Here is a 288,358-nt window from a genome sequence, read left to right on the forward strand (position 1 = left end):
AGATCGTCGGTCCACCTAGTAGGAGGAAACCTACTTCATCAACTTCTTTTATGGCAGTATTATGATCATTACGACTATAATAAACAAACCATACTTATTTTCCTAATAGACAATGACAGGTTTAGTATAGTTGAGCTAATAAGGTAAGGTATGTACCCGGAAACGCGTTGGATTGGTGGTGTACTGTTCTGGTCGTGGGTTTGACTCGCCTAGTAAATTATATTTCATAATTGTAATTTAGGTATAATTTTTAAGGTTGGTATAGAATTCGAAGACACTATTAGAAAGGGCTTGTTCTAAGTCCGCCACTACCACCATCGCTAGCTAGCTACCACCATCTTACCTAAGTCTGTCGCCATAACAACAATGTTAACAGCATTGTTGTGTTCCGGCAGTTAGAGGTAAGATAGCCAGTTCCTCCGTGGTTGAGGATTCCGGGTGAAGCTCGCTTCCACCTTCGGCCTGATCGTCACTTACCATCAGGTGAGAATGAGATACAGATACAGGCCAAGAGCTTCCTCGTGGTGGATAAAATTAAAAAAAAAATTGCATGGCGGTTCACGTACTGACTTCGATGTTAGCTGTGGTCGCAGGTTCGATTCCCACTAGAGACGAGATTGCACATGAGCACGAGCAATATTGTGTGTATTTATTAGTATAGATAGATAGAATATACATAAATTATGTACATATAGTTATTCCATTTTTATCTATCTAGAGCTAGCGAGCGTCAGGCCTCTCTGTATGTATGTACTCGTACAATATACTAGTAGAAGACAACTAAACAGTGCCTACCTGACAATTAGTGTTTTATTGATGAAAATCAAAGAAAGCCCTACTTCGAAATGAAACTACTCCACTACTCCAATGCCAAATTTGATCGTGCTATATTTAAAGTTCAAAGAAAAAATTCGTAAAAAACATCATAAATGCAATTTCTTTACTTGTCAGATTAAGATCAAGGACTTATTTAGTGTTGAAATTGCCTTTTGTGATAGCGACCGGTTTCTATCAACTCTCAAAAACTTTTACAAAACTATAAAAACTCTGTAAGTATTTTTATCCTACTCTTTTTAACAATTTTAGCTTAGTTTGAGTTGAGACTAGATGGCGCAGTAAAAATGTCCAGGGATCATCATCATCATCATTTCAACCACAGAACGTCCACTATGATTTCCATATTGGCCGGTTGGTGTGACCTGCATCTAGCGCCTTCCTGATACCTTTATGAGGTCGTCGGTACACTTTGTCGGTGACATCCCACGCTGCGTTTTCCGGTACGCGGCCTCCACTCCAGAACCTTGCTTGCTGCCCCATCGGCCGTCAGTTCTGCGTACGTGCCCTGCCCATTGCCACTTCGGCTTGCTGATCCGTCGGGCTATGTCAGCGACTTTAGTTCGTTTACGGATCTGATTGCTGATTCGATCTCGTAAAGAAACACCGAGCATAGCCCTTTCCATAGCACGCTGTGCAACTTTGAGCTTCTTTAAGAGGCCTATAGTCAGATGCCACGTTTCGGTTTCGTATTAGTGTAGATTTGTTTAAACCAATTGCTATCAACATTCGTAATACGTTCAGGTTATTTTCGTTAAGATCAGTATTCGGGCCTCATTTGTAAATGACAGGGGCTTTGCTCGAAATGTGTTGATAATTTAAGAGAATTTCGAGTTCGCTTCGTCAGTTCAACACGTTTTTATTTGGCTTACTTGTGTTAATGGGTACGTGAATTAATTTTTAAATAATTTTGTACATTCTGTGTAGGGTAGGGTAAAATTCCACCTCTCGCTCCCACCGCTGCAACTCCTGTGTAGCCAGGATCTACAGCTTGACCGCCAATAACCCAACCAGTGAAAGTCAAGTTTGTCGCGGGGGAAAGTTAAAAGTAACTGCTTATTTTTATTATTCCAATATGGAACTTAACAATAATTGTTGCAAAGTGAAATATAATTGAAAAATTCAGTTAGTTCTTCAAATTCTCTATGCTAATTGTCTCAGAACATACATTATGGCTGATTTGAAACTTGTCGTTGTGACATAAATCTTCCATAGGTACTGAAACTGTCAATGTGCCAAACTTATTCTTCAGTAAAAAATATCTAAAAATCAGCCCTAAGCAAAAGGAAATTTCTTAAAACCTTAGTCATTTTATTCTACTTTCAAAAACATTACTCACTACTTCGCACGTGGTTAACATTTGCACTTAGCATCGTAGTCGGATTTCTCTGGAAACCTTTGTATCAATAAACAAACAGTAATTCGCATCTGTATGACATATTGAATGCATATTGTAGCGACAGCTTATCAAGCTAGGTACTGTATCTTAGGACGTGGTAATTAGGTGCATTTTGCAATAAAAATGTAGAGGCACAGATAATATAATACTAGTGTAGAGGTAACCTTTGGAAAGTAATCGATGGACATTCTCGTTTGAGAAAAAAAAATCGACTTCAACAAAAGGATAAATATGCTCAATTGGGTTGACATTTTTAATTTGTATTCAAAAGCTTTGTTTGAATGAAAATAAAAAGCTACCAATAAGTTAAGTAGGTGCCTAATTTTTTTTTTATTAATTTTTTGTACTTATCTTTGTATTGAATAGGTTCCGAAACTACTACCGTTTTGAAAAATTCTTTCACCATAAGAATCCTACAATAATATTGAATACAGGCGGCACGAAGTTCGCCGGGTGAGTTGGTGTTAAATAAGTTCATTAAAACCCATTTTGCTGCGCCATAGCGCCATTTTAAGTTAACTTAATAAGTCCTAAAGCTGCAACTGAGTTACCAAAAAAACTATTCAAAGATCACATTACCAATTTTGACGCCACAAAAACCGGCATTTGTCATATTAACACATGCAGATGACTTTTTTCACACATTATCAAAGATTTGACATTTTAAAATAAACTCTAGTGCTACAAAATATAGTTCAAATACCCTAAACTTATTTTTATGACTCAGGCGCCGCTCGAAATGTAATTTTAACAAGAAAAAAACTAAACCTCTTACACCCTGTATTTGTACAAATAAACCTCCATATTTATTCTGAATTCGACCTTATTTCTAAAACAATTAGATTGACTTTTGCAGAGCAACTGTAACGCTTGATCTGCCGTCTGTGAACATGGTTTTTACCGACATTGGATAGAAGGATGCGTTTTTATAAAGACCGTTTGGAATTTTGATTTTTGACGAGTTTTGACGTTATTTTAGGGCGCCATTGTTTGTCAACTATTTGTTAACCGACTTAAAAAAAGGAGGCTATTTTTAGAAGTTATTAAAATTTGTTCTATTTCATAAGACGTAATGCTAAATATCGGTAACTAGCGGCCGCCCGCGACTTCGTACACGTCAACGTGTGAATCCCGTTTTACCCCTTAGGGGTTGAATTTTGCAAAACGACTACGTTCTAAAAGGAACCCCATACAAAATTTTAATTATTACACAAAGTGCATTATTATTTTTTGTACTAATGAATTGATGTATTAGTTACAATTATCGAGTCTGTACAGAACACATACGAAAATTATTTTTAATTACAATAACGGATGCATACCTATCTACGTTTTAATAGCATAACTTTAGATAAGTATATTTTATTGCAAAGCAATCACAAATATATTGTCTATCAAGTTATAAGAATAGTGTCATTAATTTGTCATTCTGTCAGTGTCGATCGATATCAATCATAAAATAACGATCGGATATCCGGTTTTGATCGTCACGTATTATCAATTGTAGGCTTCCTAGAAGCTATGGGACTTATGGGAGGTCTATTAACGCCAGTATTCACAAACATTACTATGAGGTCTCACAGTGCGCGTGGACGCACAGAGTGACACACAATCACAGAGCTCTATTCAACGCTGTGCGTTCGATTGGCTGCTTCACTTAAGCAAGCATCGTATGTAAATACGAGCGTTATGCCCGTTTTCACCATCAATCCCTAATTTTAAAGCGACCTTTATGAAATATTAAGTAATACCTAACAGGAATTTCGTTTTCACCAACACATAGGGGACATCTTAGGCCTTATGGGAGCACTTTAAAACAGGGGCCCGATTTTCGGCCGCCTAAGTGTTAGGTGACAGTTATATTGTCAATCACGCCTATTCGGCAAAATGAAAACTGAATGAAATGATTTTTTTGAAGCTTTTTATGCAATTGAGACAGTGGAAACACTTTTTCACTCAAGTTTATTCAGGCAGCTACATAAAAATATTATAGAGTGAGACAGGATTACATACGGTATAGATAGTAGGTATTGGTCACTCATAACTTACCTATCTCATAACCAAGCTATATTTCTGGCTTCGTTTGTAGTCCCTAGAGCCCTAACAATACCTTATAATTAGATATAATAAAGATTTGATAGGAAGGAGGGCTGCACTAAGGCTTTCTTGGCCTCAGTGGGGGTAAATGAAACACAACGCGGACGGTTGATATCTGGTTTATTACTGTTATGCTATTGCTATATACCTACAAGATTTACACAATTCAATGTGTCCAGTCCAATGTGCCTACGGTGCACGTTGAGGGTTCATGGGCCAGTCGGCTAGCACGTAGGTCGCGGTCGATGCTGACGTGCTCGTACAGTATCCTTGTGGGCAAGTAAACCAATTTATCTTTTTCCTTGAGGGAAAAATTTTGCTTCATTTCTTTTTTCCATTGTCGTTTTTATCGTTAAATCGCACAAAACTACACACAGAACTCAACAAAATATCTATCAAAATCATTGTACATTTTTATTTTCTTTTAATGTGGTGCAGCAGTCATCTTGACATTTACTTTTTTTAAGGCAAAGGAATTACATTATGCACCCAAACCACAGATTACATAATAGCCCAAATATCTTTTTTGTCTTTAATAATAACTCAAAAATACAAAAAGACATCAGTTTTGGTCAACTATTTCTTTGTTTTACTTTTATTTCATTTGTTTCTGTGAAATACGTAAGATATTCCCAATAAAATATTTTATCGGAAATTACCGGTTTTTTAAACGTCACTAGGCGCACGAAGAAACGCCACCTGACAAAAGAGTCCCTACTTAGGTTTACTATAGCATGGTGAAAACGAACTTATGTTAGTGGGCAGTTTAGGCGATCGTTTAACCAAAGTGATGTTTAGTTAGCAAACGCTTAAGGGATTGATGGTGAAAACGGGCATTAGTCACTTAAATAATATTTCAAGACCTTTCAATACATCTCACTTTTTTCATAGATGACGTTAGAAAACTGTGTGACAATTTGGGAAAAATCTATTAAAATTGATGATTAATCTTCGAAAATATGTGTTTTACGAATACAATGGCATGTTCTTGAGACATTTTAAGTACTTTTTTATTTATAGAATATACCAAAGATACGGGAATTAAAAAGAACATATTGCACTTTTTAACATCACCCAAACCCATAGGCGAAGCAGTAAAAAAAATTGTTGCTAAAACGGGAAAAATTATTCAAAGTAGGTATTTTCACGCTTAGGTACGAAGTCGCGGGCTCAGCTAGTTCTCCATAAAATTCGATAAACCAATTTCCAACTTATTGAATTTTCATCATCATTCATCATCATCATCATCTCAGGCATAGGACATCCACTGCTAAACATAGGCCTCCCTCAATGATTTCCACAATGGCCGGTCGGTGGCGGCCTGCGTCCAGCGCCTTCCTACTATCTTTATAAGGTGTCAATTTTACTTGCCCAAAATTATGCCTTAAAAACTTAATATAAATCACACAAAAATCCGTACGTAAACACAGCATATCTCCAATATATTTTTTGTCTAAAGCTACACAAATGTCCGTCCTTTGTTTGTATGGTGTAGGCGCCAGGCTAGCAGACGCCAAATTTTATTACTTGCTAATCACCATTCAAATCTTGCAGTAGCTATAGGATGTCCTTAATCTGTATGGAATATGAAATCACATTTATTTCGGTATCGGTATTTTATTGCCACATTGGGTTCTACATCCTGCAAACATGATTCAATTTGGTATTAGTAAGATTGAAAGGATCTGGTGGATAGACGATATCATAAAGGTAGCAGGAAGGCGCTGGATGCAGGCCGCTACCAACCGGGCGATGTGGAAACCATTGAGGGAGGCCTATGTTCAGCAGTGGACGTCCTGTGGCTGAAATGATGATGATGATGACTGGAAGAGATTGCTTAGTAGCTCTAAGGTCACTTTGTACCTTGTTAAAATTAATTTAACCTGGGAAAATATTAGTCATTCAAGTTAAGAGATTTTGCTTTTCTTTCAGTAGCAGTCATGGTCACAGAATAGTCCCAATGAACTTCATACCATAAGTTTGGTACCTATGGTATCCAGCCCACCATGGGTGTCTGTTTTAGAGTAGGCTCACACCGTTGATTTTTCGTCGGCCGATAGTTTAGTCGGGCTGTTGATCAGTATGGGCATGTATGGGAGTGCGCACACTACGCCGATTCGATTTGGCCGATTCTTCATACAATTTGAAATCGGGCACAACTATCGGCCAACTAAAAATCAACGGTGTGCGCCTACTCTTTTAAACGTCACTAGGCGCACGTTTATTATTAGCGCCGCCCTGGTGGCAAGAACCGAATCAACATCTGAAAATAGAGAATGAATGAAGATATTTGAAATAATATCGGACATTTACATTACACGTATTTAGAGTAATGCATTTCAGATGGGACGTCGCGGAAATGCCATCGAAAATTTGAAATATGTCCATTCGAATGGGATTTTAGGGATCCGTGATGATAGAGCTTGATAAATAACGGAATTAATTTTAAATAAATGGCGCTGGATGCAGGCCACTTCCAACTGGCCAATCTGGAAATCATTAGAGAATGTATCGTCGGCGTCGTCGAACAACGACGTATCTGCAAAATGTTAAGTTTCCAGGAGAGCGTTTTGAAGTTTTGGAACCGGTTTTTTGTGTCTACAAAAAAAACTACTTGGCTGATCGGTTTCAAATTTGGGGATGTTATAAACATAAAGATGTTATTTTATATAAACTATGTACCCATCTCCAAAAATACTTAGTTTTTTGTAAAAATCACATGCGTCATTGTTCTATGGACAATTTGAGGATGTATGTGAAAAACCGTCGTTGTTCTGCGAATTTTTTTAATCAAATATATGACGTATGGCACTTTTAGTCATTATTCTACGGAACTTCTGCCATGAGTACCCGTCGGATGATGAAGAAAGTTGGAGGAAATAAATAAAAAACATTGTTTATTAGGTTTCATTATTAATTAATTTATAAATAAAGACAATAGGTATTAAAGAAAATTAACAAAAATCAAGGATAGATAAACCACATACATATTATACTGCGGCAGGTTATGCAGAAGATCGAAGAGTATAACTTGCCACTATGCTTGGAGTTCGTGGACTATGAGAAGGCCTTCGATTTGATCGAGATTTGGGCAGTGCTGCAATATCTCCCTGCACCGCGGCCGTATCGACTCTCGTTACATCGAGGTACTGAAGTACTTCTACATGAACGCACCAATCCGGCCCGAATACAGAAGCAGAGCACGAGCGCGATTCCACTACAGCGAGGCGTAAGGCTAGGAGATTTTATACCTATTTCCAAAACTGTTCACCTGTCCAACTCCTGGAATGAAAGGATATATCAACGACGAGTACAACACTCACCTTAGGTATGCCGACGATAATATTATGGTCATGGCAGAATCTTTGGAAGACCTCGACACAATATTAAAGACCTTAATCGAGTATCCCAACGGGGCCTTTGGATGAACTTAGAAAAAATGAGCTTATGTAGACTGTCCATGTTGCACCCTACCCAACTTCGGTTGGGATCTCAATTCTTGAGATTGTTGACAAGTAGGATGTCTACCTTGGACAAAAGATTTAGCTAGGTAGGTCCAACTTCGAGAAAGAGGTCAATCGACGAATCTACCTCGACTGGGCAGTATCCGGAAAACTAGACATCTTTTCGTCCAAAATCCTAAAGTGCCTAAAGACGAGAGTCTGCCATCAGTGTGTGTTACCCTATTATAGGTCCAAAACGTTGGCTCTCAAAGAAGCTCAAAGTTGCACGGCTTGCTATAGCAAGGGTTATGTCAGTGTTTCTTTACGAGATCAAATCATAAATGAGGGAGGTCCGTAAACAAACTAAAGTCGATGACATATCCCGACAGATTAGCATGCTGAGTGACAATAGGCAGGACACATAGTACGCAAAACTTACGGCCAATGGGGCACCAAGGTTCTGGAGTAGGCTGCATACCGAAAAACGAAGCGTGCGACATCCACCCACAAACCAAGGCGGAACGATGATCTCATAAAGGTAGCAGGAAGGCACTGGATGCAAAAACTATCACCTATAAGATCTTGCATTTTTTGAATAATGTTGGGATCTGCTTGAAATGAAAAGGTAAGTAAAGGTAAAGGTAAAGGGGGCATTGATTTGACGGTGTAAGTGCTACTTAGAAATGAATAAAATAAATAAGTATAAAATTTAACTTAGACGAAAAGCTTTCTAAGCATACCTATACTTACAGGGTGACGTGTAATAAGTGAACATCCTTGTAAGGGATAACAGGTTATTGTAACCAATTTATTTATGTAGGTATATGCCTAGGCAAAAGTCAAGCATTTCTCAGTTTTAATAGGGACATCCTAACATGGTGTTCCGATAAAAATTGAGCGGGCGCCCCTTTATCACACTTTTTTCTTTTATTTTATTACTTTTATGTTTTACTGTGTGTTTAATAAAGTCTTTTATTGTTTTTATTATTTATAGTTTGGGCTTTTTCTACCTTAGCTTAAAAGCAGGAAAATTTAAAATCAGCTACGGGATATTAATTATTATTATTTTGATTTTTTGTATGGAAAAATTACATTGTGTTTTGCGTAGGCAAATACTTATCTAATTTGATTGCAAATGACATGCACTATAATCCTTTACAAGGATGTTCACTCATTACAAGATGTCATCCTGTATACGCAAAAAAAACTTTAATTTTAACACAATGTTTATTTTGAGTAACAAATCGTCAAATAGAAACACATTAAAATCAAATTATTGTAGTCTCAATTTTTTATTTTATTTTTTAAGCAATTTAAAAATAGAACAAAGACGCAATTGGAATACCCGTCCCTAGTACAAAGTCGGTTGTGTATATCCGACGTCAAAATTACCAAACTTTACCGAAGTACAACGATGGTTCTGATCAAACGTCAAACAAAAGTCCTTAGAACAATGTAAGTTCAGTACATCCGCCACCAAAAACAATTATTTTGTACCAAACATTCTTAATGTTTATACTCATCAATCTACCTACAAATACCATAAAATAAAAACAAAAGGACACTGTTTCTTTTATTTTCGAACTTCCTAGTACAACGACGGGTGTGTACGTACGTCACAGTTTTTTTTTCTCTGACTTCCCTAGTAAAGAGATGGTTGTGACTTTCAGTCATCAAAACGATAAAGTGTCCAAACTTATAGATATAAAGACGAAATTCTAGATACATTCAATATCAATACGAATACAAATGTATAAGCTATTCCAACAAACGATGTGCAGTCTTCCGAAGTACAATGACGCTTGCACAAACACGTCTCTGTACTGCGTTAGAATAATCACATCCGTCGGTGTTCGATTCTGTATCTTCGATATTATTACGAATTTTGAAAAATTAAAAAATTAGTTTATAAAGGGGCTATTTTAGAGTAGTTTAATGCAAAAAAACAGATTTTGACGGTTGCGATCATACGACGTTGTTCGACGACGCCGACGGTATAAGAGAAGCTGTGGATATCCTATGGCTGTTAAATTATGATGATGATGATTGAAATCGTCTCGTTTATACCAAGTTTATGTTGCACATCAAACTAGATATTTTTGTTGAAAAGTCGCACTTATCATTACTAATTCAAAAAATTTATTGCATGATAACTTAATATAAGTGTTTACAATTGGGTCTTAATCTAAACAATGAGCTTAAAACTTAATAACCCGTTAATGGGTATTGCAATATTAGTGGTGAGAGAGGGTGTGTAATGTATGATATAACTACATATCATATAATAGGGGAGAGTTCGGTATATTGTACCGCCGGGTAAATTGTACCACCCTCATATTTCGTAAAGTATTTATTGAATGTCTGTAATTGCAACACTCAGCGATACACAACTAAATTCAATTAATATCGGCCATGTGGTTTTGCCGTGACAACGAACACGTGTGTTTTATTTTGAAAAGTATTTTTTCATTGTTTTCAAGTAACTTTTGACAATGCATGTTTAGTTTGTAATTTTGTTAAATTTAATCACAGGGAGTTTCTAATATATTATTTAGAAGCGTAAATTAGTGCGGATTACAATTTTTTGAAACATTTTTCGGTATTTATAAGCTATATTTTTTACCGATTTTTTAAAAGCACTATCACCTAGTCGGCTAAATTGTACCACATCAAGTTGCATGGAACTTTACCAAAGGATTTTGAATTTTTTTTTAGTAAATCATATTTTGAAGTTATAATAGCGTAGTTATGTTTGACTAACAATAAATGAAAGCAAAAATCTATCAGAAATTATATCAATTAAAGAGTATAACAAATAATGTTTATTACAAGTAATGGTTATGTGAAATAATATTTATATTAAACAAAATTACATCAAATGAGTCTTAGATTAAGTAAGGTTTATATCAAATGTCTTTATGCGTTGTGATTGGTATCTGAAATGATATTATTAGAAATGATTTATTATATGAAGTAAACATTATATGTAAAAAAATTATATCAAGTGTTATTATAACATACGTTTATTATACAATATGAACGTTATTGAAATGAATTTATATCATATAAACTTATATAAACTGTCACGCACCCGGTGAGAGAGGATTAAACTTAGGTTAGCTAGCAACTTACATAATAATGTTAGATACCTATCTTAAAAGTATTTGTACTATTAGAGGCCGGTCGATCTATTCTCATAAATAAAACACTGAATACTCAACTTTCACACTGTAATGTCTTATTTTAAAATTCATCACATAGCTAGCATCAAAATATAGCGTCTCTCTATTCCGACGTATGATTCTCGTGTGACATTGACGCCAATGTCACTATGACAGCAACTCATTGGCTGGCTTTAGCGATACCGCTATTTTAACGTTTTAGATTTTTTACAATTCACAGTACTTATTTACTATTCAAGAATTCGTTCGTAATTTAGATGCCACGGACACAGTTAACTTATAAATGTACAGCGACAGCTCACCGGCTCAGCAGTTTTATTTTCGTTGCAAAAAAGCATCTCATGATCATCGTTAGGTCATTTTGTAGTAGACTAGAGGAAGACGAAGCAGCCTGCATACAGCGCCTTTATAAGAACATCTATCCATCTTGTTGTTATCATTAGGAAGTGGACGTCCTGTGGCTGAAATGATGAAGATATCTGAGGAAAAATCATAATAATAAATATTTTGTTTATTTTCTCTTTACAAAGGTAATAAAGAGTTTTGGATACAATTTGATAATTTTACAATAACAGTACCTTTGTGATAGACTGTGTCTAAACTCATATCTTCTTCTTATGTATTACTTTTTATTATTACTTACTTATTACTTTTAAAAAGCACTTTTACAGAGTATTTTTAGCGTGTTGTGTCGAACGTCGGTACGGAACCCTCCACATGCGAGACCGACTCTCCCTTGCCCGGTTTTTCTGTTTGCCCCAAACGATTGATGTTTACCGTAACAACAATGACTGATTGCTCTCGGCTGGACAAACAAACAGGCATTTTGTTTATTATTACATTAAAAAATTATGCGGAACCGCCCTTCGGTGGGGACGGACGGCATTTTCACTTTATTTTTGGTTGATTTTCAGTTCTATTGGTTAAATAGGATAAAATTAAATTTTAAAGTCATTTTTGATTGTATACCTACCTGTGTAGTTTAACCAGTTATAAACCCTGTGAGTTAGGTAAATTAATAAATTAATAATTAATTATCATGAAAAAAAAATTTTTTTTGGTACTTAATTTTTTTTTACAGCGCGGCAGCGTACAGTTTAAGCTAGTATGAAAGTAAAGTATCCTATTATTTATTTAGGTATAGGTACCTATAGAATAATTTGGCTCTTTTTAAAACATATTTTGTTCAAAAACATATCTGTCATAATAATTATGTCCAGTTATTTTGATTTTAAAACTGAACTACTGAAACAATTTTGATATTTAAATAGGACCCATATCCTATAAAAAAAGTTTTTGCAAACAGTTAATAATGACGGAATTCTGCGGTAACAAACATACAGACGGGTTAAGAACCTCCTCCTTTTTTGAAGTCGGTTAAAAATATATTTCCCTCCGTCACTATTTCTACTAACATTAGCTTAGAAATAACAATGCAAATGGTTGCCTAATATTCGTTTGGCGGCCATTTTGGGTTATTAATTAGATTGAAACAACTTTAATGGCGTAAGCTTAGTTATTTATAATACCGTATATTGAAATTGGTTTGTGTAACACATACTAAAATAGATTTTATTTAACAGTGATGTATCTACACTAATACATAATTATTATGAATGGGAAACTTGTTTGTTTGTTTGAGTAGGCCCTGAAACTACTGGACCGATTTTAAAAAATCTATCATTAGGTATTAGAAACCTATATTATTTCTGAATAACATATTATAGGCGGTACGAAATTCGCTGGGGCTGCTTGTTCTTAATATTAAAGAATTGTATAACTGCTGCTATTTTATCTAATGCACTATTTATTTATTTACTAACGTAACAGCTTTTGTCTTTGTTTTTTGAGACTTTGATGTTGGTCCCATACAAAAAGGTGTATGTAAAATAAATGGGTCTATTCCCGCTTCGCGTTTCCATTGTTGCAACTCCTGTGTAGCCAGGATCTACAGCTTGACCGCCAATAACCCAACCAGTGAAGGCCAAGTTTGTCCCGGGTGAAAGTTAAACTGTCATTGGACCACCACGAAATTAATTAGAAGAACATAGGAGTTCGAAGTTATAGTACGAGAGCCCACGACCAAAATTTTTGTCTCATAGCAATACGGCCAAAACCGCATCAAATCGATAGATACGATTATCCTGAACTCGAAAATACCAATATCAGACATTTTCCGCGTAGCGTTTGATCTGACCGAATTTTCAAAATTGTCAAAGAATTTTACCGAACTGCATCATAGCAATATGTCTGATTTGCAGACTGTAGTTGAATGATAGTTCTGAGATACCGGAAACATTATTTTCAGACGTTAGTGGTGTAGCGCAAACCCGTAAAATCACTTAAAAAAATTAAAAATGAGACAAAAAAAATGTCTCATAGCAATACGTCTGAAAATCTTTTTTATTAGTAAATTTTGGTTATTTGATGCGAACAAAACAATTTTCAGACGGAAATGTGAACGCATTAAATTTTGAGACCGTTTTGAAAATGTTAACAAATTTTACCGATCGGTATCATAGCAATATGTCTGAAAATTGTTGGACATGATAAAATAAGTTGTCCACATGTGCAAAAAATTTATATCAGACAAATTAAGTGTAGCACCTTCTCTATCATACAACTTTTTGATACACTTAAAGTGTCTGAAAACAGGTTTTTGGTAATCATGGCAGCAATACGAAAAGTTAAAAAAAATAATTATCCGTATTGCTATGATACAGGTCGGCTAAATTTGTTGACATTTTCAAAAATGCGCACAGGCTATATGCTACGCGCAAAATGTCTGAAAACAAACTTTTTCGTAATACAATTATAAAATCTATGTACATTTTCACTATCAGACGTATTGCTATAATACCGACTGTCTTTTTTTTTTGACACAGCAGAAATGGCCTCCCACTCAGTTGCTACACTTTCGACCGTTACTACACACCTAGTCGGGTTCAGAATCATACAATCTAACGATTTTATAGGGTTTTTGCCGTATTGCTATGACACATGGTTTTGGTCGTGGGCTCTCGTACTATTAAGATTTGACTTCAGAGTCGATGAAAGTGTGCTATGATATAACCATAAGTATACCTATGTTGGAAGGAAGAAACTCATCATTTTAACCAAAATTTCCCCCTCAACCACCACAAAAATTGCTTTTACCACCAAAAAGTGGTCGAAAAAATAACATTTGCTCGACAGAAGCAAACGTTAACATCTCAAGTAATCTCCTTTGAAATCTTTAGTTTTTTGCGTAGCCTGAAGCCACGAGGGATTGGATACAGCGGGCTGCGGTCTGTCAAGATGGAAAAGGGTGAGACACACCTATTAATGGAGAGTTCCGTATAGTAAAAGTATTAAAACCGAGTTTTTTGGGTAAATGTGACTTGAAAACCTCACTTGGGACTCACCTCTGGGACCGATTTGACCAATTTTTATGGTTATTAAACCAAATAATGATCTCACGTGTCCTCTTTAACAGATGGATAGCGATTAATCCCAACTTAACAGTTTCATAGCCATAAAAGTTGGGTCAAGCGTAACTACCTATTTTTGAAGAAGTGACTCTGGATTCTTCTAAGACACATTTTTGGGGTAAAAACCTTTCCTATAGAGATATTGAAGTTTAGAACTAGGCTTTTAAATGGTGCCAATATTGTTGGGAAGTGGGGATGCATATACGTTTGAAAGTGCTTGCCGCGGGAGTTGCGATTTATTTGATGTCGAGTGTAGTTCAAGGGTGCAGCAACAAAATTAGGTCCTCTTCCATCCTATTAAAGTCGATTGTTCCACTGCCACCACGCCAAAGTTCTTCGTCTGCGGACCCCTAAAAATTAACGCGGCATACGTCCTCACGCATAAACATATCGGGCGAAAACCAATTAAGGGGTGCCACCGAATGCACGGGCATCAATCGCTGAAATTACTATTAACAAACCGACCTGTAGGCCAGGGGATAGGCTGCGTAAAAAACTGCTTATCAAACAATACTTTTTTTTACCCACTGTATAGCCTGCATGGAAAATTCACATTCAAGTTCTTTAATTATAATGTAGGCCCTTTTTGGGGCACTTCATCATCATCGTCATTTCAGATACAGGACGTCCACTATGTTTTCCATAATGACCGGTTGGTAGCGGACTGGCCTTTATTCAAACATAGACAAAAAATTATCTTTTATATCAAACAAAACATTTTTATAAATATGGGCTTATACCCGTCATTCGTTTCAGCCGAAAGATGTCCACTGCTGGACAAAGGCCTCCTCCAAGGATTTCCACTAAGACCGATCCGACTTATTATTTACAAAGCGTTTAATATTTTACATTAACAATAAAAAAATATTGCCTCCTGTCTCCAGGCCTACATTCGTGATCTTTGCTTATATTTCAGTGTTTCTGGCCCGCCCAAATTTTAGATTGCCATGTTAACCACACAATCAAACCCCCGCTCTTATTGCCAAAGCACAAAGTCGCTTTTACCACAACAATCAATAACTTTTTATTGCAAAGGATTAAACAAACGAAACGAAAGATTTATAAGAAACTTATCTTTTATCTTTATTTTATCTTTTGGTGTAACATGAACGCTGTCGGCATTAATTTTAGTTGATTGAAGAATATTAACCACTAATTTCTGGTACTGGATGGGCAATTATCCGTTTTAATATTTTAGCGCAGATCCCTAATATTTTTCTTGAATAAAAATAGCTTATGTTACGAATTATAACATGAGCTATCTGCCAGTGGAAGTCCCATTAAAATCTAAATAGCCGTTTTGAAGATTATTCGGGACAAACATTCTAATAAAATTTTAAAAATATTTATTAAACATTCTTTCACAAAAAAACTGCTTATTGAACGGATTTTGATTAAACTTTACAGTATTATTGTTTGTACATCAGAATAACATACGAGTAAAGGCTATCATTTATAAGTATCTGTGACAAGCTGAATTTCACGCGAGCGAAGTCGCGGGCAAAAGCTAGTATGTAATTATAAGTAGTTAAGTAAGTAAGAAAATTAACGCCCGTATTCACAAACGATGCTTGCTTAAGTAAAGCAACAAATCGAACGCACAGCGTTGAATTGTGATTTTTTTCGTGTGTCACCCTATGCACTGTGAGATCTCATAGTAATGTTTGTGAATACGGGCGTAAGTAATGGATTACAGTAGTACTTTACTTACATTAGTGAGCTAATGATTTAAATCTATACTAATATTATTAATGCGAAAGTAACTCTGTCTGTCTGTCTGTCGGTCTGTCTGTCTGTCTGTCTGTCTATCTGTCTCGCTTTCACGCCTAAACCACTGAACCGATTTTAATGAAATTTGGCATAGAGATAGTTTGAGTCCCGGGAAAGGAGATAGGATAGTTTTTATCCCGGTTTTTGAAACGGACGCGCGCGATAAAGTTTTTCTGTGACAGACAAAATTCCACGCGGGCGAAGCCGCGGGCGGAAAGCTGTTTACAATATTTACACACTGTAAATAATAAATATTCATAATACTTGCCTTTCAAGTACTGTACACAATTAAAATTCTTGCCAGAAGGGCGTTGCTGGTCGGAAGCTCGTCTATTGTACGGACAGACATTAAGATGTGCATGTTTATTAGATAGTTGGGGACATGGCTTGAGAAAGGTAAAACCCCCTGGCTTAATGGTGCACTACTAAACCTAGGCGCAGACCACCGATTTTTAGTTGACCGATAATTAAGCCCGTTTTTATTTCGTATCAAGAATCGGCCGATACCAAATCGGTGTAATGTGCGCACTTTCATACATCTCCATACTGATTAACAGCCCGACCCAACTATCAGCCGACTTAAAGTCGGTGATCTGCGCCTAGGCTAAATCCAAATACTATAGAATTAGCCCTTTTTCTGGGCACTTTTATACACGCCCCAAATCATGGTCGGAAATATAGCTTGCCCTACCACCACTTCGGGACAACATAATATGGGCTGGTGCTGAGAAGAAGTGGCGGAAGAAAGTAAGTAGTTTTATTTGTGTCCAGGTGGCTTTTAAGCTGCCCCATATCCTAGTGGTTCCGGGCTAAATTCCCAGTTCCCAGAAGACAAAATTTTTGGTTGAATGATAGAGCATGTCCTAAGTTGCAAGTACTAGCAATTTTGTTGTGTAGCTTTTTTACGTAAGATAGCCGATTCCTCTGTGGTTGAGAATTCCGGGTGAAGCTCACTTCCATCTTCGGCCTGATCATTCAATTTCATCAGGTGAGATATAGGCCAAGAGCTTCTATGATGTAGGTAACAAAATATCGGATGACAGTATTATATCGGATGACAGTATTTGCGCTACGTTGCAATAGTGTTTTATGGTTGGCATTATTATTAACGTCGCGTCGCATCAATCTCGATTCCATATCGAGTCGATATCGCCTCGATCTCGCATCAATCTCGCAGCGATCTCGAGTCGATCTCGCATCGATGTCGCATCAAAGTCGCAATCTTAATTTCCAAAGAGTATGCCCCATCCACACTATGCCTGTTTACATATACGCGCACAATAGCCCGGTATTATAATGAGACGCCCACGCAGGTCCACCGTATGAGGTTTGGGAGGTTTGTGGCATGAGCGGTAGCGGGAGAGAGCGATTTGTAAAAATATAACTGACAAGGTAATGTGTTACAAAATAATTTTTGGAACCCTCAAGTTCTATTTAAATCTGATTTGAGAGAACACATTGTAATAAGTAAATTATTGTTTCTTTTTCTCGAAGCGAAACATTTAATAAAAGTAGTCCTGTAACTTTTTTATGGATTCCATGGAGATGAGTAGAGAAATGAAAACAGATAGTTCGTTTAATCGATGTAAAACCACGTGTACATAATATTATGGGATCACACCAAAAGTAGCCGGCACTATTTCTTAAGAATAAATCTGATTTAAGCATGTTTTTAATAACAAAGTGATTAAGTACCAAATGTTTAGAAATCGAATGCCTCTGACCCAGTTTTTATTATAATATAAATTTCAAATTGAGAGTTTTTCTTGGCGATCTATAAATATTAAGGTGTTCGCGTCGCGATAGAGACAGGAGACCGCAACTATATGACTTAAGACTGTCTCTGTCTCGCTCGAGAACTTACGCTTTAATACATTCATCATCATCATCAACAGCCCTTTCCAGTCCACTGCTGGACTATGAGCCTCCTCCACTATAGTAGAGGGTTTTGCCATAATCCCCACGCTTGGCAGGCGGGTTTAATACATTGCCTAAAGTCAATTAGCAGTAAGTAGCTGTCTCTCAAATCAAATAAAAAAAAATCAAATAATTTTCTCGTCTTGTTTTCTTGGCAGCGTGAACCGCCATTTTCATGTGGCATTTTTCACTTATCTTTCCGCTACTCTTCTGCCCTAAACCACACCAAAACATGTCATATAACAGTAACATACAACATTCTAAGTTCAAAAAGGGACCACGCTCGTACATTACAATATCACCTTTGTGACCATCGGCATTTCCACTCCGATTTTGACTAAATGTGGGCTTTTATATCGAATCACCTGTTTCATGACGTCATCGTTACGCCCACAGATTATTTTAAACGTTTATTTTATTTGGCTGCAGTGGCGCCGCTTCTAGTAAAGGTGGAAACTAGGCTTTGAAATATTTTTTAGTACCTACGACTGCCATTTTGTTTTTTTAACCACCGTCAAAAAAGTGGGGTTCTCGGTTTGACCTGTTTGTTGGTTTTTTTCGCAATTTTGTATCATTGGGCTGAACCGATTTTGATGCGGTTTTGTTTTGGAACAGTGTTTTATTTTCAGTATTGAAGCTTGTGTTTTAGGGCTAGCTTTTTCTTGCAGCTTCGCCTGCTTTTTCGCTGCCACAAAAAGGATCAAAGAAATGGAATGGGGCTGTCAAATTGACATTGACAGTGTCAATACAAAACAAATTGGACAAAACTAATATCTTAGTTATAGGGTAGGCAATGTTTTAGGAGCTATAAATTAAAACACTTTTAATTCTGAATTCCACACTGGCAAAACTGTAGCCAAAAGTTAGTACCTAAAAATAAATAAAAACCATAATGAGTGGAGCAAATACTTATTTTAAGCCTTGGCAATACTCAATTCGCCGCTTTTGTAGGCGTTTAACTTTAATAATACTGTCAACATCGCTACTTTACTTGCCCTATATCGTAAACTTATTATTTAAGGTAAACTGTTCTTATTATTTTTAGTTCAACTTTTATTAACCCATTAAATTGCGAGTAGGCAGATCATTTACTTGAAATGATCGAACTAAAAATATAATAAGGAAAAAGCAAAAAAGGAGACTCTAATAATGACATTTAATGTACTTATTTATCGTACGCATACTTATTAACTAGCTGTGCCCGCGACTTCGTACGCGTGAAAAGAGTTTGAATATTTCCCGTTTTTGCAACATTTTTCTTCACTGCTCTGCTCCTATTGGCTTTAGCATGATGATATAGAGCCTATAGCCTTCCTCGATAAATTAGCTATCTAACGCTGAAAGAATTTTTTAAATCGGTCTAGTAGTTCCTGAGATTAGCGCGTTCAAGTAAACAAACAAACAAACTCTTCAGCTTTATAATATTAGTATAGATATTATGTTACGATACAAAATGGATGCTGTGCCTAATAATAAGCAACTAAAGGACAAATAATGCGAACATCAGGCCTCCCCAACCCGTCTGGCCAGCGTGGGGAGTGTAGGCCAAGTCCTCCATTTGCCTCTGGTCAATTAGAGAGGGTTGTGCTCCTGCAGTGGAGACTAAATGACCTGACGATGATGAAATCATACACTGAACAGTTGAAGACCTCAAGAAAATAGCTGACATTGGTGGAATGAAAAGAAAATGTGTAACCTTCCTTGAGGCTACATAGCACTTGCTCCAACTTTATCCAGCAGTGGCCTTCCAGTCATATTATAATCTTTCCTGTCATTAGTCTAAATATCGAAATATCGAAATCTGCTTGGAGCTTTGTTTTGTGTCCTATAGCAAAAAACCTTGGCTTATCGACTACCGTGCTCGTAAGCTTCAATGATATAACTATCACTGTAACTAATGGCCAATTGATTTTCAGGTCGTGGAGCCTAAATCGTGATAGACACTGCCACAGACTAAAAATAGGCTATGACAGTTTGAGGTCACTATTAATGGGTTCCGTATTTTTTTCTATCTGGCCTTTCTCACCGCCCAATCTCGCTAAAGGATTATTCACTTTAAAAAACCTTACCTGTTCGTTTCAACCAAAGCAAAGGACGTCCACTGCTGGACCAATTCCTCCCCAATCCATGTGCTTACCACGACCTTCACCAGATCGTCAGTGCGAGGCCTGCATACATTACTTCTTCCGATCTATGATCGCCACTAGATAACTTTTCTATCCATCAGTGTTACGGCTATGTGCCCCACCACTGCCACTTAAGTTTGGCAATTCTGCGAAAAATATAAATGTATAGTTAGATAGATAGAACACACTTTATTGTACACAAGACGATCCAAATGATACGGCACAATTTAGGCGGCCTTATAGCTATAAAACGGTCTAAACTTTTCCAGAATATTTAATTCTGTGTGTAACTAGAGCTAGACGAAAATCAGTAAAAATTATATGTCAAAAATAAAAAATGGGTTTATAATTTCAAAGCGGTCCCCGAAAACTCAAGTCACGTACGAGTTACAGTTTTGACAACTTAATTTTAATCGTTTTTTCGACTGTTTTGTTATTTAATGCAATTATAAATTGTGTCACAGAAAAAAAATATGATTTATTGGTACCCAGTTGTGTCACTAGCACAAAATGTTACGGCCTGAGGGCGTAGTGTGAGTTTACGTCAAACGCATTCGATGCCGACTGCGTAAAAAAGTGACATTAAATGTATGACGAATTGTATAGCGCTCCTAGCGGAAACTTTCGAGAACTAAATTTTCATATATTTTTTCAACGCGCTCACTAGTGAGGACGTTTGATATATTCGGAAGCGTGGAAATCGTTTGAATGATTTTTTCCACTCTCGCAAAAGGACAATGTTCGTTCTCCATACATTGTTCGCCGTTAGATCAACAGTGCCGAAAAAATACTTTCTAGGTTCTAAATGACACAAATCTTTATGTAAGAACAATTATTCCTGGCGGACCAATTCTATAAACTTATTGATAGCAATATTGTTATCATAACCTCTTACTTACTAGTATTGTATTATATGTATTATTTTATGCACATCGATTTGGGAGATGTTCTGTATTGTAGTTGTCGCAGCCAAATTGTATTATAATATTGGACGGGTTTTGGAAATAGCTCGGCGTTCCACTTTTATGATTTACTTACTTACATTTTGCACGTAAATAAATAACATGAATCCTATGTTTACTTTACACTCTTGACATTTAACACGTGACTTACCAAACTAACTATCTCCATGGTTACCGTCTTAGTCTATGCATGACTAGGGATTGAACAACTTTTAATTGAATATTATTAACAATTCTCGATAATTATTATCGATTGAAAAATATTCGGTATTTGAATCGAAAGATATATTCAATTTTATCAATATCAAAATATTCAATTTTAATAATAAAATAAATATTATTTACTACCACCTATGAAATGTTCTAAAAATTGCCTGGAGCGCTCCCCCAATCCTGGGTTTTCCCTTTCCAAGCTGAGAGGATATCATTTTGGTTCTATCGATACATTATAAAGGTACTTAATATTTGAAATGTATTACCAATTATTGTTATAAGCATTTTGAGCGAATAAAACTTTCAATTCTATTAGAACTTTAGACATTTCTCTCACTTTAAGCGGCATTGGATTTTTCATCGGATTTTGAAACTGTTACAGATATATTAAAGATGATCCCATATTGTTGTCATTGTCTATATCAGTGTTATGATCACAATTCTTTTTATTTTATTCATAACCTTCGACCAGTTGGACACATTAGATAGCTTCTTGTAGTATCGTGCAATATATTTTTAACTTTTAATTAAAATCTAGTCATACTGTAGCAATATGGACGATTTATTTTATTTACAAGATCGGTATCTTATTGTCTATGATGACCGCAGTCAACATCACTATTACATGGATTCCTAACAATGAAGTACGGCATTGCCTTGTGCCGATTTTACATAGATTTTATCGACACAAATTATGGAACTTCATAGGATATGGAGCAGGCCACGCCCTAAAATGTCCGGATGTCGTCATAGTATTATGGAATACATATAAAAGACTTTTAATATTTCATTTTCTAATCCTCAAGTGTCCGTTACAATCTAATTAATATTTAAGTATTCAAAAAGTAAGAGATTAATTTTGATACTTTACTGCTGTGCCCAGGAATCTAAGGCGGTTTCTGACAATGTCCTTTTTCATTCGTGCTCTGTTTCTTTCTTTCTTTCTTCTATAGTTGTAGCAGCGTGATGTTCTTCCTCGATAAATAGGCTTTCTTACACAATATTGTTTTGTCATAATCTGACCAGTAATTCCTGAGATTATTATAGCGTTTCAACGAACCAAATAAACTCTTCAGCTGAAATAAGTCATCATCATCATCATCATTTCAGCCACAAGACGTCCACTGCTGAACATAGGCCTCCCCTAATGACTACCACACATCGCACGGTTGGTAGCGGCCTGCATCCAGCGTGTTCCTGCTACCTTTATCAGGTCGTCGGTCGCTGACATAGCCCGACGGATTAGCAAGCTGAAGTGGCACCCATTGCTTCATACACCCACACCAGGGCACATAGTACGCAGAACTGACGGCCGATGGGGCAGCAAGGTTCTGGAGTGGAGGCCATGTACCGGAAAACGCAGCGCGGGACGTCCACCTACACAAGGTGAAAATAAATGGGTATTTCTCATCGCCACGGTTCTCATCGTCACCTTCGTGGCAAATTTTATTTCTAACTTATTTCAACTTTTTGTAAACAAAAATTGTAGCGCTTGATGTGAAGATTGTATTCTCAGTAAATCAGTCAAATAGCGAGTCTCGTTTGGAAGCTTTAACGTTTTGAATTTTTTGATGCCACGAAAGTGATTCTGTACTTCACAGCAATAATTTTTTCAAACTTTACTACTGTAAATGACTCTTAAGTGTTTTTAAAACATATATTTTGTCTTATTTTCATAGATAAATAGCAAAAACATAATATAAATAGCAATTTTTTTATTTTTAAAGCTTGTACACATATTTTAATTTTTACCCTTTTTTATTTAGTTATAGTTTAGTTGAGTAGTTAATTTGTTAATATTTAGTGGTATATATGTATAGAATATTGTTTAAATAAATCTTACGTCACTTTTCCTTGTCGATATTAAATAGGTACCTACTTAAATAAACCTTTAAAAGATAAAATTTTACCTATAATGTCACCTTCTAAGTTACAAGATTTTACGCAATTGGTTTTAAGGGTGACACTGGTGGCATTCTGAAATGCTAAAGAAGCAAAAAAAGGATTATCAGTACCACAATAAAAAAGAACTCTAACTGATTATTATCAGTCCCTCAACAAAAATATATTTTTTATTGAGGCCAGATGTTGTACAACTTTTAACTCAAACTTCAGATTAAATTTATCTTACAAACAGATACACAGCCACATATACAGACATACATACAGTCATACAGACAGACAGACAGACAACAAAAATACGAGGCCCTTATTTTTTATTGATGTACTGAACTCTACTTACCACGTATAATTTATTAGTTATTAAAATATTGTAAAAACATAAACACCAGTCACTATATTTTAAAATAAACCAAAGCAAGAAATCACTTTCGTGGCCTAAAATCACCTTCGTGTATAAAACACCACGAAGGTGATGCCACGAAGGTGACGAAAATTTTAGTTTTTTATGAATTATCCTTAAATTTGAATTTAACGGTTCAAGTTGAATACTACACAAATAAGTCTAACATGTTAAGTTTTCAATGGCAAAGTTTCAATTAAATTGTTTAAATTTTAGAGGTAGAAAATATTGTTCAAGCAAGCGACGGTATGTCTATGGATAATCACAAAAAGTTACGTATTTTTTTCGCGGAGCGACGATCGACCTATCTCACCTCCCCAATGGTCGAAGCGCGACTGACGTTAACCGAATAGAACGCTGTGATTGGTTGCTGGTGTTCGGTTTAACGGCAATCTTGTATTATTACTCAAAATTTTAGGTACCTAAAATCGTGTGACCAACGTATTTCGCTTTCTCAATTCAAAATAATTATAAGAAGATATTTTTTTGACTATTGTGTGGAAAGTATATTTAATTACGATGATTTTAGTATATGCTACACACAAATTGAATGAAAATTGTGAATGCAGTATTCAAATGTTTCATTGCAACCGAGGGTGTGACACGACGAGAACGCGAAAAATGACCCCGTTTTTTATCGTTTCATGTGATGTTTTCGTATTATTTTTGCTTCTATTACGATAAAATTTATTTTGTATGTAGCTAAATAGATATTTTATCATCTGATTTCAAAGTTATTGTTCTAACTTATACCGTTTATGAACTATTATTGTGTGACCATCAAATTTGAGTGTAAATGAGAAGTACCCAAATATAGGTTGAAAAATGAAAAGGTAGAAATTATTAAAACTACTTTTAAGGGTATTAAAGTAAATGCATATTATAATTTTCATACGTCGGTAACTGACAATGCTAACTCCCCAAAACCAAACCCATTCCAAGCACAGTCCAGCTAATATTTCGCCGTAAACCTAAATCACCCAGCCGCACCTCTCCAAAAATAATCACCATAAGTCAATACCGTCAGAGCAGACTGCACTCGACACCGGCAATTATGTGTTTTAACCATTTTATACCTTTAATCGTAAATTATGGGGCTGCGGTACCGTTGGAACTCGAAGATAAGTCGAACTGAAAAGTTTAAAAAGGATTAAAGGGCTCTGCAGTACGTCCTAAGACGATGGACGCAGGCCGCTACCAACCGGGCAACATGGAAAGCATTGGGGGAGGCCTATGTTCAGCAGTGGACGTTCTATGGCTGAGATGATGATGATGATGATGAGTACGTCCGAAGGCTAATACCGCCGCCGCCGCTGCAGCCGACTGTTCATTTCGTACAGAGAAACAAACTTTGATTTTTCATCATCATCATCATCAAACCCACAGCACGTCTACTGCTGAACATAGGCTTCCCCAATTCTTTCCACGTCGCCCAACGCCCATGTCGTCAATTTTGATAATTACAAGGTAATTATTTATGCCGATTCTGCTCCAGTCCTGAAGCTTGAAAACATCTTCTAGGGCGGCGAAGAACAGTTTCGAAGATATGACGTCTCCCGGTCTCACCCTTCGCTGCAATCGGATAGATTTCGAGTCCGAATGCTGGAGGCGGACTGACATGGTGGCTCCCAGGCATTCGAAACGATTTTGCAGCTCGAGCTGAAAGATTTCGGGGCTTTGGAACTGGATGGGCCTTGGTGGAGTGTAAACTCAATGGAAACCCATCAAACCCCAAGCGGTTTCATAAGACCGAGTAACAATTGATTCTATTGTGTCTATATTCGTGCTGCTTCAAGGGATAATGAAGGCCAGTTAAATACGGATAGAGTCCTAAAAACAAAACATACGAGTACAAACTCACAATTATATCGCGTTCAAACTTTCGCATGACTTTAAATCGACTTACTATAGTACCGCCTCCGACAGATGTGGCGGACCTTATTTTACAATTCCGTTCATCATTCGCCAGCCCAATGACGTTTCATTTTCTTAAGACTCGCGAACACTAAATGCCACAATGATATATGTTTTAAATAATTGAGATAGTGTCGGAAACGACTTGTTAATTTTTATTTTTAAACTAGTTGTGCCCGTGACTTCGTACGCGTGAAAATAGTTTAAATATTTCCCGTTTTTGCAACATTTTTCTTTATTACTCCGCCCCTGTTGGCTGTAGGGTGATGTTTTATAACCTAAAGTCTTCCTCAATAAATGGGCTATCCAACACAAAAATAACTTTTCAAATCGGCCAAGTACTTCCTGAGATTAGCGCGTTCAAACAAACAAACTCTTCAGTATAGATAATTGAGGTAGCGTCGGAAACGACTTGTTAATTTTATGTTTAAACAGACTTTTTGTTCGTAATTAAAGTGTCTATGCCGTAAATATACTGGAGTTGTTATCCCTATTTCAAAGATTCTTAAGAAAGCGATAAATTATATCCTGAATTTTTAGTCTTAGTCATTGCAATTAGAGCTTTAAAGTAATTTATGTCTTAGAGCTAAAGTTCTGTAACTTAATCGACTTACGTAAAAAAAATTTTTTTTTTTCATATTATTTAATTAGTGTTATCCGCTGAGCGCGGCTTCTAAATTGGCACACAATTTACTTTATTCATAGAAAAATACGCACACATAATATGTAGTTAACTGCAAAGCTTAGACTGGATTACACCATCTTAACTTAAAAAATCTGTCAAACTCCATACAAAAAACACCGGTTGTTTGTAAAAAAAACTATTTAATACTAGTAACATTTCAAATAATTTTTTTTTCGTGCAATATTACGTTTAAAAATAATTTCAATACATTTACATTAAATTACAAAGTTCTATAGATCTGATTTAAAAAATTGTCAACTGTTTGCAACTTCACGCCGTATTTTACAAAACAGCGACCATTTCCAAACGTTTTAGAAAACCGAATCTCATTTCAGAGCGCTGAAATTTTTCGCCATTATCGCTTAATTAAGGGTTAATTGAAGTACAACCCTTTAAATTATAATTAACCTAAGATCTTGGGGTGTTAGCTAATTACAGAGGTTATTACATTCATAATTACTGAGTTAATCACCAATTGTTTTGTCATAATCACAATATGTCTTTAAGGGGCGGGTTATAGTGACGAGCGGGAGCGGAATTTGCAGATTTTTTATAATAATGAAAAGTATCAGACGTTACTATGCGGAAATCTATAATCTATACTCTCTATACTTCTATATCTATACTAATATTATAAATGCGAAAGTAAAAAGTCCCGGGAAAGGACATAGGATAGTTTTTATCCCGGTTTTTGAAACAGGGACGCGCGCGATAAAGTTTTTCTGTGACAAACTTCACGCGGGCGAAGGCGCTGGCAAAAGTTAGTTAAAAATAAAAAGGTTGTTTTCAGTTTGAGAAGAACATTACAGGTTAGTATTAAATGAATGAAAAACTTTCCCAACCCATCTGGGCAGCGTGGGGAGTGTAGGCCAAATCCTTCAAAATAATTGTTGAATTAAAACAATTTTTAGTACCTTTAGATTCCTTCTTTAAAGTGGTCTTTCCATAGAGGTCCAGGAAATTAAAAATAGCACTTTGTATTTTTATACAAGCGAAATTCCACTCGTTGATTAATCACTGCATAACTAATTGTTGAAGAAACATAACACCGACAAACCTGAAATAAAGTCTCCGCATAGCTCCGCCTTGGTGTAAATCGAGCCTAAAGATTCTCTACAGTGTGTAGATATCCGCTAAGAACGGATTTTACGAAACTCCACCCCTAAAAGGGTAAAACGGGGTCCACGCGTACGAAGTCGCGGGCGGCCGCTAGTATATTACAAGTACTTATACATTGTATAAGTTAAAACGGTCGTTAAGATTGAAATCTCTCCGAAACTACTTACAAAAGGTTTACAGACAAATAAAAAGTCAGTAAAAGTTGACTCAATAAAACATTTTGACGATATCAACTAAAACTATCGTAAATCTTTATTTAGAACAAGCGGTCGCCCGTGACTTTGTCTGTGAAAACATAAGAATTATTGGAAGTAAGTAGTGCGCAGTTATACAGGGTGTTTTTTAGGGTTCCATAGCCAAAGGGTAAAAACGGGACCTATTACTAAGATTTTGCTGCCTGTCTGTCTGTTACCAGGCTGTATCTCATGAACCGTGATAGCTAGTTAGTTGAAATTCTTAGCTCGAAAAACTTAATTTCAGGAACGAACGGGAAGTATTGCTCGAAGCGCACCTAACTGAAGCTTTAACAAAATATATAAATAACATAATTCATATTTATAAACCAAAACAATTGTATTTTTAATGAAAATAAATGACAACTTCTATCGGCGCCTTAACAGTGAAACCGCAATGTGAAGGCCACGACACGAGCCGATGACATAATATGTTATGTTGCCCTGGTACTTTTTACCCGACTACGCCAGTAGGAGAGTTATGTTTTTATTCAGCTTACAAGGCACTTCGTAAATATAGATGCGCTTCTTAATGGGTGCGTTTCAAGAAATACCCCCAACGGAACCCTCGGTGCGTGAATCCGACTCGTATTTGACCGGTTTTTTAATTTTTTTATTTATTTTTTCTAACACGCTAACTCTAAAATCGCTACATCCTATGAGTCTACCCTCACCACCAACATATTTACATACCCGCCGCATTAAGCAGTCGCATAATGCCCGGCTACCGAGGGCGTGTGGTCCCGGGTTCGAGTCCGGCCCACTTCTGTCTTTGTTTAGTACGGATGCATTAACAATGGGTTTGGGATGGAGAAGTGGTGTCTTCCGGCGACTTGGACCATTTTGGTCCACGGGCCAAGTGGCCGGTTTGAATTCTTTGATATTTTTTCTTCCGATAACTGGGCCCACTTTCAATGTTTTATTAATAAACTAGCGGTCGCCCGCGACTTCGTACGCGTGGACTCCGCTTTACCCCTTTAAGGGTGGAGTTTCGTAAAATTTGTTCTTAGTGAGCACCTACGTTCTAAAAGAAACCCCCATGCAAGACTTCTAGCACTTGTAGTTTCCGAGATTTCGTGATGAGTGAGTGAGTCAGTCAGTCAGTGACCTTTCGCTTTGTTATAGTATAGATTAAACACCAAATCAACAAAAATCTAATCAAAAATTCATTCCAGCGACTTGGCCCGTGGACCAAGCTAAAAGTTGGCCAAGTCTGTGGAAGACTCCTATGTTCTTCTGATTAATTTCGTTGCGGGTCCAATGACAGTTTAACTTTCCCCCGGGACAAACTTGACCTTCACTGGTTGGGTTATTGGCGGTCAAGCTGTAGATCCTGGCTACACAGGAGTTGCAGCGGTGGGAACGAGAAGTGAGAATAGTTTCTTTCTTTTATTTAGTCCATAATTATTATCTAAAGAAGTAAGTAAACGCTCGTATTCACAAACGATGCTCGCTTAAGAGAAGCAGCAAATCGAACGCACAGTGATTGGTTCGTGTGTCACCCTGTGCGTCCACGCGCACTATGAGACCTCATAGTAATGTTTGTGAATACGGGTGATAGAAATAACGCCAAAACAAATAAATTTAGTGTGCTATAATGATATCACATCAACATTACACAGTTAAAGTACCTTAATCAGTTGTATTAAATGCCATTTTCCAACAAAAAAATATAGTCCTGCCAATTTTGTCATCTCCCATTTAAAAATTCCACATTAACATCTGATAAGTGTCATTTAACAGCATTTTTAATGATTAATAAATTAACTTGTCGCTGTTAGCACGCAAATTATATTAATCATTAAATTTTTAATGACAGTCATTATTCCGCTAAAAGTACCGCTGTGGGTTTTATTCTTTAAGGATTTAGGGTTCCGATGTGAAAAGAAAAAACCTAAGCTAACATATATGAGGAACTAGCTTTTGCCCGCGGCTTCGTCCGCGTGAAATTCAGTTGTATAATCAACTAGCTGACCCGGCGAACTTTGTTCCGCCCTAATGGCAATAAATAAGCAGACTTTTTTTTTATTTCGAACGGGATAAAAAGTATCCTATGTCCTTCTCCTGGCTATAAACTACCTCCCTGACAATTTTCAGCTAAATCGGTTCAGCCGTTCTTGAGTTATAAGCGAAGTAACTAACACGACTTTCTTTTATACAGTGTGTCCGGGCTTGTAGTGATCAAACTTTAAGGGCAAAGTCTAGGGACAATTATATCGATAAAATTACTTCAAATTTGGGGCCTGACCCATTTCTCGAAAAATTACATCGATTTAAGTTTTTAATTATTAGTTTACACCTCTTCTTTAAAAAACAAGTGAAAGCGTGGGTAGCTTAACATTAATAGGAAAATATTTTATATCATGCGATAGCCAATAAAATTATCTATTAGTAGAAGAAGAAAGCAGACACAAGTTTCATACATTTTATGGGAGTAAGAATGGATTAAATTAGAAAAATACATTACTTTTTTCATTTCTTTTTCAGTTATTTTCCAACACAAGAAAAACCAGGTCGTTAAGGTATGTTTTATTTGCATTTTATTTTTAGTATTTGAGCTATTCTACAAAACGAATGTAAATTTATTAGTCTACGTCTATTAGTTTCGACGTAATTGTTGAACAAAGATACCCCTTCCCAACGGTTTCCATAGTAATCAGAATAGGTTGTGTGATTCTTTCAGGCAGTGCATTTTCGCATGTCGCGTGCGCTATGGAAACCGCTGGGAAGGGGTATCTTTGTTCAACAATTACGTCGAAACTAATAGACGTAGACTAATAAATTTACATTCGTTTTGTAGAATAGCTCAAATACTAATAATACAATGCAAATAAAACATACCTTAACGACCTGTATTTTCTTGTGTTGGAAAATAACTGAAAAAGAAGTGAAAAAAGTAATGTATTTTTATAATTCAATCCATTCTTACTCCCATAAAATGTATGAAATTTGTGTCTGTTTTCTTCTTCTACTAATAGATAATTTTATTGGCTATCGCATGATATAAAATATTTGCCTATTAATGTTAAGCTACCCACGCTTTCACTTGTTTTTTAAAGAAGAGGTGTAAACTAAAAATTAAAAACTTAAATCGATGTAATTTTTCGAGAAATGGGTCAAGCCCCAAATTTGAAGTATTTTCATCGATAAAATTGTTCATAGATTACGCCTTTAAAGTTTGATCACTACATGCCCGGACACACTGTATATAGATAATACTGTAAAGTTTCATCAAAATCCGTACAAGAATCCGTACGTTGCGTGAAAGAGTATTTTTGACATGTTTATTTGAAATTAGTAATTGTATTGTTTTTCGTTAATTTTATTGTTATTGTAATTTTTATTTTAATGTGAATTTTAATCAATTTTGAATTTATTTTATTAACATTCTTTTTTCCCTGCGTACAAGGTACCCACTGAAAACCAGTGTCTTGACACTTGGCAGTAAAATGTCAACTGTCAAGATGATACTGAGTGGGTGACCTCTTTGGCAACATTTTTTTTCCTCTTTTCTCTTCATTGTTTTTGTATTTTTTTTATTAGTTGTCAAAAAAATACTTTTTCTTTCTTTCTTTCTTACAAATCAATCTGAAGTCTCGCCCCTTACCGCTCCCATAGGTACCTCAAACATTGATTGAGTTAAGTGCTAGATCGATAGCACTTATTCTGTTTTATATTATTAGTAAGAAGGAATCATTGCTGTATTTTACCCGACTGCGCTAGAAGGAGGGTTACGTTTTTATTCATCAATAAATCCTGAATAGATGAATGAAAGTATTTTTTTTAATCTACAGAACCATACCCAATAATCGACAATACAACTGTCATTTTTCATAAAAAACCAAAACATCGTCGACTCGCTGAAGCATTTTGTTAATAACTTTTTATTTGTATTAACATCTTTATCTCGTAAAAATAAAGTTGATATTAAACTGGTGATTTATCAATGCGAGTGATGTTGTAATTATTTTGATGGAAAGATGAGTGTTTTGTGGCTTTATGGGGTGACCATGATTTTTCAGGACACCATTTTTAGGGCTATATTTCACCGGCTACCAACAAAATGTATACAGCTCTATAGAGAGTTACTCACCTGAGGTGGAATTGTGTAAAGAAATCTTAATCATTTGACAGTTCATAACGTACGATTATTCTGTCAAACGCTTTGTTTAACTGACTTTATCGTACGTTATGAACTGTCAAATGATTACGATCGCTTTACACAATTCCACCTCTGGTGTCCGTTTGGTTGCGCAAAGCTGTATAGATTTTGTTGGTAGCGGCGACTGGTTGCGCCGCCATGGTTTCCCGGTAAAATATAGCCCTAAGGATTAATGACTCTAACACCAAAATTCATCGCGCCGCGCCGGAGCAGACGACGGCCGCATCTCTTCAGTCTGCCCGCGACCATGACTCGTGCAACCGCGTTGAAACGTCGGGAGGGTAAATATCTTATTTACCATTATAAAAGTTTTGTTGTAAAATCCCGTGAAGTGATAATTTTATTACACACCTAGTCCGTAGACAGCCCGGCTTGGTGTCGGCGGCTTTACTTCAAAATAATCATGTTGACGATTTGTATAGTTGCGAAACACTGAACCGTCCCAGCTATGACATTGTCAGAAGGGCGCTACTATCAATATTGGATTATTAGTTTAGATTTTTGCCACGTTGGACAACCATATAATTATGACATTTAAAATAGGGCGCTAGTATCAATACTGGGTAATTACTCGAACTAAGATTTTTGCCACTTGATGTTTCAAAATCGTTTAACTACATTTTCTCTGACTTTTAGCAACATAATATGGACGCATTTTTAATTTTGTCCACACCTCGCCTAAACTTTATTTTTCTGTTTAATGGCTAGTTTTTGCAAAAATGTTGCAGTCATCTATTATTCTAGGCTTTGTATTTTCAGTTATTACAATTCATTCAATTAAATTTATTTTTTGTTGAGCGCAGCGACCAAAAAATATTTAATCCACGTGGGCGTAGTCATGAAATGTGTATATTTTTGCAAATTATGGTCACCCTACACGCTTTTAGGTCAAAGCTACCGCACTCAAAGTTTTATAGTAATCATAACCGCATTATTGTGGGTTTTGACTCTTATTCCACTCAGATTGCTATCTTCGCTGTAAACTAAAAACAATCTCATTCTACCCGCATTTTATGGGTAAAACTCAAGATAAAAGTTACTCTAGAGAGGTTAAAATAGAGTCTATAATAAAAATCCTTTAAAGCGCGTCAAAATTTCAAAAGAAGAAGCACGTGACGTCAAGGCGTGGTTAATAGCACTTTGTGAGGTCACGCGGAACTTCTACGCACTATAACTTCGTAATTCTGGCCTCTTTACTATATACTTCATTTGATTGACCAATAAAAATATACTTGGCCAATATTTTTTGACAAATTGACGGACTAAAAGTATTTTTTTTAGAAATCTAGCCTATATGACCCAAGTTACATTCATTTTTCAGCCTAAAATGTAGTTATTTGACTAAAAACAGCCAAATCACGACGTAATATTGTGATTAAGGTGTGTAAAGTTTTCAGCAGATCATCGGTCCGCCTATTGGGAGCTGTCTGCCCACACTACTTCCGTTCTATAGTCGTCACTCTTTTTTTCTTTGTCCAGCAGTGGACGTCATTTTGCTGAAACCACAGACGAACGAATGAACAAACGTGTACTATCCGTTCGCTTAAAGTTTGCCGCTGGCGATATGACGTCACTCGAAGGGAAGCGTCTATAACTTTATCAAACTATATTTAAAATATTTTTTATTTATTATTATTGATAAAAATTGCGTATTTGCGTAAAATAAGACACATTAATTGCGTTTAATCACTAACTAATTGCGTTTAATCGCGGTTGGGGGAGGGGACGCGCATTCCACGGACCGGCAAACTTAGCGCGAACACGGTAGCTTTAGTGTTAGAGTTGGACACTTTGGTTGATAAAATGGTGAAATAATCGTTATGTACTTACCAAATAATAAAACCTATGTTGTCATAATATCAAGTGAACAATAAAGTAGGTAACTATTTTGCCTACCCTAGGAGTCGAACTGGCTACGCCACAAATTAATACGCCGCAGATTGATCGCTGAAATAAAGTGTAAAATGGCTTTTAAATCCGCATATGCCCGTAAAATAAAGAAAATAAAGAGGACCCATAAAAGCGGCATGAATTTTACCGATTGCCATGTCAGTGTTTACGATTTTTGCGGCCGGGGATTGACTGGGAGCGGGGAAGCGGGAATAAAAATGAAGATTTCGTTCGTTTCCGCCAAATGACGTCCACTGCTGAACAAAGGCCTCCTCCCCCAAGGATTTCCACAAAGACCGAACAAGGTCTTGCGCTGCCTGCATCTAGGTACTTCCCGCGACCTTCACCAGATCATCGAAACATTCGAAGATATAGAAGTAGATTTAACCGCAAACGATCATAGCACTAATGTCCAGCATTGGAATATGTAACGTCTGTAATACATAATATAGTTCACAGCTGGACGCAAGTTTAGCTCAGGGGCGCCACAAAACTCGATTTTCTGCTTTCTACATTCAACTATTTTCTTGAGGTTACTGTTACATCTAAATTAAGAGCCTTAAATTCAACCTGTGATTCAAAGTTCTTTAGTTAGACGTTTTTTGAAACTAGTCTTGAGCTTTGTTTTAATTCAGTAGCGGAATTACCGGCAGTAGGTTGAACTTTCTTGCATTCACTCTTAGATTGCAATTATCAGCCTCATATAGATATTATATTTTTTTGTAATATGAAACCAATGAAAATTTAACTTTTCGCCGAGACAAACTTGGCTTTCACTGGTTGGGTTTTTATTGGCGGTCAAGCTGTAGATCCTGGCTACACAGGAGTTGCAGCGGTGGGAACGAGAGGTGGGAATAGTCCCGTCATTTTGTGAATTATAACTTTGATTCAGACTCAAGCATGATTTCATTATTATTTTGCTCCAATCAACCATAGGTTTTATTATATTTTTGTGAGTATTTTTTATTACGACTCATTTCATTCTGCGGCCTCACGTATCGTGAAAATAACTCTCAATCACTTTACCGCTTCAAGGAAAACCGCTTACTGTCAAGCCCCGTCCCTAGGCTGTCGAATGAATGACTCGTAGGATATTACATGTATTGTCGGACAAAATTGGTTTTTTCATGTGAATATCAATTTGTTTGGTTTTCGAAATGAAGTCGCGTCAGAAATATAAAAATTTACCGACTAAATAAAAGTTATGCGTTTTAAATCAAGGACGGTTTGTGGATGGAGTTTTCTATGGATGTTACAGCTTGTGAATGTGAAGGTTTTTGTTTCAGGGAATTATTTGATCATCAAGGTTCTGGAGTGGAGGCTATGTTCTAGAAAACGCAGCGTAAGACGTCCGTCCACAAGGTGGACCGACGACCTTATAAAGGTAGGCCTAATAAAGTTCTAATATCAGATTCGAACGGATTTTTTGCAGAACACTGCAAACGGGATGTTCGTGTGAAAAATCCTGTTAAAAACGCAAGAAACCTATCCATTCGAATTTCGAAATCGGTTTTGTCAGTAAACTAAATAAATAAAATAAATAAATATCCTTGGACATTTTACACGGCGCTTCTAGTCCCAAACTAAGCAAAGCTTGTACTATGGGTACTAGACAACGGATATAAACATACATAAATACTTTTTTTTAATACATACATACTTATTATACATAGAAAACACCAAGTCCAATACAAACAAATTATATTCATGCACACATTTATGTTTGTACTGTGCGGGAATCGAACCCGCTACCTCCGGAATAATAGTCCGTTTCGAACCACTACACCAGACGGCCGACTAAAAAACTAGACCAGTAAAAATCAGGATCCAGTTAAATTACAAGTAAAACCACTTGACTGATTTTTGCAGTCAAAAGTGGTTTTGACCGATTATGAGTTTTGACTGCAACACATACATTTTTTGCAAACACCCGTACTGCACGGGATACTGCCGTGTGAACAAAGTAGTTCAGTTTTGCAGGATCCTGCATTACTGGATTGCCCTGGAAAACGGCCCTAATAAGCCGAACTAATTTTGTCATTTCTATTAGATATTAGAGATGGGTTATACTAGGTAAATTTGATACTAGGTGCACCTATTCCAAGTATTTATTAATACGTGATCCAAATACCTGTTCCACTTAGTACGTAGTAATTTACCATACTTGACGCGACTAGTGCGGACTAATCCACGTATTATGACTTTAAAATACAATTTTCTTTGAAAAGATCCACTCGTATTATTAATAATGCAATTTGAAATTGAATAATAATGTTTTTGCTGGTTGTTGATTGATTGATATCCTCCCTTCATACTTCAACAGACTTAGGACTGTCAACTTAAAAGTTGGCGTATTTAAAAGATATCAATTTCATAAAAATATTTACATAATTTTTTCTATTTTTTATTTATGCAATTATCACGGACGCGTGACAACAAACCAAAACAAACCTGTCGGAAGAATAAAAACTGGTTTTTTACCGGCTAGTCAACAAGGAGTGAGCTGGATGAGAGAGAACAAAAATTAAAATATTCAAAACCTTACCTGTGTACAAATAGAGTTTAAATTACGTAATACATCAAACACCTATTCCTATCTCACACCTGCCTGCGCTCAAATTTGTTTGTCAGACAGAGACGGAGTGAATCTCTACGTTCGCACATAAGCTTAGCGAGAAATACGCGGTGCGCGTAATACACGACTACGGATTATGCAATAATAACCTCTATTACTTTGATGGTAGGGTCGGAAATCGTGTAATTTAAAAAATACTTAGCGAGAAATAGGCGGTGCGCGTAATACACGACTACGGATTATGCAATAATAACCTGTATTACTTTGATGGTAGGGTCGGAAATCGTGTAATTTAAAAAATACTAGGTGGATCAAGTATTTTAAAAATTGGAATAGGTGCCACTTAGTACTGTAAAATACCTAGTGTGTGGATCTGTTCTAGTAAATACGTCTCATCTCTATTAGATATATCTTGTTTTTCCACAACGATGTTACACAATAGCTAATCCACAGACAAGGTTTGCTTAACTTAATATTCATAGGTGTGCGTAATGACGTCACGGGCCATAGAGGAAGCCGTAAAGATGGCGTATTGACTTGTCCGAATTTTAGGGGCCTACTGCTATGAATGCTTAATAATGTAGCGCGACGGAGGTGGTTTGATCGTAGATGTTTGCGAGACTACTTCAAATAATTTTTTTTTGCGAACATGGGTTTGCATTCAGTAGTCTGTTACAGATTTTTTAAGTTATCTTTCACCTTTTTTCGGTATTGAGTAAATTATTATTTTTAACAGTGGAAGAACAAAACGTGTTATTACAAAAAATAATACAAAATGTTTATTCTAAAATATAAAAAATGTCTTCACAGCTCGTTACTTATACAATAAATAACAGTTTATTAGTTTGACAAGCAATGATTTTTGGTGAAATAATATTTTTTCTGATTAAAAAAGCACTTGTAATGTTTTTTTTATTTAAAATAAAGACTAAAATCTTTTCTTCCAAACTTAACTAAAATATAATAGGTACTATTCCAAGATAAACAGTAGGTTTTATACTCTGCGCCTATATTTCTTCTCCAGTCATTGCCTTTACGCCATAGTAAAATTGTACTAACCGTCATCCCAACTATCAATGCCTCTCAGTCGCGCTACACAAAGCACTATGCATACTAAACCCGAGCACTTCCTATGCGGCCCGAAGTCGCTTCTGTATCGAGTTACTGCCAAATGTCTTATTGCCACATACAAGCCACAACATTCACCTATATACCCACTTAAGTGGAATTATGTGACCTAAATAGGACCTCTTTAATGCTTTTTAAATCGGTAGCCACATTTTTTTGGGCTGATGGTCATCGTTTCCGCCAAATAACGTCCACTGCTGAACAAAGGCCTCACCCAAGGCTTTCCATAACGACCGGTCCAGCGCTGTCTTCATCCTGGTAATTCCCTACGACCTTCACCAGATCGTCCGTCCACCTAGTGGCCTGATGTTAGTGGCTTCCAATCTAGCAGGAAGCTATTTTAATAAGTAACCGCCTCTGTGGTTTCGTTTGTAATCTATCTCAGACCCAGGAATCATGGTGGCAAAATATTCTGCTCTGTTTGGTAAGGCTTGCTCTAAATTCGTTTGGATACGGGACTAATATTCCCACCTCTCGTTCCCACCGTTGCAACTCCTGTGTAGCCAGGACCTATAGCTTGACTTCCAATAACCCAACCAGTGAAGGTCAAGTTTGTCCCAGGGGAGAGTTAAACTGTCATTGGACTCGCAACGAAATTAATCAGAATTACTACAGTTAGAACTCAAATTATTATTTTTCTCTAATTCGATTCTAATTTAATTTATTTAGGTGTCGTACATATTTTTCCATTCGTTATCAAATATCCATACATCAAAAGTATTTGTATGTTCCAATGTGGGTTTTAAAACAATAAGTGGATCGTCGGTACAGTGGCCGAATCAGTCAAAAACTGATTTGCATGTACAGTCGTATAGACAAGGCTTAGTTCAAACTAGAGGTGGGCGCCGATATAAAATTGGCCGGCGGCGGCGCGCCGACTTTTTGACCTCGGCGGCGGCGGCGTCGGCGGCGTGACCTTTGTTCATTAGGCATTTTTTTTAAATCCGTTTTTTTTAGTATCTGTCGTCAAGACTAATCAGGTGATTTGCAGTTGGTTGGGATTTGAGCCACTAGAGAAATGGTTTACCCTAGTAAATTAGCTCTCTTGATCATAGATAGGTACTTTGATATTTGGATAGCGGGTTTGGTTGAGATCAGGTTCTCGTGTACTTCCTAAAGGCGAGCGTAACAATGTGCCGATAAAAGTACCTTTAACATGTATTTTTGAGCTCTTTGGAGGCACATAGTTAATGTTGGATTAGCTGATTGTCGGTGGAATATTATATTCAGTTCTGTTTTATTTATATTTATGGTCTTTCCATGTCATCCTACGGTCCAGGATTTTAATGCAGGTTGATTGCAGCAATGTGTCGAGGTCTAGATTAGCCGGAGGATAAGTTTCACGTCTTAAATGATAATATAGTGAGACTTCGGGGCTTAATTACATGCGCCACTTGGTCAGCCATGCAGCTGACTTTGCAACAGTCTAGTCACTTTAAGATCACAGTTACATTTGAAGAATGCCGCAGCTTTCTGGTGTCTGGGCTACTTTACTAGTAGATGTTATAGAGTATCGGACCAAGTACAGAGTCCTGGGGTACTCCAGCTCTGCAGCTAAAAAGAGAAGATTTTGTCACTGAGTTTGATTTAAAACTGTCTGTCACTGAGATAAGAAATAAGAATCCATCAGCAGGTAGTAGAAGTGTGCTAGAAGGTACTTTTTAATTTCATAGAGTAGTCCTTTATGATAAACCCAGCTGAAGCCGCAGCGAAAGCAGACGTCCATAATTTTAACAATACAAATGTCAGATTAATTGAGCGATAAGAGAATTCGTTAGGAGACTTGCCAGCCTTATGGATCATTTCCAAAGTTAAGACACTTGCGAGGTTCTTCTCACTCAGTGTGGTCATAGTCATGACCATGGACTTCCTGGTGATCAGATCAAATGCAACTGCTTTACGAGGGTCCATTTTGGCTATTTCTTTAGCTTAGCCATCTCTCTTAGCGTTAGTTCTTTCGTTTCAGCCGAAAGACGTCCTGCGCCACTCGCATCCATGCACTTCTTGCGACCTTCCCCAAATCGTCGGTCCACCTAGTGGGAGGCCTGCCCACACTTAACTACGTCTTCCGACTCGTGGTCGCCACTCAAAAACTTTACTGCCCCAGCGATATGTGCCCCGCCCACTGCCACTTGATTTTAGCGATTCTGTGGGCTATGTCAGTCACTTTGTCCTCCTGCGTCTTTCGTCCTCAATTAGCGTAGTAGGAATCAATCAAACATGGCGGTCAACTCCTCAGATAGTCAAGTACAAAAAAATGACCAGAAGTAGCATACGAAAAGATGCAAAATGAGCCCTCTCAAATCACAATGGGAAGGTTATTAAGGTATATGGTAGAAAGGGATTATCCGTGTCAATGGGTTTAAATAAACCTGCTTATGATGTAGCAAAAGTCTGAGATTTTTCTTGTCAGTTCGCACTCGCCACTCATGTATTACCGGACCTAATAAGCAAAGAACACTTTGAGGGAGGTACTTTGTTGCCTTCCAGAGGTTGTGGTTTCCATTTGCATTCCGAGACATATTTGCCAATCTCTGTGTGAGTGATTTGCTTAAATTATAGTCCAATAGTGTGGGTTATCTGCCAGACGAAGGCGGGGATTTTTTTCTTGACAGCAAGAGGGACCGGCGCCTCTCGCGATCAATTATTTACTAGACCAAGCAGTAACTTGAATAATGTACTTGATTAACTGTTAATATAGTTAGTATTAAGTTATTCAATCAATTTATTAGTATCTTTCAGGCAGAAGTCTACGCCATTATTGAATGTGCGGAAGCTAACCTGCGAAAAAATTATGCCAACCACATAATTTACATTGACTCAGACAGTCAGGCCGCGCTGATGGCCTTAAACTCCATCTTAATCACCTCAAAGTTGGTAGAAAACTGCATGAGTCGACTGAATACCCTAGGAAAACGTGACAGAGTAAGAGTAACGTAGCTGAGATGGGTTCCAGGTCACGCGGGAATCGTGAAACTGGCCAGAGCGGGAGCGGAGGGAACACAATATGGTCCAGAACCCTTTTGTGGCATTTCCAAAAGTCTCGCTCGAATGACCCTGGAGAACATCTATTTAAACAAATCCTTTAAGGCATGGTCAGTTGGTCAGACACGCCAGGATTAACTCATTCCAAAGCTCTTAAAAAGTCTATGACCGAAAATGCTCTAAGCAGATCATAGGACTGAGTAGAATCAAAATGCGCATCTTAGTTCGAGCCTTCACTGGACACTGCAGCTTAAACAAGCACTTGTCCACTATGGGACTGTCCGAATCAGGAACGTGCAGGATGTGCCAAAAGGCAGATGAAACGCCACTACACATTCTCACGGATTGCGGACCTTTGATGCGCAAGCGGAGCTTACACCTGGGCAAACACATCCTAAGCCAACAAGATGTAAAACATATCGCCCCCAAAAAGATACTGCAATTCCTAATGGATGCAGGACTCGGAGGCGAACTGTAAGGAAAATAGCGGCGATCACAATAGATCGGTACCGGTCGCAGTTATACTAGGACTTTATTGAACTAGAATAGCCGCTCAATTCAATAAAAAAATAGTTCTTCTGCGTTTGAAACACAAATTAGTACATTATAGGAGAGGAATAAATTGCAAATAGTTTGTACAGTATCAGTATCGGCGCGCCGACAGCTGGTCGTCGGCGGCGGCGGCGTGAAAAAATTCGCGGCGGCGGCGGCGCGCCGGCGTGGCGCCCACCTCTAGTTCAAACACATTAAAAGTATTATTTTATAAACGATTGTTATTTAAAACTTGTTTAATAACAGACATCTTCGGGCACACCAGCGCCGCCAAGACAGCTAGGAGTCGGAGTGGTCGCCATGGCCGAAATCGGTCGGATGGATCATTTCATTCAATAACAGACAAATAAATTTAAACTTTGACATGATAAAAAATTGAAAAATTACGACGGTATTTTTTTTATTTCCTCTGAAGTAGGTATAATATACAACTCGAAGTATGCAAACAATATACTTTTAAAAATCTATTATACAATAAAATATAAAACAAGTAACAGCATGAAATAAATTAAAAACGAACAATAAAAATTGTGAGTTGATCTATTTGAATTTTGAAACTCTTGATTATTTACAAAACTGTCGCCAATTTCCCTGGTGGAGGCGCTAGTTCGACCGTTGAAGGGGTTTTTGAGTCGTAAAATATTCATTTATTTTTTTCAATTAAACTTTAATAAATTGCTCTTACTTAGCCATATTATTTTCTATTATACTAATAATATTTTAACGAGGAAAGATTTTATTTTTTGTATTGAATATGATCGGAAAAACTAGAAAGTTTAGAAAAAATCTTTCACTTTTAGAATTTTACATTATTTCTGATGAACATAGGCGGTACGAAATACGGGGTCAGCTGTAGGTATGTATTGAATTTATAGGTAGAGTACCACTAATAATTACTAATCTACTATTAACGTGAGACCTAAATTATTTTAGGGGACACCTCTTTTCTCCCCGATTGTACCAGATGTCTCCCACACTTTTCCCGTACAAGTCATCCATCAAACATTATCGTTATACTTACGGTGCATACATTATAATTATATTAGACGGGAGATTAGCGCTGTGTCTACGTTATACTGCGACTTGGTGTTTTGATACTTTTATAGTACTTTGATACAAATAACAAAAGATTACAGTCAATTTTAGTGTATTTAATCATCAATGAAACTAAGATTTTGTATATTCCAAACAAGCTCTGTGAATTATCAAGTCAAAGTTACAAATTTTAATTATTTTATTTCTCTTTATTACAAACAAAAACAAATTCAATCAAAGCAAAAAAAAAACCTAAATTCGCAAATTATATTTTGAGCCAATGTTATACTGATGGCTTTTTAGCTAGTTTCCCTTTTTGATGTGCTATGAATTTACCAGTGGGCAATCAAAATCAAAATATTTATTTGTATTAGGCACTTTACAGGACACAAACACGTCCCAAATATAGCTTGCCCTACCACCGCTTCGGGACAACATAATATGGGCTGGTGTTGAGAAGAAATGGCGGAAGAACCACATGGCCAATATAAAGTATCATTTCAGTTTGATCGTAGTATATCAATAATATTAGTAATAGCAGAGCCTCCAGCTACAATGACCAACAAACATACACGGACTACTTTGACAAAGTATAATGAGTACGCGAATTTATTCACTTTTCTTTCTACTCATAGCAACAATAAACATGAGTACAGAGCGTCTCAAATGGGTAGTGTAATGATCAATATAGTTTGCACAAAATTACTAATAGTCCCGTTAACCCCTGGTGGTAAGCTAAATTACACTCGGCGCTGGCTAGCCAGGGCTCCGATTACGCTAATTTTTAACGTCTCCAATACATACGCGCTTCTTCTCCTGTTGCGCTCCGTTTTTCATTCCAGCTGAGGTGAAAATTCGGTATCACGGTAATGGACGTACCTTCCTAGTATTTTTATTGTCACATGAGATATTTAGAGTACGCGCACACCGTTGATTTTTAGTTGGCCGATAGTTGTGCCCGATTTTAAATTGTATGAAGAATCGGCCAAATCGAATCGGCGTAGTGTGCGCACTCCCATACATGCCCATACTGATCAACTGCCCGACTAAACTATAGGCCGACGAAAAATCAACGGTGTGCGCCTACTCTTAGCCTTACGTTTATGTCTATGCTTCGTTTCAACTAGCTGTCAAAACGACACCGTGATTCGGATTTGTCGAAACAGCTGATATTCGTTCGTCATCCGAGCACGTTGAAGATGAAAATTTTTAGCGTAATCGGGGCCCAGTTCCTTTGCTTGAACTTGGCTTGACACGCTGCCGCGTGTCTAGTTAACCTTGTGTTACTGGTAGTTTCACTACAATAGTAGGTTGTCCAAATAAATAAATAGGACAGTAGCGGTGGGATTCGAACCACCGATCCTGAGTTTCGATTAAGCCAGTTTGACAGCATCACCGTCGCGTCGGGCTAAACATTTGTACCTAGTGTAATATATATGTCACCGTAAAATTGTGAATTCCGTCAGATTATAATCTGACGTAGTTAAATTACAATCTAACCTAACCTAACCCACTGTTAGTTTACAATCTAACGCGTTATATTATAAACTGACAGAGTTCACAATTTCACGTTGACATATACACTCGACATCAAATAAATCGCACCTCCCGCGACAAGCACTTTCAAACGTATGCATCGCCACTTCCCACCAATATTGGCACCATTTAAAAGCCTAGTTCTAAGCTTCATTTCATTAAAGGAAATGTTTTTACCCCAAAAATGTGTCTTTAGAAGGATCCAGAGTCACTTCTTCAAAAATCAAAATCAAAATCAAAAATATTTATTCAGTTTAGACCACAAGTGGCACTTATGAACGTCAATAGAAAATAATAAAAAAAGAAAAAGGTAGCCCTTATGGGGCACTTTACATGTCTCCTTATCTTTTGGGCCCTACCAGCGCTTCGAGACAAACATATGGCAAGTGCTGAGAAGAAACGCCGGAACAAACTCAGTCACCACTTATTGCCAGGAATTATCTAACGGTAAGAATAGTCAAATTTAAGTACATCAAATATGTGCAGACTGAACTGACCACGCATCCTTGTCATCAATATAGTCTCGAACCTTGTAGTACCCTTTGGACATAAGGGTATTTTTTATATGTATCTTAAATTTGTTTATTGGCAATTCGACAAGGTTGTGTGGTATTTTGTTAAATATGGTAATACATTTCCCCAAGAATGAATTACCTATCTTATGCAACCTAAATGAAAATTTTGAAGACTGTACTACTAGAATTTAAGTTTAATGTTTTGTTTTGTTTATTTAAAGCCTATTTTGTCATTTTAAAATTGATTATTTTGTTTTAAGATACTGGGCAATTACTGTGCTTTGATGTGGGCAATTAGTGTAAGTAATGGGCAATGACTGTACTTTTTGGAGGATTTTAAATTTATTTCAATATTTTCTAAGTTACGTAAGTTTTAACTAAAAACTGTTAATATTCTGTTTAACAGTTTATTGAGTTATAAGAAAAAAGTCATAAATGGTTGATAATTAAAATACTTTCTTTAATTTTTCATCTCATTGGTTTTGAAATCTTTAAGTGGGCAATAGCTATACGGTTTACCCTACTTAACATCAAGTGTGAGTGCGGTCAAAATATTTGTCTTATTTTGCATTAAAAAACCTTAAAAGTTACCTTAGTACCGTAAATCCCGCCAAAAGTGATACACTGTTGAAAAAGTACAAGATGTCAAAACAGGAATCAATCATTTTGTTGATGAAGTTACCTACTACCTTTTATTTTGACTATAATATGACCGCACCCTAAGAGCCCTTATATCCCTTATATCCTTGTAAATACTCGTGTTTGGTCGACAAGGCTCACCTAAATTAATCATAGCTTGATGGATTACTAACTATTCGGACCCTGTGTTGGATATTAGCTCTTTACAGAAACAGTTTAGGAAAGTTTCCCGTAGTTAAGTTATTTTCAGGATTACTTTGCGGCTTGCAAAGGTCGAGAGCGCCCACATTAATAAGGCATCAGTTACTAAATTGAAATGAGCGTTTTGTGTAAACAGTGATGTAAGTAGTGATACAATTTTGTTGCAAGTTAATGAGAATATGCGTTATTATTATTATTATTAAGGGTTAAAAGCATGATTATGTAGAAAACAAATGCTTATTTAACACACTTTTTTGTAAATTTTGAAAAAGTACTTATGTTTATTTTAAATACATAAGAATCCCTTTTGTTCTAGGAAATCAAGCCTAAAAAATTTCATTAAATTGAATAGCTTTTTTTTAGTTTTTTATTATTAAATAATATGTCGTGTGTGATGTTATAGAAAGAAAAGGTCTAGTAGGTATAAAATATTCGGTTAACTTTTGATCAAAACAAAATGTTTGTTTGGAATTTGCGATAACCTTTACACAAAGCCCGCGGAGTCTAAAAGCTCTTTCGAAGGACGAGAAAATTTCAGAGTGCACAATACAAGCCTGTAACGTTGCATAATATGGCGCGTGTTCAGCCAAAGTATTCGTTATGGTATTTGCTACACCTAGCCAACGGGGGCATATGTTTTTCGATATGACGCCGAACGTCAGGTGTTCATCTGGTGACCTAAATGTGGAAAAGTTATTTTAACGCGTCGGCGTTAGGTATCAAATGGGAATGGTGAGGTGAGGGTTATTTGTGTCATTCTCGAATTGTGGATGGGAGAGCCCTCCCTCTCGGCGAGAGCGTCGGCAGCGGTGGAGAGCACTTGAGACTCTCGCGAGCAGATCCGAGCGGCGATATTCGCGAGCGAGGGTCTTCACTCGCTGCATCCCTCTTGCTCGCGAGAGCGCGCGGGCGGGAGGCGAGCGGCCGGCTTCACTCACGTCGCTTCGGTCTCCCGGATTGTATGTCCGCACCTCTCCTCTCCGCGACGTACGAACCCGAACCCCACCGGTACAACTTAAGCGTGCCGCGTCCGACGCGTTTATAAAAACATATCCCTTACTAGTATTATTCTCTTAACTCCCCTACCGTACCTGCTTTTCGTCGTAAGTAAGGCTCTTCTCGGTATTTAGGAATTTTAAAACTTTCTTAGTGTTGTAGTTTTAAGACTTTTCACGTGGCTTGGTGCGATTGAACTTTGAAGGTCGATGCGATAACGGATTGTCCGGATTGAAGACGGTTAGTGTCACGCCGGTCCTGCAGACGATTCCGTTGCACTTCCGCGATTCAGGTGAGTTTAAGCTAATTTTATATTAAAAGCTTCGAGAACTTTGCAACTTTTAACTGTCCCAAATATTTTTAACTTCGTTTTAGCGCGAAAAAAGTACATTTCAAGCGAGGCTCAAGTTTGAATGGAGCAGAAGTTTAGTAATTACAAAATGTCAACAAATCGTTAGACATGGAATTGAGTTTTAAGCTTTGGATGCGGCATGAGAAGCGAACAAAGAAGACTTTTTGCGGACTATTTCAGAATGTTTTGATTTTTTCGAAGAAAATTGAAAATACTTTGTAACAAAGTTGATTTTATTTGCATCCACATCGTTAAATTAATGACAATGAGCCAAGTTGTTGTTTAAGCATCGTAACGTAAATGATGGCTTCCTAATTAGCTCTCGGGGTGGAAGGGATGAGATTATTGGGGCTCTCAGCCATTATTTCCTTTTGCAACGCTTCCTATTGTACAGCTGTATTACTTCCTGCTGTTGGGAAATATTTGTCGCTAATAATTTTATGGGGGACTTTTCATTAGCATTACCATTATGAGTTAATTATTTCGTTAATTTGTGTTATTAAACTTGAATCAAACTTTGATACTACAGTCAGAATTTTAATGTTGATGACTCTATAAGACGAGGGTAGTGCTATGGTTTATTTTTGTGACTTTGTGTAGTAGACTGTATTGCAGAGAAACTCTTGGCAGCTTCCAGTAAACTTTGCATCAAATTATAGATTGGGTCCGTTTTTTAATTTGCCATTCCTGTAATTAAGTATTCAGTTATGTTAAGGCCATCTTCTATTTTAATGTGAAAATGTGATGGTACTAAATAAAATATAATGCTGTATTTTATTCTATTATTTAGAATACGACTCACAATACTGGCTGTAAAGAAAATGCACTCGGCACAAAAGTATTCAGTGCCGTATAAAATCGAGGAATAAAATACATCACAAACTTTCTCCTCCTTGGCTCTTTTAGCTTAAATTATATACGCTCGGGGCGTAAAAATGGAGACATATACCACTATTGGGTTCCAGGGAGTTGCTTCCAACTGATGCTAACAAATGATGCGGGTTGAAATATTTGCATTATGTTCTATGACATGTTGAAGAATTTTCAGACACAATTATGTCCCCAATTCAAGAATTTTATAGTAACAAATAAATGGGTGTCATTTCATTTTAAATGAAATTACATATTTTCTAATTAGGACCTTTGGATAAACAAACACACTTTTAAATTACATAAATTTTCTAATTAGGATCTATGAATAAACAAACACACTTTTAACTCGTTTTACCATACCTATTACATTAAAAGATTCGAGTAATGGCATGACTTTTATTCTTACAAAGCACACAAATCATTTATCTAGTGGCAAAAAACGTTTTAGTATACAAAAGAAAAATTAATTATCAAAAGATATTAAGTAAGGTCATATTTAAGAATACAAGTAGCGATACACCAAATAGTACCCATAACTTTTCCCGTCGAATATCTATTCGTTCAGGCGAGCATATTCCCATTCTGCTCTCTGAAAGCATTCAATACAATCTATTACCTACACGATGAAAGAAAAATTACAAGATCATGACATAGGTTTTACTTCCGAAAGGCGCCCGAAGACGGTAACATAAATTATATTCTCCGAACCTAATGTTTTGTGAGATTTTCGCTCACCTTTTTTCCTTTTATACTTAGTATAATATATAAATTATATATCTATTTGTTTGTATTTTTTTCTCCTATTAATGCTGATGAAAAACTTTTTTTTACAAAACAAAACAATTCGTTTATTTTAACTCGTGAACTGTACCAATCAATTTGGTAAAACAATATTTATCCATTTAGCTATAATATGTTTTTTCACTTTGCATAATCTTTTCCTTATAAACGGCACAAAAATATACCTACCCCTAAATCACTTGAAATACCAACTTAACTTTGCACCTGGGGTAAATAGGGAAGCATTATACACACACGCAAAGTTATGTTGGCAAATATAGTACGCAGATAAGCGTTTGGCAACCCATAACGCGTAGGATGTTTTCGAACGGCTCAAGTATAAACTTTCTTGTGATAAGATAACAAAAATATCATTTTTTTTCCTCCATTAACGTTTACCATGCATTACTCGTAGAAACATCACACAGATCAAACAGAGAATGGGCAGCAGCGCTCTCTGAAAAACATCAATCTTTTAAACTGCGATCTCCAACCCGCCTGCCAAGCGTGGAGATTATGGCAAAACCCTCCACTATAGTGGAGGAGGCTCATAGTCCAGCAGTGGACTGTAAAGGGCTGTTGATGATGACGATGACTCGTAGAAAGTTTACGGTAGTTGTTCTTTAAGGCAATAGATATCAGCACTGCATCTGATGTTAAGTGCAGATGCAGTCTAGGAATGGTGTTCAGACCATTCAAGTTTATTCAGATAAGAATATCTATTAGTAATGGTAATAATAATTATAATAAAGAGGACACCCCACACATAAGTTTACTTTTCGATAGTCGAAGGGTGCTAGTTAAATGAGGTCAATTCCAGAGCATTTCACATAATTCTACATGCCAGTTAGGCAAGTGCCTAACATAACACACACAAAATTGTGTAAAGACGATAATTAAATAAAAAGGATTGACGATATATCTGGGATTGGCCATGGATTGCCATTTGAAATTTGAAAACCACATCATTGATTGTGCTAGAAGTAGTTTTTACCGTTTGAAACTTCTATACAAACTAAGACCATATTTAAGTGAGAAGATTCGAATTGCTCTTTGTGAATCACTGGTTCTCAGCAAGTTTAACTACTGCGATACTGTTTATGGTCCATGTATTTTGACAAAATCAGCTAAACTTATTCAAAGAGTGCAAAATGCCTGCGCTAGGTTTTGTTTCACGATTCCACCTCGTACACATGTTACGCCATTCCTCAATGCTGGAGACATGTTGAAGATGGATGCGCGTAGGAAGCTTCATCTCGCTACTATGATGTTTGGTATTCTGAGTAAGGCCAAGCCAAAGTACCTTTTCTCGAAGCTGGAGTGGGCACGTGAGCTGAGCCGATATCCCAGAAGAGAATGTACCCATGTCTTTAACACTCCCAAACATCATACTGCGGCTTTTAGAGGCTCCTTCAGGTTTGCTGCTTCTAAATGTTGGAATGACCTGCCTCCTCCTTTGCGTGCCCTACAAGTAAAAACCACCTTTAGAAATAAACTTAAAAAACACCTTATTATTTTACAAAAGGTCATTGAAAAATCCTACCTTAAATGTACGCACGGCATGCCTGGGGGCGGGTCCACTTCCACCACTAGCCACATCTGAATTTCTCCAACTCCTAGTGTGCGGTCCTCAATTATTTGGCACCGTTAGTTTTGGACATGGTTTTTATTTTATTTTATTTTATTTCTTTTGCTATTGTTTGTATGTGGGTACTCAGTGTATTCTTTTTTGTTCTGAAATTGTAAATTTATTGTAGGTTATCCTTTGCTCATGTTAAATGTTAATGTTATTGATGGTAATTTCTTATTAATTTCCCTTATTTTAATTGTATAATGCATGATTACGTATATGATTGTTGATTGATTTACGATGCGGGATGTTAGGCACTCACCTTCTGTTACGTATTACGATTGTAGTGCTGCGGATCGGATTGCTCCTAATATAGTTTTAATATTTGGCACTCATTTCTCAAGCAAATTTCATAAATCTGCTCACATTTAATAATTTACGTGGCAATTTCTCACAGGTCGTGCACATGTCGATCCACTGACAGTTCTTTTTTTTTACTCTTTCAATCTTTTTTCTGACATTGACATTGCATAACTAACTTGTGACTTTATGGTTATGGCCACATGTAAATAATGGTGTTTATTAATTTAATTATTGTAATTTGTATTTTTTTTTCTTTTTATTATTATTTTAATTCTTATTTTAATTTTCATTATATTGAAATGTGTTTGATTTAATTAGGTAATCATTAATTTTTAATTTGAGTGTTTGAAAGTCAATAATTTTAATTTTAATTTTAAATAAATGTTTTGGTTATTTAATTGAATAATTAAAATCTAATTTTAATGGAATTGAATTTCAATGTAAATTTAATTGTTGTGGTGTTTTTTGTTTGTTTACTCTTGTATGATTGCCCTGTTTTTCTTCTTCTTTTCCTGTACATTGCGCCCCCCTGCTGACAACAGAGGGCCCCCGCTGAAAATCAGTTTCGAGACAAGCCCTGGCGCGGTCTTGATGTATGCTGAGCGGGTGCCTTTTTGTCAGAGGGGCTCAAGCAGCTATCTGTACATTAATTTGTGTATCTCCTTCATTGTGTATGTATGTTTTTCCTGCTTGTATGTCTTTCTTTCAAATAAAAATTATTCTATTCTATTCTATTCTATATAAAAATATGGATAAAGGATCATGCAGATCTTGCTCTACAATGGTGCAAAAAATACCTTAATGAAAAGATCATTTATTTTCGTGCTTTTGCATTGTGTAATACGACCGAGCATTTGTCTATCAACATTTGTCTATAATATTATCTAAACATTAATTTGCATTCATAATATGTTCAGTGTATCTAAGTACACCTACTATTTACCTAATGTCCCAGGTTAGACTCAAACAATTCCTTCTCATTAACAAAATTAAAGGACAGATTATGTTTTAGCACAGAAGTTGGCTTTTACCAAGTTGCCAAATGAATGCGTACCTCCGCAGTACGTAATGGAACGAGACTTGTTTTTCATTCTGCTCCCCATAGAGCAATAAGCGTCCCAACTTATTTCATATACGTGTTATAATACTCTGGACTCTGACGTTAACCCCGCTTCGATTGCAAGCACTACTTTTCCTTTGCTCACGTTTATTTAGTAAGTTACGACCTTTGCTGGCGAGCTGAATTTTGTTCAGGTGCGACGATAGCTTTATAAATGTCTGGTCCAGTTAAGACTTTAGAGATACTAACTTTTGCTGTTAGATCTAAGATTAAATAATACTTATCATGTTATGTTAATTGAACTACGCGTTAAAGTGATAAAATAATAACTATCAGAGTATATGTTACAGGAAATGTATGAAATCCGTCATTGTATACAATTCCTAGGAATTGTGTATAAGTCCTAAAATCACCCGGAAATGTGTGATGTAAATTATATTAGTACACATTTCCTAGGAAAATTACACATTTCCTAAACAGCAATCGGAAATGTAATTAAGATTATTTTTTTACACAAAATTATTTTTATTACGCCACTTTTTGTTCTGCGAAAATTAAATGGCGCTACCGCGCCGCGCGCGGCAGCTGTGTATGTGTAAGGTCGCAAGTCTAACCTAACCTAACCGAGACTTTGTTATCCAGCTACAGGAGTACTAAAACCTTCATGCCAATAATAGTTTAATAAAAGAGATGTTAAAATTAGGGATTTCCAATACTTCAACGTAATATGCGTGATGCCGGTATGAGAAAGGTATGCCAATAAATTTCAGGCAAATATTTTTTTCGACCAAAGTATATAGATAGAGCGAAAACAACTGTCAGGCTAAACAATAATAATTATGAGTTAAGAGTACCTATCGGCCAATGTGATTGTGCTAAATAAATTTTAGGCGTACCGAGGGGCACCCGATCACGCGACCGCGGTTAAGCCGCTTAATTTTATACATTTCCTAACACAATATTGGAATTCTATAAAATTCCTAGGAAAAGTATATATTTCCTAGGATATGTGCGTATTAAAAAATCTCTGAAGCAATATTTTATACATTTCCTAAATAGCTTCGGAATTGTATACATTTCCTAGGAATAGTATACAATTCCTAGAATTCATACATTTCCTGTAACATATATGTATACGGAAAATTGATAATAATCTATTATGTTATGTAAAACTTAATTCCTTACTTTCTTTATGTTTTATTTAAATGAATCAATTTGTAAATCCATATTCTCATTGCTTTTTGTGGCAAATCGAATAATCGATATAATTGGAAAATAATGACAAAGCAAAACAGCAAACGAATACGCGGAGAACAATAAACTAAAAGCAATCGAATTCAACCTGCAATCTAGATTCAGCGATTTGCTAAAAAACATGTTTACGTTTATGACTTTTGCAAACACAAATAAATCATCTGTAGAGTCATTCAGATGCAATATCGTTCAATATTGCCGTTGCCGTATTTCCTCTTTATCGATATTAAATTCTTATAACAGAAATCTAAAAGGCCGATCTGATGAGAGCCTAATAAATTTCATTTATCGCGCCACTGCTCTGGAGCCTACAGAATTCATCATGGACGCGAAGTGTTTTGTATTATGTACTTTCATTTTCTTATTAATGGATTTTTGACAATAGTCTGTTTACAGTGATTTGATTTTTTAACAATAAAAACTCAAAATGGATTTTAGTTTAGTAATAAATAATATACTCTTAGGTACCTAATTAGGCTGTAAATTATGGTAATAGATTTTTCTGCAACGAACTCTCATTTTTTAGTAGGTACTTACCTAATGTTATTAAAGATTTATCATGATATGTGGTTAAGTGAGTTGAGACAATACAAAATCTAACACCAGATAAGATTGAGATTTAACAAAATAAAAATGTAAGGAGCATTCTTCAATTCCGGAAAACGCAGCGTGGGACGTCCACCCACAAGATGGACCGACGACATCATAAAGGTAACAGGAAAGCGCTGAACGCAAGCCGCTATCAACCGGGTAACATGGAAAGCATTGGGGGAGGCCTATGTTCAGCAGCAGACGTCCTGTGGCTGAGATGATGAAGATGATGATGATGATGATTCTTCAATTTATCTTTCATGATAATCGAACTTTTAAACTGAAGAACACTGTTATCAAATTAACATTCCAAACACACCTTGAAAGCGGTGTAATGTCACTTAATGCGAAAACAAGATATTTAAACACAGTCGGGCTAGCATTAGGACTTACGCCGCCAACAGGACGCGTAGCCGCGAACTTGCAATGTCATGGCTCGCGTAACTGGTATGTCTAGTTGCATCCACAACACAACCTAGGTAGAACAGCCAGGATAAAATATTCCTATTTGGCATGCATGCATAACAAAAATATTCCTTGTTTAAGAGCCCCTTGTTTTGTTTATTATAGCGGCAGTAAAAGAAATAAGTACACGTCATGATTCCATGTCAATTTACCTAATAAGTAGAACGACAAAAAGACTGCTGAAAGACAACAGACATCGTAGGCATGGATTTGGCTCTTCGGGTTTGGAACCTGAAAATTGATTTTCAGGGTGTTCTCCAATCTCACTGTTAATAATTTATCAGAAAAATCAAATTACTTTCTTCGTAACGTCACAGTTAAATGTTTTCTATACTAAAGCAGTAAATGAAATGGTCTGGCTGTTACATCTTCACTGTGCCGGCGGTGAAACTCTGCACCGTGGAACGAAAGCCCGCCATGGACTAGCTCAGATTAGTTTTTACTTGATGTCGCGAACCCGTTGCGATGCGTCGTACCGACAGCATTTCAATATGGGGTTCTATTCTTTCAAAATAAATAAAATGAAAAAAAAAACCCGAGTTGGAATCTCTGTAAAAAACTGTAGGAAAAAGATTACAATTTAATACGGTGCTACGAGGGCTGCACTAAAAGTATCGGGAATGGAATATTTCCACTGTTCCAGTCATATTAAAATCTATTTAATTGCAAAGTCCAGGGTTTTAAAAATCGTATACCATTTATTTATTTAAAAAAAGATTCTCGGTCGTATCACAAGGTCTTGTCAAACTTGTTTAGTCGTTGAGAAAATGGAATTGACTCGAGAAAATTCAAGAGCGATGATTTATTATGACTTTTGAAGTGGTTTAACACAAAAACAGTGTGTTGACCGGATGATTTCTGCATTTGGTAATGAAGCCCCATCCAAAACCACAATTTATCGCTCATATTTTTGATCAAAATTTATAAAAAAATAGGGGAAGGGGTAGTTTTTTGGGTGGTAAATAATTTACCATTATCCATTCATGACTACAAATTATTCAATGTTGGTGGTAAAATAGTTACCATTGTCCGTTTTGGTTTATTTTTGGTTCTTGACTAGTGACTTCCTCTAGGTTCTACCTATATTTTATTAAATATTTTGGGAATGAAATAAATTTATTATTTTTATAAAACAATATATTTATTAATATTAGTTATTATGCTTACAATTATTATGCTTACCTTGAGTCTGACACTAACAATTCACTAATTACGTAAAGTCAAAACGTTACGTAAACAGTTATCAAAATAACTTAAAATTTCTCCAAATATTTATTTAGTTTTATTTGTTCACATACAAAAAACAACAGTTTTTTTATATATCAACAAACTTTTGTCAAGGCGGGATCGGACAATGGTAAACTATTTACCACTTCTTTAAAATGTCTAAATTATATGAATAAATCAATAGCAGACACTGCCTATAAGTGAGATTATACAATAAATCTTATAGTTTAGGAATTTGAATCGAAAAAACACTTATCAGAATTTTCGTTGAACAAAGTTTCAAAAATACCAAAAATGCGCGCTAAAAACATGAAATTTTTCACACCAAAACCGTTTGGTTGACTTTGACATTACCTGACAGTGACAAATGACGTTGAAAAGTAGTAATATGGCCTAGATAAGTTAAAAAATATATTCAAAAATATAAATAAGTGACCACGATATCTTTAAGTATTACCATATCGAAAATTAGGATCCTTTTTTAAAAGTAAACAAAGTGGTAATATATCTACCTTTATTTGAATAAGGGTTAAAAAACTATTACTAAAAATATTATTTTTACCATGATTCTATAAAGTTTTTCGGTTTCATAATTTTATTTTAATTATAAGGTACAACCTAAGTATAATTTGTCCTTAGTTCCTTTCATTACTTCGTTTGGCGTGTGCCTCATATACAATTACTTTGCATGGCTAACTAAAACACAATTAATAAATTAATGTTGCAATTAATATTTGCTAAACCATATTATTCTATCTAGTGGAAAGACTCGTTGGTGCTTGGTATATTGAATGTCGTTGAAAAGCTTTGTTTCAGACTCTAAAAGACTAATTAATTAGAACAGTCTTGGTAAGTAAAACACTACTATAAAATAGAATTTCCATTCCAGCGCAAGCAAAACGCTCGTAAACGCTTTTATTATTTACACAACGTAAAGTTTCAAATGCATTTAGTTTTGCATCGATAATTTAAGCGTATCTGGTTCGTAAAAATGGCAATAATACGTAATGGGAAAATTTTATGAACGATAAAGGCTAGTCAGATTTAGTACTCTACTTGACGACAACGCATAGAAATTGTTTAAAATGGCAATAAAAATTTTCAATAAAGTTTACTTTCTTACGCTAATAAATAAGCTGGAGGAATTTGTTCTCATTAAAAAAATAACACACACGCAACGCTTTTTATAGCTCAATGACACAACGTTCCTTTTTTGAATTTGAAAATTAAAAAAACAAAAAGTCATTGTTCTTTCTTTTGTGTACGAGTTTATTATCTTTTTACGATTCTTACTGGCCAGTATTTAATTTCGGTCCCCAACACATTTTTGTACTAAAACTTGTTATGAAAAAAAAGATAAAGAGCTGTTGTCACTTGAAACTGCTAATAAGTACCTACTGGTCAAAAGAGTTTCAACTTCTTAAAAAAAACAAATGTCCTTTTTTGCGGCCAGTATGTAACTGTTGGCGTAACTCGTGTGTATCATAGTGTCAACAACCCGACAGGCCTTAGCCTCACTCCCGCTGGTTCAGGATCGCGAGCATAATCCTAGCGGGACCTTATTTGCGGATTACCTACTCGACAGGTACAGTCAGCATCGAAGTATCATTTAAAGTCACAGTCAAGCTTTCGCACTAACGCGTTATAACGGTGCGAATTCATACATTAATAAGTGCGATAATTTTTTGTTGGTCACTGTACTAAGCTTGGAAGATGTGGAATTATGGTGTCTTGTTTATGGAATTAATGTCTTTAGCAATTAGTGTTTAAAGTTTATTTTAACGATCGATTGAACTTATTAGCCTATTAAAGGAAGATTAAATATTATAATAATATGATAAATCTAACCAATTAGACTGACTACTAGGAACATTACTTAACGTTTCTACGCAAATTACCTTAATTAACTTCTAAGCCTCTTAACGGCAATGTATATGTCGCGACAATAACAATGTTTAGTTAGTGTTTCGTGTACCTAATCTGCTGTTGTCTCTTTCATTAATACTATTGTTCTAACCAGTGCGAAAGAGATGGAAATGAATTGAAATTGTTAACCTATTTCGGCTGATGGCTTAAACACTAAAGTAGTCAGCGCAAAGACTATACAATTTTATTGCAAATTCGGACGTATTAGAACTGAATAAGAGCCACAATGGTTAGCTTTAGATGCGGTATACAGGGTGGTAAATTATGCATCGGTGTAAGACAAAACGTCTGTTTATTCGACGTAATATCGCGAATAGGCCCCCGGCAGGATTATATCCGTGGCTGAACCTGTCAGGTAGCTCGGGGTTGTTGACAGTGTTGTTGATAGTATCATAGTGTCAACTTGACACTATGATACTAGTACATTCGATAACATGAGTTCTATGAGAGCTAGGACCTTAGACCTACTCTGCACAATGAGAGAATATTTTTTTTAAAATGTTAATTTGTATTTATTCCAGATTTTAGGTAGGTACTTAATTTAATGTGAACGGGCATAATATTTACAGCTGCAGTTACAGGATTTTAGCGTGGTGAACAAAAGCAGTTAATGTTTTTTTAGCATATTTTTTTTTATTTTCAGTTTCAGTGATCAAATCAATAAAATTCATAAACGATTTACCTACATTCTATTTTACCAAATTATCTGCAAGAAAATTACATTTATGTTCAACGTTCATTCATTGCTTTAACAATCTAACAAAAGCATAAGCAAATTGCGTCCGTATCAATATAAAGCTATACATACGAATTCCATTTCGGCAATTAACTCCAACATGCACTAGAATCGCATAGCATCATTAATAGATGAGCTGGAGTGCAAGGTCATTGTTCTTTCTTTTGTGTACGAGTTTATTATCTTTTTACGATTCTTACTGGCCAGTATTTAATTTCGGTCCCCAACACGTCATTTTTGTACTGAAACTTGTTATGAAAAAAAAAAAGATAGTGAGTTATGTCACTTGAAACTGCCAAGTAGGTACCTACTGGTCAAAAGAGTTTCAACTTCTTAAAAAAAACAAATGTCCTTTTTTGCGGCCAGTATGTAACTGTTGGCGTAACTCGTGTATTATAGTGTCAACAACCCGACAGGCCTTAGCCCCACTCCCGCTGGTTCAGGATCGCGAGCATAATCCTAGCGGGACCTTATTTGCGGATTACCTACTCGACAGGTACAGTCAGCATCGAAGTATCATTTAAAGTCACAGTCAAGCTTTTGCACTAACGCGTTATAACGGTGCGAATTCATACATTAATAAGTGTGACTTTTTTTGTTAATCAGTGTACTAAGCTTGGAAGATGTAGAATTATGGTGTTTTGTTTATGGATTAATGTCTTTAGCAATTAGTGGTTAAAGTTTATTTTCTAAGAATTAATTTGAACGATCCATTGAACTTATTAGCCTATTAAAGGAAGGTGAAATATTAATGATAAATCTAACCAATTAGACTGACTACTAGGAACATTACTTAACGTTTCTACGCAAATTACCTTAATTAACTTCTAAGCCTCTTAACGGCAATGTATATGTCGCGACAATAACAATGTTTAGTTAGTGTTTCGTGTACCTAATCTGCTGTTGTCTCTTTCATTAATACTATTGTTCTAACCAGTGCGAAAGAGATGGAAATGAATTGAAATTGTTAACCTATTTCGGCTGATGGCTTAAACACTACAGTAGTCAGCGCAAAGACTATACAATTTAATTGCAAAATCGGATTAGACGTATTAGAACTGAATAAGAGCCACAATGGTTCGCTTTAGATGCGGTATACAGGGTGGTAAATTATGCATCGGTGTAAGACAGAACGTCTGTTTATTCGACGTAATATCGCGAATAGGCCCCCGGCAGGATTATATCCGTGGCTGAACCTGTCAGGTAGCTCGGGGTTGTTGACAGTGTTGTTGATAGTATCATAGTGTCAACTTGACACTATGATACTAGTACATTCGATAACATGAGTTCTATGAGAGCTAGGACCTTAGACCTACTCTGCACAATGAGAGAATATTTTTTTTAAAATGTTAATTTGTATTTATTCCAGATTTTAGGTAGGTACTTAATTTAATGTGAACGGGCATAATATTTACAGCTGCAGTTACAGGATTTTAGCGTGGTGAACAAAAGCAGTTAATGTTTTTTTAGCATATTTTTCTTTATTTTCAGTTTCAGTAATCAAATCAATAAAATTCATAAACGATTTACCTACATTCTATTTTACCAAATTATCTCAAAGAAAATTACATTTATGTTCAACGTTCATTCATTGCTTTAACAATCTAACAAAAGCATAAGCAAATTGCGTCCGTATCAACATAAAGCTATACATACGAATTCCATTTCGGCAATTAACTCCAACATGCACTAGAATCGCATAGCATCATTAATAGATGAGCTGGAGTGTTCGAGTTAGTCACGGCTGTTGGTTGCCGACTTCCATGACATCGGTAAACGTTTGGTTAACTTAAGGTCTCGAGCACATTTACGAATGGTATTCGTCATACAAACGACGGATAAGCTCTAAAATATATTTTATCTTAATAACAGGTTCCAGTCCATCAGAATAATAGGCTTCATTCGTTACAATTTTATACTTATATTCATCATCATCATCGTCATCATCTTTTCAGCCAGAGGACGACCACTGCTGAACATAAGCCTCCCCAATGATTTTCACATCACTTAGTTGGTAGCGGCCTGCATCCAAGCGCCTTACTGCTACCTTTATGAGGTCCACGCTGCGTTTTCCAAGTCAATATTTATATTACTTACGAAGTTGTAAATGGATAGATAATTGTAGAACAAACGAAAACTGGACAAACTATTATTTCCACCACTGCAATTCCTGCGTCATTATTGACCGTTAAAATATCTAATCAGTAGGTAAATGCTACTAGGTTTGTCCTTAGGAAAGCTAAAATTCCACACCTGGAATGAAATAAGGAAGACAAGAGAAATTCGAAGAAGACAAGTGATTGGTCAACACTGGTCATCTTTCCAATGCAATGCTGCAGATGGAGTAAGAAATATTATCCAATAGAGGACTGATAAGAGCTCATAATGAAGGACACCCTTGTACTGGAGACTAGACCAGAAGAAGACTTACAGCCAGAGAAAGAAACAATAAGACTTCAAAAGTCAAGTACCTAACTTATATTATGACAGGTTCTCTGAAATAGTGGAAAAACCCACATTCAGAGGAACTTGAAGTCATTAATCAAGGCTACTTATATGCCGCAGTGGTAACTAATTACGATGGAAAGCCAGAAAAGCAATTTAACGGATCAACACTCAGACAGCGGATCCGTCATCATCAATTTGAAACGTAATGGCTCCATGACTGCTGCCAACGGTAAATGACGAAACACTATTATGACTTCATTAAGCTATAGAAAATTTAATTTCGATGGACATTTTGCTATACACCTTAATATGATTTTATAGACTCTAACTGTTGGACTGATTAAACACGCATATCGGACTCTACTAACCTGAAAAAAAATCCATTGACTATTATTGTCTTCTGAACAATAAAACAGAATTTGAATCATTAAGGGTGGGTTGCACCATCTTACTTTAACTTTGACAAACGTCAAAAATCTGTCAAACGTCGTACAAAAAGCACCGGTTATCGTCATAGTTACCGTTAAAGTTAGGTGGTGCAACTCAGCCTTAGTCAAAGTCAAAAATAAGAAAAAATAAGTCCTGCATTTCAATAAGAATTAATGTCCAGGTTTCAAAATAAATAATGATCATAATGCATTAGATGCTTCTGTGTGACGTTTTTGTACTTTCGTAGGTTTTTGACAATCAATACACCAAACGTAAACAATTACTAATAATAATTGTATTACTGGTTGCATTATATTCGAGGTATAATAATTCATACGTGTCAATTAGACCGGATAGTTCATTTATTAATCATCGCTGATAGGTTGTCGTTCCGGACGTATTTAATCCCACCAACAATGGGGAATTAATATGGCCGCCATAAATGCGTAGGACTGGGACCAACTGGGACTACGGGATACCATATTCATTTCGTAGTATTCCCATATGAAGCACTACTTAATAGTGAAAAAGACAATGAACTTACTTACCTATTGTGTGTAATAATAAATTATGTGATTTGATATTTTAAGATAACGTCGAGCTTTTGACATAATTTTACTTCTTGCTATCTTTAATGTTATTTAAGTCGAGACAAACAGAGTCATCTTATACAATTTCCATTTCATCATCATTAGTTTTATTTCGGATCAGTGGAATTGAAAAATATGTTTCTGGCACATTTGTTTTACTTGGATTTTTGATAACATAATCTAGCTTAAAATAATGTAAATCCTGAGACGAAACTTGATCCCTCTAAGTCCCAAGTAAATGAGATTAGTCTGTGTCTTCAATTATTATGTAAAAGCTTGTAGCCCTATTCTTACTCTGGAAAATGATTTCCACGAGTAAAGTCGCGGTCAGAGCAAAGTTTTCAGCAATGATTGAAATACAAATAATTATCGTAGCATTCCAGCCGCATTTATCGAAATATATTTACCGAAAAAACAATTATCGCTAGCAATGTAAACACGATATCGCTTACGTCAGAACCAGAGTGTGTTCGCACATTATATAAAGCACGTTATTCAATAAACTGAGTATAAGCGTTGAATATTTTAAAAGGCGAAATCATTGTGTCGAGTACTCGATAAAAACGCGATTGAAAATAACCGTGTTTCCGCATGGGCAAGGCGAATATTGCATTTTCACTCGGATGATGTGTCAACTGCATTTTAAATAACTTAGCGGGCCTCCGGCGGGCTGTCGATATTGATTTGAGGTATTTGCGGGACTTTTTGATGTCCGCATCGAATCCGAGCCGGATATATGCCACTGCTATAACCTACATTTTGGAAAATAATGAATAATGGTACTTGGCGAAGCTAGGCAAAGTCTGACAATGATTGAGTTGCAGCTACGTACATCAGACTTGGTGGTTGGTGCTCAGTCTCAGATGAGAATTAATAAATACTTAGCACCTATGAAAATGGTCCATTGGTTCATCATCATCATCATCAGCTGAAATAGCAGTTCAGTGGCCTTCTTCGACTTGTCATCATCTCAGACAATATTTGACAAACTTTGTACCTACAACTAGATGTTAGAATTACTACTATTATTTTATAAGTGTTCGCCCAAACGAACGCGTGCAGCCTGCGTGCGCGATGGCGATGGCGATGGCAATTCTACTGATCGCCATCGCGTTGGTTTGGTCGAACCTTTAGATGTACGAGTAAATAGGACACAAACAAGCCCTCTCTTTACTGATAGCTACGCTCTATATCCCTAAGTAATTTAAAATCTCAATTTTCCAATCTTAGATACAGCTAGGTTAGTCACTAAAAATAATTTAAATTAAATTAACTTGAAAAAGACCGACGAAGTGTAAACAGTAAGTACGTAATTGTAGACAATCTTGATTTAATTTAGAACCGAGAATTTTAAAACAAATTGTTAAACGAAAGAAAGCAAGGGACAATCAGATAATATTGTTTTATGCACTGAAGGAATTCTTATTATTCTCTCCCCAAAAAGACTTCAGAAAAGGCTTTGGACTGATAACAGATTGTTCAAGTTCCACAGTAAAAATCGCTGTGTAATTATTATTTTAACTCAATTTTACTAGCTGCCTTTGTAAATGTCTGTTTTTGCATTTAAATTAATAACTCGGATAATTTCAAAGATTAGCTAATTTTATAAGTAATGTGACTTCAAAATTGGACCTTAAACTCAACTGAACATAATAAGGTTCAAGTTTGAACAAACAAGCGAAAAAAGACGCTAAACCTACACTCAGCATAATAAAAAGGGGTTTAGAATACCGGAAACTTTGTCTTATACAAATACAAGGAGAAAGATTTATTCAATAATTTTCCGTGAGTGTAACCCCGTCTGGGGCGGGTATTCGTCAGTTGTCAATCTGACACGCATGGCTGGCACGCTCTCTTTCCCGCCAGCCCCAAATTCTCGCATCACTGCGATGGCGGCATCGAATTTGCCCCAAAACGGAAGAGATATCGCTCGAACACCAAATATTCGGGAGATGGTTATCGTTTCGCAATGGAAATTATTTTTGGAGCTTTATCTTCGGCACTCATTCTATTTTCAAATTCGGAAATGTGACTCTGTACAAATAGTCGTATTTTATAAACGTTTTTTCCGCTTACTATACATTTGGGAATGACAATTGGCAACGCGATAAACACTATCATGTATCGGCTTATCTATGTAGCTTTGTTATTGTACCTACTAGCAATCGCAGGGGAGTTTATATGACCAGTTAACAAAACTACGGCTTTTAGAGAGAGATTACAGCACTCACAATAAATGCTTTAACGGACAAAACTGATTCGAACGGATTCGATATTTTGATTTGTCTATACAAACCAGGAATCCTTTTACGCTGATTAAATTTTGTGCAACAAATAATATTTATAATAATCTTGTAGGATAGTTTGTACCTACTAACACATTTAAAAAAGATGCAGTGCATTTACGTGAATCTAGAGATGTCGTTCAGTGGTCATGGGTACACACAGACTCTAAAACATCTGTTCAAGAATTTTTATAGCGTTTTTATGTCTCTTTTTACTTTCGATGTCAACTTCGCGAGATTGAAGTGCTTACATGACATAAAAGTGTGAAGATAATGTCATTCACCAATTCTTTACGACTCAGACAAAACATTATGACTCAAGTAAAAGACAATATTTGGAATAAGTACCCGGAGTCATCTTTTATTAAGTCAACCACTGTGCGTATTTTATGCTGTTTTGGCAGGTGCTATTTTAATTTACAACTTAGGTGTCACCTAATTTTATGTAAACGTGCCACGAAATAAGTCTGTTTTATTTCGTTCGTTTGTGTCAGTCAAAAAGTGCGGAGTAAAGATGTCCCCCAAGGATGTCCAAGGATGATGAGGAACTTCTCGCGACCTTCATAGTAAGAGAGGGGACCGTAAGTACCCTACGTCTTGATACTAAGATAAGCTCCATGGCACAAATCACCAGATCGGTTCACCTTAGTCAGTGGATCCACTAAAATTTTGGGAGTAGGTACTACTGTAGGATTTAAATCCTGTCAAAAGTTGTAGTTCAGTTCGCGATTCACCAGTCCAATATAGTCCGTAAAGTCTAACCTGCCATTGAATCTGTACTCAATTAGCTTACCAAACAAAGAAGGTAACTTAAATTATTATGTATAATATTTTAAAAGATTCAGTAAAGCGGTAATCCCTATAAAAGCCATGTCGCAGATTAGCTGGAGCTTATTTTCCTTTGTCAAATGCGAATTGTGGCTTTCTGAGTCACCTCTAATCTTTTTAGTGGCCAAGTTTAGTCATAACAGGCACTATTTTTGGCAAGAAAACATATTTGTCCAGTTTCTTCTAGGTCTTTATAGGAGAACTGAGCAAATAAATATGTTTTCTTCGTAAACATCACGATTGTTAGCAATCCTTGTGACTTTCTGAAACATAGTCTATGATAAAGAAACTTATGGATCATGGCACATATAAAACACATCACATGAAAGTGTTATACAAGACTGATAATAATTGTTTTATGCCCGTTTTCACCATCAATCCCTAATTTTTAAGTGACCCCTTTGAAAACAAAATGCCTGATAAGTATTACCATAGGGGTCACTTGAAAATTAGGGATTGATGGTGAAAACGAGCATTAGTCTGTAATGCATACTACTTTATCCTTTGTTTTTAAATAAGATGTGAAAGAAACAAATGCATTGAGTGCACTTCTCATGTTCTCAATATACGATGCGGCCGTGTCTGCAGATTTGAAGGCGCTTCATTGTTTTATAATGGCGTCTGCGACTTGCAAATGTACCAAAGTGGTTCAAGTCCCGTAATGTGGAAGCGAAATGGTGGGAGGTAATGCCTAGCGTATACGGAAAAATTTACGAGTCAGCCGTTTTGTGTAATTTATTTACAAAACTTTAGAGTCAGCAAATAAAGTACCGTTATAAAATAGACCTTATATTTAAAAAAAAAAATTACTTGCCTGATTTTAACGTGTAAATAAAAAAATTGGTTATCTTTTATCGTATTGCGCTCATAATGTTAGCGCCACCCACTAGCATGGAAGGCCACTCTTTCTGTCCCTAGGTTGGCGGCTCTAATAGGGTAATGATATAAAGTCGCATTTGAAAGAAGTCTGAAACCTCTTGGAAGATCCTTTCTTAGTAATTTCTTAATTAAATTGGGGTCATACTACTGGATTTCAGTGTTTAATAATTTGAAGTGTCCTCTAAATGTACTAGAAATTACGGAAAAATGTAACTCCAGCAGTTTTCAAATGATTACTTAAACAGGAAAGCCCACTTTCAAATGATTGCTTAGGTTTCAGGGAAAATGTTTTTGACAAAAAGTTAATTAGTATAATTTTACAAGCTATTTCGCGGTTCGGGGAAATGTAAACTCTTGTATTTCTCCTCATAGGTAATTATTATTTTTCCTTTGCTTAAGAAGCTTTAATAATATTTAATGTACAGTAAAAAAGAAAATTCTTCTACCACTTAGACATAAACCTACCACTTAGACAGATACGCACAGACTTATGGTATTTTTTTAACCTCCACGAGTTTTTTTTTTACTAGCATCTCACCTAAGACGAAGTGGTGATCAGGCTGAAAGTGGAAGCGAGCTAGAATCCTCAACGACAATGAATCAACTACGGGACTATTCCCACCTATCGTTCCCGCCGCTGCAACTCCTGTGTAGCCAGGATCTAAGGTACCGCGAATAAAAAACCCAACCAGTGAATGGCAAGTTTAATAATTCAACTGTGTACTACCAGCTTTATAATAATAAGACAGAGTGCATAAAGAAGTGGAATTCGAACCTAAGCTTCTAACAGTTACCTGACATAGGATCAAAACTGAGGAGTTAACGTTTTTAATGCCAGTGTAAAACCAGGCTATCCTGTTACCGCGGTGACTAACGACGCTAGCTGCGGAGGGTCCCTAGCCTCTCAACCACTTCACATATACATGAATCCCTTTTATAGGTCATCAACCTGGGAATGCACCTAGATCTCACGGCTGGACTGGAAATGAAACGGGTTGGTGCGTCGTTTTAGTGTTTAAAACCATTTTAGATGGGCGTTTTATAGCATGTTAGTTTATAGAGTTTATCTTAAATGAACACAAATATTTTCCCAGAAAATGTAATAATAAGTAGGTTTGATTGACTACTGAATCCATTTTTGAACATATTCATGAATTAATAAAATTCAGAAAGAAAAGTCAGGGATTGGGATTTTTTTACGAATAAATGTAGAGTCTCCATTTACGTAACACAGTGCACACAGAAGTCGTAATTTTATTGTAATTCAATTTAGTCGTAATCGTAACATATCGCTTAAAACATTATAATATGAATTCACTAGCTGTTGCCTGCGGCTTGACCCGCTAACAAAACTATCCTATGTCCTTTTCCGGGACTCGAACTATGTCTATGCCAAATTTCATCAAAATCCGTTCAGTGGTTTAGGCGTGAAAGCAAGACAGACGGACAGACAGAGTTACTTTCGCATTTATATTATTAGTATAGAGTGTAGATTTCAGTGTCATAGCCCCACTATATTATCAAAGAGGTGTTTTATTTCAAGACACATTAGCTCTGATCTCCTACATAATGATCTAGAAAACTTTAGGTCTTTGTGTTGGAGTGCGTCATAGGAAATGACATGGCGCGATAGAAAGCCGCGCGGTAACATCCCGCTGGCCGCGTCAAGAATCTATACTTGGAAGGAAAGTTAGCATAGGCTATAAGAAAAGATCTATTCAGACTTAAAATGGTAATTTAAATAAAAAAGATCTTTTTTGTGGTTTCAGGTAAGTAGTAATAATTAAGTACCTTACTACTACTTACCTACTGATTTTACTAGATCTGCAACAATAGATAATTTAATGTATTTCAAAGTTCACCCTACAAGAAAATACCAGTTAACCCGTTATCATGCTTAGTTTAGTGATGGAGACTATTACTATTACCAACTATCATCACATTTACTTTTATGTGTCTCAGAATTATAGCTAGTCATACAGTCATACTAAAATACTCTCAGTAGGTCATTAAATAGATTATACTTAGTAACTTCTAGATTGACAGTTCAATGTACTCAAGTTGAGAGCCCCATTACTATAAGTTACATTATATTATTAAGTCCCTTATAAACAAATTCGACGATACATTAATAATGTGATTTCCATTCCACTCGCTTTATACATTTCGCTGAAGTAAGTAATTACCTAAGCACATAAAATATTACAATCGTAATTAAATTTGGCGTAGAATTAGTAATGGGCATGAACTATTTGAATATATTAATTCATTGAACTGAAATCATCATAACTGATACGCAATCATTATCCAAACAAAATTATGTGAATCTAAGTTGTGAAGTGGCTCAGTAAAACTCAGTTTATACACGTACAAGTACAATTAATTAATTATATGTATACCTACCTACACGTACATATAATACCTAGGACATTCAAATATTTTTTCTCAAATTCTATTGAATTTTTTCAATGAATGATGATCTTAATATTATGCCTTCATACTTGAACTGAATAATAGACAACTAAAGGCTAGTTTAATTACTTACTAAGAAAAACATGCCAATTAGTGTTGTGCAAAACTTCAATTCTTTGCAGGTGCCAATTCGTATTTTTTTTACCGATTTGATACAGATGAATAATTGTTACAAATCCAGATGTGAACCATTAGTATTTAAATAAATATTTGAATTCAAAAACTCTTAGGTCTCCGATTTAATTTATTAAGTGTAAGTGCAAAGTAACCATTACTTAATCGGTGAGCTTTAATTAAAAGTGTAGTGGGAAAGCGTCTGGAGTGTAATTTGAACTAAAACAGATAGAAGTGCTGAAGAGACGGTGACTAATCGCTAATGTATAAAGCGGTTTTGTTCCGCTTTTTCTTGATTCCACGAGAATCTATTTTGAATGGTTTTTAGTTCAGTGGTAACTTGTATGTAAACAAATAAATGTAACAAATCAAACAAAGGACTACTAGTTTATTTTTTGCTAAAACTTTGTAACTATTTTCTGTTCGGTCAAATAAAAAAATACATTTTACAAACCTACTGAGGCATGATTTTATAAAAGGATTTGGTCACGTGATACACGCTTACACCTGTTTGTTAGAAGTTTGATGCTCGAATCAATTAATTGTTGCACTGCATATCCAGACTAATAATAATGCTTCCATTGTGTGCGACTCCCAGCTCTCAGTCTAACTGCTAACAACATTTGCAATATTAATTAAGCCACCCAACTGATTGTTTGATATTTCGGGTTACGGTCGCGTTCGGCATGACACCGGAATCGGTATGCGATATTAAGCCCCATCACTATTTAATAAGATCGTCCATTTAACGTCAAAACATATTACAATTTTAGTTTGCGAATAGCCCATAATGGTGCCGTAAAATGTGTTTTATTGACGTTATGATGACATGAGCGTAGAGATTTTTATTTATACGAAATATTGTGTGTTCCTAAAACTGTACAAGTACCTAATTCTGAATGTTTGTAGTAATTGGGGTTATACCCTCGAAGGTCCACTTGAAACAGTTTTTTTAATGAAATATCATGACAGAAAAGCTATTACTTATGTAGGTATACCTACCTAAACTGAAAAAGTTCATAAGCAATTCGAGTCATAACAAAAAGTTTATTTTTGTCAGAACTCCTCTTTTATTTGTGTTCCATAAAAACTCCCGAAAAATCAGAGGCGGGTTCATCAATTTACAGTTGATGTGGAGTAAATTACTTACTTTGTATGGGACACATTAATCTATAGAGGATGATTAATGGAAGCAGCACACGATCGCGATGGCTTGATGGATTAGCCGCCCATATGGTGAATAATTTGCTAAGTGCCACCACCTGGGCCTTGTTTGTTGTCTCGAACTTTGCGCCTTCCCTTTGAGTGGTCAAGGTGGTTCTGATTCTGAGTCGGATGGGAATGCAATTGGCATTAAGGATAAGTGTTTTTTTTTGTCTGTTACAATACTTCGTTGCTGGATGTAGTAGACTTCCATCAATGCACGTCACTCATCCAGATGAGTGACGTGCATTGATGGAAGTCTACTCCACTACTACGTCCAGACTTAACCAATCATTTAGTTAAAATTTTCACAAAAAAAGAACGAAGAAAACTTACTTAAGTACTAATTTTGTTAAAGGTAAAATAAGACTCATCCAGATGAGTGACGTGCATTGATGGAAGTCTACTCCACTACTACGTCCAGACTTAACCAATCATTTAGTTAAAATTTTCACAAAAAAAGAACGAAGAAAACTTACTTAAGTATTAATTTTGTCAAAGGTAAAATAAGACAAAATATGAGAAAAATGTGCACTTACACCAATAAAGCTTTGTGTAATTACTATAAAATCTTGGCACTAGAAAATAAAATAATGAAAACTAGTTTCCATTTATTAGCCTCCAAAATGAGGCTTATTATTGATAGAAATCTCAGAGCGTACCTACTACATTATTTTACTTGTTATATTCATTGTAGGGAAAGGAAAATCAAATAAGCGACTAGCTTTTTTATCTTTACAATAATACGTGCTCATCGTAGAGTTGTTTGAATAATATTCATTTCAAAGCAGTTATTTATTTTGTAGTAGGTATACCAGAACGTTTATTTGACGAATCCAATTAAAGGAAGACAACAGAAATCAGAATTCACACTGAGTAAATAAATCTGATAATGCCAAACAAACTCACCTGTCGCGGTTCTCATTGTTTGACTAAACAAAGAAAATGGGAATATTTTTCTATATATTTTCCCTTTAAGGTTCGCTTTAGAAATCTGTTAACAAGGAATAAGTTGGTCCTTTTTATCCGGTCCAAGTATTCGGTTGTAGCCTTCAGCGGTTGCGCGGATCGACAGCGGGCAAATCCTTACAAATCCCGCCTAGCGAGGCCTTTCGTCCTGGAAAAAAACACAATCGTATCAAAACATCTCCGGGGAAAGGGAAATTATTATGTTATCCCGTTGTGACAATGCGATGTACGTTTTATCTCGTTGTAGATTAAGTATTCAAGCAGAATTATACATAATTGCGCGTAAATAAAATAGGCCCTAAAAATAATTATTGCCACCTTCAGAACAGATTTTGGTAAACTGTGAAGCAATTCATGGAAAATTCATAACGCACACTTAAGGCTTTAAAATAGACATCGAAATAGTTGAAAGTCCTAAAAAGGATTCACTCGGGGTCCATGCTCGTTGGGTGTAGGATCAAAAATGGTAAATCATGAGTTTTTCTTTTCTAAATAAAAAAATTGAGCAGAATCTATTTATCTTGATTTAATTCTACATGGGTATCGAATTTTCAGTTTCAGTTCTGAAACTTTTTATAAAAATAAAAAAAAAACAGTAAATAGAGGCAAAAATAACGCTTTTTGCCTCTTTTAAAAATAACGCGTTACAGAGAACAAAATTCACCCAAACTTCATGTAAATGCCGAACATCATTTGAGTACAGTAAAAAATTCCGGCTGCAACATTCGCGAACAAGCTGGCTCGAGTTTCAGATGCTGAATGTGATACCGTCGACAATAACACACATCCATCTCCTGTCCGGGTCCATCGGAAAACAATAGAATGCACTCGCTGTCACAGCGCGCAATGGGTATGAAAGTGTAAAACATAAAATTCCTTCCGACTTTATGACGTTTGCTACATTGTCATCAATTTCGCGCACCGTCAACTTTTTGTGCACCAAACGACAAATTGGACACCCATTTTTCTTGTGAACAAGAGGGTCCGATTATTATGCTCCGAATAAAGTTTTATTTAGCGAAACGGGCGATGTTTCCTTGGAAAGTTGTATTATAAATCACGTTTATCCGACCGTGCATATCGTCCAAGTTGGACATTTATAAATTAATGATAAATATGAGAAACACTCGTACTTTTGCATCTCAAGTAACTTTAAATAAAAGTTTGTTTAGTAGGTACAAACATTAATTCAGACATCTATAGACTTTACTAATATAAAAACAAAATACCCGATACAATAACAAGAAATTCAAATGCAACAAAACGGTATCCTCACTTCAATATAGATTTGTTACGGAAATATTTGACGACGTTAACAACATCTTGAAATCTCTTTCATACCGTCAAAGAATTGGCGGAGTACAGAAAAGTCTCGATTCGCCGAGTACAGCTGCACTTGCTTTGTTACCTTTGTACACTCGCGAACAAATTCGAAAACCTTTTCAAATGCTGCTATCACTCTGTGGTATGCCATTAAATAGAAACCCAAATATTGTAACATTTAGAAATGATAAATGGTGAAAAACAAGTAATGACAGGTAACATAAAAGGTAATATAGACGAGTCTATATTACCTTTTACCTACCTACTCGTCGAGTAGGTAAGTAAGAGGTACTACTACTTACTTACCTACTCGTACCTACCGTAGTTTAACTGATCTGTGTGATTGGTACTTAACTGTAAACTTTAAGTACCGAAGGTACCGAAAAGGAGTATCACAGTGCTTAAGAAATTATAGTACAGAAAAAATAATTGCTAAAGGTATTGTGCGAGACAATTTTTCTTAATCTTTAAGACCTTTACAATCATGCCTGCATTCACAAACAAAACACTCTGATTAAAAGTAGATAACATAAAATGCGTAAAGAAATTACAGTCCAGACACAAAAATAGCTAAAGGTAACTATTTTGTAAAACAAAACTTTCTTTAGACATTTTTTCTAAATCTTTCAGATCCTTACAATCACACCTGCCTTATAACTTAACATAACACTCTAATTTAACGATCCATAACATTACTTCTTTGAAGATTTAGTAGGTTCCGTTTTCCTGTACCGAAATTTGATAGTGTTCCAATCTAAGCGAGAAGTCGTGCCGGCTCACACCTATCAAAACGGTCCGCAAGCCTTGCCTGTCAGCCATTTAATTACCTTTTGCGGCGTGTTTGGCGGCGCACGCGCGACGCAGGCCTGTCCCATCGTACTAATAACATTTGCAAAATTAAACAGGCGGCCGGCCGCCACATATGCACAATTACAACGGAACCCGCTTTTAGCACCTTGCCACCCAATAACAATTACGTAAACTCGCCCCGTAATCCACTGGAATGGCGCTCGAAAGAGACATTCTTGAATGCGTAATGCCTTTTTGAAGGAAGGGTCAGACGGTCAGCGGCTCTATCTGTGCTGAGTGCTGACCGTGTTGCAAAAAGGTTTATTGGTATTGATTTGGGTGGACAATCAGTGCGGGAATGTTGACGTCGTGAATGGATATACTTAGGTATTAAAGATGGTTGTGCGAGGCTCGTGCTCCTGCAGTAGCTGACCTGATGATGATGATGATGACAGTAAAGATAAAAACTTGTAAAAGGTAAAATGTGGCTCATAAACAAACTATGAAAAACATGCATTTTTCATGCAGAATTTCATCAGCTTTTCATCAGCTTTTCAATCATAAAAAATGAAAAATTTTCAATGGAAAAAGAAAGAAAGTCAATAAATCATAGAAAATGACCTTAGAACAAAATTGGATCTATGAAACATCTTAGTGTATAATTTACAAAAATATGATATTATACATAATTAAGACATTGGGGACTATAGTGATAAAGTGTCGCAGTTAACTGCTTAAGTTTTTGTACCTTACACCTATACCTACCTAAGGTCAGAAACACCTAGAGCAACAAATAACATCTCTAACACAACATAACCTTTGTGCGCAAAAGGAAAAGTGCATCGCAGCGTCCCTAAAATACGAATGATTTTTGCATAAGCACCCAAGGAGGACAAGGGGCCGCACTTGAGAAAAATAATTGGTACGAAACGTCCACACCGGTCGCGACCGACAAAGACAACAACGTTGTCAAAGGCTGCTCGTTACACGGATATACTCGTATTTTCTTTCTCCCGAGTGGTTAGTGTGGCGCATACCTTTTTTACGCTTCACTCATCAAATCGTGAGTAACAAGCACTGGGAATGTATTATCAAAGGACACTAAGTTACTGTTCAGAAATCATTTGGGTTAGGTCTTGAAGTTTGTTTTTACTTTGAGGAGTTCCTTCGCAAGTTTCTTTGTGTAGAAGCCTACATTCTGTCGGAAAAAAACCTTCAACATTTTGAAAAAAATACATTGATAATAATAAAAGGGTTGCGGTGCCGTTAGTAACTAAAGAAGCTTGTTGTTACAATGTATTTGTGTACGAAAATGTTGAATTAATACGCATGGAAGATCTTTTTATCAAGTTAATTGCCCTGTAAGTTGTCTTATGTAAACATATTATTACAAGATAGGTATATTTACTAAATAAATCATTTCTTTTGTCTTCAGGTACTAAACTCATCCCTGGATACCGGTGCATTGATCCCCAGCATCTGTAGTAAGTAAACTAGATATATTATTTGGAACTGCTAATAAATTCCAACTGGCTAAACGGCAAAGTTGGTAGGTGCGAAATAGATATTTAATAATAATAATATATATTTTAGATTAACTTTAATAGATATTTCTAGCAAGTCTTAGCTAGGTTTGGACAATTAATTCAGTTGTTTCTGAAAATATTTAAAGAGATTCCACAAAGTTTGTGATGAGGGATGACAAAGTGTGGCAAAGTTTACACAACTTTATTTCCATTAAAGTTAGGGTTATGTCACTGTAAGAAAAAGTACGAGATGTTAGACTCTCGCTTAGCGGTGGAATTCTTTTAAGTTGTAAGTTTTAAATGGAACCATCTACATTTTGCTTCGCAATTTCAAGTTAGTTCGCCGACACTAGAGCTTCACAAAGAAACTTGCTAACTTTTTGAGTTACCTACTCTAATTCATTGACTTAAAAATTGGTAAAAGAATGAAATTAAGCAAAGTGAAATACTTGACACAATATTTAAATTGTAATAGGCATTTTGTTATTGTGCTTTAAGGGCCGATTTTTCAATCGTCAGATAACTTTTAACTGAAGAATAAACTTGTCACTTTGACATATTTTCCATATTGAAACTGTCAACGTGCCAAACTTATTCATCAGTTAAAAGTTATCCGACGATTGAAAAATCAGCCCTTATTAGTGAAATTGATTTCCACAAAGGGCCTTAATTAACAACAAAATTAGTTGCACGTTTTGAAATTTTTTCAAAAATATATTTTTTGTCAAAATGTCTAACAATGAATATGCAATTAAATTTGTAAATTATTTTCTTTACCGTTACCTCACGATAATTTAAATACAATCTTTTTGTTCGTTTCTCAAGCATTCGTTACATTAAAACCAACCCTTTATCTACCTACTAAAGGAACTAAAATGGTACCTGCAAGACTTAATAAAGATTTATCCAACATCGCAATGGAGTTCGCGATCAAGCTAAACAAGTTTCGCGTTCAATGAAATGTCGATGTTTTAGTGCACCGCATTCGGTTTCTTCGCAACTTTTGATTAGTTTCGATACCAATTCATTCGCTTTGTTTCGGTTTGTTAGCAAGTCGGTAACCTGTTGATGTTACGAACTGCATTTCAATTACCACCAGATTCCTTTTCAATTCGGGCTCACTCTTGTGCTGAAAACCCTTCTTCTCCCTGCAACTGTACTTACATAGAACGTGCTTATACAATGAGATATCTCGGAGTCCTGATTGATAGTGCAATGACTTGGAGGCCGCATATTGAATCTGTAGTATCTCGGGCAAGGAAGCTTATTTTTGTTTTTAAAAGACTGCGTCCAGTTGCTGACTTCCAATGTCTTAAAGTTGTCTACTATGCACTGGCCCAATCTATTTTATCTTATTGTATAAGTTCTTGGGGTGGAGCGGCAAAGACTCACTTGTTGAGGTTGGAANACACATGTTGAGGTTGGAAAGAGCACAAAGAGCTATTTTGAAGGTCTTAGCTGGAAAACCTGTTCGATTTCCTACATCTGAAGTATATTCCATCTGTAAAGTCTTGACTATACGGCAACTCTTTGTTCTTGCGGTCGTCCTCCGTAAGCACTCCCAGCTTCAATTTGACCCTACTATTATGGCACTTCGTCGTCAATATCATGTCTGCATAATTGAACCACGTCGGACTACACTAGCGAGTAGCCATTTTTATCATATAAGCTCCGTGCTGTATAATAAACTAAATAAAAAAATAAATATTTACCCTCTGCCTTCCTACAAATGCAAACTCAAATGTATCGAATTATTATGCTCTTTATCATACGAAGAAACCGAAACACTTATCAAGCAATCGTTCTAATTTTCAGACCCACACACACACACATTCACTACTTTCCACACTCACTACACTCTGCACCCACTACACTAACACTCACTAAACTTCACTAGTCCCTAGTAGATTTTTAGTCTTTTTTTTTGTAAAAAATTTATATATTGTTAATTTTTTTGCTTTTTTTCTGAATTTGGATGTACTTTATAAAATTATGTAAGTATTGTTTCTTGGAGGAGGGCGTTGATCCCTGCGACACAGTTTTATTCTTCTGCAGGGGTCATCGTTTTTTCATTGTATTATGTACCCTTGTACTACTATACGAAAATAAATAAATTATTATTATTAAAAAAAAATTCTTAACGCAATCCAGCTTGAACAGTATGGTCAAAGAAAAAGAAAAATCTCTACTAAATGGACAAAAATAAAAATTACAAAATATGGAAAGGCACAAATTGTTTTAACGTCCCTACATAATGGTACATAAAAGCACTTTAATCAAATGTAGAAAATAATGCTGATTCGGTGTAAATCGTGTTACAATCGATGTCACATATCCAGGTGTCTAAAGTTTCGTAGCAAAAACAACTTTGAAAAAGTGTAGTTAACTCCAGTCCAAAGGTAAAAAGTAAAAGTAGTAGCGAATTTGAAAGAGTTTTCTTGCCACGTGTATTCTATAATAAATAATCCCTCGTGGAAGTTAAGATTGATTGAAATAAAAAGTTACCTTGACATAAAATCTTGGAACTACAAGTATTTATTTAGAATCCATGAGTTTTTATAAACCTTACCCTTTGGGGTTAAACAAAGCAATGTTTCTTTTGCTCTCTTGTGGTTAGTAACAAGTAAGGGGTGGGTGTCATGAACTTAATCAAATCTAAGACTTAACGTAGTTCAGAGGCAAGCTCGAAATAGTATTTAATTTCTTTTTGGACAGTGACGTTTTAAACCGAGCCCCCAATTTCATAACCAATTTGCAAGCAAATCTTTTTTACTGTGTCCCTTGAGTCCAGAGAGTTCAAATCTGGACCACAAACGCATTCGAAGAACAAAAGACCCATTTCTCATTTAAAACCATATGGTATAAGGTTACTTTGTAAACTGTAATTGGTTTTGTTAGTTCTCGTAGACAGTATAATAATTCAAAATACATTTTAGAAATAATGATATCATTTTATAAACATAGTTGTACTCGTGTGTAACAATTTACTGTTAATTTTATTCTGGGAAATACTCAGACATTAAGTAATTTCTGCAAACTGAGCATGTAATTTTGTATTCTCTTTTGTTTGAAAAATGGCTAATTTAAAATGTTTCTTGCATAGCTTTAGCTTAATTATTTAAAGCACTCTGTTGTTGTAATATTTCATTTGCTTGTATAATGTCAATTATATCTGCATGATAAATTAGACAAAAGTAGCTTACATTCATTCATTTAAATATGCATCTTTTAAAACATTCTCCTTTTATGATAGTTAATGTAATTTAATCTAAAGCCTATTTTTAATTAAGTCCTTTAATAATTAATAATATAATTAGACGATAAATTGTTTTATAAAAAGTTGGTTTCACCAACATTCCAAATACAATAGACGACCAAATTAGTTTATTTGGCCAAACAATCTTTACGGTAAAGTACTTCATAACATTGGACCCAACATTTGAGCACAATGGACTGCCAAGTTAGCGTATTTGTCCAACAATCTTAATCAAAGTCAGAGCCATGTTGCGAGATGTTTGCCGGGAATGCCGTACGACTATTTATAAACATTTGTGACAGTGACTAATTTGCGCTTAGTATATTTGGCGCGAACTAAATTTGCGTACTTGTCATACGTTTGTAGATACAGTTCTTACAGATACGATCAGAATTAAGTTAATATAATGCCCGTTTTCCCCATCAATTCCTAATTTTTAAGTTACCCCTATGGTAACACATAACAGGAATTTTGTTTTCATAGGGGTCACTTAAACATTATTGATTGATCACGTTTGCGGTGACATTATTGAAATTAAAATTATACTTTTGTACACACGAATACCAGGAATCGAAAATAATATTATTGCAGAAGTTATGAAAAAATAGAGATGTGATTGTTTTGTTTGATTGGAGCTTTTAACAGCAATAGTAGGACTTGCAGTTGAATCAAATGTAGTGTACCTACGTCCAACTAGTGTACATGACTTGTTCGAATAACCAGTAACTGGATTGGGTTTAGGTCCATTCAGCCAACATGTCTGCCAACATTTGAAGCACTAGGTAACTCTAGACGAAACTGTAGACCGTTGCCGTAAACACAAGTTGATTTTGTACGACGTTTAGCGAGAACAGTTTACGTTTCAGGGCATTGAAATTCGATGTTTTGTGATACAATTGCGCAACAAAAATTTTTCTATTTGCTTAGCTCAGGCCTTAGACTATACACATTGCTAAAAACTCTTACAACGTCCAACTAGTTGCAATAGGGGCAATTTTTTTGTGAAAAATTACGAAAAGTCGTAATCGTTAATGTTTGAAAAATTGTAGAAAACTAATCAAAAAGTTTATATGTACCCTGATTGATTTAAAATTAATTGCTATTTTCAAGTATAGTTCCTATTCCTATTATTCTATGTCAAAATTCAGTTAGTAACAAACAAAACAATTTTGTTCCCTGAAATTTTAGTCTAAATTCGTTTGGTCTATGATTTTCCATATTCAAATATTCGAGATCGCTACAAAATATACAGTTGGGGAAACGAAATCATAGGTAATAGAGTAAGCCTACCTTCGCTACTGTGGAGGGTTATCCCAAACAAATATGGAAGTAACGGATTATGATCACATTTTCTTTTATAACCCTTCCATCGCTTTATCTGGTAGGTATACGCAATGAATAGGGCGGGGGAAAAGGGCTTCCACATTCATTTTTTAGCAAAAAGGGGACATGCAGTGACTGAGGATTATGGACGGGTAGCCAGCGATGACAAGTGTGTCTGTAAATATTTTATTACCCAGATTGACATTGTTTTTTCCTGGCGAGGATGAAAATTGAAGGTCCCTGTTTGTGCGCAATGTAATCTAACTGAATTGATGTCAGCTGGGACGGGGATTTAGATTTGTTGTTATTAATCTGGAAGGTTAATTCTGGCAACCTAAAATAATATTTGGAATATTCTAATTGGAGTAAGTATCACTTATCTTCCGTTTATGCTAGCTGAGCTTTTGACTCGGAAGCTTGAATCATATTTATTTAAAGATAAATTCTTCTCTGTGGATGTAACCCTTAACTTTGAAATGCTTCATTTTGAAAATATTCTTCAAATTCATTACAGCTACGGAAATATTGGCTGCGCTCATCCATTCGAATAAAAGTAGGTAGGTACATTCCAGTTGAAACAATATCAATGCTGATTTCAGTATTGCATTCATTACTTACATAATTCTACAAACGTAACCGTTACAACTCTACATTATGTATTTATGATTTTCATTACGTCTAATACAATAGGCTAGTTTCTTAAAAAAATAATATTAGTCCGTCAATTTTTGAATAAAAAAATATTGGACACGTATATTTTTAACTGTCAATCAAACTAATAATTACAAAGTTATAGTGCGTTGAAGTTCCGCGCGACGTCACAAAGTGCTGCACTTTTACGCACTCACTGACGTCACGGGCCTTGGCCTCTGGACTCAAGGGCACGCTTTATCTCTTTACATTTTCATTAGTTTTAAAAAGTGAAAAGTACGTGTAGAGTAGTTTTTGATTAGCTAACTGACGGACTAATTAAAACTCTTGCTTTTTTACCCAGGAAACATCCCTATTAACTTTATACTATTCAATCAACAGCAAGAAAAACAAACGAATTTTACCGGTTGAGGGAAAATAGTATAACGCTAAAATTAAACATTTAATTTCCTATAGGTACTGCTCTAAACAAAACACGACGATGACGACACTTCACCATACCTTGTCACCGTAAACTGTAATTAATCAAATAGAGAATACGCGTGTACTTCGTAGATTGTAATTCGTTAAATTGGTGACTAACAATGACAAGTGGAAGAAACAGCAACTTAAGGGCTCTGCATAATACGGGCTTAAGTTCTCATTTATTATATTATAGTTAGTTCGCTTACTTTACTTAATGAACTCAAATCAAGCATTTATTTGGTATTATGATGTATCTTTAGAAACACTAGAGACGCTTAAGTCCCATTACAAAACAACTCTTGAAACTCGATTGAATCTAAGCTTCATCTATGCTTGAAATTGAATCTCCAAGTTGCGTTTTGATCTATGTTCTTTAATACCTGAACCAATTTATTGGCATGTTTCTTTTTCTAACGATATGACAATATTTGCTTTTCAATCTAGTTAACCCTTAGCAAGCGTTTGCGAGGCCGTACTGCGGAAGCTCCGCTATTAGCGTCGCGAGGGTCTGTCAATAACGCAGTCATTAAGGACTTAGGAGATTAGCGGTTGTCTCCTATCGAAGAAATGTTATGGGTTTAGGAAAACAACGATGAAATCTTGGGGTTTGAAAATAAACAATGTGCTTAAAACAACATTAACACAAAAATCAACTTAACATATTAGGTATCTATGTTATATATATGTTACGGCTAAAGATAGGTGTGAACATAAACTTAAAATTAGCCGGCTAAACTTAAGTTTATCTTTGATGAGGTGTTAATGTTAGTTTCTTCTATCTTTAGCCGGCTAAACTTAAGTGTAACCGCAGGCCCTTGGCTAAAAATGTAGAAGGAAATTGAAAAAGAAACAATGTAATAATGTTTACTATTTTGACACGAAAACTTTAATAAAAATAATCACTTTGATTACACAATTGTACTTTTATGTACCTATGTAGGTATTCAAAATTACAATTATTACAATAACAAATTATTAATTACTTAAAACAATATCTACCTAATCATTAAAATAAAATAATAAGGAACCATTTGGTCATTACAGAATCTTCTGTAGGTATTTAAAATTACAAAATAAAAGTGCACGCGCGTTGTCTCCCCACCGCCCCCTCAAGCCCTCCGCCGGCCTGGCGCGCCCATCGAACACATTTTTAGCCGTTTCGTTTTGGCTAATGTGCACATTAGCCGGCTAAAGATGGAATATCACGACGCAAACTAACATGTTATCGAACTTTAGCTGCTTCTCGAAGATAAACTTAAGTTTAGCCGGCTAATCTTAAGTTTATGTTCACAACTATCTTTAGCCGTAACATATATACCTATGTATCATTATTTTTCTATAGTTTCTTATTTCTTTATTTTACTTCTAGAAATCATAGAATGAGGCCTATGTTATGCAGTAGACGTTCTGCGATTTATGACAATGATGATGATTATTCTTTAGTCAATTGGACGTTAAAAAAAGTATGATGAGCACCTAATCTTCAGAAAAAGAATAATATGGGTTATTTACAATTTTCCATTAAGTCGATTCATGTCATTTTTGTAAGTTTTAAGCTCAAAAGTTAATTCGATATAAACCTGATTAAGTGTGGTGGAAATGTGATGAATTTTATGATTTTTCTGTGTGTAAAGTCGCCCTTTGTAGAAAATCGACATTACCCCTTCCTTACTCCACCACTTTCGCAGCGTAACATGACATACGTCCCAACCAATTCCGGCTTTGGAATATCACTTCCAGCGGGGTCTTTATGTCCCGTATTGACACGTATGTTTGAGCTTGCGGTCTGCGGTCTCCGCCGCAGTCTATCGAAATACGATGCCTACGTGTAGGGCGGGATCAGGTAACTCGATATGCTGTTATTACAATCCAATATGCGACAAAGCACACATCAAACCACGTTTGTATATGGCATTAATATTGCCTTAGTTAGCTAAACCACTGGACTGCACTGAATACCAATCTAATGTGGTTACATACATAGCTGATTCGAACGAAGCGTGGCTGGGTTAACTCATTCCGCTGATCTGGTTGACGAACGCCTGGTATGGTACAGATTGGGCTTCGAATATAGCTATGGTTGTAGATTTGAATCTCACCAGGGACAAAATGTTAGTTCATGAAAGTTATGTATGTTTACATGCACAATCTTTCATGTTTTTAAAAATAATATGATTGCACATACAATTTGTTTCTTTATATTTTTATATTTACAAATAAAACACAATAAGCCAATCTCAATAATTATTTTAGTAAACGTTTTACTAGAGCTCAAGCCATTTCAATCAACTAGATCTCGTTCAAAACAATTCTCGTTGGTAGTTTTTATAGTAATGTACATCATATGTTTTTTTTTAGATTTTTCATTTATTATTTTAGAAGTTAGAGGGGGGGGGGGACCAACTTTTTTCCACTTTGGAAGCGTCTGTCACGCAAACTATTCGGTTTAGAAAAAAATTTTTTAGAAACCTTGATATCATTTTTGAAGACCTATCCATAGATACCCCACACGTATGTGTTTGATGAAAAAAAAATTGAGTTTCAGTTCTAAGTATGGGATGGGGAGCCCCCAATATTTTTTTTTATTTTTATTTTTGCATCAAAATTTTAATGCGGTTCACAGAATACATCTACCTACCAAGTTTCAACAGTATAGCTCTTACAGTTTAAGAAAAAAATGGCTGTGACATACGGACGGACAGACAGACATGACGAATCTATAAGGGTTCCGTTTTTTGCCATTTGGCTACGGAACCCTAAAAACCTATTACCTATTCAGTGTTAATTTAAAAGTTACCGAAATAAAACATTAACTTCAAGTTATACATAGCTAATATAGGCACTTTCAATCAGAAATAACATTTGAAGTCATTAAAAGTTAGAAGAAATAAATCTGTAATCAAAGCAGTTAATCCCAAAATCAATTGCCTACACAAATGACAAACAAATTCTCATTTCCAAATATTTGATTTCGTATTCTTAACAAATAATTACGCAGGTTCTTTCATCGGCGATTCAATACTGAAACTCAGGTAAGGACAATATCAGTTAAAACTCAAAGCTATATTTGATTTTAATATTAAAACAAGATGGAAAAGCGTTTTGCATTTCATCATTTAGCGAGCTCTTTTATTGGATTCCGAGAAACATAATCGTAAATTTCAAATTAAATTTTATGTTTCAAGAAATCGGGAAACACTCCAGTTAATGGGGTAGAAGAGACAACGGGTTCAGTTTGAGACTGGACCGATGAAAGCAATTATTCAATACTCATGGCCATCTTTGAACGCCATGGAACAAATTAAGCTTCTTAAAAATGCAAAAACAAGAATATTGATGAGTTTACAAAATCAAAACTCTAAGGTCCGTATTACAAAACAACGTTTAAAAGTCAATTTCAGTCTCAGTTTAAATTCTGATTTCAATTCGCAAAAATTTTACTTTTTAATAAGGTAAATGTAGCAAAGTTTCAGCGTTCATTAAACCTTCACTGGATAAGATACAAAAGGTAGGTATACTTGTACAAAAAGTACAAAAAAGTAGGCATACTTACTTGTTTTACTTTTCCTTTTTATGTAAATATACCCGCGAGGGTTGTTTTTGTTGGTGGCATCCGAGAGACTGCCCATCAGGATTGGGCATGGTCCAATGGACCAGTTTTCAAAGAAAACACGCTGTCCGATCTCGACGACTCGTTCAATGAAGAAATGTTTGCTCTGAACACTAGGAAAAGTGCTGTAATCGGCTCAACGGTATCGGGAACTAAACTACGTAACAGTCTGTTATTTTAATTTAAAATTGGTTGGCTAATCATGGACCCTTATTTGGTAGTTACCTTTATGTCCTGGATTATAAAATCGAGAATAGACATAAGTATTAATGATTATAAATCAATAGATTAGAAAATAATAATCCATTCTCTGGCGTTGATTTTTATGGTATCGTGTTGTTGTGATGTGTATAGAAATGACCATACTCGTAACTAAAATATATAGTTAACGCAACATTTCTGAACCTATCATTATCAAATGTATTCCTGAGGTCTTTAAAATTCAATACCAAATACATAGCTAAAATTATTAATTTATTTTAAAATAATGACGTTTGTTTTTGTCATAATAAGCAAGTCAGACTTGTCAGCCGTCTTTGTTAGCCATTTATCTCGCGGAGTAAGCATAGTGGCACGCGAGTAATTCGCATAGTGAGTTCTAAACCTCTCGAGATCCATACACTACTCAGTAGTCTGTGAAATAGAGAAACCACAAAGAAGCGTGTGTAAAAGGGGTAATATATTTTTTTATATATTTCATACATTACTAAACTTACTTTTGTCTTATTTCTTGTTACTAAACTTATGTTTTATGTTTGACTTTTTCCTATGATATAACCTACTGAAATATTTTCTTAATTGTCACTAAACTTTACACACATCATAGTCTTCTTCTTCTATCGCGTGAAATATCACAAGTGAGGAGGTAAATAACCAGTTCACCTGTAATTGAGGATTGCGGGTGAAGCTCGTTTCCACCTTTGGGCCTGATCATCACTTTCCATCTAGTGAAATGCAGGCCAAGGGTTTCCTTTAGTGTTCACAAGAGATTTTTACAATGTTTGTGTGAATGTCATTTTACAAACCCTCTATCTAATTTAGAACGAGAGTCTCACTCTGGTATCTCCGAACCTGAGTCATCATGGATTCGTCTAGGAAGATTTTAGTTACCAAAGGACATTCCATAACTGTTCCAAGGACTATTGTCACTTATTGTTTTTGCCTCCATAAAACTACTCAATAAATCCATGGAGCTGATGGACGGGGTACGCAACGCCCATTAATGCCGGCCTGTTCCTTTTTACCGTCCTAATAGTTGTTTTTCCCGTCTGGGCTAAGTGCAATTTATATTAATGCTGTCATATTTTCGCGCTGGTTACCCGCATTTTCATATTAACCGTGGACCGCACTTCCGTGATAATGTGAGGGTCCCACCTTCGTCATTTGTTTGCTAGCTGATTAAATTTACACGGCTAACTCGCTTGCACCTGAATTAATTTCATAATGACTTGTACAACAAATATTTTTAAAATTATTGTTCACGGAATGATTTAAATTTGCAACGTTTTTACGCAATTATTTTCAGTTAGTTAAATGGGGTCTCGTTTTACAAGAAATTTGTCTTCATTTTACGTTTTATGACTGCTTAATGTAAAGGGATGGCGCTTATAAAATATTATTTATTTATTTGATAAATGGTAAATATAAATCGTGTATAGAGCAAAATAAGTACCTACTTAAATACGATATCATACTTACTGAAAGTTCAAGAATTGGACTGATTTTTATTTACGAAGCAATTTATCACACACTGTGTCTATTTATCGACAGCAAAAAAGTGACAATATTTACGCAATCTGTACATAAAGCTAGCAAGTAACTAACTGTTACTACATTTTGGACAAGTATTTACCGACATGATCCAATTTAATGACTACAGTATACACAACAAAGGATATAATTCCTCATTTTACAAACAGCGTTCATATTGCGTCGGCGTTTAGACAAGCAAAACGTAAGCAAATTCCAAAAAAGCCGTTGATTGTTCGAAGCTCCGTATTATTCGGCTTTCTCTGTATTCCACGCATTAATATTTCATTTTTACATCCAAATCCCGCTTCATATTCCATTATCCTGCTTATTCGGTATAACACTGACAACATGTCAAAGGTAAATTAGCGACGTATTACTCAATTTATATTTATGGGCATTTAACTCGATTTAACTCGGCCATTTCTTGCCATCTATAAATTAAATTTTGATAATTCACTAATACAAGTACTTTTAAAATACCAAACTTTGTTCGCTATTATTAGAGGCCGGTCGATCTATTCTGATAAATAAAACACTGGATACTTAACTTTCACATTATATTNTCTTTTTTTTTAATTATAAAAATTGGATAAATTTTAATCACCCACACTAATTTTCAATTTTAGTGATACAACCCAAATCACTACTGGCAGCAGAAATTAATTGATAAGTTGGAAAAGTTCAATATTAACATTATCTTTACTCAAAATATAGCATCATGTAACATAATAATAATTATGTTTCACAATAATTGAAGTATCAATCACTATAAGAGTACCAAAAATACACCACATGTTCAACGGCATAACTGGCTGCTTTACTTAATTTCAATTTACAAATTAAGCTAATTAATAGATTTTATCTCATCTTATAGTGATCAACATCATGACACTAAAACTGGTTTACACAACATAGACCTTAGCTTCGATTTACTTGAATAAAACTAATTATTAATTCTTCTCCAAAATAATGCCAAGAGGTTACTCGAGCATGATCACCAAACTTATTTGATTTATGTGACCATATTCTATCTATTCTTTGTAGATTTTAAATCTCAACAGGTTATTCTTCGCAGAATACAAACATGAACAAATGAACACCGTTCAATTTAATTTCATTTACTAAAATAGTTTATTAGGCATTGCAATTAAAGTGAGCACATACCATAGCTTTCACACACATTCCTGGCATTATCAGTAAAGACTGACAATGCCTATAACATTTGATGCTTCATTCACTTCCATGCATTATTTTGCTCCAAAAAGGAAATGTGTTAATATTGTTGTTGTTGGAATAATCGATAATAATAATAAATCGTACCTGCTCTGGGGCCATCGTTAGTCAAATTGTTCACCACTTACGTGACCACAAGCCAAGTTACGGAGGGAGTATCTTCATAATTTGCGTCCATCATTTCTCGTACTTAAATACTTTTCTGCATCTCACACAGTTGTCAGCGTGGTTTCCTTGACATTCTCTATTCATCATATTCCATTATAATCATAGAATCGTGGGCGTTTTGTGTTAATATTCGTGACAAATCACACGAAACATTGGTCACCTGGAACACTTTGAAATCACGTTACTATCATAGGTTTCAGATCCCACTTCTGAACTATTAGAGGCCGGTCGATCTATTCTGATAAATAAAACACTGGATACTTAACTTTCACATTATATTGCCTTATTTTAGATACAATACATCACTTAGCACAAAAGCGCGCGGAGACGTCTCCGCGCGTCCCTTTATTCTGACGTTTGATTCTCGCGTGACATTGACAATACGTCAATGTCACTATGACAGCAGCTCATTGGCTATAACGATACCGCTATTTTAACGTTTTATATTTTTCACAATTAACACTATAAAAATTCAGATTGCCGCTTTTTAGAAAAGGCGAATGATTTTTAACAGAACTTTTTTATGAATATTTACTGAACATGGAGCGCCCAAAATACGAAAGTCAATGTCAAAACCAAAGTTGATAAAGCGTTGCAATTTAATATACAATTGAAACATCAAGTCTACTGAACTTAAAAGTTAATTTCCAAACATTATTCGTATCGTTTACCAAATTGAATAAACATTTCGCAATCCCTATTACGAGCAGGAAATTCCTTGGGACCAATTATCGCGTTATTCGAAACGCCCTCTACATTCGTAGAAAGTTATTAATTTCAGAGCAGTCAAGTTGCATTGGAGGTATTCATAGCGAGTTTATTGAAAAGCTTTGAAAAGGCGCGCGGAATGCCTGAATACGTGCGCCTATAGTTAACGGAATAGGCATCGAATAGGCATTTCTCGACTGCCTCTTAAATGCCAAAGATATTGTGAGTGTGTGATCGGAGATATTACGTGGTAGAGTAATACTTATGTCGACTTATCTCGGTTAGGGTGGATTATTTATTATTGGGGCCTCTGAAAATAAGTCAAGTATCTAGGTTTTAGCTCGTAGTTGACTATTGCGAAGAATGTAATACAATAATAATGTATACTTACGACGCTAACATCCCAACTAATATTATAAATGCGAAAGTAACTCTGTCTGTCTGTCTGTCTGTCTGTCTGTTACGCTTTCCCGCTTAAACCTCCCAACCGATTTTGATGAAATTTGGCATAGAGATAGTTTGAGTCCCGGGAAAGAACATAGGATAGTTTTTATCCCGGTTTTTGAAACAGGGACGCGCGCGATAAAGTTTTTCTGTGACAGACAAAATTCCACGCGGGCGAAGCCGCGGGCGGAAAGCTAGTAGTTTCATATTTTCGTTTTCGCTATAAAAATGTCTATAAAGTTTTCAAATACTTCAACAACAAAGCTTCGCGTGAAATGGCTAAAGCGCAGTCAGCGAACATTCTTCTCGTAACACACTGGTCCCTATGGCTTCATTTTCAGCTGTAAATTTTATAAAAATATTAAAATGAGAAATATTCCCAGAAAACATTATTTAACAATGAGACTTATACAAATAAATTTGTCCGTAAAAGAGTTTCGTCTATAAAGATTAGAAAATCGGAAACCTTTCGAAACCTTTTGTGAGTATTAAAGGTCGACTTCAAACGAACAAGTTCCTATTTGCAAGGGATTTTTGTATAAGCCCTTACTAAGGTAGACATTTTAATTTTTAATAAAATATCGTACAACTTCCAAACATTTCGTGAGTTATTCGAGATATTTCTTTTGTAAGAAACTTCAAGGTGGTCTCGGTGTTTGTTTGGTCCAGATAGAGAAAAGTTAAGAAAAACAGAACAGTGAGTAAACACCGAGACATTTACATTATAAAAGGTGGTGAACAACTAAAGCGTATCGTTGGATTATTCTCAATCTTATGGTAATGGGTTTTAGATCCTGATCCGCTCTGGATTTGTTAATGCTTAATGAGTTTACAAAGCATTTTTTTATGAAAATCCACAACAAAAAATATTTTCTATGTTATGTAAGTATCAATATCGATAACAATCAAGCCTGCAAAGTCCCAAAATCCTAAAAAGTGATAAATAACGTCAAATCCACGTGCAATTGAATCTGAAAGATTTGGGTAATTCCTACAATTACCTAATGCAGCGCTCATAACATTATGCGCCTGGTTTTATTAAGGCGTTATGTAGTGAGCGTCAGCTCTTATTATACCCACATTTATTACGCCCCTCTTACGCATTCATTTCCCCCAGACGTTAACGTCCGTACCCTTAACTCGGTACGGCCTAATTTGTGTGAAATAAAATTCATTAACTTAATACAGCGAAAGGATTTTAAGGGACGTTCCTAGATGACACGTTGTTAAGATGATACGTGGGACACTTACTGCCGAAATACGACATATGAGCCTTGGGTCCAAATAAATTGCCGTAATAACAGTTGCAATCTATTTGGGGTTACGGTCTGGCACCTACACTAACGTTATGAAAGGGGAAAGCAGAAATGGCACACATTTTGATTTCTATTCGACCTGTTCAGAGTTCTATAAAATATTTCAATTTGCGGCAAACACCAATAAAGCATTTCATTGAAAATGTAACCATTTCGCGTAGAATAAAGCAATTCCACGAAGAGGGATAGAATTCCTAAATAACATGCAACGCATGTTCGCAACACAATCAGAATAAATCTGCACTAACGCTAAATAATTCTGTTCCATTATTTCGTTCGCATTATCGCGGTTAATTGCTCGGTAAATTCCAAATAAGTTCATTTGTATGTGCAACAGGGACGGGCGGGTCGTTTTTAAAAGATTTCGTCGTTATTTTCGTGGTTGTGGAACATTATCCGCAAGGCGGCGTCACGTAGCGGCGCCATTAGAGGCAAACTGTAGCATTGCCAACGTGTTTATTTACTGCCCACTCCGCTCTGAACACGTGGGATGTTCAGGCTCTGTCTGCACTTCGCTTAGCAAAACTTACATACGACTGCACGCTTTGACGTTAATACTTTTACAACGCTGTACTGAAAATTTGGTCGTATTTATTTTAGTGGTTCAGTGTATTTTTAAGTGTTTTCAGTTGTAAAAACCACATCATTATTGTTGGAAATTGTTTTAGTTACGTTCATTTGTTAACACTACACTCATTCTAATTTAACACTTATAAAATGAAACAAAAAAAGGGTTACGTAATTATCAAATAGACAGCTAAAGGAACTATATATAACCATAGTATATTATTCTGTCAATGTGGAGCATTAACATAGTCTCGAATCCAGTAATTATGTACTCGAATCACCTTACAAGGGATTGTTATCTGGGCGTGTCTCTTATCCGATGTAGACCCATACATTTTATCAAGTACGTAACATAATTATTTACAGCTTCTAGTTTATAAATTAAGTATTAAAGTTGTATTCTATCGAAGGACACATTTCTTATAAATTATCACTTATCTGTCAAGGACTGACTAATAAGAGTCTTAATTTAAAAGAAAGCACTAAAGCACCACTGAAAAAGCCATAAAGTGATATTTCTTTATTTACTCAATGCTCAAAACATATCAGTTCGTGTTTATGTCTTCCTTCGGCAAGCTATTAAAGGTTTTGACAGTTACATGCGTGAGTTTAAATTCCCTAGAAAGGTTTACCTTAGTAACTGTCAACTTTAACCTCACTTCAGATTGTCCAAAATACACCGATCTGTGAAATGTCGACCGGGTCAATACCAAGCCGAGAATGTTAATGTAAATAAAAACATTACTTAAGGGCATTACGTAATTCTAACAGTACCTATCCATATTGTGACCCGAAGCCTAAAGCGGCGAAATTGCTTTAAGTATTTAAACCAAACTCATGGACGGGTAGACACAGAAATGGAATATCAAATAAGACGCCAGAAAGCATGAAACTGTACCATCACTAGGAGTTGAATCAGATTATTGAATAAGTGGGCTACATACGGCGACGCGTCCCCTCGCAGAGGTAAAACTTACTAGAAGCGTCGTAAGGATAAGATAAGTAGTTTTATTAAATTTGAATATTTAAATATAGCGCCAATCTAAACACAGCTTATATCATCCCAGACAAAGAATAAGGTAACTTAAACCTAAGTACTTGTAGACTAACATAAAAACCAACCGAATTGAGAACCTCCTCCTTTTGTTAAAGTCGGTTAAAAAGATGATAAACACGATTCAAAATCAAATCCTACCTAACCCTAACCTAGTTATCTATGTCACAGTAGTCCGGAATATGTAAATCACTGGGCCAGACGGCTAAAAGGCCATATTATAATAAAATACACTTTGTTATAAAAAACATTAGAAGTATTTAAAAAATTTGTCGAAGTTATTTTACCTACTTGTGTTTCCAAAAGAAAAGGAGAGTTCAAATTACTTTAACGTCTAGTTTTTTACTTCATCTTGTTTTATTTTAAGCTCAAAGGTTTTACTTCTTGAAAAATAAGTCAAGGCATTTAAAAAAGGTTTAGATTAGAAATTCCGCTTACACAGACAACAAAATGCTGTTTCTCAATTTAAAATCATAACTTGTCTTACTTTTTCAATCACTTTCCTTTGGATATTTTGAGTTTATAATTTTATAAAAGTAAGTAATTTTCTAATAAGTGAACAGCGTAGTTGAATTTTATTCCACTGAAAAATATTTTTAATTTTTCATCGAAACATTCTAGATGCAACTTTAAGTCTTCGTTCAAAGTGACTAAATAATCCAGTTAGGAGTCAGGTCGACGTAGAGGACATGAGGGTTTTATGCTATATTACGACGTATTTGTGACGTTTCACCCATCCTCTTTAAACAAGACGACTACATCAGCATGCATATCTGTAAACTACCGTTCTGAAGTTTTACAAGGAAGTCAATTTCGTTTATACGCCCAATTTTCCTTCCCTTCAAAGCGTTTTGTCTAAAAATATGATATTCATTTCAGCAAAAATGTTGGGTTTACATTGAAAACCCGAACCGGACTCAGAAGCGTCAAAACGTTTGTCTGAAACGGGCAGATAATTTATTTTTCGATTTGTGCGTGCGAGTTTTTAATTTTCCCATTAATTAAAGCCCCTCTTTTAAGGGTCGTAATCCAGTTTGTACCTTGTTAATTCGTGAAGATGTAAAATTGGACCTACGTCTCCGCTGATGTAGGTACACATCACGATGCAAAGCTCGAGTTTATCTGCATACATAATTATAATACTTCGTGTCTCGCGCGTTTTGATCATAGATTCTGTTGACTTTCTTCATCAAAGCTGATTTTATGTTTGCTCTTTTAAAAAGTAACGTTGATAAAATTGCAAATGTCATAAGCATTCCGATTTTCAATTTGAAATCAAAGTAGGGTAGGCAAATAGATTGACATTGCAGTGTCGGCAGTACATGAGCTAAGCTAAATTGCAAATGTGTCTAAGTACATGTCATACAAGTACAATCATGATCAAAGGTGAAACAAAATTGTTATTTTCAAACAATATTTTTCACAGTTCAACAAAGCTGAAACCCAAATAAAACTAACACGACGCTTTTAAAAACTCAATAAACATGATTGGTTTAACAAAATTGGTTTTGATTCAATCTAAATGCTGACCACTGAACCATATTGGAAGTCCATTAACTGTACGACCCCTTGCCAAACTCATTGCTCTGCGGCATAATACTAATGTTTCCAACCAAAAATATTGACCAATTTGTATTATTATGGCATTTAATTAAACGAAACGTTTGATGATCAATTTATATTGGCTGCTCTTCAGAATGGTTTGAAGTTTTATGTTCAGCTATCTCAGCTATCATTTGAGACATAAATGAAAAGTCTCATTTTGTTGTAGGTAATGTTATTCAGTTCAGATTGGTACAATTTTACAGCAAATATTAATTTCTCGTAGGCGTACGGACTACTGTAACAGTACTTGTCCCCCAATTATTTTTTCAGTAGCAACCGTAGGTTCCGTTCGAATAACCAGTTCGGACGGCCTCGGTGGTCATCGCTTCACATTCATTCTGGCCTCTATATCGAGTGCTGTAAGAACACATATTAGCGAGTCGTGTTCAACACAGTAATATAAATTTACGACTTATTACTGCTGGGAATTGAACGTTGTCATTCGGCGGAGGTGTTATCAGAAATACGAGTACATGGGCTTCGGTACGCAATGTACCTTTTGTATTTCGGATAGGTCGATTTTCAATAGTACGTTAGTTTAATGCTATTACTATTATGAGGAAGAAAATTGAAAGTTTAATTTGAAACATTTTTGGTAGTGAATGTAATTTTAAGTAACAATAATAATTAACCGCCTCTGTGGTCTAGTGGTAAGACCACCTGCTTCAGACGCAGAGGTCCCGGGTTCGATTCCCAGTGGGGGCAGATTTTTCTGTTCGGTTTGGTTGGTGGTAGGGCTTGTTCTAAGTCCGCCTGGCTAGCTACCACCATCTTACCTAAGTCTGTCGCCATAACAACAATGTTAACAGCATTATTGTGTTCCGGCAGTTAGAGGTAAGATAGCCAGTTCCTCCGTGGTTGAGGATTCCGGGTGAAGCTCGCTTCCACCTTCGGCCTGATCGTCACTTACCATCAGGTGAGATACAGGCCAAGAGCTTCCTCGTTGTGGATAAAAAAAAATAATAATAATAATAATGATGACTATACATATAAAGAGTGTAGAGCCAAGATCAATCTTACTACTTACTTTGAAAACGTAACAAAGAACGCTTCTTTGTTCCCTAAAAAACGCCTAAATTTTAGAGACTAGTTCAACCCCACGGCTTCACCAATCCACTAGAAATACATAACATCTTTGTAAATGTGGAAAATGTGGAAAACTGAAATTCACATTTATGCTGCGAACAGTTTCTAGTAGGTACCTAAGCTCCGGTAGCCAACGATTTCAGATCTCATGATTTAGTTCACAACAAGGGAATTATTAGCTCCTGTTGGGTCAGAGCTCGTTCCTTTCAGCAGAGCGTTAATTCGATCCCGCTTCACGCATCGCAGCATGCCATTTCCAGTACAACCACTTACCAGCTTATTCTGGCTTAAGCTTCACCCAATGTTACAATATATAACCTATGTGAATACATAATTAACGACACGGGAAAACGTTCAAGGAAAAATAACGGGTTAATAAATATTAATAAGTTTATTCAGGCGGGAAAATGGAAAATGCACACAACTTAATAGATTTTTATTCATCAACTGTATTGTGAAATGTTTTGTGGTCACGGTCTTTAAAGAACATGGCACATGTAACCTACTTTGATTTTTACAAGCTTTTATTTAGTTGTCCTGTCCCGATGTTTTAAACATTTTTTTTTCTGTAAGACAAGGCAGGTATTTGACCGCAATCGCACCTGGATTACCACGTAGAAACGTAAAAGCTCTACCAAAACAAAAACTCAGCTTTAGGTACCTACCTGTAACCTATTAATACTAGCACTTCAAGCTAAATACTAGTGTCTTATCTATTAGCTGGGTCTATTAGCTACTATTCCTCAACAGTATGCAATCTGCTGTTGACGGTACCCAAGATTATCCGCTTTTGTTCTCCAGTGCACTACCCTTCAACTGCCTGACCGGGCCATCAATATTGTATGGGCCGTCAGTGGCGAGCTCACGCGGGAAATATGGAAGACGGGTATCTTACCGGCTTTTACATGACTGCCCGAGCAAAAAGGTGACATTTACGACTTTTTGCCAAACGCTGAAGGACGGTTATGCCTTTACTGTGTGGACGGGACACTGAAAACATTTTTGGGATTTTTAGTATGATACTGCTTCCACGAAAAAGTGACAGTGAACATATAACGAAACCAGTCTGGTAACAGGGAGGAAGGTATAAAATAGGTAGGTTACTCAAAGTAGTATTTTTTACTCATATTTATGGAACAAATACCAGATAAAGTTATGAAGGCATTTGTGTGCTAATTATTTCTACAAAAACTACTTACCTGACTTGCATGACTGTAAAACATAAAGATGCTATTTGAATTTGCATTCATATCATAAAGTTAGATTGCAAGTTAGATGTAAATGTCATGTGTTTGTTATCGCTTTCTTTTGTAATTTTCACGTCCACTATTTTTAACATAACAAATCTTTGTAGTTTTAAACTAATTAAAATAACACACCACACCCGCCGACATGAGGCGTAGACTTTTCATATGTTGTCAAAAGTCATAGAAAGTACACTGTACAAGTTGTCGACATGCATCCTTTGAAATCAAGTCGCCGACACCAAGCCGCCGGGCTGTCAGCTTGGTATGTAGAGTCCTTAACAAACACAGATCATAGAGAATTGAATTCAAACCCGGAATTCGATGCAAAAGATCGCAGGAAAGCCGCAATGCAATGACGCGTCACTCGAGAGCAAAAGGCTGCATCGCAGAAACTGCTTCCACTAGAATTTTCCTATCCATATTTGAACGGATTTACCGACAACAATTTTCTTCGCAAATTCGCACTAAGGTGCTATATGACTCTGGAATTCTCTTTGGTGTCTTACTTCGCCAAAATTGACAGTGCTTAAGTACGACAGTGTTCTGTTCCTAAAAATGAAGAGATGAGCTCGTGCACGTCACTGCTTAGCGTGATCGTTATTGGAAATAAAACACACAGTAACTTTCCTTGGAAATTGAGATGGAGTCAAATGGAGTGATTATCCAATTATGGATGGAGTTACCTGTCTAAAATACTTAGCAACCAAACAACATTTTCATTACGGTATTCCTCGACTTTACGGTTTAACAACAAGACTTAACGAGTTTTGAATAAAATGCATACCTACTACTCGTACTACTGCTACTACTACCGTATTAAGAATGTATCGGAAGTTGTTTCTTTTCCTTATAGCGTCTTTATACGAGTAAATGTAATGTCACTAAACATGTCATGTCTTCTCAGTAAACTTAGAACTTTATTAAACAAGATTAATTAGATTGCATCTTCTATTTCACTTATCACCATAATTATTATTACCAAAATACAATAACATAATACGGACATCAAATTAATTAGTGTAATAACAGTAGGTACAATGCCAATAATTACCACACCAAAGTTATCAATTAATTTGTGGCTTTGACCCTTGATTGGTAGAGATTAAAAATTAATCAATATAATCATGGTTGACCGCAGCACTGTTATTGCACCTAAAATCCAACGTTCCGTTCATCGCAATCCAACTATTCAGCATCCTGACTATTTGTAAACTGCATAAATAATTTCATTGCAGCAATAACTTGCGTTGAACTCTAACTAAGTGCAAGTTGATTCCCTACCCCTAGTTGCGAATTTATACTAAGTTAGCCAGTTTCATTCAAACACCGAGTCAGCTAGCTGTAACACAGCGCATTAGGCTATTTCTTGCGAATATTCAGGTGTTCTGTGAACTAATATGGAAATGACATTGGGAACTTTTTGCCCCACTTTTCGAAAAGTAGCGGACACAAACGAAACCTATCACAGATGATACATACTAATATCCAATGAATTTCCGTGCATTTTTTTTTCTCTCTTATATGGGAATATTGAGAAAATGAAGTTTTAATATTTTATTTTATTTTACATTTAGGTAACATTTTTGACGACCTCCGTGGCGGAGAGGCGCACACACCGGTTTTCAAGGTGTGCCGGGCCAATCCTGAGGTCCCGGGTTCGATTTCCGGCCGGGACAATATAGAAAACGATCTTTTCACATTGTCTCTGGTTTGGGTGTGTTGTGGTTCGTCGTTCCCGATTTCCATAACACAAATGCCTTAGCTACTTATTTTGGGTTGGAGTAATATATGAGATGTTGTCTAATATTAATTTAAGTATTTATAATATTTTATTTATTTATATTATTTTATTTATAGTTTTTATTTATTTATATTATTTTATTTACTTTTATTGGTTACTCTGCAATGCCAAACAACATAACATGTAAAAATATCAAATCATTTTAGACAAAATATATTTTCAACTTAGACTCGTCATATCTCAGAATTCCCATATCTCACAACATAGCGCTTTAAGTGAATATACCTACAAGTATAAAGCTTTGAAATAAAATACGTTTCATCTTTGTCCGCCGTGGGGCATTTTCTCATATTAAAGTTCCCAATGTCCTTTGATCGTAAGTTCCAGTTACTTTGCTTCCAAGCTCACCCCAACAAAAGCACCGAAACCAAGAAGACCCCAAACACGTTTTCAAAACGCTCAATGTCGTTTACATTCAATAACACCGAAAATAAAAACAAAGAACGGAATTAATTAAAACTGGAAATGGGCCATGATTTTTTTCCTAATTAAAGCACGTTTGCTCTTCTAATTATCTTTTTGAATATTCACTGGACAGAATCGCTTGACCTCAAAATTGTAACAGATATTGTTTGTTACTCCTGAGAGCGTATGACGAGGAAAAATGAGCACTTTTCGGGAACAAACGGTGAAGGGGGCAGGTAATGAATATGCTGAAACAAAGCCCGATGCGGAGGCTCATTAGCCATTCAGTCGTTGTGCCTGCCTTAAAAATCATTTACGAAGACTTGATGAATGTTAGCCTTGTTTATTTCAACTGTCCGCGTCGTCGCGTAGCTACTTTATCGCGCTCGTTTATCATTTGTGAATGTGCTAATTTGTTTGAAAATATACTGATTATTAAGGCACTGACAGGTTGTAAATCGTAAAGCTCACGTGATGTGCGGAATTTGAAATCATTCATATTTTTAAATAAACTGGTAATATTCGTACCTACATAACTATAAGCTAATCCGATAGAGCAATCAAAGGCGATTACCAGATTATCTACTTACTTGGCACCTGTAACTGTAAGTAAAGAAACGCTACAATTACCTAAGTAAGTTTACATTTATGAGGGCTATTGTTTTACAGTTAGATATAAACAGTTGACAGATTTCTTGGATTATAAATAGTTCTTCAAATTATTGAGCCGCATTACTAAAACGAAAAAATAATTCTTACCATTTACTGTTTTCTTTTGGGTGGCCTTGTTTCTATAAATTATCCTTTGATATTCTAGAGGAAAAGGGTTTGTTTATAAAAACGACCCTGTCATTTAAATACTTAAATGCTGTAATCCAACAAAATGTTCTAGATGGGTTTGAGACAACAGAAAAGGATAAAGTGATACCTAGTATTTTAGGCGTTGTGAAAAGAATTCATTATGTACAGATGACAGCAGATTAAGTTAAACACTGGGGCATCTTATTTAGTTGTAGCAGGTGCTATTTCACAAAAAAAATGTATTATCTGGTGTGCTGTCGATTAAATATTACTTATTCGTTTGTAGTGGCGATTTTAACACAGTCTTGAATTTTTCCAATAATTTTATCTGTTTTAAAGAGTTGTGTTTACATTACGATTGCACAGTTGAAAATTGAACTTCCCGTTCTGGGATCTCAATGTTTCATTCAGACAAGCCCATTAACCTTTTTGTTCTTTCTGTTATTGCTAAAAAAAGAAAAACTAAATAAATGTACAGACAGCAGTTAGCAACATATCAAGCTAATCACTGTTGTATGCATTCGTAATAGAAATCATTTTCCAACCAAAATGTAGGTATATTCTTATGTTCTGTCACACGTATAAAGGTTGGTTCTCATGAATATAATTTACTTGGACAATACCTACTGAGAATTTGTTTTGAATATTTTTAACTGTTCTACTTTGGCTGGTTTAGTAAAATTTTTAAACTACGGCCTATTTTTGGCAAACATATTTGTTATGACACCTACCTATTTTGGAGGCTATATTTTGTTCAGTTTTCCAACCAACTCCCGCAGTAAGTAGATACGAATCCAACTTTTAAATGCAATCAACCGCAACTTTCGCGGCGGCTGTCTCTGGCTAACTCATTTGTTTACTGAAATATTCGACTGTGAAAATATCCTTTATAATCCTTCGTGTAGTTTATAAAACGGAATTGAATTCGTTAGCTACATTTAATTTTTTTAAACTCTCGTAATTAGCTCACAAAGATAATGAATTTGACTCTTACAATTGAAATTTGAAGGAGAATTGTTTGATGAATTCTAACAATACATTTTTAAATAGTGTACATAAATTTTACGTGCCTAACTGAAAATATAAAATTGTTAATTAGGTATAAAAGTTTTAACAATGACAATTTCAGGCTAAAACATCTAACATTAACGAATCTTTTATAGCAAAATGTCTTATTGTAAAGGCGATTGTTCCTCAAAGTGGAGAATTAACTCAAATTAATCAGCATTCAAACAAGGATTATTGTCCGAATGGAGCGTGAACTGAATTACTTGAAAAATAAAATTCAAACACAATTTAGACTTTTATTGAGTTAGCAAACTTGTTAAAATGTCTTTTGTGTAGGTTTTTAAATTGGGCTTATGAAATGATTGGCTGGAAATAATTTTATTGGAGAATTTTTTGCGGGTGACTTTATGGGGAAGACACATGCTGCCTATGCGATCGTAAAAACAGAGGGTTAGTAGGCAGTAGGATGTCGCGTATGCGAGGCTTTATGCAAATGGCATGATAACGCTCCTTTAGGGTCAATAAACTGTTACCTACTCAGTTTTACGACACGATAAGTATATTGCACGTCTTATGCCTTTGTCCGTTGGACTATTAGTTTTTCGGTCACGTTGTCTTTGACTTACTTTACGTTCGTTTCTGTTTCAGATTGGATTTCGACTCGGATCCTGTTGAAGGTAAGATCTTGTTATTATCTTTTCTTCGATGATATTGTTACGCTTTTGGATTCATGTTTTAATTTAAAATGCAATATTCCTTGGAATATGTACCTGTAATGATAGTTATAAGTGTGGAAAATAAATAAATAAATAAATAAATGTACAGTTGGCGTTAAAAATACTTATATACACACAGTGCCCGTTTACGTAAGTTTTATAACTGTGTGAAAAAAAATTAAAGATACCTTAGAACTCTTTCTATGTATATCACGCGTCTTAAAAACTAGCACCACAATAATTGTTACACATATCACGTTAATTTATTAAATATTAAATTTAAATTGCCTTATATCCAAACCAAAACTATAATCAATTCGAACCCGACATAATGAAAAGCATTTACCACGTAATTGATTAGGATAATACCAGCATTGTCTGAGGTGGTGAAGTGTATGCCGCTTTGAGAGCAGCTGTTAATGGAGTCGACTGTACGATACCAATCAAGTGCCCTTTCGGGTTTCAGGTTATACATTTATAATAGTCGGTCACTTGTTATCACCTGAAAAGAATATTAATGCCGAGTTTCCATTAGCTGATAGAGATATTAGGTAGCTGGTAAAGCGAAATAAATAATCTTTATTTAGCACACACAATATGGTAAACTGCTGCATAAGTCCAGCATGTTCCTAATATTAGTAATAGTTTAATCAAAAGCATTACAATATAATGCATTTATTTTGACATAGAAATTAACTGCTCAATTCCCCATATCACAAAGAACTTTTGAAGTTAGTAGAGTACTGAAATATTATGGACATGACTTTTGCTCCCTAAATACTCATAAACTATAAAGATTTATGTACAGTGTGATTTATGACGTACCTGCTAAATGGTAATCGACTTTGATTGTTGAAATGTTTATAGCTCGTTTACAGCTCCATTGAGTTAACGTTAAGCCGGTAATTAGTGTACGGGACGGATGACGGATTAAACCATTGCTCCCCGAACCGTCAGTACTATACAGATTATATGTATACTGTATACAACGTTCACCTGACGAAAAGTACGGAAAATATACTTTCTTAAATTAATGTTGTAATGCAAAATAATAATTTACAAGCATCATCATCATCTCCATACAAAAAGCATCGGTTATTATCGTTATAGTTACGGTCAAAGTTAGGTTACTGCAACTCAGCCTAAGTTGTATTAAGCGTACAAAAATTATACAACAAATGGCACTCAAAGGCTGACCTATCCCTGAGGATATGACAATAAATAATTGAAAGATCACTCTGTCAACTAAGTACAATTGAAAGATCAGTGTTCCAACGAGCAAATTGTTTATTGCGTTTTTTTATTCTACATAACCTGAGACTATATTCCACATATTATCCATTAGTTCCATGATTTCTTACATAACTGTTGTAACTGACAACATTCTAGAATATTTTGTACACCCGTGTGGTATTAGATAGATTCTAATAATATTTCGGTTCCATCGCTTTGAGAAATGGAATAACATTTTTGCCTTTGTCTGGAAAATATTGGCTTGAAAAGATAATTAACCTGTCTCCTTGAAAGAGGAACCCCAAAGTTAGAGCACAAAAACGACCAAAAAAACAGCTACGATTTTTTATTTGAGAAGCGCTAGCTTTGTAGAGCCAAATATTTCTGTCGTCGTTTATTTCATTTGTTGTAGTTATTTTCGAAGTAAGAGTACTTTGCAGCATTTGTGCTTTGATCCCTAGTGGTCATATTCTTGAATATTTAAGTTGACATGCTACCAAAACTGAATAATTTAACAACTAAAGCATTAAGTATTTCGAGGATTCTTAGTGCAAGAGTAAATAAGATCAAAGAAGATAATTTTGATTATTTAAAGCGAGGACAATGTTTATATGAAATTTTCTCTACAGTTGCTTTTTCAGAACTTCAAAATTAATTAAAAACGTACCTACCACAATGTTACATACGACATCCATCTGACATCCTTCGACCATTTTACTTTAACTTTAACAAATGTCAAAATCTGTCAAACTCCTTATAAAAAGCACCGGTTATCGTTATAGTTACGGTTAAAGTTAAGTGGTGCAACTCAGCCTTAGTATGCCTTTAGCTTGATGCGCCATCGTCTGTACTTGACGACGCGTAATTGTTTTTTTGTTTCATTAAACATTGTAATCTCAAATGCTAGCAATCGCTTAACATTTCAATAACCTCCTTTACAGCAAACGTTCAACATAGTTACCTAAGCCTAAGTAATATAAAGCACGTTCAATCAGCGTCGGGTTGAACCACATTATTACTCATCTATTTCACTTCCAACAAACTTCCGTACGAACTTGGCAGCGCTTGGCTTTCCACTTTTCACAACTAGCTCGCTTACTGATACGTTAGCATTTTTACTTGGTTATTTAAGTAAGCTGTGTAAGTATTTTATGAGGTCGTGCAGGCTTTAAGCACCTTATAAAAATTACTGTAAAATTGATAGTGATCAAAACTATTATATTTTAATAAGCGATGCTTTCTGGGTTCAATTTTGTCCCTTTTGCTACGATATCTAAGAGCTCTTGCAGACAATCATTTTCCTTAGTAGGTAGGTATGCCTTTTCTGCGGCTTACACACACGTTTCATTTCGCGTTTCAATAATATGGCATAATATGTGGTTAGCTTAACTTAGGTGGTAGGGCAAGCTATATTTGGGACGCGTAAAGGTGGCCTGATATGGACCTACACACTAATAAAATTATGATTTTTGATGCAGAATTCAGATAGGTAATATCAACAAAATTAATACGTCCAATCAAGCAAAGTCGCGGACACAGCTAGTGCAGCAATAAAAGCGAATTAAGCGTCGAGTGGCCACTCGGCCGCGCGAGTGCGCGTCGATGTCCGCGACAAGTGCTTGCATGCCCGTTGACATCGACGTTTGGCACTCTTCAGCGATATTTAGGCTACAAACATATCGATTCTGATAATTACCTACATGGTGTCCGAGGCATGAAATTCGCTAATGGACTAAGTGCAAAAAACAGAACATATTCATGTGAAATCAAGGTTTATTTACTAATCATTCCATTCGGTATATTCCGGACGTTTTTTGTTGACTTCTTTTATGTTACATTGATGCATATCGATATAAATTGACCATTTTTAATCAAGCAAAGTCGCGGACACAGCTAGTGCAGCAATAAAAGCGAATTAAGCGCCGAGTGGCCACTCGGCCGGGCGAGTGCGCGTCGATGTCCGCGACAAGTGCTTGCATGCCCGTTAACATCGACGTTTGGCACTCTTCAGCGATAATTAGGTAATCAGCTTACAAACATGTCGGTTTAAATTACCGACATGGTTTGTTCATACATTTGAGGCATGAAATTCACAAACGGGCTGAGTGTCAACAACATAACATTGTTGAGTCAAAACTTTTCTTAACAAAATTCGCCTTTGCTTAACAATTTTTAACAGTATAAAGATGGAACCTGAAAAAAGGGCTTAGGCTTTTGTTGTAAAAAATCTTGTGAAGGGATGAAAATTTGTACAGCGATCCTAACAGTCTTGAGGCATTTTTTTTTGCTTTTGGTAGTAATATAGTACCTATTTTTGCCACGTGCTTAATCATTATTCCTTTTTGTAACAGAAAGTTAACTTTAAATTATTAATTAACAATTAGCACCTTAATATATATTTGAACTTTAGGTAACAATTAGCACCTGTTGTAGACAAATATCCCTGTTTTAATAAACACGATTCATTGTTACGTTAGCGTAATTCAGCTACGACAAGGACATCACAGGGCCAGAGTTCCGATATTGCTTGTAACGGTTGACTGAAGTCTTTTAATTAAGGGAGCGAACGCGTCGACAGTACGGGTGTGCAGGCACCCCAAGCACCCCATCAATTTCTGCTTGACTTCTGATTGTTTGAAGCAACCTCGTTAACGAGACGTAGCCGGTACCTTGCGGTGAAAAATACACCCTCTATGATGGCCATGCAATCAATGTTCCTCTATCCCACGAAAACCAAATGACCTCCCCAAACAGTACTTACAAAGCAGTAATTTTACATTCAACTATCTCTGCTCGCGACTTCGTAAGCGTGAAAATAGTTCGAATAATATTTCCCGTTTTTGGATCATATTTATCTACTGCTACACCCCTATTGGCCGTAGGGTTATGATATCCAGCCTAAAGCATTCCCCAATAAATGGGCTATCCAACACTTTTTTTTTCAAATCGGACCAGTAGTTCTTGAGATTGCGCGCAATGATTGTGTTCAACTAAACAAACATTTCGGCTTAATCATATTAGTATAGATTTATATTATTACAGATTTTTTACAAAGAACAAAATTTTAATTTAGGTAAATAAATAAGCCTATTTTTGATCTTTCACATTTCATGAAATGAACTGATCAAAGTATTCGTGCCGTGATTTTCCAGTATGCCAGTATTTACCTTTTGACTGGCTGAATTTAGAGACTGGCGAGCACTGATTTTAGTCACAGACTGAAATTGCGATATTAAACCGATCGCGAGCGATGAAAGATAGATTCGTCGATCAAAAGGTGCAATCAAAAGGTAATAAACCAGCCAGCATGATCGTGTTAATTCCCGTTCAGATCTACCTACTTCCAGTAATGACTCATCAAATATGTTTTTACTTACCCAAAGAAAACCTGCCCGCCTTTATTTTCTTAGGTAATTACTTTTCGGAACTCTGATATGTCCATAAAAATCTAATCTTCTTAGCTTATAAAACTTGCATTGTTGGTACACGTCAAGAGAAGTTTGAAAGAACTTTTGTTTCGGATGTGGGTTACAACCAAAAGTAATTCTTTTGGGACCTCTGTTCCCGCAACTTTAGTAGAGCAAGATTTTGTTTATCTTTTTTTATTTTGCGATCTGTCTAATAAATTGGTAGGTAAAAAGGAAAGTTTCAAACTCGAAACAAACATTACATTTTAAAGGTAAGTGCGTCTTCTGAGAAGCACCGGACCGTTCGCTTTAACAATTTAAGCGTATCATGTACAAATCCCTAATAGCAAAAACAATCCAATTTCAGGTGCTTTTACGGATATTTGCACATACCGTGTCCCATTAGCGTGAGGTAACCGAATAAAAGAAAGTGAAATAAAATAAAAGGCACGAACAAGACAATAAAATTAAGGTGGAGAGATATATGATCAAGTGTTTGCTCGTCTCGGGGGAGGGAGGCCGTTATCCACAAAATTTACACTCAGATATTCGAACATTGAATATTTTATTAACCTGCCGTGATAAGAGTGCTTAAGCGATTCCCCTGAATCCGACAAGCACCCTTTTATGCTCATAAGCCGCCTGAAATGCTGATCGCGCGACTTTACTCCCCTAAAACATAATTTTTCAAAAGCCGCTTCTTTTTTTAATCCAAATTCCTCGGTAACAGTTTCTCGTTTTACTCAAATGCTACATAAATTTCTTTCCGTTCATAAATATCACTTTGACTGAATATGAAAAACGTTTGCGTCTGTGCCTTCCTTTGTTCAATTACTTATAACAGCTTTGTGTAAGTAAACCGCGCCTATCACACGTATTATTCATATAGACGTGTTATTCTTTAAACGCTTTTTCCTTTTCGTATTTATTAATACCATATAAGCACCTAATCTATTAACAATCTAATCTCAAGAAGTTTTCATGTATAAGTTTTTTTTTACGGATAGTATCTACCAGTGGATAACAAGTTTTGTGCCAATGTTACAGTTTGTTTTATTAAAGTATCCGTGTAGTAAATGAGGAAGGTATTTTGTGTAAAAAGAGTAAGTACCTGTTAAAAATCTGTATAGTAGGTTTAATATAGAAAAAAATGCCATATTATTACTTATGGTACACTGGACTGTAAAAATTAAAAAAAAAAACCTACCTAAATCACATGTTTACTTAATTCAATATTATTTTCAGGCATTATTTAAAAATGCAACATATTATGTTCGCTCAACCCTCCGCTGGACATAGGGTCCATTCGACCGGCCGGTCACGTCTGGCCTGACTGACCCAGGCAAAGGTTAGGCGGCTCTTACCCACGCGTCTAAATTGTCTGCGAAGCCGGCCTCTCACATTATGCATACGGATTGCTTTCTGATTGCGAGTGCCCCTCTCTGATGGAGGGTTTAAGAAAACGGTCGTAAAATATAGGGTAAACTAATAACACTTAGGCTTAAAATTGAGTTACGAGGTCGACTAAATGTGAGTTTAAAAGTATTTATTAGAAAAAATGTTGTCTTATTAATTATTCAAACAAATGATTACTTAATTAGAATTGAAATTATAAGAATTTATAAAAAATATTGTCAAATAACTTGCAAATCTTTAAAGTCTCATTTATATCCCACTTCGTTCTAAAGTAATTATTTTGACAGGAAATTACAGAAACAAACAATACACAACAAAAAATAAAACTTGAATGTATTTGCAACACATGCTAAACCCTCTATCACGCGAGAAATCTTGCGTAGACGCGTGGGCAGTCATGCTTGGCCTTACAGACCCGGGGAAGAATATGGTGCCCGCACTGATTCGTGACAAATTGTTTGTAAAGTTATGGACATGAATTCGTTTCCAATTGTTTACTTTAGGTTATCAAGCTTCATTATTTGTATCATATTTCAAATCTGTCCATCAAATAGTTTAAAAAAAGTATAGATGATAGTGACAGTGATTTGTTTTCAAAATATCTACGTCACTTACAGAATGAAAACAAATTAATGTAACAATCAAAATTGAATGCCCACTCCGCCGTGTGAGGTCAAGACACCCTCGGCCGCCGCTAAATTGTCTGTGAGGCTGCCGTCTCGTATTATGCATACGGATTGCCTCCTGATTGAGATTACTGACTAACCCAGCTTTGATGGATAACCCAATAAAAGTTCAATGAAACAAAAGACAGTAATGCATTTTGATTTGAGAACGTTGTTATTATAATGCACTACGACCTATTATTGTAACTACGGCATCGTAAATGCAAACTAGCTCAAAGTAAAGCAGCCTTTATAAACCTATTATTATGGAGCACCTACATACTGTAAGCTCATTAGTGGTTAAGTTTGTTCCGTATTGTAAAACTGCTTGAGGTCGGGGAATATCTAGCTTATCCTAACACAGTAAATTACTTATTACAGAGGAAGATCCTTTCACAATAGCATAGCTATAGCTAATAGAAAATAACTACTTTCAAGTGTATTGCGATTATTTATTTCCCTTAAATACCTACATTATAAATTAAATGTTTAACGAACTCAAACAGCATTTGTTAGAACCACGTAGAACCTTTTGCGGAAGAACGCTGTTAGATTCATTGACAATAATACAATCAATTCATTTTAATACACTGTACTAAATTACAGTGGATTGAATAAGTAATTTACAGTGGAAACAAACACTTAAAAAACAGTGCTTATCATTGTCGTCCGGAATACTAAAATGAAGATTTTGGTACTATCAGTATACATTCCGTAGTCAAGGAATCGCGAAGTAACAAAATTAATTACAAAAACGTTCAATCGAGAACTCTACCTTGCAATAAAATTACAATACAAACGACTAAATGACGGACACTAAATAACATAGAGGCAAGCTCTTGTTTATTCTATTCGCCACAACAAAAACAAACGGTTAGCTAGAATCTGTTCGAGTTCAGTAGCGTTTAAGCGATAACCACAATTGCGTTTGAAGCCACTCGTGCATTAGAGCCAAAAAAATACTGGCTTTGTTCTCAGGAACAAACTGCCTTGCTCTTGGAAAGAGAAAATTCGTATTTTCTATTAAAGTCGGTACCTATACGTAGTCCGCGACATTAAAAGTGCCAATTTCGTAAGTAGATATAGTGAGATCTTAACCCTTCAAGTACCAGCGAATCGAGACAATAGAAATCAATTGTTACCGCGGTCTCATGCGACCACTTAGGGTACCAGGAGACAAGCAAGAAGTCAAATCAAACCGTTTATTTCAGCAAATAGGCTCTCAAGGAGCACTTTTCCCAAAAATCACGTAGTAGGTATGTAGGTATGATGACATTCGACAAAGATGATTTTGAATACACTGTGTCTCGAAATTGACGTACTCAATAAGTTCTAGTTCCAAACTGATAATGAGAGGTAGTTTGTTCCCATTAGGAGACAGTGCCTATTCGTCAAGTCCGCACCGATTCCGTTAATATCTCCCGAGTAGGGTCCCGTACCACTTTGGTCCCGTCATTATGACGTAGATTGATGGTAACTAGTTATAATGTTTGAGGTTCTGTTACAATTTAGGATTCAGCCATTTACATCGTGTTCGCTTTGTGAAATAGACAAACTGTACGTAAAATGTATGTATGCAGGTGGCAGGATAAAAGGTGATATTTTGCAAAAACAATGTATGGCCGTATATGTGCTATGTACATTGTTATAAACGATTTATGATTTCAAAATGTCCTATAGACCCAAACACATACAATAAATGATAGGAGTATGAACCCAATACCCACAATTACATTGGCAGAAAATCTCTTCCAGTAAAAGTTGTTCCAAGAAAACACATTTCCCATTTCTGTGTTATTCTTGAGCGCGCCATTTCTCACTTCAAATAACTTTTTTGAATTTTCCGAAAGGTGTTATCAAAGGCATGTGTACATTATCGATCAAAATTAACTCAGTTTTTCCCGCGATGTATATTTTTCCTCAGGTAACGAGCTCATTTCAGCCCGAGGCGCCTTCATGTCCCTGCTAACGGGATTTGTACAAACAAGTATCAAATCAGTATTACAAACCAGTTTCGCGTGACTACCAGTTTATATTTTTACGTAAAAAAATCGTTTTATTTTGCCAAATTGTTTCCTGTTTTTTCTAGCTGGCAATATTAATTACGGTACTAAAATGATACTCATCTCTCTGACAATGGGCTGTGTGAGCTTTCAGTGTGCCTACCATGAGTTTACGTTAGGTGTGCTCGCTAGCGACTGCGTAAAAAATGACATTTAAATGTATGACATATTGTGCAGCGCCCCTAGCGGCTACTTTCAAGAAATAAAATCTTCATAGAATTTTTTGACGTATTCGCTAGCGAGCTCACCTAACGTATACTCATGGTAGGCACACAGATATCAACAGTGAGAGAATCACTGTAGGACAGATAAATGGCTGAAATAAGCTGCGTCTAGTTCGATGGTAAACTTTTGAAGATTCGGTAAAAGAACTAAAAAGTCGCCGAAAGAACATTTTGAACTAAGTCAAGCCAAATGGTTAGACATAATAAAATCTTGTTGAAGCATCTTGCTACAGAAGGGTAGCAAAATGTTGCAAGTGCGTAGAGAGCGCGTGACTCGCTAGTGCGATGATCTTTCCTACAGCCTGAAATGTGATAGAAAAACTCGAAATCTGATAAAATTTTATTCAGACTATGTAGAGCCAGTAAAATCAGTATAAATAAATAAGTATTCTAAAACGACGAACAATAACGGCTAGAAATCTTTCCCGCAACATAAAATCAAATTTTCATCGCATTAAACGTAAAAAGGTCTCTTGAATTTTTTTGTAAGTAAACGTATTCGCACTTTAAATCTAAACACTTTTAGTGTTAAAGTATTCATTATTTCAACGCGAAGCTTTCGAAAAAGTCCCCGTAATGCCTTTAACACTGCTTCAGTCAACGTAAACCAATTTATCTCCGTTTTTAGTCATCGTATCCGATCAAGTGCTAAATTGAGTTTATCGCTAAAATTGGGATTTCAATCAGCAAGTAGCGAATAGCGGGTGTCGAGTGTCGCCGTCAAGTCAATCACTGCAAATTGAACATGTCAGTGGTGCTATTATCAATAGGGGACCGGGTGCCAGCGCTGTGGGTTGTAATTTAGTTTAGTTCAAACATTTTGTTTCGTAGAAAAATTAAATGAAACCTTTGTTTTCAAATTTCGACGTAAAAAAACAACGCCCTCGTTTTGAGCGGTCGAATTACACGCCGATAGTTGTTTTTTGTCTGTCTGTGCCTATTTTCACTGTTTTTGACAGTGAATATTGTAAAAACATTAACGCTTTTGTTTCTCTGGTTTAATAATATGTAACGTAATATCTTGCCAGCATACTTTTATTCGAAGGAACAATTCAAGTTCCTAAAGTAAATAACATTCTCAGATAAGTAATGAGGGTCGAACCTATTAATTATGTACGCTGGAAATTTCTCGTTAATTAATCAAGACCTTTATTTCTTTATAAAGTCTTTCTTATATTTTATTTTTAGAATTATATTGTAGGTATTTAATTGTAAGGCTCAATTTTAAAAAGTAAGGTTCAGTCATTAGCGAGCTAAAAATTAATTTAGATTTACACCGCGGCCTCGCAAGCGTGAGAGTTAAATCGATTCTAAATTGAATAAAAAGCATCTGTGTACAAAGTGAGCCGATAATCGATGCTGTTGAATATTTCAAACAGCGGGACGTGACGGAAATAATACGGGCTGTCCCAGGTTGAGCCTCCATTGTCGCGCACTTTAAAATCGGAGTTTGTGTTGCGAGCGATACCACAATGTTGACGGTCTCATAGCCGATGTTGGTTCACGTTTTTTGTGTCCAAGCGTTTCAAGTAATAATATTTCCCTTTTTTACTTTCATGCAGCATGTTTTTTCGTGCTGCAGTGTGAGTTATTCCCAGTTTGGTTGGACGGATTTATAATGAGGCTTTTGAAATCAAAAAAATTGAACTAATTAAAGTATGCCCACAATTTCAGAATTATTATGATAATGATTCAAAATATGATGAAAAGCATAAAAGCTTTTATTAGGCTATAATATCATGGCTGATTGCATTGATTTTCAATCTCTTTGGCTACAGCATAGTAATGATATCACTATGAGGGATCATGTCACGTCGTCTAGGTTTTTTACGACTTTTGTAAAAATAGCGAGCAAGAATATTTCAGGTTTAGCTGAAAATTTTCGTTACAGAACTGAATTGTTAGCATAGCGAAAAATATACTTTTTTTACGGCAAAATACAAAGTTTCGAGGGATCATACGAAATCTAGGCTTTCAGTGACATGTTGAATTTTACGTTGAAAAAACTACATTCCGAAAATTCCAACAGAAGAGCTCCTACACATTTCACAAAAGTTGTCGTGTATAATATTAATAAGAGTATACTCGTGCTTATGTTTTCTGAAGCTTATTTTGTTTCCATCAATCACCCTCTTAATATAAACTTTTAATTAAATTATTTTTATTTAAGCGTCTTGTTTACTGTACCTACTTTCTTACACGTGTGAACACTATAATATAAGTGAGCTGTCTAAATATCAACGTATAAATTAAGTATTTTGAGAAGTCCAAATACTATAATTGTAGTATTTACCTACCTAACATTACAAATCCCCAATGAAACGTTGCATTCACCGAACCCTATCCCATCACGCAGCCCCATGCAAAGCTGTTCTAACAAACAATACACGTTTCAATTTATTTAGTTGCTCACATCGCTCCCGCCATATCTCCTAAACACCGCAGCCGCCCGCGCCCGTCAAAATACGCCTGCCTGTGTGACGTCACGGCTCAACCTGTGTGAGTGGACCGGTTTATTGATTCATGCCGACGGAATTTATGCTTGTTCTCTTACTCTTAATCAAAACACCGTTTGAGGAAAAGAGAGGGCGGCCTACCTGGAAAACTATCCACGTGGTTGGAATACCTCCGCAGACGGATGCTGTCCCGTTATATTGGGTAAGCAAACGACAAGCGTTATTAATACGTCGGGGCGTAGGGCGCCCTGTCCGCCCGCCCAAAGTATGTGGCTGGGGAAATTTATTTATTAATGATTTACTGCATGTTTCCTCGGATGTATTGAGGCTTTTGAAGATGCTTTTTGAATTTTAAAGCCAGAATTTACGTTTTACAATAATATAAGGATAAAATTTTCCGAGATTTCCATACACAAAGGTTATTGAGTGATAAAAATATGTATTTTATGTTTTGTCTACCTAATTTATCAGTAATGATCAATAATGTATTATTTAGGACCACGATTTATGATTATTTTGTACACGATATGATAATTAATAATAATTGAACTAATTTAGAAACAATAAAAACAATTCTCGTAATCAAAAATAATAAGCAGTCATGTCACATACACAATACACAAAGCTACTTATATTTAAAATTAATAAAGTTGTGACTAAACGCAAACCGCGAAAGGTAAGAAAAAAAACAAAAATATCTTTTTTCAAACAGACTTGAAGAACTTAACAGTTAATATTCGCTTTCTACGTTGTGTACTTACTACGGGATGCTACGAGTTACGGGACTACGTCGTAGTCCGTAGCTTACCTCGGCTGAACTACGAAGCTAATAGCTCGCATTGCTTTGTTCTCTAGCAGACAGCATAGTGTTTGCAACCGGTATTCGAGGCAGAATAAATTGAAGCATTCAATAATTACACTTAATTGCATATCATTAAGACATCAATTACTACAAAACTTGATAACTTTTTAGCTTTCACATTATTATTTTTTGTTGTTGTTACCTACATACTTATGTGCGAGAATACTCCCACATAAGTATGTAGGTAATATTGCAACGTAATGAATGCAGAGAATTTGTAGCTTATTGCTGCAATGTAAACACTGTCTGATCGAAATATAAACGCCCAAAGTAGTCAAAAAGGGATTTTGCTCGTCTGATGCGCAGACGTGTTATTAAAATGAATTTCATAAAAATATGAGTTTACATTATTGATCGTAAACAGACCAAATATTTAAATCAAAGTTTGTCTGAAGTTTAAATTAAACATCATTTTTACCGGAGGCGGTACAAACTGGATACCTGCATCTGGAACAAGACCCGCCAATTATATTCTTTCATAGACCTAGCATAGTACAGTCAGCGTCAAATAGTTCCTGACACCCAAAGTAGTCAAAAAGTTCGCAACACGTCTTTGTTACAATTGGAATAAGGTTGTATAGTCAACTTTTTGGCCACTTGGTCACGAACTATTTGACGCTGACTGTACCTAATATTATTATCTGAACCTCTGCCGTTAAGAAAATGCTCATTAGCGACCTTTATCAAGGCATCATTTGCGCCACGCTATATCTATAGAAATAGAATCAGGAACATCACTAACATGTTCATTATCATATTCATTATGACGGTGTAGACGACCATTATGAACCCATTCTTGTACCTCTCGGGTAACACGGCCTGTACCCTGTACCCTGTACCCGAGCGCCTTGGGGTGACGGAGCAATCGCGACGTAGGCAAATACTCTAAACGGGTAAGAACAAACTAATTAGTTTGTTCAACCATCGGAGGGTAGGTTACACTTATACTCGTATATACCCTCCTTGAGAGCACCACTCGACACAGATCCTCTTTCAAATATTTTGAAACGTCAAGAGCTCTCGCTAAAGTCGCGACACAGTTACACGGTTGTTTTGTGAAATATTTCACCGAGTAGCTTCGATCAAACAAATCGTAACTGAGTTACAAATAGCAATTGAAATATTTTGAACGTTTCTAAAATACCTAAATGGTTACGCAAATTTTGGCTAATTGGCTTACATTTACCCGTGTCAATCGGCAAATATGAAATCTGAAATGTAGGTAATAAATACATTCTACCTACTCTAAGTTCATAATAATTTCAAAATTATTGGTTTGCAGCATAACCCTACATCATATTTAAATACAAACAGCGATAACAGGAAAATGTTTCACAGTAATAATTGTTTATTAGAGTTTAAACCTGAAGTGTTAAAAAGTAATTTGCTTCTTTTTTACCACTTCATTGAATCGGTTTTTAATTAAAACAGGCAGACCGTGCAACTTTTTTTTACAAGTTGGAAATCTAACTTTTGTTAAAGGTTTGTTATTCGAAGATAAAGGGTCCGCGATTCTGTCACTTTCATTAAAATTTTAAGGTTCCGACTCCGGAGCTGTCTCCAGCAGAGCCCTTTTACGTCTGGTGGACCTTATTCAAAATTCGTAACAAATTAGCTATGCCCAGTGTTGGCTTCATTTTACAAATTCCTCATTCTCGTAAGTTTTCAAGAGCATTAAATTTTCACGAAATTGCTTTCAAACTTTTCCTTTCCCAATAAGCTCCAAAACTCAATTTCCGAAGGCACAGTTCCGATCACATAGTTGTCTGTTGTGTATTTACCTGCTCGGCTTAAACCACTTTACATATTACACAAAATTATATCGTGACTAAACAGGGTTGTCCTTCCTACCTTTGAACCGTACTTAGTAATTTCAAACGACTGTGTTTTCGTCTAAAATCAATTTTTATTAATTATACCTACTTACTAAAATAATGTTTGTTCATCATGTTTGTTTTACTACATGGCCCATGATTCTAAATGTATGAATGTCTTAAAAACCCTTAACAATTAAATTAAAACCCATAACAACTGAAAATATGTTTGCAGTAAAAACAATAACATCGCCATCATAAAAATCTTCCTTGTTTGCACACAAGCCGACCTCCGTGTTTAATATGAAAAAAGGGTTATTTAAAAAACCTCGTTTGTTCCGTAACAGATATTCCGTATTCATTGATTCACAATACGGCTTTAGCCCAAACGTTGTATTTGTTTTTACGTTTTTCGAATGGCTACTGCGGCTTATATTCATTCGCCGACCACTTTATCCGGGTGTCAGAATTGAAAATGAGGTGGTACTCTGTAAACGGACCATTAGGTATAGCTGTGTATGTATGCAGCCGTCGGCTGGTACGAATATAGAGCTAGCCGGAGCCGCCTTAATAATTCAACAGTGCAATGCTTTTACAAAACCTGTCGGCGTCAATCCTAATTTAGCTCCGCCGATCGAGTCGCTTTTGAAAATTGTCACTAGACAAACGTAATGGAACTCTCCTGTACTAATAATGGCGCGATTCACATTTGAAAACCGGCTATGTTTAGGTTTGGTTAACTTATTGATCGTTTTATTTTGGTTCCGTATAGTTTCGTGCTAACTATGCTGTTGAACTGAGCACTGAATAAAGGTAAACTGGGTCAGTATTCAGCACTTTGAATCGTTCGGCTAGTCTTAATTTAATAAAACCTGGCCAGTAAAAATTATGGCTCGTTTTGTTATTTTAGAGCCCGTTTTCTATAACTTTTCTCGTTAATAATTTAATCTGTTATTAGCATTAAGTATTCACTTAAATGAAATTTGAAGGCTGCAGTACAAAACCGTATAACTAGGAAATTAAGTTATGAATAATAGATATAGGGGCGTTTGGACAGATTACGTTGCGGATTTACTAGGATCGAGGCGTTTCGTCAGCAGTAAACTTTGCCGCGTATTTACTTAGTATTGTTACCGGAATGCGTAATTAATTGTACACAAAATTATACATTGTTTTGATATAAATGTACGATATAAAATATACGATCTGGTCAACTGAGATTGTATAATAAGTTTGTTTTGAAAACAAAATTAGTCTTAATCATTTTATCGCGTAAATAACCTAAAAGTTTGCAAGCTAAGAGCCTTGGCTTCAGGAACTTATAAGTTTAAAACTTCAAATATATTACTAGTAACTCCTCTTACGTTATGTGGTCTAAGAGCAACTGACGGGATGAAACTTTCTTTAGACACATATGCAGTTGCGCTTTGGTACGCTTCTGTTGGTGGTAGGGTCGCCAAACATCAAACTATGAAAACACTAGATTTATACATTGTTATAATTGATGTTAAGAAAGTAAGAAAACAACTTAAGGACCGAAAATGATAACTCCGTGATCGATAGTCATCGAGTGAGGCATTATTATTAATGTCCAACAATGGACTGAGGAGAGTTGATAATTCTGTTGTTAAAGAAAGCTAAAATAAGTAAAGAACTATGTAGTTATTTAATCATAATTCAAAGAGAGTTCATTGGATGTACTATAGTACTATATGTGTAGGTACTTGTGTAAGAAAAAATAAGGAAATAATTAAATTAAATAAATAGCTTAAAATAGAAGTATCGATTGCAGAAAAAGACAAAAGAACGGTTGATTTTGTAACTTTTATCTTGACATTACTTTCATATTTTGTGAAAATGTTTATAAGTTTTCTTAATTTTAATAAACCAAACAAACTTTGTCCTGCAGAAGGCTGCAATACCTGGCCACCTTATCCGCAGGTGAGATTGCTTAAACTTAACGCAAGTTCACATCTGCACATGCGCTTGAGTTCATTTACATTTACTTCCTCTTGTCGCCTCCTAAAATTTGTTTACCTTGCCTTCCCGAGCTGACTTTTAGTTAACGTAGCTCACTTTCATTAAAATGCAACTATTCTGTATACTTACTTACCTGCATATTTAGTTAAAGAGTAATTTTGTATAATTGGTTGAAACTTTGTTTCTTTCTAAACGTGAATGGTTTTTTATGGAGAATAATTATTAAGAGCTTATTCACTCTAAACTGATTTAATTTTAAAATACCTTACATACGTATGTATGTATGGTATGTATGTATGGTATGTATCGTACTACTCACTGACTTCTGAGACTTTCTTTAACCAACAAACAGAAGTTTATCTTTTTACATTCAATAAATAAATATTTTTCTCGTATACCAATAAAATTTACTGTAAACAAATTATGTTAATTGCGCAAAACGTTGAAAGCTCAAGACAGCAATTGAAACGATTCACTCCTTTCATTTAACTAACTATAACACTTAAAATACAGATGAGGGTGCGAACTCTAGAACGCCAACATTAAGTTCGGAGGACAATCAAAGGGAGGTCCCTGAGACTCTCGTCACAAGGCAACTCTAATTAATTGAAATGTTTATGATACCAACCGTTTGGGGCTGTATCCGAGTGTAAACCAAAGTTTTGGATAAATTTATGTGCAAATACGCTAAAGGGTGCCCCAGAAAACAATGTCGAATGGAGAGCTGGAAATAGGACCATCCTGTATAATGAATGTACAAGACGTGTAGTTGATTAACGTAAAACCTGAAATTAGATTATTCGGAGTCGAGAGTCAAAATCGAGCAAAGTACTTTTTAATTACTAAGGTGAATTTACACCCCTTTAACGTTTTAACACCAAAATTGTGCCTAAAATCTAAGCTTTATTATCCGATTCATGTATTTTGTATAGCGTGTAGTTATGTCTCAGCTTTACACTGTATTTTAATTTAATTATTACTCGACGTTTGAAAATGAAATATTTGTTTGGTTTTTGTCCTCAATTCATGTCTCATGAAAGCTGTTTTAAAAGGATAAATGCTATTTCTAAGTAAAACAAAGTTGATGTGTTATTCGTACCTATATTAAAATGTAATGAGTAATATGAACCATTTAACAGAAGAAAATCATTCCAATATGTAGGTAACTAATACATAGACTACCAAGATAAACTATTAGAGCGTACACAAAGTAAACCAGAAGTTTTAAATCTCCGATAAGCAACTACTTGCTTCACTAGTTTGCATACCCTTTGATTGGTTGCAAATTAAATTAGAACAGAAAACTTTACACATCGCAAACTGGAAAGACAAATTTGAAAATTATAAATAACTTGAAAAAATCGACTCCAAACTGAGATGCGACTCCAAACGCTAAAAATTTAATAACTATGGAAAGACAAAGTTTTAAGTTGGCGAGTAACAGATAGCTATCTCTCGATATTAATGCAATAGCAGCCAATATTCTTCATTAGTACTTTAACAAGCAGTGATAAAACTAATTTACACAATATCCGGGTCATAGTTCTCAAAATTATTTGAAACTTTTCGTAGTCATTCATTGCTGAAATTTGTTTTCAAGCAGGCTGCGTTTATACTCGTAAGTTACTTACGGGTGCGTGCTTTTCACATAGACGAGTGTCTAACTGGAAAATGGTGTCAAAATCGGTGTGTATTTTATTTTATTTATGCCTATGTCTACCTATGTCGAAAAATTTACACAGCTTGGTTTCCGTTAACTTTTATAAGATTATACGTTCATTGGGCAGTAATCCATCGCAGTTTGCTAGTAGGTATAACCCCGCACGATTTTTTAACTGATATAGCCAATTATTTTGATATAGCAATCCTCCACAAAGCCCTATGTTATGAGTAGGTAGACAATATGATGTAAGTAAGCAATTGAAAAGCAGAGTTGAGGAAAAACGTACGGTAGGTACGACACGGAACCTCACACTTGTCCAAGATTTTTACTACACTTGTCCGAATCGTTGTTTTTTACAGTCAGCAATTAAATAAATGTAGGTAACCCAGGTGAAGTACAGCTTTAGGAAAAACCCAGAGTAGGTAGGATACGGAACCCTAGTGTGAGAATCTCACACTTGTCCGATTTTTTACTACACTTGTCGGAATTGTTATTTTTTTACAGTCAGCAATTAAATAAATGTAACCCAAAACACGGTCTTGCAAAGACTCCGTTTGTTTATTAGCCTCGTTACTTTATGTTTGTCTGGAACCCGCATTGCCCAACTAAGGAATGTTTATTTTGTGTTTCGCTTTTTACTCTCTTTGTTTTGCTTTCAATATAAAGCGATTAGTTGTTGACTCGGTTTGTGAATTTGGGTCGTTTAGCTCTTCACAATTCTGTAAGTTTTTTTTATTTAGTGGTACAATACATTATTTTCTATTGAATTCTTTTTGTCTATTTGCAAAAATATTTGGCGCCCTATGTCGCCGTGCCTTATCTCGAAAAAAAATCCATCAAACCGTCATAAAACACTTGAATAATCTAAAAAGAGCCATTTTACAAATTCAATAAGTCTCTCGGCAACAGAATAATATGCTCGAAAGAAATAGTGTCACGACCCAAACATTCGACAAAATCCGTGATATTTTACACTGAAGGACTTTTCCTTCCTGTACGTGTCGGTTTTCGTAAATAAGGGCCATTATCCCTTGACGTTTACTTTAGGTGTTTAATGTAGTGCCGCGCCGACCCCTGCCCCTACGCCATTAATAATCTGATTGCGCAATCTAGATTTAACCGCGCAAATTAAAAATCAATACCAACCTAAAACGCTCGTGAGAATTTATTATTAAAACAAGCACAACATAGTAAACTTACAGATGAGGCTGATGACTCTAGATTAGTTACAGTTCCAACTTACAGCTGAGACTCGAAGCGATGTAGTAATACTTAGTAACAGCTCCGATTTTTGTAGAGTGTTTTCTTTAATTAGCATAGTCTACATCTCTTGGTAGTTAAATTATAGCATATATCAAAATGTGATTTGTATCTTAAATAGTAGCGAGCGAATAAAAAAAAAATATTTTATTTCAGATCGTCGACGATACTTAATACTTAACTCAAGTTGTCTTTTATTGATTGCGCAATCTAGATTTAACCGCCCAAATTAAAAATCAATACCAACCTAAAGCGCTCGTGAGAGTTATTAAAACAAGCACAACACAACATAAACTTACAGATGAGGATCGGAGCGATGTGTTACTCGTAGTAACAGCGCCCGATTTTTGTAGAGCGCTTTATTTAATTACTAGCACAACTTTAATTTCTGGTTATAGCAGTAATTAAATTAAAGTAGTTATTTGTATCGTAAATTAGCGAGAAAAAAACATTTTTTAATTAGGTAGGGAATTTTATTGCAGGTCGTCAACGATATGATAATATCGCAAGATATCATTTTGCACGTTTTAAAAAATATATTATTTTATATACGCAACGTTACCGAGTAAAAGTTACATTTGTATTTTTTTTAATTTCCCGAGAAGGAAATTTTCAAGTTAGGTCGAAGGGAAAATCGAGATAGTGAAAGGAAAATATCTTTTGCGTGCCCACTCCATAGACGTGAGGGTGGCAAAGATCAAAAGATCACTCCCGTGAAATTCTTTTGACATTTTTTGAATGACGGAATTCTTTGCTAGATTCGTTTTAGTAAACGTCCGAGGCAGAAAGTAATGTAAGTACAAGAAAGACACAATTTTATCACATTTTTGTAAATAGGTTTTCTGCCAAGAATTTTTTGTTGAAAGTAATAAATTCTCGTTAGTTGGCCCTACCTGAATTTTCGTGTGCCTAATAAAAATCTGTTTCTATTATCTAATAAACACGTGTAATGAAGTAGGTAGACAATAGCCCAGTGGTGTCGGTGTCGGACTGCCGATTCGTGGAAAGCTCTATAACATAAACAATGTAGCTAATTTGCTACAAATTACTAATACTTTTTAACAATTAGATTAAGTTTAGTAACTTAATTACTTTTAATCCAAATCTAGTATTCTTGAAAGCCTCGAAAAACTGAAAAATCTTTTATCTTTCAGCATGAAGTGAACACAAATCGAAATGGTGCGGAACTTTTAAAAGTTGAAAATAGATTTGTGACGGCGCGCCCGCCGGTGTCCCGCGATGGCTGCGGTCTTTTCTTATTCTGCTCTAAACATTGCTCTTTTGAGGTGATAGAAAATAATATAATATAGATGTGAGTTAAGAAGGCCATTTACGAATATTACAAGATAATCCTTGTCTAGCAGTCTTGTCTAGGCAGTTTAGGAAAAATCTACAATGCTATCAAAATTGTAAACGCGAGTAGAGTGACCAAACTTACCATCAGGTGCTTTACGTGCCTCCTAAAACACAGAATAATCCTCAAAGACATTCATCGACGTACCAACGTCTATCTAAGTATACGTATAGTTCTAAGTGTACTTATGTTGGTATCATCTTAACATATAAAAATGCACAAACATTCTACTGGGTTTTTACTTTTATGAAGAAAAAAGTTTCTAAAAACATCGTTTGCCAATAGCCTCTCATGTAACTTCTTATCTGACGTGCATGATCAAAAAAGATAATTTATCTAGGACAGTTCTTTGTAGGTAACTAAGTGAACATTCAGTACTTACAGTATAACCTCCTCCCACACTCATAATTACGGAAGCAAAGGATTTACGAAGGCGCCCGACGACAAGACTAAGTGCGCTAACCGAAGCTTAGCCTCATCGCTCATTAGACAACATAGTTTGCTGATGAATATTATGTTTACATTTATATCGCATAATCTAATCTAAAATTCTCATTAGTCAATTCACTTTAACTTATTAATTTGACTTCAACCTATTTATTTAACACTAGTAAGGCAAGGGCTTTGAAGGCCAATGAAGACTAAAATGAATGAGACTTTATTTCTTCTTTACATTGACGAAAATACAGAAAGATTCAACAGTGACCATTAATTTGCTGTGTCATTTACTGTTGTCCATTCACACATCCAGCAGTGGACGTCATTCGGCTAAAACGAACGAACACTAATGCCATTATTTAAAGCTATATTGAGATCAATAAAAATCTACATACTACATACTTACTCCACTCAAGAAATAACAAATTAGTTTTACTCGCAAAAACAATGTTTTGCGGTGTTCCACGCGAGTTAGACAGCCGACTGACATTTGAAATGTTTTACATAAGTAATTTTCGCCCTCTCATTACCTTGCACGACCCCACAAAATCATCTCCGTCAGAGGAACTTTGTAGCTCTGTAATGAGATTACATAACTCATTCCACTCCATGCATGTAAGTCTTGCATTCTCATTATAATATGAGGAACATGGAAAATATGCAAACTTGAATTTAACTTTGTTGCCGATTAAGCTTTATCATTTTCAGGAAAATAATGAACAAAATTCAGGTAGAGCAGTGGTATCTCTGTGGACTTAATTTTTTATAATAGTGACTATGTCTGTTTGCCCATTATATTACCAGATTTAACTGTACCATACAGTTTGCTACAAAAGCTTGGAATAGAGAAACACCTAAGGAATGATTTGATTGGTAACTCATCAATTCTAATGTTAACCCATCAAACCCTACGCAGTCTCATGAAACCGCGGTATCAATTAATTTCTATTGTCTCGATTCGCGGGTAGGTACTTGAATGGATAATAGGGATGAAAATAATAATTCACATGGCATTTAGTTCGCCTGCTGTACCATTTTTTTTGTCTGTGCAATTAAGATTTATAATTTTATTATGCTTCTGGTATGATAAGCATTTTTGATCGCGTGACGTGACAAACAATATCAGAATACTAGTTTTAGGAATTCATTTGCAACATTTTGCAACACAATACGAGATTATGGATTTTACCTAAAATATCGACATGGGAGCTCATGATATCCTGTTTCATTGCAGCCTCCCATAGCCGCGAGGCGTAACGGATTTGGAGCCAGTACATCAAGCTAAACACTGAGGGGTCTTATCTTGTTGTAATAGAGTTGAGTTTGCGACAAAAATATATACAGTCTGATTTGCTGTCATCAGTACTTTAACTATGTGATGTCTGCAGATTTATTATTTTTCAGACTTTGTTTCTATTTGGTTGATATTTTGTCCGCGTTGTTTTTTTTTTCGATTAAAAAACTCATATGTCGCTAACTATATAAATAGTGCTGAGATAGTGGTTATCAAACGTATTATTTATTAATCGTAAACAATTTCATAATAGCTGTAAAACTTGACATTTTCATGATCTACTCACTACTTTTAATATTGATAATTTACCTCTTAAACCACAAATCCTGGCAATAAACTCTAATTAGAATTGATTCTAGAGCAAACCAAAGTCGCATTACGTGCGAAGTCACCTCACTCACAAATTATACAAAGGGATGTCTGAGATATAGGCGCAAATTGCTTTTAGGACTGGATGTACCAGTAAACGTATTACGGCCTGATGGAGCAATCAAGCAACACTCCAACTTAATGGCTTATATTAAAAATCGATGCGAGCCTTCTCCACCTTAAACTCCGCCTTAAAATTATGGAGATTATAAACTACTTTATTTAGATTACGTTAAAGTTGATGGGGTTTGGAAATTGTGGTCGTGTTTTGTTTTAGAGTTGGTACATACTTTGCTTATGCGAATGAATCTGAGATCTAAATAAAGTTTATTTTCAATGCATCGTGCCTATTACAGAACACTTTGATAATATCTAGAACATCTACAGTAGAACGCCGATTATCCGAACGCCGATTAACCGAATCGCCAATTATCCGAATCGGTTCTAAGCCTAATATAAAAAATTAAAACCAAGTAATTTTTGATAATTTATTTTGTTGGAACTCAGATATATTTCAACTGAGCGTTATTGTAGCAGTTCTACAATATCGCTCAATAGAAATATGTCTGTTTGTTAAACTTATTAAAGTTTGTTCTATGTGCGAAAGTTCGTTTTTCTCTATTACCAGTCTAAGTCCGATTATCCGAATTTTCGATTATCCGAATCGACCCCGGTCCCAATTAATTCGGATAATCGGCGTTCTACTTTGAAAAATCGACTGCTTCAGGTAGGTATACCTAGATCATTATCAAACCAGAAAGTCCATTTTCAATCGTCAACGTTTTTATTTGATACTCAATTGATATAGTTAATTTGATTTGACTAGTGATGTAAGATAATATTTTGATCAATATTGTCGATGTCGATTAGGAATTTCCAAACAAATTTTCAAGTCTCACTGGGAAGCATTTGTGTCAACGTCACGTCACAATGACCTGACAGCATTTGTAGACTTGTGACGCGGTCGAGTGGCGTGATGGCGCGATGGGCAGGCCCGGAGTGGTTCGCGACAGTTGCCTGTAGCTAGAGGGCGCCACTCGAGCACAATGTTTTATGTCGAGGGACGTCGGCAAATAAATGGGAAAACAGTTTTTTGTTACGTGTTGTTAGAAAAAAGTACGAATACGTATCAGAGCGACAAATATGTTTAAAAATGTAGAGCTAAACGAGTTTTACCAACACTCTTATAACGTTGGTTATCTATCATTATAATGAAGCAATAAATAAAATAATAAAGTTGTTCACTGTAGTAATAACCAATAATAATTTTACTTAAAACAGACCCGTAGCAATCCTCAATTAATGTGGTTATCGAAATTATTCATATATTATAATTTGAATTATGTATGACATTTTGAGTTTATTGAACAACTGACAAAATAAGTCTCAAAACATTATGTTGTTATTAAATAACTCCAACATTCTCAATCCAACCCGCTTGGAGAACAAAGTTCGCATCCTGAATCCTTAGATACCTCATACCTACATAATATCATTACATGACATACCGTTATGTTTTCAACCATTCCTCGTTGAAAAGTAAAGTTGGCTCATTTCCGTGAGCTCGCAGACTCGCGGCTACGTGATAGTGCTGCCTGTAAACAAGTTAGTTTATCGATATTGTTACACGAACTTGATATATTGCGAGTAAGTTACATCCCATCAAAAACAATACTTGTCAAAAAAACCAAGTCTCGCAACTCAGTTGTTCTACGGTAAAAAGTTGTGAGATCCATGTAATACCAAGTCCAGGCCAGGAAATCTTTAACGTTTTACATAAATATATTGACTTGGCCATCGCACTAAATAATTTAATTTACACGTGTTTTCATGCGATGGCCAAGTCAATATATTTATGTAAAACGTTAAAGATTTCCTGGCCTGGACTTGGTATTACATGGATCTCACAACTTTTTACCGTAGAACAACTGAGTTGCGAGACTTGGTTTTTTTGACAAGTATTGTTTTTGATGGGATCTCATTTCTTTTTGTATTTTGTAGACAGCAGTTATGTATCTAGAAAACTGGACCGAAATTGAAAAATTTTACTCGACTTGGCGGTTGCACTACCGTGCCCCCAAATATTTTAGTTTTTCCTTGATTCATACACCAAACACTACTTATATTCCAAATTTGAAGCTTCTAGGTCTGCTAGAAGTGCCTTAGAGTTTTGATGATCGGTGAGTCAGTGAGTCAGTGAGTCAGTGAGTCAGTGAGTGACAAAATTAAGTAACTTTGACCCGTTATAATTCTTAAACTACTGGTTCAAATTGAATGAAATTTTAAATATACCGTGTCTTTACAATGCCTGCATAGCTAATGAAAATTCAGCCTTCTAGTTTTATCCACAACGAAGTTACAGGCGGTCGAAAATGGCCTGAATTGCTTCGAGAAAAGGATGGTACGGCCGTGCCGCTTTTTTGCTCGACTTGGTGGGGGCACTGCCGTGCCCCCAGATTTTTGATACTGTGTTGATAGTTGAGAGAAGAAGAATGTTATGCCGATCACAAAGAAATGTGATTCGATTCAAAATAAAGTTGAGAAAAGCAAAGTCGTATTTTGTCTCTATTGAAACATAAATATTTTTTGACACTTATTATGTTAATTAATTGCTTTAGTTTCGTTAATATTAGAAAGAAAGAAATAGACTTTATTGAACACAGTAAGCACAAATTATAAACAATAACAACACAAAACGAATATAGAAAATAGTGGGCCACTGTGTCAATTTATTAGTATCCAGGTCTATTTTATTTTTTTTTTACTTTTAAAAAGATTTTTTTTCAAATAAACAACATTCTGTAAAAATACATTTCTAATTTTAATAGTTACGTAACATAATAGCCAGAAAATTCTAAGCAAATCACTTACCATCAGGTGAGATACAGGCCAAGAGCTTCCTCGTTGTGGATAAAAAAAAATTGAATACGTACTCGTACAAAATGGTTGCTTGTTGCTTGGCTTGATTTAATAAATCTCCTGTGATAGATATAGTATACATAGATAGATACTTTCAAATATAAAATCAAAACCTGGCTGCAGTACAACACTATGCCACCTTTTACTACAGACAACATAATAACACCCACGACATGGGAACACTGCTATTAGGAGTATGAATTACGGCATTTTTTTGTTTGTCTCTCGCTGAAACACTTTGCAAACTTCGCGTAGTTGTATCATGAAGTCAAGCGATAAGCTTTGTTATTATATCTCAGGTAACTTGCACTCTTTATTATTTTAATGGCTTTTCAGCAAACTTACAAAATAAGTGCGTGCAGAGGAACTAACATCTTTTTATGAAAAACTACTACAAACAATCCTTAAAGACAAAGTAAAGAATATTAGTAAACATATTAAATGTTAATGAACCTATTTACCTAAAACCCAAAAGGGTTTGCTAGTAATTTTCCACCGGGTAAAAGAGCTACGAATGTTTAATTCAGGTGTATTTTAAGAGAAAATAACCAAAACACGAGCCCTAAAGTTACAAGTAAAATCTATTTTAATGGCTGGCACACAAATCTTATTACATCTCCAAATTAGAAACCAAATTGAACTATTTATAAAGGGTAGGTACCGCTCATTATTTCAGTTCTAACTTCCAAATTGCGGTGAGATAGGGCATTCTGTATTTGAACGGTACAATAGGATGGGAACCTGGTCACATTTGATTAGATCAGCCATATTGGAATGAAAATCGATAGATTTTATAACAATACCTATGGACTGGTAAAATGGGTAATTTAAGATTTATGCCTTAGTCAGTCGTATTACAACTTTATCGACAAGAAAGATGTGTGCCTAGTTAGGGTTACTGTCGATTCGCCACAAAGTCAATTCGTCACACCTAACAAAATTACTTATATTGAAAGTAATGCATATGAATTTACACATGCATTTTTTCGTGACGTATCGATTTTGTGGTGATTACAAAAAAAATATTCAAAAGCAAAGAAGCGAAAAAATTGCTCGCTAAGCATCATTAATTACATAAATAAGTATACCTTTAGCACATAATAATTATTGTGTGAATTAGGCATCATCCTGATAAATCCATGAAAGGTGAATGGGTCGCCGAATTAAACCTATCTACATAGCTCGTGTCATCCTTCATAATCCCTAAAACAACGGCGTTTATTCCCGTTTAAGTGTAGGCATTTGAATCGAGCTTACAATGAGCTGTGTTTGGTAAGGAATTAGAGTGAAACCTTTCGTTCTTTTAGAAGACTTGTTTCATTTATTACGTTATGAGAAGAATAATTAGGTAATGCTACAATGTTACTTGTCTTTAAAAACACCTTTTTTATATCGGACCAGCGTTTGGAGTCAGGGCAAATCCTCCATTTTCCTGTTAAATTTGATAGAGTCATGTTCCGACATTGGAGATTGATGAGAGTGTTGATGGTGACGTTCTATAAGCCTAGGCGCAGACCATTGACTTTTAGTTGGCCGATAGTTGAGTCCGATTCTAATTTGTATGAAGAATCGGCTGGTACCAAATCGGTGTAATGTGGGCACTTTCATACCAGTCCATTCAGATTAACAGCCCGATCCAACTATCAGCCGACAAAAGTCGGTGGTCTGCGCCTAGGCTAAGGATTGGGTTTCAACGGACAATGAGGACCGATTGGTTAAACCTTTAGGTACACCTTGTGTCTGCAAAGGTATATCGATGAATTTTGTCTAAGTAGTGTTGTATTTACCAGAGGTTCTACCACATTATGTAATTTATGAAATATGTATTTCATTATTATAACATTTCAAGTGGGTGTTCCGTGCTCAGGGTAAGTGACGAAACGTGTCGCCCGCGCGCTGTCGCGCTCTATCGCGAACAATACCCGCGACGGTTGCTCATTGCACCTCAACACATTTTCTCGGCGTTCTCTTTTACTTAGTATTTTAAAAATATGCTATAAAATATGGAGGAAAAATAGCTGAAGTATTTTGGTTCGTACAAGGGCAGATTCCGCAGGTTGCAAAATAAGGTAGATAAATTAAACCAAACTGGTAACCCGGCATTTATCAAAAGAACAAACAAGCTTTATTAAAAAAGCTCTTTTATAAAAGATATTGGCATATTAATTATTTGAAACAAGCGGACTTTTGTGGCCTCTTTCCCGTGAAGCTCAATGATTTTATTCCATAATTTCCGCTTTTCCGGATTTCCACAAATTAAATACAATTTTTTTAATTCTTCTTCAATTTCATTAATACACAAAGGAAATGACAATACAAGAGCGATAATAAACATAATATATTCGATCAAAAGTAGAATACTCGTATTAAAATAGCGTCATATGAACACGCGCGATATTTCGGCGCGTTGAACGCGAGATAACGGAACGTGTCGCGTCGCGCGTCGCCAACAATGCGCTTCCGCTGCGGCGCCGGCGACGCCCGGTCGTTGCACCTCGACGCAACTCGCACGTTTACCTTAACTTAGAAAAAGAATTATTTTTTAAACATTACGTTACAAAAAAATAAACAACTGAACATGCTATTTTTGTTTTGATAAGTGAGTTAATTTGGCTCTGAGATAATTTTCTGCTAAAAATGTCTCTACATATTTCTTAAAAATATTGCAGTTATTCAATAACTAAAGATATTTCGTACACTTATTAGTCATAGACAGGTAATAGCGATAGTTATAGACTACCACCATTTATGTGTGGGTAGGTGCTTAAGTTAAATAATACAAAATAATACTTAATGAAAGAATAGGTAATACAAATAAATCAATGTCAGTATCTCAAATCTGATAACTGAATTAAATAAGTCATGCAGACATCAAGTTGTACCTACTTACGTTCATTATTTCCATTGTGTTAAAGATAAAGTTAATTTCGCCTTTATTCAAAGGAGCCAAAGGGTGACTTACAAACATTTATTATTCCATCCCTTAATTAGACACGTGTAGCAAACCAAGAAACACAATAATTCCGCCGAGGGAAGGATTAGCCTCCCTTTAACATGACAGTGTTTCTTCAAGATAAGCGCGGTGCAAAAATACGCTTTGTCAAATTAGAACAATGAGTGTTCCCTGCATTTCGAATGTCTCGCCATTTTGCGATAAATGTTTTGTAATATGCGCGTGACTTTCACTTCATTTGAGACTGAAATGTTATGACAAGGATTCCCTGAGTTTTGAATTGTTAAAATAAGAATAGGCAAGGAGTGATCAATGCGAGAAAACATACAATGTTTCATGTTCCTACAGATTGAATTACTAGTTTATACTTCCAATACATACTTACTTACCATGGCTCCTGTACCTTCAGATTTAATCACTAGTTTAGAGAACTGTGAAAATCTTACGCGACGCGACGGATTAGCAAGCTGAAGTGGCAATGGGCAGGGCACATAGTACGCAGAACTGACGGCCGATGGGGACCGATGGTTTTGAAATGGAGGCCGCGTACCGGAAAACGCAGCATGGGACGTCCACCCACAAGGTGGACCGACGACAACATAAAGGAAGCAGGAAAGCGCTGGACGCAGGCCGCTACCAACCGGGTAACATGGAAAGCATTGGGGGAGGCCTATGTTCAGCAGTTGACGTCCTATGGCTGAGATGATGATGATGATGAAAATCTTTTGCAGAATTCAATGATAATTATAAAGTATAATGACAACACAACTATCGTAAAATACTAGTGTCTGTATAAAATATACTAAATTAAAACAAAAATCATCATTTGTAACTACATAATTTTGTTTGTAGTTTGACCGCACATTTTCTGTGCAACATTCGGCCAGCCCATATTCCCCGCACGTATCAATGTGGCGCTACAATTATGCGTGTCTGGTGTAAAAACACCACACTTGGCACAAATCCAAACGGAACAAAACGACACTGCACTAGTCGCTAGTTGCCATTTTTCAATCACCTAAACGCATCGCTCTAAATACTAGAGTGCTCGTTCAATAATAGACTGAAATTAATACTATTTCTGAGGTGACGCTGCCAGCCAGGGTGTACGACGCAACTGCGGGTTATGGAACGTCTGAAAGCATAATGTGATATTATTGCCAAAATAACATCGCAGAACAGACACCCTTACCGTAGGGTTGGGTTCACTGCTTTATGCATACATACAGACATTTCATAAGGAAATTGTGGAAAAATACGTGTGCTTTCTTAAACCCGTGATACAATTACCTGACTTTTCGCTCCGAGACAAAACACCGTGTGTACTTATTAACGCCGTATTTTTCCTAAGACACAATGTTTCGCTAGAGTGCGGAGTTTATTACATTTACTTGTTGTTTTATTTTGACATCTTTTTTACACTACATTAAAACAGATCTTCATAAATTATGATGATCATTTGAATTTAAACTTTAATATTCTGTTTGTCTTATTTCAGGTAAGGAACTTCTCGGAAAATACTATCCTGTGAAAGGTATTTATTCACTACGTTAAAATGTAATTAAGTGTTAATGTGATAATATGCAGAAAGAAAATGTATTCAGAGTTTCAGCTGCTATACTTAATGTGACATAGGTAAATGTACAAACAGACGCTAGCGAACCAACTCTATTACACTTTATCTTTAGGTAAACTTATTAAAGCAACTAGGTACGATTTCAATGCTTAAAGATAAATTGTAAATTTTTATTCAACTTAATACCAGGCCTGTTCATCTCCGCGAGTTTACATCGAAAACAAAACACGCACGATTGCCCCCTACAAGAGTACTATTCGACAAGGCCTCACATACGAGCGAACATTGACTCACGCACGCGTATTCTTGTGTATGATGGAAAGAAATAAAGAAAATGGTGTACTAAATACTGTGCAGTATTTAACTGCCTAAATAATAATAAAAACACAGAATATACTTTTTTAAGTTGCCTGAAGACACTGAGAGGTAAATAAGTAGTTAATATTATTCATGATAATTCATGTTAAATCATGTATTTCCTCCGCCACTTTCTGCAGATTGGCACCTCACGTCACATCATTTTACCGAAGTCAGCCCTATAGCTTCGGCGCAGTACCGATCACTGACGTTTGTCAACAAAACTTATGACAAACTTGCTTGACTCTTGAGACAAGCTAAATTACACCATATTGTTAATGACATTGAGCATACATTTTTTTAATTACCTTCGCGAAGTAAAACTTCTGTACGTAGTACTTATTATTATTCTGTGTTAATACTATCAAATGTTAATAAAATATTGAAACATGAATCAACTAGTTCAACATCTCGACAGCCCTAGCAAGAGGATTCAAAATTAACCGCATAGATCGTACTCGGCGAGTAATCGCAAGACAGGTGCGCCGGCGCAGTCTATCGTCGGCTCCGATACATCGCACTCACTATGCCAGTGACATTACACCTCTATAATAATGGGCAGTAGGCTCACTTTTACATGGAGTTAGATTCACCGTCTTAGATCTGTAACAACGCTCAAAACTCGATTTAGTCAAAGTCATACTCGTAGATTCTGTACAAATATTCTGGAAATGGAAGTTTTGTGTTTTTTTTCTGTTTCATCATCATTGGGTCATTTAGTTCTACTGCATATAGCATGTCTCCTTAACTTACTCTGCTAGAACTACATAGCACCCTTTATTTAAAGGAAAAGTAAGGATATCACGTGAGCACTACACATTATCTAGTTATTATTCAAACAATTCAAACCCCAGACTAAAATGTATTTGAAAGCAACCTCCTACAAATATTCTCAAATTGTTCAGTCGCGTGATATATCGCAACAAAAAAGAGTAAAAGTGGCTTCACGCAAACGTTAAACGTTCACGCCGCGTGTCGCAGTGACTGACAAGCGATCACAAGAAAATTCGCTCACATTTACGTACTATAGCATACAAGGTTTGTAAACCTATTTGTGTAAAGGTGCGGTGTCTCACATTGTACGCTGTCATGTAAATCGCTGAAGTATTTTTTTCATGCTTATTTTTTCCATAATACGAATCTAAGTGAATTTGATCATACATTTAAATTAAGGCACTGGAATAAAAAAAAATACTTACCTAAAATTTTCCTAATTACGCCAATAGAAAAGTAAAGTAAGCATTTGGGTGCTTCATGACATGCCCTTGAAGCATACAATTTATGATACATAATGGCTCTATTGTACCTATTTACATTATACGCACTAGATAATAATCAGCTTTATTATACCTGTGCGTACTATTTCTGACTGGCGCTGATTAAACTCATGAAAGCTATGAACTAATTAGATTGATGGAGTTAAGCTTATAGGGTGCCGGTAATTTGATTTGGGCCACTGGCCACTTTGAGCTAGTTTTAAATAAATTATGAATCGGTTATTATCATTATGTTGTCAAAAGGATTTTAATATATTTTGTTTATTTGACAATGAGCACAATAGAAGAACATTTAAATAGGTATGTTTTTGAAATGCCAATAGGAATTTAAGTGGGTATTGTATTCATTACAAAGCACCTAATAAACTTTGTCTGCGTAATAATAACGCACAATTAGGGCACATTGAAAAAAGCCTCACCAAGCACAACGGCGTGCTCATTTCAAAAGGCTGAGATTTAGCTTCACACTTTCAGCAAGTAGGGCGGCGTAAATATCAATGCACGCGATACTCTTATAAAAGCAATAGGCGCGCAGAATCGCTCGCAACTAGCTCAAGGAGACGCCACCGGCCCATTTCCTGCACTATCTTGACGGCACTTATCTACCTGCCTACAAATTCACACGTCGGAATTTCAACATTTAAACCGGTGACGTCAAAACGTTGACGCGCCTCATTCCACGACTTCCCGGCTTGTCAGACACAAAATGGAGCGGAGGCAGTCCCTTTTGTACTTGTAGGCTTTGTGTGCAAAGTAAGCTTCCTACCGACGCATCTGTACGATGATGAAACTTGCCAGACACCGCTTTTAAGCTCGCTTTATGCCTCGAATTAAAACTTTACAGGAGGAAATTAAACGTCGGAAAAATCTCGCGCGTGACTCGACGAGTGTATTGTTTTGATTGCAACACTTTCGGCGTTGTGGGTCAACACTAGACTCGTAACGCGGCTTTACAGTTTACAGCTCGCGAAAAGAAATATGTTCCATTTTGCTCGCCCCAACTTCGGATTTTATTGCTTAACTTGACACTAAAGAAAGTTAACACAAACTTTTCAACCGACTTCAAAAAAAGGAGGAGGTTCTCAATTCGACACGTATGTTTTTTTTTTTTTTTCTATGTTTGTTACGCGATAACTCCGCCAATTATGAACCGATTTTCAAAATTCTTTTTTTGTTCGATAGGGTACACTTCTGAGGTGGTCCCATTGTCACCAAGTCAGGATCTGATGATGGGATCCTAGGGAAATCGAGAGCAACCCTCAAATTTTATAGGCACGTATATCGTTTTTCAAACTTTTTCTTAAGTTATTCATATATTTGCTCCTGGAAATCATCATCTCATATTGATGAGCTGATGATAGAAGGTAAAACTCCTTAATGCTTAGGAGTTGGAGGATAATTCTTTAAATATTATAAGTACAAATAGACCAACAGTTGTATTCTTTCATGTTTTTAAGGTGGGCTGACGGTTTAAGGTCTTTTTAGGTTTCCTATATGGTAACCTGTATTTTGTAGGGAATATTATTTTACACTAGACATGAAGAGTATGGTCTCAATGTACTGCCTACCTTCAGTGGTAACATCAAGGTAATAATTAGTTAACTAAAAAGCAATAAATAAGTAAAATTTTATAAAAAAAAATAAAACCGACTCCAAAAAACCTACATTAAAAAGTAGAAAAATAATTACTAATAACCTACTTATTTATTAGGACGAATTAATATTTATGTAGGTATACCATGATTGATACTTTTGGAGTCGGTGCAGGCAAACTTTACATGTTTCATAATCTTGGCACCGACTCCAGAAGTATCAATCATGGTATACCTACATAAATATTAATTCGTCCTAATAAATAAGTAGGTTATTAGTAATTATTTTTCTACTTTTTAATGTAGGTTTTTTGGAGTCGGTTTTTCCATAACAGTGTTTGTTTGACAGTTCAATGTATGCTCGCCGTTGCAAGCACTTCGGTATGTGTCAGAACAACAAAGACAAAGTTTTGGAAATGCGAAATTGAGTAGAAAATTTAGTTGGTTTTTAATTATTTCTGAAACGTGTACCAATATAAGTACCTTGTGACGTAAATTATTTTGTTTCCCTTTCATTTGTAAAATAAATATGTTCATACACACAAGGTTATACCGCATAGAGTAAACTGAGTCTTGCTGCGTGCGTATAGTAGTCAAATTCGCGGGTACATTATTCCAGCTGTAAATGTATCTTTGTTAAGTTATCCCTACCCTCTTACAAAACAAATTCCACTTGTCAAAATGTTCACGCTCCGTTCACGGGAATCACAAAGCGAGACGCGCACAAAGACCGGTCTTAACAAATTGTTCCGTCAAGCGGTGTGTTTGCATAATACGTGGTCGGTGGGCCGGCCTACTATCAATTTTGATTTTTCCTCTATTCACACCGCGCTACTTTGTTTTCAGCCGGGAAATTTCTGAAGCGGTGTAAACCGGTAAAGTTTTGGCGTGCCTATTGACATGTTTATTTTGGCAGGCTTATTTGAACACCGATTGTAATGGAAAGTGAACAGCTTAATCTTCTGTACTGTAAATGGTTTTAATAAGCCCAAAGAGACATGAAATAAAAGATCAAACACTATCATTACACAGACTATGAAAATTAGGTAGTACTATTTACGTCTTGGTAACCAAGCAAAATTTCATTAGGTAGGTATTTTTTTAAATGTATAACATAACAAAAATAAATATTAAGAATTTTAGCTTGATAAGTATAAAAGTATACAGGGCATGTAATGTACAACTTTTCATCAGTTAATTAAGGACTATCCTTAAAAATCATAACAAAAAATAACCCAAAAATAACCAAAACCATAGCACAAATTGTCTAAACGTGCCCATAAACGGTTTCCGTAAAGCCTTTCCAAGTTCGGGGTTCCAAACTAGACTCAACTTTCAGATTAATTTGATCGCTCCATAGGTTTCGCTTTTTTACCTTTTCTACAGTATGAAAACTGACAAAGACGGAGGGAAGTTCGCAGCGGTTTGTATTTAATTGCAGGAACTTTGCTCATTAGACTGTTTGACCCTCCCCGGGTACGGCAACAAAATGCAAATTTATTTTCTCGCGTCGTTATCTTTGGTTTAAACCTGAATGTGTAATTCAGGTAGGGAAATGGAATACTTTACATTGAATCCCAATTCCACTTCACCATTTCATTTTCTAATAAATCTTATCTAAAAATTATCTCCGTTTGATTTTAACGGTAATTAAAATAAAGATAATACTCGTATAATATTTAAAGCAATTAGGTATAATTATTCAGTGGAAGTTGGATAAACTAATTTAAACTTGCACAAAACCTTTGGAGTTACAAAATTAGGTATGGAGTAAATTAATAATACAACTAAAGTACTTAAAGTTCTCCGGTTACTTACTTGAATAATGTTAGTATTTTGTGCATTAACTTATTTTATTTTTTATGTTGGCTTTCAGTAAAAGTGTTCTAAAAGAATTGCTTAATTACCCTAAAATTACACTGACGCTTACATTATCACAAAAGCTTAGCAAAGCTTGTAAACATACTTTAATAATAGAAACCGCTATAAATGTGTCAATATCTGCTTGCATTTACTTGTGCTCATCACACTACGTTTGCCTTTGGCAGTGTGGAAATTATAGTTAGGTGGTGCAACTCAGCCTTAAAAGTTTATTATTTACTGTCATATTTACTACTAAAAGTAACTTTACGAAGTACAAGTCTCAATTGCGTTCACATTCTCATATGTTGACTTGATGAAAGCATCTAGTAATCAAATAGGAATTCCTACCAAGACGGAAACACAAAGGGCCTTCGGTTTCTTATTATTCGTCGCCGCATTTTATTCAGGCGTCATTTTTCCCTACAGAAGATTAAACCCCTTTTTCTGTCTGTCACAATAGTGATGTACCAAACGAACGTAGAAAGTATTGTTAGGTATAAAATATACGTTACTCATCGTCGTTCGTTTCTGTCAATTGACGTCCACTGTTGGACAAAGGATTCTAAAGTAAGCGCTGCCCCCATCCAGGTGCTTCCGACCTTCACCAGATCGTCAGTCCACCTAGTGAGGCCAGTCTTCACTTTCTCATGGCCTATTTAATATCTAGGTATAGGTTAATCCTAAACCAGTATTTTAAGTACACAAAATCAGTTTTCTCCGTAGCGTAGGCGGATAAGCCTGCTTCCAGACGGGCTTATTAAATAATGTTACTTGTTTTTAGGTCTTAAGGGCTATTTGGGGGCAGGTGGCGATTTGGTCGGGATTATTTTTATCCACAATGGACTAATGAGAATTTTCTTAAAACGGATTTACAATCGGTAGAAGTCTCAGTTCATAAGTCACCTTTATGTCACGTTATTTCAATTAGATTAAGATATCAATACACGATAAAATGCTCATAGTGTATGATGCAATGGAGCTCATCTATTAAAAAGTCTCCTAAATAAAATGAACGAACAAAATTGTATAAATAACAGGCTTTATCCCGTATCCCACAAAAGCCACACGTCACTTCACTAGTCAAGGAATCGCGTTTCTAACAAATTTTCCCTCACGTAAGAAGAAACTTGTAACCTGAGTTTCTAGTTCTATTACCTATTTATAACTGCAGCTCATTTCCACCATGACAGCGACGCTTTATATAATGGGTCATGGTGACACCCGACCCGACTGTCTGACGTACGATTTTTTCGTGTGTAACAAACTGGAACCTAATTTAGTTATACGCATTTTGTTACGTTTTATGGCTGCTATTCAGGAGATAATAAAAGGCGTCTTCTTCTACTCGATGTTTTAAGAACTTTTTCTGTTATTTGTGGAGACATTAGTGTGTCTGTTACAATCACAGTAGACTGATGTAATGTTATTTAGCGTTAATTAAATATTTCAAATCATAGGCGTTTATCTATATAAGTAAGTACAATTTGTTATAGGTGGTAACGATTAGGTTTAATTTTGTAAAACATGTAATTTTTAACTTGCTTGTACACAAAAAAAGTTTAGGCAACGTGGCAACTAAAATTGCAGACAGCACAGATGAGCTTATTTTTATTTAGTTAATTTTATAGCCGGCCATACCTACATCTTACCTTCAAGAGTGAGTTACAAACAAATATCCATGCGGTAAACTAATCAAATAAATATGACGTGCTACTATTGAAGCGGGTCCGCTTGAAGCTGCGGTAAGGGCGCGAAAATTTCCTGACCATATTCTTACAAAGAGTTTGTAAATCATGGCGGAGTATAAGAAAGTGAAGGCGTGAAATGGCTAGCAAATTATGATGGATCGGCCACCCTTATCACAACACATCGGCGGCTCGCCGCTGGGACTGAGCCCTCGCCTTGTGTTAAGCCATCAATTACCAAACAGTCCACAATTACACCCCAAATACGATATTTTAGCAAAAATCCTGTTGACCCGTGTAAAATATGTAAAACGGTAACCTTGGAGTAATTGAGAGTCAGTTTGTTGGGGTTGACTCTCCTTTGAAATAGTTGACATTTTATATTCTTACATCGGTGTGGTTCGGCTTTACTACATAAACAAGGAAATAACCAAAATATTAAAACTATATGTACCTAATATGCGTGTATAATAATGAGACGTGATCACAAAAAAAATGTTTTTTATACTTATGTGTTTGTCCCGCTTGGAAATCGAACCAATAACCAATCTTCTAGCAGTGGACCACAATTATGGCGTTTATCTATATCAATGATTCAATGAACCAATACCAATTGGTCTCATAAAGAAAGAAACTCGAGGCCAATTAGGTTTGAAATTAAAAACCTTGTACCTATTAGACGAAGCTATTACCTAATTTGTGTTTTAGAAATTCCTCTGAAGTTAACTTGACAAGTTTTTGTTTTTCTGTAAGCTTTTAATATAATGTAATGTAGGTAAATGTATTTTGTGAAACGATACCTTTGTATCAAAATGTGCAACACAATCTCTTTATTTTGTAGCGCGAAAAAAATACACTAGCTTTGTAGGTATTTAATACAGATTGTATATTTAATAATCAAAGATTTTATATTCTCTTTTTTATAGTCTAGTTTAAAAAATATCAAAGCCATAAATGTCTTTAAGGTCACCCGCAGGCTTTGACGGGTCGAGTTCTAATAAAAAACGATCACGGGAAAAAGAAAATAGCTAAAATGGTGTTGTGGGGAAAAGTCTCGGTCGACGGAAAATAGTGTTAGACCGAACCTAAGTGATTTGTCGTGTACTGGTCAATTGCACTTAGTGTTGGTTTCTTACTGTTTCTATCACTTTGATGACTTTGCAGCTCAAGCGCGAGCAGTTGTGTCTATAGTGTGTAACTATACTACAGCGCTTAGCTACTTTATTTAGAGGTCCTATTCTATACCTCATTTTATAGAGTCCATGTTTTTGTTTATTTAAAACGCACGGTTGTGTGGATGTTAACCTATAATCGCACGTGTATAAATTCTTAAGTAATGAAAACCGAGATAGGTGTAGTTGTACCTTTAATACTTTATGTTATAGTTACGTGCTTCTAAGAGTACATACATATAAAGTCTTGATTTCTGATCTGCAATAGTCATTATCATTTCGGGATTAAGCATTATTCTGCACTGTTTTAAAACAATAAGCTATTCTGCAATAAGCATTTCGCCACAGGCATAAGTGCTCGAATATCAAGCTTATTGTGTACTCATATAGGTTTAATTTAGTGGGGCTATAGAACAAAATACAAGGAACTATTTGCCAGTGTAACAGAGGCCCAACGGCCGAGAACAAAGACGACGGATAATTAAAGCCAAGCTACGAGAAAGAGATTTTTAATGAAGCCCGACGTTTGCCACGTAATAAGACTTTATTATAACCGTAAAAAATCCATAATGAAATCATGAAACAAACAAAAGATGACTTGTGTTAACGCTTGTGGCCGATCACGCCGCAATAACTTTGATCGTATAATTCTTGAGGTGGGAAATCTAATGTCCTTTATAAATACTTACTCATAATAAAAGTTTATTTTGTGTTTGTTTATGAAAGGCACAAGTCAAGAATAGGAATAAGAATGAGTAGAGCACTATTATAACTGCTCTAAAAGACTCAAGCATTAGGAATTTTCACATAAAATACCTCCTACAACTGATAATTTTATAACTTTTTTGTCACACTTACTTTTTAGTAATTCAGTTGTATCAAAAATAAGCTTCTAGTAAGCTTTCAACAAAAAATTCCTGGTAATTTAATTGCAGGTACTTAGGATATTTTCATTTCATTAGTGACAAAAATCTTATCTACGTCTAGAAAATAAGAAAAAGCAATTAATTTAAAACTAGACTTTGTCAAAATTTAATCCAGTCTCCACGCAAAAATCAAAAGCTTTGTTTGCACGATTTTTTTCTACACTCTTTTGATCTTCTTCTCTTGAATCAATTTATCATTATCTTTGCATAAAACGTCTTTCTATCACTTTCATTTGACCCTGGCTTAATTAACTGAACATATTTAATCGGATTCAGAACTCAGCCGCTGATTTTAATAAAGTTACGTAAACCAAAATTAATTTAAGGAAACTAACAGAATTTTTGGTGTTCTGAGAGCATGATCGCATCTCAAAGGCGGCGTTTCGCATATAAATTGACGAATTTGCCTCCATTTACACCTTTGTACGGTGCAGGAGACCCAGCTGAGCTCAAGTTCGTTTGTAATTTATAATCGGTTTAGTTTACACACGCGAATGCTTCGCAGCTAATAGAACATTTCACGAGGTTATTGTTAGTTAAGCTTGTTATGACGACGTGCAAATTATCACCATGTAATTAAGAAGATTCAATCTAGGGCCTGACATATTCGGGCTGCGTATGGAGCGGGGTGTGTTTATGCTTTAGAGGGTTTAACATGTGCCCGATACTTTACTTAGATAAAACACTGCCACATATTATGTATTTTAAAACTATGTTTTCCCCACTAAGTATATCAGTTTTCCTATATTATTTCAAAACTGGAACGGCTTGAACGTAATAATTTACTGAGTTTTTATAGAGCGGTCACTTCTTGCATTGACCCGTATTTGTTCCAGCGACTAAAATATTTGTCTTTCCAATCTCGCCCTTGGTCATTTAACTACGACGTTCGTTATTTTAAAGTCACCTTTATAGTTAAATTAAAATCCATAGTCTACATAATTCCATTGGTTATCCTGAGCCAAAGTTGTTTTTAATTACAATCTCGTCTGAAACCTTTGAGAACGAAATTTTCGTCTCCAAAATTGCCTTGGGGATCAATAGTATCGTGTTTATAAGAAGAATTAAACGAATGGTGGAATAAAGGACCTCTCGGTTGTGGCAAGCAGACGTGTTCAAGTGCCAAGCCGTGCGGGCTCATAATAAGGAGGGTACAGGGTCGGCCGAAACACTCACCCGCCCTTCATCCCTTATCTAGTCGTCTATCTGGGCCTTTATTTTTTTTCAGCACGACCTTGGACAGGATATTTTTCTTCTCTTTTTTTTAAAACAAAAAATTTGCAAATCAAATTGTGCACATTTAGTGATCGTCATTGTAAGCAGTGCAATGAATACAGCGTTACTAATTTCGTCCGCTCCGATGAATATTTTCTCTGAATTACAACGGTTAAATACGCATTTCAAACTCTACTAAATTCCTCTAAAATTACATTCATCCGATTTCAGGTACGTACACAAATTACATTCAATTCATTTAGTAAAGTACCGATATTTGTAAACCTCGCTGATATTATAATAGGACCACAAAGGTGTAATATGAGTAGGTATTTTTTCTATTAAACAGGTTCATCATACGTGAATGAAATACCTACCCAAAGTATATTTGAAACCCGTAAATATTTTTTTAATGCCATTGTTTTGAGTGAAACTTCATAAACAATTATTAAAAGATCATAAAGTTTTTCAATTACCTACTGATAATCGAAATCCGAACTGTAATTATACAAAAGTACGCAAATGAGTTCCAAAAACGATTTCCTTTAAGCAGACAGGGTAATTATCGGAAATTGGTTTCCTATCAAAGTGCTCTGTCTTCTTCAACATTTGTGGCAGCGATTACAACGAAAACATTAATTAAAATTCTGTTTTTAGAGACTCCATTCAATATTTCGATTAACCGATAGAGATTTCAATTTCCTTTAGTCACGTGCGGGATATCAGATCCGCGGCTCAGTCGGTAATGAGCGGAGGATGGCAATTTCACTAGATGGGCTTTTGGTTACCGCGTCGCCTATTTTTATGCCAATGGGCTTTTAATATGTCTCCCTCTCTCATGTCACGGGGGAGTGCGTTATCGACTCGACTAGACGGTTATTATGGTGATATTGTTCCTTTTAAACCACTCAGAGAAAAATAAGGTAAAAACAAAGGTGTAAAAACAAAGGTGCATAACTTCATCCATGTTAATAGAATTCACGTCGCCTTCCACAATGCACAAGTAAAAGTCTCTTACAACCCGAGTACAGTGTTGAATAAGCTTATAAAATGTTTGTGGCAAAGAAAAACAAAGTAAACTTAATATTTCGCCTGATGAATCTCCCATGTTGCCTCCACAACGGTGAAATGTTTCATAAAAACGAACTACCGACGCTGAAAAATTACTATGATGGCATTTAATTAATCCGACGGTGTCTACCAAATTAACCTCGACGCACCAGCTTACGCTGAGCCAAATTGAGTTGGGCGTGAAAAATTTGAATACGCTACCAAAACGGCTAAAACTAGGCTTGACTTTACATGAGAAAGGAGGAACTTTCAACAATACACCCGAAATTAGCTTTATATTGTGTTAAAATGCAAAATTACTCAATTAATATTACTTAGTACAATGTTAACTTGTAGAAGTTCTGTAGGTCAAATTCAAAATCTTTATTGCTTATTATTAGGTCTCTAATGTTTTCAGCCAGCCTTTTAAGAACTTCTTAATTTCTGAGCTAGATAAAATACATTTAATTTACGTTTAATTTTAAGTCTATATTTTATAAGAAAGTATACCTATTTTTTCTAGATATTTCTGTATGCAAAAGAAGACATTAATAAAAAGTTACATGCATGCTTAAACACTAGTATAAAATGACATTTAAATAGTAAATATCACCAGTGTTTAACGTTTATATGATATTAATATGTGTCCACGATACGATGTTATTTCTGAAATAAGTGATTATATTTGAAACTGGACGCCATACTCATCAATCATTGATTAAACGACACGACGAGCTATTGAAATTCGCACTAATACCGCGGTGGTAATGAGATCTCAGTCCAGTTTAGTTTCCAACGTGATTTCAATGGATTTATATGGCTCGTAACTGTGATCATAACTAATCGCGAATTCGTAATTGCAAACTGTGATTTAAGTGGAAATCAATTCATGTTACTTTTAAGGTAGGTACTCGTAGGTATGTTAGACACGGATATGAAAGTCATAAGACAGACGATGGTCCTAATCCTATGGCCCAAAAAAGAATTGGAGGTAACAAAAAGATTGAAGGTTACTTATGTAATTTTTTAGGCTATAGATACAAATAGATTAGAAAGAAAATACAAGTATCGGCTCCATAATAAATCACCAGTTCAAAACTGCTTTCACAAATAAGTGACAACTACCAACCTGCACAACGAACACAGTCATTTTTATTTTTATAACTCTACAAGACCAAAAAATATTTATTGAAATTACCTGAATAAAAAAAAACCTATTATTTTAAACGCAATCTTTCACTTAGCGTGAAAGTAAAACATACAAGCAATATTAGCACGAAATATGTAGTCTGAAGCAGCGAACGCTACTCTCTATTCATATTTTATTCATTACCAACCATTTTTGTGAAAAACGTAGTAATACTACTAATAACTTACCGTTTGTGGAGTACAGATACCCTCGTAAGCCCGGATGTGCCTCAGAAGGAACTGAAACTTTGTAGTCAGTAACGCCGAGACATTTTCGGAGGTGATTTCGAAGTATCGCCGGATGTGCCATCAGAGGAACTAAAACTTTAGCGATAAATTTAAGTTCAAAAATTCGCGCCTGTCGAAAGAAAAGAGTGATAGTCTATGGCTTAAAGTATTCAAAATCAGGTATCTGAACTCATTAATATAAAAAAAACAAAATGTCACTGTCAAATTATCATTTTTCTTTGACAAGGTGGTTCGTCCAAAAAGACATGATGTGCGATTAATTTTTTTTCTTCATGTAAACGTAGTTTAATTGCAAAACTGACCAGTATAATTTAAGTTAAAATACTGGTAAACAAGCAAAAAAAATATTTTTCCCAATTTGAAGTAGTTATGTAAGATTTTTTTTCGTTTGAAAATAAAAGTTCTTTGCAAGGAACATTCGGTCTTGATGGTGAAAGTTTTATTTTTGTATATTTTTTCTATTGAGATGGGATTGAGTATTGGACTTTTAAAATTATGATATGATTGAGAAAATTTACCATGAGAACGTTCTGATTTTTAGTTTAGTAAATATTATAATTAACATGAATATTCACTTTACTTCTTGTACATTTTAACCTATCATAAGTGTATGTTATAAAACCGATAGTACTTTTAAAAGTACTAATTATGAAACATTAAATAAAATTAAAACCGTTGTTCCTTTTCAGTTACTTTTATTAATATCGTTATTGTATCTTTATGTAGTATTAATTTATTAAGAAGGTTACATTTATGTTTTACTTTAAAGTATAAAATACAATTTATTTACTTTTCCTTTTTAAAGTCTGTAATACCGAATGTTCTTTTAAGAGAAAACATTTTTTTATTATTTTTCACCTAAAATAAGCTCTATGCACTATTATATAGGGCCCCTGAAAATATGAATGCAAAAGAAAATCTCTAACATAGAAATTTTTTTACTCGAAGTGCTCGGCGTTTACTACTTCAAATTATTCGTTCTTCTGAAAGCACATTCGGCGATACTTAGAAGTCGACACAATTTACTCTTCGGTCTTACGAGGATACAGCGATTCCCGGGTCGCCTCCCTAGAGGTCGCAGTCGCCGACTAAAATATGCATCGGACGCTGCTTTATTCAAACATGAGTATCTCAACTATTAGGAGCTATGAAGTGTTCGTTTTGTACAGAAAAATAAATATTTTTAAGATAATATGTTGTAATGTTATAAAAAGCCAAAGTTTAAGTTTATAACTTTGTTGGTAGGTTACTGTTTTTTTACATGTAGAGAGCTTTATTATAAGAAATATAAGAAAGCTACCTAAGTCATAAAAAACGACGTTGCAGAATTTTATAAAAATGAAAATAATACGAATTTTTAACATTGGTTTTCACATTGGTGAATGAATTTACGAGTAGATAGAAGATAGAAAGAAACGAACGTTATACTCGTACAGTACCTACTTTGCTTTCAAACAAATTTTTACTTAGCTTTCAAACAAACAATATTAGAATTGCTATTGAATTACAGAAATTATGAAATCTATTAATATGNTAAACGTATCGAAATAATTCTTTCACGTGTATTTTTTATTTTTAACAGAGAATACAGAAAGCTAAAAAACAAAATTAGTGAACATTCTTCATTAAGGCGCCTACCACGGTTACAATGTGCAATTTATATGGATTATGCTAAAGAGCGTATTTTATTAATCCAAAATATTGGCATCTTCTACCTACACACATTACTTATTTCTGATAAGTACCTAACACTGAAAGAGGGATTAGGTACTCGTACATACAGCGTTAACTAAAACAATAGAGTGTGTTTTTCAGTGTTTTTAGTAGGTATACAGTATTCACTTATTATAACAGTTAAAACTTAATTACAAATAAATTATGTAAAGTAAATAAATTCAAAATTACTGGTCGCTTAGACGGACCCAACGTTAGTGAAACTGCGAATGGGTCTTTCATAAGAAGGATCCCGTGAAAGAAATTATTGAGTTCATCCAATATTAATATACCTACTTTAGGTTCTGTATTAATTCCATATTTACCTGACGCGTATACGTAATCACCAGCCTGGTGATTGAATGGCTAGATTTCTACAAAATTCTATACGAAATTTCGATATTAATCAGTGTTTTCGGGAATCGATTGACAAGCTTGGCCAATTGTTTGCGAGTGTCACGTTGAGTGAGCCGGCCCTATTAATTTGGGAAACGCGCTGTGATTAAAGCTGCTCAGGGACTTTAAATTAACTTTTACATTAACTTGAGATAGATAGGCAAACACAAACTGATTTATCAGACAAGCGTAGACGTTTTAATTAAAATGTATTTTATTTTAAATACAATTCAGGATTGATTTTTGATGGAATTGGAATTACACACACGCAACAACCAAACGTCTCATCACTATTATTAGTTACGTTGTTAAGAACTATTGTATCGTGTAAGTAGGTTTTCGGAAAAAAGTATATTATTTACTCGCTTTTCCTGTAACAAAAGAGCAAAACAAAATAATCACATAAAACCCTTACTTACTGACCGGGCCGGACAATTAAGTCCCCATAATAACAGCCAATTCACGTGATCCCATCAATAGGATCCTCTCAGCCGCCCCAAACGGCGTCTCCACAAACTGGTATACCGGAAACTCATTATAGTCTAAACCGACCGGGAAATCTTATAATCTCTCCCTTGAAAATTGAAAATCTTGAATAATTGAATATTAAAATTTATGGATCTGGAATTAATGCCCGGCGAAAATGTTCCACCATTTTGAAAAATCGCTGTGTCTACTATGCTGGAATTAAGTGCTTACACAAAATTGTGGTATTAATAAAGTATGCTTATTGAAAATCCGCTGTGATTTTATTTCAGTCAAGTGTTTGTGGATTTTTCTCACGATTTAAAGATCAAGTAACTCCCTGGATATCGTTCTTGTACTTTATTTATTTATTTATTTGTAATAGGTATACAAACAGTTTACAGTCTAGGCTTCATCGTAATTCATTCATTATCTGTCTAATGATATTTTGGCTCAACGAAAGGACTTTCTTTCCAGCACAGTAGAATAAGTAATTATTAAGGGTGCTACCAACATTATTATAGTGTGGGATATAAAATCTCTGTTGTGAGATTTTATGAACCGTTTCAGTCAGTGGTTCATAAAATCTTGACGGTTCCTCTAAGATCCAAACCTGCAAGATTAACCTCCATTCGCAATGATTATAATGAAACCCTTGTCATCAAAGTCAAAACTATCTCTCAAACCACCAGGTTACGGAGGTGTTATCAAAATGATCAAATTATACAAAATTAACTTTAAAATACTATTGAAAATGTATGATGATGAAATTAAATAAAAATCCAGTCCTAGCTAAAAGAAACACTTAGCGGCAACGGCAAATAACGATTTGTTCGCATAACTTCGTTAATAACAATAAAGGCCAGAAACAAATTGTCTAGAAACATTAAAAAGACTGTCCGACGAGCCATTAGTCCGCGAGATGTATAAAGCAATTGCGCAACTAGAGCATAATGCCCACAATTCCAGGTGGATACACAAACAAGAGTTTTCCATTAAATAAAGTAGCCAACGCCGCGTTTTTTTCCCTAAAATTGAATGCGAAATATATGGGCTCCTCATTGCGCCCCTCTAGTTGGACACCTTCCAGTAGCCACTTTTTATCTTAAGTAACGTCCGTCTAGAGTTACTGCGCATTTGAGAAGACATTTCACTTTATTAATTCACTCACCGATCAACGTAACGACTGAAACAAATAAAAATGTCGCAAAGTAACCTTATCAGGAGGTATTCCTTCAACTTACTTTGAGTCCCGTCGGACTCTAAAATATCAGTTACCTAACTCCCGAGTAACTCGCTGCAAAGGAACTTCCGAATTTTCGGACATAATTCAAACCATATTTCCAGTCGTACTAAACAACCGTAAATAAATTTATTATACACCCAGTTGAACAGAGGATTCGTAGAAAAACGTCGCGTAAATCAGTTGGAGTAAAAGTTCAGTTAATAATACCTTCGTCTGTATTGTCTCTTTATGATTAAAATTTTCAGGGAGGAAAACAGGGGTGTAACATCAGACCCCAAACTTGGACTGTTAGACGCTGGTCCGAAGGCTCGAAACAAACAGAGCCGACTCTGTTATTCGGCTAATGTAAAAAGTTCCACGTAACGCAGTTTGTTTGCTTCCGAAACATCAACGCTCAAGTGTGCCCTCGCTGTTAAAGCAAGCTCCATTTGGTGCAACTAATCTGCCTACGAAATCAAGTTGGTTTAAAAAAGTTCGTATACACACTGGCTGACTCTATTTGTAGTGATTAGAGGTTGTGTTCTCTTTGACTCGCGTTTGACCGCTTTGCCGTTACTCAGTTCAATTTCGATTCCTGCCTTCGGGGAGTTGCTGAGCCAGTCCGCACGGGGAGATCGTTTCATCCTTGTCGTATTTGATACACGAATTTAGCACGGATTATTCCACTGGCACTTCCAGCTGCTAGTTATCGTGCTTTGTAAGTCTAATTTTTCTTTGCTGTATCACGTCGAAACGGGTGGGTTGTTAATCAAGGTTTGATTTAACAACTTTTTTCATAGCATTGTCTGGTCTATTATCCGAACAATGAAGGTGCACCATTAATAAAACAGCGAACTGTAGCTACCACCTTTTACGCCCCGTATTTATTCCAACAGAATGAATATACAAGACATTGTGTAAGTATTGTCTTTTGGAAGGCGGCCAAAAGTTCGCGACTCGGTAATATTTTTTAAATTCAATTTCAGTGAAGCCACAGTGCTGTATCCACTCGGCTTAATGTACACCTGGTGGACGTTTAAATGAGATACAACAGTAGTATTTACTTATTCCCCCGGATTTTATTACTCCGTGAATGTGCATTCAAGTTAAGCTGAATAGAAATTTAGTTCTAAATCCTAGCATGCCTAACCTAGCTCGTTGTAATTTACATAACTTCACAGACTCGTTATTAAAGTATTGAAGTCTGTAGATGAAAATATTTAGCGTTTCAAATATGAAGAAGTCTTTGATCTGATTCACCGGAGATAAAGGAAAATTGAGTAGCCAGACGGATAAATCATATTCACTGTCAAGTTGAATTCAAATAATATTCTTTCAAGGCGTTTTTATTAAAATTCTTCGTTTTATTTGAGTTGTCTGGAGATCTACATCGTGGCGTATTTTATCCGTCACTAAACAATATACCTTTCTTACGTTTTAAATAGACAAACGAGTAATATTTCGCAGTGACTTTGATAAGTGGGTTTCGTGAGACAATCGTTACTCTCGTGATCGATTTCAGAACTTTCAGAGTTTTCCTAAGCGGCCTGAAAGACAATATCAATCATAATCTACGTCAATTTGTACATCCAATAAATATACCGCAGTCGGATCATAACTCTTCCCAGACGAACGTTGTGTCCTTTATTTCTTATTAGGGTTAAAGCGAGCAATTTTTCGTATATAAAACGGTAGAATGATCCCTTAATAACGTGCGGACGCATCGTGGCTTCATTATACCGGTTAAACCCCCCACCTGCCGAGTTTTGCGCTCAGAGTTCATGTAAAAAGGCATTATTGTACCTATGCATTTATACTGATCTACTGCCAGCGTTTTATACAAAGTAAAAGAATTGTTAAAGAGCTTTGCGTCTAGAGGCAAAAATGTAGAGCTTTATGAACTTTGTTATAGCTTTTAGTTGTTTTCTGATTACAAATAATAGTTTCAATTAACAAGCTACATTGAAATCGACTTTTTATTAAATGTATTCGACTTAACATTCATCTTATTCTATCATTCCATTTAACCATATTTTGTGTCAAGTAAATGACCGACCTTATTTTTTAATTGTTTTGTTTGGTGCCTCAGCAATATGATCAGTACACAAAACAAATAATTTTAAAAGCTAATTTAATGAGCTATTTTCATGACAAAAACACTTAAAAGATAAAGGAACCGTCTCCGTAGCTACGACGATCAATCGCTTCCAATTTTCCACTGAAATATCATCTTCGTTAACTTACTTATAAAACTTGACACAGTTCTAATCTTGTTTAAAATAAACAAAAAATGAAAGTAAGTGGGTACCATCGTCTGTTTTTCGGTAACAATGCTCGCATTTACTCTGAGCTACCTCGTGGCTCGGTAGCTCAGAGGCATTCCCAGAAGAGGGCGCGCGGCCTCCGTGAGTGAAAGCCCGTTAATTACGACCTCCCGCTGAAAAATAAACCACAGCTCGCACGCGGGACCCATTGTGCGCAGTTTAATACATATTTTAATGGCGCAAGTCTGCCAACATTAGTTCTTATTAAGGCACTAACAGGTATCTTTCTAATGGGTTTTAGTGCGAGTAGAAATACTGAAATGACGAAAACATAAATAAGGCGGAAAGTTCAGGCATACTTAAATGAACAAAATGTTATATTTCAGTCATTTATAATTATTACTTGTACTCATAAAAAGTTGTAAATTAAGATAACTACGCAGAAAAATAACCCAAAATACAACTATTTTTAATCCCTGAACTTTGAAGGGGTGAGTATAGATCAAAGTGAACATTATTTCGCCTAAACACAAAGGGTGAAAACTTCCAAATATTGCTCAGCATCCCATACTAATGTAAGCCTTTGATCATTTTAGAACGAGATCACTGTAACATTTTCAAAGATTTCGCCCGGACCTTGGAAAAAAATCACTTCCATAAGCTCTTACCCCTTAAAGTGAGTAATAAAAATAACAGGGTGTTTAATTTCGCAACTTTAAACTCGCTCACAAGTTTAGATATCGCTCAAAGTTTTTTTTCAACATCGTAAAGTATTCCGTATAAAACAAACGAAACACCGGTTTCTTCCGGCCACAGGGCCATTGTTTCCCAGTCTACAACGGTTATATCATAATCCATTTACACGCCTCTAACTTCACTACTCGTTTACTTAAAGAAATCTCCCTTCAGGATCACGCGCCGTTTTATTCAGAACTTGCTGTTTATGTTCACTTGAAGCAATTTGAGTCTTCGCTGAAGAAAGTTTACTTACCATTTCACAAAGGTACCGCGGCTCGGAGGCATGGTAAGATAAATACTGTACGAAATTATACGAGTAACTTTCCAGTTTTTTAGATAATTTTGGCAGTCGAAAGAGTTAGTTCAAACCTTTTTCATTGTTAAGCTTTTATTAAGCAATTATTTCAATAATTACAAGTCCAATTGAAATGGAGGTGGGCAATTTAAAGTGGTTTACAAGTTTATTCAATAACTTGGCAAAGTAGCAAGTTCCGAGTTAACTTCTGAAAGAAGGCAAGAGTGCAAACTCTCTATGAAAGTGTCTTTAAAGTTTTCTAACTGATTTTTAACGCGTGGATAATGTCGTTAATTGTAGTAAAAAATAGTTTCTACATAATAATATAAAATTTCCAAATATAATTGTAGTAATAGTAGTTACGCAAATTAAACAGAAGTTACTCAAAGTATTTTTAAATATTTTTGCATAGAAAATAAAATTGAGTGAGAGTAGTCGCATGTAAAGTTCACAGCGACATCAAACGAACGCGTAAATATGCCTTGTTGTTATAAAACATTTGCTCACTCGTGTCGCGATGAAATAGCTTAGTAGTGCTAATGCGATTTACTTTTAGTGAAGTTGGGTTCAGTAGTTGGCTTATTCAGGAATGTATTTTGTAATGTTTTTAGTGCAGATCTAAAATTTTTGAAGTACATTTTCACAATTTACTCTAGGTTACTTCTTATATAGTACATTTTCACAATTTACTCTAGGTCTACTTGGTTTTATTTTGATAATACGTCTGGCCAGCATGGAGAAAGTACGCCAAATCCTCCGTTTGCATGTGATAAATTGAGAGCGTCATGGTTTAGCAGTTGAGCCTAAAACATAATGATTTGATGATTATTTGATCAGATAAAATCTAACTTTATTCCAAACTTAAAACAGTGTAGCAGCCAGGCATAATAGCACACAATATTATAAACTAACACAATATACCTACCTTCGTTCCTCATAACAAATCTCCTTTTCACAAACACAAGAATTAATTTTGTTTTTATGAGTCAAAAGCAAAAGCTTACAGTGGTTTCCAAGATGAAAGACACGCCAAGTATTGGGAAGAAAATTATTATGTTTATTAAATTACCAAGCTGCCTTTTATTTTGCCACTCAATAAATCTGTGTCAGTAACTAATACAGTAATGATTATGAATTGGCTTAATATTTTCTGTATTTTATTAGGTACCGTCGAATTTATCAATCATTGTTCAGATGTAAAGCTCCCTGGCGACATCAAACGATCCCGTAAATAAATATTATCCCGCAGAACGTCCTTGCAGACAATAAGAGAGCTTAGAGTTAGTGCTAATACGCTTTAGTCGACTGCTCACAGGCTTATTTTTAACATAAATAATGACAAGATTAAGTTGTCATTTAACTTACATTATCTACTTTAATATTTGTTATTGTAATGTATCGGACATTTCGATTTGTGCAAGCAAGAATCATCATTTCAGCCATAGGACGTCCACTGCTGATAATAGGCCTCTCGCAATGATTTCCACATCGCCTGGTTGATAGTGGCCTGCATCTAGCATCTTCATGTTACCTTTCTGAGCAAGAATACCTATAAAAATATATTTCGTAGTGTTAGGTATTTTGGTGAAAAGTCGAAATTCAACCCGGATGTAGAGAATGCTTCCCATATTATGTTTTGATAGGATGAACTGCACTGAACTATCTGCAACCTTATTTGTATGCTACAACAACTACGTGTGTATACCGAGAGATCATTGCTCTCTTTACATCGAAGTAAATAAAACGTGAAAAGGCCAAATCCATTTCAATAGTCGAAACGTTTCAATAGACGTGCTACAAAAACTGTAGTGGAGGATACCGAGGAAGTTTGTTTAGGACGTGGACTCATTCACTTCCATCAATCCCTCACTTCCATTATTTGTTTACAGTAAAAAAGTCAAACTCGAAACGTCATATCTCCGTAACCCTTCTCCGGATATTATAAACTCTTGACCTACTGTCTAAGACTTAAATTCCATCAACAAAGGGAGGAATCAATCAAGCGTAACTTTGGTTTAGAGTACAAGAGAACGTTGTTGTAAATCTTAGAAAATGCCTTCAATTTTACAAAAGAGTTGAGCGGAACATTTGGAAAGTTTCGCGAACTTTCCTCGCTGAATTTGGACATCGTAACAGGAATCATCAAAATAGTGGAAGATTTTAAACTGAACCGTGATCGTTGGTCAAAATGGAATTGTGCAGGATTTCTGGTGATAATCGTGTAAGCGGAAAGTTTTACATATGCCACCGATGTGTACACACGGCTGGCACGTGCGATAGTGCTTAATCAAAACTTCAATTAAATTTTCGTAATACCTTTCGTCGACGCCTCACACCCGAGAGAGCCCACAAATTAATACCTACGCTCTGGAATATGTTTTAATTTCAATATTTACCACGACAGTGGCTGATGTGTTTAATTTAAATGCAGCATTTTTGAAAACTGTATCGATAGGTTTATTATGTTTGCACATTATGTGTTGGCTTCATTAAATAAAAAGAAAAGGATTAACGTCGAAATCCCTTTGATCTGGGACGAAATGGAATATAAATGAAAGAATTTAAGTTTTTAACTCAGTCCCTGCGCGTTGATAAGTCAGACAGTCAGAAGCCAAGACCGCGGGATCTCAAATTAAACTTTAAACAAAGACAAGTTGCCAGTAATAATAGAGATGTAGTTCTCAATTAAAAGTGTCCGGTACGGTTTATTTTTCTTTAGAATCTTGTGGAGAAGTTTGTTGGTTTTGATTTATTTCGTATAATCTTCATTACCCAAGGCTACATGTTTAAGAAGTCTACGAGTACGTCTATTTAACGAAAGTTTAAAAACAAAACTAATTGGCTATTCTGCCGAATAAAAACGTACGAAAGTTTTAGTAGCTATATTAGCAACTTTTTTGTTAAAAATATAGTGATAATAGCAAATGGACAAGGAGCACTCCTAATATGAAGTGTCTCTCCTAATTTGAAATGGATTAGTATTTTGACGTAGAGATTTCTGGCGATTTCTCAGAAATTACATACGAGTATAAGGCTTCATTCATATATTATTCACTTGGTTCTTGTTGCTAGCCTTTAAGTTATCGACACCAATAACCTGAATCCGTTCGCCGCAACAAGGGTAAGGGCAAAGGGCAAAAAACACAACCCACGTTGAAATCCGACTCTGGCGAAGGTCGTATTATGACCTAGTGTTCTACACCTTTTGGGGTACATACAGCCCAAAAGACCAGTTAATTAAAGAGGTAGAAACGCAGTTTAAATAAAGTTCGAGGCATTTTTGCGTAAGTAGATAAACAGAAGAAAGATCTGACCTGATGAAAATAAACTTTACATAAACTCGGCCAAATTACAGAGTAGTTTCCAATCAAAGGTCTGGGGCAGTTTTTCATTCGTATAAATGATCTGGCTACGAAGTTAGTTAATACTAACAAATGAATCGTTGGAGGCGCCGACTCCGCGTCTCTCCATTTGTCTCCAAGGTAACGAGAACAGACTAATGGGCTTGGCCGAACCTAAGTAATTTAGAAAAACGATTCGCAAGATACACTACTTCACGTTTTATTTAACGCGGAAGAACTACCAAATTCAACCTAAGACTCTTCATGGCTTTTGAGAATGTACGAGTATTTTATAATAAAAAATACTTTTACATTTCAATGTTTCAGCTTCAGCTTCTGTATGTAAATCAATGTATGAACAGTAATTAAAAATATTGCACGAGTAATTCCTTTAATATTACTGTAATTTCCGGAGTACAGATGAATATTATATTATTTCGCTGAAGAGGACAGAGTAATATTCTGAAGTGGCATAACTTACAATATATTCCAGGAGTTCTTCAGTTCAGAACGACGCTTGATTTATTATAATGGACTGACTTATTACAAAATAATTCGCAGACAAAAGTTAGCAGTCTCAATTATTTTAGTGGTCGCTTTGAAATGTCAAAGCTAACTTCGCTATAAATTCAAATTCACGGATTCAATATAAAGTCCTAACATATCTAATTATACTAACAAATATAATTTATACAGCAGTACACTAATATCAAAGCCAAACAAAAGCTGGCCTAAAATGCGGTTAACAACAATCAATATTGACTAACCCCGTTGACAATATTAGCTGAAATCACAACTAGAAAAGCTAATTCGGGCGAGATAATATCGAACGTCTTTGTTGGGCTGAACACAAACATTTTCATACGAGTGGTTTACTTAGGTGGGCTTGGGCCCTTGATAGTGACGGCAAACGAACGACTACGTGATTAGCCACTCGACTATTGTGTAGCGGACCACTGACTTGTAACTCGTATCTCTGAAGGAGCAGCACTCCAACGCTAACTCCGCCGCAGGAAATTCAATAATCAAGACTATTGAATCAGAACATTTACCAAACACAATGTAAGTTAGCTCGCATAGTGTGGTAAGAGATCTATTCGAGCATTGATAACTTAATTGCTCTACGATGGTTAGATATTCGTTACTATTATTAATCTAGTCTTCTAATACAAATAAAATTGTTTGCCCAACGCAAATACCTGAGTCTCGAACTACAGTTTTTCAGTCTAGGAAAATCTAGAGAAGATGTTTTTTTTTAATCAATTTGTTAATGAGTGTATTATTTATACTAAGGCTGTGTTGCATCATCTTATTTCAACCGTAACATTAACATGAACTGGTGCTTTTTATATGGAGTTTCACAGATTTTTGACGTTTGTCAAAGTAAAAGTAGGATGGTGCAACTCAGCCTGAATGATACGCACTATGCCAGAGGGCACTACTTAGTAACAACTAGTGTTAAATACAGATGAAATCCCAAATTAATGCAGATAGGTACATTTAAACTGGAACACCAAACTATTCTGTTTTCTTGTTTCAGGTTTCTTGGTACCTTCTACCGTAACCATCGTCTGAGGTAAGTTTTGGCGCTCATTCATATTCCAACTACATAAACGGTACTTAACTTTGTCAAACATAAAAACAGTGCTAAGTTACGTTGGCGTAGAACATGTTTTCATTGATTTTCATATCAAATACCGCACTGAGAACATAAATGACTGATTGACCTACGCGTTGACTTTTGCGTTATTATTTTATTCTTGTAAAAAACTTTACTCGTATAATGTTGTTTGGAATCTTAAGTGGCAGGTATGTAAGCTGAAATAACTTTCGGGATTTCGTCAGAGATTTTTCTATTTTATTTTTAAACTAAAATTCCAAAGTAAATTATTCAAAACAAAAACATAACAAAATTATTTTATTTTATAGAGTAGGAATTTTTAAGATTCTCAGTTATTTTTTGGTCAAAATACCTAAATTACAGAGTTCTATCCCTTTTTAAATCTTTATTTATCTCAAACTTGAAATCTTGGGATCTTCCCTTTATCTAGTGACCCCCTTTCACGGTAAATTAGGTAACAACTTTTGCCGTATCGTCGAATGGCGTCTTAACCATATAAAATCTGGGGTTGAATAGTCCAGACGAAACTCGGCAGCGCCGCACTGTGATTCGTGTAGAACAAGCTAGCTGGACAAAAGTCATTGTTGAATTTCTGATTATCGTTTATAAGAAACGATAAACAACATCCCAGACATTAAGGATTCCACAATTTTTTACTTTGTTAATTACCTAGTCGTGAGTAATTAACATGGTAAGTGAGGATATGAGGATAGTGTAATTTTTAATTCCTAATTTTGCTCGACTTTCGACAACACCTGACATTATTTTTTACTATGGTGACCAAATATTTGTGTGATGGATTTTGAAGATAAGGGTAAGGACTTTTTATTTTCTGTACAATAAGGTGCATATAATGCACATAGTTTTAAAAAGTATGGCGAAATGTTGACCTTTATATTTTTCTCAAAATTTTATGTTTGGAAGACTAGAAGTTGTATGCCCCCACTTGACCCCAGTCTGGAATTTATATATATTGTAGCTGTAACCCTCTAGTATTCAAATATACCAGTTTCAGTTTGCACACTTTTGCACAACAATTTTATTTTTTCAGATTAATAAAAAATCAAGTTTTTTGATTAATGATTAAAACATTGAAAAAGTGACCAGAATAGCATGATTTTTAATTTATATTCTCAAAATGTGATGTATTGGGATCACGAAAANCGTTTTCATAGTATTTTTATAAAAAATTCAGCTTGTAAACTGACGCTAAAGTGGAAATTTACAAAACCTGTGTGGACTTATCTTGATATAATTCTTGAATACTAAACTAATCGCAATATTTTCTCAATTAACTATTTAGACGACGAAATTGCCTAACTATTTATGCCTATAACATATTTGTAGTATTACTGGTTAATGATTGTAACGAGTTGAAAAAGTACTGTTTTTGCGCCAAACGGCGTAAACGCTCTTAAACAGTTTTAACTCCAAATTCACTTCGCTGTGACCCGATGGCGTTCTTTTTAATTACTTTCCACAAAGGGATATCAAAAATTTTAATGTCGCGAAAACTTTGTCTAAGGAGGCTAGTCTATTATGAGATACCTACTTGAAAATACTAAAATGGTAAGCTCATCAAATCCATTGAGTGAGTAAGTTTATGCTGTCAAGTTTCTACAATTTGCTAGGCAGAAACTCAAAAAAATAACGTAATAGGTTTAACCAAAATGATTTCAGCAGACTCAGCTATCAGCTATATCATTCATATAGAGTCTATTTTCGTGAATCTCCATCACAATTCGTAATCTAGACCGCTCTGTTTGGAAGACATTAATTATTTGGAGGCCGGTAGCGGGCGCAGCCAACCACGGCGCACTATCGAGTTGCACAAAATCAAACGCTTTGAATTTGTACATTATTGTTTTCGACATGCCCACTACATAGCCGTTTTTATAACGAACAATTCAGTGAATTTTCATAAAATTGGAATGGTCTACTCTCATTCGTTTTGCTTCTCGATTAATGGAATTTAATCTGTGATAGTAAAATTCTATTAAAATTCGGAAATCGACTTCATAATTTACCTTTTATAAGCTTTGCGCGTTCATCAAAGAGTAAGACTTTTACTATTTAGTTTCTGGTGCTATTTTACTACCGTTAAAAGAGATAGTATAAAAATTAATAATTGTAACGCAAATGATGTAATTACATATGTGCCCTATCACGTGCTGCATATTAACTAAAAAGAGACCGTTCCGGTACAAAATACGATTCAGTCAGTACATAAAACAATGAGTACCTACCTACAAAGTTGGCTATGGTCAAACTTACACACAGGGATGCACATGGCGACACTAAAACCCACTTTGGTTCATAGTAACTTTGCTACTAAAACAACTTAAGCGCGACCAGGCAAGCATCTATTAAGTCCACTAATAATGCGGCAAATTAATGCTGACTGCGTTAGCTTAGGTCCTAGCTTTTAGAATAATTAGGGCTAAAAGCTAATGGGAACAATAAATATTCTTCCAGCTTTATCATAGAGGCTGGACGAAAAGAGCGGGAGATAGCGCTTTGTGCCATCCCTTGATAGTGAATGATGGTGACGATGATGAAATACATTGATGATCGTCGTATAAATTTATAAAACTATATTGATAATATTAGTCTGGAAGACCTTTCAAGTCACTTAACCAGGTATTAGTATAAAGATTGGTATTTGTATAAATAAAAATCAAAGTTTTCCTTTAAAAAACATATTACCAGACATAAATAAAATTGCTAATAGTCAAAGTGCCGATCGGGATTAAAGTCGGCGTTACGCCACAAATAACCGCAAACAGTTTAATTGGCGTAGAAATAACGATGTAATTTAAATTTACGCGTCGCGTCGGGAGATTTTCACAAACCTGCTCATAACCCTACACTTCAAATTATAATAATATTGAACTGAGTAAATGTATGTCAATTTTTTATCCTTGTTCTATGTTTGGAATGCTTTAATAACTGTAAAAAAATGGAATGCTACGTTTGCTGAAAATTGACTTATCGATAAGTACGAAATACAAAAATATTTTAGACAATAGATTTATGAAACACGAGCAAAAAGTAAACAAAAGCTATTCCTGGAAGGTACGAAAATCGATCGCGTAAGGGGGCAAAACAATTCCAATGTAGAAGTACATAAATGGATTATCGTGAAATTTCCATGAAACCCTACAGTACGTGTCTCGAGCCTCGCATGACTGGTTTATAATAATAAATATCAATCCCCGTCACAAAGTTCATGAGAAACGAAAAATAAAAGTCCCAAACTTTACCATCTCGCAAACGACAATGTTAAGCAAATTACGAATTTTCCCCTGATTTCGGCGCTCGATAAAGATGATTAACCCTCAAATAGCGAGTCAGCCATTTTTGTTGTTAAAGACAATCTTTTTCAAGTTTCCGGAAATTACTCTTCTTAGGTAGTACAATCTCAACGAGCTCAAAATTCATGCTTTCAGCAGTTAGTCTCTGAATCATAAAAGAATTCAAATCATTAATTTTGTTACCTATCAAAAAATAATTGTCAATTAAGTGGAACCGTAGGTATTTTTATTTGTGAACACAGTCGTTCTGTATTTCATATTTATATTAAATTTTTCAATCTAATAACACAAATTGACTTTAACACTGGTGTTAACTGCATTGTAACCCCACCACATCGCCACACCTATTGAAATCTGTGCAATATCGTAAAATGTTGGGGAGCTTTACGACTGTGGGTCTTACATACATAAAGAATGTGTAATACGTGTCTGTAAATTGAATATTTTTAGAAAATCTTCGAACTATGAGTGTTATTGAAAAAAACTGAAAGAATGAATATAGTAAAAAGGTAACAAAACTTGTCTACAAAGTGTATAAATAATTCTGAATTGTGTATTGAAGTCTAAAAACTTTTTTAAGGCCAGACTTGTCCAAAAACATAGTTCTTAGAATAATTATTTTAAGTATTAAAAGTAAAGAAACCTATAGGCCTGAAAGTTAGCAGATTTTAATATTTTTTACTTTTTGTTTTCAAAGTGTTATACAAAGAAGTTTTAAAATCCAAGATAGATTCTACACGTTCGAAGCTGCGGGAACAGCTAGTCAATCATATACATATTATTATAGTTTGATGTAACATGAAACTTTCCATGATGGCTCCACATTTAATAGTGGAAGTTGCCGCAGCTCATATAAACTGGAATATTAGTGGAATATTTTATGTGACCATTGTCGGTGGAACTTAAGCAAGATTTCCCCTGGCGCTACGATTTATAATCACCACCATGTTTCATTTATCTGCAATGTTTTTTCAATAAACCACGCGAGCGTCGAAGAAAAGATTTTTCCGTGATGTATGAACCGGTAATGTTGAGTCTTTTGTTCTTGCGAAAAGAAAGTTCACTCGTTGACACATTGAAAAATATCTTATTTAAAAATTCACTGAAAAGTTGATTTAAATGAATATGAAATTGGCAATTTATAGAAAAGGTGCGATTGCGGTCAAATACCTGCCTTGGCTAGCATAAAAAAAAAAAAAAAAAAAAAAAGAGACGTCAGGTAAAAACGAAGCTTTGCAGGGGTATAAAGGGTTATCATTAATGTATTTTGAAAGGCAAAAATTGATATTAATTTTTAATAAGAATTAGAATAATTAGGTTGGTTTTAAAAGTGTGTCAAAAGAAATTTCACGCATACGATACGAAGACGGGAGGGAGTACAGCTAGGGACCCATTTAATCATTTTCTAATAGAATACTTTTATTATTATAGAAAGGTCTGAAAGATTGATCAGAATATGATTAGTCTACAGATAATAAATCAATAAGAAAAATCTGTTTCGTTTGTTTTAAAATAAAGGGAACATTTTCTAATAGGATTATTCTAGCTTCTAAAGAGAGCTTCTAAGTGACAGCTTTTGTTTGAAAAATCGCATTTTTCATCTCATAAGCTGCCCCAGTATTTACCTTGATATAACGTTACTTTGTAGTAATATTTTTCCAAATAGAAGTTGAGTAATTAGTTAATAACACCCAAAATAATAAATGAAATAATCTTAAACACTTTCAACCAAACCTAACCTCAAGTTAATACAAATAGAACCTTGTGAAGACAAAAGCGAGTAAAAACCTGTTCCACCATTTCATACGGAAATAGACAGAACGTTCTTACATAAGGCTGTCAGAAGATTATGCTACCTGCCCACGAAGGAGATACACTGGCCCGTGCTGCACAGTTGTTAAAATATTTATGAGTAGACCCTTTTCACATGGCTTTTTATACCCGTATAATGTGAGGAATTTACTGCCCTGATCCTATAATGTAATTGAAAGTAGATACAAAATCAATATCACCCCCAGCGTTTTGTGTACTGGACTATAGTTAAGTTTAGTATTTTTTCTTGATATATTTTACATATTATTTGGAAACTGACTTTTGTATCAGAAAGTTGAATTGGAAGCCTCAATAACATCAAAGTTATTGTAATAAGTCTAAAAGCTCTGTTGTTTACTTATTATACCTCAAGCAGATTTTCTACGTCATAATAGAGTAGTACCCTACACAACTATAACGTTATCTGATAATACATTAGAAACAATGGCAGTCCCAGACCCAAACTTAAATATTGTATGAACTCGTATAATAACGCAATTACTTATTATGTTATCTCTCTCCCTAATAACTGCTCCATTTTCTCTGTTGTTATAGTATCAATCGTTTCACATAATGGTTTGATAACAAATATTTTGCCTCCAGCTCCAATCTTCTTAGTTAAGGGTAAATATGATACACTTTTATCCTATCCAATAAACAAAACTGTTTTATTCAATCAAATGCTGTTTATTTTCTAAAGTATCGTTTCCCACCTGAGGATTATAGCCTTGGACGAATAAACCACTGGANATTCATTCATTTAGGTACATAACTATCGATAAAAATTTACGATCTTTTCCCAGCACTAAATGTCATTATTTGACAATTGTCAAACCTCTCCCCCCGCAAAAAGTGGTTGATCGTGTTTCCTTAGAAATCTTGTAGGTTTCGTGTCCAGTGGTTTATTCGTCCAAGATTATAGCATACCTAAACGACTAAGAAGTACAAACAAAACAATTTAAAGCGGTTAAAATTGAATAATGGATATTAAACTCGGCAAAACAATTTTTTACCGGCTATTAAAGCAATCTCATTTTCCGAAATGGCACTCCGCTCAGAAACTAAATTGTATTGTAAAGAAAATTTAATACAGCATCCGGACAGGAAGAGTTTTGAAATTGCGTTAATTCTTAAAATAGCTGCAATTTACGCCACAATAATGGATGATGTGATCTTTAAGAACTATGTATTGAAAAGTAATTATTTTAACATTTAATAAAGATTCCTTTGGGAATAATATCGAATGTTTACTATTAACAGAATGGTTTTGAGCAACTGTACAAACATGTAACCTAAAATAGTACAAATTAAACTCTTCGTCAACCAAAAACCCAATATTTACCCGAAAGAGCTGAAATATTTGCAGTTGTCCTAACCGGTAAGTGAACCGTGCACCCGAACGCGCGCCGACCGCCGACGGCTAAACTACCGCTAATTAGTTAGGTACGTATTTTCACGCGAAAACTTCAATTAATTCCGTCAAAGCCGCCACCGGCGGGCCGACTCGCCTTTTTGCTGGCGAGAAAAGTCAAAGGCATCGCGAAAATCGAGATGAAGTAATGAAATTTCTATTGGCGAGTCGTTTGGAAATCCGCGACCCCAGTGTCAGTTCCAATGATTTAATATAATCACGATTTCGCTTATGACGACAAAAGGAGAGTAATCAACAAATCAGAATAAGCTGAAATCTGCAAAAATGATACCATTTGTCTTAAATTTTGTTGCGAATATACTCGTACCTAATACGTTATAATACTATAATACATTGAATGTTTTCCATGTTTAGTTGTTCGTAAATGTTCGTCTCATTTCACTCTTTTGCACGATGAACACACTTTTACAAATTGTTTTACGTGTTATCTTATGCTAGGGTTTCAGTTTCGTTTTTTACTTTTGACTCGAAAAGCATTACTGAAATCTATTAAATCAAAGCCCACAGCAAACCTCGTATTAGATTTTACTAGACAAATTACATCAGCAAACAGTCGTTCGGTGTCTGTATCCGAAATAATCAAATATAGTCTGACGTGGGATATCAGTGCCGGCGAGGCGTGAACTCGTCGAACCGTTTCGAACTTCGCAACTGTTGGGATAATCTCATTGAAAGATTTGATTTTCCGGTAAATTAGATAAAAGTAAAGAAATTCCTCGAAAAGATCTCAGTTCGGAAGTAGCTGTTGGGAATTTACAAGAGACAGCTCTTCGAAAGCTTCCGTGGATTACAGCGGAGAATTATGCGGTCATTATTTGTAGTAAGCAGGTCGTTAAGGGGTTGATATTTGACGCGGCTGTTTTGTGATTGTCGTTTGCTGAGACAAATCAGATTTCGCGAAGGTACCAATTTATTTCTGTCTTTTAAGCTTACTTCGAAATCTTCAATTTACAAATTAGAGAATTTGAGATTAATGCAATTATTTCAAATGTTGCCGTTTTTACGATATTATAGAGTATAGAAAGCGCTAAGCGACAGCTTTTATGTCTCATTAAATAAGTGGCCATATCTTTTGGTTGTCATAAGTGGAGTATTTCATAGTTCAAGCGTAGCCCGCCTCCCGAGGGGAGCTCTCGCGGGTATATTCCGTGCCTCTTATTCAATTTGTGAGCGAATCAGTTCCGCCAACCCGATTATCTCTCACGTCCGGATTTCTATGCTCGCTAGAAAACTCTTTCTGAGCTTCACTGGAGATATTTCATAACTAATGCCGTGTTGGACTGGTGTCATGATTTTTAATGAAAAGATTTTTAGAAAGAGAGTTTTATTTTCAATGAAATTATTAGTTTAACCCTTAACTGGTATCGTGGGGGCCGCGCGGCCCCCACGCATGACGTTTTCTTTGATTTCTAAGAAGCTACGCATCGTGGGCAGCCAAAATTTTTGGTATTCTCATTTCAGCGCTACTCGCGTCTGGTGCAGGCGTTTCAGCACTGCATCCTTCACCAGGACGAAGATATGCACGTGTTGGGGTCCGCGCGGCCCCCACAATACCAGTTACGTTAGTTTTTTTTCAGGGCAAATTTTATTAGTTTTTTGTTTTTTTTGCAGTATTGATGGCTTTTAAGTGATAAAACAATAGAAGATACCTAGAACGAAGTTTTTGATTCCAAATTAGTGAGTAGTAGCATGACAGAAGAAGGATATAGTGATAATAAAATTATAGGTCATTGTGAAGACCCAATAACCAATGTTCGGTCGATAATGAGGAAATTGATTATGATTCTCAAGTTTTTTCTTCAGAGAGTGAAAATGAAGATGTTGTAGGACCTAGTCAATCCGGCTACTATAAAAAAATAAATACAAGTGGTCTGAAAATCCACCAGCACCTGCTAATGTTTGTCAACATAATATTTATGTTTTTATTTTTATAAAATGCTTATTATTTTTATCAAACATTACATTTAATCGTTATTTATTATTAAGTACACATTATTATGGATTAAATAAAATAATAATATTTTTGGTAATAACTTTCTAAGCGATAGGTTTCATAGATATTTGTAACGTTAAAAAAATATTACGTAAAAAGTTGTTACTATTATGTAATGTCATAAAGTATATAAATAAGAAGATTTAATAAAATAAAAACTAAATGATTACATAGAACGAGCCTGATATATTTCATTTATGAGCATTTATTCAAGTATATTGGTAAAACATACTTGCTAGAAGCAAACATAGTGTGGGGGCCGCGCGGCCCCCACGATACCAGTTACGTATGTCCAATTTACGATACCAGTTAAGGGTTAAGAGGGTTTTCTCGTGATTGAAGTACAAATTTATGAAGATATTTAACAGTTATAGCTCAATTTCAAAATACTAAGTAACTAAACATCCACACGATGAACGCAGGTGGCGTTTAGATTCCATTACTGCTGTTTAGTTTAGTCATGAGGTTTACAATGATATTTCACAGTTGAGGCACGCGCCCGTCTCAAAGGGAGCTTGCCTTTTAGTCAAATTGGAGAAAATTTGCTGCGTCAACTAACACAACTATTACATCTACACTCCACTCGTTTGCCAACTGAGGCCCATCATTTACAAGATGCTGAAGTCATTGTAAGTAAATAAAGAAAAACAAACCCTTTCTTTAATCAGATGGAAAGTCTATGTTACTTTATGACTTCAAGCAGAATCAATTATCTAAATAGCTAAGTTGTAGCATCAATTCTTCAGATACACTTGAAGGGTAAATATACGTCGTATCTTATCCCTTCATTTATTTCATAGGCACGTCCATCGTCTTTGTATTCGACGTATTTTTACTAATCTGATTAGCTCACTACCAGGCTTATTAATCTCGCCAAACAACCGTTTCCCGTTGTTACTGGAACTATTCAAAACCGGTCCAATTTAATTGCGACAAGTTGTCTACTCTAAAAGAACTCTGAACGTGCCAGGACGTGTTCTTTATTGGCTCATTGGCGCGGCGTTCGTGAGAAAGCAACTAGTGCTTTTCTATAATGGGCAAGTACTTGGCACATGTACAGAACGGAGAGCAAGAGGCCACTCGGCTCGGCAAACATTTGCCCAATAATTGTGAGCCCTCAGTTACGCTACTGGAATAAATATTCCCTCTCCGTAGGGAATGCTCGCACATTCCTTTAATTCGAAGCATTTCTTTATTTCACAAAAGTTATGCCTTATTGTTTTATTAACGAATAACTTGGAAGGTTTCCTTTGGGTTAGACACCGGCGAACATTTTTGGACTTTCAGTTTTCCTTGTAAATCATAACGGTTGAACGATTGGACGATTTATATTAAATGAAGACCTAAGTAACTTCTGAAAATTCTTGTATTTTTATTCTATCTCTACTAAGTAAGGACTATTAGTTACTACTTAGTATTTAAATATACATTTGATCTCATTTTTTAAATAACTGAAATTAAATTCAAGTATGCATCCAAGTAATATTACACCTTTACTTTGAGAGTCAGAACGAAATGACCGTTTATTTAAATGACTGTCTTCATAGCTAAAACATAAATTGCAGCAACTGTTTGCATACATTAGTTAGTTTCATGTTTTGTGAAATGCTCAACGCTTTGCTAGCAAATAGTTGGTATAATTTTGAAGCAAAAGCCTCAGAAAGATCGCGATGCCGGAGCGAGCTAAGCTGCGATAAATAATGAGTACTTTCTAGCCCTCACATACCTCCTTCTACCTCTACCTCTACCTCATATACCTGCAGTTACAAATTCCAAAGCTCCGACCCGGAATAATAAATAATTTGCAGAAATTCAAACATCTGCGTCCGAGGAGCCGTGAATTGAAGGTGAATATTCCTATTAACTTGTAAGTAATAACTACAGAGGGTGTTCAGCACTTCAGCATGATTTCAGACATTATTGTGTGTCTTCATTACTTTAATAGAGTAGCTAAAGCGACTGTGTTTTAATAACTATTCTACATTATGAATATCGTTTCGAATTTTAGTATCATTATTGTACCCTTACATTACATTTTCATTGGTGACAAGAGTAAAATTCTTCGCTTTGTCAATGCCCTTAAGCGCTCACCACACAAAAATACACGAAACTGTTCATTCCACATTCATAAGCAAGGTACACAGAACTATGATAGTCCTGTCGCCGGTACCCATCCGTATCCTGGCGACCTTCATTTATGCCTTGAAACACGTCGCCGAATTCAACTCTCATTTCTTGGGGTCCGAGCACGCCTGCGGAAATGTTAGTGTTTCCCTGTGTACCATCATATCGTGAGATACCACTGTAACGCCCGCAACGTTAATACAACAACATTTATCTGAACAGCGTCCTCTCTGCCTTGTGACAGTGACAAGTGCTTCCGTGAGTGTCGGCCGTTATGCCTAACAATGGCCACCCGACATCTGTTCTGCTGACTATCGCATTACGCCTCTTTCTATACGATTTGTAAAGGTTTCCTTTCGTGCCAGTTTCGATATTGTATCGCGTTACTATTTCAATGCGACGGGTTGTAGTTGGCAGTTGACGACGATTTGACGTTATCTAAGTGGTGCAGAGATTGAATCGGGACGTCACATTCAGCTTCAATTGACGTTCAACTACTTTTAGTTGGCCGGTTCAGGGTGACCCAATTATATTGGAGTTAAATATCAGAAAGCTTTTCGTTTCAATTGAAATATTTTCTTCTATACACAACGTAACTCAACATACATAACAACGTACAAAAAGAATAATTCAATGGAATATTCAAGGGAAATATTATCGCGAAAGTCTTACTAAAGCACGTTTTGATACTGCATACCAGTGTAAATGTTTTTCGGAATAACATCCGAGTGGAAGAGACAAAGTTTTCTCATCACACCGACAAACAAGTCCATAATTATTTGTTAGCCTCAATGCGAACTACCGCGCAATTTTAATTGAAACAAATCAACCCAAATGGTGGAGTGCGCTTGACCTGCCGCTGAGGAGTTAATTTGCGTTATTTTCTGTTATATTGCTTGTTTTGCTACCAGCTGAATACGCAATGCTAACTTTTTAAAATTCCTATTTGCTTTAAAAGTGCCCGTGAATTTTAAAACGTCCCAACTTGAAATAAAACGGTATGAAATCCAATTAATTTCACTTTAGCCAGTCGCGTCTGTTTAGATCCTTATCAGGTCGTCTTCAATCTGATAAGTAGGATAATGGAAGCAACTTCTCACAGACAAATGCAAAAATTATACTCCCAAATTGGATAGCCGCCAAGATTGTTACCGGCCACCCCAATTCAATTAATATACATGATGCGTCTTAATATGGCTCGGCATAATTAATGGAATGACGAACTAATTTCCCATGTAGGCGACTAGCAAGTTTTGATATTCAATTTTGCTGGCAAGTGCTTTAAATTAAAACTGTCTATGTTAAATTGAGGCGGGCCAGATCGCCAGTGAAGTTACCTGCCGAACCAGCGGCTGACTCTGTCAAACTACTGGAAATTAGTTTCGCTATTCCGATGAAAACTTTAATTGGTTGCTCAAAACCAATATGTGAAGGCCTGTGTTGGTTCAATCTGAAAGTCGACGCAGGTAACTAAGTTTGGCAAGAACGAAATTGAATGGACCTTTGTAATCATCGGCGACTGATTGTTTTTTGTTGATGGGACTTTGTGGAATAGAGTATTTTTTATTTTGACATACAAACCTATTTATTTCTGATAAATATTCTAATCCAAATTTTAGGTCAAAGGTCAGCGATGACACGACATCAGTGCTGTTTCTACTATGTATTTAAATAACACAATTATTCACGTTTGTAAGTTACAATAAACATAAATATATTCTGAAGATAGTGTAAGACATTCCATAAGTTTCTTAAGCATTGGATGTTGGAAAATATTCTCCTTTCGCTGTTTTTGCTAGTTACTTCGTAGTTTTTGAAGTTAATCAGACACGAGTTCCCTTGGGAGCGAACTCTACATGTATTTTGATGTTCCACAATTCAGGGCTGCTGTTAATTAGTTCCAAACCAATACTAGATGCGAGCAGTGTTTGCAGGCAATTGAGGTTTTCCACCAAATTCTAAACAGTGCAACGTAGACTATACTCTCACAGTTTGCAATTATTAACGGATTGTTTACACATAGGCCAGTAGAATTAAACACAAAAATTGATTAAATCGGAAATAATTCCTACAAAAGATTTTTTTGCTTTAATGGCTTCATTGGTTGCCCATTAAGACTCTCCTAAGTTTACGACTTCGACGGAGTTGTGCTTAAGTGGCGGGGGCCCCCGAAAAGGCCTTTTTTCGGTTTTCCGGTTATACCGCGTAAAGGACTTACCCTATCGAAAAGTGGTCTTCATGATGGTTAAAGGGCACTTAATCCTGCATTGAATAAGACCAAATTCATATGTTTTGGACAAACCGTTCTCGCGCTAAAGTTCGGCAAAGTAGAAAATATACGTATAATTAATGACCCTCTCCACGTCCAATGGCTTGTTACCCACATGCTTCCAAGCCTTGTAAAGGGTCGCCTTAACCAGTGTAACCCTAACAAGGCTCACGAGTTTGATTCGCTTATCCTTGTTCGTCCCAGCCGTTCCTTAACTGCGGTTGCTGCACCTCTTCCTGGCACTCTCCTAACAAAAGATTATGAGATAGACATAGATGGAACATACAAAACAAGCACACCAGTAAATGTAAGTAATAATTACACCTTTTTTGAAATATGTTGTACATCAAAATACTGGTCAAATTTGAATAAAATATTTTTGATGTTGATTGATTTTTTGGCTTCATTCACATGAAACAAAAGATGATGAGATCCACATAGATGGAACATACAATTTAAACTTTTCATTGCATCTAAATATTAATAATGTCATTGTTACGGTTAATGTGATAAATTGAAAATTATGAATAATAACCGGTCATTATGAATAATTACCGACAGTCGCGGTAAAAGTGATAAATTAATAACATTTAACAGTGATTATTTAATCATTCAAACTTAGTACTAACAAATATCATAAAAGAGAACAACATCTTGCGTACTTGCTCTTGTACAGCCAAAATTTTTGAACGTTTTNCAGGCATACGGCTAGGCAACGTAGTCATGCAGGAGGATACAAGGAAGAGGGGCAGCCACAGTAGGTAACACAGAGTCGTTCAGGTGAGTGCCAGGAAGAGGTGCAGCAACCGCAGTTAAGGAACGGCTGGGACGAAAAAGGATAGGCGCATCAAGCTCGTAAGCCTTGATAGGGTTACACTGGTTGAGGTGGCCCTTTTCAAGACTTGGAAGCCTGTGGGTAACAAACCATTGGACATGGAGAGGGTCATTAATTATACGTATATTTTCTACTTTGCCGAACTTTAGCGCGAGAACGGTTTGTCCAAAACATATGAATTTGGTCTTATTCAATGCAGGATTAAGTGCCCTTCAACCGTCATGAAGACCACTTTTTGATAGGGTAAGTCCTTTACGCGGTATAACCGGAAAACCGAAAAAATGCCCCACCACTTAAGCACAACTCCGTCGAAGTCGAAAACTTAGGAGAGTCTTAATGGGCAACCAATGAAGCCATTAAAACAATAAAATCTTTTGTAGGAATTATTTCCGATTTAAAAGCTAATTCTACTGGACTAACAACTTTGGTAGAGCTTATGAGTTATTGTACAAGAGTTTTACTCTAGACATTTAAGTATTTCTTTGTACCCATAGTTAAAAAAAATGTACAACATCAGGTAAGAGGCTAAGCTAAGTTTAATGAAGAAGCATAAGTACAGTTACCATGTACTTACCGAATGACCTATGGCAGCCGAAGGGATTTTGTTATAATTATTTCAAATATTCGATCTACTGCACCAAGTCTGATTTTTCTTAATATTGTACCGAACATTGCCATTATTTTATGCGTTTATTATACTTACTAGGATATGTAGTATGCTTGAAGACTTAACTAATATTTAAGTGTTCATTATAAAGCCCATTATCAAAATCTATTTACGGATCAGTTAAACCTGACTTTACCCTAATCGCAAAATCAGTTTAATCGCATTTCGTACAAATGCTCAAGCGATCCGTGGTTAATTCGTCCAAGCGCCAATGCTAGCGTATTTCAAATGATGAATTGGAAATCAAAGGTACACTAGCTTCGGCTGATTCAACATAAAACAACACTATGAATGCCTATGGGTTATCACTTTTCAATTTAGGACCTCCACACATGATTGCGTTGCGTTATAGCACCTGCCGCATACGACCCAATGACATAAGCTGAAGTGACCATATTCCTATATGAACGTTGCTACACGGTTTCGCACCACAGATTTCGACGCCACAATGCGTTTATGTGTGCCGACCCTAAAGCCCGCCGGACTTCAAACACAACATGTAGATTGTAGGTGCGTAACAAAAACAAAACACTATTATCTGCCGACCTCTCTCTACCTCCAAGCCGGAAAAACTAAAAAAATGAAGCCGTCAATCGTGTATCAAAATTCCATTTTGAAAATGAAAAACCGGTCTGTCCTTAAAATCGTTTCAAACGATCGGAAAATAAAAACAGCTTTTCTTTTTTATCAACAAGGAAAACGATTTAGGCGGCGGAATAAAAGGTAGTTAATCTATTTTTCAATTTTACACAAAGGAAAATTTTGTTGAAAACTTTGAACCAAGTCTCTGTTGCTGACACACCTGTAATTGCTTAATTACGCTCTGCAAGAAAAAGGGCAATCTGGTTAGTGGTGCTGAGCGCAGTTGGATTTAACTGTACTAATAAACTGTTATCCCCTGGGCGTCTCTGCTAGATACTAAACACGATTACCTACATTGTAACTAAAGACAATGTCTCAGTAGTGGTGTATGAGAACTGCCTCTCTATCATTGGATTGACAAAATAATATGTATTAATTAGATTTTTTAAATTACAAGTTTCAGCCATTTACAGTCTTTATCAACCGTTTTGCAGCCATATATACAGTTCATTTCTTACCGAAAAAATATTTTTTTTAATTTTTTTTATCCACAACGAGGAAGCTCTTGGCCTGTATCTCACCTGTATATTAATTTTATAACCCATCCTATGACATATTCTACTAGGCCATAAGGTATAGGACGTCCATTGCTGAATAAAGGCCACAATATTAACTATACGTAATATTTATTTACATTATTTGGTAGTCCGAAAGGATACATAATACCAAAAGGATACATCTGTAGCGAATGCTAAGACGCGAAGTGGGGCCACAGAAGCCGGTAAGATTTATTATTAGTGGTTCCAGTAGGAGCACGTTCGCCATGTTATCGTTTTGTTTGGTGAGCCATTCTTCGCGTGCTGATTAATAGCGGCAATATTCGCGCATGAACCGCAAGGTTCACTCGTAAGTCGTAACCAGCTGGTTGCGAGGTATCTTGGATTGCTGGTGTTGCAGCCGAATGTAGATTTTGACCCGTGTTCACAAACATTACTATGAGGTCTTACAGTGCACATGCACGCACAGGGTAACACACGAACCAATCACAGAGCTCTATTCAACGCTGTGGCTGTGCGTTTGATTTGCTGCTTCACTTAAGCAAGCATCGTTTATGAATATGGGCGTTAAATGTTTTGGTAAATCTCTTTTGTTTCGAATTATTTTGAAAGTTTTGTACACTCTTTGTAGACAGGGTTGTTACTAAGCAGTCTTACTCAAAGTGTTTATTAAAATAAACTTCTGTACCTAAGCGAGTCCTAAGTTCCTAACTGTCCTAATTTATACAACGCAGGTTTAGTTTATCTAAAACCTTAGTTTATGTGACTAAATTTTTTTATGCTTAAGAGTTTAGTGTTAACGCTTCATATACTGAATAGAATATGAAGCTTTTATCGTATATAAATTATAAGAAAGATGATACGATTTTGATCGTGCTAAACTTTTGAAAGAAGAACGGTCACGCCCCATACAAAAAAAACCCAGACCCGACAAAAACGAGACATACCTCAGTTTTTTTGTCATGTCTTAATTAGTTAAATTATATATTTTTTATATTCGAAATCTATGTATAACACCAAAATATTACCCTTTGTTTTTGTTCAGGCGTCATACAAAAACTAATACAAAATGCCTATTTATCACCAAAATTGGTAAATGTATGTACCTAAATAGCTGCTATGGAATGTATCTAGGTGACCTGGAGATACAGCCGGATTATACAGGGTGGTTATACATATGGAACGATAAGTGATCTCACTCGATTATTTCTAAACTATACAAGATATCGAAAAACTAGTTACTGATTCTGAAAGTGCTTCATGAGCTCTTTCAAACGGCACCAATAATAGGTTACAGATTATGGAAGCTGGTAACATTGAATATTTGGATTTTGTAACTTCTCGTTTCCACCCTGTATAATCCGGCTGTATCTCCAAGTCACCTAGATACATTCCATAGCAGCTATTTAGGTACATGAGTATTTCTCAAAAAAAATGTACGTAACGAAACGGTAGTAACGAAATAGTAAGGCCATAAGGCTTGTTATACATTGGCGAAATATTGTGAATGCTCTTCATTTATTCAATTCGAAATATTTGTAAGTATGCACCCAAATAAGGGGTAATATTAAGGGGTTAGAAATAAAATAAGGGAGTAATCATTCATACTATTTTAATAAAATTATTTTTGTTCCATCATGTTTATCCATTTTGAGTCGTTCTCTGTAAGCTTTTTGCCTTTCGGCATTGGTTTTTGGCGGCATTCCTAAAAAAACAAAAGAAGTAATCACATAAAAACGTAATCTAAATGATTTGATAATTTTTTGCTGGTGGCACTTCTGTAAAGCAGATAGTATCCAATCCTTTTGTTATTAACGCTCTATATTTTTTGAAATAAATTAAGTAGTGAATATTACTATGCTTAGTCAGGTAATAACAGTATACACTCAGCATTATGTTGTACTTTTTCGTAACGTAACGAAATTCGTAAAAAACGTAACGAAATATTAGACAAAATGAGATCAGAAACAAGTATTTTTTTGATAAAATTTGTTACAGCAAATATAAAAGCTTACTAAATGTTCGTACCACACGTATTACAAAAAATGGTTAAATGAAGACTTACCGTTCTATATAAAATCGCTGATTTTACTGCCTGTTACGAAAAAGTAATCCCACAAAACACACACGTTTTCACTAATTTTCGCGATAGATGTTATGGCGGAGACGTCAGGCCAACAGCCATTCAGAGTGCAGCTATTGTTGTCCGTGTAAAATAAATACGGAATTGTTCAGAAACCATGGGAAAGTAGAAATAAATCGTAACTAAAGAGTAAATAACGAAATAGTAAATGAGAGCGACTCATTTTGTTTTTTTGCTTTAAATTGCCAATTCATTATGACACCCCATAGAAAATCAATTTGATACAGAAACTGCGATTACTGTAGAACGATAATACAAAGAAATTTACAATAATTTAGTTACGTATCGCATTTTATGAAACAAAAATACATGAAAAAGCTAGGGTGGCAAACAGGTTTTTGTATGAAAGGTAAAAAAGGACTATTTTTAAAATATCTAAATATTTGGTAATAAGTAGGATTATAGCTATAATTCTTCGTTATCTTAAAGATTAATATTCATCCTTCAAAATTGTGTGTGTGTGTTTTTTGTGTGATGATTTATAAATATAAAACTTTTGAACTGTTTCAAAGCACACTTTTTTTTTTCAAAATGTACATTTTTTTTGAGAAATACTCACATACATTTACCAATTTTGGTGATAAATAGGCATTTTGTATTAGTTTTTGTATGACGCCTGAACAAAAACAAAGGGTAATAATTTGGTGTTATACATAGATTTCGAATATAAAAAATATATAATTTAACTAATTAAGACATGACAAAAAAACTGAGGTATGTCTCGTTTCTGTCGGGTCTGGGTCACAGATGACCGTTCTTCTTTGATTAAACGCCCGTTTTTAAATCCACACCCATGATATTTCGTTTTTTTTTCAAGTCGTTAATATGAGAAATAGCATAAAGGTTTTTAAATAGGTGTATCCGAAATATTGTTCCCAGCTCACTGGTATCGCAGCCTGACGTATAACTCACCACTGCCCGTACTGTTCATATTTATTGCCACCCGAAATGAATATTTAAGGGTAGAAATTCATACGTCGTGTTTTACAAGCCCGTTTGTATGCGGTTTATTTATTATTTATAGCACGCTAGAACAACGCGAACCGCAGGCAGATTTAACACCTAAGTGAATTGTATGTCAGTCAAATTCAAGGTAATCCATCTAAAACACATGTAATAATTTTCTAGAAGGTGTAGGTAATTCTGTTGACTGTCTGAAAATATAAATATTGACCTTTCCAGTCAAGAGTCTAATTTTGAACTAAAAGAACTCAAAATATTGTTTCATTATTATTCAGTACCTAAATAATAATATCTCCATAGTATTATGTAAGTAGTTTTTATTATTTTGAATTCAAATTCAAATTTATTTAAATAAGGAGTTATATTTTACGATAGCTTGCCTACTTACTTTTTAAAATCTGGGATACTTGCTTACTGTATATCCACGAACTGTTCCGAATCCATAAAATAGAAAAATAATGATTACAAAAGGTTTTTACTGCCCTTAAAATCAAAAAGCAACATCGAAAGTTTTAAACTGTCAAAAACACTTCGTGAATCGTAAATACGATGTCAACCCTTGTCCTACGGGGTAACCATGGCAACGGCTAAGTGATACTGGCAAATTAATTCCTAAGGTAAGTCAATTTCCGAGATGACGTCATTATGAAAACCTCCATAATTTCCCGAGTGAATATTATCTTTCTCCATAGAAGGGAGTAATGGCAGATATAATAATTTTTGTANGCGATATTGTTACATAATACATTTTTGTTTACCTTTTTTCGTCATTATTTTTTTCGTTGGTGTAATATTTCCTCTAGTTGTTTTCCTGTAAAAAAATTATTAATTTTTCAGTCCTTTCCGAACATTTTTATAGAATAAATTCGGTCCATTTGCGGTTTGAATAAATTCACGTTTGCACAAACGATTTAAAAAAATCATACGCAGAAAGAACCGCACCTGAAAAAAAATCACAACTTTAGTTGTTTTAAGGCTTTTAAGCCAAGGCTTTTAAGCCTTTATTGTTTTTGTTTTAAGACTTAAAGTGTTACAATTTATTTTCCCAGTTATTTTCGACCAAGACCTTTTAATTCCTAGTAACGAATGCAGCTAAAATACCAAAGTGATTTATTAATCCTAACTCATCTCGCGCTTTGATGACGAGTTTAATGCTCGCTAATTAAAACTGGTCCGCGAGACCCAAACAATCTACGGCGAATTATGTGCCACTAAACAATATTACACCTTTGTTGTAAAATTGCCAACGCGTCGTATGTAAATACTTTAAATAAATATTAACATAAAAATATTCGCTCTTCATGATACCGGCATTAATTAATTAAACTCTCAAGTTTAAACTCTATTAAGTATATCTTCTTTACGTAATACTTAGATACAATATAACGTATTCTTTGGGGCATTGATTTGAATCCATGTGCCAAATTCCAAATATATACATCAACAAAATTTCCGAGAAGACCACAGTGAGATGGAGACAGTCACGGGTGAGTGAATCAAAAACAAAGAAAACGACAGGAACTTTGGGTCAGCACTTTTCCTTAGAAAAATACTACTAAATACCATTGACAGGTATTCGATGCGATCATTTACTCATAAAGCTGAACCTTAATTCTAACAGTTAGAAACTATTTTAGAACGACACTTGCAAGTGGTAAAGGCTGGATTACCGAGTTTGCAGATAGGTTACCATTGAAAGCGATCGCTATTGAGTGCGTATTTATTTAGCGGTCCCGTGGGATGAGCAGGTTGCGGCCATCGATAGCTTATTTGCCAATTTGCATCATTAATGCGCCCACCCATAATTGATTTAATATGTAAATAAAGAGATAAAATTTTGTTAGCTTTTAACAGTGTCGTGTAATGTGGTCAATGAATTTTAGTGATACCTATTATTAAGATTATAAACTCTCACTTTTTGCCAGTTCAAAGTGCAAATTAATTTAATAAATTAAAGAATAAAATCTATGATAGGAGAGTCCTATGTTTTTGTCGAATATTTAAAAATAAACCCTCACTATACCAAAATTATTACATACTGTATTACAGTACTTATCTATTTACATATTATACAAAAGAGTATTCCTAATTTCCTACTAACCAACTCACTTTTATGCCAGACGTTTGTAACGGCGAGAAGCCAACACTCAATATGCCAGCCGTGGGCGAGATGAATGGTGTCTACAGAGCCGTTTACTCTGTAAGGAGTACAAATTGAAATTCAACAATTTATAAAACATGGATGGAACATGAATTTTCACGAATCCAAGTGCTTAGAGAGCGTAATAACGGTATCATCAAAGACATTTTACGGCACCCGAGCGCCGAGTCACAAAATTATTACGCGTTTTCGTTATTCGTAAAAACTTGAATTTATGGTTTTAAATCAACACTCGAATAAATGTTTTATAAAGCAAAATATTGTTTGTTGATTTCTACAAAGAGATAAGTACGGTTTTGATAAAAAAGGACTATAATTTTGTACTTTATAAGAAGCAATATAAATTAATTACAGTTGAGATAATAAAGTCGTAATGTTATATTTTTCAAATGTAGAGTGACCTACTTGATAAGCTCTTACAATGTCATCCTATCTATGTTACCGTGAAGCATCTATTAAAATTTAATACTACAGTTTTATTACCAGTACGAAATAGTGTTAAAACTTTTCAGTTGCTTTCTGAAAAATATTACGTTACGTAATTTGACCTAGCAATACGAACCTCGCGCGACGATAAAACTAAAGTTTCCACAAGCAATGGAAGCAAGCCAGAAAGGTAAGATTCCCTATTTGTTCCCAAACTTGAGAATATATTAGCATTTATGTGCTATGGAGCGGATTAAATGACATCCCATATTGTAATGTTATTCGAGAGCAAAGTTCGAGAATATTGGAAACTTGTCAATAACTTAAACAATATTACTTGCTCCGTTTGAGAAAGATATACTGTTTTGTTTTGATGACATAAAGCTTACGTGTATACGATTGTGAAATTGTATGTTTATGTTTTGTTGAATAAAAAAATCTAATAAGGCCCGACAACCACTAATTAGTAAACTCAGTAGACCAAATTGAAAATTTTAAGTCGGCGTCTGCGAAAGATTAAATAAGAAGCCCAAAGCTCAGCATTAATTAATTAATTAAGTATTTTCAATAATTAATAACATCGTCTGAGTAGTTTGGAATTTCTTCAATTCTACAAAACTACGCTCCTGTGATATCATAAAGTGATACGTAGTTTTGGTCAACACAAAGGTTTTAACTCATACCTACGTATCTAGTAGGTACCTACGTTTAGTTTTTTTTTTTTTTAAATAACGTAGCTTCGTATTATCGAGAGCGGAGCTTGAAGCGGAGCTGATAGCAGGTCGTGAAACTGGATTTCCACACATTTTTCGTTCACACATAGGTACGAGTAAGAACGTTTCGTATTTATACGCACCTGAATTGAAAGCTAAAGAAATAAATAACTGAAAATTGAGAACAATGATTACAAACGTGCGTATCATCTGTCATTTTCCCGCCCTGAAATGAAACGGAAATGCGGGAAAAACTGTTTTGACGCGTTTAAGCTCCGCGCCAGCTCCGCCTGTAGGTACATGAACGGGGTCTTACATAAACACAAAACTACACTGGACTTTTCGGAAAAGCGGATTCGTTTGTATATGATGCAAAGAGAGGCGGGAAAAAATTGGAGCCCGATGAAAATTTTATTCGCACGGACATTTGGCTTTACGCTGGAAAGGATTGCATTCCATTTTGACATTATTGTTAGTTAATAAATAAAAACATGCAGGCGAGCTACAGTCAGCAGAGACAGCCTTTCATGTACATTCGGCTTAACAAACATATCGCTAATTGTCAGCTCAGAAAAATGATATTCCATTTTATGCAGTTACAAAAATGATACGTCCTGATCCTTTTTGAGATAGGTACTTTTATTTTTATATTTCGGCTTTCATTCAGAAGTATCTTTGCTTTAAACCAATTTTTTATAATGTCTCATTAGAGTGTTTTCTTTTGCACTAAAATAGCTGAACTTAACAGCCCTTAATAATAAAAGTTACACCCTAGTTGAACTCTGACTTAAGTTGTCATTAAGTATTGAAATGTCATATATTAGTCCAGGGTTCATTCTAGGTGTAACTTTTTATTAATAATAGGGAATAAATATATTATGTAAAAATGCTTACGAATGTTTTGCATTGGAACAGTATCCGTTCTAAGTTAAGTTAACGATAACGATAGTTTGCCGAAATAATAAAACGCGAGCCATTTGCTTCCCACAATTACTAGATGCAGTTTATTGAATGTGCTAGGCTAGATGCCAACATACTCGTATTAGGATTTTTGTTGGTTCTAAAATGCGTTGCGAAAACCTTCTTCCAACTGACAAACTTCACTGGTAAACCTATTTCATATTAATTTTTTTTTTTTTTTATCTACAACGAGGAAGCTCTTGGCCTGTATCTCACCTGATTTGGTAACTCAATACAAAAACGACGGAGCGAAGGCCTTTCGAAATTACAACTATCACGTTTTGCCATTTGTCTAGGGGGGCTGGTCTACTGGTTCTCTTAAAAGTTATTATAATGCCCTGCGGTCACAAGTTTGAGTCCCATTGGGAGCAAATGTCAGTGTGAGCAAGAATCTAAACCAAGAGTCATAAGACTGCTTTGATTGTTTGGTGTAATTTGTGTTAAAATTGAAATAACTTACCTAGGTACTTTTGTTTGCTTAAAAATATACCTACTTGACTGTTTATAAATGGAAAAATTACATAATAAAAATAACGGATCTGGATACATTTTTTCCAAATATTTGTATTCGATTTGGTTTGCCATCTGTCCTTTCACACACTTTCGTCACATCCCCTTTCTTATTCCTTATTCCAATGAAATATTTTCGAGATTGTTTCTTTTTCTGTTCGAGTACACATTAAAAGGTTTTCATTTTGAAATGTAATCTCATTCAGTACAAATTAAATAGGTCAGCGTGTAATTGTATGTAAAGAGTAGGTATGAACAGTACAGATGCTCTGAAAAGTAAACATAACAACTAAAAACGTATCTATTTATACCTGCAAATATTTACTCACTTTTGTACTCACTTAAAAGTCTAAACATCCCAAAGTTATTTACATGATCAATCGCGTCGATCAATCTGTCCGGCCAATCCGGACGCACTTACTTACACCAAACTTTCCAATGGCAATGCCTTTTATTCCCCGGACATCTGTCTGTTCCCGGACCCTTTTCTACCCTCGTCGTGTCCTCGACACTATTACCTGTCAATGTCTTCATAGTTTCTTGTCAATTCTTTTTGAATATTTATTGGCCCATTCTGCGATTGAATCTTTACAGTTCAAGAGTTTTTGACTATTTTTGGAAGTCTATTTCTGGAGCATCTATAAATAATATTATGAGTGTAGATTTACTTTATAAAAGTTCTTATTCTTTACTTCATATAAAAAGCGTAAAACCACTTTCCTCATGAAGAAAAAAGGAAACGTACATACTCACTACTTTATACGATATTAGTCCTTATCTACTACGCTAACCAAGCAGGACCAAAATGTCTTAATAGTCCAATTCAAATTTAATTTTGTGTTTATCTCTGTTAATATTGATGTATCACATACTCCATATACACACACGTCATGAAATGAGGTCACAAGGTAGGTATGTAAGTAGTATAAATCTTTTCAAATAAAAAGCCAAGATTGGAGAGCATGAAAACAGCGCCGGAGTCATTGACTGGGAGGCCTGGTGGCGCTGACACAAAGCATTCGTTTAGCGGCCCTTGAAAGGGTCACATTCGAGTATGACCGCGCAGGGCAAGGCCAAATTACGATTTAGTTGCTTTCAACAAGTCGCATGTGAAAGAACCTTATTAGTCTCAAGAGAGTATCATGAGAACGAGAAAATTCGCGGAATATAAAATTCTTTTCGAATCTTTTTTCCTTATAAAATATAATGTGCCATGAAGTTGTCCAGAATCATTAACTGCTTTTATTTGAGCATATCTTTTCACTGAAAAAGAGATTACAAATCAAAACAGGTTGAGTTATTAGAAATAATAAGGAAATAAGTAACTAAATTACCAAAAGAACTGAGGTAGTTAATAAAGCTTACCTAGGTATTATAATCTCCGGAATGATCATTCTTATGCCGTAAAAACTTCGAGCGAATTTATTCACAGTCTAGTTGCCCTTCTCAAATTGACTCACTCATTATCCAGCGGAGCTGTTCATATGACATCGTTATCTTGCGTCGGGTTTAACCTGAAGCCTGAGGAAGTTTCTTATTTTCAGACCTTCAAAAATTCTTTTAATTTAATTCCTATAAAAATGAATATTAGGCCGCTAGATCTTGTTGACAATGACTAGGCAATGTTTGGCATAATACATACGCAAAAGTTATTTCTGTGGGACACTTGATGAAGTGTCCTACAGAAATATCAAAACAAAATATGTATTGTGTATCTCATCAGTATTTCATCTCAGATTTCAGTGACAATATTAGATATCAAAGTCCATCCGAAATGCTGTAAATCAACCCCAATAAAACCGCTAATCCATGCCGCAAAACCCTAACTCGCGTATAATTTTATTACTGACGGGATTGCTAAGGTACATGGTAGTAATAATAATTATGATACTAACTCGCGTAACTCTTATACAGCTTATTTCCAACTATACCCAGTAACATCATTAATGTAGTAGTTACACAAATAAGTACACAATTAGAGGCATGTTATGTACACTGCCTATTTGTGTGGTAGGGGCACACCGACCATTCGCCCCGGGCACTCGGTCCAAATTACATGGCCCAGATGCTAGCTCTTTGTCCCAATTTCTATTTTCACGTTATAAATAAATTCAGATTACGTGCTCACTTGAAATTACAGGTGGACCTATCAAATTGAGAATACAACCCCTTTTTCACTCCAAGCATTTTAAATTAAATTCTCACCTGGCCAACAGTTTTGTAGGTCAGATTGCGTCGTGTAAAACATACAATTTAACGATCCTAGTTAACATCTACTAACTAGACGTTTTAATTAAATTTCCGTCTACACTGTAACAATTTAACACCCTCCTTGTTATAAAAAGTAATGTTAATAAGATCCGACCTCCGGTTTTATGGGTTTTACGCAGGTTGTAAATCAAGCCGCTTTTCATTTTGGCAGAGGTGTCTGTTCATTTCTTTTCCTTTCCCGGAGGAATTAAGCTTCCCTATGGGCAATTGTCGGACTCATTTGAACTTTAAAATTTAAAGCACTTTCACTTACGTGGAAAGATGTGAGGCTTCCAAAGCTACTTTCTCTCATGTAACGTGAATGTAGTAATGAATTTTTATGTAACGTGCAGCTTTGAATCAATTCTCTATTCTTGAAATGCGGTAAAATTGTTTTACTTAGTGCTATAACAATAATAATGGCGAACCTACATAAATTCAGACATCTAGGCAGCTTGATGCCGCAAGCATTTAGGCAGTAATTAATTTGCAATATTAACGGAATAGTCATATTTTATTACTGAGGGCAATCCTTAGTGGGAACACTCGACGATTGTTTGTAAAGGGAATTAAATAAATAGTTACTGCTTTGTTCCTAAATTTCAGACTCTTGAAATTCAAATCTAAAACTTAAAAGCACTAAGTTACATACATTATGAAATAACGCTGCATAATGAGACACATGATGTAGTGATATGATAGGTACTTACTAATTATTATGTGGCAGTCAAAGTACAAAATTATTTGTGGCGGTTATTGAATTCCCTTGTCTTGCTCAGTTCTAAGACATGTAAATAATTCATCCAAAATTTCGAATCTTACCCCACAGTACGTTTACTCCTTGACGCAAATTCCTGGCACTTCTTCATCAAACTAAAATTAAACTCAGCCACTTTCGGGAAGTTCCCTCACGCCGCGTTCTCGATAAACGTCAAAAGGCTATATTGCAAATTGTCTTCCCGCCGTGCGTGTATTACCGGCATTGCTGTAGAGACTGTAGACTGTTCAAAGACGAGCGAACCGAGCGAAAATACTTGCGGTCCCGAGTTTAACGTGAAATAACAAACATCTTCAAGCAATTGAGGACTTTGGTTTCGCTGTGAACAATGTGTACTTTGGTACCTACTAAATCTGTTCAACGTTATTCATTACTTGAAAGCGATTCTCCGCGCTCAGTCAAGTATTCAGTTTTTGTTCAAGTTTGGGTAGTTACTCTTAGAACTTTAAATTTCGTAAGTAGTTTCTATGTAAACGAAATGTTTTATACTAGTGATCGAGAGCTATTGTAATGAGAATTACTTAAATAGCGTATTTCTTTGAGGAAATAATAAAAGCAAAATATTGACTTAAATTCACAAGCCGCAATCTCAGTAGAGAATCAACACAAAGACAAAATATTGGTAGTACCTAAAATCTTGTCATGGAGTTATGTAGGTAGTACTTATTTACACAAGATTAGTTCCACATCATGATTTTTATTTGAGCCACAAACAGTACAGAATCTCTAAACAGAATAAAGGGCTTTTCCCGTTATAGGATAACACGCGTCTCAAATCATACGTAATCCAGTGAGCACTTAGCAAATCTGCTTAAGAACTCGGCTAAGTTTCCTTTATCTCCACCAGCGAATTATTTAATCTATGTTTGTACAGTGCTCTACCCCAATAATCTCACCTAGGAAACTAGTTATGTAGAAGATCCTTACCAGAATTCGTAATGTAAGAAGATCGTAACTTGTACCTAATAGACAGTTTATCTTACCTAGTTCTAGAATAATTAGCAGACAATTATTAATTGAATCTAAACTAAACTTTAGGGCAAAGTAGGGTGACCAAATTGATATTTTACTAATTACACGATCCCTCAAGAAGCCCTGGCAACTTCTGTGTAGAATAGGTATGAGTTATTTATTTATCAGTTCTTTTCCTGGTCCATAAGTTGAGTGAGCATTCTCTAAGGGAATACAGTCGCAGAATGAAAAGGTTCGTCACCTTAGTGTCGGTTTTCGCTTGCACTAGGTACTGTAAGAGTCAAACCTGCCAACATAACAGTGCAAGAAACAGTGCTGCTAACATTTAAATAAATATGACGTTTGCTAACAAAAATAAGGTTTTGCTTGTTTATTTTTCTTTCCCATCAGTGCAATGCAATGACGACATTGACCAATTTGACAATAGTTTTTTTTATTTAATAGAAATAATAATGGCAGGTTGAACCAACAAGAAGGTTTTAGTTTATCAATCATAATCATCTTCTTGACAAGATAAATCGTCAAACAACTTTGATCTGAATAATTTTGAACTTTACTGACGAACAGTTAAATATTATTTTCTCTAACTCGAGATTATTCTGTAACATAGTTTCAAAAGGTAAAATTTGTGCTCGCGATTCGTTGAAGGAATCAATTTGAAAACTGACGAACCTTTTCATTCCGTGACTGTACTTCTAACAAGACTTGAATTCATGATGCAGCATAGAGTGATAGCAGGAAACGCCACCTTGTTTCTCCTTGGGAGACGACGAGCCAGCCTAACGGGCGACTTAGCCGTATGAGATGTGTATAATCTGATTACTACACTCCACGATATTAGGGCCCGGCACGGGGGAAATATGTCTAAACACCGTCCACAATCTGCTAGCGTAGTCAACATTGCTATTTGCTGTATTCGAGGGGGCGTTTATTGTAATTGTTTGAGAGACAATCAAAACACAAAATCAAATGCGTTTTATTTGCGAGCGGTACGATGAATGTATGAAGAATAGATAAAAATATTAGTAAATTCCAATTATTCAGCTTTTACAAGCGCACTAGTGAACAACAAAACCATTTTGCTAAAACTCGGTCAGAGTTCATGGATTTATTTGTTATTTACTATCTAGAATTTGCTATAAGTAGAATCTGAATAACTTTCGTTACCAAATGCGATTAAACATGAACAAAACACCTATTTGGGTAAAAGAATTCCGCCATTGTGATAGAAAGTGTGATTCTTAAAATCTAGTATATGAAAACTTTCTAAAGGTTGTAACTAAACACGGACACTTTTAATAAATTGGAAACTCTTATCCTAAAAGTTTTCAGAGGACGAGTCCCTTGGGAGCCGTTACGTAGATGCCGTGAAACGGGCACTATACTCAATCGCGTGAAATGTCCCAAATCATTATCTACATAAATATTTTAGCGGAAAGTAGTCACATAACGGTCGCGTGAAAAACTGCATTCAGATTGAAAAGACGGACGCGTTGGTACGAAGCTGAGAACTTTCACAAACGAACACAAGCTTGGCTTTACGTAACCCGAAAGCACTGAATTCCTTTTACCTACTCGAAAATATGACGAAGCTTATGACCCATCATAGGTTTTACCACGAAACGAAAATGCATATTAGGTACTATCATAAAACTAATGTTAATAATATGCATTTTGCTAAAATTCTATTGCCATTAAAATATCATACAAAAGTGCATCCTTTAGAAACACTGCAGAAGATAATAATATCCCAAGACAAAAAGAGTGTATCCACAGAGAATATACCACTGTATTCCCTTAATGGATTGAAACATAAAGATGATTGAATTACAAAGGCAAACAAAGCTACTTTTAATCCCAGGATTATACACCGTTCCCAGGGGATGTGCAATATTTCTTATGTGAAACCTACTCGAATAACATACGCAAATCTGCGATCAATACCTATATGCTGTTGTGATGCGTAGAAAGAGTTAGTGTAGTTAGTGCTAATCGGTAAAAGCTTCAGCACGGCGCGATTATAGGCAAATGACAGGCCGACCTACAGTTCACACGACCTGTCATAGGCCTTTGAACGCGCCGGCGAAGGCGATCTTGCACGCGTTGGTGTGGTTGAAGCTTAAGTGTAAAGGACCCTACACACCAAGCCCGGCAGCTTGCTTTTGGCGGCTTTATTTCAAAAGAAGCATGTCGACGACTTGTATGTACTTTCTATGACTTTTGACAACTCAAAAATCGACGACCCATATCGGCGGGTATACGGGTTCAGTGAGTAGACTGCATTAGTGGCAAACGTTAGCTATGTAGATCTATCCATCGCCAGAGAAGGAGCTCTAGTCTTTCACAAAGAGTCGGAATTCGGTTGACTGACAGTGCAGACACGTGAAAGTCACACGGGCCAATTAAAACTTGTGAACCTTGTGGCGAGGCGATGCACATTATGAAGCGTACTTATTTATTGTTTAGTTTACCCTAGTTAGTAGACACCACGGGTCCTATTGCAAGAAAGACAAAGCTTGTTAGTGACAAGTTCAAAGTTGAAATGTCGACCACGGTTATAAAGAACGTTAATAAAATCTATTACAAGTGTTGATTAGAAGAAGAGTGAGAGATTACACTAGACTGGTATGGACTCCTACGCGAAAGACCTTTGTGAAATTAATGAGAAGCCATGACACGTTTTTAATTATTTTTTTTAATAAATCGTCTGACACTTCAAGAAGGCACATCATTACACCTTAATCATTAAAGCGTAAAGAAGTGGGTTTCTATTTAAGTATTTCCTATCAACAATATTTAAATTTTACAAACAATATTTTAAGTAGGATAAAAGGGTTTGTTAAACCCTTCGTAATATTTTGCATAATCAAATTCCTATCTCTCGGTGGAAAGGATTATCCACTAATCTAACTCGCTTCTATGAAATAATTACAAACTACTCAGCTTAATAGAGCTGAAGTTTTTAGGGCTTACCAGCATTCCCTTGGTAAATCCTAACAACAACTGTTTAGGAGTGAAAACACTGATCGCTTAATCTTCATCAAATCCGTCAAGAACTTGTTTGCGTCTCTGATAACCAATCGATTAATCGACGACAAACAATTCCGAGAAAATATAATCGATATAGGTAATACCTGTTTCTAAAGAAAAGTACGAACGACGGCACATATAACTGAACATTGACATTCACTTATAAATGTGAGTGTGATTTTGCGACAAAATATTTCAATCGAATGTAACTGACATACATTTATCAATCTTTTGCCAAAATAAAATGTAGGTACTGAATATCACAATATTATGGGATTAAAATACACTAAGTATCAATAGCTGACATTGTAAAATCTTCTCGTTCAAGACTTCTTTCGAACAACAAAAAATCACAGTGAGCTGCGCTGTGAGTCATGAAGTTGAATGCAATTGTCGCCGATGCCGATGTCACTCTAGACAAAACGGTCAGGTATTGTATCGAACGTCGAGAGGTAAACACAAATAAACTATTTCAATACTGTGGTTAGGGTTACCATCTATCCAAATTTTCCCCGGACATTTGACCCTCTCCATCCAGACTATGCTCGACCTTTAGTCCCTGTAATTTGATGGTCATTTGACATTGGAATCTATTTGTCCGGCTTAGCTCACGAATGCTTATTTTTATTGTATTTTATAACACAGTAAATTATACGATCAACGAAGCAGCATACCTGTAACTTGTATTAATTAAAAATTACAGATTTTATAGTGTAGGTACCAAAACAAAATAAATCTAAAGACGACAGAACATAAACATTGTTAGTACTCGTAGCTGACGACATAATACATAACTAGGTACCTACCTAAAATCAATCGATAAAAATCTTTCTAAAAATCGATTTTTGTAAAAAGTCCGGATTTTGTTATGACTTTAAAATTGATTTTAAAGTGTGGTCCCAGCCAGCGGCTTTGCGTGATATGCCCCGGCGGACATGCAATAAAATGATATAAGTTGGTGCTTCCCATTGTGCAAACGTAATCGAAACACTGTGCAGGAAAGCGAATTTGCCAATGGACACGAAATAAATAATGGAATGGAATCGTAGAATATTTAAAATCTGGAACAATAAGACCCTACCTACTCATTCACTCATTGATAACATTTCATAATAAAATTGTACTTATCTGAACGAGAGATATAATATATCGGAGATTTAATATCTACAATAAAGAATGAAGTCTATAATACCTCAATAATAAGGCTTTTACATAACATGTATTCCAATAAACATGTGGAGGAGGCTTTCAGTATAAATCCTACAATTTATTTCACGCGGTATCGACGTAATCTGTGTTTTATATCGCAATACGTATGTTTTATCGGCATACGAGCCTGTAAACGGAGCAAACTGATTTCAACTAGCCCTCCACGGTTCGCAACCTCCCATTCACCCACCTCTTATAGCCTGCTAATCCGACCTGTATTTGTGCTCACGTTAAATAAATAAACTAGAGGCATCAACACTCGAATGGCTTTGTAAATTATTTATTAACCACTTTGTTGGTTTATTTTTAGGTAACACTGTGAGTGGGAGAGCGGCAAACGTTTCCCTGCGTGTGTAAACCCAAGGGAGAAACACCACGCAACTTTTGCTCCCTACAGCTAATAACTTTTGAGGAACTACGGAAGGTACCTAATCAATTATGCATCTCGGCTTTGTAACAATTCTTTCTGCGATTACTTTTGGTATTTTTCTGCGGAATGCGATCCGTCAATTTATTTCCCCCATTCTGATCTCAGATAGCCATACAATAAGCTAAGACCACCCTCCAAATATTATTTACCTACGTAGGTACGCTGTTAACTTTTTTTATAATAATCATAACGTAAGTGCGCCTATTAACGACCCCCCAAAATTTGTATCCTATTACCGCCCTATTTTTCTTTCTTTCATAAAAGACATAATAACAGGTTCCAGAAATCACGTTACNTTAACAAAAGAAATTAAGAAAGCAAAGGTCGTAAAGTAACGATCCTTCAAAAGAAAGAAAAGAAAGAAAGAAAGAAAAAATGTTTATTTGGCACCAAATTACATGCACTTCTTAAATATACCTACAGAATATTTAACTTATTCTAATACAAATCAAAGTATATAAAATTTAAAAATTAATAATAATAATGGTACCAAATTGGGCTCCGCTCAGTAAAGGCAGTGACGGCGCAGAGCTCGTCACGGCGACTGGTATTCTGCGGAGTCCATTTGTAGAGGAAAAGAAGGCGCATAGCCTCAGCACACAGCAGTTAAAGCAAAAGCAGTTCAGAAATATGACAAGCAATAAAAAATACCTAGCCCATAAAGCGGCTCTACAAAATGACTCGTATAACAGCTTTTTACTTAACTCATAATCTTTATCACTTGTCTGCAAAGGGCTAAGCGTTCTTATAAAGTCAGTACCAAGAACTCCAGGAAACGTTTTTATTGGCCGAGTACCGTCATCTTGGCCCATCGTGACAGCTACGTATAACGGCACTCGTGTTTTGTTCGACCTGTCCAGTGCATTAAAATGTTGGCTGGATATGCACTAAGATCACACATGCAATTCGATTTACAAAGTAACCTTTTACTAAGCCTTTTAAAGCACAAAAAGAGCAAACATCTGGCTAGGATCCGGTCTATCTATTACTTCGCGTAACAAAGAATGCTTAGCTGGGTCTAAACTCTAAGTACTTACGACAGTAAAACATTTTAAGTCGTTCTCATCCATATAATGTAGACCCGCACTGCTTATACACCGACTAATCTACTTACTACTAATTCCTAATACCTAACATCGCCTAATTCAGATCTATATACCGGCACGGAATTTGAGATACCACTGAGCAAGACCCATATGACTGCTCACGCGAATTCCACGGGCTAAACAATGAGATATCAATACACCATAATACAAAGCGATATCGAGTACTGCCATACCATATATCATGCCTCCAATGATCTTACTAACAGATAGTAGATTACCTAAGAATCCTTCATATAACAATACTGAACGCAAACCATAAAACAGACTCTGTTAATTATTCGGCCCTAATTTTGAAGTTCCTAAAGTTTTTATATGACGGGATTATTAACTTTAATTGGTTTTAGCAACTGCTGTGAAATTAAGTCTATTGTAACTTTGCTTCCTCGAAACTGTTTACTTTCTTTGCAAGCCTATCATAATATTTTAATTAATTTTAAGTTGCGTTCAACTTTTTTCGCAACTCTTAAGCCCAATGGCTTTCTTGGCTTAAAGTTTATTTTTTATTACTTGGATTATAAATGCGTGATTTAATTTACGAGTTATTATAACAAAAGCTTTACTTTACCTACGTCTTTACTTATTAACGACTCATGACACGAGCTCTAAAAGAAATACACGTGTTTCATGTAACATTTTTAGACTAAAAAAACGCTTATAATTCAAAACGATAAATTACGAGCTTAAAAAGCTCTCTCCGTACGCGTTTTAGTTACGTCAAAAAATTTGTGGCAATTTAGTGCAAAGATGTTAAAACTCTACAGGCAATCTTGTCGCCGTTGTCACTTGTAAACTATGAACATTGGCGTCTACGGTTAGCCGAAGTTGGGCTTTGCCCTGGGGCCCCAAAGCTCGCTGGGCGCTTTGCCAATCCTAAAGCTTCATCCTGCGAATCTATTGCATAGATTTTTAATTAGGTTTTCAAATCAATAATATATACCAAATTCATGTATTTTTCCTTTATCCTTAGAAAATTATTTTTATGCTCTCAACTAGAGAGCTTTTGCTTAAATTAAAGGTTTCTTAAGAAAATCTTTCTACATGCATTCAAAAATCAAATAAACATAACAACGCATATATACGCAATATTTATATACTAATTTGTGCTATACAAAACCATTTCAATAACAGAGGAAGCTCGGCATAATTGGCCTTCTGAAACCTCTTAAAGAACCTCCCTAATTGGATCAACTTACCGAAATTACTGCCGTAATTTGGACACTCATAATAGGCGAGTAAACGTTCAAAATGTATTCATAATTATATTGCAAACATCCCTAATCTTGTGGTTCATTTTAATGAGGGAAATCTTAAATCAATGTCATGTTTTTCATTTTAATATACCTACCTACTTACCTTATACTGGTGGTACTGGTAGCTGTGGTGATGAAGTATTTTCTGACGGTCTTGGTGATGAAACACCTAATCTAATCTTCACTAAATCAATAATTTATTAAACATTTGCACACTAACAAGAAACTTATTATGTAGAAATGTTATTCTGAAAGTATGTAAGTGTATGGTATTAACCAGTAGCAACGTGGAAAACTCTTGTTTTTTTATTGAATTAGTTTTATAGGAACTTTTATTTTGTTTCAGATACTTATTTGGATAAGGTGCATCGTAGGATCTACGCCTTCTAACATGTAAGTACAATATTGAAAGGTATTTTACAATCGATGTAAATATCCATTCAAAATAATTACTCTCTCTGTCTCTATCTATCTCTCTCAATCTCTCTCTAAAGAGTACTGTTTCAAAACAAGAGATCCACTTTCGATTAAGTTTAAAACATGTAAATCTAATAATTATAGAAGACTTATGAATACTACATTAGCATAAAAATACCAATGCTTCAAAAGCTGATTACCGAATTACATCGTATCTAAGTACGTTACCTTCTTGCAAGCAAAATAAAAGACGACATTCAAATCACTGTCCTTTTAATTAACATTTTTTTTTTTCAAAAACCAAACATTGATACAATCACGTGATATCCGCCATTTTTTATGGACCCTCTTTTATTGCTTGTTACCTCCAGAGCCTCATTATAGGGCGACCCAATTTAAGTTTCCCTTGTCAACAACTTAAATTAAAAATATACAACATTGTTTTTAATCTCAAATGTAGAGTACGTACCTACTCTATTGAATAATATAACTAGCATACGTAATAAAGTATACTTACATTATTACGTAGATGGAACAAACGTCACACGAAAGCAGGACGAAATTCAACGGCGTGTCTTGTCTCACGTCACGGGGAAATATTAATGTTCCCCACATAGGGATTAAAATGGTCCAAAGTAATATTTCATTCGCTCGAAACATAACTTACAAACCTACCTACGTTAAGTCCACGTCACGCAGGTTGAATACCTATTAGAATAAATAGTTTGAGTAACTTTACAGTAAACAGGGGCGTGCTGTGCATACAGGAAAATACGCTGACCCAAACTTTAACCAAGTAATTGTTCAAAATCAGCGAATTTCTGTTACTAGCTTCCTATTTAGATACTTCATAACTGGTACTATTACTTACATTATTTACAAAGTACAAATATTTATCGGTAAAAGTAAGTTCACTAAAGCTTTTACTGGTAGGTTTACTAAAGTATGTATATCTGTTCAACAAACAAATAAGAACATTTCTGTTCGTTAGAACATTAGTAAAGATTGTGTAAGCAATCAAAAGGTAATTAAAAGACAAATGCAAGTGGACTTTTCTGCAGATCCGTTGACGCGATAAGGATTATCCCACGGGATGGGTCTACGTAGAGACGAAGACCTTAATGACAATAATCCTCGGCTCTCCAAGTTTATCGGAGCTATTGATAAGCCTCCCATTATGTTTGACCCTCTAAACGATGAAGCTTAGGAACTTACGCTTATTTTATTTCAATCTGTTTTTAGAAAGTTGCCTTGAAGTCATATCATATTCATTTTCTAAAACAATACTTATCATGTTGCCGTGGGACGCATAGTATTAATGTGACATCATTTTGTAAAGCTGAAACCGTGTATCGTCAAGTTTCACAGAAATATCGAGTGTAGGCCGCAAATTTGAAACAGGCAGGTAAATAAAGGAAATACCTTTGAACTCTTATTTGCAGTATTCATTGAAATTAATAAAGTATTTCCCAGCTTAATTAAGGATGCGCAAAGTTATGTAAATAAAAAAATTCTCAAAATCGAGTATGATATAACATTAAGTTTATTAACTTACAGGTCTACTTTAGGCTTAAAAAGTATATGTATAGAGTTCAAAACTCAAAACCAAGTCTATCATCATATTTATAAAGTAGGCAACAGTTGAATTAATTACATTAATTCAACTGTTGAATTTGAATTAATTTCAAAAAGCCGACTTTAATCAGCGGAATATTTTCAGATTCAATTCATCACGGTAAACACCGGATGATATGCCCGACTCACCAAGTTTACATATTAATAATTTTGTTTGTTGCAAATATTTTCAGAATACCGTACACTCGAGAGCTTGTAGGTATTTACTTGCTTGTGATGAAAATGTATCGTAACTGTAAACTCTAGTAGGTATACGAACAATTTAGTGCTTGCACGGCGAATACCTTAAGTAAATCTACTAAGTACATCTAGGATCGATTCCTCTAAACACATGTTATTTAAAAAATAGGTAAATCTTTTAACAAATTGTAACACAATACACAAACACATTAATTTTGGCGGTAAGTGTATGACGCCATAGTTAAAACAATGAAATTAGTCTTATTTAGTTTTTTCTTATTTTCTTAAGTTCTGGGCTCAAATTGGTCTAAATGCCTTAACAAATGCTTGGTAAAAATACTCTAACAAAGTCACTGTACAAATAATACACAAGTTCAGAACTAAGCCAAGTAAGGAACCTAATACAAGTAAGTAGAAAAGTATTACGTCCTCTGTCCCTTTTCCTGCCGATACTGAGTTCTCTAATAGCGATAGTGCAATTGAAGCGGCACGGCCACTCTTGGCTCTCGAGCACAAATTAAATAACCTGGAATAAGACGGTTATTACCCACGCCATTTTACGAGAAACGCGTGATGAAAATACGGTTTTGTTTTCCCGTTTTCTCGTCTGCCCTATTCATTGCTACGAAGTAAGACAAAAACTTGCAGTTTTTTTTATTTGCTTTGGCACCTTTTCGAGGGATTTTTTTCAGTCTGTTCCGCCATAAGCTATTTAAGCCGAGTAGGTTGTATAGGTAGGTACTCGTACCACAATACATAGGTATATGTTTGGTGAAAAAATACATTGTAGGTATTATTGACTTTTTTAATGTGTGTAAGTAATTTAACTGAACATTTAACTCGGGCGAGAATCTTAGAGTCGAAAAAGTCTCTAAACCACGAAAACAAACTTAATCTTCATGAAATCAAAACAATAAAATGCTTTGTTAAAGTAGTACCTACCTACCTATCCAACTTTTAAAGAAAGATTAAGCTGATAAAATGTTATTTGAAATATCTACGTTACATTAGTTTAAGTGCTGTGGAAATCCGAGAAATTTCCAGGCTCTACTAGCTCTTCAAAAAGTTTCTGTTGGAGTAAACATCGTTTTTATAGCTCCCGGCGACTTCCAATTAAGAGCTTTTAAATTTTAGTCCTTCTATTTTTCGCGTTTTTTCCTTTTTGTAACATCAAACAAAGGGAAAAGCGATTTTGTTTTGAAGTAACGAACTGAATAGGGATAACGTTACACACATGGCTAGGTCACACCACTCACACCTGCACACCTGATATCTTAAGATAAAAAGCTTAAATAAATTTTGTCTATTTTAAATAAATACAGGTTAAACAAACTAAACTGAAAAGAACAGGTAATTTGTAAGGTAAATCTTCAGCACCTAGACCTGTGTGATATTATAATGATGAACGACAAACTTTATGTGCCTTCAATGGCCTCGCTTTTAAACTTTTCACCCATGATTTTCGTAGTCCGCAAGACACGACTATCAAACCTTTTTCCCAGGTCATAAAACTAAAGCTGTGACGCATAAAGGCATTTCACCTCGGGAAGAGCTCCGTTGACGCCAATAAAATCGATGAACGAATTTGCATGGGACACAAAGCACTCCCAACTTTAATATAGACATGTAGTCCAGGGGCTTTTCACAAAAAACAGAGGTCCAACAGTATCTCTGCAGTTATTACTTTTTACGGTTCAGTGTGTGGGTATTGGCCAGTTTCAGTTGAAGCGTGTATTCATCCGCTCCTATTAGATCTGCAAAACTTTTTAAATGACTACAGTGCGTTCATCAACGTTGGTGCGCGTTAGTTAGTTTACCTAATTGGTTTCTATGAATAAGAACGAGAAACATTTATCAAATTAGTAGTTCTTCTTTATTTAATCACTACAGTGGTTCCGTAAGTTAAATTACCAATGAGGTATCGGTAAACTGAATATTTAATTACGATCCCCTGAAGATACGATTATTACCTAAAGTTTTCCTTGCGAAGTCATTTCCCACAATCATCTTTGCAATATTTGCGGCGGTTTCAAGCGAGCGCGGTTTGATCATTGTAAAAAAATTAAATGTCGGTCTTTTTTATTGTATTTATTACCTTTACAAAAAGCCTAATAAATTATTTATTCTGTGCTTATAAACACCACTAACTTACCTACCATTTTAATGTAGCTACTTACAACACAACAGGTAACAGTATTCAGTTTATAATACAACACGAAACAAAGAAAATAAACAAGGATAAACTAAAATAAATAAATAAGGTAAACTGGTCGAGAATGCTTTAGTGCATTAAGTTCGCCTTATGTACAAATTTATTTTGGCATAAAAGTTTAAATAAAATAAATAAATAAAATAAAACTTTGAAACCTCGCGGGAAAACCCTACTCTCGCTGTCTATGCTATGAATAGTCACTGTCAAAAAGCTTTTACTCGCCTCCGCCAGAGGCAGCGCGATCGATCCGCGGCGAGGTACTGTCAGTTGTCTATGATATTTTGACATTAGCAAGCTTCATACCGACGCGTCACCGTCGGAATTTATTTAATTTTGTAATTAATAATTAGTGACAAAAGAAAATTGTGATAAGTGTGATTTTATACACAACTTGGTGATAATACTAGTGTTAAGATTTGTTATGTTATTGTTGCACAGTGGAAAACCTAACGAGGTAAGGTAAATCCTGAGGTTGTAAATGGAATTTGTTTGGTATTTGCGGGATCGATAACCCGGTCGGCTAGCCATGAGGCGCGACGCTGAGGTTATGTCGCGAGTGGCGAACAGGTATCGGAGTTCAAGTAACGGTCCCGCCAGCCCGAGCCCGCCGACTCGCATTACATCCACAGAATCCGGTCGGTCCTAGGACCAGTTAGTTTATAATAGCGTCTAGATCCTCATTTGCCGCCCTTATTCCGTTACGCTTGCCGCCCGCCACTGTAAATAAATATTCGGTAATCAGCTTCGCTTCTAAAAGGACGAGTGCCCATGCCCCACACCTTAGTACGCTCGAGACCTATTGACATTCCTTTTGAGATGTGCGCCTGTTTTCCAGCTTACCCTGCCTGCAGTGCGTGCCAAGAGCCCCAGAGTCCCAGCATTATAGATTGAGTGGAGTGTCCCCTGTGTCCGCCCACACGTAGTCCCGTACGCAGCCAAAATTCCGCGAGACACTTCGGACACCTCCTCCAGCATGGAACTGGAGAAAGCCCCCAACCTCCACGAGGAAGACTCCAAAGTTACCCTCACTATCAGACTGATTATGCAGGGGAAGGTAAGAGGAAACACTCACTGTTTATCATCAAAGTGCCAGTATTTTTGGAAATTATCTGTGCTGTGTTTATTGTGAAAGTGGTTATTTTACCTTCTTCTTAACTCCATTATCATTATAACTATACCATTTTACATAACCCATCCATCTATTATTAGTAATTACCTACATTGGAATTCCAAGCATGAATTTTAGATGTAGATATGATTGTCTGCTTGTTAGCGTAGATGTGTAATAATGTATTGTTCATCAGAAAGGAAATTAATATGTTGCAAATATACATTTATAAAAACTAATTCTATGTGAGTAAATAATTGGAGGTATTTTATAAAATAATTCCTCTTAGTTACACCATATCAAATAATATAAAAATACCATGCTATATTTGATAACACAAAACTGTCCACTGTCCACTTTCTATTAAACATTTTAATATTTTTTAATGATACAAAACATGCTAGTGGAAGCCAATCATAATTTAAAACAATAGACGCCTGACTAGGCTTTTCATATTCATCAGAGAAATCTTCATTAACATGTCATTGTTTATGAAAGAGTTGTTTGTTTGAAAGTATGGTAATCTAATATGACTTTGGTATTTTAATCTTGTTAAAGAACACACACTTGTATGGATGCATTACACAAGATCCTGTTTGTAACTCATGTAGGCTTGCTTTGCCGTAGGCTTTCATATTATTGTCTCTGTAAATTGCCCGTATCATGTTTCACCTAATTGTCTGCATCTGCTTTTCATATTTACATTTTGATCTCATTTAATCCAATTTTGTACAAACAGCATGATCTATTTTATTAATTAGTTTAGTAACTTGTTATTTTCGATTTATGTTGCCCAATAGTAAAACTAATTTAGCACACCTAGATGCGGCTACTAGATTGGACTGACATGAGAGATGTATTGATATTAACATACACCTACTAGTATGTCTACACACTTTTAATTGGCTGTAATCCAATACAAAGTACATTTGGCAGTGAGCCAGATATTGGCACTCGCCCTGTTCATCAAACATGTCGATTTGTATCTTTTTCTAATTGAACTGTCTAAGGCCTGCGATTTTAAACGAAGTGTGTAGAACCAAATTTACTTTGGTTGAACTGTGATCTTTTATGCCTAGTGCTGAGAAACAGTTCATTAATTTTTGATTTTCTTTGAGCTCAGTGTCTGACTAATACATGATTTGTTTATTACATTCAATGTTTACTCTATAATTATATTTGTATGAACACTGTTCAAATAGTTATTTATCATCAATGTTTGTACAGTTTGGTCTAATCAATCAACCGCCATTACAGGTTCTTTTACCACATACATCATGATCATTACAAACATTTGTGCTAATGACATGGCATTTTGATATAATAATATTTTTAATATTATTTTTTTTATTAATTTGGCTACATGCAGTGTGCTCGAACTAGAAAGTGATGATTGGTGTTCTCTTGAATGATTCATGCTGATTATTTATTTACTTATTAATTTGAACTAAGTTCCAATTTTTCTGATTAATATCAAGAAAAAATAACTTATCAAACGGTTCACCGATCTCACCTTAAGTTTTTTGAACCGTGTCCACTTTCATCATTCGTCAGCTCTATTTGTGCCGGCCCACAGACGCATTGCATCTGCTGCTTCACGCAACAGCATTGTTCACATACTGCACAGGTCAACATGCCCTGTTGCCAGGAAAGAGCCAATACGTTACAGCTACTCTAAAACTGTCTTGACGCAACCCCAATGCATCTCGTGGTGCAAAGAATCGCTCGAAGCTCTGTGACTATTATTGGCGACCAGACAGGAAATCTTTTGTGCTATAAATCTAAACGCACTGCATTAATTACGTCTGCGCCCGTTGCACAATAGTTGCCAATGTTGTCTCAGCATTAGAGGCTATTTTCAGAGGCCCTTTAATAAAATAAGTTATGAAGGAGTTGTCCGTGATTATTAATCTGATGCCTTTCTTGTTTGCAGGAAGTCGGCAGTATTATTGGAAAGAAAGGAGAGATTGTTAAAAGATTTAGGGAAGAGGTATGTTGTAATGACAAAAGAAAATATTAATTTTAATTTAAAGAATCAATAATGTTATTGAACCTGTTGTTTATTTATTTCAGTCTGGAGCCAAAATCAACATATCTGATGGATCATGCCCAGAGCGCATTGTCACAGTCACCGGCAATACTAGCGCCATTTTTAAAGCCTTCACACTCATTTGCAAGAAATTCGAAGAGGTTCGTATTTTCCTTATTTTGAACAAATAATACATATTGATTTGTCACAATTTTATCCTGAAATTGCTTCACTAAAAACAAACTGATGTTAATAAAGACCTTAAATTCTTTTAATGCCTTAGTAAAGTTATTACGAATCTTAAAGAAACACATTCTTGTTGTTGTTTTATTTTTTATTGAAATTATAACAGTAGCAAGCCCTGATTCTTGTTACTTTCCAATAAATGAAATACTTCCTAACTTGCTATAAAGTTATTACAAGTTTTGTCATGAAATGCAACTAATGGGATGATTCCATTAAAGATCAAGACATCAGAAACTTACTATAGCAGGCAGTTTTAACTCTTATTCTTTAACATTCATATAGGATAAATAATGATATCCTGTAACATTCCAGTGGTGCTCTCAGTTCAATGAAAGCGGCGGCGGCGGGTCGCGGTCACCCATCACTCTGCGGCTCATCGTTCCGGCCTCACAGTGCGGCTCGCTCATCGGCAAGGGCGGCTCCAAGATCAAGGAGATCCGTGACGTCACTGGAGCCAATATACAGGTCTGACGAATAAAGAAAACTTTTTTAAAATTATTATGTTAGTGGCCAGGTCTGGGATATTACGGTTGACAGAGTAACCTCAACACTGAATTCTGTCAAAGTGTCGCTATCGTCGTCGTTTGTTTATTTTATAGAGCCCACGAACACCTCTTTTCTTTTTTCAAGCACCGTCTACGCCTTTACGAACGCGCGTTTTTCTGTGCTACTAAATTAGATTGCATTAATTGCGATTCCTTGATAACACTGTCGAGTCTGAAAAAAACGCTTGCCCATCCATTGGCCCTTACGTAAACCCCTGAAATTAATATAAATTATCATGCTTTTGTTAGGTAAGTTTATCTTCAACACAATAGTTAAACGGACGATGGGGATCGAATTAGCGTATCTCGTATCGACAGTCGGACACCTTTGGGCTATTGGCTCCTATTTATTATTGTCTGGCTATTACCACATTAAGATGCCACAGATTACTGCTTGATGTGCAGTCGTCTGTACATGCAAGAATGGGTCCAACGCTCGCAGTCGATCGATTGCCAATTCTTTATTACTCTTCTTATCATTATTACTGCATCCATAAGTAGGTTTAATAGATAAAAATGTGTGCAGACTTTATTTTCAACCGACTTCAAAAAAGGAGGAGGTTCTCAATTCGACCCGTATGTTTTTTTTTTCTATGTTTGTTACGCGATAACTCCGCCAATTATGAACCGATTTGAACAAATCTTTTTTCGGCGTATAGGTAATACCTCAAGGGTGGTCCCATTTAAATTTAATAATAGAAAAAACAACCCCCAAGGGTGGAAAATTGGGGATGAACTTTTTTATTACGCAATATCTCCGCCGATTATAAATCAATTAGAACGATTATTTTTTTGTTGAATAGGTATTATCAAAAGGGTGGTTTCATGCGAATTTGAAGAAAATATTTCACCCCCAAGGGTGGAAAATTGGGGATGAACTTTTTTATACGCAATATTTTTAATTTTTAGTTTTTTTTTGTGTTCACGCATTTGAAGTCGGTTTTATTTTTTTAAAAGTTAATTATGTCTTTATCAAATGATCTAAAGACGAAAACAGTTTACTTTAGACTGCGACATCGACAATCAAGCAAACAAAAACGAATCTAAAATTATCCAATAAGTTCCCAAGAATAACCGATCGGTTGCACTCTATATTCTGACACTAGAAATTAGTTCTCGCAGCGGTTATCTTAGTAGACAAAATGACATTAATTATACGTTTTCTATTGTTTATAGGTGGCGAGCGAAATGTTGCCAAACTCCACAGAGAGGGCGGTGACGATCAGCGGCACATGCGACGCAATTACACAATGCATTTATCACATCTGTTGTGTCATGCTAGAGGTAATAATAATAACTGTCGCAAACTTATCGGAACGTATTAAACGCACGCATTGTGCTGTGCAGTTGGTCTTCCGAATCAACTATATTAATACTTGATTCTAATAATAGTAGTTCTAAAGAACTAATTGCTGTAAAGGTTTCGGTAGTAATAATATCATTTACAAATCAAGTAACATTTTACTATCAATCCCTAATTTTTAAGTGACCCCTTATGAAAACAAAATTCCTGTTATGTGTTACTATTAGAGGTCACTTAAAAATTAGGGATTGGTGATGAAAACGGGCATTCAAGTTCTGAAATCACTTCCTTATTTATGGTGGTTTACAACACCAGTCATTAGTGGCATTATTTTGTATGGTGAATACAACTAATGACGTCACTTTTTTGCCAAATCAATTAAAAGTTACTTAAGTAATTTTGTTTTTGTTTACAAAATTTTGTAAATGGTCTCAACTGCCCAATTATCGCATTTTAGGAATATAATAGACGGTATATTTATGGTATGTGTATGATTTCAGAGCCCACCGAAAGGAGCCACGATCCCATACAGGCCGAAACCAAACGTAGCGGGCCCGGTCATCCTAGCCGGCGGCCAGGCTTACACCATCCAGGGCAACTACGCCGTGCCAGCGCAAGATGTGAGTTACTACTATTATTACTAAAGAAAACCACTAAGAGAAGCACAGAAGTCTTTATTTTGCTGTTCATTTTCTTTACTCAATACTATGTCATGAATAAATAACATAAAATCGATAGCGATATTATTTTGTCACGCTTAATTTTTATCACATTAGCGAGGCATTCAATAAAACATTAGCGCAGACTTTTATGACAGCATAACACTAGAAGTGCCGAAGATTACGACCCCCCTAAAAGCGCCGCTGGGTCAATTTTGTCCCAGCATGTATTTTGTAACATTTTTAAGTTTCAGGCATGAATATTATGGTTAAAACTATTTGTAGTATCCTTAAAAAAAGGTTTATCTATGTGGTTAAAACAATATGTACTTAATTCTTTAAAAATATAAATGTATTCAATTTTAATTTGGAATTATTAAAATTTAGATATTTTTGGTTTCATTTAAAAACAGTCACATATTACGTGGTGGTATACTGTATTAAAATCATGAAATTACTACTTTAACTAGTCATTATTATTTTTAAAGAAAAAATAAATATCTTAAAAATAATAGTGCACATTTTGCACAAAGTTTTTTTGTATGGTTTTTTGTCTATCTGGTGTACTATGTGTTTAGGAATTTCTATAGGTATGGTTATTTTTCTGTTATCTGTACACAAACAATGAAGTTTTTGACCAATTACAATGAAAATTATGTACGTTTAATCTCCAAAATTTTATAAGTCACACATTTTAAAAATGTATCAAATCATACAATGTATGAACTGGCTTATGTCTAGAGGCCATCTTCCTACTAATATTATAAATGTAAAAGTTAATAAATATTGTTGAATTGAAGGATGGATGGACTGATGAATGGATAGGATGGATGAATAGGTGGATATATGCCTAGAACTTGAACTAAGTGAGTATGGATTCATGGTTAGATCGATGGATGTTTTTTCACTCTTTTACGCAAAAAATACTAAGCCGATCTTAATAAAACTTTGCAATTTTATTGTTAATACTTCAGAATAACTTAATATAGGCTATAATTTAGAATAATGTTCAGTTATTTGGTCAAAAAGCAACGATAAGTGTCAAGAAATTAGGTCTTTCTATGATAAACTTAATTTCTCACGGGTGAAGTCACAGGCAAAAACTAGTACAATATATTTACATTTCTGCATTGTCACGAGTCACCTAAACTCTCCTCACCTCTCCACTTTCGTATCTCCTCGAAAAAAGGACTCTTCATCGAATTATTGTGGCAAATACCAGGGTGGGACAAAATTGACCCAGTGGCGCTTCTAGGTAAAACCGATTTTAAATTTTTTTCTATTAATGTTATATTAGCAAAAACATTAAAAAATGATAAAATTCAATAAATCAGAAAAAGTCAAAAAGTTTCATGGACTTTCGTTGAAAAATAAAAAAGTTAGAGCTGATCAAACTCGCGAGTGGGACAAAAATGGGACGGCGGCCTTTCTAGTGTTAAATTAGCTGACAATAAATTATAAATAAACACGTGTTGATTTCAATTGCTTTCATATGGCATTTCCTTCGGGCGGGTGGGGCCCATCTGGCGATTATCGGCATGCCGTATGCGAGTTCACACACTTACGAACAATGAAATAAATTAAAAGTCAATGCACTGTTGCTATGCACACTTATACCTGCTCAAATGTTTAATGTTTATCTCTACGGCATGGATTTGCTGATAAAACTTAATGCCTACTTATTTTATGCCGTTTATGATCCTGGCGAGGTCTTATCTAGGTGTTTAAATAAAACAATGTATAGTTGGTTTCCAGCCAATATTGAAGAAAATGCTATGACAGAAGTATTTTCTATAACATGCAACATTTAAATATGTAGTAATTAGTCTTAGTTCTTTTGTATTTATTTTATTATATTGTTTCAGTTTAATATAAATCTGAGTTTAGGTAAAGTAATACATTATTGTGTATTTCTTTAGCCGGGTAAAGGGTTTGATTGTTATTTCGAAGATTTGTTTTCTACCTGAAAATCACACTTTATTCAATGCATTTTGTTTTTAACATGTATAAATATTTTAGTGGTAAAATCACTGTCATGTAAGTCGGTTAATTTTGAAAAGATTTAAGGTATGATTGTTTTGTAAAAAGAAGCTAAATGTTCTGTATTTTTAATGATAAGTTTGTATTCGGCAAAGTATAAATAAAAGAAACACTGTAAACACTTTCAAATCACGGCCCGTATTTCATAAAATGTTGGCGGGCGATTGCCCCCGCTGACGTCATAAGCGCGAAACACTGCGAGCTAAGCCAACTCAGCCAAATATTTTAACAAGTAAACTTGGTATTGCAATCGATTGGATATTTGACACCAATAAACAATACCGTTATTTCAATACGCAACTTCTTTAAAAAAAAACACTACATTCTAGACCTAAAAACCAAGTCTTAATTGGCTATAAAATTGTTTTTTAGCTATGAAATCAATAAATTGTCAGCCATTTCATTCGTGAATTGCAAGGCCAAGATACGCGGCTTCTCGCGGCATTTTATCGATTTGAGACATACGCTTGTCGTTTAAAATGTCCGGTAAAATTATCGTGGTGCGCATTCCAGCCCAGCAGATGAAATCTGTGGAAAAGTCGCGTTTTGATAGCAAAAGGCGATTGACTAGGCCCTAGTATTGAAAAAGCCAAATTGTTTTGGAAGCTCAAATTACCTTGCGGTGGGCCGGGCACGCACCGCAAGCACGGCATAGCACGGCAAGGCGAGGATATTTATTATCTTAGCTACCGGTTACTAACTGTGCGACTGCAAAAAATGTATGGAAACTAGCGCCACCTATATTAAACGCGGCGCTAACGTTGGTTGACGTAGCAGTCGCGTTGATGTACAACTAGCAACTGGTTGCAAAGATCCGTAATACACATGCGGGGCTCCATTGACTGTAATATGCGCGCGCCCTAGGGGTGAAGCTCTGCCCCGCACCACTTGAACTGAATAAAGTAAATCCATAGACTAGGGTGTCGACTACCCTATTATTGTACGAAAACGATAGGGCTCAGTTAGCTTAGCTCGCCTATAGATCGTTTCATCCAAGGAGACGCGCGGGGTGCGGGGAGTTTGATGTGAGCAATCCGAGCGTCATTATTGTAGTGTGCGTGTACACTCATGAATGATTTAGCGTGTACCGATAACATTAGCGGAAGAATGGATGAAGCGCGTCATCGTGGATAAAACGATCTATACTTACGGGGCTCCATTGACCGTATATGCGCGCCCGTGTTCCCTGCTGGAGGTGAAGCCGCCCCTCGCTTGAACTGAATTAAGTGTATCCATAGACTAGGGTGTCGACTACCCTATTATTGTATGAACACGCTAGAGCTAAGTTAGCTTAGCTCGCCTACTTACGGGGCTCCATTAGGGTTGCCAGATGGAAACTTACCAAATCCGGGACAATTCTACTAGGACAACGGTGCGGGTCTTGCCCATAGTTAACAATATCTTGGTTTCCATTATTTTCAAATGATTTTATTTGTACCTATTTTAAAAGAAAAATGCCATTTATTTTCAAATACATACTTTTTATAGGTAATGTACGCCAACGTACTTAGTTGGACTCACAGGCAGGCCAGCCGTGTTATTTGTTATTACTTATTAGTTTATTAAGACACAAAACTAGTAGATTTTCGGAAATCCGGGACAGTAAGGTCTAATTACTGGACACGGGACAAGACGCAAAATTCCGGGACAATCCCGGATTTCCCGGCCATCTGGCAACCATAGGCTCTATTGACCGTGTATGCGCGCGCAGGCGGTGTGCGCGCCCGTGTTCCCCCTGCTGGAGGTGAAGCCGCCCCTCGCTTGAACTGAATAAAGTGTATCCATAGACTAGGGTGTCGACTACCCTATTATTGTATAAAACGCTAAAGCTAAGTTAGCTTAGCTCGCCTACTTACGGGGCTCCATTGACCGTGTATGCGCGCAGGCGGTGTGCGCGCCCGTGTTCCCCGCTAGAGGTGAAGCCGCCCCCGCACCACTTGAACTGATTAAAGTATATCCATAGAGTAAGGCGTCGACTACCCTATTATTGTATGAAAACGCTAAAGCTGAGTTAGCTTAGCTCGCCTACTTACGGGGCTCCATTGACCGTGTATGCGCGCAGGCGGTGTGCGCGCCCGTGTTCCCCCTGCTGGAGGTGAAGCCGCCCCTCGCTTGAACTGAATAAAGTACATAATAATATATCCATAGACTAGGGTACTCGACTACCCTATTATTGTACGAAAACGCTAGAGCTAAGTTAGCTCAGCTCGCCTACTTACGGGGCTCCATTGACCGTGTATGCGCGCGCAGACGGTGTGCGCGCCCGTGTTCCCCGCTAGAGGTGAAGCCGCCCCCGCACCACTTGAACTGATTAAAGTATATCCATAGAGTAAGGCGTCGACTACCCTATTATTGTATGAAAACGCTAGAGCTGAGTTAGCTTAGCTCGCCTACTTACGGGGCTCCATTGACCGTGTATGCGCGCAGGCGGTGTGCGCGCCCGTGTTCCCCCTGCTGGAGGTGAAGCCGCCCCTCGTGGGCGCTCTGCCCCCGCACCACTTGCTGCCGCCGCCGCTGCACGAACACCACCTTGTGAGTCGCGTCACGCCCGAACACACCTCATAGAGCAACCCCCTTAATCTTTGATCCTATAGGGTATATCTTGGAGTTTTCACTGGTTTTCAACAACACCAACGCTTGCAGATTGCCATCGCCGGCGCGATCATAGGCCAATGACAGGTCGCGCGGGCTGTCATGGGTCGCGCGACCTGTCATTGGCCAATGATCGCGCCGGCTGTCATGGGTCGCGCGACCTGTCATTGGCCAATGATCGCGCCGGCTGTCATGGGTCGCGTGACCTGTCATTGGCCAATGATCGCGCCGGCTGTCATGGGTCGCGCGACCTGTCATTGGCCAATGATCGCGCCGGTGATGGAGATCTGCACGCGTTGGTGTGGTTGAAGCATAAGGTAAGCAGATAGGGCCTTATTGCAAAAAAAGTTAAACCCGGAATGAATAACATTTAAAATTACTTTTCCATACTAAGGCTGAGTTGCACCACCTAACTTTGGCCGTAACTATAACGATAATTACGATAACCGGTGGTTTTTGTACGGAAGTGTACAGGCTTTTGACGTTTGTTAATGTAAGATGGTGCAATCCAGCCTTAATGACAATAAACTAGAGTTTAACTTTTTGTAATAAGAGGGATAGGGCTAAGTTTAGGGCGACAATAAATGGGACAGAGCCCTGCTAGCCTATGCGTGCCATTATAACGTATTAAGGCATTTTATCTTAGACGACAAGCCCATATATTTGTCGTCTTAAATCGACGATAAGATTATATCGAGGCGCGCATCTTAGACCGTCTGTAAAGGGTTAATGATAGACAACTCTTCGTGGAAGCTAGCGTACTGTCGCGACCGGCCCCTATAGATAAAATACAGCCCCTAGTCAAAAGTTATTTCTTACTGCACTTAGACAGTTAAAACAGATTGTTCATCCTAAAATTTATGATCTTATAATATTTCTTTAAAAACTCGAATGATGCAATGTCTAAATAGCATAACAACTCACTATTTAGGTACGTGCTTATTTTCCTCGAAATTTTAAATGACTTTCAGCCCTACTATTACCTCTATCAGTTCCGTTAGGCATTATTTTAGTCTTAACAATAGATGAGTCACGTAAAAGGCTTCGTTCTGTGCCCATATGTTAATAATATCGGTTGAAAAATGAATTTAAATTATAACCGTAAAACTGCCATTGCAAAAATATGGTTTTGTTATGATTGACAGAATGATACCTATTTCATTGACGCAATGTTTGAGGAAAATACATTTATAATTCAGGATCTAGGTTAAAAATACCCAATGTTTTCCATTCCATTGTATTGTTATTCACAGAGGTGCAAAACGAAGATGGTATCTTACTTAAATTATATGCAATGAGTAGTGCGATAACTCCTGACCTATGCGATCTTGTCTGTCCATATAGTTCTTTGTCCGTCTATCTTCGGCGCATTTTGTACTATTGAACTTGTCCCCGTAGCCTTTGAATGTTTTGATATTTTTCTGTCCTTCACACTTTGCAGTCATTATGATAACCTCTCGACTTCAATGCAATTAAATGATAAACAGAACAAAAATACTAATGAGCTCTATATTTAGGAACAGGATATTTAAATAGTCATGACTTATTGAATGAAGATTTTAATAATTCAGACCGCATTCGTTTTAAATATCTCTATGAGGTTGTGTGGAGTACAGAGTGATATTATGTGATTGGTGCTGCCCCGGAATCCCTTATACTTGGTTTGGATGTGTGGTCAAATCCTTTTCAGTAGAAAATATTATTAACATTGTTATGTAAATACCCCAATAGTACTTAGATCCTGGTGCTGTGGAGTGTAGGAATGAGTTAATATACTTTGCGCTGTTAGTTTGTACCCCTACGCTTGTACTCATTATTATTTCTTGTTTGCACGTAAATCCCCCGTTGATTAGTATATTGATGATACCTAGCATTTATATGTTTGAACCCATAGCATTAGTGTAATTAATGTATCACATAATGTATTTTATAGGGTAATATGTGTAGAGAAACACATACGAAGCTTTATCTGTTTGTTTTCTGGCATTGCCGAGATACAAGCCTTTCGATCGTAAAACGTTCACGCACATTACAACATTCGTTGTTTACATGGATCCTGTACTTGCACCTTTCCTTATTTTGCCTTTGCCTTGCCTCTTCCAACTTTTATTTGTGTTTTACAATGTTGAGATTAACCATGGAAGCGCATGGCTTACTCTGAAACGAGTAATCGTTATTAGTTCGAGTTCAGTGAATATTTGACTATTCATGTGTAAACAAAGGTGCGTATTTTTGTTCGGGCAGCACCACTCAAGAACTCACAATGTGGTTAAAATTTACAAAAACACGCTTCTAAGAACATTCGCATAACATTATAAGTTATTAGTTTTATATTGCAGTTGGAAACAAAAATCACTCTTATCACTTGATGATAAGGTGGTTCTTGGCTTCAACCTTTACTAGCCTTATCGAAAATAATAAAAGCATTGCGAATTTTCTTAGACTTCTAATGATTATCTCTTTCTAAAATCTTTCTACCCAGGTTACCCTATCCAGCGATCCCATCCCGGCTATGTCAGAGAAGATGAAAACAAGCAGCTGGAGCTTTTATTTGTTTTATATGTAACCATTTGATATATCAGTATTGTTAGTTTAGTTATACTTGAAATAAATATAACGGTTTTATAATTATTTGCCCGTTTTTAGATGGGTGGGCTAGCTAAATCGCCATTGGCTGGACTTGCGGCGCTAGGACTTGGAGGCTTGGGACCAGCAAACACTGGTGGACTTAACCCAGCAGGTAAGCTATTTCTTAAAACTGCATTATAGTCTTGTCACGGCAGAACTACTAACCAACTATTAAAGTAATAATTCTTGATGCATTTTTAGAAATTAGACGATCTTGGGTTTATTTGAGACAAATAAGTGCTGCGAAAATAAAGAAAAGCAATTCTTTCCCACCCAAACAATTTTCAACAAATGATTGGGTTGGTTGGTGGGTGATTCTAGACAACGTCCTTCGAATCCAATTGAATTATTACATGTATAAAAGCTTTATAAACTACAGCTATCGTAGCAATGCAATGTAAATAAAAAAAAGCAATATTAATCTAAAACTAACAGTACTTGTTAACATTTCCAGCGGCCCTCGCTGCACTGGCCGGCTCACAGCTGCGCACGTCCAACCAGTCGCGTAATCAGCCCGCCACCAACCAGCAGTCGCACGAAATGACCGTGCCCAACGAGCTCATCGGCTGCATCATTGGAAAGGTAAACCACAAATGCTTCTCTCTCTCTTATTTTCGCTTGGGCACCAATGGCACTAATGGCAGACTTGCAACCAGCCCACCACCAGCCACAGACACACGAGATGACCGTGCTTGGGCACGGTTATAACAGAGTAAATACAAATGAGTAGGTCATATTCATAGAAACGCCCGAGCGCGGTTTGTATGTGAGCGCACCTCAACGCTAATCAACGCTAAATTTTGTCAGTGTGTGCGTGCGCGCCGCATACGTATTGGCGCGCGCTCACATACAAACCGCGCTCGGTGCGTTTCTATGAAGATGACCTACTCATTTGTATTTACTACTGGTTATAATTTAGGAACGATGACTAAACGTCTTAAAACGGTATGTTAAGAATCAGGATGCTACGTCACTCGAGACTATTGATTTGCTGCTGCCAAAACTATAGATTGCACGTGCTTACAAACAAAAACAAAAACGATGTCAACAAGACGCTTCTCGAATAAATTAAGCATTATTGGCAGGATATTAATGGCACACTTGAATGCTGGCTTCTCTTTTTTTTTACTATACAATAACAAACCAAAAATATACTAATGTGAATAAATCTCTTACAAAAAACATCCACTACAGAGAACCCAGCACGTGACATCGGTCGTTTTGATAAAAAATTCAAAAATCTTTTTACTCATCACACAGGGTGGCACCAAAATCGCTGAGATCCGTCAAATATCTGGCGCGATGATCCGGATATCGAACTGCGAGGAGCGGGAGGGTGGCAGCACTGACCGCACCATCACCATTTCTGGCAACCCCGACTCCGTCGCGCTCGCCCAGTATCTCATCAACATGAGGTCAGTACCCTAACTCTTTCATATCCATCGAACAGCTTTCCTCCCCAAAATATTCCATCCGGATGTCCAAAGAAAAATTATTTTGTCCATTCTTATCCATTTTAAGTCACGCCTCAACCTTTGGTGATCAGTTTTTTTGACATCCCACGATCTTCCTCTGATTTGTCTCTTCACCTTAATTGGGCCATTTCGAAGTTTTTCAGAAACGCGTTCTTTTTAAAAAAAATACCTGACCTGAGATTCTTATTTGATTGATGTTCACTTAATTAAACTAAAATATTAAAAATGACTCATAATTTACTTCAAAATTCGTTACCGTGTTAACTTACTAAGCTTAATGATTTTATTACTAAAATGTAACAAAATACTTTAAACCAAACTTTGTACAGTTTATTAACAACTTGTACTTATTAACTTTGTTACAAAACATTCATGTTTGTTTTAACAGTGGATCTGTGCTAAAATTATACTTAACGCTACATAGTTGTATCTCACTAGTATCATCATTCTAATTTAGAAAAGCTGAAATATTAATTAGCAGCATTCATTCTGCATTTCATAAATCATGCAACATCTTGATGATATAGTTACGATGTTGAAATGTAATCTTAATTAATGCATTCAGAGCGAGTCTCATTCCACTAAACAACATAAAAATATTGGCTCAAAAACGGAACTTCGACAAACGTTTCTTCGACATTACGTTACTCCGACACTACTGAATATCGACATGACTTTACTTCGACACTACATTACTCAGACAAAGGATATACGCCTTGACTCTTGACTTGATCTCCATTACTTTACTTCGACACTACATTACTCAGACAAAGGATATACGCCTTGACTCTTGACTTGATCTCTATGACTTTACTTCGACCCTATATTACTCAGACTAAGGATATACGTCTTTGTCTGAGTAGTGTAGTGTCGAAGTAAAGTCATGTCGATATTCAGTAGTGTCGGAGTAACGTTATGTCGAAGTAAGGTTTGTCGGAGTGTGCTTAGGTAGCCAAAAATATTGCTCCAAGAATTTTAGGTCAGGACATAGAACAAATAGTTGCGTAGACAGTCTTCTTAGAGTCGTAGCCTTCGAATCGGCCCAAATTGTCGCCTAACCCTATACAACATTCCTGTCCCGCGCCCGCAGTGTGGAGCTTCAGAAGGCGAATCTGGAGGGGGGTAGCTCTAGCAGCGGGGCCGCGGGCTCGTCCGCGGCCGCCAGCCCGCTGGCCTCCGCCATCCCCCTGGCTCAGCTGCTCAGCAAGAGCGGCGCGCTCGGCGCCCTCAGCTCGCTGTCGGCGCTGGGCGGCCTCACCGACCTCCTCAGCGGCTCCAATGCCTCCACACCCGTCCAGACCACCGGCGTCCACAGGAACCACAAATCCTTTAACCAGCGCCGCCAGGACGATGAGACCCCCACCAAAACATCCAAAGAGAGGAACAAATACAACCCCTACTAGGATGCCTCCCCCCGGTCGTTCGACCGCGACGACTCGTGATCGCGGGACCGCCGGTCGATGAACGGGGTCCGGTCGGCTGTCCGAATGTAGCTGTAAGGATATTTTCGAATAAGCGAAATAATTTATTTGACTATCTTGAAATGAAATCATAGTAGCATTTAATGTTTTGTTAGTACGTTTTAATCATGGACTGTTAGTTCACTTGCATACGCCGAGTGTGGATTCTTATAGCGTAAGGAGTCTCGTCACGTTCTATTGGCATAAAACGGACGCACAGTCTTTTAAAATCACTTGGAAGCGGACATTTTTTGGTGAATAGATGACATGATTTAACAAGTAAATCTAAGTAAATTCTTAAAAGAAACCCGTGGTCTATCTTCAACAGCTTTCGAGAAAAAAATTTTTTAATTTGGCTTATTTTGTGTGTGTTAAAATACGATTTTTGGTTTATCTGTTCTTTTGTTGAAGTTGTAACACAATTGACTTAAGTGAGTAATAAAGCACACAATTTCCCTTTTTTTGAGCTATACATCACATTCTAAAGCTTTGTAGATCCGGAGAAATTATAAAAAAACTGATTTTTGGTTTTTAATTTTTTAAATTTAAGTTGTACATTTTGAGCAATAACGAATTATTGCATGTTATAAAAGACCTTTTATTTTACTCACGAAAAAAAAATCACCGAATTTTGAGAACATACTTTTGAGAAATTTGCATTTGAAATTTCGTGTTATGCAACGCCTTCTGAAAAGCTCTTGGCAAACACAAACTTTCGTCATTGCTATTAAAATATTGTCTGGCGATATTGTACTGGTCAATTTAGTGCAAGGCAGGCAGTGTTTAGGGTTACTAATTTGTTCTATTACGTACTTCAGTCCGCACTGGATGGACAAATGGAGATCAAAGTTGTGATTCTCCACTACAAATGAGATTGCGTATTAGCAATGACAAAAGTTTGTTTTTGCCAAGAGTTTTTCGGAAGGCGTTGCTTAACACGAAATTTCAAATGCAAATTTCTCAAAAGTATGTTCTCAAAATTCGGTGATTTTTTTTTTCGTGAGTAAAATAAAAGGTCTTTTATAACATGCAATAATTCGTTATTGCTCAAAACGTACAACTTAAATTTAAAAAATTAAAAACCAAAAATCAGTTTTTTTATAATTTCTCCGGATCTACAAAGCTTTAGAATATGATGTATAGCTCAAAAAAAGGGAAATTGTGTGCTTTATTACTCACTTAAGTCAATTGTGTTACAACTTCAAATAAAGAACAGATAAACAAAAAAACGTATTTTAAAACACACAAAATAAGCCAAATTAAATTTTTTTTTTCTCGAAAGCTGTTGAAGATAGACCACGGGTTTCTTTTAGGAATTTACTTAGATTTACTTGTTAAATCATGTCATCTATTCACCAAAAAATGTCCGCTTCCAAGTGATTTTAAAACACTGTGGGACGGTTTACACAAAGACGTCCAGTGATGAAATCGAACAAACATTATGTTTTATATTGGATCCAAAGACTATGCTATTGAAAGCGATTTTTACTATTTTATACCTATTATACAAACTGACTCATAGTGAGACAGTACTGAATCATTTTGCGAACGACTGCCTTAAATTATCAGTACGTTAGTACATTACAAACTTAGTTTGGCTACCTATTTTATTAAAATCAGAAATCTGGTTTTAAAGCTGGTCTTATTTTTTTGCAAAAGGTAGACAGTCTCACTGTATGATTCACTTTTGATAAGTGATTGTCAGTTGTCACCGTGACCTCTGGATTATCTACAATGTCAAGTATTGCAGAACTCATTTATCAAGATTTTTTAGAAACGTTTCTTGAAGAATCTCCCGTTATTTAATTGGAAAGGAATGAAAAATCGACGTGACGAGACAAGAGTAATTGTAACAGATAACAGATTAATAAATCAATCAATGAAATAGCTACTGACAAGTGTTAAAAAGATAATTTACAAAATGTAACATAACAAAAATCGTAATGATACGACTAATGATAACTAGGGATCGTGACAATAGTAGGAATTACGTAGAAGCTTGAAAGCTGTACAAATTACAGAGGGCTTCGCGTTTGAAAGGGATGTAGGGTAAATGTGCCGATCATTGACTGGACGTAATTTGGTAGAGGCACCTGGTAATCAACCGACAACAAAAATATTAATATCCCCAATTGATTTTTATTTTTATATGAAGAGTATAAGATTCAGAATCGAATGGAAATTTAGCGTTTTGTAGTAGGCTGATGTGGTTGAGTTTGAACGTAAAGTACAATATTGTACAGTTTCGGAATAGGTAATGAAATTGGACGATTGCTTTCATTGCACAGTCCAGATACTCCGATGTCGATAATGGGCACATTTTCCTTTAACTCTATTTAAGATTGAAATACAGGGTGTCTAGCAAAAAACATCAAGCCGTACTTCAGGCCAGTAGTTATTGGTAGAAGCTTAATGATAATACATTTTAGATTCGAATATGTAGGTTAATTGATTACAGAGTAAATGGACATCGCTACATACAGCAATAAATAGATCGACTTGTTAATGAAGTATCGTTTGATGGCTACCGATTACTCTGTATGTACATTTTTAAATGGAAATTTTCTAAATATTAGGTCGTAATGTCACAGACTTATAGTTTTAATTAAAGATAAAGCCTGGCTGTCGGTTTTCACTTAGAAAAGGCTGCGTGTAAGTTGAAATGCGAGCGGCGTAGCGTAGAATAGAGAAGTCAAATCGCGTCAAGCATATAATGTCCAAATGCCGTTGCAATAATGTTTATGGTTAATCATCTCCGGTTGAGCCATCTTGTTAAAATAATTTGGCTTCTCGGGTAGATGAAATATTTACGTATGCCCGCGATATTCGTACCTTATTTGCTTGACGCTCCCGGATCGCAGTCTAATAATATTGTTCAGTAACGAATCAAACCTGTTCGATAATTATACAATTTTTCACTTGCAAAGTGACTTTTATTTTTACATTTCATAAAACATAAACTATATTGAATATCTTGCAAAAATGCAATGGGAGAAACATTTAAATCTCACTATTTTATATGAATATATCAGTTGATAGTTTGCAGTTATTTAGGTAGTGACAGCGCATTTGGGATATTGGAGTCGAAACTGGACTGTATTATTTCAACGGAGACTAGGGATAAGGTAGCCAATTTTGGCTATTACATAATATGTGTTTTGTCACTTTAGAGACTATAGTTTTCGCGCAACAGTTTCGGCGCCCTAACTTAGATTGTGTTTTAGTACAGTCAAGTCAAAGAGGCTAAGCACACAAAACGAGAAATTCAATTATTTGACTTCTTAACGTTTTTGATGAATAACTGTTTATAGTCTTCAATGTCATATTTAAACTTGATTTTTCTTTATTTCAAAATTATATTTGAAATGGTCGCGTCTGTTCATTGCCATTGCAATATTTTAACAAATATAACATTGTTAACTATAAAAGTGAGGGACATTGATTTTCTGTTTGAATATAGTTTCGTCTTCTATGGCTAGGCATGACACGCGGATATCGGTCTGGCGCTGAAACTGTTCGTGTAATGTTAAAGTTGTGTTTTGGGAGTGGTAGTGTTTTGCAAAAATTGATAAAATTTAAATTGTAAAATATTCTAGATCACGGGGTTTGTTGTTATAATCACTTCACTGTTCACATAAAATGGCTAGGTGTTTCTTTTGTTATAAATAGTCATAATATTACACCGATTACATTTTCACTTTATAACTAGGTAGTTTTGAACGGTTTGTATTGCGTAGTGTAATCGAGGCAAACGACATCATTGATCGTTTACATTCGTAAGTTTGGTAAGACATAACGGTTAGAATATACATTTTAAAAATCGTACAAAATTTGCCCCTCTGGCCTAGTCCCGCAAATGACGTTGTTTGCCTTCCGTTACAATTAGTGCGAATTTAATAATCGAGGTCCAATTCGAAAGTTAATATTTCCTTGTTCCATAGGGAACGAATTATTTGGCTGCCAATTCCTTTTTGTTTGTAAAAAAAAATCATGTTAATTTTAAGGAATAGACGTTTTCTTATAATTTCTGGATTATATTACTCGCTAGAATCGTTAAGTAAAAGTGTATTGTTTTAAAGTACATAATAAAAATAATAATTTTATTTTGCGGTTTTAATTTATTTTCACTTTTTTTTTGTCCCTACTAATTGACTTGTGTTTAAGCATAAAGCGCAGGTAATTGTCTAGCATAAACGGTCGCAATAATACGCTTCCCATTCAAGAACCCAAGCCATTATCCTGCCTACCCGGCACCACACATTCCCGTGATACCTGAACGCCGGACCAAATCCATCGAGTACCTACATCCTACAGCTCACTGGATCACCCAATATCCTGGTAAGATGATTCCTTTACATTTTGATTTGTATCCTAGAATGTCCACACGCCTTTTTTGTAAACACTGACGGGACCTGTAGGTTTTGTTTTGACCTCCACCGTTTGACTTGCCCGGGCAAAGAGACGAGCAGCGAGTGTAACTGTTGGGTGAATGTTCCAGGATCACGATGGAGACTGCAGGGCTGCCGCTGCCGGGCTACCACTACATCGCGCCCAACCACATCGTGAAGGCGCCGATCCATTGAATGGGGCTCCGCGGCCAGACTTCCGGCGTTGCGTTCAAAGTCACCGAACGAGCATACTTCGTACAGCCGCAATACGGGACTCTGGCTCCGATATATTTCTTCAAGTGAATATCGAGACCAAACAATCTCTACGAGATGGGAAGCAAACACTAGATATCGTGCTGAGCGTATGTTTACATTTGTTACGAGTTTATAAGTATTTTAGATATTCTTATATTTATTCTCCACTGTATTTAATTAATTGGGATAGGAATAATGTGGCATAAGATGAATCTTGGGAATTTGAGAACTGAATATGTTATTTCGGAGAAATTAATGGCAAAGGTTTAAAACGACTGACAATTTAAAATTTTCTATAAATCTGTGTGCGGTGAACGTGTGTCGGTTACGTGGACGATTATTGTGAATGGCTGCGTTGTGGCTGAGGTTGGTTTCGTGTCGTTCACCGCCCCCGGGTTTGTGAATTATAACAAAGTATGCAACAGGAGATAGCTAAGCTGATCGAATTTACTATGGATTTAAGCGGTCGAGTTATTCAATTATCAATTGGATTTGTTTTCCACGGAGATCAGTAATGACCAGACAGAAATGTTCAAAATAAGATAGTCGAGAGTCGGCGTATAGGTAGGTGTAGATGCGTTACAATCGACCTCGGAACCGCTGACGTAGCGTAGTGTTAGATTAGCGAACAGAGTGAGAGGGTTAAAGACAATATTTGTAAATAAATAATCGTAATAACCTGGAAAATTAGGTATTACAGTAATAGTTGCGTCGGACGACGCGGCGATACGAAACCGATGGGATCAAATCCTTTAAGAATCTTACATTAAAAGCGGAGACAGATGAGAAGAGAACATTTCAGTATATCATTTACAATCGTCTAATATCACACAAAAGACGTTAGGTATATAAAAATAGTGTTGCTAAATGTGATAGTCCTCTATAATTTATTTTACATTTGAACTATAAGATCTCTAACATACATTATACACAATGTGTACATCGGCTACTGAAAATTTTAAGTCGAGTAAATAATATTGGTCTAGGGATCAAAGCCAAAGATTGTTGAAGTTTGTTTAACACTAATAATGTTGTGGATTTATGCTAAATTATTCTGAGAGTAGTTAATGTTTAGTGATGTAACGTAGAACAGTTTGTTTGAATTATTTTATTACCCTCTCCAGACTGCTCATTGTATTTTTAGTCTTAGATCAAAATATAGATAGTCCTGTGGTAATCTAAATATTTCCAAAAAAAACTTAAAAAAACATAGGTTAACGTAGAATAAGATAACTCTAGGACCACTGTATTAAATGCTTTCCAGAAAACAATATTTACTTGGAGAAAACCAGTGCCACGATTACTAACAACTGTGCCAAAACGGTTCACGTTCTATATCGTAACAATAAGGCGTATTATTTTATGCGGTATATTAAATGTCATTTACTTGTATAATAATAATGGTGTCAAATAATAACTCGCAAGCGTACTTGCGAGCTATAATAATAGTGAAGTAATCCACTGATTTATTATTAATTTTGCACCCTAGATATAAGAATCACAACTAGAATTACAAATTATTCTCGGAACATATCCCTATTACATATTTTCCCCAAGTCTTCCCTTTCTAATCTTATTAATGATTATTAAAGATTAAATGATGATTGTGCCAAAGTTGTGTCTAAATTTATGCATGGATTTGATAAGGCAGCATGGTATTTGTTTGAAGTATTATTTTATAGACATTGTCGAATTATGCTAGTCAAATTGTTCTGAAAAATAAAAGACAAATAATGAAATTTTACAATTATATAATTATGCTAGTCAAAATTTATTTCAATCGGTATGTTTACGTTTTGTACAAAAGTTAGAAAGTTTATTTATTTTTGTTCGTATGTGTCAAAGTTTTAACTATTTTATGTGGTCTCGCTAAATTAAAATTAGCAATAAATTTTGATAAAATCAATTATTTATAGTATAATAAATTGCAATTAAGACAATGTATAGAGCTTTTGTAAATTAAGTACCACACAGGTATAAATAGAGTTAATCTATAGGAGTAAAGAGAAATTTGAGTAGTAGCTCGTTACTAAAGAGAAGAGAGTTCATAGCTGTGATTAAAGTTGGGAGGGCACTTTTGTGCTATTGCTACCGGATAGTTGCGAGCGGCGCGTAGGATAGTGCACGCTTCGTAGGCGGCGCGCACGTGATACGTCGGGATAGCGATTTATATTTTGTATTGCATGCAAAAGGCAATTGTAACGCAAATACTGTCTCTAATGACTATTAGTTTATTGGTGTTGTCAATGAATATTAAATTTAGTACAATGCAATTTTAATATTAGTGAATAAAATACGTTTATTTGTCACGTGTAGGTGTTATGTTCGGTTATAATATTAATCAGCAATCATTATTATAATAATCTTTATTATACTCATATTTAGTAGTTATTATGATTCAATATTGTTAATGTTATTTTGATTTGCTCAATTTTCTGAATGTTTACGTAAGCTAGGCTTTTAAAATGTTTAGTTTGTTTTGTTGATCTATTAGAATTGGATATATTGATATCTGCGCATCGTGTGCTTTTTCTTTTATTAGGAAATACAATTATTTTTGTGACAACAACAGTCGAGCTGTCAATTTAATGTTTATACGGTGTGACGGTACGCAATATTTGGATGCTTTATTAATAATTACTTTGATTACTGATGTACCTTGTAGTGTTAAAGTAATTCGTAACTATAAAATTGGCAGAAACTTTTCAAACCGTTTCAATAGCGTCAAGTCCGAGTATGGTTTGTCGTTATTCTGTTACTTTCTTCTTCTCTTCTTTCACTAGTTTCCTTCAACATTGGATGCGCTTAAAAACGTAGGGACACTACACTTTAATGTCGGTGCCTTTTGTTTATAGATTTCGCTGTTTCTTTAATCAGTAAGATATGTGTATGTTTATTCAGCGTTATAACTTACTTATATTTAGCCTTTATTGACAGGGTCTGACTGCGTTGTATAATAGTGTAATTATTAAATTCAATTTAGCAAATATTTATGAATGTAATAGGAAATTTGTTTTCTTTAGAATTTTCGTGTTAGCACCTGAATTTAATATCTATCTTAATGCACTATTTTGGAATATCCCTCTTTGAATTAATGGCTAGTATGAGATCAAACGAACATCAAGCATCTGGGTTTCATTGCTCTCAACCTATAAGATTGTGAAATATACGAAAAAATTTAAACGCGCATTGTGAATAAATGATATTTTGCTATCTTCGTAATTATATCTACATAATATATTCACATACAGGTTCGAGACGAATGGGTAAAAAGGGTTGTGTAATTTGTTATGCATATACAATATTCAAAAATATATTTGCTTCAGTCCCACTAAGCACACTAAAAGTATATTAGAACTACGAGACGTTCATCCTTAATCATAATGCCGTAGTACCAGGGTAAATACGATATTATTTCACAATTAGTTATCACAATTATACCTATAGTTCAAATCAATGTATTCTGAACGCTTATAAAATTGAGTATATTTTAAACTGTTCAAAACTATAAGCTGAAATAACAATAAAACTCGTATTAATTATTAAATTATATCATTATTCTATCACATATTATAAAATAACAATGTAAAACTAAATTTCTTAAAATTTTATGGCATTATTACGCGTATAATAAGCGACTATGCCATCACAATTCGTGGGTATATAATGAGATGATTTTGATCTGAATATAATTCTCATTTTGGTTTTCATTATATCATTTTAGTGTTAATGTAATATTAATTATTGACTGAGTATAGTTAAGAATAAGGAATATCAAAAATACAACCAAATCTCAGGTGTTTCACTGCTGCAATTTCAATAAGCATTTAATTTTTTATTCATGATCATTAGAAAGTGTCTAATAAAAATAATATTTCTACTTTTATCACAAGTAAAAAAATAAGCACTTTACTTATAAATGTTGTTTAACAATAACAAAATGTATAAAATATATCCAAAAACTATTGCACTTCTCCATTCACGAAAGGGGATCGATAGGAACATCCGCCTACTTCATGTCATGCACATAAACATCGATTATAAGTAAAGCATTCGCATCAATGTTTTCACCGTACTTCACGAGAATACATTAACGTTTTGCGAGATAAAACGCAAGGACGGACTTACGCTAAAATATCTAGTTTAAAATAGCATAATTATGTTTACACAGGTTCGATGTTTCGGAGGACCGCATATATAAATTGTGACGGAAAGACTTGAAGAATTGATATTTGGAATAAGGGCTTCTTCAAATTAAATAGGTGTCACTGTACTAGTGCGGCTGACGCGCATCTCTGTGGCGCTTTTGAATTTTTTACGACGTTTGGTCTCAGAATTTGGTTATGCCCATGTATTCTGTGCATGTGTGATACAGTGGCGTCTTGATATTGTATGAAAATTGGCATCACTTGCAATTGGCAGTGTTGCCACTACAGTCTCTTCGCGCCATTTAATTTGAAGGCGCCCTATATAAGCAAAGGAACTAGTAGATAGCTAAGATAATATTATGGTTTGGTCCTTTTTATGTAGCTGTTCATACATCAGGCCTGTGTAAATCAGTCATAAGTACTCGTACATAAACATAAATCATATCACTTTCCACATTACAAGTTAGATGTTCGCCATATCTTTCAATTATCAGTGTAATTTTCAACATATGTAATCGTTTTGTGAATTGAATTGATTAATGTTAATGAATTATAAATGTTGTACTTACGGTTACAGAATACTGTCATTGAGGTTCATTTCAATGTAATGTTTGTTTTCATTATGTTAATTCAATAAAGTGTGTAAATAATTTTGAATTTTATTTATAGACCCTTTCATTTTCCTTGTTGAAGTAAGGTAAGTAAATTAACGATTGAAGCTTAAGAATTCAGGGTCATAATCTCGAATCGAAAACGAATGCTACTCTGTGTCTACAGTTAGTACAATAATATTCTGTGGCATTAGCTTACCCCAGGGCACAGCAATTTATTGGTTCGAACTGCCTCGAACTCAAGTTCGTACTTATTCTAAAACGATGCTCCATAAGTAGGTATCTTTAATTGAAACGCAAGCATATAGTTTTAGACTTCAATATTTTAGACCATTCTCAGTTGTGAACATTTTTGAGGGTAGTTTCATACCCGAGAGTCTTTTCAGCAAAATATACATAAGGCTGAAACGTCACTCTTTCCACGCCAAAGCGCATGCTGTAGCTCGCAGCTCTCGGGCGCTCTTAGATCTCTGTAAAATAGCCGTTAGGTACAACTGCTAATAAAGACTGACACTAGATTACAGTGCGGCCAACTTTTAATTAACTATTTAGCTATCACCTAAAAGAAGAAAATATTTCACAAACATATTTTTTCAAACAACATTTTTCACAAACAAATTGCCATGACCATGACCATTCATTGAAAGTTTTGTGACGTTTTCAGCAGCGAGTTATAAAATTATTTTCTAAGAATTAAGTAGGTATAAACCCAGATTTATTCATTCGGAAAATGAAAATGCCTTAGGATCGTAAGGAATCGTAACCGATATAATCGAATGGACGCGCTTGTTTCCTTCCTTGCAATTTGTAAAGAAATTAGCTATAAATTTTAATCACCGTATTCTTAATGGTCATGAACTAATGAATTTCAGTACCGCTATAAATAGACCAAACTGCTCAGCAATAGATTCGCGATGTGTCATTATCATTACTGGTGGTTTTGCTACAATGGCCGGTAATTAGTGAGAAACGCCGCTTTTAAATAAATAGAAAGGTGGGTGTCGATGTTGGTAACCTATACCTTAATATAAAAATGAATCTCAATATGTGTTGGTATAAGCGCATAACTCAACAACGCCAGGACCCATTTTACCAATGCTTTTTTTTTTAATGTTTGTTGAAGTCCTAGGATGGTTTTTACGGCGAGATTTGCATAATTCAACCCCAAACGGTGTCCACGCGTACGAAGTATCGGGCGGCCGCTAGTTTGCAATAAAATTTGGTAAGTACCTAAAAAAAGTATCTAAGCTACACTCGCGAGCAAAAATATGGAATCACCCTATTTATTCCGAGTGATAAAACTCAGTAAAACTCATTTATTTCTGTAAGTAGGCTTTAAAAAAGCACTTTTACACGTCCCAGTATTAACCCTACCACTGCTTCAGGACAATAAATGGGCCAGTGCTGAGAAGAAGCAGCGCAAGAAACTCAGACACTATTGTCAGCCTCTTTTTCAAAGGTTTACAGGTTTTCAAAATACATAGTTATAATAATATTTATGCGAGCTAGGCAGTTACGCATCCCAAACATTTTTATCTTTTAAATAATCATCGACTTTAGAGTAGCCCTTTTTCATTAAGGTACTTTTAATATGTGCTTTGAATTTATGAATGGGTAGTTCTACAACAGTTTGTGGTAATTTATTAAATAATTTAATACATTTCCCCATAAATGAATTCCCAATCTTATGCAGTCTGAAATTTGGAACGGCAAGTTTATTTTTGTTTCTTGTATTAAAGTTATGCAAAACGCTCTTTTTCGTGAATTGCTCTATATTTTTGCGAACATATAAAAGGTTTTCATAAATGAACTGTGAAGCTACAGTCAGTAGGTATGTTAATTTCCTTAAAAAAATATTTCAAGGAAAATCGGGGTCCAAGGTTATAAATGGCCCGCACTGCTCTCTTCTGCAGAACAAACACAGTTTCAATGTCCGCGGCTGAGCCCCACAACAATATGCCGTATGACATTATACTGTGAAAATAGCTAAAATATACTAGCCTTGCCGTTTCAATGTCAGTTAAGTAATTGCCTTATCTTTCTCACTGCAAAAGCAGCCGAACTAAGCCTTTTTGACAAAGTTTCAATTTATGAACTAAATGACTAATAGCAATACGTAGGTAGTCATTCAGTACTTAAGACCGCTCGGAACACAAAGGGGCGATTCCATACTTTTGCTCGTAAGTATATTATTCTGCTTCATTTAATTATAAAAAAGAAATTGTCTCCTAAAATTGTGAAAGCATACTTTAATGCTGAATATGATTAACATTTTGTATCAGATTATTTACAAAGCGAGGTCGAAGATTGGGCTCGCCTGCCGCCTTGCCATTACAGTGGTTTCACGCAACGTCTTAGCGCCCTGACCTCCAGCTTTATTATTGACTTTCCTCCAAGCCACAGTCACAACATTAAGTGGGTCAGTTTCTAGCGGCTAAAGGGTTTACATTTGCATCTTATTCTGTCTACGCGAGTCTGTTGTGTCAACAAACTTGGTAGTTTAAAGTTGGTGATGGAGATTGGAGCTCTCTGGGGACGTCGCCTGGTGAGGAGAGGCAAGATTTATGGCGGTCGCATGTAGAGCGGCGACGGCAGCTATGGACGGCAGCGCGCCGAGTGGCAGTGCGCATGCTCGCCACTGCGCCACTGCACGCGCGATGCCCCCTGGCGGAGTCGCTCCGCAGTGAGTTGCGTAACAAAAGCACACTCGCCTTCTAACGCTCCGCTGAAAACTTTCTCCCGTGCGCGCGGACGAAATGGAGAATCGGAAAACGATATAAAACTTTCCCGCGGTGCGCGCTCTTCAATTTCGACGCCGAAAAACACCCGCTCCTCGTTGGATACCCCCGAAAAATCCTGGACTTCAGCTTCTGGCTTTTCTTTTTTAGTTCTTCAAGTTTTCAAAGTTGACTGTGGCGAAAAGTGGCCCGATGAGGTATTCGCCGGTCGGTTATTTAATAGTGTGGACGTTTTAAAGTGCTGTGTTAATTTGTTTAGTTTTGCTTTGCTTGCGGCCGAGTGGTGGCCGTTGGACCAGCGCTGGTGGTAGGAATCGATACTGCGGTGGGAGCGGCGAAGGTAACTTTTTACTATTCTTTTGTATTGAATACAGGTGTGCGGATGTTTTCCTTGCGGTGTTTTGCGTAACAGTTTATTGATGTTAAAATGAATGTTTATGATATGATTTTAACAATCAAATTAATCTAAAATGTTGTCTCTTAAGTTACTTTAGAAATTATCAAGAATAAATACCTTTAAGGTAGATTAGTTATGAAATTGATTAAAATATTACGCAAAATACAGCAATTACATCGTCATATTATTTTTAGTCGTAAAAAATCCGTTACCCGCCTTTCGTAGCTCATTTTTGATCCGTTACGATTTGAAACACTGCCTACGGCAAAGTCGGCGATTTCTACGAAAACCGTAGACGCGTTAGCATATTCCGTCGGCGATGAATTCGTTTTCCAAAATTGGGATACAGCCAAAGTATGACGTATATCCTCAGGAAACTAGGTCAGATATATAGGTCCGAATCGAGCTGTATAAAATCTTTTACGTCATTCCTGAATTACTTTGTTGTTAGGGAATACTTTTGTAACCAACAGTTAACAGCCTGAATTGACTTGGGCTAATAATTATTTAATTCATAACCCGTCATTAATTACTTTACGAATAGAAACTAAAAACGTATTTTTTTACTAGGAAATGGAAGGAATGTAAGTAATAGGTAGGTTACAACACAATTACAACCTCCGCATCCTTCGTAGAATAGAATAGAAGCCATGTTCGACAATACCTACTATTACATAATTTTCTTTGTTAATATTGTCTTTCTATGTTCTTTATGTACAAGTATCACAACTAAGTTTAGAGTGTATTTAATAGGTATTATAACGTGATAAGCTCTTAATCCTGATAGATATCCCGACATTAACTAAAGTTAATATTGTTTTATATCATAGCACTCCTTCAGTGAATAAATCACTCAGCAGTAAGCATAATGCGGACAGATTTCCTTAATATTTGGGGAAGAAATCAGCGGTTTATCTTAATTCATCCCACCGCTTTGCATAAACGCGTTGAAATCTTTCCAATAAAGGAAAACGAAGGTGAAAATTGCCTCTAGCAAGGCAATGAATGTTATCGAGTTCGATTCGACAACGTTATGTTACCTCCTATAACTAAGCAAAGCTAGCATGAAATTAATGTCTAGAAGCCCAAATTTAATTATAAGGAACACCATCATTGCGGCTTGAGTAAGTGCGTTACCCAGATAAATATTGTGACAAAATAACCAAGACAAAGGAGAGAAAAGATGCTCTCTTAAGTCACTAGTGTAGATGTCTAATTAATGAGCCTACATTTTTGTGCTTTTAAGAATGCCATAATATTTTATTAGTTACCATTTTTCACTTCAAATCTTGTGCCAAAACTGAATTATTTATTAGTCTTTCCTGCCACTAACTTAACGATTTCCCGAACAGGCACGCCATTAAACTGTCAGACGCCATTAAGTAGATAGAAACAGGATTATGACAAGTTTGGATAGGCCCCATTTAAAAGGTCCCAGTCATCCGCGTTTGACGAACCGATCGCTCGTAAAAACTAAATGGGCTTTCCAACCTCGGTCAGCTTTTGTCGCCATATAATATCACCACTATCCGATTTTATGCTGATTAAAAATCTGGATGCTCCCACGCACATTCAATTTCAAACGTAAATATTGTTTCGAAGGGTTTTTATTATGATTTTGGTATCGCTCTTGACTGACATGAAAATAATATTGACTCAAACTACTTTAGGAAATGAGTATTAACTTGGAACTTCCAAGCGTTGCTCGGGGAGCAGCTAGTTAATAATAAAATTATTTACAAACTTACATGTTTATGGCAAACATCATGAACCTCCACAAACACTAATCTAATTTCTAAAAACTCATTAACTCTATCATTAATTTGAAGGGGTGTTCTCACTAGCTATCTAACTGTTACCTACCTAGTAGTTACAATAAAATCAGTACAATCCGGTTCTAAGCTTAACGCTTATAAAGTGTGTGCACTAGATAAATGAATAGAATGTGTATGTATGAGTCTGATATAACCTATAATCATAATCTAATAGTTAACCCATCGAATGGCTAATAACAACACGTTTTGATTCAGGTTTTCGAAATGCTTTACGCCACCATTTGATTCGCTGCAAAAATCCACATTATTTTCTTTGTTTTTGTAAATTCTGAAAAATATTTGTATAGTCCAGTCATTTAAGCTTAAATTAGGTAAGAATCTCGGAATTAGAGATACCCAGCTGTAAGTCTGTAAATACTTGTATATTGACACCCTAAAAGTTGTCTCAAAACCTACATATGGTAGGGTGTAAGCAACTATTAAATTTTAAGGTCAAAGGTCACAAAAATCGGTTTTTTGCGCTTTTTTGGAAATATCTCATTTCCTATGGGTTTTTTGCTATTTGTATTTATTATCAATATTGTAGAATACTAAATTCTCTACAAATTTTGTTTAAAAAAAATTTTTATACGGTGAACCGTTTTCGAGATAGAGGGCGGAGAGCGCGCGGTCACTGCATCACTTCAGGTCAACTTAAGCGGTTTAGGTTTTTCATACAAAATTATTTTCCCGCTAATTCCCGTGGAAATTTCGGTAATTACTTGTTGTAAATAAGCTTTAAGTTTACTAAGGTACCTACATGCCAAATTTCAAGCGTCTAAAACTTCCGTTAAGCGTTTACATTTTTCATACAAAAGGATTTTCTCGCTAATTCCTGTTCCCGTGGGAATTCCTAAGTAAACTATAACCTGCCCAGGTGTATGAAGAATAATTGTACCAAGTTTCGTTAAAATCCGTCGAGTAGTTTTTGTTTCTATAAGGAACATACAGACCGAGTGTGTTCGGAGTGAGTTCGGAGTGTCGGAGTGAGTTCGTAGACCTGAAGTGATGCAGTGACCGCGCGCTCTCCGCCCTCTTTCTCGAAAACGGTTCACCGTATAAAAAAAGTTTTCAAACAAAATTTGTAGAGAATTTAGTATTCTACAATATTGATAATAAATACAAATAGCAAAAAACCCACAGGAAATGAGATATTTCTAAAAAAAAGCGCAAAAAACCGATTTTTGTGACCGTTGACCTTGAAATTTAATAGTTGCTTACACCCTACCATATGTAGGTTTTGAGACAACTTTTAGGGTGTCAATATACACGTATTTACAGACTTACAGCTGGGTATCTCGAATTCCGAGGTGAACTTACTATAATGACTGGACTAGTAGTCTGAACAATTTTTAAAGAGTGTCAATGACAATAGCGACTTCCAAAGTTTTATCCGTCAAATATTTTATCATTTGACAAAGTTAATTCCGTAATTACAGTGTAAAGTTTGCGACTCGAGTTCTCTCTATTTACTTAATAAGAGTGCTGTTAGTACTTAATACTGGAATTTCAAGTTCTACAAATAGTTTTACGAGCTGGAAATTGCCGTTGTAATATCCGAGTCGGGTAATTTGGCAGCAGTCGGCTAATATCCGTAGTTCTAGAAGGCATTACTGTACCTACGTAGCTCTTTCCGAACGTCTTTTACACTACGTTTCAGAACAAATAACTGTGTAGTTACTTTTTCTATAAAGGTTGCTATAAACAGAAGGCGAATCGGAGAGAATCGGGTGGGACCAGTCTTTGATAGAACGCGGTGAAAACGTGAGTTTAATAATAATGAAACATAAATTACTTTACTGTATTTTATTGTTGTGATACAATACCATATTCTTGCCATTAGAAACGGTGCAAGCGCATTATCCACTCTTTGTTGAAGACAGCTCTATGAGTATCTACCTAAAGTAGTACTCTAACTAAAGGAACAATTCGTTTCACTCACGTCCCGTTTTCTGTGTTTCAAGCTTAAGTTACGTTAAAGTTCTAGGTAATCTTAAAGCTTATGTTGTGGAAATTAAGTTACCAATATGAAAAATGTTTCCTGTTTATTATTATTATTTTTCCGGCAATAAAGGAGATAGGACAGTAAAGAGAGAACTTTATAGTGCACGAGTATAATCATAATACAATAACCCATTTGTGGGCCACACTTTATGAGCAATCTCACTTGGAATTTAGATTTCATTTTTATGAATTTTATGCCCATATACCTATACCCAACCAAGTTAATAATTATTCGTTTACGTTCAGGATTTCATCCTATAATTTTAACTTCACCGTAATATTCACAAGAATTCTTGGTGTCCTTTGATGTAACAGTGTTTGAGTTCATCTCGCAACGTTATAAATATTTATAATTTCATAGAAAGCGCGAACTTATGCATTCAGGAGTTATGAAGACACCGTTGCTTCTCCTGGGACTTCCAATTAGTAGCTTCTCTTTGTTACTACATTAGGAGCATTTGTATTCAGCAAATTCCCTCACTTTCATAGGCGCCTGATAGAGCCTTAAATTATTTCATTCTATTGTTCACTGCTCTCTCCTAATTGTGAGCAGGACTACACTACTAGCCTTGGTAAGCGTGCTAGTTAGCATCACCTACAGAGTCTACATTTTTAACTCTTCCAGTATTGTTACTTTACTTGATATACTGACATTGTCCACTTCGCCAATTAGTTATTGTTGTTTTCAATAGATTTATGAAAATAGGTTTTTCGTGAACTTAAACTGTTAGATTGCTTCAAAAAGCACTTACGGAGACGACATTTTCAAAATAAAAGTGCGATTTGTGTCAACATAAAACGTCACAACATTAATGTTTTCCCCATAACTCATACATCAATTTCCTGCAAAATCTCTTCCCAATACGAAACTATCCATTCAAGTTATCTCAATCCCAACTAATATTATAAATGCGAAAGTAACTCTGTCTGTCTGTCTGTCTGTCTGTCTGTCTGTCTGTCTGTTACGCTTTCCCGCTTAAACCTCGCAACCGATTTTGATGAAATTTGGCATAGAGATAGTTTGAGTCCCGGGAAAGAACATAGGATAGTTTTTATCCCGGTTTTTGAAACAGGGACGCGCGCGATAAAGTTATTCTGTGACAGACAAAATTCCACGCGGGCGAAGCCGCGGGCGGAAAGCTAGTCTCAAATAAATCTTGTAGTGTTCCACGACGGAAAATGTTTGGAACCTGCCCAAGATTTATGAAGCCGCACCAACAGAAACAATGTGTAAAGTGGTAGTAAATAGTGCGTGGTGTTCACACGTGCCAGTAATGTCTTGACAGGTCGTTTTCTTTCATCACGAGTCACCGAAGCATTAAAATTAGACAAAGTGACGTGTCCCGTTATTGGCCTTTGACGCATGCTTACGCTAACGAACTCGTACGGATTCGGTTGCTAATAGTAATTTGTAAGATGTTGAATTTACATGAATTAACTCAGCTTCAAGTAATTATTTTGATCGTCATCTTAAGTGTAGATTGGTAGAGCTCTACATTCATGCTTAACTGGCTTTTTCACTTCTAGTTTCAGAAACACAATCAACGCTTTCGACTTATCTGACCGCTCAAATTAAGCTTTTCAACTTTTCGTATTTCGTGTGAGTAATTGCCTACTTTTTGTGCTCTACAATTTGGGCTCTGCTACTCCTGAAAAGTATAAAGAAAATCAATTAATGAAGTTATGCTTTTCACTATATTTATAGAAGTGTTCCTTTTATTGCAGCTAGATAAGTAAGATAGGAAAAATTCACAAAAACCTACCCGTAACTAATGTCAATGCTAGATCCTGATGACAAAGTTACCAAAATCAACTTCGCACTAATTTTGGTATGACGCTCGTTGATTGCAATACCTACTGATTAATCCGCTGCAAACCAGTGCGAGCCAACTCATTGGCGATGCGTAGTTAATGTCTATTTCTATTCGCTGCTCTAAACAAAACAACGGCCGCTTGTTTGTTTTTTCTTATTGCTCTTTAAACATGGTAGCGGGACAACTGACCCACTTTACGACAGGGAATTGTAATGAAGCAATGTAAACTTTAATTAAAATGTATAATCAAAATACATTCGTTAATTATTGAATACGCTATAAGTACAATACATTTTATCTAATAATAATGTGCACAATAAAAAAATACTAATTTGAAAATATCGACATTTAAATGAATATAGAAAATTATGACATAATTTACTCTTTCGCGTTACTTGTCATGCTTGGAGAACCACATTCAAACGATAAAATAGAAATATTTTAAGCGACTCTATGTTATTAGATATCACTATATTTTCTATCTAGGGCGCGCCTATATCGCAGTCTTAGTTATTAAATGATACAAACGTCAGCTGTTGGTTCCGTGAACTGTATTTTAAATGCATTGATTATTTCTATTCTGGGAAAATTGCAGTCTATTTCCACTACCTACCTACGGCTAAGCAGAAACGTAGGAGCTAAAATTGCTTAACAGGCGCCAATTCTTATCGATTGTCTCGTATTATTTTTGTAACTGACAAAGACAGTCTATATTTTTCTTGCCTCTTATCTATACTTATAATAAATCTGTAGAGAAGTCAATTCTGTATAGCCTGACCAGGAACATAAAAACCCTGGCATAGAGGCGCGTCAATTGCATTTGATAGTGCAACACTGAGTACAGTCGTACCTGTGTTAAATTAATAGCCTAACTTTATGTATCAGGATTCAGGATTACGTCCTAATTTGATATTTTCATAAATTAACGAATAAAGATTATATAGGTAACCTGGTTTAAATAAATGAAATGAAACCATCAATCGAGCTAGTAGGATTTATTTTATTATTCATCAATAATCAAATTCAGAACTTGAATATTCAACTGCAATATCTGCTCATGAACGCTTCAAACTCGGTACTTCTTTCCCAATTCCATAAAATTCAACACTTAGAAAGTGACAAAAATCTTTAAAATAGGTAGTTGAAACAAACCACAGCTAATTTTCATAGTGGACTGTACTATACGATAAACATGTCAGTCAATTTGACNACGCGGTATAACCGGAAAACCGAAAAAATGCCCCTTTCGGGGGCCCCCACCACTTAAGCACAACTCCGTCGAAGTCGAAAACTTAGGAGAGTCTTAATGGGCAACCAATGAAGCCATTAAAACAATAAAATCTTTTGTAGGAATTATTTCCGATTTAAAAGCTAATTCTACTGGACTATTAGTACCATTAGTTTTCCGCAACATGGCGAGGGTTTTTATGTTCCTGGTCGGGCTATACATGAAATATATTTTCAAAATAATTATCAGGGGGTGATAAGTGATCGATACTGATGGCAAAAATGCAATCAGTAAATTTTTTGTCTGTCTGTCTGTCTGTCTGTCTGTATGTTCCTTATAGAAACAAAAACTACTCGACGGATTTTAACGAAACTTGTTACAATTATTTTTCATACTCCTGGGCAGGTTATAGGATACTTAGGAATTCCCACGGGAACGGGAATTAGCGGGAAAATCCTTTTGTATGAAAAATCTAAACCGCTTGAGTTAGACGCTTGAAATTTGGCATGCAGGTACCTTAGTAAACTTAAAGCTTAGTTACAACAGGATATTGCAAAATTCCCACGGGAACGGGAGTTAGCGGGAAAAAACATTTGTATGAAAAAATCTAAACCGCGTAAGATAGATGAAGGGGTAAAACGGGATCCACGCGTACGAAGTCGCGGGCGGCCCTCTTCAGCTTCATAATATACTAATATTATGAAGCTGAAGAGATCGTTTGTTTGGTTGAACGCGCTAATCTCAGGAACCTGGTTCGATTTAAAAAAATATTTATGTGTTGGAACTCATTTATCGAGAAAGGCTATACCTATATGACCAATAGAAGCAAAGCAATGAAAAATGTTTTGAAAACGAGAAGATATATTCGACGATTTTTATGCGAAGTAGCGGACACATTTTTATGCGGACTTTCTCGTTAGTGATTTTATTGTTTACAGAATTATTTCAACACTCATGTAAGTTTATACAGTTGTATATTTTCACTACAAAAGCGCCCAGTATAATACCCAGGGAAATCCAAAAGTAACAGTCAAGAAACCTCAACAAATTTAATCAGAGGGGTGTGAATAAAAATGTTCAAGTTGTTTCGAGCGACGTACATTAAGGCCCGGTTTCCACCAAGGCGGAGACGAGAGATGTGCGGCGAAGCTGGCAGGCTATTTATTTATTTCCACCAAAGCGGAGCGAAGAAGAGTGGAGCAGTGCGAAGATGAGAGGAGATGGATGAGCTTTGCGTAGCTGTCAGCTGGCAGTCCATTGCTATCTATCAAATACCACACCGCTCCGCTCTTATTCGTGGGGCGCCGCGCCGCGCCGCCGCCGCTGTCAAATTCTATAGAAAAACAAGTTCGCCCGACACTTCTCCGCTCTTCCCCGCTCGATCCATTTCCACCGAAGCGGATCAGAGTGGAGATATGCAAATAATGGAATCTGATTGGTTATTCAAAAAAACTTCTTTTCTCCGCTCCGCCTTGGTGAAAACCGGGCTTAGATAAGTGCGGTGGAAGCGTGGCCGGGTAAAAGGATTCCGTCGCAAGATAAACAAATATTTCAGTAGTTAAACCTGGGTGCGAGAATGCTTTTTGTGGTTAATTATAAAAGCTTGGGTCTGGGTTACTAAAGTAAAGCAAAATATGTCCACCCACCTCCGTAGTCTGGTTAGAGAAATGTAGATATTTTTTTAGATTCGTTGTACTATACTAACCTGTGAAAGAGAGGCACGGGAATTGATTTACAATCAAACATACTGAATATTGAGCATGTGAGATTCTAATTCCAGAATTAAAAGGGTAATCGGTGGTACACTGATTTCATTAGGTAGATAAAAACAATGTTTTAGAAAATGTAAATCGGCGGTTTTTGCTAAACTTATCACTAACAACGGTTGAAAAAAAGATTTTTGACTATCGTCTATATGGTCTGTACCTAGAGGATGCCATGACAATAAAGCTTATCTCCCCGATGCAGGTTGATGCAGACCACACGTTCAAATATGTAGAGTTTAATCTCGATGCAGCGCGGCCGCTCTGCACCTTGCCTCTGCGCCAAATCAATGAAGTTTCCTTGCAAAATACATGCCAACGAAAAGCAGTTTACTTTTTCAATTTGTTGGAAATTCAGTTGTCTTGAACAATGAACTAAAACCAATTGATATATCCGTTGAGATGTGATAACAAATAATACCTAAGTATGTGTATTTTAGCCAAGGATTTATAGAAAAAATGTGACAAGTTGCCGTATGAATTTGAAATTGTAATTATGTTGATCCCATGAATTATTCATTTAAATATTATCAAGGTTCAGATAAGTATGATAAGTACCTAAGTACTTCAAACTTTGACAGAGTCACTTACAGTTATTACTTATTATTATTTTTTAATATCACGCAACGATTCTATTTGTACCCTACTTCAACATAAATTCTACAACTCTTGTCGCTAGAAACGTTGTTGGAAATTTTCTGACTTCCAAAGGACGTCACACCACTTTGCCGTCATGTCCACCACCGACACATCACTGCCATAATACTGTTAACGTCTACGATAGTCCAGCTGAAATTTAGCAATTTGCGATGCTTTAAATATGTACGGATGACGGCACATTCTTGTAGATAAACCCTGACATCTAATATACATAAATGTATTATGTGCTACTTTCCAACAAAAAAGTTATAATAACGTGCAGACCTGTCGACTGTTACCTAGCAAATTCATCGTAACAAATGAACGAAGAACTTTTTCAGCTAACACAGCTTAATAGCGCTAAGCGGTTTCGTGTGGCCTGTAAGCTTTTCAATAAAATATGCGAGCAAAAGTAGGCTACCGATCGATGGATTTAAAATAGCCGCCACTTTTAACAGCGAATCCATTACCGGTGTCGAAACGAATGCTGTTCGTTAATGAAGCTGTGGAATATTTGAGTTTTACCTGCACTAATTAAGCAGCTACATTCACATTCATTGTAAATTAACGAAGGTACACTCTGCACGCTTTAGTTAGGTTGAGCTACATTAGCACTTTGTGGGGTAGCACTAATAAACTCTTACTTAAATTTTCTGAGCACTATGTAAGTAGGCATGTTTATTACAGTCTACTAACGTTATTTTAGGTATTTTTGTGGTTGGAAAAATGGCAGAGTAAAAGTGCTCGCGAGTTTAGTTCACTTGTTTTTTCTCTCGCATTAAAAACCTGCAAGTCATTTTATGATCAAATTGCGTGGAAATGATTCATGTTATTTTGCTATAAGTAGGTTTACTGTAAGCTTCATCGTTAGGTTGTTTGGATTTCATTTATGGTTTGATATTAAAGTAGACACTGGGAAATAGAACTTTAGGAAGCTAATGGCTTCAAGTACAGGCAAGCTACATGTAGGTATTTTGGTAGGTAGGTAGGTATTTACCTTCGGTATTACTAGAGCTACATGAGACTATAATTCAAGGAAATCTCAATCGAAGACTCCAAAGACCTACGTGAAGAAATCTTAGGTACTAAGTTACGTTATGTACGAACTACGCTACAGCACGTCAAGTTAAACATTGTAGAATCTTGTGTTATTGTAATAGGTACGATTTTGCAACAATGCCCAGCCAACTGGGGAAGTGCTTACGTCGTATAGAACGCTGCCGTGTGCGACCGTTAGGGGAATTAAATGTTGCTGAACCTTTCAGTTTTGAAGATTTGGTCCCTTAATGTGTTTCCCATTTACATATTATTATTATGCAGGTTGGTAAAACGGCTTTGCCCAGCGTATTTCAAAATGTACATGAGCTCTACCTAAAAACGAAAATTGCCTGTATTATACATTTTAATAAAACTTGACTCTTGAACTTCATTAGTGAAGGAAAGTCGCAAATATCCTCTAGGGATGTTGCAATTTGAATCATTTTGCGAGTAATTGATATTTAATCATATCATTAAAAAAACTCCACGTCATATTTTCACAAAGTAATGAACATCATAAGGTACATTTTCCCCTGAACTGAAGGCGTATAAGCTTCTGAAATCGGCTTTGTGAAACAGAATAATCCTACCTGGCGAGAGGCATCACTCTGAGCATAATAATAACTTGCACCCTTGCACTTGCTCTGATCGCATTATATCACATACAAACTGACTATAAATAACTACAAGGTTGAGGCAAAACTGTAGGTACTTTTTCCACGTAAAATAATTACTACAACATTTCTTACTTAAAATGTTTATGTAGTTTTCCTTTTATTTGCAACTAGCTGACCCGGCGAACTTCGTACCGCCTTAGCGTAGAGATTTTCTTAATATTTTTTTCCGTAAGAACCATCCTTGGACTTCCACAAACATTTAAAAAAAAGAATTATCGAAATCGGTTCAGCCGTTCACACGTGATGCCGTGACAACGCGAAACGGGTTTCATTTTTATATATATAGATTATGAAAATAATTTTCATCAACAATCAATGTGCTTTCCTTCTAATGTATGCCTTCTGTTGTTAACTTTAATTGTATTTCGTCGTAAGACCTAGATAGAAGTTATTTTTCTATTCAAGTAGGAATTTTTACTTATTTCTAAAGGCTAATGGCCTTGCCAAACTTGTAACAAATAGTAAAATAAATATATTATTTCACACCCAGAATTAGACTCTTCCTTCTGGAACTGCTAGTTTTTGTTACTCAGCCTGGCTTGTTGATTGTACGCATGAGTACCTAGGTACCTGGCTTCATATGCATAGATAAGAACGCCAGCACGAAATGGCATAAATATAGCAATCAAATTAGACGCTATACAGCGCGACCTTTTTTATACTGCCACCCTGGGTTTAAAGACCTTTCAGATCGATACCACCACCATGTTATATAATACGGAGAGTACAGTTAGAACCATACGAATCTATTCTAATGGATCACGTATTAAGTATGCTGTCTTTATAAGTAATGCAAAGCACATTTGCCCTCCTATAAGCTTGAGAAACTTATGGCTCTACTGGTCTAGAGATTCTTCGGATCAAAAAGCTAAAAAGTTCCAATTTCTTTAGAAGCAAGTATTTTGTGATGATCACACAATTATTAGAAGGCCTTTTTTCTTTCCTTTCTGGGCTTGTCACAAAAATAGTAATTTACCAACCATACAAAACTGTCACAACTCATATTAATTCTAGTATGCTAAAGCATTGTGTTTTCCACTGTATCTACGTTATATTGATTGACACATTAGATACGTCGTGTGCTTAGGTGAAATTATAAAATAACTTAATTATGTATGGAATAGTTTATGTTATGGGGACAGCGTTATTGATTACGCTTTATTCTGCTTTATAAACACGTGAAAATGATTTCTTTATTTTTTGTACTAGAAATTTGTGTATTATTTAATGTTATCAGTGCTACGAAATTGCTGCTTCATGTAGTTAGAATTTCATTTTTCAGTTTTTGAATTAGTGTTAGTGTGAGTGGGCTAAATTTTATAATAAGCATTCTCAGAATTTTTCTGAAGCCATCATTGACAAGAAAGTCGAAACTTTCCATTGAGAGCAAATGCTACAAAAAGTTTACTAACGATACGCTAAGTGCGTACTTTTTCCCATTTAAAAGGTCAAAGATTGTTAATTAAATAAGCCCATAAATTATAGCCACGCGAAAGCATTTTTTTATTCAAATTAACCCACTTATCCCGCGAACAAACGATTTGTTTCGAGTGGAATGTACGCGGGCCAACAATTGATTAGCCTACGGACAAAGCTCTTAACACTTGTTCGCCGGATTACAAGGATTACATAAATCCACCTGAATTAACTTAATTGAAAGACCACACGTTTGATTAATGGAAAGCGCTTTTCGATATTATTTTATTTAGCTAATTGGTTGACCGCGAGTGTAGAATTGGTCTGGGTAGGTATTCATTGACACTTTTTTTTACGTAAGTAAACATTTTGTGTAGGCAGTAATGCTTGTACACAAAAATAAAGAGACTTGCGAACTGAGTGTTACCGTATAACCATACTAGGTTTAGCTCTCTACAAAATAGTTTTCTATTAACAACATTTTTCCTCATCTACTTCCAGTTCGCAAATCACTTTTCAGTGTACGAGTATTTTTGTATAAACAACTTCCTGAAAACATTTTTTTTGTGCCTGAAAATACTAAAAGTATTAAAGGCAACAGCATTACATGAAGATAAGATGTATGTTACCTACACCTGCCAAAGCACTGTTAGTCTGCGAACCCTCCTCACTCAGTATTGAGGTGAAAATAAGCGGTTCAACGGAATTCAACCAATTGTATCGAGAAACTAAACTAGATCAAACTTCGGTCTAAAATCCTATATTTCATCGAAATAAAGTTCGCTGGGCTACCAGTTTTATAAAGTATGTACTATCACTTAGTGATAAGGTTTTGCATACCTTTTTGGATTGCTATTTTAAATGTTAAAAGCAAACATACTAGCTTGAGTATTATTCATTCAATACTCGTATAAATACTGTTTTATACCTTATAGAGCCGGTACTCTATCATTTATAACATTAACAATTCATGTACGCCGATGACGATTGCCATTTAAGCGTTTCAATCGGGATTAACTATTATTTTATTTATATCATTTTTCAATATGATATTTGGCACCGACACCGTCAGTCAATTGACATAACTTGTATGAGCTGTATAAACGATATTCTCCTACCTATATGAAAATTGCTACACTTGTAAAGAAAATAGGTATCTATGACATCATTTATGACATTTACCTAGTACTTTATCACTTAAGCCTTGATTTGTAACCAATCACCTAAGGCCAGGCCAACCACATAAATGTTATCTTACGGTTAAAAAAGGAATTAAATTGGTTTTCTAGGAACGAGTACCTTTGAATTTTAAGTAACATTATTCCACCATAGATCTTAAAACTGCACCCTCCGGATGACGTTGTTATCAAAATCAAGTCCATACTACATAAAAAATAGATTAAATATTATGTTATAAGTATCAAACGCTCATCTGTTTCAATCTCGTACTTACACAAAATGACTCGTATTATAAACTTTAACTCGTGATGATTTAGGTCAATTTGTCACGTCTACAGAACGTGTCATGTCATAATTTATGTAGAGCAGTGTAAAGTTGGTCGACCCTTGTCAGGTCTGACGTCTTACTCGCTAATAATGCGGACCGCAATGATTAGGACATCGTTTTTGTCCATCAAAGTTGGAAACACCACTCCAATTTTCTTAGCTCCGTACGAAGTAAAGAGAGAGAGAGAGTGTGTGTACTTTTAAACAACACTGGGGTTCTAAAAAAAAAGTTAATAAATTACATGCACAAGATCGGATTTAGCACCGGTATGGAAAGAATACCATCATTAGATTCTTCAGTACACCACACAAAAGTTATATTTACAAGAAACACAATCATTTGCACAGCTAAATTCAGGCCGTCTTAACGCTTAATGATTTGATTAGGGACACATTTTTCTCGACTCATATTTTCTAAACAATATTTAAACAAAATAAACAAACAAGTACATCTATCTACCAGGTAAAAACGACTTCATTGTTCAGCCCAACCCTTTCATAGTGAATGTTTATTATACCGTACCCACAATCCCAGGCATTCTGTTTATAATTACAGCGGTGGGCGGGCTACTGTGGCTTGCGCTTGCGCGGCCCAAATCTGGAATGCCGCCACTTATGGAGACATTATCTGGAGATTGGTGCAGCAATGCCTCAACCCTCATACACGTCCTTGTCTGGAATGTAAAACAACCTTCTTATGGTTGACGTTAGGGTAACGAGAATGGGATAAAAGTCAGCTCAACAGATGTCTCTTAGCTTTCTCAGCCATTTTTATTCGTTTCGCTATCTGTGCTTTTTGAAGCAAATAATAGAACTACGAATATACTCGTATGTCGTAATATTGTTGTCATTATAATTAACTACCCATTTATAGCTGTTACTGCTACTTTTTGCAGAAACTCGTGTTCTTCATTACCAGTGGCATTACCATAACATCCTTCCCATTACTGGGAATTTTGGCAGCTCCACCAATAGAAATCCCGAGCATTCTGAGACGCGTAAACCGCCTTGTAGGCCATAAACACTTCTACGCCTAATATTCGTATGCTTGTTTATGGAAATTAAATGGAATGTCTTCAGAATCCAAAGTACGGTGTTGAACCACTTCGAATGGCGAGTTAATTATGTGCGTTTTTTACTAGCCATACTAATCTACTCGTTCTATATGATTTGATTTCATTTAATTGAAACATAATGGCTGCACTAGGATCACGCGAATTTGCCTTCAATATAAAGATAACACGGTTCAAAATATTTGTAAAATCTGAATCATTATATGAACGTATGTATAGTCTACCTACCTACATAGCTACCACAAAGCCTAACTCCGGTTGAGGCTAAATTGAGATTCGTCGGAAGAATTTATTTGAAGTACAAGGTTCACTTAACTCGGAGCTACCCATTGACCCTTTACACAAACGTAAAATTCAATGAGCCAGGATCTCAATGAAAGGTTTATCATTCAGGTGGTTGCTTTAGGAATCGATTTGTTCAGGGCGTGGTAGAGCATCCGCTTTGTCTAATTGGACGGACGCAGTTCATCCTTTATCGTTAGACTAAAATCACAAACTTTGTTAGTTTAACATTTCGTTAACTGACGAAGGCCGATCGTGTTTACAAGTCGTTTAGCTGTTACTTTATTTCACTTCGGTGTAGTTTTGATTGGTTAATCGGTTAAATGAAAGCATAGCATAAATATCTAAAACTATAAGTTTGAAAGAGCACTATTGTTTCTAGTAGCTTGTTTAACCTATTACACTATATGTTATTTATGTTCTGCTTAGTTTGGGACTAGAAGCGCAGTGTAAAATGTCTAAGGATATTTATTTATATTTATTTATTATATTGGGTACTTGGTTCTCAAGTCCAATGTTGCCATGCTGTCCAATTTAAGTGTACAGTTCTGTTAATTATTGCAATGAAAATGAATTTCACAACTCATCGAACAAATCTGCATCGCACTTGCACTGTGCTAACATTATTCGCCGGTCAAATGTAATTAAGTGCGGAACCAAACATTTGACCCGCGTTTATTTTGTGTTAATTGCTACACGAGCTGCGCATTCATCCCAATTCGTTTCCCTCCCGACAGAAACAATACGAACCCGGATATTTACAACTAATTCCATAGCCTAATTAAACTTAATCGTTTTAAGAAGTTTAACTTGAAGCGAGTTTATTTTTTGACCATAGTAAACAAAATGATTGCTTGATTACCTTACGAGTAAACTATTCAAAGGCTATAAATACTAGAACTATTGTAACAAGCGCTTTTCAGAAGCCACGACCATTAAAAGCTCTGCCATTTGTGAAATGTCAGGCATCCACCAGCCTTCACCTTTGCGGTGACTCAAAAAGTCTCATGACGATAAATATTTTGAAAATATTGTATTTCAGATGTAATGCTATATTATGCAATGTGCCCTCCAGCCACGGGAGGTCTTTTATTAAAATATACATAAAGAGTCTTTTGAATAAGGCATAACGAGACGACTCGAGTCATGATGAAAGGACGCTGCGAAACCAGCCTAATGAATAATAATTGTCGCCAGCAATGTCACTGACAATCTGCTCGCTCGGATGTACAGACAGCAGATCAAGCTATTGCATCTTATTTCGTTGTAATAGGCGCTATTTTGCAACAAATCGTAGTCTTATAAGCTGTTGACTGTACTTTGGATAGGTTAAAATTCATCTGAAACGAAATTCTCCTTTGTATCTAAGAGCCACGTCCGGTGATAAAACCTTTCATTAAAACAAAAGAATTGAGGAAAATGCAAATACGGTGCTCAAGTCTGGTCACACTCACAGTCTGAAATTCATGACAAGTAATGTAGCCTGTAGTCACGCGAAACTGTAAGTAGGGGTAGTTACAAGTAAGTACAAAGTTGTGCATGTTGCGCATAGAGATTACGGGCTGGTTTATTATAACTTTTGTGCTGTAAAGTCTATCGAGTAATTTTAGTATTACCACTGTACAGTATACGCAGTCTAAAGTCATTGTGATTTATCATTCAGAGATTAAAAACCAACAAAAAAACAAAAGGTATCAAAGATATAAATAACATTAGTCCTCCTAACGATGTCCAACCAAACAGTTACAATGTAAACGATTTCATTTTCACGGACCGCAACTTAGTTTACCTTCGTTTTCCAATTTATTTGTCACACGTTAGTGTCTATGTTAGGAGTGTGGCCGTAGGCAGAATCGATACCAATTGCTATTTTAAAAACGTGCCACCTGTAAAGTTCACAGCGTCATGCCGAGTTCAGTTGGAACGTGCCAAGTGTATTTCGTATGAAAATATCGTCCCAACGCCGCACTGTGCTCGTAAATGTGCAAACTCAAAACTAAGTTAGCGAATTGTGCTCCGCTCCCTAGATTGCCCACCGTCAAAGGAATTACAGACTTAGTAACGTTACCGGCTTGGGCAAGAGATAAAATGACTTTATAATGGTTAATGGCACGCTTAGGTGTAATTCCCGAAGTGAGGCCAAAGTCCTACCATTTATGTAGCGTAAAACATAAGGGACATTTTATACTTAGTAAGTACTTAGCTTTTACTAAAGTCTTAGGAAAGGAAATTGAGTAACATAAAAAATACCTAATATCTCTTTTTGTATCTTTAACTGTTACTTTCTTGTCTATTTATATTGAAAACTGTGTTAAAAATGGTTCTTTAACTTTAAAAAACTAAAGTTATTTAATTTATACGAATCCATGCATCGAAGGTAATAAATACACACAAAGAAGACAACGTTTTATATTATAATATTATTACTATTCACATACTAACAGTGTAACGTCAGACTGAATGAAACGTGCAAATATTTCCAGTGATTTTATCATGATAGTGCAGACTCGTGATTTATGCGATCAAATCCCAAGAGACACATCGCAAAACGAATACGCGATGAATACTGTAACCAAATATCGGTATCAACAAATCCCGCTCATTTCAGCGATATAGGAATTTACGTCAGTAGACAAAGCTTTGACTCGTTTATCCGGCTGACGGCGGAAGCGCATTTGCATTATTCAAATCAATGTATTTTGTATACAATTAACGCCTTTATACATTGCCTTTATTTTAGCAAAGGTTTTAGCATAGGTACATTACTTTTGTTATGCTACTACATGTCAACTATCAAAGTTGCAAGTTTGTGCAATCTTGTAGAGGTTAAGACAAAATATATCACTATTACTTAATGTGTTTCTTTAAAAAAAAAGAATATGTTTACTTCCGTCCTATAATTTATCTACACTTCTTTGCTTGAGCGTATTTACCATCACATCACTTCACGTACCGTAAATCAAACGGCAGCTTAAAAAGCGAGTAGGTACCTACCTACATACTTAAGTTTCGCCCAGCAGGGGGCCTCTTTACCAGGGAGATACCCGCTGGGAGCCAATACACGACGTGAAAAGTTTGCTTTTCACTGCAAGCAAAGCTACTCCGGTGTTTAAAGACCTTACTTCAGTAAATGTAGGTAAAATTTTCGTAAAACTAGCTATTTTGACAACGGTCACCAGAGATACCGGATTCCCAAAAATATTCCTTAAGATATCAGACCAAGAGCAGTATTTTCTTTGTTCGAAATTCACTGAAAACTCTAGATATCTTTATGGAAAGTTCTTAACGATGGTAGCTCTTTACCTCGTCATTATCTTTTGAAGGGAATGAGAAGTTTTCAACCGTACTTTACCTTTTGCGTTAAAATAACTTCTCATATTAATTACGGACTTCAAAGTTGGTATAATAATATTTATTTTTCACATGACATGGAATTATTTCGCTACAAGCAACAAGTTAAAACACATACATCAAAAATATTCCCAATTCCGTAAAAATAACCACAATCATGTGGTTAAGAGCGTTTNACAGCTTATGGTCTCCAACTGTCCCTTCCTAACAGGCCTCGGTCACTAGACATGGAGGTGTCTGGTGGCGGCTAAGGACGAATGCTACAGGCAACAGCCAATGGCGATGTCCCGCGCTCCCTCATATCACTCATATGGATCATGGAAGAAACAGTCAGGTTTTTAGTGGGTGTAGGGGCTACCCACCTTCTGGTAGGAAGAACCCCACATTACCCACTAGCTGCCCCCGCAGCTGGTGGGTATGAAATGTTATGCATTTTCCGGATAAAAAAAGAATAGTAAACAGGAAAAGTTTATTTTCAAATAGAACCGATTTGAAAAAATCTTTTTTCTGCTGAACATAGGCTGTATAAAATATTCTCAAAATAGTAAAAAACCTTCGATAATTTACTATTTGATAAAGAATTTGTTGGAAGATTTGAAGATTTTATAGTTTCCTTGAGCTGTCACTTGACAGCCTGGCACACTTTTACGATGGTGGATCAAAGTATTTTGGTTTGACTATAGAGCGTGAGAACACGCACACAGACATAATTATTTTAGTGTGAATAAAACTAGCATCGAAATTACCTAAACTTGACATGCCACGCTAGACGTAAACGCTCTTAATCCATACTTTGACCACACTTTGACTTTGTTTCACAGAATGTTTTCAATTTATTTTAATAAAACATTGTAATTTCAAATATTATAGCCCACACTCATGTTATAATTCGAGCCTTAAATAATAATTAGGTTAAACGTTTAGAAATGGTTCATAATAATTATGCTCTACCCTTCTGATGCAGACTTTGCCACACTCTCTTCCAAGGCAGTTAGCTAATAAATAACATCGCGAGGAAAAGTCCTCTGATTTCAAGAAAAGGTTAAAACTTCTAGGACTTGAATCGTCTATATTTTAGTGGAGCTTTTTAGTTCGACGTATCGGAAGTGCTCTATACTAAATTGCATTATGTAAAGTATAGCCTGCGCGTTTACGACACTGAATGGCAAACAGAATGTTCTGAAAACTTGCAAGTGCCCTGAATACAAAGCTGGGTGTCACCTACATATTCGAGGTCGACAATTGCCAAGTCTCGTGAAAGCAATAATATAACTCAATAATGATACGATCGACGTGAAAACCATTAAGTTGTCTATTGCAACTTCGTGTTACAAAATCGTACTTTAAAGTGGCTTTATGGTTGACGCTTTTAGGTTCAAAGCAGCTTTTACGGGTGCGTTTTTCATTTACATTACACACTAAGTTTCTATTGTTTTAAAATATTCCACACACAGTAATGACTTTTCTTACATAAAACTTTAAAAATAGAACATATTAATAAACTGTAAAATATTATACGATAAACCTTACATTTTGTCAACAAATTATTTTGGACTTTCGTTCGTTCGTTCGTTTCAACCGAAAGACATCCACTGCTAGACAAAGGCCTTCCCCAAGGATTTCCACAAAGACCGGTCCTGCGCCGCTCGCATCCAGGCGCCTCACGCCACCTTCAACATATTTTGGACTTTAAATTAACGTAAAAGAGTAACGGCGGGACTCACACGCAACATTCATACCGTGTACTCTTTATTATCTGTGACCGGGAACTGTGGGTAAAAAAACCACGTACCGTTTTGCACAAACTAATTGTTTCCAGTCGGTTGAACGAAACAAAAATGTTTTCAGCGGGATAGTTATTAAACAAAAAGTGTGTTTGTCACACTATAAACAGTGTCAATTTTATTCGTCAATGGGATGCTTTCAAGCGCACAAGAATGGCCTCTCGAGTCGAGACGGGCGGCAGCGGAGCAAATGTACTCACAAAAAGGCACATTGCAGTTCACTCCGCGATGCGGCTCCATTGTCCCACTTTGTAACTCAATGTCTTCCAGCAAGCCACAGTTAATGTACGAGTGAAATTTAAGTTCCTCTCCTAATGGGTTCTGTCTGAAATCCACAAGTTTTTACGCTGTTTTTATCTCAAGGCTCTTTTCAATGAGATGAAATTGAAAAGGCCACTGTGGTATTTACGAGTAGGAACCTTACTTGCCGTTTGTTACGGGGAATTTTAAAGAAACAAAACGTTTGTACGGTTTCAGGGATGTATTTTAACTTTCAAGGAAAATAAACATTACAAAAAGTCGTAGTTATTTACGCACAGGAATTATGAAGATGTGAATCTAAAATTTTGAAATGCGTATGGCAATGTTTTCATAGTTGGTCACCAATATCAGAGCATTTCAACAATAAACAATATCCAAGTTACGGAAAGCACGATGCTGTTATTTAAATTTACAGCGAGTTTCCCCAATATTTCAGCATACATGGCCGCCATGTGTATAAAATAAATAAATAAATAAATAAATAAATGTGTAACATCAAATGCGAAAATTGTGAAACGCGCAATATACCGCCTGGATCTCTAGTCTGTTGAAATGTAATGAAAAAACTGTCATTTCTTGTTGATGATTTTCTCTGAACAACTTGAAACTTCAAAATAAATATAAATTAAATCGGGTCACTGTGAATCTCTTCATTCAATTCTTTAATAAGTATGTTTACCACTTTTTATATTTTATTGAACTCTCTTCTTCATAGCCATTGATTACGAATTTTGTCTTATTCAACCTTGTGAAAGGAATTCCTTTACTTGCGTGGCTTCTTTTCTAATAGACTGCGGGCGCGCTCTTGAATGTCCACCAATATACCGACCTGTAATAGGATAAGGATTCTGAAACAGGTCGAATACTTGAATTTCGTTCATGTGAATACCCCACTCTTACCTTTCTCAATATTTTGAACAGACCTTTAGAATATTTAGGTTATGTAAAATAAAGAGAAACACGAGGAACTCGAGATGAAAAGCGATAAGGACATATTGGCTTCAAATCAGCATTATGATTGAATGATAAATTTCAGCTGCTACCCGAATAGACTTGAGAATTAGATTGACTGAAATAAAGTCGTTTTTCAGGATAAAACACTGAAAAAATAATTTCGCCATTCTTAGCTCATAGTTTGTTGTTTTTGATATTAATCATTCAGATTCACGATCAACTCGAACAAAAACTGACTAACCTATAAAGTATTTAGTTATATTTNCCGTGCCCCCAGATTAGCGAGTTATCTCCTTCTCATTTAATCAAATGTATACACCGTTGTAGTCTGATGCTTAAATATTATAATTTTTACGTGATTTATTATGTTTTGATAGTCACCCTGCAGGTAAGAATATTAATCTGTCATTCATTATAAAAATAATAGAGCAATAGTTGATGGTCACCTCGCGGACCGCTCGCTGGGCGCGTAACTGCCCTAAGACGGGGAACACTCTCATTTTTCACGTAATGGAAAGAATAAATAACGCGAATGCGGGGGTCGTGATGAAAACGTGATTTCGCAGCAATAAATAGAGCCCGAGCAAGTTGGCCCGTCGTTGGCCAAATTATTTGCTTTATTTGGGTCCTCATAATTCTATATTCTCCGCCTTTATGGAGTTATGAGCATCATTATCAAAGGGCATTTATTTTCGTTGATTTGGATATAATTTTAATAATATCAGCAAAAAGAAACGCAAATAATGTTCTAATGTATGACTGGTCCTGATATTTTTCCAACGCAGGTGCTTTGCTCATATAACACGGAAGTTTGACTGACATAAATGTTAATAATAAATGCTATCCAGAGGCTAGATTTTATCCTAAAATTTGAAGCATAGCCGGCACGCAGCACCACACAATGCGTTTCCACTCGCGCGCAGATAGCATCGCATTGTCCGATCCAATAGCGCGATAGCTTGAATGCAGCCTGCAGCGGGCCGGGTTTGAGCACGTGGAATTTTATTGAAAATCAAAATTAATAATGGACGTTTACGAAGGGTTACAGAAATTTGGTACGCTGGGACTTGTGCGATGAAATCATTGGACTCACTTTCTTTCAAAAAAATGCCGTAAAACCGGAATTCAGGATGTAATTACAGAGTCAGAGAGCAGTAATTAAGACAATTTAGGGTAATTTAAAAAACAAAACACGAAAACATTGAATATAGCAAATATAATTATGCAGATGCTAAGTTAACTACAGTAGACAAAAACGTTCCGAGCTTGTTAACTGGACTGAATTTCCTGAAATTTTCAGGCGACACACCAAATCCTGTGTATCCCCGAACAATTACAGCGTGTCCCGATCCAAATCCGCTGCTTTTGTTTTGTCTTGCCGCGGCGGCTCCCGCGCGAATTGTTTGGCACCGAACCTGCATACGGGATGAGCTATTTATATTCTAGAAGGAGAAAATATTCATATGGAAAGAATAACTAGAAGTCAACTTGCCACTGCCGTTTGCGGGAATGAAATTGTTGAAAAGAATAAAGATAATAGAGTTGAATTTTCAAATGAAGATGTTGAAGTTATTTCCTTAGAAGATTCCCGTTTCGAGAGATTCGAGAGAATTAATGCTCTAAAGCAACCGTTAAATCAATGATATTTCTGAAATTAGGTATCTTGATAGATATATAGATAGATATCTTGTTTGGTTTGAAGCTAACTCTTCTCTAACAAAACACGAGTAACGTGTGCGCGAGACACATATCTCGACACACGTTTGTACTAATTGATCAGTGTTAATAAAAGCACAGAGCGACCTATTGTTGATCATAATGACTCTATTAGCAACGTCGCTAAGCCGGCATTCCTGTTAATTGACCTCAGAAACTTTATCAGGATCATCTTACCATTATCGCCTCTATGCCGAAGGTCTTTAGGCCGGCAATCAATTAGCAATATTAGAGTGATGACATAGTTCCAGTCATAGTTCAGATGTCAGTAATTAACTCCTTCGTGTAACTATTGTGTCAACGGTTCCTAATTATTGTTTAACTGTTTCTATGAAAAACTTAAATGAGCTTTGTTACTTGAATTACATTTTTTATGGCAATACACTTTATACTCGTAAGTAATAAATAAATCTACATACATAGATTTATTTTAAAAAAAATGTGCCATAAAGATTGTACAAAACGAAATTCAATTAAGTTTCCATAAATCAAAGTATTGTCAAGTGTAAATGAACAATGAATATTTACCGATAGCGCCTAACGGTTTGTGGGAACTCATTCCGGTTTATGGTCCCTAAACAACAATAAGTTGTCAGTAGATTGCGGCGTTATGTTCTTGATTTCCGATATTGTGTATGGTAATAGGTTTTAGAGCCGGAGCAGTTCGCTTTACATGCATATTTGATGAGCAGTAGGTGCAATCGGAAGATCGCTATGTATTTCAGTGAATTCAAATCTATTAACGCTTTAATTTGTAGATAAAAGTTGATAACAAACTTTCTACTATAATTAAATAGTGCTAGCGTGGGTTAGTATAGAGCAGACATTGTAAAGTCGTCGACCTGCTGGTACAACTAAGTGCAGGTATTTTTATCAATTCACAAACGTCATCATCATTTGTGGCCTTTTGTTATTTTTATACACCTTCTAATATTTTGTGCTTAATTTACTGACTTCAGCAAACTTCCTTATATTAATGCACTTGAATAATTGAATCCTCAATTTGGTTTTCGGGTTAAGCATCCGTTTCCTTTCCCAAATTTTTTACTAAGGAATCTGGCACAAATTCGTCAAAAACATATCTATACCACTTTACCAAAAGATGTTTTATGAAACTATACTTTTATGAGATAAACCGTTTTTAACGCCGTCCTTCCTCAGGTTACAATGCAAATGAATGCAGTGGGTCACAATGTGAAACGGGAGACGTAGTTTGTCACTTGAAATAGTCATTGTGGGTCATAAAATATTTCAGCGAAGCATGGGCATGCAAGCATTATGAGACAATGTGTCACCATTATGGCGTAGCGTAGTGTATACTACCATAAAGTCATTCACTCGGCCGGCTTAATTTCTTTAAGCAACTTTTCTCTTAATCCCTAAGTACAATTCGTGAGTTTTTCTGCTGTTTTTACCACTTTCACTGGAACACTTGGAGTAACGGAGAGTCCCACTTCATGTAGTTTTGTTATGGTCAGATGAGCAAGTGAATAACGACACGTAACGAGTAGCCGCGCAATTGCGCAGTCGGCTCGAGCGCTCGAATAGACACAATTAGTTAATTGGTGGCCGCAGACCGCCTCGGCTATTCTCGGATGTTTTCCTTTGACGACGCATCATGCAGAGTGCGGAAGCTTCATACAAGTGACTGGTACGCACACATACGATTACGCTAGCTTACAAAAATAACCACTGAATATATTGAAAACATCAATGAGTTGGTTGTATTGACTACCAAGTGTAGATGAGTGCAGTGCTTATGAAAATTCACTTGCTTATTCTGACTGGTTGAAGAGTTGTTTATTAATTATATTTTAGATGATTTCCCCATCAGAAAAATTGTACTTACATAAACTCACTGCATTTGAGAGCAAAATGAGAGCAATCATACTCAAATAATTACTTACAAATTACTTATTACTGAAATCGTACAAGCGAAGTCCTATTATAGATATCAAAGAATTTTGCCAAGTAAACCAAAATGCCTATAATAATAGAAGCCTACGCAATGCGAAAGAGTAAATGTAATTGCCTCAACCCAGTTCGGGATAAAATGGAGCTGTTAAGGTACACGTAACCTTTTCAAAAGGTTAAGTTTGTTTGTTCAAAGATATTTCAGTAGTTATCAATGTCGTGTTATACTGGTTACTTATTAGTGTTTCGCACACATCATCATCATCATCATCATTTCAGCCATAGGACGTCCACTGCTGAACATAGGCCTCCCCCAATGCTTTCCATGTTGATCGATTGGTAGCGGCCTGCGTCCAGCGCTTCCCTGCTACCTTTACGATGTCGTCGGTCCACCTTGTAGGTGGACGTCCCACGCTGCGTTTTCCGGTACGCGGCCTCCATTCCAGAACCTTTCTGCCCCATCGGCCGTCAGTTCTGCGTAGGTACTACGTGCCCTGCCCATTGCCACTTCAGCTTGCTAATCCGTCGGGCTATGTCAGCGACTTTTATTTGTTTACGGATCTCCTCATTTCTGATTCGATCTCAAGCAGCTACACACACATTTGATGTTAATTCCAACTACGCATTACACTTTTAGGCTTAGCGGGACATAAATAGACTGATTCTACATTCGCGCACAGCCTCTTATTAAGTGCCTAGAAAGTGTCAGCACACAATACATCAATCAAGCGGGATCATCGCTGTGACAGCTCCATATTTATTTATTTTATTCCGCCGGGACGAGCCGCATAATGTCTTCGGCGACGAAACTCCCAAACCGCATAATGTCATCAACGACAGGGCTGTCAAACAACGAGCTGTAATTAAAAGTTGGATAAACAATTTCAGAGTTCTGAATTAGGTCTTGACCCGAACGTAAAAGGTCTTGGGATCTTGTAAATCTCTAGGAGCTCAAACGATTTGTTTTCAAGTCAGTTAATATTCGCAAGATGTCTAATGCCGGTTGGCGTGAACTAAAGTGATAAAAACGCGCTTGGCGAAATTGAATCCCATTTGAAATATCGCCAAAATGTAGACAGGCGGACACGTAGCCCTGAATCGGTTTATCCGCAAAGCGGTTAGAATGATAGAACGATGAGATAGATTGTGTCGCCTCCGCATGAATAATTCCGCGACGTCGCCGCGACATCAATCTTGCGTCGCGTGACGAAGCTACGACAAAACAGTTAACACAGTCGATAGTTGCATTACTTATGTCCTTTATCCAAAATCCAAGGGTGGCTTGCAGTGCGGACCACACCTAGGTTAATTTTAACCGAAGCATTCGGTCATTGCTCAATAGTAGTAATATTCGTATTTGCAATAGAATTGATGCGTCTAACTACTCCTAAGTCTGTGAAATCAGATCTGCCCAAATAATAGAAAACCGGCCCATGCGTAGATACCATGGGATAAAGCCCAAAAGTGTGAGTAGCTACTTTTGCTGTTAAAGTTCCCTTGTAATTTCTCATTTTGTTCTGGCTGTTCAGCCGTCCCCCGGTGCACGTCGCGTGCTTCTTTCAAAAGGTTATTTTCGAGATTAGCCGCTGATGAAATATGCTCAGGATAATCTGTTACTCGTTCATTATGGCCGCGACAGCGAGGGCGATATTCGCGGGATAACGTACGATCTTGTCAAAGGCGACCTTTTGATTGATTTATGCCTTGTCCGTATGCTACCTATATGGGTAGAAAGTTACTCTGTTTAGAAAAATGTTGCCCACGCTACTTATAAGCCGAGCTGACGCTAAACGCTGGCCACCTGTTTTAATAGCAAGTTGTCAAATGATTTTGCAAATATGCTTTTCCGATAACATGTTTACGTAGGTACTTACTACAATTTTTCCATAAGATCAAGAACAGATTCAAGTCAATTATATTTCTTCGCTTCATTCTTCAGATATAACATAACCAGGTAGTCCTTTTAGCCTACAAGGTAGAATCGCACGCTTTTAGAGATTTTTGATATCGAGAATCGATATTTGAATTCAATCGATTTCCTAACGACGCTTGGTCACGGCACTATTCGGCGCGAGACGCCATTCTTTTTTCGTGCGAGGTAGAAGACGAACGCGCTGCGGTGGAAATAATAATTTCTGCTAGCAATTATGCCGAAACGAAAAAGTGACGACGACCTAATAAAACGTTATAAAAATAAAATTAAAAAGCTTGAACATAAAAAACAAGCATCTGAACGACGTCGACGAGTTATTATTTATTCCGATTCTGACACGGATTTGGGGACAGATGACAGTAAGTAAAACGATTTTTTTCTTTATAGATATAAATTATTTCTAGTTTGAAAGTGCAAATATTTAAAAGCCTGGCGGTTAGCCGTGAGTTAACACGAAGGCGGCTTACATTGTAATTGTTTAACGATATTAATTTGAATGCACTCGCCTGGCGGTTGACCGAGCGTCATCACGATGGCTGTATTTATATCTACCTACCTATACAATATTATATAATTGTAACTAGGTAGTGTTATTGGTTTATTTAAAATTTACATACATCGATAATGAGTACGTTGTTATTCGGCGGTTAACCGGGAGTTAACACGAGAGTAAAATTTTCATCGTACTAAGTACGTCCCGTATGTTCCAGACGGAGCGTCGCCTACGACGTCACCGCAAGTGGAAATACTTCCTTCAACGAGCTCCGACCCGTTACCCAAGGAGAACGCTGACGCAAGCGTAAGCGAGCCCGCGCCCACAGAGGCTGCTGCTGATTCTTTAGAACCGGACCCTGAGCTGGACCCCGAGCTTTTACTAGCACTCGGAGATGAAACAGGGAGTACACCCATTTTTGGCGAGAAGATTCACCATAGCCTGGCCCAACGATGGGACCCTATCTTAAAAAAGGGATTGGCAAAGGAGGCTAAAGACAAGCTGATGAAAGAGTATTTGATACCAGAAAACTGCTCTCTCCTACAGGCCCCCAAGCTTAATAGCGAAGTAGCGGCCGCTATTTCAGAGGCGGCGCGCCAAAGAGATAAAAGAAAGGAGACCGACCAGCAACAGTTAGGGCTAGGTACAGCAGCCATCAACAAAGCTTTGACTGTCATGCTTACAAGCGACGACAAGATCGAAGCTATCAGAATACTAAGTGATGGATGTCGTATACTTACTGATCTTCATTACCAGCAAACGAAATCGCGCATTAGTGTCATCAATTACTCACTAGCGAAACCCTTCTTGAACGTTGTTCAAGAGAGCGAACGAGATAACACACTTTACGGAAATAAACTAGGCGACAAAATAAAAGCCTCCAGAGCCATAGAGAAACAAGGACTATCAATAAAGAAGTTTACTAAACCAGCAAGGAGTAATTCGCTTCCGGAACCATCAACAACCAATACCCGTTATCAGTACACGCCCGCTCAGCCCGCTGCGTATCAGGGAAACTGGTCGGGCCCCCCGCGCTATCAACAGTTCCAACAGAACAGGGGAGGACGTCGGGGGGGTCTGAGAACGAATGCCCCTGCGAACCGTCGGGCACCTCAGCCAGCATCGAACGCGTCGGGCCCGAACAAACCTCGGACACCTGCGACTCGCCAGTAGATAAGGTAACTCATGCTGGTAGAATATCCCATTTCTACAATTGTTGGCTTAAAATAACAACCAACCCTATTATATTAGAGTGGATAGCTTTAGGTTTCCCAATACCATTCAATTCTGTTGTGTACCAAACTCATGTACCAACGTCTTCCTTGTCAATGACTGAAAAAGCAGACATGGTAGTTGCTATTCAAAAATTATTAAAGTTAGGCGCAATCAGACCTTGTATGCCCTGTGATGATCAATTTATATCCAAGACATTTTTAGCACCGAAACCAAATGGAGAAAAACGCTTTATACTAAACTTGAACAATCTTAATAAATTCATACCTAGCTTACATTTTAAAATGGAGGATCACCGAACGGCGGCTAGATTGTTACCAGCTAATGGTTTTATGGCAACCATCGATTTGAAAGAAGCGTACTTTCTTATTCCGATACGCGAATCAGATCGAAAATTCCTAAGATTTCAGTTTGAAGAAAATCCCGGCGAAGTTTTTACGTATGAATTCACCGCTATGCCATACGGTCTTTCAGTTGCCCCTAGAGCCTTCACAAAGATAATGAAAGAGGTAATAACACACTTACGCTATCTAGGCTTCAAAAATGTTTTCTACTTGGATGATATCCTCTGTATAGGAGATAGCTTTACTGAATGCCTTCAAAATGTTAACGCTACAGTAAATCTCTTACAATGTCTCGGCTTCGTAATAAATTATACTAAAAGCTCTCTTGTACCTAGGCAAACCTGCCAGTTCCTCGGGTTCATATACGACTCGGTAAATGAAACCATCTCTTTACCACCTGAAAAACGTCAGAAAATCACGGACTTGACCAGAAAATTCTCTATTGTACAAAAGTGTACAATAAGAGAATTCGCCCAACTTATCGGGGTTTTAGTGTCAGCATGTCCTGCAGTTAAATATGGTTGGCTGTACACTAAAATTCTAGAACGACAAAAATTCCTAGCCTTACAAAGATGCTTAAGCTATGAAGCTCGGTTCAAGCCCCCTTCAGTTATTTTGGACGATTTGAACTGGTGGACACAAAATATACATAAAAGTAGCAATTCCTTGAAAACAGCTAATTTTGACTATGAAATTTATACCGATGCTTCAAGAACTGGCTGGGGAGCAGTGTGTAATAACACGAGAGCCCATGGAGCTTGGAAAAGTTGCGAACTTGACCAGCATATAAATTTCTTAGAGTTATTAGCGGTTTTCCTAGCTCTAAAGTATTTTGCAAGTGATCTTTCTAATTGTTCAATTCTACTGCGAGTTGATAACACAACTGCTATCAGTTACGTTAACCGCATGGGCGGAATCCAATTCCCACATTTGAACGATCTGTCCAGGCAAATATGGCAATGGTCTGAAGTAAGAAACATCTGGTTATTCGCCTCGTATATTAATACAAAAGATAATTATGAGGCGGATAAAGAGTCTCGAAAGTTCAACCCAAACACTGAATGTGAACTGTCTAACACAGCATTCAAACGAATAACAAAGGCCTTTGGACAACCCGAAATCGACCTATTCGCTTCCCGGGCTAACGCTAAATGTCAAAATTATGTATCGTGGAAAAGAGATCCCGAAGCTCTCACCATAGATGCCTTCACTATAAACTGGAGAGGAAATTTCTTTTACGCATTCCCTCCTTTCCCACTTATTCTAAAATGTCTTCAAAAAATCAAAGCAGATAATGCTACAGGCATCCTGGTGTTCCCTTCTTGGCCATCCCAGGCCTGGTACCCACAGTTAATAAGAATGATTATTTCAGACATCATTTGGTTATACCCCAATGACCATTGTGTACAATCTTGTTACAGGAATCCACTTACCCTGGGTGCCGCAATAGTCTCAGGCAAGCATTCTCGCGCCGCGGCGTTCCCGAAACAGCTTTGGACCTCATGTTAGCATCTTTATCTAACAACACGATACAACAGTACAACGTATCATTCAAGATGTGGTGGGAGTTTTGTCATAATAATGAATCCGATTTCTTTAGTTGCTCCATCCCTAGGGTTTTATGTTTCCTAACTGAACAGTACAAAAAAGGAGCCGCTTACGGATCTCTCAATAGTCACAGATCTGCGTTATCCTTGTTGTTAGGGAATAACGTCGGGTCCGATGACTGTGTTAAACGGCTTTTAAAGGGAGTTTTTAGGCTAAAACCCAGCTTTCCAAAATACAGCAGTACATGGGACCCACAAATTGTTTTGAACCATTTGTCTAATTGGTATCCAAATAGAGAACTCAGTAGGGAAAAACTTACAAAAAAGTTGGTTATGCTATTAGCCTTATGTACTGCCCAACGTGTTCAAACTCTTTCCTTAATTAAGCTCGAAAATATATCAATTAACTCAAACGGAGTGAACATAGCAATCAGAGACATTTTAAAAACATCCGCGGCGGGTCGGCAACAGCCGACACTATTCCTGCCTTATTTTCTAGAAAATGCTCGCATATGTCCCGCAAAAACTCTCGAGGACTATCTTCAGATCACTCATGCAGATCGGCCTGCCAATATACCCAATCTCTTAATAACTGTGAAGCGCCCCTACAGGAGTGCGACAGCACAGTCAATAAGCAGATGGATTAAGCAGACATTGTCTGAGAGTGGCGTAGACGTGGCGGCGTTTAGCGCGCACAGCACGCGCCACGCCTCCACGTCTGCCGCCGCAGCCGCGGGAGTATCCATTGACACTATAAGAAAGGCCGCAGGATGGACCAATACGTCTAAGGTATTTGCTAAATTCTATCATCGACAGTTAATTGACACAAATAACTTTGCTCAATCAATCTTGCATCACGATGATTCCGCCTAACTTTGATTATGATTAATTATCGTTATTACATGACAAGTATTAAAATGTATTTTTGTTTATGTGAAGTCATATTTTTGTTATTTAATCTCATAAAATAAATTTAATAAGACTGAATAATATGTGTTTTAATAGCAAAACTTGGCTCTAAACATCTACCTGGTTATGTTATATCTGAAGAATGAAGCGAAGATATATAATATGTGATCAAACGAACTTCACAAGCGAAGTTCGATCAATATTATATGAGTCGCTTCATTCGAAGATATAACAACCCCCCCAGCCCAAACCCGGCTATAAAAGTTTTGCTATTTGGGCAATCTCTAAAAGAATGGCGTCTCGCGCCGAATAGTGCCGTGACCAAGCGTCGTTAGGAAATCGATTGAATTCAAATATCGATTCTCGATATCAAAAATCTCTAAAAGCGTGCGATTCTACCTTGTAGGCTAAAAGGACTACCTGGTTATGTTATATCTTCGAATGAAGCGACTCATATAATATTGATCGAACTTCGCTTGTGAAGTTCGTTTGATCACATATTATAAGTATGTTAAGTAATTGTACTCTATTATAGCTGGTATTCTGGTATTTCGGATTTAAATATAATGCTGATCTCAAATTACTCAAAACTTTCATAATTTCAGTATTAGTAAAAACCTAAACATCTAGGTAGCATTATAGCAAAATACTTTACAGATCAATAATTGTAGCTTTAAGCAACCCAGCCCTTTGACGTGGTAAATACGAACACGCCCAATCTTGCAATAAAGCAAATACTAAGCTTATTTGATTGGCTACAATCTCGGCCCTACAATATTGTGTACTAAACTCGCAAAGGCCCGCAATCAGTGCTGTAATTAACTAAGTCAACTGCAATTAAAAACCACAACACGTCTGGATTTAGATACATACAAATTACCTAGACCTAAGCGAGCTAACTGGACCGCGGTTGCGATAGGAATGCAAATTCATTCATAAATTCATTGCAATTCATTTGAGAAAATTGATATGTGTTGCGTTTGAGTTGTCACTTTCTCTGGTTCCTGGTGTTTATTGCTGGAAAATATGAGCCTCTTAAAGGCTCTGTGTGTCTGCGAGGACACATTAATTTGCTCAATAAGTAAGTGCAGTGCAAGATAACAGAATGTTAATGGAAAATGGACTACACACAGATTCCACGGTTTGATCTTAACGTCTTTTAACTCTGATAAGGGTCAAGTGGTGATGTATTTTCTTTATTTGAAAGAAAGAAAGAAAGAAAAATATTTATTCGATGCAAGTAGGTACACAGCAAGATAATAACTAAAACTAGACAACAGAACGTCTACAAGCACCAAAATGGCATCAGCTCATCATCATCATCTTTTGAATGAAATTGTGATATTACCAAATTTCACAACTTTATTTCATAAAATGAACGACACAGTTAGCTACGCTTTAGATCATGATGAAGGCAAGTACAGCTTTTACCGTCATTGTTGCGTTTACAGGCGCGTTTTCCGGACAGGCCAATTTCGCACTTTATCTGGTGTCTCCGCGAAGGCAGCGGCCGCGTGAATAATTCAGCAGCGCGGGAGCAGCCTCAATCTCGGGAGTGTCGCGCGACGGCTGACGGAGCGATGGACTGGACTCTCGTTCACGACAGGCCTTCTCAACCTGTTCACATTTAGAACCACTTCTTTCATGATTTTATTACATCTGCATTTTATCATCACTTCTCACTCGTTTCACATTCTGCTTTCTTGACGACACAAAGGCTGAGTTCCACCATCTTTTTTTAACTTTAACAAACGTCAAAAGTCTGTCAAATTTCATACAAAAACGCCAGTTATAGTTGTAATCACGAATAAAATATGGGGGTGCAACTCCTCCTCCTCCGAGGGGAGCCTCAACGGATCTCTGTGTGTAAAGAAAAATCATTTATTTGAATTTTTTTAACAAATTCCAATCAATACATGCCAGATAAAAACGGACCGAACGGATACGGAGTTAAAAATGTTGAGAACTCCTGCCTGCTGCAGTGATCTCATTCATTATTGTCGCTATACACTTGTACTTGCTCCTGATTGATTGCTTGGAATATGTATGGTACTTCTAACAAACGTTAACAGTTAAACGGGATTCTCTTTAAAAAATTGAAAATACGTCGTAATTAATATTATGTCGTAATAGACTAAGAGCTAGTGAACGCCAGACCTACGTTATTTTATAAAGGNTTAATTCGTAGAAAAATTTCGATTTGACAAATCACTCTTCAGCCTTGATTAAGGCCATAGGCGAACCGTTGAACGAGTCAGGAAGCATTTCGTAGCCAGAAGATTGCAGCAAGGCGATTGGGCAGATAGATCGATATAATTAACAAAGGAGACTTGCCAACTTGGCCAGACGACGGCCCGTGACCAACTGATCTACATGCGTATACTGTCTCGTAGGTTTTGTTATCATATGAATAAAAGTGAAATTTGGATATACGAGTAATTAAATTTACACAAAGCACAGTCATGTTGTTGTGATACCTACTCACAATTCTTGCAATGCTTCTAATGAGGATACTTATTATGTATAGGATTTTATCCATATAAAATACCATGATAAAGCAATACACTACATTAAATCACCAAATGCAGAGTATGGGAAAAGCTCGCCTGTATGTATAGAATACAAAATTAAAAGAATTTGATAAATGCTGATAAAGGGAACTTCCAACCTTCGTGAAAACAAACGAAATCTTACGCCATGGCAATAAAGTTCATTCTAAATTCACTTAACTCACAAAATGATCTAAAATATACTCGTAATGTGAAGCCGAAAAAGAAGGAATAGCCTCTATAACCATTATAAGCAGGAATTTATTTATCTAGGATCTGGAGTGGGTCAGCGTAATGCATACTAATAGTGGATTGGACCTCGCAACGTTTACCCTATTATCAATTTGGCTATGTGCTGTCGGCACATCAGACCATACATTTTCGTTGCAAAATAGCTCCTATTACAACTAGATAAGATCACATGGTGTTTAACTTGAAGTGCTGTCGTCTGTACACATGTATAGCACTATCTACATAGGCTTTTACTAGAAAAGAGGGTATCGAAACGGTCAATGACCTACTAAAATAGAGCAAGAGGTTGTATTATTCAAACAATACTTATAAGATGTCTACGACTGCTCATAAAATACGATACACGGTCACAAGGTTTCCATAATAGAAGTAATAGGACGTCCTCTGCTGAACATAGGCCTCCCCTAGTGATTCCCATGTTGACCGGTTGGTAGCGGCCTACATCCTGCGCCTTCCTATTACCTTTATGATGTCGTCGGTCCGCCTTGTGTCAGGCTATGTCAGCGACTAGTTTATTTACTAGCTACTATTACTAGCCTTACCCTTACATACACATTATACCCTTCATATTTTTTTTTTAAGTAACTGTCCTCACCATAGGTTGTCTGGAAGAGATCGCTTAATAGCGATAAGACCGCCTAGTTGTACCTTGTGTGTTCCTTTTATTTCTGTTCTTATCTTTGGTGTGCAATAAAGTGTATTTATTATTATTATTTATTATTACTAGCTGCTATTTACTTAAACTTTATATTAATAGGGAATGCTTGTATAAACTGTCTCATTTTTCACAGATTTCACATTCTGTTTAATGAAAATATTCCGCGCCCCATATGCATTCAAATACATGCAAAAGTTTATCCGCACATGTTGATAAACCGGAGCCTCATCCACATGTAAATAAGTTGGAACATCGTTCACGCCCCATCATGCGTGGTCACAGCCGGGCAAGGTACAGGATCGCTTTATCCCACTTTAATGTAGGTACTCAATTTCATTAAGAAGGGAATTCTATAGTAAAAACTTACGTCAAATATACGTTCATCATAATAACATACCTACTTACTCTCCTTGCCACGCAGGCTGTTCATAGTCGTATGGGTAGGTACTAGGTACACTGAAATTCCAATATAAAGTCTTGGTGCTATTAAGCCTATGGACAATGGACAGTGTCACTATTAATTAACGGGGCTTATCTCCCACCACTGTTATACTAGCTGGAGACTAAGCTGTAGAACCTGGCTACACTCTCGTGTATTCTATAGCTTAGCCTCCAATTAAACCCAAACGGTCTCAGTATTTGAGAAATTGGATCCAACATCCAAAATGGAACCTTCTGTATTTACCTCTCGTATGGCCGGGACCAGTTAACGGGGGCATAGGGAAATATAAAAACAGCAGCTGTTGTTTTCATAATGGTTTTCATCGGGGGTCGGGTCATGTGAAATGGTTACCATTGCATGTTAGTATAAGAACGTTGACCATGTATATTTTATTAATTATTACCACATTAGTTTTGGAATTGGATTACTTTGAAAAACAGTAGGACTTAGTAAGACAAGGTGAATCTTTTAAGACTTAGTTTCTAAATTGACATTCCTCACGAAAATAGCTAAAGCAAAATGCTCAAATTTTAATGTCAAGCGACTATTGAAAATGAACAAAGAATCCCTAGGAAAGGAAAATTTTCACTAAGCTAAAGGAAAATTCGTGAATCTTTTGAACAGTTTTTCGCTTTCACTCGTATTTATAGTTTCTAATTTGGTCTGATAAAAGCTTGAAAGATTAATTATTATAAAATATTCGGTTAAGTCATAATTTTTTCACAAAAGCTAATAAATTCAGAAAATTATTCATTTTTAGATTTCCCAATAGACCACGCTAAATTGCTGCCTACTTTTAACTGGAAAGGTAAATTCTAATAACGAACTTCGTTATTGGGAGCCTTTATCGACTTGGGTAACTACAATGTCCTTTTCTGAACCAGAACGAAGGTTATCTCGTGTCCTATATTTATATTTGGGAAAGGGTTTTATCTTACACTTGGGTAGGTCAACGGGTGTGAGCATGTCAACGTTCCAGATAATTTTATTCAAAAGGGTTGAATATGCAATAAAGTATCTCCATTTACAGCGCATTTTATCGCAATGCTGACTGTCGGGGAAGATAAAAAGGGCTACCTGATACTCTCACTAATATGACTTAAAATGCCAGAACAACCATTTAATTTTTAACTGTAAATTGTAACTGACTGTTGTCCACCAATCTTGCATCTTATTTCATGAAATGCATGCCGAGTTCCTGTAAAGGATTAATTGTGTCGACTGCTTAAACTTAAACATAAGTACATTCTAGCATGCATAAAAGCTTAAGACACACAGTTTTACGTGATATACCGATGTTTACTAGACGGCTAGTACTAGTTAAGCTTAAAGCTGGTAGATGCAGGCACGTCGAGCGTTCCAAGCTACGCGATCCTGTAGAATTTCCATTGTGCCCGTGCGTGCCCCACTATGCAGCCGCATTTGCACACGATATAGCAAACTAATTAAAATTTCCAAGTGACTGCACTTTATTCAAATCAAGTTGGTGTAATTATAGCTTAGACTTTTATAATCTAACTTTCAGAGGGTTTTTTATTTATGAAAGTTTTAATTTTGTTTTGTCTACATTTTGCTTTGATTGCTCTTGATTGGATTCTTGGTTAGAACATGGCATCTTCTTTAAAGTCGAAATCTTCAACTGCATTAAACTCACAATTAACTTCGTTACCACAGAAATAGAGGGTTTTGTGCAAGGTAGAAATCTACGCGTAAAAATAAAGAAAACAGAAAATGTTATTATGTAAAATTCCAATACCGAAAAATACAAAAAGAGTATTTTTATATCTCAATCGGAAAATCCTATTACATTTCTTTACAACTTATAACAAAAATACCAGCAGGTGTTCAACTTTCCACCGCTGTAACAGACGGGCCGTTCACCACAAAAGAAGGCCCAAATTTTACGTGATCTTTCTGCTTTGATCATGAAAACGAATATCGGAAGAAATGAGATACAAAACATCAGGATAAAGTCGATACACAAAGGGCCCTGCTTTTCCTGACTTAAAAAACTATTAAGGGTGGATTCGACCGAACAAGAGTAAATATTACCTAATCTCAGAATAAATCGTCAGTTATTCGACATTTTGACATATTTCCCATATTGTCAATGTGCCAGTTATACCAGGAGTTTCTTCTGGAGACTTCTTCTGTTTTGGCCATTGTACAGTCGCGGAATGAAAAGGTTCGTCAGTTTTCAAATTGATTCCTTCAACGAATCGCGAGCACATATTACCTTTTGAAACTATGTTACAGAATAATCTCGAGTTAGAGAAAATAATCTTTAACTGTTCGTCAGTAAAGTTCAAAATTATTCAGATCAAAGTTGTTTGACGATTTATCTCTTCAAGGAGATTATTATGATTGATAAACTAAAACCTTCTTGTTGGTTCAACCTGCCATTATTATTTCTATTAAATAAAAAAACTATTGTCAATTGGTCAATGTCATTATTGCATTGCACTGTGGGTCTAGACAAAGTGCAAATTATAATCGCAAATCAGTCGAAAAGTGGTCGAAAAGCCCCTTTTTTGTATGGAGTTTTGACGGATTCGATTTTCGATTCGATCAAAAAGTGCGTTTTGTCTAAGGGGGCTGATGGGATAGAAAAATAAACAAGCAAAACCTTATTCGTTAGCAAACGTCATATTTATTTAAATTCAAACTATTCCCACCTCNCTAGCTCTTAGTCTATAATCCAATACTTGTGCGGTTATTTGGATATTTTGTGAAATGCATCATTATTACTTGACTTGTAAATAATAATTTATCTTCCTTGTTCCAGGTATGTGATTCCAATCTTACACCATCTGCGTCCTACATCTTCCCAGGTATTGTTTTGATCCCACGCAGGCAGAAAATAAAGTTTTGGTGTTACCCACGGCACGGTTACATGACAGCCATTTAAATGAGCCGAAACAAAATACATTTATCTTCATATACTTCATTTTGAACCTTATCTCGTATTGCGTAGGCAATCGTTAGGGAATAATGTTGCTTTGTCGATAATTTGGGCACCAGTAATGCTCAATCGAACATGTTTTGTATCAGCCGTGTGACAAATCGAACATGTCACGGTCTTGTTCGACATCACGCGATAATAGACGACATGTTTGTTAAGTTTTGAGACACGATGTGTTATTTATTAGGATTTCGGTTTTAAAATCTTCAGAGAACAGTATTAACATTTTAAGTAGCATTTTTAGAATGATTATTAGGTTGCGTGTCATTCACGACTGAGCTATACAATTCTAGCGCAAAATTTCCCCAAATACCTAACACAATATTGGCAACATAGGTACAATCACCTAACAAAGTGGCAAGTGCTAAGTATCATATTCACTTGCTCAAGAGTCTCTTGCAAAACCCTTGGGTCAACTCCAAGGTTGCCCGACCCCCGGGGAGCGCACCTCGTACCTGGCGTGGGCGTCCACGGCCAGGATTCCTTCACGCGAGGAGGCGCTGCGGCGTGATGGAGCACCCCGTACAGCAAGTGGGTTTTAATTCCCGCCCGGTTATAACTTAAGTTAATTAAAACCATCAACGAGGCTGTAAAGCAAGCGCCTCGCGTGATTGCACCCATGTTTACCAGTGATTTTACACTTGCAATATAATTCTGAAGTATCTTGTAGGTGTCTGGTATTGCATCATTAAAATTAATTAGTGATATCGAATTTCTCCTTCTAAGGAAAATTATAAGTGAATGTTTGAAATGTTTTTAGAAGCAATCACCCTCGTGTTTCGAAGTTTAGTAGTTAGATAGGTAGCGCCTCTGATATTGGAGACACCCTTGCCAATCTCTTGCCACATTGACCAAAAGACGACACGTGTATAGCTGTGGCCAGCCACTAATACGCTGATTAGATCAGTTGATATCAATCAGCTTGCCCCTATAACTTCCAAAATAATTTCTTGTTAATGAAGCAAACTGATATGTATTGTGTTCGCTACATAAAGTTGAGTGGACAGAACGAAGTGGTTGGAAGGATTCTTGGACGTCTAAAAAGCTGTGCTGTTTGTCATTAAATGGTTAGTTCGATAAGAATATTGATAAGCTTTCAGCTGAGACAGTCAATTATCTAATAGTTGAGTAATTACTTTCTCAGCTGCAAGTTTGAACTTTTGCAGCAATCACGATAAAATCTAAGTGTTTTAGATTAAAAAGATATTTGCAAAGAAGAGAATTATTAGTTATGGATGGTTCAAACATTAAAGCGTTATAGAAGCATTCCCACAAACAATGTGCAAATTTGTTATCGGTTTGTAAGGAGTTTTCAGATTTTTCAGATGACCTGCAATGTAAGGTAAGTTACTTAAAATCGTTTATGTTCCAGCACTTAGTGATTTTTTAATTAGTTTCACAGTTAAACCAAGTAACTTGTTCTTAAAATTTAACCACAATTTTCAGAGAACCCAGTACAGACTGAGTTATACTTATCAATGGACTCGCTTACGAGGCCATACACCCGACGCAGAAGCCATCACTAGTTTACCCATTGTTCTAGCCGCAGCAACCGAACTCTTGACGTTTATTCCTTTCATATAAAGTCCAAAATGGCGCCTTTTTACCGACGTGCCGGTCGTTAACGGCTGCTTTTACGCGGGCCCGCACAAAGAAACATTAAAGTAAGCACCAACAACCTGTTGTAAAACTTTACTTCAGTGCCGCTACCGTGATGTGCATGACTCGTCCAATCCGAGCTGTAGTTTTCAAATCTTACGAGGATCCTGTTTGACATAACGGCCAGTGGATTACGATTTTACTTCATTATTATTCTAATCTTCATCCCGTTTTATCCCTTTTGTTTGTCAAATTCAAAATATGATCAAAGCCTTCTTATGTCTTCGAGGTTCTTTAAATTACACTTAGACAGTTTTATACATTCCTGACCTTAAACTTTTGGGGGTTGGGAAAGGGACAGTAAATAGAATAAGGGCTGTTTGTGCGTCCGGGGACGTGTTCTAAAGTTACGCCAAGAGCTCAGTTGCTCCACGAATCCACACAAATACTCTTAACGTATGCTTATGAATATCGGAGATATAACTTTTCTTATTACTCATGAGAAAATCTATTTGTGATACCCTGAGCTCGATCAATTTAAGTTATATGATATCTGTCTGAGCATTCTGAGTTAAATTCCCCTGAAATAAATAATGAAATTATGTTATCTACTTATTTTCTACTTAGCTACTAATTCAATTTTCACATGAATTTAGAGTTGGATGGACCGTTTCCATTTTTAATACGCTTGTGCAGTAAATAGGTACCTATGTAGATGAAGTATTTTAGGCATTTCGTAACACGATAAAAAGTAATGTGAGAAGATAATCATCTTGATAGAGCCACAAACCGTAAGTAAATATAAAAGTATCAAAGATCTATAAAGATAACACACCAGCTCTTTACACAACATTTGAAATGAGATATTAATAATAAACTGCCATCAAAACTCCCATTCAAGGAGCCAGTTCCGTCGAAACATTTCTTCAGACCGACAAAAATGCAACACAATTGCTAATAAAACCCGGCGTTTCTCATAAGGAATACCTCCAGTTTCCACAGCCATATAAGTCGGTTGTTCCTCATAAGCAGTATTCGTGTTACAGACGGATAGTGTTTTTATTCGAGCGGGCCTATTCCCGCTGCCCTTATACAGAGCTCTCCAAAGGTACGACTCCGGTAACATGGCCATACGTCGGGTGAGACACTCCAATTTGGAGGTCCAAAAGTGTGAAATTGTAAACTGACCACTTTGTTGAAAAGGTTTGCTTCTTGTTATCCTTTACTATGTACTTTGTAGACTAGAAAGTTGACTTTTTTCGTAGATCCTTAATATAGTTAGTATTGCATCAACATTATGTAATAGGAGAAACATTACTTATTAAGATTTAACTTTAATGTTGAGTGATGTATTTAACTAATTTTCATTACCATTCTAGCCTTACTATAATCGACGTACATATACCTTTTGTTGTTATACTCCTTATTGGTTGATTATGGACAACCTATTGTCTAAAATTATCATTTCGAGTAGCTCTCCCTCAGATCATAGAAGGGAATAGATGTGAAACGGGGGCGTGGCGCGTGTCTCCGCGATATGCCCAGAAACGAACATCGGCCGCGTAGCTAGGTTAGTCGCGATTCAGTCGTACTAAGGAAATGTTCTCCGATATTTTGGATAATGCGTCGTTACGTGCAATAAAACAAGTGAAACGCAGAACTACAGGAACAATGGAGTCATTTACTACATGTAAGTATTGCAAATCCATTGGTATTTTGCTTATAAATAAAAAAAACTAAACATTTTTACGAACGAATTCAGTGCCGTAACAGTTACTGCGATATCGAAATCAGTGGTGATAAAAATTCTAACACACTTGTACATTGACGATTTAGTTAGCAACCACTTTATGTCATGCTCAACTACTGCGCAATGTATTTAATTTCTTCCGATATCCTTTGTCGTGTGAAAATACACAGTACGGCCGCATGTGCCGGTCGTAACATAGTGCCGTGCTCGTGTTCTAATGCGGTTTCCTATTATCGATAAATAGAACTAAATTATAATTTTCTATTTTGTAATTTGAAATAAAAAATTGATGTGTTACTTGCGATTATAAGATTTTACAAACAAAAAAAAAAAAAACAGTAGAAGTAATTAGTAACTGTCAACTATGTAATTACTATAAGAGCTAGTTGAAAGCCTAATATAGGCATTATTTTTGATAAACATTATGCGGTATCGCCATAATTAAAAAGTAAATGCGTGATAGTAGTTAATAATAACGTATAATAATAAAAAGGTTTTCATACATAAGCATTTTGTGAAATCAGTTTCGATCCTTGCCCCTAGCGATTTAAAGTATCGATATCTTATCGACTCCATTTTATCTTTGTTCTCTCACTAGCGTTTTCAATGTGTGCGTCACGTCACGCGGCCTTTGATTGGCCATAAGGCATGCCTTCTGGCCAATCACAGCACTTTTAAGCCGGTTGCACATGTTGTCGTAGACTCTCAGTCGCTTTGTTTTTACACAGTTTAATGTGTGTGGGGGAGCTGTGGTGGGGGAAATGTGGGGACACTGGTTCTCGTTGTAGTTACGCGCGACTTCATATCTATTCTCTTTCTATGATCTGAGAGCTCTCCTGAGTATCCTATTTTCAGCGTTAAACTTGGTGTCGCTATCCTTCAGCCTAATTGGTAAGGTTTTGTCAGCCGCCGGCGGCCGCGGCGTTGTACCTACACAGTACAGCCGCCCACGCGCGCCTACGCAGCGGTAATGGCGTTTCGTTTTTTAACAACCTTCTTGAACTTGTTCCATGTCCGTTAATTAGGACAATAACACTGTTGTGCTCTAAAAAGATTGCATTTAAAAAGTTGTTAATTTTATGCCATTAGACGTTTTGGAACTTGTTAACTTGAATAAAAACTGCCTAACATTAATAATGAACACATTTTGAAATGATAAATTAATTTATATTATTCTTGTTCGTAACATTGTAATTAAATTAAAGTAGGTGGACGATGATGTTGAGCTAAGTTTGCAAAGTGCTGAATTTCGTAGCAGTCAAAGCCTACTCGTGCAATGCAATATTTTGAATATGTAGTATCGCTATAACCTAATCTAATAAGCTTTGTTGTAGCGAAAGGCGCACAAAAATATTATAACAAAAAAATTGAGACAAGACAAAAGAGCCTCCAGATTTGGTACATCAAAAAATATTCCGTTTCTCTTCACGCAGAAATTGTGGCACCACGTGCGTTATATCGCATTTTTAGACGTTTTCACGCAGAATGTACGAGGTACAAAACCAGTAATTTATCATATGAGTCACGTAGTGGCTTTATCGTCTACTTAAACGTAAGAACAGCAGTCATGCGCTCTCCATATATCCCGCTATACGACGCGCATTAAAAACGAATAGGGAATATGTTCTCGCTCCCGCAACACGTTTGAGTCCTTTTTAAATCTGCTTATACAGGCTGCTTCGTAACCGACATAATTCTTTAAAAACGTGACAGAAGTTTTTGATACTTGTAACTGGTTCAGTAAGTCTCTACGTAGATTGATTACTTAATCAAAGCCTCAAAACAATTGTGTATTAGGTCCGATATGATAATATTAATGTATTTCAAGAATAGGTTATGTTTGACTACGAAAATGTTCTTGCATTGAGACATAATGATACCTGGAAAAAATTTAGCCACTTATTTGCTCAAAAAATACTGAGGAGCAAATCAGCCTGTATTTCAAATAGACACAGGTGGCGTCCCAGAAATAGTTGATCTAATCTCATCATTATTCACTGCAGCAGATCGCTATTTCGTCGAAATAAGGTTTAAATAAAACAGCGAAATCGGGGACTCTCAACGTGAATATGTAAGAGAAAATACGCCGATTTTTGCCCTCACGCCATTCCGATGTTAAAATGTATCAGAGTTGAGGCAAAATAATTGAATTAAAGTACACGGGAGGAGGTGCGAACACGCGATCCCCGTACTTAAATTTCGCTTATCTACACGCGACCATAATAACTTAATACCAAAAAGGGCTCATTATTCCTATGCGCCAGGTAATTATTAGGTTGCCTAAAATAATTTAAAGCAACACCATTTTTTATCGTACAATTAGCAACTCATGTCTTAGGTTAGGTTAGGTTAGGTGTGTAACAGTGTGTTTTATAGCGATACTTACCTACTGATAAATTATGTCTACTCTGTAAACTGTGTTATATCGACGAAATAAAATTAACTGACCATAATCTGTCTTTGCTTTTAAAAAAGTCCCGTTTTCATAATAGAAAAAAGACTAATAAGTCTAAATGTGCTTATGAAATGACTTGAAATTGCAAAGCGTTGAAAAGCGTAATTGCGCTCTTGAAAGTTTAAACTGGCAGTGATTTGGACTTTAGACAAATAGGCCTCGCGTGCCGCGGCGGAAAAAGAAAGCTCCTGCTGGCCAGGATACGGCGCGTGTCAGTTACCTGTCATTTCTCATTGTTTAGCAGTTGACATGACAGAAGTGATTATTAACGTTCACATTTTAAAATTACTCACTGCCCTGTGGTTGTATGGCATAAGACGTAGTTTTCATTTAATATTTAAGTTGTTATGACAAATATTCTATGCATTAAATAAAAATACATTTATTTCCAATGTTTAGTAGGATTTCTTGTATTAATTATGCAATTGAAGACGTCTACGCGGCCATGATATTACAATTCTTAAAGGATTGCGTGATTTTATAGACGTATGTGAATGATTTTCATGTTCAATAGTAAAAGTAGAGTTTTATGAAAATACCAGAGATAGTTGCAATGACGAATAGACTGTATGACTTCAGATGTCTTTAACATGATCGTCGTTTTCACATGTTACTAAGTATATAGAACATTACATCTCCAAGTAATTCCGGTACAACACACAATAAAATCAATATCGCGTACAAGTCTGCCGCGAGCACGCGATCCGAACTTCGTCTATAAACGCCTCAACCTCACTTCACTTTTTCCTCACAAAAGAAACTTTTGCTACAGCCGTTGCTGTTTCCTCCGTGTTGTGTACACCGGCGGCCACGGAAACATATTTAACTATATACATAGTTGTGTTCTGTTTCCACGACATTTTACTTGATAGTATTTATTAATAATGCGCAAGAATTTATCTATTATGGTTTGTCAGATGAATTTTATTAGATATTGTGTCCGGTGATTTTACTTTACCTATTTCATATTATTTTACTGTGGCGTGTGGTTTCCGTTGTTTAATCTTATGATTTTCTTATAGTTTTATTAAATATTTAATACATTTATAAAAATTTAATTTGTTATATGTGTTATATACCTACTTATACCCACTTCTACTATGACTCAGTATCAAAACGAAAAAGACTTTTTATCAAACCTACTGGATATTTTCATGAATCGTCATGCTCGTATGTGTATGAAGATTATTATTCTTGTAATGTAGACCGGTTAACCTACCGAACTTAAGTTTATATACGATTCAGAATAAGTGAACGTGCCCACACAAATGAGTATTGCCTTCGACTTCCACAGACGACTAAATTGGAAAAGGTCTATGAATGGTTTTCTTTAAAATGCTCGTTGAATAGCCCGAAAGATTTTCATGAACATATCTTGAATAAATACTTGTGAATAATTAGATTTAATGTTAGACTCTAATATTCTCATTATTTATCATAGTACATTTAAGCCTCTGGTATTTAGGAACTATGCAATATTGCATTTTTATGAGCACTAACCATAATTAAGTATTATGAATATTATAACGAGAGTGGGAAGTTTACAACTCATAAATATTAAAATTAATTCTGAGATAATTTAAAAAGTTGGAATATAATGCGATCTTTGAGATTGTATCTGGTTTGAGGCAACTCGATATACTTTTACCAGGTAATAAAGTTTTATTTGGGAGCACCAAAGATGGCTGTTGATGAGACAGTTATGGACGACACGGCTTTATGGCGGCACATAAAGTTATGGACCGAGTTCGCTCCCCTGAGGCACTCCGGTCTTCCAGGCTTTAGTGCGAGGTTTATTTCACACTTAAATTATGGAAGTGTTAACTGTCATATAGTATGATTGCCCGCATCCGATAACTAGGTGAATAGTAGCTCTCTCTTGGATATGTTCCAAGTAAAAGGACCGTTATTATACCAAAGGCGTTAGTTTTAGTACGGGCTAAAATTCAGACTTTTAAACGTTTAGTGGGCTATAAAGACTTGGATGTAACGTTTTAAGGCCAAATTTTTAAATTTTTTTTTAAGCTGTTTTTGCTATTTAAGAGAAAAATCCAGTCAGTAAAAGAAAAGTTTATGAAAACAAACAAAAGTAGCAGTCAAACGTGCCGTCCGCTCGAGCAGATCACCCGGGGCGACTTTTGTTGGGCTGTTGTCCGCCGCTCGATCGCCATCGATCGCAGAGGGCCGCAACTCCCTTCGGGCCGTACAAATATCACGTGTGAGGACTGCCGTGTGTGGCGACTTTGCCTCTGTTTGTTTAAGCGATAAATTAGCCAAATGTAACAAAATAGTATTGGACAATCGAAGATTTAAGTAAATAAATAAGTTATTTTTTCTGATTTGGAATAACTCCGATAAGGTAATTATCTAACTAATATAATAAAAACGTTAGGCGCTTAAAGCGTATTTAATACTTGTTATATTTGATTTTACTTTCCAGTAATTATTCGTAAATAAACACATAAGTTAATCTACATTAAGTTATGTACCTTAAAATTCAGTAGAACAATAAGAACAATATTTTATATTGATTTCACGAGGTTCTTAGCGTTTGTGGTGCACGCGTTTGTCCACGCGGCCAGAGCGGCCCGCGCCAGCGTTTATTGACGATAAATTACGCGAACGCTTTTTATCTGGATACAATCGTCCGGAGCCGCGCACCGCGACCCGACCCCAGCAGCGAGACGCGCCCTTGCCAAAGGACCAGCAACTTCCCAATAGGGACGTAAAATATTGCACAGATATGGGAGGATTTCGGCAATAATTTTGTTGTATTGCCGTTTTATTGCAATTCGAAAATTGGTTAGACAATCCCACGAATGGTTTATTGCCCTGCGTATTAAGATACATTTGGCCAATAAACGCTAAAATTTTTTACAACCAATTTTCTGTAATAAAAAAGTGATGAGTTTTGGTTAACAAGCGTTTACAGCGAATCGTATGGTTTAAGTTTATTACTAGGAATAGGATCGAATCAGAAATGAGGAGATCTGCAGGAGAACCAAACCAAGCAAAGTAACCAACATAGCTCGCAGAATCGCTAAAATCAAGTGGCAGTGGGCAGGGCACGTAGGAAGACATAGCGTGGGCAGGCCTCCTACTAGGTGGACCGACGATCTGGTAAATGTCGCGGGAAGAGCTTGGATGCGGGCAGCGCAGGACCGTTCATTATGGAAAACCTTGGGGGAGGCCTTTGTCCAGCAGTGGACGTCATTTGGCTGAAACGACTACTAGGAAGTTAGTAGTAAAGGTATTATAGAGTAGAATATACTTCTCTGACTTAATTGTACGTATACCTGTGGAGTAAGTGTAAAGTAAGAGTATGTAAATGCTGAGAGTATTACTTGATATGTGCCAAAATCATTACATTTTTAAATATTTATCAATATATTACGATACAAGGAGTGCTCCACATACTAAAACGAGTTGTGCCAATGACAGTAGCCGAGCACATCGCAGCCCTACGCGGCCAGCGCTATGGCGCGGAACTGATTTCACGGGCGCGACACATAAATTAGCCGGCCCCCGCTTATTAATCCGCCGAACCTCCCGCTGCCTTTTTGAATATTTTCATACATTTTTATGTGAAACGTCTCTATTTGCGAGCGTAGTTTGCGATGAAGTGCTCTTTGTGTCGGGGAAAATATGTGACGGGCATTGTTGGTAAATATGGGTAGTGGGTACCCTCCGTAACGTGGATATTTTAAAATAACATTGAACTCTCTCGTGGTTACAAAATGTGAAAGTTGAGTCTACTTTTTGTTCATAAATTGACTAAAATTGTGTTTCAGGCGAACTTTGGCATCTATCTTTACTGTATCATTATTATTAGCACAGTTACGCTACCTAATGCCTAGGGGTGATTCCACATTTGATTAGAATTTCATTAACCCTGAAGGCCTTTCCACTGTCTCATATAAATATTTCACTTCCTGCTTAGCCGACACAAAAGTCTAGGAATGGAATACAACGTTAACTAGTCATGAAAGTTTAGGCTGAAGTAAACAAAAACATCATTTTTTAAAACTGTTAAGTAAAGTCATGTACCCAATAAGTGTATTACTTTAAAGCCTGTAGTTTCCTCACAACAATCTTTTCTCTTCCAATTCAGGAGCATATCCCGTGAGAGATCAAACCATTCCCCTTCGCGGCGCAGACGCTACGATGAAACTTTTGCTTTCCACGAACCAAATAATTTCAACTTTATGTAAGAACAAACCTTGGCGACAATGCAGGATAATAGAAATATTTATTGTGAACTATTCGGTGATTGCATGCTGGAGTTATACTAGAACTTATGAATATGAAAGTAGATTTTAAAAAACATCTTCTTAAACACATTGAAACAAAAGCCATGCTTACATTACCACCCACCATTGTTTTCTAAGTCTATGAAGAATGCGACTCTTAGCAGCACCAGCAAATAACATTACTATCGGTTGCTTTAATGGTATCTTTTGTGTACACAGCGGACCTTATTGGCACGAGCAGCGGTTAACGGCTCAATATATCTTGCGACAAGCCGGCACGGAGACACGTTAACAAGCTCTAAGAGAATCCAATGAGCAGACTTGCTCGTATGCAGATTTTATTAGCATTCACGCGTCAACCATTTACGACTAGCGCTAAGTAGTAATTCAAGCACTAAGAGACAGTGAGCAGTAAATTATAAAAAGGAGAAGTTCTCCGTAACGCCATTAAATCAATTCCAGTTGGGAGCTTTCAAGGCCCTTAAACGAGCGACGTAAGGCATACTTTGAGACGAACCACTACTGCTGATGAAACAAATAAACCTGACACTAACGTTTATGGTGGCAGTGATGAACGTCCATCGCAAAGTCGTGATTGGAAAATACCAGCATTACCAGTAGCTGGGGATAGTAAAAGTCGAAACCACATAACAGTTAAAGTGGAGCCAAGTTCTTAAATCTTCTCTGAAATTTATGTGGCTGTTAACGATGACGTGGAATCCAATGTTTTTGTAATGGTTCATCCCATTAAAATATCAAAAAATCACTGTTCAGTAATTATTGAACCCACGAAAGGCTTATTTTTTCATCTGTAACCTCAGACTAAATACAAATTTAAATTGTTATACATTTATGTCTTGTCGTGCTATGCTATTGCAATAGTAGGTACACATTTTGCCACGAGTGGGCTCTACGCGCGTCTATACGTTCAGAGCACATGCATACAAACTTCAAAAGAAAATGTGAAGATTTTTGTCAAAAAGTGGTAACCCTTTATTCTCTCGTTCTAAACATGGTTGGTGGCTACCATGTCAATAAAACCGATAGAGCCCTTCACCATCAATCGCACGTTACAGTTTACGCCAGCGCGGCGGGCGCTCGCGTGCAGCAGCGAGGAATTAAACTACCAGCTGACTGTCCCTCACATACGCCAGTAGCAGTGGCCACGACAGGTGCGACTGAAAAGGTCAGAATTGAATACACTGAAGGTCTCACTAACATGGTAAATATTGTTACATCAAAAATATTTGCATTATGATTGTACTGTGATTACAGGGTGGAGTTATTATATTTCAAAGTAAGTACTCAATATACGAGTATTATTGTTTATTGGAATTATGAATTTAATAGACATAATGAAATGAATTAATGCCGGCTTGAAATTAACCGACACTTTTACACATTGGAACATGATTGACAAATCTAAAACTTAATAAGGCGACATAAATGCTTGACACTTTCCGTCGACGCACAAAAAGCTTGATTGATGGCTACAGTAGTCGGAATTTGACATGTTTGTATTACATAAAACGCTTGACTACTTAATAAGGATTGCGTGACTACACTCAGGCCCCACTTGATTCATAATTCACCGAATAATTTGTTCTTTCGGAAACGTTTGGCGCCGGAATTCCGTAACTAAAGCCAAAAATCTACATTGACCCGAACAACTTGGACTTCAATTAGTTTTCTCCACGCACAGTTCACGCACGATCAACCAATTAGGTTGAACAATGTTGATCCAAATGGTAGGTATTTTTTCTAAGTAGGTATACGGTATACCTAGTTGCCGATGATAATACAAAAAACAACCTTCGTTTGATGTTTTCTTGTGAATTCTTTGATCAATAACTGGAAGTCAATTGCTGTGCAGTTACTGTCATACTTAATAGACCATTAGTCACAGTTAGTGACGTTTGACAGCCAACTACTTACGTGCAGGGTGCAACAATTGCTTTACTTAGGCGCAACCTGTCGATGTCGATGCAAGCCTTGGGTTAGTAGTCGGTTTCCTTGCTCGTGAGTGTGCAGCTATTTCTAAAGTATATCTCGGGCATAAATAGACGGCGCCACGCATTCGCCGCACTGACAGACAGACCAATTTCCTAGCCGTCAAACGCGGTATAAAATTGTATAATGGCTACCGGAAGGATTTTAAAAATGTAAAGGAAATAGTCAATGTAGGGATGCACTTTCTTATTTTTATGACAAAGCATAGCGAACAATTTGTATTAAAGAATAAGTAAAAATTTTCAGAATCCGTTTAGTACGTAGCTGTGTAATTATGAGTTTAATTATGTCGTACAGTGATATAACACAGAATATCCAAGAGCTTCCCGTCCGACAAAAGCAGACGAACCCCGATAAATACTGCCCCACAAATCTTACAAGTCCTCTATTCATTGGCCAACAGAGAATCGAGAACAAATGGCTTATATGACAGTAACATCATCAACGGCTCTGCACGCGGCGACATATAAATACTATCGGAAAACGATTTGCGCTCCAGACGGCTACAGCCCAGAGCGAATAAAACAAAGAAAACTTTTTATAACACCCCGGTTGCCGCTATCAAAATACCCCAAATAAACTAACCCCTATTTTGACACATATAAGGTCCAAAATATCTAGTGACGCTGTACATTACTCGTACGTACTCCGTAAGGGGATGTTATTCCCTTTCAAGATAAAACTATTATATTTTCTTTTCAGGCTTAATATGTTAAGGAAATTGGTTGTGGAAATATTCGCGTGCGGTGAACCTTTTATCGTTATTTACGTATTTACAAACAATGTTTTCGTTTTGTTCCCCTGAATGGTTAAACTCGAATTGTTTTGGAATAAACGACCACTCGGTGCTGATTGTTCTGTTTTCTTCGCGGTTATGTAAGCTGAATAACTACATAATAATGAAGTGTTTGTTTCGTTATTGATTGGATAAAAATATTTCAAGTAAATTAACACTAAATACAGATTATAGTTGCGAATCACTTGAAAGGAGATAATATTTTAAATAGCACAATTTCTAGTTAACTTGTTTTTCAGTTAGGTATCCTTCAAGTGGAGGTAATATACTGAGTATTTTTGTTGTAATTTGAAAATAGTTATTTCGAGCAGCGACTCTTGCATTCATATGTCTGATTAACTATTAATCTACTCACAAAAGTGATCGTATTTTTTTTTTTCATATTAACCGTGTGTATTAAATAAAACCAAGTATTATGTGCCATCGTAAAACTAACCGTAGGAAAGTCGCACTCAAAGCTTTTCCCTCTAAAACCACAATAATTTCCATCAATTTCGTATTTTACTTGAGCGAGCACAACTACTGCAATTTAGCTAACGCTACTTTAAATGTTCCATTTTCACAAATGGAATCAGACTTTCACATTTTGCTGCAAATATGCAGCTGTCGCAAATAATACTCAGGTACACACAAAGCGCTGTAGCGACACTCACTGTCTGCTTTACGAACGGTAACTTTGTCGGGGCTGTCATTGTAGGAATAACTAAAGCAGTTTACTGGTTATTCATTTAAAATGTTCTTAGAACTGTTTCCAATGTAGGTAATGATTAACAGTACAAAGCAGAAGCTGTGGGTCGGCTAGGACTGCACTTGCTGCGGTGGCAGCTTCAAATCCTAATCGAAGCTTTACGCTAATGTCATAAACACTTGGTAAGATAAGTAGGTATCATAACAACAATTTATCTATACTTCCGATATTGCAATGAACACCATGAAATATCAAAGTTACTTATGTATCATATTAATTTTGATCTCTTCGTACGATTGTGCTCGCTACCAGTTACACTTCAATTAAGTTAATCTGACATTTAATGTTCTGCGTCTGTCATAAAAAGTTGTTGTACTTGTATTTAATGAGATTCATAAGTTCTGATCAAAATTGTCTTCACGACAAACCAATATCCTTCTGGATAATATGTACTCTCATATCATAATAACATGCTGCATGAAATTATTTGCAGTCAACCGTGCACTAAGCGGGGTCCTCGTCCTCAGGTCATTATATTCAAAAGGAAAATTTACGTTTTCGTACATGACATGAGCCGAATTTTAATAAAGGCGCCTTCTACTCTAGTAGATGTCGATCTACGTAGTATGATTAGTATATGAAATTGTTGTTAATCCAATTTAAATCATTAAAGATTTAAATCCAAGTTATTTTAAGAAGCCATATGTTCCGTGTCACATTGTTATTCACATGAAAGATTCAACAGTAACGCCCGGGTGTTTATGTCTAAAAAACAACCCGGGTTGAAACAATGCGACAGATTATAAATTACTGTGAGTGATACCCCGAGATCGAATGAATTATTTATACAATTGTACGTCTTCTTACAATAGGAAAAAATGTGTAGACACTCGAACGCGAATGCATAATGCTCTCTAAGAATTAAGATAGTTAAAGTTCGTATTAACTAGCGAGTGGTATCGCTTTGTATAGGATTCGTCGGAAGTAACAGAACTTTAACTGCATAATATTTATATATATATTTATTCATATTCATTTATTGCATCTTGTTGTACAATTAAGTGTTATAAGTTTATTGTAATGTTTTAAACAATATCCCAACTAATATTATAAATGCGAAAGTAACTCTGTCTGTCTGTCTGTCTGTCTGTCTGTCTGTCTGTCTGTCTGTCTGTTACGCTTTCCCGCTTAAACCTCGCAACCGATTTTGATGAAATTTGGCATAGAGATAGTTTGAGTCCCGGGAAAGAACATAGGATAGTTTTTATCCCGGTTTTTGAAACAGGGACGCGCGCGATAAAGTTTTTCTGTGACAGACAAAAATCCACGCGGGCGAAGCCGCGGGCGGAAAGCTAGTACTTATTATAATTTGATTTAAATGAGTTATTATAAGACTATAAAATACTTCAACTAGGTACTTATGCCGTAAATTTCGAAACGCCTAACCCTTTGCCGTATCATTATGCACCGCGGCAGAGTTTGAGCGCACCCTGCCTGCACCTGCACTCACCGTTTCGTTGCGCGCGAGTCGATGCGAGCTAACTATCACCTTCGAGCGCGAACAGCCGGGTGCCGGAGCCGGAATGTTAATCGAAGGTTAGTGTGGCAAACAATGTAATGTAGATGCACTTTACTTTATTAATATCACCTATATTAAGAATTTTATGATGTTTTTAAGCTCTTCAATAATATGATTTAAGAAACTTCATGTTTTTTGTTAATTAAAAAAAATGTTATAAATGCATCTCCATTCGCTCTTACTCATCTATTTATTGCTGTTCATGTTTCGTACTCTATCGAGCTATAATTAGAAAATCTTAATAAGTTTCCAAACAGTAATCGTTGGCAGATAATTTACTTAAGAAAATGGTAACGAATTAAGAGAAAGTTAAAGTGATCAGGTTCCTAACACGATGTAAGTACAAGTCAAAGTGCGCTCGTCAAAATGCCTAACGACCTATAAAGACGTCGCAAATTCAGGCTAACTATTCATACGGAACCACCATGAAACTGCGGTAAACCAGTTTGGCGTTTGCACATTATACTTTGTTTATCAAATAGAACGAATCGAGGAATTCCTCGAAATATTTATTATTTGCTTCTGACAGGAGTCGTGGGCATATTATTGATTTGATATTATTATTTTATGGTATACCTACTATGTTGTAAAATTTTTATTAATTTACTTGAAACTTTATGAGTTTCTTCATACAAAACGTGTGGTTTACGTATAAACAGCCTACTGTGTTTTATGCCTCATTGGGTTGGTGAATGCTACTTGCTTTTATAGAGCAGTTTACATGCAAATGTACAACATACGGCTCATTGAATGCTACGTGTAGTTACATTTTGTTCCTGAGAATGTCATATTTCAGCGGACGCAGGGCCAGTGAACAAAGGTAACATGTAATCATAAAACTGCCATTTGAAGTGAAGATGAACAAGTATTGAATGCAAATAATGTCGTACATCGCATCCTAACTTTATTTTTACGACATTTATTTATGATTTGAATAAAAGTTTATCTTAGCATTGGAAAAAGGAATTCAGTCTCTTTCGTTCTCTTGTAGCAAGATTTTACTGCGCACAAAATTAATAAAATTAGTTTCAGCAGTCGATTAATAGATAAAGTAACTTGCTTTCAATTCAATTATGAATGTCCTCTAGTTTACTGTTTACTATGCAACATGGAGAGGGTGTTCCTCTCAGTGGTATATAATCCTTGCTTCAGTAATAAAGGAGTCAATTTAAATGCACCTCATGTACCGCCTCTTAAAGTGCCTCGCAACTTTTAAAAGGTGGCATTCTTTTAATAAGTTACGAGATTTTGTTTTGAGTTTGTTCCGGCGTTTCTTCTCAGCACTTGCCATATGTTTGTCTCGAAGCGCTGGTAGGGCCCAAAAGATAAGGAGACATGTAAAGTGCCCCATAAGGGCTACCTTTTTCTTTTTTTATTATTTTCTATTGACGTTCATAAGTGCCACTTGTGGTCTAAACTGAATAAATATTTTTGATTTTGATTTTGATTTTTTTGATTTTAGATGAATCGCGATCTTCGCTTCGGAATTCATTATTAAAATTTTTAAGAACGCAAGCATGTTGTTGTCAAGGTCTTGGTGCTGATAGAATAATAATAATATGACTTGTCTTTTATGAAAGTTAAAACTATTGCAATTGCCATGTGAGTTTGATAGCGACTGCTAAGCAATTGCGCCCCGTCGCGGTCTTAATGACCTCAGCAACAAATCCCGACAAGTAAAGGACACATGACAAAGGAACAAAACACCCGCCGATCGGCTGTCGCGTCGCAGTCGCTCGTAAATTAGCGCGACGGAGTGACGCGACCGCGACGCTGTCCGATACCACCGCGACAGGTTTTATTTTCGTTTCGACACCGAAGTAGTAATAGTACCAAATGTTAACTAGACGACCCTATTTTTATTACAGAATGAAAGTCGGTGGTTGGTTAGAAAGCGATTTATTTGATGCTCTGTTGACAAGCTCAAGAGATATCGTATACTAAAGCGTGAAGACTGGGATTAATAAAATGGCATTATATTCCACTCAGTGTTACGCTATTGATGCCCTCATTTAAAGAATAACGGGAACACATTAAAGATCTTCCAAGCTGAAAATTATAATCCTGAGACACCTTTATCCATCGTCGTCCCATATTTTTTGCAGCTGTCATTAAGCCCAGCAATTAGAGAGGGATCACTAAGTGTTTTCGCAGGTTATTGGCATTCTAAATCTGTCAAGGTCTCCAAGAATAGCTCGCACACGTGGTGATGCTTTTAGACGCCCCATCGCGCGCGTCGACGTATGAAATTTCAGATTCTTTACAAATAAGAGAGAACCGTCATCGAGGCGGCTTGTTTGCTGTCTCACCTTTGAATGTATGAACTCATAGGGTGATGTTATCTAACGCTTTTTAGAGATATTGTCAATAATGGTGTTTCAAGGGGTGGGCTGAGAGCGTTGTGAGTACTGTAGTGTGTTAAGGGTGTGTATTTAGGCGTAGATTTAATCGATGTTCTATTGAATTTTATGAATGCGTTTGGCGCTACTATATGGTTAGGTGTATTACATGAATAATAGCATAGATACACGTTTGAAGTTTACATTAGTTTTAAAAGGTGTATTAATAAAAAAGTATAAATTGCTACTTTGTATGGTGTGAATAACATACCCGTCTTATCCTTATCTGTCGTGTACTTTTGCTAGGGCCGGTTTAATATTACACTTCCTCTCGTTTCCCCTTTTTATCGTCTCGACGCTATGTAACGTCACATATTTCTCGGTCTGCAAGAGGGCCTAGTCTCCATAACTGTTTAACTACGCGCATTCTTCATTCCTCATCCGCTCATTGATTGACGTTTGTTTATTTGTGTTCCTTAGTTTTTGTTGAACTTTCTAACTGGCTGTTTTGATCAGCAGCACTTATTTATCTGGATATTTATCTCATAGGTAATGTACTAACCAATCTAGTTTTCTCTCCTTCATGTTCCTTATTTTCCATATGTGAATTCTTATTATCTATTTCAACGAGCCATCCTTCAACACAACTATTTTCTTTGCCTACTAACGTCACAGTCACAGTTCAGACACGTTCCACTCCAGAACGAAAATCACTTTCCAAATGTCTTGTAACGTCACATTTTTCCCGATCCTCGTCGCCACAGAATCCACTTTCCATAACTGCTTTAGCTTGACGCGTTCTCGGCTCGGTTCCTCTGATTGACGTTTATTTGTTTGTCCCCTCCGTCCTCGTTGCGTTCAGCCGAAACACCGGCACCATAAAATTTTAACTGTCTTTGTTACAAACTGGTTACTGCTGTGACAAAATTTAACAACATTACACGTGATTAAAAGCATTGGCTTTGTTGTGTGATTGTGCCAAAGTAATGATTTATTTGATCCGTTTTAATGATTTTCAACCTTGCATAGCAGAGGTTGCAGTTTAAAAAAGTTTATTAATAATTTTACTGGCAAAATATCAACGTACTTGCATTTCATTTTATTTTTTATTCATCATTTAATACGTTTTCCCTGCCGACACTTCGTAATTTGGTAAGTTCTGAGAAGAAGCTCGGCAACATAGTCACGGTCTATTCAAGTCTGCTGGCTAAAATAAATAAATAGTAAGAAATACAAGCAGTCGAAACAAAGGAGTGAGATAGGGAATCTGAAGGCAGACAGTAACAGACTAGCTAGATACGCCGCCAGTTGCGATCCTTCGCACAATCCTCCGTAACTAGTTACACGGCCGGCTGCCCCGCGCGGGAGCTCCTGGACCAACAGATAACGTTCGTGAGAATCAAGTCATTTGTTCAGTTTCTATGCTCGATCAAATACTTCATGTCTATCTTGCCCCAAATCACATGCGGTATGCATACATTGATGTTCCGGTGCATGTAAATCAATGTTATAACATTTCTAAGTGCCTATTGTTCTGTATCTACCTGTTTCGAATCAAAATAATGTTAATGCTTGTTCCTGACTGAAAATCTTTTTTTCGTCTATTGGCAAGTTATGAAAAAATCATTTTCCTGCTGCAATTTTGCGTTAAACTTCGTATCAATAGAACTCGTTGGCAAAGATTTCTCAATTGATGAATATGTACTATAGGAGAAAAACGGAGCTGTGAAATAACGACTTGTACAGTTACGGTACAAGGAAAGAAATTTTCAGATCGTGCCAAATCTTTAAAGTTAAAGCTTTCTACTTTTAGCGATTTGGCACGGGGAGCAGGATACATTTTGAATAGAAAACGTTCCAAATAAAAAACAGATAACTGCTTATTTTAGGACCGACGAAGGTTCGCGGATATCTTAATAGGAAAATCCGAGTACCTGTTCAAGTCAAGAAGGGTTTTCCGTAGTAAATCGTTTGATGGCTGTTCGAGCCTGCTTACAAAGCAATTTAGTTCCGTATGTAAAAATATGACTTGGGTAAGGGGCAATAACTCGGGGATTAGTCCTAAAATGTTTACCGGCTCTCCGGCCATTGTGGGGTCGTTGAGCCACTCGCCTCTAGTGCCATCACTTTGATAACGTGATTAATTTTGGGAACGTAAAGGGTGTCGAGTTTACGTCGTTATTATAAAAGCTTTAATGTTAGATAGGTACTATCTATTACATTACTGAAACACAATTTTGATCTTCGTATTTTCAATATAAATCAATAAATATCTGTGTCAAGATAATAAAGAATACGATTTCAAGCAAACTTCCGTTGAGCTAGGTAATTATTTTATGGAAGAAACAAAAATCAAAGTCAGGATTCCTTGACTCAACATGCAAACATTAGTTCGCTATAAAATGGCTGATCGAATTGTGGATTTATCGTTATGTTGATACATTCTAGTATTGAACATACAAGAAGTCACCCCAAAACAAACGTTTACCCTCGCCCTAGAAGGCAAGTTCGCACGTATTTTTAGTCTAATAGCTGTTTATAAGAGCGGCGCGAAGGGCCCTGCAAGTGGCGAGCGCCGTCAGCGCTTCAGAGCCTCGTAAAATTTTATCGGCGTCCACACATCTGCCGGCGACAAGGATGCCGAGATTCGGGTTTATTGATCAAGGTTCAGCGAAAGACGTGTAATGTGACTTTTTTGGGACTATTAACGTTCGGATTTGACGCGCTCCCTCGAACGCTCGGAGCTAATAACTGTTGGAGATGCTGACTGCGGGTTTGTTTTGGCCGGTTTTTGTGCCATTTCTTTCTTGTTCAGTTTCAGCTTTTGCCGCTGCTATATTTTCACATTGAAGTCTTGATTCTGATGGCTAAGTGGTGTCGAGATGCCATTTACTTGTTTTAGGGATTATTTATTGTCACATGTGTTTTTATGTATGTAGGTAGGGTAGTTTTAAACCACACGACGAAAGATCTCATTTAATCAGATCAGAGAATCAGTTAATTGAAATTTAATAGCAAATACGAGTAAGTATTGCCAAAACCTCTGACTGATATGATATTCTAAGGGAGGGAAGTGCACTTCCTCCACACTTACTGCGGGGTTTCATTTCACGCCATGCGCCGCGCGCGCACAAACAATGGGAGTAAACAAGCGCGCGCGGCGTGTGTCCGCGAAGCCGAGCGTTTGTTGTGCAAACACACGGACGCGCGACTTGCGACAGTCAATGCTCATGTATTTGTTTATTTGTCAGCGAATATACCTACCCATGGCTTTTGTCGCACACTTTTACAAATCAAATGCACTATTCGGTGTGCAATGTCAGATTTGCAATATTGACAATACAAACAAATGATTGTCTCATGAAGATAATTAAAATATATAGGTATAAAATACATAGGTAGTATAATATAAACTCAACAAAGTTGTCCAGTATAAATTAAGACTTATCGACTAGACTACATTAGCCACAAATTTTTTTTAGAATAACTCAATGCATATTTGGTTTTCATTTAGCTTTGAGCGCTGCTTTCGCAATTTATATGCAAAAAATTCATAGTTATTGGTAACCCCTAACCCCTTTGTGCGTTGAAAACTAAACAAAAGTGTTCATTTTGCCAATATTTTTTGCTGTTACTAGCTTTTTTGTCTGCTACTTTATAACTTTAGAATTAAATACTGGAAATTCGAAGTACGTAGGTATTACATAATTTTATTTACCTTAAAGCGCAGCGCGTAAATTGATTAAATAATGCAAAGCGTCATAATTGCGTTTTTAAAAGAAACATCAGTCTAAACAAAGTTGCAATACTTAGGCTGGGTTGCACCATCTTACTTTATCTTTGCCAAACGTTAAAAATCTGTCAAACTCCATACAAAAAACACCGGTTATTGTCAAAGTTACGGTCAAAGCTAGGTGGTGCAACTCAGCCTTAGCCTCCATTAAAAATGTTATTTGTACAAAAACTGATTTACCCGACTTCCTTAGCTGTTTGAAATGAGATGCTATCTCCCCTAACGTCACAATTTCACATTTCCTCCCATCGTCACCGACCGTCCATGGTTCGAGTCCCGGATACTCGATGTCACTCTCGGCTACAACATGACATGACAATGTGAAAAAAAGTCTTATGAAGTCAAAAACTTATACCAAAATAATGATAGAGAATAACGTTATCTTTGTGCTACATATACCTATACATACATAGAAGAATTTGAAGGCAACTAGTGGTAATACGGTTGGTTTGAATTTCTGAAACTTTTACAAAAGAATGTTCACATACAAGATACTTCATTATACAAAAAGAAATCGTATCTATTTCATACTTTATTTCAGCATTCTCCGACCTCCGCTGTGCCAGCACGTATCCCTTTCATTAGCGAGTCCTACATAATATCCCGCAGTAATGATTTAATCGCCTCGCCTTTGAGCGGAATTAAAACCCTTTGACGGAGTCTTGAGAGCGAGGTCAGGCTCGCAGCACTTTGATCTCTAATGATGGAAATCTGTATCGGTTATAGCCGCTATGCATTTCACTGGCTGCGTACTTACTAACAGACCATTTTATTTATTTTGTATTCAATACAGTAAGTTATCATTGTAATTGTATTGAACTGTATTCTGTAGTTGTGCCTTTAAATAAATAAATATCTTAGGTATTAAAAGACAAGTGCCGACTTCAAGCCCGAAAACGCCGTATGATGAGTGGAAAATGAAGGATGATTATTGGGACATCCCTGGAATAGCAACTAAATAATTTACTAACTTATTGCCCGATTAAGTTACTACGCCCGTTATAAATGTGTATAGACACAAAGTAACCCAAATATAACTATGAGAAATTACAGATTGAAACTAATATTAAAGTTCATAAACTTACTTCACCTTATCAACCATTACCCACACTGTCTCCCGGGATCAAAATCTATTTTCAATAAACTCCCACTAAACTGTACGCGAATCCGGCGCGTCCCGGCGGGACACATAGCAAAACCGCTACAGTCGGTGCTTCGCCCCGGCGTATTAACGCTCGTTAGGAATGATCAATTATTCAGCCTGCCAGAATTTTGTTTAGCAGGTTAAGGCAGCCCTTAAGAAACATGGGAGAGTCTATGGCTGTAGCGTTTGCTTCCTCTTTGCTCTATCCTTTAAGGGTTTCTGCTAACGATTTTGGTAAATTGACTTTTAAATCCTTTTACTGGCACGTTAACAGTAAAAGGATAAAGTACACTAGCAAAATACTAGAGTCCCGTAGCTAATTTAAGATTAATACTTAAACCATTCATAGACTTATAGCGAAAGTACTCGTATACTACTTACTATACTCGTACTACGTAAACACCTATACGTATTTATTGTGATAAATAAAGTCTTATAGGTTGCGTACAATAGACTATTTTATTTATATATGAAGGTAAAGTGCAAAATAAGGCGGTAACAATTGAGCCACCACGACTACAGCTCTGATCGTCCCGCTGGTAGTGCCTCGTGGAGGCACAGCCTAAGGTCCGTTGAAGGGCTTCATCGCCAAATACCTGTTTGAATTACAATTCAAATTTCAAGAATACCTTAAGTACCTACCTTACGAATATTTGATGAGCATTGTCATGAGGGTTCAAAGAGTGAAATCTTAAAACAAATACTACTAGAAGTAAATGGTTTGACGTTATTCCATACAGATACAGGTAGATTTTTTACTACAATTGAGACAATTTACTTAAAATTTCCAAGACTCCAAGCATTTTTCTCACAAGGCTATCAAGAGAATACCCATTTTTAACCACCACTTAAAATTAAAGAGCAATGTGGACAAGTTGCGGTAATTGCCAACATGAAAATTAAACAGCAACGATAAAACACTTGAAGCTTAAAAATGCCTGTGAAATATCAAGATTTTTATGATATCCAAGAAGACGCCTTAATTAGATGCAAGAAGCATCACTTAAATGTGAAAACATGCGTCTCGTCAACTGCTTGAATAAGTGATGCAGCGTGCTACAGACAGTTGTCATGGCGTTTGACATTGGACTTTAGTGGCTGGAAATAAAGTTGGAAGCATTCGCTTCGAGCCGATGCTGACTATCCAGGCTGCGCGTAATCATGCTAATGTTCGGACTAACCACATTATCGCTGTAATGAATACGGACCTCGAGCGGAGTGTCTCCCGATCTGTTCTACTTAGTGCAAATAAACTTGGATATGATACTTGCGAATACTTAGTATTTGAAGTGACTTTTAAGATTGTAGCGCGGTTTCTAATACGGGAAACTGCAGTTTGATACTACAAAGATAACTGGAGCTTTTATATCGCCACCACCGGAAGCTGATGTAACTGTTTCAATTATAATTTTTAACAAAAATTTTAAAATACGACATTTTTGCGAACTGGCCCCTTAGTAAAATTAACCATGATTTTTATGAATCATAAAATTAACTTTGTAATGAAATCGCTAATCAATATTGACTTGGAGTAGCTCCGGCTCCTTCATTTTTTCGCGTACACCTAAACAGTAGTAAATTAGATGAGGGTTTTTAATTAAAAGGGCTCGCGTAAAGTAAATGAGATTACGCTTCTTGTCTCCCGAGCAACCTTGGCTTTATTGCCTCGTGGCACGTGGGTGGACTCACAGGTGAATAAAGCACTTTGGGACATTATCGGCTGATGAAAAGGAGTGGCCCAAGAAAACAGTCAAATCTTTCTTAAGCAAGTAAATAAATAGATCTGTCTAGCTATTCTCTATTGTCTGTTTACGTCAAAGATGCTTCTAATGTCAGTAGCCGATCCTCATAGCATAGCCCTGAAAACTTCAAAATGCATATTACTAACTACTGTTTTTCTACTTTGCAGGTAAGCACATTAGCTCTACAAATTATGCAAATGACATCAAAACGTGAGTACTGCAAAAAATACTAATTCCATCATTTTCTCGAATTTGCCGATTGTGGCGACTTACCTAATAGTCATTTTCTGGTTTAGATGCTGACCCACTGATATACCTTTTAATTATTTAACTAGTCATTGGTCAACTGCCCAATAAAAACTGCGATTTTTATGATGACTTTCACTGAAAAGTTAAAATATATGACAGATAAAACCAGCAACCACAACAGAAGAAATCAAGGCCAGACTCAGTGCGACAGCGCATTGTAGCACTTACACAATGATCGCAGTGCTATACTGAAGGCTGAAGCACACGTGTAGTGACGTGGTCGCGATAGTGGCCCAGTGTATGACAGGCACCTGCGGTTTCCGGTTACATGGGGCGGCCAATTTTATTATTCGTCCGGTTTACGGCCATTAGCGTGATTGCGGCGGGACCCGCTCGTTGATTGATTGGAGCCGGGCCTCTGTGGAATACACGATATACAATATCACACAATTTTTGGTACGACATTATACGGATGGGTAATGATGTTGGAATATTCAATCTTAAATATGTATGTTGTCTGTTCGGTATGTTAGATATTTGATTGATTAATGGATGTCTGGGAGTCTGATCCACCACTTTATAAACGTGGATTTACTCCTCTCAATTTTACGAACGACTAACTAACTTCAATTATTGCTTTGGTAGCCGCGGGTATAAATCTTGTGTTCCTCGGACGAACTAAACGTATTTATCGGCTCCGCCTGCACCGTGTAAATAACTGGGAACACATTCCCGCTAACGAACTAACGCAACTGAGCATTTGTTGTAACTGATACTAAATGGCACGCCGGTGTCCAATGTTACCATACCTACCTACATCCCTACAGCGGGTTGTGAAATATTTTAATGGAAAATGTGTCTGTATGTTGCCTAATGTATTTATGGTTAAGAACAGTATCAATGTAGAAAGGTTATCTTGTAATAATAGCCCTAAATCCATGGAGCTTAACGCGTAGTCCGGAGTATTATTACGAACTTTAAGCTGTCATTACCCTTCTGGAAGGCAACACATACAACTTAATCGTCCCCACTGAAGTTGGCAAATCCAGCGCGCAACAATGAAGGTCCGGCCGGATTACCGCCTCAGACCCGAGTGGCCCGCAATATGTTTAGTTACACCCCCCGCCCCCCTCGCACGCAAATTGTCTACGTCTTGAGCTCGTAATTGAATTTATAATGGGTTAGTTTAAGAGGTATTTAGTGTTTTCGGCTGGATGTCGACGGCCCCGCGTTATGCGGGATTATGGGGACACTTGCGTTTGCCCCGGGGCGATCCAATGCGGCTCTGGGAAATGAATTGTCGTTAATTTTGCCTGTTATAAAGGATTGGAATGGATTGTCACGTTCTGGTTTGGGGCTATATTTACTTTATAAATTGGTTTCACTCTATATTGTTTGCATCCAGATAACTTTATTCTTCAGTTTCATTGCTAAAGGATGTAAATACAGTAAGTAAGCGTTTTTGTTTTAAAGTTGTTACGACATAGGTAGTCTTAATTGTATCTTTAATCGGGATAGTAAAATAAATGTAATATTACACACGATGCTACTCGCCAGTTCTGTTCCTTGAACTTGACACGCTACCGCGTGTCTAGATAGTAGTCAAAGTAATCGAACAAAGTATGTACTTACCCAACTAATGGAATAATTATACAAATAGCAAGAAACAATAGCGCATCTGGTGCGAGTGCAGCTAATCGCGAGCTGTGCGCTGCAGTAAGATATTCATAACTGCAGTAACCGCGTTTGCGCCGTCGGCGGATTAGTTTTAAACTAGGTAACCACCACGTCGTATTCGTAATTATTTTCATTAGTCTCCATTAGTTCTTGTCTATGACTTTTCTACGTTAATATTCATAGACTTAATTCGCATAATTTGATTACATTCTTAATATTCTGATAAAACATGATTTCACTGAACACTTAATCAATTGATCGAACGAGATCTAACCGATCATAACTTCATTAGTATTTAAAAGTTAATAGACATTTAGGTAATAGGTGAACTTTAGATGCTAAAAGCTCAAACCACTGTAGGTATTTCTTACTTCATGCAGGAAGTAATCTACTTTACACGAGAAGAGACAAAGAAGATTGATATAGTATATTATTCGATAAGGGAAGTGAACATCAACCTGACGTGTACCGCCGGCAACAGTCCCGGGTAACGAAGCGTGCCGCGCTCGATCATACTTAATATGGAGCCGCGTCATGTATAGTTTTCACGGGGAGCGTTGTGAGATGAAAGATGGATTAACACAATTAGCCGCTACCTAACGAGTAAGCAACGAAAATTACGTGAAGTTAGCCAGTTATTTAGTTAAAATTTGTTCTGTGCAAAGAGGTACTAATGTTACCAACACTTCAAGAAACTGAAAACAGTAATAAAAAAAAATTTAAGAAGAGTGAAGAAGATCTTGAGATTAAATTAGAGAGTATTTATTTGTGCTCAAATAATAAATAAAGTTACTAACCTATATGAAATATAAATGCATTAAGAAACCTTATTCAAAATCCGCAAATCATTTGCACATATCAACTCGCAGACAATATTCGTACCGATATCAGTTCCCTTTGCTTTACTCCCCGCGTTTATTACTGTCTTGTAATACATTCTCCGCTGTTGTGTCTATCTTAAAAGGATAAATCTCTGGTGCTATTTCTGTCGCCGACTATTGGTGTCCGACGGGCAGCGCTGAGTAAACCATAATACAGCTAAGCCGATAAGGCCCCCTGAACACTAGTAGACTGCCACCGCAGCGTATGAACGCTTGTTCGGAGAAGAAGGTGTGGCCCGCAGTAAGCGGAAACATATGCTACAGTAAAGCAAACACCTAAAATCTCTTATATGTCATATAGAAATATCCCTACAGCGTTACAGCGCTCCCCCGAGAGGAGCACAAGAGAGCATTTCTGATAGAGTAGAGCTTTTAAAGCCAAGCTTTTGCTTAACTTTACCAACTCTGTCTTTGACTATTCTAGTAAATTAAACAGTATTCAAAAGATCGCTACATTAGCGTATTAAGTTTCCGTCAATCAGACTCAGGATTTGTCTGAGATAAAACTAATTTAGGGAACGCAATACAAAAGTTTCTATTAGTAGAATATCTTAAATATGAAATACAACTCTATTGAAAATTAGTTTCCCAAGGTGAAGTGTCTATAAGCTGGCTTTTGTTTTACTTGAATTTATTTTCTTTTCAGTCAGAAGCTGTTACAAATAAATTTAATTAACTCTATCTAGTAGCGATCATTAGAGCTCTCTTATAACCCAATTATAGTCTTAACGTTTCATCCCGCTGCTGCTGAGGCCCCACTTAATTTAATTCTCCGTAACGGGATATGAAATCCTAGCGCCCAAACTACGCAGTTTGCCATACAATGCCGGCTGTACCTTGTGGGTACTGTATTTGAGGATACAACTGGAAATCCAATCTCTATATTTTCGTCCTAGTAAAAAATAAGTTTATATAATATACATAATTAAATACTTAGCTAATATTTAGTGAGTGGAGAGCACTTAGTCACAGGATTTTTCCGTAGAATCAAGTTGTTCGTAACTATAAAATTTTACAGCTGTTTTATTTGATAGAAGCGACATTTTTGTCTGAAGACCTAAAATTGAGATCCTCGTCTCAAATTTAATTCGGGCAAGTCTCGAATCTTCGTATTAGTTTCGTACATAAGCTCGGGTTAACTCCCGCTGCTCTAAGCTCCTCTGGAAAATCTCAACTCTATCTTAAGTTAGTTAGAATAGCTTAAGCAATAGCTTTATAAATTGAAAAACGTACTCCAACTGGTTGTTCTTTTAACTGAATTCTTTGCAGCTTAAAATTTTGTTTTAAAATACATAGCTTTAATATCGATATACAAGAATTTATGAAAAACTAGTTTTTCTCGAAACTATTAAGGTAAAACTTGTCTATGGGAATCTATAGGTTCTTATAACATTATTAACTAACTATATCAGTGAGTTCATTACGTGGTATCTCCTTAAGCCGGCTTTCGCTTAACCTCCCTTTTAATATATCAATCTCTTCCTTCTCTCTTACTCTTATTGAAAGCTGTATAGCTCTCTCACTGTTCCCCGTTCATCAGTAATAAACGGGTATTAGTGTATCCCACATTATTGGGCATCTTTTTTGCTGTTACTCCCTAAATTGTTTGGGGATTTGGGTTGTTGTTTTATGTTCCCTGTGTTTGGATTGTATCAAGAACAGATAACAATGATAATTGCTTATATGTATGAGGTGTATTTTTGGGTTTAGTTTTAATTTCATGTCATGGATATTAAAATAACAGGTTTATTTCCTATCATTATACGATAACCTCAGCCTCCTTAAAACTATTAAACATGAGTTATACATAAACTGCAGTCATATAAAAAAAATTGTTTTATTTGTACCTCTTAACATGATGCAATAAATATTTATGACTATGACTATGACTAAAACAAAATGAAATTATCATGTCACTTCTGAAAAATCAATAAAGTTCATATTTTACTTCGCTCGGCCTAATCAATCGTGCCGTTTATCGGATAAGTTGACGGATGAAAGAATGAAAATACTGCACTGAAAATGTGTGATCTAAATTGGTAAGGTATATTCAGTTTGCATGTTTGAACAATATATTTATGGACGCTTTTGAGGTAGGGGTAAGACAATTAGAATCGCATTAATTTGAAAGACTGTAATTAAACTAACTGGAAAGTGCTTGCGGGCCGGAGCGCGTCCGACAGGGGGCGTGTCGGAAGCGGGTCGTCTCCGTCGCGGACGTCATTACGACTGCAGATATGCCACAATTAATAAAGTCTGCACCCCCGCCCCAGTCCTGTGACAGGAGCATAATTTACAGCTAGACCATTACAATCTAAGCAGCTAGTTAAGTGGAAATATGAGCTTCATTACTGATGTTCGTCTATCGTGGCGTAACGAACAAGTATGAGCTGCTTATTAGTAGAAACTAGATCAAACTCAAAGCAAATTCCATTATTTTTAACTTCGACTTAGTACAGAAATAATTGCTAACAACCGATGTACAACTGCACATTAAAAGAAATTTAATACATCTCTAGTAAAACACTGTAATTAAGCACGCTGGCCGGCGCGAGGCGTGGCCGTCTTCAGG

General features: G+C 36.1%; 2 protein-coding genes across 5 annotated transcripts; both read left to right on the forward strand.

Annotated features, from left to right (window-relative positions):
• Positions 1–45,832: 45,832 nt before the first annotated feature.
• Positions 45,833–216,867, forward strand: mub (poly(rC)-binding protein mub). 2 transcript variants are annotated; one of them, XM_028303914.1, is made up of 16 exons: positions 45,833–46,172; positions 98,081–98,109; positions 152,646–152,681; positions 187,559–187,605; positions 192,492–192,710; positions 194,698–194,754; positions 194,838–194,954; positions 195,352–195,504; positions 196,761–196,868; positions 197,388–197,507; positions 202,014–202,118; positions 204,825–204,918; positions 205,261–205,388; positions 206,067–206,221; positions 207,372–207,956; positions 209,142–211,844. In XM_028303914.1, exons 5-15 carry the CDS (start codon positions 192,630–192,632, stop codon positions 207,682–207,684), a joined length of 1,431 nt encoding a protein of 476 aa, XP_028159715.1. In that variant the 5' UTR covers positions 45,833–46,172; positions 98,081–98,109; positions 152,646–152,681; positions 187,559–187,605; positions 192,492–192,629; the 3' UTR covers positions 207,685–207,956; positions 209,142–211,844. The 2 variants fall into 2 exon arrangements, with proteins under 2 accessions (XP_028159715.1, XP_028159716.1); XM_028303915.1 differs by lacking the exons at positions 45,833–46,172; positions 98,081–98,109; positions 152,646–152,681; ... (1 more) ...; positions 207,372–207,956; positions 209,142–211,844 and adding exons at positions 191,918–192,110; positions 212,240–216,867.
• A 30,566-nt stretch (positions 216,868–247,433) lies between these two features.
• On the forward strand, positions 247,434–251,984 carry LOC114352323 (uncharacterized). 3 transcript variants are annotated; one of them, XM_028303911.1, is made up of 3 exons: positions 247,434–247,804; positions 248,156–249,116; positions 250,937–251,984. In XM_028303911.1, exons 1-2 carry the CDS (start codon positions 247,660–247,662, stop codon positions 249,109–249,111), a joined length of 1,101 nt encoding a protein of 366 aa, XP_028159712.1. In that variant the 5' UTR covers positions 247,434–247,659; the 3' UTR covers positions 249,112–249,116; positions 250,937–251,984. The 3 variants fall into 3 exon arrangements, with proteins under 3 accessions (XP_028159712.1, XP_028159711.1, XP_028159713.1); XM_028303910.1 differs by having other exon boundaries at positions 248,156–251,984; XM_028303912.1 differs by lacking the exon at positions 248,156–249,116 and having other exon boundaries at positions 247,729–247,804.
• Positions 251,985–288,358: the final 36,374 nt, after the last annotated feature.

This window comes from Ostrinia furnacalis, unplaced genomic scaffold, assembly GCF_004193835.3.
Source record: "Ostrinia furnacalis isolate ACB-3 unplaced genomic scaffold, ASM419383v2 OfSCF1319, whole genome shotgun sequence".
Lineage (NCBI taxonomy): Eukaryota > Metazoa > Arthropoda > Insecta > Lepidoptera > Crambidae > Ostrinia > Ostrinia furnacalis.

Coding starts and splice junctions, on each gene's coding strand:
- mub (XM_028303914.1), top strand. CDS start 192,630: ATGGAACTGGAGAAAGCCCCCAACCTCCACGAGGAAGACTCCAAAGTT. Junction 192,711..194,697: donor GACTGATTATGCAGGGGAAG/GTAAGAGGAAAC, acceptor TCTTGTTTGCAG/GAAGTCGGCAGTATTATTGG. Junction 206,222..207,371: donor CAGTATCTCATCAACATGAG/GTCAGTACCCTA, acceptor CCGCGCCCGCAG/TGTGGAGCTTCAGAAGGCGA.
- LOC114352323 (XM_028303910.1), top strand. CDS start 247,660: ATGCCGAAACGAAAAAGTGACGACGACCTAATAAAACGTTATAAAAAT. Junction 247,805..248,155: donor GGATTTGGGGACAGATGACA/GTAAGTAAAACG, acceptor CGTATGTTCCAG/ACGGAGCGTCGCCTACGACG.